At 46.4% G+C, this 288,358-nt stretch overlaps 3 protein-coding genes across 7 annotated transcripts in view; 2 read left to right on the top strand and 1 right to left on the bottom strand.

Moving 5' to 3' along the window:
• Positions 1-54,410, top strand: part of LOC147726593 (interleukin-6 receptor subunit beta-like) — a 527,141-nt gene extending 472,731 nt beyond the window's left edge. For 4 of the 5 annotated variants that reach the window (XM_086960643.1, XM_086960648.1, XM_086960646.1 and 1 more), the window contains 3 exons: positions 7,979-8,075; positions 50,551-50,632; positions 52,359-53,760. In XM_086960643.1, the coding sequence (XP_086816769.1) occupies positions 7,979-8,075; positions 50,551-50,632; positions 52,359-53,057 (878 nt within the window). In that variant the 3' untranslated portion in view covers positions 53,058-53,760. Of the gene's footprint in view, positions 1-7,978; positions 8,076-50,550; positions 50,633-52,358 lie in introns of all 5 variants that reach the window. The other variant, XM_086960647.1, reaches the window with a different exon arrangement.
• A 6,531-nt stretch (positions 54,411-60,941) lies between these two features.
• Positions 60,942-216,448, top strand: LOC147726592 (interleukin-6 receptor subunit beta-like). The gene is made up of 7 exons (XM_086963478.1): positions 60,942-60,984; positions 88,473-88,574; positions 96,104-96,250; positions 136,154-136,294; positions 156,813-156,909; positions 213,239-213,320; positions 215,047-216,448. The coding sequence occupies exons 1-7, from the start codon at positions 60,942-60,944 to the stop codon at positions 215,743-215,745; spliced, it is 1,311 nt and encodes a 436-aa protein (XP_086819604.1). The 3' UTR covers positions 215,746-216,448.
• Positions 216,449-262,838: 46,390 nt separating this feature from the next.
• Positions 262,839-288,358, bottom strand: part of IL31RA (interleukin 31 receptor A) — an 883,863-nt gene continuing 858,343 nt past the window's right edge. Inside the window, exons 15-16 of the mRNA XM_086960638.1 lie at positions 270,667-270,745; positions 262,839-265,249 (exon numbers count right to left, since the gene is read on the bottom strand). Of these exons, the coding sequence (XP_086816764.1) occupies positions 264,710-265,249; positions 270,667-270,745 (619 nt within the window). The 3' untranslated portion in view covers positions 262,839-264,709. The remainder of the gene's footprint in view (positions 265,250-270,666; positions 270,746-288,358) is intronic.

Raw genomic sequence — 288,358 nt, 5'->3', positions numbered from 1 at the left:
CATCTTCCTCATGGCAGAGCATCTCCCGGGCAAGGACAACCAGATGGCGGACCTGCTCAGCAGGCACAGCCATCAAATGCACGAGTGGGAGATACATCCATCAGTACTCCAACCGTACTTCCAAAGGTGGGGTCATCCAGAGATAAACCTGTTCGCCACAAAGGAGAACGCAAAATGCCAAAGCTTCGCCGCCAGGTTCCCACACCCGCAATCACAGGGCAATGCGATGTGGATGAACTGGTCCGGCAGATTTGCGTACGCTTTTCCCCCAGCACCTCTGATACCGCTGGTGGCACGCAAGCTCAGGCAGCACTCGATGACTCTCATCCTGGTTGCTCCAACGTGGGCTCGCCAACCGTGGTACACCACGTTTCTGGAACTCTCCGTGGTACCGCGTCAAAGGCTTCATCTCACTCCCAGCCTTCTGACGCAGAGCCATGGCGACATTCAGCACCCAGATCCGCAACAGCTCAACCTGGCGATCTGGCTCCTGAAGTCCTAGAGTTCGGCTACCTCAATCTTCCTCCCGATTGCATGAACATCATTCGGGAGGCAAGGAAGCCCACTACTAGAGCTTGTTATGCGGCTAAATGGAAGAGGTTTGTCATCTACTGTGTTAACCACGATATTGACCCGCTAGATGCTTCCATTCAAAACATCATTTGTTACCTGTTCCACCTGTATCAATGCAATTTGGCGTACTCTTCCATCCGCATTCACCTGTCTGCTATGGCAGCATACCTCCAGAATAGGCAACACCTGTCACTTTTTAAGGTCCCTGCTATCAAGGCTTTTCTGGAAGGACTCAAGAGAGTCATTCCACCAAGGACCCCACCAGCTCCAGAATGGAACCTCAATGTGGTTCTTACAAGACTGATGGGTCCTCCCTTCGAGCCACTGCACTCTTGTGAGCTTCAGTTTCTGACTTGGAAGGTTGCTTTCTTAGTAGCAATTACATCGCTACGGAGGGTTAGCGAGTTGCAGGCGCTCACCATCCAAGAACCTTTCTTCCAAGTACATGCTAACAGGGTTGTGCTCCGCACTAACCCTAAATTCTCACCCAAGGTTGTATCTCAATTCCATATGAACCAGACAATTGAGTTGCCGGTATTTTTCCAAAACCCAGAGACGCTGGCGGAGCGGATGCTCCACACCCTTGACGTTAAAAGAGCCTTAATGTACTACGTGGACAGGACAAAAGATTTTCGCAAAACCAAGCAGCTTTTCGTTGCTTTTGCCACACACCACAAGGGAAACGCTATCTCCAAAGCTGGGATCGCTAGGTGGATCGTGAAATGCATTCAAATCTGTTACGCTAAAGCTAAACGCACTCTCACTATCCCACCAAGAGCCCACTCCACCAGGAAGTTGGGGGCCTCTATGGCTTTCCTAGGTAACATTCCCTTAGAAGATATTTGTAGAGCAGCCACATGGTCTACCACACATACTTTCACTAAACATTACTGTGTAGACGTACACTCCAAACAGCAGGCAGCTGTTGGTCAGGCTGTTCTCAAAACACTTTTTCAGACTGCTGCAGCTGGCACGGGCGGCCGCCGCTAATGGAGGGACTGCTATGTATTCTATGCACAGATATGAATTCAGCAGCCCACATGCCTCGAACTGCAAATGCTACTTACCAGTATGCATCTGTTCTTGGCATGTAGGGCTGCTGACATTCATATCGCCCACCCTCCTCCCCGGCGCCTGTAGCAGCTGCAGTATTCATATATTTATATGCTCATAGCATGGTCATCACTCACATACTTCACTCCATCTCTGCCAATGGCTAAAAACAATCTGGGGTTGGAGGCGATGCCCATGCGCACTGTAGTCCAGGGGAGGAGCCACCTATCTCGTGATACTTCGAAGACTCTTCCAGGACAACAATGTGCAATCATCCGGACCCAACACTAGGCGGCGATCTATGCACAGATATGAATGTCAGCAGCCCTACATGCCAAGAACAGATGCATACTGGTAAGTAGCATTTGCATTTCAACTTAGCACTCAGTAATTATTATCGGAGTTTGTACATTTCACAACAATTATTTTTATCTGTATTGTTAGAAAAAGGAATAATTAATAACCTAGAAAAGCCCTAAACACACTTAACAAAAGGACTTTACTGTGTTTGATGGCCTTTACTGTGAGCTCCAAGATCAAAGCTGCAATACATAGCTGTTCAACTCAGTTGGGTCTGCGCTACTCTGCCTTCTTGAGAGCTGGATGTTATGATGTCCTGTCCCTCCTATTTGAGCAGCCTGACCCTACTGCTGCACCTCCGGGCCCCGGAGGCTCAGAGGGTGCTCCATCGTGTTCCGCACTAGCAGCTTCAGCCCGGCACCAATGATTCTCCACTCACACCCCACCCACTTACCATGTATCTAGTGATGGCTCCGGACCGATGCCGGTCATGCCATTGTCACCGACCCGACACAGAGACTCCTGACGCTGTTGACCCCCAAGTGTCACCAGCCGCATTCTCATCTGCCACGACCTAGAGGCAGATCAACGCAGTTACCGGTAGAACCCTTGTGTCCTTGGTCTGTTCCTCAGCATTATCCCGAAGGGCTAGGAATGGAGGAAGATTGGGTAGGGTCGCTGGACCCTTTTCAAGACCAGCTTTACCAGGACATGGACTGGTACGAGGAATTGGGTGAGGCCAGTGTAGGAGAGTAGGGTCTGCAATCCTATGGTCACCCCAGATTTTTGCTTTTTGCTTCACTGGTTTACTACTTTCCCTGGCTGTGGGCCTGTTAATCAGACCCACAGCCTAGCTGTTCTCTCTCTCTAAATTGACATCCATGTACTTTAGGTGCATTTACCAATTGGTATTGGGTCACTCTTGTAAGTCCTTGTACAGTGTACCATAGGTACCAAGGGCATAAATGCAACCAAGGCCTACCAGGGGCTGCAACATGTATTGTGCCACCCCTGGCTGGCCATCTAAACAGACACAACTGGCTGGTAACACAACTGGGGCAAGGTGGTGTAAACACTCTTTGCTTTAGATATAGTATACCTATATCTAACCCTAAAATGGACACATATCCTCCTATAAGTCACTCCTATGGCAAGCCTTAACAATCCTGGAGGCAGAGTGCTTGGAATTATGTGAGATGGTGCTCTAGCATGAGCTGAGCCTGTCTGCAGCTTTCGGAACCAAGTCCTTTTGCTGTTTCCATGATAACGCTATACCATATACTCTTAAGTGCATTATAATCCTCGCGGTTATTGGTAACTTTGGCATAGCATTATCAAAACATGTCGAGTAAGGTGTCATACGAATTGGAATACTACCCCCTCGCCAATTCTGGCAACGGGGGTAGCATTCCACCCTTTTAGAGGGACACGGCATGTATGTAACTGTGAACCCCGGTTAAAGTTAACTCGAGCCTCAGCATCACAAAATGGATGCTGCCACCACAGACACAAATCTGACCTCCTGCTGCTGGGAGTCCTTCCAGCGAGGGAGGCCTGGACAAAGGGTTTCCTGCCTTGGGAGGTGCTAGCACCACCCCAGACAGGATTTTGTGTATTAGGTAGGACAGGCTGAAAGGAATGAGACATGCCTGGGGCACACAAGGTGTCCCTGTGCATACCCCGAGTTCAAACCAGTTGCTGGGGCACTCCAGCCCCAGCTCTGGCGCGAAACCGGACAAAGGATAGGGGGTGTAACCACCCCCTTCCTGGTCCCACCCATAGGAGGGACCTAGTCATAGTACAGCCCACTCTAGGAGAATAAACGTAGGAGCTGGTCCCATTTCCAATTAGATTAATCCTGATTTGAAACTCTTCAAGAAGAAACATTGGACTTCGACGTTCTGCTCCACAGAAGACTGAAGAAATCTCCCTTGTGGCCAAGGAGTGACCACCCTGCAGCAGCAGGCACCATCAAGCGTCCTAGCGGTTCACTTTGTCGTCCTTCTTGCCGGAACCAGACTTCAGAGCCCGACGAGATCCGGACTTCCAGACCTCTCCGACCTCTACCTACATCTGCAGCACAGCTGAGATCCGTGGGTGCGACGAGACACGTGGGACCGGCCATCTTGAAGAAACTGCACTTCGCTTCCAGCACGACTTCAGAGGCATCCTCGAGAAAGTGCTTTGGGGATTGAGAAGCCCCAGCCCCGAGCAGCTCCTGCACAGAAGATCAGCCCTCAAGCATCCACGATATCTGCGTGGGGGCCTTTTGCTTGATTGCTGCTCGACACGTTGTCTAGTCTCTTGCCGGCTGGCTAGTGGCCTCCTAGACGACGATCCACGAAATCTACACCGCTGGTCTGGTTGCTCCAGACTGGCCCTTGCTTCCCTGCAAAGGAGAAGCACCCCGGACCCTCCTGGTCTGCACCAGACGCTTTTTCCACTCACCGCGTGGGTTGCCTTTGCCAAGGCCTGTTGACGCCGAATCCGGAACCAACACCACCGACAGCGAGAGCCTGCGTGGGACAGCTTGTGCCTCCATCCTGGTCGTCGAAGACACCTCCTGGTCCACGTGGCTGCAGAGTCAAGCGTCCACTCTTCACCTGATCGCGACAACAGCATCTGGTTCCTTCCTGGTTCCACTCCAGTCACTGGCTAGTGACTGTGAACATTGTCCCCTCTGCTTTCAGGTCTCCATCTTCCTTGATCCACCCTTGGATCACTCCGGACGTCTTCCTCCTGGTCGCCTGCAGCATCTTTACTTCAAGGCTCCATTGACTTCAACGCGGAAACCCGACACACTTTCATACCTATGCGCCCGTGGGTGAGGTAACGAGAGCATTTCGGTGCTCAAGGGTAGATTGACTCTCCTAGTGTCCAGGTATCCAGTTGTTTTAGTCCTAACTAGTCTATTACTTACCTTTTCGTAATTTGTACTGTCCATTGACTTTGTTACGCATCTCGCGTGTGAGTTCACACTCTGCACACGCGTCCCGTGGGCCTCCTGCCCCTTACCTAAGGTTAGGGTAGTGTAGTCCCAGCGATCCTACAGCCTCTGGACAGCTCCATTCCTTCTATCGATTTCCTTATACCATTTACTTAGTATATGGTTTGTCGTGCCCTTAGGGCACCATTGTAATTTGTGCAACTTATCGTATTTTTCTTAAGAGTCTTGTCATGTGCTTAGCCCTCTGATCCCATAAAGAGTTCAGCGGTGTTTTGTTAGTAATACATATATTGTTTATTTTCATAACAACCTGTGTGGTGTCCTTTCATTTGGTATTCAAGGGGTTATATGTGGTAAAACAGCTGGCTTCACATGCCAAAAGAGTTTAGCATAAGACTGCTTTGTCCATGCTACCATTAGGATAGCTGGTCTATAAGGTTGACTTACAACCAATCACCATAAGGGTTGCTTGGACTGATATATGATGCTCACTAGTTCTAGTGATCAACTTGTATCAGGCCAACTTCTCACAGCTAGTGGACTAGATACCTCTCCAGATTCTCGCCTGTTTTCTCCCACTACCGTGGCTATGGAGCAGGGAGCATCATAACGTCGAGTGGTGCAAAGGGCAACTGAGGTCCTGGACTTTCAGCTCCCTTCCGTGGTAGTCAAGAGGTATATCTTGACATGGTTCAGCCAGGTGTCTCCTTCTCAGAACCCTTGCTGACCTTCAAAGAGGCCTTAACAGATGTCCTTCCGGAATCAAGCATGGGTATGCTCAGACGTGAGTCCCATGCTCTCCACACCACTGGAGTCAAGCAATCCTGGCTGAAGACGACTGATAGCCAGAAACCGGTCCTAGGATGCTTGAATCCGGTCCAAGAAAGACCTGGCTTGGCAGTTCAGGCTGGACTGTTCCCACGAGGCACAGGGTCAAGGATTATTTGCATATGGCCATGTCTGAACTGGGGTGGTGTGGAGTGCAAAAAACCGATGGATTTAGGCCCAGATCTCTGTACTGGGGTGAATGTATGACCTTGTTCTGCATTCTGTCCATCAACTGTTGTTTTTGCACCTCCAGTAAGTCCTACACAGTGGGTTTGCTGAAAGGTTTTCGGTGGCCACGCTCCCTTTCTCCACCACTCTGCAAACGCCTCCTAGCACGCTGCTTGTTGGGAAATAAAACCCATTGGGTCTTGAGGGTCCTTGGGGGTCAACTAGCCCTCCTGTTCCCGCCAGTAAGACACACACAGCCAGATTTCTGGGAGGTGGTGAGAGGCCACACCCCTTTTCTCGACCACTCTGCAAACACACCTCCTGGCACTCTGCTGCTTGGGGTAAGAAGTCCACTTTAGTCCCGAGGCCCTTGGCCCCTCAAGAGGCAAGGAGACTTCATCCCCCCACCAGGAGTGTTCTTAGAGGAGTATTTGCAGAGTGGTGGATAAAAATGGCATGCTCTCTGACCACCTCTCAGGAATCCTACTGTGTGGGGCTTACTAGAGCTAACAGGAGGTCCTGTTGACACCTATGAACTGTCAGCAACCAAGGGGACTCCACCCCTTCCCTTCTCCAACCAGCAGTTTGGCAGGAGGCACGTTTGCAAAGTGGTGGAGAAAGGGGGCAGCGCCTACCGCGAGTTGCAGGGCTTTTTTTATTTTCTAAAGGAAGGGGGCTGCATATAATCCCTTCACTGGTACTGATTTAGGCCCGGGGAACCCCAACCTCAGGGGCCAAGCATTTTAAGAAGAAGGGGGCATGTGGCCTCCCCCCCAGGTCGACTTCGGCTCATGGGACCCATCCCTCAGAAGCACAGGCTTTTTTTTTCTTTTCTAAATAATGGAAGGGAGCCAGGTGGCACCCCTTCCCTGAGCCAATTTTGGCCCCCGGGGATCCCATCCCACGTGCCTGTTCTTCATTTTTTTAATTTTGTTTTAAACATGGAAGGGGGGCTGCACGGCTCCCCTTCCCAGGCCAATTTCGGCCTGAGCGACCTCATCCCCTGCGATGTTGCTTCTCCGTTGGGGACAGCAGAGATGAGCCTGGAGGCCGGTGCATTCCCTGCTGGCTCCTCGCCTTCTGTGGGAGCCCTCATTGCTTTGAGACCCAGGGAGCTGCTAACATGCATGCGGACCCCAAGACTACTATAACCAAGTGTGCCTTTTTGGACTTAAACAGTATTTTTCCTTCTACCCAATTTTTCTTTTATATTGGCGAGGGCCTAGCAGCTCTCAAATAATACCGTTTAACAACAACCATAACAAAACGAGTATTGAGAAAGCCAAAAAAGCTGTCTGCCAACACCTGATGCATTGGATTACGGCTTTTGATTTAAATGCATGCCTCCCCTCCCAGGCTCCTTCCCTTTTCTCTCCCCATCTATGCATTTCCTGCCCCTCTCCTTCTCACCACATACCTCTGTTTTATTTGTTGGTTTTCCCCTCTTCTGCTCTCCATGCATGTGTGAAGCACCCATTTTCTATTTATTTACTGTAAATGAAAATCTATGTATAACAAAATAGTCCACAATGAGCCACTGAAGTAGCCCCCATGTGCAAACACTGTGCTCATGGAACACTTTTTGTTGTACTATGAGAAATCCATTGTCGGTGACCAGGGTCAGCATGCATGAGCAATCATCTGGAAAATAAATTCTTATACAGTAGCGCAAAAAGCATTCCATGAGAGCTGCATGCACATGCATTCTAACTCACTGCCGGCCTTCATGGAGTTATTATACTTAAATAATCTGCCGTTCCAAAATGGCCGTCAGCCATTTTCCAACATTAAATTAATTTGCTTTACCAGTGCTTGTTCACTTTGAGGGAGTAAATTAAGAGTGGGTCTTCTGTTTTTCTTCTGCCTTCATCTTCTTACTTCATAGATACCCATTCTGGGTCTTGTGCAGATGGAGCACATGGTATTGTGTAGTATGTTATAAATAACACAAATACAAAATGGGTACCTCGTGTAATATAAATTTAATTTTGGTTAAGTTGTGGATCTGCTCTGTCATGAGGTACCCTTGCTAAGCATTTATTACATGCATTAAGAAGTGCAGATGTTTATTATAATTGATGTTTAATTGCCTTCATTTCTTTTTTTTAGCTAAAGGAGAAATTGAAGCTATAGTAGTGCCTAGCTGCATAGGATTCCTGCTAATCATTCTCCTCGGAATAATATTTTGCTTTAGCAACCGAAACCTGTAAGTATTATACTGTTACATAGAAGCAACAGTATTAGAATATTTTGGCTTCTAAAGTTGACTTTTCATTTTACCTTGGTTTTTCGCATAAGCATTACCCTACTTCACAGACCCCCTTTTTTTCAATTATTGTAATATATTTTATGAAATGTAGACAAAGTTTGTAGTTCACTAAACTAGATCAACCAGCTACAGGAAATAATTTGCTAAACTGTCTATTTCAAAGTCTTTAATCAGTTTTCTTTATTAAAAATGTTGTAAGTTTGTACTAGTTGCTTTCGTTTGTCGCTCAAATGGCATTTCAATTGGTTGCTTTGAATCCTGTGCCAAGACACATCATAAATATTCTGCAGGTGGAAAATATTTGCGGCATGGTGCACAGCAAAGGCTGTGGATCCTCTCTCTGCCCCTCTCTCTGAGGTTCTTCTCTTCCTTCTTTCTCTTGCCCAGCAGGGCTCTGCTCTGGGCACTCTCAAGGGCTACCTTTCTGCCCTTTCCGCCTTCTTAAGGCTACCTTATCAGCCTTCTTTGTTCAAGTCCCCCATTGTCAACAGATTCTTAAAGGGCATCACTCATATGTTCCCTCCTGTTCTCTTCGTGATGCCCCAGTGAGACTTGAATCTTGTACTTACTCATCTAATGTGTGCTCCCTTTGAGCCGCTCCATAACTGTCCTCTCCGTCTTCTTACCTGGAAGACTACTTTCCTGGTTGCCATCACCTCAGGCAGGAGAGTGAGTGAGCTTTAGGCTCTTTCTTCTACACCCCCTTTCCTCTCTGTTCATCTGGACAAGGTTGTGTTGCGGACGAGACCTTCATTCCTACCCAAGGTTGTCACTGCCTTCCACATTGGGCAGTCCATTACCTTGCCCACCTTCTTTCCGCCTCCGCATCCCTCGAAAGAGGAAGAGAGGCTCCACCGTCTGGACCCAAAACGTGCGCTCTCTTACTATCTGGATCGCACATGCCAGTTCCGGGTGGATGACCAACTCTTTGTTGGTTACGTGGGCGCGAAGAAGGGAAAGGCGGTGCACAAGCGGACCATCTCGCGGTGGATCATCTTGTGTATCCAGGCGTGTTACTCCTTAGCGAAGAAGTAACCCCCTGTGGGTCTACGGCTCATTCTACTCGGGCCACGGCGACTACAACTGCCCTGGGCCGAGGAGTACCCTTGCAGGACATTTGCCAGGCAGCTACGTGGGCCTCGCTACACACGTTAGCGAGACATTATTGCCTGGACAGCCAAATCCGGAGGGATGGCTTCTTTGGCCGTTCTGTCCTCCAGGACTTTCTGGTGTGATTATTGGTTCGCAGACCCACCACCGGGGTTGGTATTGCTGGGGTATCTATTCTAAGGTAAGGAATCTATCACTAACGTTTTTTTTTTCAGATGCACAAGTTACTACTTGTGCAACGATATATCTGGAAGAGACATTAGTTAGTGATAGATTCCTTACCGACCCACCCATCCTCCCCGTTCTGCGAACCGATATCTAGGGTTAAGGTCATCCCCTTTCAGGGCCCTAGTTTCATGGCACCAGTGTTGGTTCTATAATGGCTCTGCGTATCTGGCGCGGAAAAGCTGTGTATCAGAACTGACGTTAGCGCGCATGGACGGCGTCTAAGTACTCCGACGTCATTCCGGCGCTAACGATGCCGACGACAGACGCGGAGCCGCTGACGACGCCTGCCGGCGCGCAGGGTTATTGCTACGCAAAATTTTCCGGATCCAGTCTGACGCCTGGTGATATTCTAAGGTAAGGAATCTATCACTAACAAATGTCTCTTACAGATATATCGTTACACAAGTAGTAACTTGTGCATTAAGGGGTGAAGAGTGGTAAAGGGATGTAAGGATAACTTTAGGGTTTAGGCGTCAGTAGAGGGTAAAGGAGGTACAAGTCGTTTTAGGGATGGCTACTAATCAAGGGAGTAAGGGTTATTTTAGAGTCTAGGTGGGTAATAGTACAGAGAGTTTAGGACTGAATAAAAAACATCAAGAGCTTGGCTGTGTTCTCTGCAAAAGACTTGCATTTTATTCGTGAGATAGTACTATGTGAAAGGTCTGAAATATACGCATTAAATATGACTGCTTAGTATGAGTAAAAAAGCTTTTCATTGTATCAAGGGATGAAATCCTGATATTTTATTATTCCTAGAAGTTTGACACATTGGGAAAATGTTTGCTGACCTTCGATCCCAAGTGAATGTGAATCAGATAGCAGAGATTCACTCAATTAATTGGAACAATCAGATTTGAAAATGTTGACTTGGAGGGGTGGATTTTCTAAGAGTTAGGGAAAAGTAAAAAAAAATGTATGGATTGTGGATCTAATTGTGTATATTTTTAAAGTTTTGAGGATTCATCGAAAGCCCTGAGTGCACGCTGGACATCTATGTAAGTTCTCAATTTCTACGCTTACTCTAGTCCCTCCTGGTCTGCTCCATCCGTTTTCCTACATAGTAGCCAATCCACCTGACTATGTATGGAGAAAAGAAACGTTGCAGCTTTTTATTTTATTTTTGCTTATTCCTTTTTATTCATAAGGAAAACATTGACCTCCTCCCCTTTCGTTGGGGAAAAAAAAATACTACGCTCCGTTGAAGTGGGAATTCGGGATGTCCGTTCCCACCCATTAAACACACTTGTCTTTGAGGTAGCTATACTTTCAATTCCAGCACAGGAAAGTCCTTACAAAATGTTTATGAATACCCATGAATGGAAGAGTTTGTTGGTGTACAGTGCATTTTGCATGGCCCGTCACCCCCTCATCCAATACCATTAATGTAGAAAAGGCCTGTGAACACGTCGTAGTAATATGCAGATCAAATTCTGCGTCTCTAAAAATATGAAATATTGGGGAAATCACAACATAGTCAGTCAAACAGATAATATATAAGAAGAACACTCCAAGTATCACATGTTCTCTGTGTTTAATGAAGATCAATTGCCGAGCCAACACGTGTTTCGTAAGGGTGGAAAACCCAGACTTCTTAAGAGCTATTAGGCAAGATAGCTGAAAGATGGTCTCTCTGCCGGTTGTACTTCCATCCCTGCTGTTTTAGGAGTGGTGTTTCCAAGAGGTGGATTAAAAGTGATGAATGGACTCGTTTACATGCAGGGCTCGAAAAATTCACTCGACCGCTCGCATTTGCGAGTGAGATTGATTAAGGACGAGCTATTTTTAGGTCCTACTCGCCCTTTCTGGCGAGTAGGAATACAAACTTGACACTTGGCCTCTGAAAGCAGAGGACATGTGACAAGATAGCAAGATTTAAAGGCATCTTTATTGCTCACAAAGTAAATGAGCAATAAAAATGCTTTTAAATCTTGTTAACTTGTCACATTTGCTCAGAGTTTGAGTCAAGTTCATTTAAGTTAGGTCGAGGAGATTTTGTAGTTTACTAGACTTGCAGGTCTAGAGCATTTTTTATGATTTGTCGAGCCCTGACATGTCCGGTGGAGTGTCACTCTAAACACGTAGCCTTGGGATAGCAGTGTACGAGTAAAAAAGAGCCGGATAGGGCTCTGTCCAGGGTGTGTGATCCTCCTGGGAGTCTGTAAGGGACAACAAGTGCGCCGTAGGTCTACAGAATCAGCAGTGCACTCACTGCCCCTTACAGACTCCCAAACGATGTTTGTGCATATGTGAGAGTGAAAGTGAGGTGGTGCCTAGTTTTATCACATATGTTATGTTATGTTATGTTATGTATTGATTTGTAACGCGCCCTGTTAGTCAAGACTGTCCTGGCACGGAAGAGAGACCTAGTGTCAGCTGAGAACAGTGAAGCTAGAATGCTTGCTGAAATAGATGAGTTTTGAGAAGTTTTTTGAAACAAGTCAGGTTTGGCGTGTGCCTCAGAGCGTCCGGTAAGTTGTTCCACAAGGAGGCAGCTCTAACCGCCAGAGATTGGCCACCTAGACGAACCCTCTTGAACGTAGGAATCCCCATATGTTTGAGGGTGGCCGATGGCAACTGACGTGTTGGCTGGTAGAACGCAAATCTGGCCCTTAAGTAGGATGGGCACGGGACATGTAAAGCTTTGTGGGCCAGTACCAGGGCTTGAAAGGCACTCTTTGGCCGACAGGAAGCCAGTGGAGCTCGCAGAGCTGCTTGCGCACGCTTAGCCTCCTGGGGATATCAAAGAGGAGCCTCACTGTCGCGTTCTGGACCACTTGCAATTTGCGAATCAGAAAGTCTGGGGCACCGATATAAAGGGCATTAGAGTAGTCCAGGCGTGAGAGTATAAGTAAAGCTATATGCATAGCTTTTAAATTCATTACTCAGTTATTCATTACAGAGCACAGTGTGAAGTACTTGGAGAATGAGTAAGACCTGTTGCAGTTGGTGTTCGATGTATCGGACTTAATTCGCTCAAGCTAAATTTGTGATTTATGAGGTGATCTATCAGTGTTTTGCCACTGATGTCGTCTTAGGGCCCCTACTACTGGAGCGGTTTGACAGAATAACCAGGTTACTCCCATTAAATGTGATAATTAAGTCGAGCAACAAAGCCTTGATCAATGTGAGGACATATAATAAGCAAATCGTATGTTTTTTTACTTCCATACAACAGCAAGAAAGATGTGGTATATGACAGACAAGACACCAGCTACTTTCATATTAGTTCAGAAACGTTCTGCCCTTTAGAGAGAAACTTGAGTATTCTTCTTGGTCTTTGCAAGAACTTCAGCAAGAACAGTATTGCTAATTAGGGACACCATGTTATTTACTTTGAAGAACAACCTGTAGTACATTGTGAGAACCTTGCATTGCAAGAATCCACTATATTGGCATAAATACACCTGAGAAAAAACTAAGTTAAGTTTTGACAGTTTGAGAAGCAGCCAGCCCCCGAATTATTTACCTTACGTACTTGCTGAAAAGAGATTGAAGAATCGAAAAACGCAGTGGTTCCTTGTTCTATTTGCATGGTAATCCGTTTTTTTGTGACACAGATGTGTGAGTAAAGTCTTCCATATACAGGCTGGACTGATAATCCTTCTCTAATGCATGTTAGTTTGTATTTGTGAATGGTAAGATGTCCCTTGTACCATGAGCTGTCCTGCTCCTGTTTTCATCCTTGCTGGCTAGAGATTTTTCTGCCCAATGATGGATGTTCAAATCCTGTGAGATGTTCTCCAAATAGCTGTAGGTTGTTTCTTACCAGGGGAGTGTGGGACTCAGTAGTATAATCAGCTTTCTTCCTAACAGGCTAGTGTAGAAACTGGTGGCAGATGATCATAGTTCAGGAGTATAGACCTAGTTCCTAATGCAGGATACTACAGACTCCCATATGTAAATCCATTAAGTTCTTGATGACTGATAACCCTTGCTCTTGTCAAGTGCATTATAAATGGAGGTTGTGCTTGAATGAGGGTGTGAAGTTCCCCTTTTCTGGTGTTCTTGTACTTTGGCTTATTGGCGACCCCCAACCTGTAGACAATGTTGTTGAGTTTGCCAGGCCCATATTCTCTCAAGCCCCTGCTGCCTTTTATGTTATATTGTGTTATGTTTGGCCAATTTGTAGAGCAAACTAATCACCCACGAGGATATCCATCCGATTGAGCAGGTGTGTAGACATGTGGGTCCCGCAGAGTTATTTGATAAGCCAGGTTTTTAGCTTCTTGCGTAGCTCAAGAAGTTAGGAGGAGACTGATGTGTTGTAGGAGGTTGTTTCATGCTTTGGATGCGATACAGGAGAACAAGCAATCTCCCATCTGCTTTTGTGGATGCGGGGGTGTGAGAGTGAGGCTGAGCATAGGTGTCTGTTAGGCAGGTGAAAGTGTATGCGGTTATTTAGGTATGCTTGTCTAGTGGGGTGCAGAGCTTGTTACAAAGGCTTCCCAATGCCCCCTTCCTTACGCAGAGCACAATATCTGACTGTTGGAAGGATCTGACGTGGATCCACAAAAGTGCAATGGAGTAGGAAGGAAGTCTTTGCATTTGAATATACTGCCATCTACAAGTGCCAGTTGGTCAGCTTGTAGCCTACCAGAAGATAGGAACTAAAGTAGACACTCATCCCCCACCTCACGCACCTTCCTAAAATAATAAAAAGGAAGCTTACAGCTGGCAATGTGGCCATTTCCCATATACTTCCTCAGGTAGAAGAGCTACAGCCATAACTAAATGTCTTAATAGCTGAGGCCTGTAGTAATCCACAACGAGGGGTTGATTGAAGAAGATAGATTTATTGCAGAAGAAACAGCTTAGACAACCACAAGCATTAAGATACAGGCTCCTACTATTCAACTCCCAGACATGGAATGTTAAACAAGAAAGAACCATAACAATTCTAATGTAACCTAGCAGGAAGGAACACTACACATCTTCCCCCTATAAAAAAAAAAAACCAAAAAAAAAAGAAATCATCAGTGCAAATAATCACGTAACTTAACAGGAGAATGTTTTATACGAGAACTTCTTCTCACAGAGTCATTCGTGCAACATTCAACCACACTTCCAGAGGGATGCTTATCAGAAACAGCAATAGGACAGTCCGCTTCTGAAAAGTTAGTAACCAAAGGGTAAGACTCCAACAATTCATTCCGGGAAACCATCTCGGAACAAGACTCAACAGAATCAGAATGAGGTTCCAGTCCAAAAGTGTCCAACATATTAGAAAAGGAAACATCATCCAACACACTAGAACCAGAATGAGAAACAGGGCAAGAAACCGGTAAGTCCAAAGCTTTACACATGGAAATCCTTCTGAAATTCCAAATTTTCCCACCTTCAACTCTCACAGCTTTGGAAAAGACTTCAGTTACCTTACATGGATCGGACCATTTCCTCCATTTGTTACCAAAATTCCTACCAAACTTTACACAAACAAAATCCCCTATATTGATCTTCCTGGTGTAGTTACCAGAAGGAGAAGAAGTGTTTCTCATTTTCTCCTGATATGACAAAACTTTACTCCTGACTTTACTAAGATCACAAGGAGATCCACAAGGAACTTTTTCCTTCAACCACCAAGGTAATAACCTTGAGCCTGGTTTCCTACCTCTCAAAATTTCAAAAGGAGACAGGCCAGTTACGGAGTTAGGGGAGACCCGATATGATAATAGGGAAGCACGTAGTGCCTCACGCCAATTTAAATTACTCTTAACTGCAAGCTGAATAGACTCTTTAATAACCCTGTTGAAGCGTTCGGTCAGACCATTGGCCTGTGCGTTATAGTTTGATACTCTTTTATGTACAATGCCACATCTTTTCATAAAAGAAGAAAACTCACCACTAACAAATTGTGGGCCATTGTCAGAGACAATCTCAGCTGGAATGCCCTCTCTGCAAAACACCTCATCAAGGAGCTCCACAACCTGGGCCGAACCAATTTTATTCACAACCTTTAACTCAGGCCATTTAGAAAAGTAATCGATCAAAACCAAAATAAAAACATCCTTATTGTTGGAAAGATCAAGTGTGCCAACAATATCCACACCTAATTTCATCCAAGGAGATGAAGCAAACTCAATAGGAGAGACACCTACTTTGAGAGTTTTAACTGACTTGTCACTTAAGGCACAAGGAGAACAAGAACTGACCCACTTCTCGACCATGCCATCAACACCAGGCCACCAATAAAACTCACGGATCCTACGTTTAGTGCTAGACATGCCCATATGGCCTTCATGAGCCATAGAAATGATACGCTTCCTTAAACCAACAGGAGGAACAATTTTGTCACCTCTGCTAATAAAACCCTGATCAAACATGATCTCATCTCTTACTTTGAAAAAAGATAAATTATCACCAGAAAGTTTACGCTCCTCTGGCCAACCATTTTTTAGACAATCAACCTACATTAGATAAATCCACATCCTTGCACATAGCTTCTCTCCAATCCGCTTCTGAAATAATGTCAACCCCAGAATCACTCCTGAGATCTTCAATAGAAAATACAACTTCTGTGTCACTCACAGAATTGAGAAGAGCATCCTGCAAAGGTAATCTGGACATGCAGTCGGCATGCACATTCAAACGACCAGGAATGTATTCCACAATGCATTGGTATTCCTGTAATTTAGCAGCTAAACGCGCTGTCAAAGTTCTACCTCCACCAGCCACCAACATATTGATTAAAGGATTATGATCAGTTCGCAAACGAAACTGTGTGCCCCAAATAAACTGCCTGAAATGCTCAACAGCCCATGTGCAGGCCAATAACTCTTTTTCGATGGTAGAATAGTTAAACTCAGGACCACGAAGAGTCCTTGATGCATAAGAAATTACAAATTCTTCACCCTTACTTTTCTGCATAAGAACAGACCCAAGTCCAACATTGCTCGCATCCACACACAAAATGCATCCTTTACCCATTTCAAACGGTCTTAAAAAAGGAGCATTTACAATTTCCTTTTTTAGTAAATCAAAAGCAGACTGTTGCTCAGCATTCCATAGAAATTTTGCATCTTTTTTAACAACAATCTTAAAGCATGCACTTTTGATAAATAATCTTGCACAAATCTGCTGTAAAATTCAGTTAATCCCAAAAATTTGACTAACTGTTCTTTAGATAAAGGAGAAGGAGCTTTAAGAATACTATGTACATGGTTAAGCTTTGGTTTGATGCCCTGAGACGATATCTCATGTCCGAGATACTCCACCTTTTCCTGTCTAAATTTGCATTTTGTAAACTTCAAAGTTAAACCTTTCTCCTGAATGCGATTAAGAACAGCATTTAAATTGTTATCATGATCCTCAAAATTTTTTCCATAAATCAAAATATCGTCTTAGAAAGCAACAGCACCTTTGCAATTTTCCAAAACCTCTATCATGAGTCTCTGGAAAACAGATGCTGCACTGGCTAAACCAAAAGGCATACGCCGATATTGAAACATGCCCTCAGGTGTTATAAAAGTAGTTAAAAACTTTGACTCATCATGTAATAGTACCTGATGGTAGGCACTCGCTAAATCTATTGTAGAAAAAACACTTGCTCCAGAAAGCATTGCAATCAATTCGTGAATATTGGGTAGGGGATGCCTATCCACCCAAATCTCTTTGTTTAGACTCCGAAGGTCGACACACAAACGGAGTTCGCCGTTGCTTTTAATCGATAAAACAATAGGCGAAACCCAAGGAGAAGATTCAACTGGTTCCACAATGTTTTTAGCAACCAAATCATTCAAAATTACTTTAAGCTTATCACGATATGCTAATGGAACATTCCTCACTCTGTGCCGAACAGGTATAGCACCCTCTTTAAGGATAATGCGATGTTTAAAATCGGCATATTTACCTAACACTTCAGAAAAAATAGCAGGAAATCTATTTTTAATTTGGGCAGTAAACTCATCATTTCCTAGTGGAATTACATACACAGGAGGTGAAGCATTCGGGTCCAATTTAATGCCCAGTTCGTGCTGGTGTGGCCAACTAAGAATTGACGCCCCTTTAGAGGAAACATAAACTTTCCCTCTTATTTTCCTATCTTTGAATCCAATGTCCGCCCACATGAAACCGACCAAATCAATGTTGTGTCCTGTATAACCTCCAGGCTGTACGTCTGTTGGGAACAACTTTATAATGTCCCAGAATTTTTCAAAAATGTTTTTACCAATAATGCTGTACCATGCACAGGAGTCAATAAGCATGGAAATCTCAACATTATTAATTAAAATGTTGTCACTAGGAAAACCCTTACATTTTGTATCACCAACACATAGTAAACTATTAACACCAGGATCAACCCCCGGGTCTAACTCCTCTTCACCAAGAAAATTCACTTTTTGAGAAGATTTGCACATTTTGTTGAAATGACCTGGCCTTTTACATTTCATGCAAATTTTATTCCAAGCTGGACAGCCTCTATAACTTCCAACATGGTCATTTCCACCACATCTATAACAGACTATCTGTTTTTTTCCTTCAAATGGTCTATAATCTTTTTTGAAACTTTCCTTCTTGTTCGGAACAAACTGAGATCTCTTAAAATTAGAGGTATCTTTTACGACTGAAACTTCAGGTATTACCACCTTATTCTTCGCTTCTTGCCCTCTAATCTCACTCACAAATAACTCGGATTGTTCAATCCCTTTTGCAATATTTAGAACAGCTTTAAGAGTAGATTCAGTTCCCATCCATAACCGTTCTTGTATTTTTTTTCTCTTTGTTCTCATCATAATTTGATCTCTGAGGACTTGATCAAAATGTATTGTTTCAAAGGCACACGAACCAGCAAGGGTTCGTAAAGCAGCTACATAGTTCTCTATTGATTCGTCCTCTTTTTGTGCACGAGAATAGAACTTAAACCTTTCCATAACGGTATTAATTCTTCTTCCAAACCTAGTACCCATTTGTTTAACCACTACATCAAAAACATTTATATCCCCCGCACCTTCAATAGGCGGTAGATTCTCTAATTCTTTGAGCCCTTGTCCACCCAAACAATTTTTTAATAAAGCCAACTTCCTTTTCGGAGAACACCCATCTTCCTCAACTACATCAACATATGCTAGGAAAGTTGGAAACCATAGATCCCATTCTACTTTAGGGTCATCTGCTAAAGGTAGAAAATGTGCAGGAGAAATGATATTGTTAGACATCTCAAAATAGCAATGTTACTGTTAAAGTTGCTTTAAATTAGTATTGTCTGTAACCACTTATAACTAAAAGGAGCAATTGTCTATTTATTTTTTTTGAAATACAAGAAAATAGAGAATAAGGTAAATAACAAACTAAAATTAAAGAGGTTGTCACCGTAGTCAGAGTATGCTTTCACGAAATTGTTATTGTCTTCTTCACATCTGAGTACAAGAAAAAAAAATCCGTTTGCAGTTATTTCCTCCCAAAACCACGTTGAATGACAGAAAATCGAGTGTTCTGTGGAAACGCTAGAAAAAAAAAACTAAACTAAAATTGTAGGTAAAAGAAATGTAGACGCTTTGGAGCTATCAGCGTTCTTGTACTCGTAAAGTTATTCCTATTCCAAGATGGCGGCACGTTGCGTGATACACATTGCGTGATGACGTACAACGTTCTGCAACTCTTTCTTTAGATCCTTGCGTTTCAGTGACGACGGCTTCCTATCAATGACGAATCTCCCATGCATAGAACACTTCGGTGACTTGAAAAATGCAGTCACTAAATAACGGTGAGTTTGAAAAAACGAACGTAGAGGCAATGATAAATGTTAAATTAAATATTTTAAACAGGATTTGGCAAAAACAAACCAAAATTTCTCGAAGCCGTCAACTGAAAGCGGACGGAAAACACTTCCACTACAATTTCGGTGGGACAATTCAAACACTCCCACGAATATGTGGACACTGCCGCTGGTGCAATCAACACACGTTTTAAGAGAAAAACAGCCGCTGGTGCAATCAATGTACACTCGCTTTTAAACAAATAAATACCTTTGTGTGAACGCTGTTTTCAGTTCTTCTCTTCTTCATTAGGGTTCAATTTTCCTCTTTTTTTTTTAAATAGTGAAATTTTTTTTTTTAAATAAATCCAATGAAGATGATGTTCTCTTCCAATCCCAAAACGTCGCCAAAATTGTGTAGTAATCCACAACGAGGGGTTGATTGAAGAAGATAGATTTATTGCAGAAGAAACAGCTTAGACAACCACAAGCATTAAGATACAGGCTCCTACTGTTCAACTCCCAGACATGGAATGTTAAACAAGAAAGAACCATAACAATTCTAATGTAACCTAGCAGGAAGGAACACTACAAGGCCCTTCCCTAAAAAATTCACAATCTGCATTGGATATTATGGGATACCTTCCATCATGATGTATTAAGAGTTACTGTCAATATTATGGTGTGCTTGATTTGGTTTGGTACCTCAAATATTTGAACATAAGTCAGCACCCAGTAGATGGCTAGTTTGCCTCCCACTGCCACAAGCTGGTGTCTTGACCCATCTCAGGAATTCACCATTCACTCTGTCTGCCTGCACTGAGGAGAAACTGAAACCTTATTGTTGTCTCCCTTTGCTTGTATGGCATTTAGGATTGTAAACAAGCTTGCTGTTTCCATGAATGAGAGGGAGTCGGAAAGAACTGTAGAGAACCAGCCTGAATGTTCCCTCAAGCTGCCAGTGGGGATTTGGAGACAAGTCCTTCAGAACCCAAAGGGGGACTTTGCTCTTAAGGGTCTCTGGGGCAAGGGGACTCCGTCGGCTTACGTGAACTCAGTCTGTGTGGCTTGAGTGCAAAGGTGTTTCTTCCAGCAAGTCACATGCGTTAGAGGCTCTTACTTTACTTGGGTCACTTGGAGACGGGAAGAAAACAAGGCAGCAGGGCCACTCTCGGTGTAGGCCTCGTTGATCTTGAAGTCCCTCGTCGGCAGGTTGGCTTTCGCGTCAGTGGTGCCCGGGCTGGACACTCCACAAGCTTTTGTTGCGGCAAATGCTCCGGTACCCCTAGTATTTGTGTTGTGCTGCACCTGGAGGACCAGATGTCTCCAAACTCGACAGGGGGGCGGAACTGACCTCCTAGAGCCAGGAAGACATCGTCCTGAAGTGCTTCTCCCTCGATGGGCCCGATGGCCAACAAAACGGTGAACCAGACGATTGCAAATGGTGCTTGCAGGGGTATGGCTCCTCCACCCCAAGCAAGATGCTGCTCAGTTGTTGAAGTGCTGGACAGTCCTCCCAGGACTTGAAAGGATGCACAGCTTTTGGATGACCTTGGTCGGCGCAATTGTCGAGGTACCAGCAACAAGGCAGGGTTTGGCACCAAGTTCAGGGTAATTCCTCAGTTCTCTCTTCTGTCCTTCTGTTCCCATGTAAATTAATCTGAGTTCCTGGTGTTAGAGGAACCCTTACATCCTGAATATGGGGAGTGTATAGTAGTAGCAAATGGGTTGCTTAACCCTCAGGTGAATACTTTCCCCTATATGACTACTTCCTGATACAGAGTTCCTAGTTTCTCTAAATTTAAAATGATAAAACCCTTTCTTGATTGTCCACTTAAGGGGGCCCACCTTAGGACTGTGCCTAGCCTGAAAGTGCAACACATCTACTTACTGACTGTCTAATTTCCTGCCTGTTCTGGTGCCAAATGGGCCACAGGGCAGTGGGTGGCGTTCCCCAAGTCACAGAGGAATCCAGGGTCGCATATCGGAGGAGACTGAGGGTTTGAAGCCTCCAGCTTTTATATGCTAAATCACTAGCCATCCTTAGGGAGGAGGTGTGTACACCTTACTCCGGAGCGGGCATAGTTTCTAGTCTCTGAGAATGTGGGCTCTCACCTGCAGGGGGATAGACACTTGTCTTTGGTGGCAGGCTGGGTGATACCAGTCAGCCAGCACACTAGAGGGCTAGCAAGTTTTCAAGGGGCACCTGTGAGATGCCATCTGGGTGCATGTCACAAGAAATCTGATACTAGCATCAGTTTAGATTTATTGAGACAAAGTGTTTGATTCCCAACCCCCATTTTTTTCAGTGTAGCCATTATTTAACTGGGTAACTTGTAATCCTTCTCCTACTTAGCGGCCAAGACCTGGAACTCTCTCCCCACCCACCTCCGCCTTAATCAGAACCACCTCTCCCTCAGAAAGCAACTAAAAACTTGGATATTCGATAAGTAAAAGCATCCCCCCCCTCTCGCCCCCCCCAAGCGCCTTGAGACCCTCTGGGTGAGTAGTGCACTATATAAATCTCTGAACTTGAACTTGTAATGGCCAGTACATACCTTTCACATGGCTGCCTGATCACTTGCAATGCCCTGGTAATATTGCGAGGCATCAAAGGCGCATACCTGCTCATGCGGATATGCCCTCACATGTATTACAATAGACCCTGCCTTAGGGCTCTAAGGCCTGCTGTAGGGATGACGTACATCTAAACCATGAAGTGTATTAGGGCATTTCACACAGGAAGTGGGCAATGTTGTGTTTTCAGAAGAGCTTGTCCCCTTTCATGCATCCTGCAATGACAGTCTGAATGTAGTTTTTGTGTGGATCCCCTTGGGTGGCATAATATATGCTGCAACTCAAAGGGAAACCTCTTTAGTAGCCATGCCTTGTATCCCATGTGTACCATTTACCAGGGACTTATAGGAGTGCTAAAGTCCTTGCCAATTGGGTTACATTTATGCATTTCATTTATGGGGGGGAAAACTGGCACTGGAACCTGGTTAGCAAGCTTCAGTGTACTTTCTGAGTCAAAAATCAGATTCTAGTAGTTGAAATGTGTGCAGATAGTGGGGGCAACATCTGTAGAGAGGAACCCAGTATTGAGTACCTACAACCCCTTGTGAATGAGAAACTAGTGGTGAGTTGTCAATGCTGCTATTGCTACCCAACCTATTCAAGATGAAGCTGCGACACTGCATAGGATGCCCTCTGCCACTTTCTGCGCCCTGTTTTTGAGTCTCCCCTGTACACGTCACACCTCTAGGGGCTGAGTACACATAAAAGAGAGTTAGAACAAAAAAGTATTTGTGCAAGTTAATACCTTTAATACAGTTTGTCTGAAGCATTCTTCATTTCTTTGTGGCCACCACACAGATTTATGTCTGTGTTCCAGTCCTGCCCTCCAATGTCCACCCAACAGAGAACACCCTATATGTCTGACCATGATGGTCATGCTGTGAATATTTATCTCAGAAGATTGTATCCCCCAATAAAGCCCAAATGATAGAGATACAATGAAACTGAAACCATAATGTTATTGTAGACTGGGATACACTGTTGTTTAAGTGGTGGGTTCCTGTGATTGAATCTAGCTGTCCTGTGTGGGCCTGAGATTATTATGAGATGTGGGGACGACTTCTTACACCTGCACCTTTCTACAACATCATTGCATAAGCCTCTGTCTAGCCTTCACCTCAAAAGTCAACCCTGGTGCGTTCTCTACCAGTCCACTGGATAGGGAATCCAAAAAGCTGGACACCGTTGGCAAGAGGATGTACTCTTCCTCCAGCCAAGCACTGTGGTCAGTATGTAAGGCTCTGTCTAGCTATAAGGACAGTTAATGCTCAATCTCACTGGCGTGACCACTTCAGAATGCATCAGTATGGATCTGATATTCTGCTTGTCACCAGCATTACCAAATAGAAAATAGAAGCTGCATTCGAAGAAGACCACTTTCCTAGGCATGCTCAGAACCTTGGACAAAAATTCCGAACTCAGGATTCTCCTATTAGGGAATTCATTCAGAACTGTCACTACTATTTTTTTTATTTTTATTGTTTCGCTCTATGATTTTATCTTTCTCTAAATAAAATACATCTTATACTGATTGGATATAAAAAAAATGCACACTCTTTATCTGGTAACTGCATTTGTGTTTCTGAACCTTCAACACTGTCCAAGAATGAAGCTTACACTACCCCCCTTGATCAAATAGAAGACCATGGCATCAGTGCCGGCTGCTGCCAATCAAACCTGGTAGTCGCTCAGGAGAAAGTGAGGGTTTGTGATATTAAAATAAAAAAATTAAATCACTTACCTGCCGCTCAGTTCCTGCTGCCGCCTTGTTGCTCCTGCTACTCTCCTCCAATGAAAGTGGATGGGCCTGAAAGCACAGGCTCCTCACCCAATCCCGATCCGACCGCGTGGCCCCAAAACCTCTGAGAAAAAACTCAGTGACCAGAGCATGGAATAAAATAGATACAAGGAAATTACACCAACTACTTACATCAACCATGCCATCGGTGCCAAGAGACATGAGGCTACAAGCTCTTACACTAATTGGCTTGCAGAGGCAGGAAAGGAACTAGCACCTATAAACTATTTCCATCATACTAGACAAAAACCCTCTGCCCCATGGTACTCTCCTGAACTCAGGGATCAGAAACTTGCTTGTAAGCATTGGAAAGAAAGTGGAGGGCGGGCTACCACGACAAGGACAGGCTGGACTATAAAACAAGTCTTGCATTATATAAACAGCTGCTCCACAAAGCAAAACAAGAATATTTCTCTGACAGAATCATTCAAGCTAAAAACTCTTCTAAAGAGATTTTCAAAATAGTAAAAACACTGGCTCTTCCATGCTCCCCGACTTTCGCAGCCAGCCAAGAGCTGTGTAACAAAATTGCTAATCAATTTTTTTGAGAAGGTGAATAACATCTTTGTCACCTTCTCTGACTCAACCCGTGAAACAACAGAGTTTTGCGTCAGTTCATGCAGAAATAAACAAAGACAGCCTGCTTCTTCTCAATTTTACCCCTTTAACAGAACTAGACACCTGCAAGTTACTGCTGAAGGTAAAGTGAGGCTCTGCAACTGATCCATGCCCTAGTTCAGTAGTTATTTCAGCTGCAGAGCCAGTCTCAAAAATACTGACTCCTATCTTCAATTCTATGTATTTAGAAGGGTATTTTCCAAAAGACTGGAAGCATGCTTCAATTCTGCCACTACTGAAAAAATCCAATCTTGATGTCAATGACCCCAATAATTTTAGACCAATTTCCAGAATTCCTCTCCCAGCGAAGGTCATTGAAAGGAATATTAATGCTCAACTCAACACATTTTTGCAAGATACACATGCCCTAGACCCAAACCAGTTTAGGATTAGAGGAGCCCACAGTACGGAAGCGGCGCTGGTAAAATCCACAGAGGAGATCAGAATGATTTTAGATCCAGGAGGGAATGCCGCACTGATCATGTTGGATCTCTCTGCAGCATTCGACACGGTCCATCATGTGGTGTTGATGGACCGTTTACAGGAGATAGGAGTGAAGGGCTCGGCCTGGAAACTTCTCAAATCATTCTTAACTGATAGAATACAAACCGTAGCCCTAGAGGAATTTGAAGCGAAATCTTTCTCTCTGCCTTGTGGGGTTCAGCACGGTTAATCTTTGAGCCCAACCCTTTTTAATATTTGTTTCCTCGCTGACACACCTTATTGAATCATTTGGGTTCACACTAACATCATATGCTGATGATACCCAAATAGAGGTGAACCTTCTTCCAGGCGGCACGCAGACTACTTCCTTGAGGCTGCAAAACTTTGAGTGCCGTGGGGGGTTGGATGGCCCAAAACTGTTTGAAACTCCACTTCAACAAAAGAGAGGTGGTTTTGTTTGGAAACAACCCAAACCTCTGGACGCCAGACTGCTGGCCAGCAGACCTGGGCCAGCTTCCTACGCCAGTTAGGGAAGTGAAAAATCTGGGTTTCTGGATTGAAGAGAAATTGAACTGCAGGGTCCAGGTTAATAAAGTGGTCTCCACCACCACCTATATTCTAAAATCTTGCAAAAAATATTGCCATTACTCCCCAAAGCAGCACAAAATTCAGTTGTCACTGCTCTGATTATGCCGAGACTGGATTATTGCAACAGTCTGTATCTGAAGATACATGAGGGATCACTAAGCAAACTGCATGTTCTTCAGAACGCAGCGGCCAGATTACTTACTCGCACACCTAGGTCTGATTCCATCTCTGCCCAAATCAAAGCCCTGCACCGGCTGCCAGTGAGGAAATGCACCCAATTTAAGGCCTTGTGCTTGGTTTTCAAGGCCCTTCATGGAATAGGGCCTGAATTCCTCAAGCGACTCACCTACTGGTACACCCCGACTAGAACATTGCGATCTTCTGACGCCATACTGGTGACAGTACCTACTGGTGGGGCAGAAGCTTCACAGTTAACGCAGCAAAGACCTGGAATGCGCTTCCTCTTTCTTTAACCCCTTCGCTGCTGATGACGAGCTCAGCTCGTCATCAGCCACGGGTGGCGTGTGCTGATGACGAGCTGAGCTCGTCATGTAACGTGGAAAACAGAAAACAGCCGCACAGCGCAAAAATCACCGCAGCAGCGATGCGGTTAAGAAGCATGACCAACTTCCTTGCTTTCAGGAAGACACTAAAAACTTGGCTTTTCACAAATTGATCTAAACCGATGCGCATGTCTCTCTGTCTGGCTTGATTCCTCTTCAGGTCTTCTCCTAGCGCCAGGACACATTTTTGGTAACAGTTGCGCTTTACAAATAGCAATAACATAACATAACATAACAGATACCTCTGTCATAGTGTGAGAGCAGCGCCAGGACTTGTCTGAGTGGCTGCGTTTACCACTCAGACAGTGCATTGGAGCTTGTGTCATCTCTACAGCCCGGCTTTGCAACACAGCTTGGTTTAAGAAACATTAATGCACATGTCTGGCCAACCTAGGACGGCCGGCCAAACAGACATGCACACTTGTAATTGCCCACCATTCCTGCCTGTCATGGTCTGGCCAGCTCCTCCCACTCCCACGTAAGCAAAGATAAATAAAAAGATAATAAACCTATTTAATCATCATTTTATTTTATCATCTGCTGGCAGTAGTGCGACGCTCCTCCGGCATTACGGAGAACCCTCCCCCCCTGCATGGCCTTCAGTGAACTGAACAATTGTATACAGCAACTCGAATCTAGAAAGTTCAGGATTTCCGAGTGTCTCAAAGGTAACCAGAATATAGAAAACTGATTTGATGGTTATGGTTTCTCCAATTTGCCAGGTTTTGTTAGGTGAGTTGATCTATGATGTGTATTAGTTTTCCAGAGTTATATGTTATGACGAGGTGCTTGAGTTGGATGCAGAATTCACCAGTCAGTGAATATTGACAGAATGTGTAAAATGTGTCAATACTTTTAGCTGCAGATTCCTTACTTTTTTTGTTTTTACCATTTTATTGGGTTTTATCAAAGCATTGAATAAACTCTGAACAAATATCCGGATCTGTAATGTATCCACATTTGATGGTCCCACTCTGGCCCCTGTACATATAGTACAATATATAGCAATTCCTACAGGAGTAATCAGTTCAATATGGAAACTGTAAAACATATTTAATTGACTCATAACAGTGCTCAGGTTCAAGTATAGTAATGGCAAGTATCTCAAGATATGTTTTGCCCATTAACATGTCTGCTCTCCATGCACCCACATCCCGGTACAAAAAACATAGCGAGCTTACAGATTTTCTTTAACGATATAATTCCACCATAACCGAACTCCATTCATCATCCACCCCTGCGGTACTTAAGCGCATTATAATGAGGACAGGTGCTAGATTAGGGCGCCACATCGACCCGGCCAGGGAGATCCGCCTGAAACTCCTGTAATAATTAATCCTAATACGCAGCTATAGGAGTTCTGCACTATCCACAGGTTTATTCACGTCAAAGTGCCTTTGATTCTGTTCTGCCCAATTTGTGTCACCACTAACCAGTGCCCCAGCCCAGGTAACGAGTTGGCTTTCAAATGCATTGCAAACCATCTGTGAGGACTGTAAACTGATTCTGATAGATACATCTGCCGTGTGGATTCCTCACCTTGTGAATATCCCCCTTGCGTCAGCAACATTCGGAAATTCTTTTTGTAGCTTCGCGCCGACGTGGACGCGGACGTCACAGAGACACGGCTCCGCTCGCGACTCCGCTGACGTCACCGACGCCTACAATAGGCCCACGCCGGCGTGATGACATCAGTTCCCTTTTTTCCGCGTCGTCGACGCTAACGGTTTTCAGGGATCGTGCTGTAGCTTTTCAGTAATTTTGTTACTATTTTCCTGTTATTCTGTATAACATCATACTCTTCGGGATGTCGTCGAAGAAGACTGGTTTCAAGGCTTGCGGCGAATGTGGCAAGACTATGTCCATCACCGATCCACATGACTGCTGTGTCTAGTGCTTAAGCTCCGACCATGATGTCGAGGACTGTGCTTGCTGCAAGAAGATGACTTTGAAGGCGCTGAGAGAGAGAGAGGCGAAACTCCTTGTGGCTAAGCTTAAGAGTAAGAAGGAAAAGAAATCTTCGAAGTCTCGAGCTCGTCGTTCGAGGTCGAGGTCTCGATCGAGATCACGCTCGGAGTCGTCTTCAGCTCACGCGTCGAAGTCTTCGAGGAAGAAGCACAAGAAGAGGAGCACGAGTCACGTCATCGCTCCGGAAAAGACTCTGGTTCGAGACCGAAGTCCCAGGTTAAGCTCCTGAGTAAGGAGTTGGTGGTTTCGGAGTCGGAGCATGTCTCTGTGGGTGAGGCTTCACAACCAGGTTCGCCCGAATCACAGGAGCAGGTCCATTCTCCAGTTCAATCCAATCCTTCTGGTCAGGAGGATGAAGGTGAGGAGCAGGGGGCTGGTGAAGTCGAAGATCCGGTGCCTGCGGGTTCGTCGACCCCGGTTCCAGGACTCTTGGAAGAGGTCGACGTCGTCTCGACTCCGCCTCCTCAGGAACGTCCCAGAGATTCCTATCCTGAGTTTCCAGCTCCAGGTCAGGATCCATCTCAGTTCCTGAACGCCATGTTTGGTGTCTATTCTAGGGCAATGTTCCCGTCTGGTGCACCTGTTGGTCCCACGGGTCCTATGGCTTTCAACTTGGGTGTTCCCCAAGCTTATGCCCCTGCGCCCTTCATGCCTTTTATGCCGGCTATACCACCGCATTGGCATTTACCGGCACCTCTGGTGTCGTCGATGCCGAAGCGCTCGACGCCGACTCCGTCGACGCCGGTCACGTCGACGCCGATGCCCACGAATCCGAGGCAAGATTCTGTCCGACCTCGAGCTGAGAAGCCTCGTCCGACGTCGGGTTCGACGCCGGCTTCGGCGCCGTCGGAGTCGATTCCGAACCCGTTGGCTTCGATTGTGAAGGAAAGGTCTCGGAGAAGGGCTCAGACTCCTGGAAGAAGATAGGTATCAGTATTCGGATACTGAAGAAGGAGAGTTACAGGATTCTGAGGATCCTTTTGAGGATTTGTGTGAGGCCAGTGGGCTTGAGCTGTCACCTGAATGGGAGTTGGCTTCAGTTTCTAATGTGCCATCAAAGGATGTGGTGCCTTATCACACTGTTATTAAAAAAGCAGCGAGCCTTTTGAACATTACTCTTCCTACTGCTGACTATAAGCCTAACATCTTGACTGAGGTTCTTCATTCTCCCTCGTCAGTGGTTGAGCCTGTGTTGCCCTTCAACGAGGCCTTGACTGAGCCCATCTATGAGGTGTGGAAGAAGCCTTTGTCTGCTCCTGCAGTTTCGAGACCAGTTGCAAGGAGGTACAGAGTGGCACCTGAGGACCCGGCATTTTTATCTATTCATCCCTTGCCTGAGAGTTTGGTGCTGCAGGCTGCTTGCGCTAAGAAGTCTGCTTGAGTTTTCCCACAGGTTCCTCGGGACAAGGAATCCAGGAAGCAAGATCAGGGTGCCAGGAAGGTCTTCTCATCAGCCAGTATGGCATTAAAATCAACCAATGCAACGTGCCTGATGGGTAGATATATCCATGCCTTGATGGATTCTGTCAAGCAGCTTGTTCCGAAAATCCCTGAAGATGACCGGAAGGATTTTCAGGAGGTGATTTCAGACACTCAGGCGGCTGCGAGACAGGTGATTCAGAGTGGCCTGGACACTGCTGATTCGGTGGCAAGGGTCATGGGATCGTCTGTGGCCACCAGGAGGGCCGCCTGGCTTAAGTCATCAGAGTTCTCTGCGGATGTCCAGTCTGCATTGTTGGACTTACCTTTTGATGGCTCAGGATTGTTTGGCTGATGCTGCCTTGGAACGTTTTAAGGACAGTAGGGCCACTGCAAAGTCCTTGGGTCTTCAGTCCAGAGGAACTACTGGTAAACGCTTCAGGGGTTTCGGAAGATCCTTTCGTTCCTACAGAACTTCCCAGCAACAGCCTCAGCAGCAACAAAATACGCTGTACAAGTCGTACAGGGGCAGACAAAGAACCCGCCCTAGAGGTCGTCAATCCTCCTCCTCCTCTCCTTCCCAACCCCCAGCAATTGCAGCAAAGCAGCCCTAGATCCGCCATTCACAATCATGTGGGCCCAGTGGGGGGTCGGCTTACTCATTTCCTACAAGATTGGGAATTAATTACATCGGATCTTTGGGTTCTCAATCTTGTAGGGAATGGGTATGCACTTCCTTTCCGGGAATTCCCTCCCAATTACCCTCCTTGCCAGGGTTTTTGTTCGGAGGACCACCTGCTTCGCCTGCAGGAAGAAGTCCTGGCTCTTTTCAAAAAAGGTGCAATAGAGGTGGTTCCAGAGCAGGAGAGGGGTCAGGGGTGCTACTCCCGGTATTTCCTGATCCCCAAGAAAGATGGCAGGCTTCGACCTATCCTGGATCTCAGGATCTTGAACCTTTACCTGAAACAGGAAAAGTTCAAGATGCTCACTCTTGCGCAGGTTCTTCAGGCGCTGCTGGAAGAAGACTGGATGGTGTCAATCGACTTGCAGGATGCGTATTTTCATATTCCCATCCTGAAGTCGCACAGAAAGTATCTCCGTTTTACGGTGGGGTCACAACACTACCAGTTTGTGGTTCTTCCGTTTGGTCTTACTACTGCTCCTCGAGTCTTCACCAAGGTGATGGCGGTGGTGGCAGCTCATCTCAGAAGATCGGGGATACATGTGTTTCCGTATCTAGACGACTGGCTGATCAAAGCGGAGTCGTCGGAGAAGGTGCTCCATCATCTGCAAGTGACAACTCAGTTGTTGCACAGTTTGGGTTTTTCGATAAATGTACCCAAATCTCACCTGGTGCCCTCGCAGCGCAACCTGTTCATAGGTGCGGTACTGGACACTACTGTGTGTCGCGCATTCCCTCCCCCTCAAAGGATTCGCGACATTCAGGAGATGATTCCTTTGTTTTTCCCTGGAGCGGTTGTTCCAGTCCTGAAGGTCCTTCGTCTGCTTGGTCTGATGGCTTCATGCATCCTGTTGGTCAACCATGCATGCTGGTGGTGCCTCCGCAGGCAGTGGTATCAGCACAGCGGAGATCTCAGGGAGTCAGTGAAGATCTCCAGAGAAACTGCAGCGGATCTGTCTTGGTGGAGTGTGGAAGGCAATCTGTCACAAGGAAAGCCTTTTCAGATTCCTCCTTCGGTTGCCACAGTAGTATCGGACGCGTCCACCCTCGGGTGGGGTGCTCATCTGGGGGACCTGGAGGTCAAGGGTCTTTGGTCTCCAGAGGAAAGGTTGCTTCACATCAACCTCCTGGAATTGCGGGCAATTCGTCTGGCGCTCAAGGCCTTCCTCCCTTCCCTTCGCGGTCAGTCGGTCCAAGTCCTGACGGACAACACAACCTCGATGTGGTACATCAACAAACAGGGAGGGGTAGGGTCGCAGTGTCTCTGCAGAGAGGCTCTGCGTCTCTGGTCCTGGGTTCAGGACCATCGGATTTGTCTGATGGCAAATCATCTGGCCGGAGTTCAGAACGTTCGTGCAGACAGTCTCAGTCGGCAGTTCTCTGCCGATCACGAGTGGAGGCTCCATCCAGAGGTAGTTCACGACATCTTTCGGATGTGGGGGACTCCTCGGGTGGACCTGTTTGCCACTCACGAGAATGCTCACTGCCTGTCATTCTGCAGCCTCCAGTTTCCGATGCAGGGAGCCTTGGGGGATGCGTTTCAGTTGAGTTGGAGCTCGCAACTCCTTTACGCGTTTCCTCCCATACCCTTGATTCCTCGGGTTCTGAGGAAAGTTCGCCAAGACCGGGCCCAAGTTATATTGATCGCCCCGGATTGGCCAAGAAGGGTGTGGTACTCAGACCTTCTCCACCTCTCCTCTCACCCGCCGCTCCGTCTCCCTCACAGGGCAGATCTCCTCTCTCAGTGGGAGGGGCAGGTTCTACACCCCCACCTCCAGACCTTACACCTTCATGCCTGGAGATTGAACGGGGCAACCTGATTTCTTTTTCTCTCCCTCACGATGTGGTGGATGTCATTTTGTCAGCCAGGCGTGACTCCACTAAGTCCATCTATTCTTATAGGTGGTCTACGTTTGTTATTTGGTGCAGGGAGAAGTCCATAGACCCTTTGAGGGCCCATTTATCTGATGTTCTCCAGTTTGCCCTTTCTCTGGCACAGCAGGGGCTTGCTGTTGCCACAGTGAAGGGTTATCTGTCAGCGCTGTCGGCGTTTATTTGTTTGCCTGACCAGCCTTCTCTGTTTAAGTCTCCTATAGTTTTGAGGTTTTTGAAGGGCCTCGTTAATAAGTTCCCTCCTGTCCCTTTTATTGTGCCTCAGTGGGATTTGAATCTAGTTCTGACATTTTTGATGGGTGCCCCTTTTGAGCCTCTTCATAAATGTACCATGAGGCTCCTAACTTTCAAAACTGTTTTCCTCGTTGCGATAACTTCGGCAAGGAGGGTAAGTGAGCTTCAAGCTCTTAGTTCCAAGCCCCCATTCCTGTCTATTCATGCTGATCGAATGGTTCTAAGGACCAGGGCTGCTTTTCTGCCGAAGGTGGTGTCTTCTTTCCACCTTGGTCAATCCATTACCCTCCCTTCCTTTTATCCTCCCCCTCACCCTTCCAAGGAGGAGGAGAGGTTGCACCGTCTGGACCCCAAGAGGGCGGTGTCTTTTTATTTGGACAGAACTAGAGACTGTCGCATGGACGACCAGCTCTTAATTGGCTTTGCTGGCTGCAAGAAGGGAAGAGCGGTCCATAAGAGGACTTTGTCGAGGTGGATCGTCCTCTGCATTAAGATCTGCTACTCTTTGGCCGGTAAGGAACCTCCAGAGGGCATAAGAGCTCATTCAACTAGGGCTAAGTCTTCGACCTCTGCATTGGCTAGAGGTGTGCCTGTAGAGGATATTTGTAGGGCCGCAACTTGGTCTTCCCTCCACACTTTCGCGAAGCACTACTGCTTGGATACCGAAGTGAGGAGGGATGGTCATTTTGCGCGCTCTGTTCTTCAGGATTTCCTGGTCTAGAAGAGTGGACACCCTCCTCCGGGAGTGGGGACTGCTGTGGGACTCTATTCACAAGGTGAGGAATCCACACGGCAGATGTATCTATCAGAAGAACAAGTTACTTACCTTCGGTAACGCTTTTTCTGGTAGATACAATATCTGCCTGTGGATTCCTCACTGACCCACCCGCCTCCCCGTTGTCCGCTCTTCTTTGCCAGAGTATCTCTGATGGGTTATTTTATTGTAAAATGTTTTATTGCATTTACTTCACACTGTGTGTGTCACCTTGATTTCTATACTGTGTATATTGTGTACATTACTACTGTCATCGGTCCGTCCGTGTGCCTCGAAGGCACGGAAAAAAGGGCGGAACTGATATCATCACGCCGGCGTGGGCCTATTGTAGGCGTCGGTGACGTCAGCGGAGTCGCGAGCGGAGCCGTGTCTCTGTGACGTCCGCGTCCACGTCGGCGCGAAGCTACAAAAAGAATTTCCGAATGTTGCTGACGCAAGGGGGATATTCACAAGGTGAGGAATCCACAGGCAGATATTGTATCTACCAGAAAAAGCGTTACCGAAGGTAAGTAACTTGTTCTTCAGGGCACTCCCAGCTTTTGTTCGTGTAAACAGTCCAAAGATACTGCATGCCATGGTGAGGAGGTCTGCCCATGGCGTAATGTCAGACAGCGCGCAAACAAAAGGTAGCCACCACTGAACAGTTCCAAAACATTTGTGCCATATCGGCATCAGGCTCCTGACACGAGGGCAATTTAGTTGATGCCTAAATATTCTGTGTAGCCTCGTCAGAGTGAGATAGGCCTGATATAAAATATTATGTGGCATATACTGAAACTTAGCATTGCAGGAGAGTCTGCCCAGATATAGCAGTACCCTGTCCATTCTGCATCAGGTTTCGGCCTCGCTGATTCCTTACCTCCGAATTATCCTCAGACGTCCGACTGGATCCAGAAAGTTTTTGAGCTGTTCCTCTGCATGCCAATAGGTTGTGGTGTTCTGCTCGACGTTGTTGGCGTCGTCCAAGCAAGAAGTGATGTGCAGGCTGCGCTGCCACCTCGATGTGCTGACCTCCGTTCTTTTCTTTCTGTTCCAATCAGCGATTTGGAGCGAGCTACCTCCAGTCATTTTTTGACTATTTGACGTTTTGTCAACGTTTTTTGTTTTTTCTGATGGGTGTTTTTTTAGACCTTGCCTAGGGATGTTCCCAAAAAAACTGCTGTGGTGCCTATCCTAGACAGATCAAAGACACCTGGTTTGCCTATGGTGCTTGGAACAGTCCTGCAAAAACTGGTGCTCCATGCACCTGAAGGCGTTGAGGAGCACTCCTTGAAACTCCTCGCCGTCAGACATAAAATTACCCAGTGACGATCCAGATCCCCATCACGTGAAAGGCCCTGAGACTGCTTACTGAGCCGCTGTCAATATTCGTCATCGCAGTCTAAGTCTTCGTTTCTGCCTCCTAGCCTCGTCCCTCCCCCCTCCCTATGTAATGGCGAGTAAGTCTGCTGACCCCGGTCATAGGCGCGCTCTTCCCCCACAGCTCCGCGCTATTGTCACTGCCTCAGAGACCTTGCCTCCTTCCTTGAGGGGTTTGAGGCCACTTCTCCCGTCAAGGTATCTTTTTTCTTGCTCACTGCATGGAATGTTATTTCATTGCCCCTGCTGTGATTATTTTCCACTGTGCCCACTTGTGTTTCACTGCCTTGTTCCCCCTGTATTTTTTATTTCTGTGCCCTCTGTCTGTTTCCTCTGCCCCTGCGGCCCCTCCCCCTGCAGACTCTGGTTCCCGCCTCCCAGCCTCGTCCCTCCCCCTCCCCTATTTAATGGCAACCGCGCGCAGTAGGCATGTCTCTGGTGTGCCAAAAGCACACCAAAGGCAAACACGTCTGCGCCCGTCCGCGACCAGCGCCAGGAACCCTGGAGCACCGAGGCCCCACCGTTATGACTCCGCCGGCCTCCTCGCACTCAATCCCAGGAGACTCACCCTACTGCCAAAAATCCTCATTGACCACCACCCACGGACAGTTCACTTGCAGACTCGGCCGTAGATCCTTCATCATCCACAACGCCCCCGACTGCCGAAGGCCCGCCGGACACTCACTCTGCCGAAACCCTGACATGCATCCTTTTCAACGTTTGCTCCCCTGCACAGACATGCCGTAGAGATCTGGGACCTGATCGGCAGCCTCTCACCCAACATCGCCTTCTTCATGGAAACCTGGACCAACACCACCTTCGGCCCCAACATCGCCACAGCTATCCCCGACGGTTACAAGATCCAGAGAGGAGGACTCTCGATCGCACACAAGACCTCCCTCCAACTCACCACCTCCCAGCACGTGCTACTCCCCTCCAACTTAGAACACTTCCACTTCCAGATATAAGCAAGCCCCAGGACTACGCGGCACCCTCGCCTACAGACCCCCGGGACCCAGCACCCAGTCTGCAACTAACATCGCCAAGCTCATCGCACCCCACGCCATCACCTCCATGGACTATATCCTACTCGGGGACCTGAACTTCCACCTCGACAACCACAGCAACCCCGACTCTACCACCCTTCTTGACAATCTCGGACTGAAGCAGCACGCTAACACTCCCACTCACAGAGCTGGACACTCCCTCGACCCCATCTTCACAGGAGGGACTAACATCTGTTTCAGCCACATCACCCAGCCCCTCTGGACTGACCACCACTGCTTACATTTCACCTTCAACACCACCATCGCACCCATGCCCACCCTGCGCCCGCCACGAAGCAAGATCACAAAGGAAAACCTCAACACCACCCTCCTCCGAGACCCCCCCTGCACCACGACCGACACAAACTCCGCAGCCAAAGAATTTCACCCCTGGGTCACCTGCTGCGCCGACAAGCTCGCGCCACCCCGCCAAGCAACGCCCCCTGAAGGCCGTCTGGTTCACCACTGAACTACAAGAAGCCAGGCGCACCTGCAGATGTCTCGAGAAAACCTGGCGAAACCAGAAAACCGCGGAAGACCTGAACACCCACAGGAGTGCCCTGAAGTGATACCACCAGCAAATCAGACACACCAAACGGACCTTCATCAGGAACAAAATCCTCACAAATGCAACCAATGCCAAAGAACTGTTCAGCGTAATATAGCACTTCGCTAAACCCCCCAGCGAAGTCGCAGACGTCACTCCCTCCCAGGAACTCTGCAACAAGCTCAGCTCCTACTTCCATTTGAAGATCAAGGCCCTCTACGACAACTTCAGCGAACAGACCACGGACACCACCCCCCTCCCCACCGCCGTCGACAAGCCCACCATCACGACCTGGACGCCCGCTACCACCGAACACATTACCTCGACAATGAAGAAGACCCACTCAGGAGCCCCCACGGACACCTGCCCACAGCACATCTTCCACACGGCCGCCATCGCACCCGAATTAGGCCAAGCCATCAACTCCTCCTTAAGATCAGGCACCTTCCCAGCCAACTAGAAGTGGGCAGAGGTTAAACCCCTCCCTAAGAAACCCACGGCCGATCTGACAGACCTTAAAAACTACCGGCCCATCTCTCTCCTCCCCTTCGCTGCCAAAGTCACCGAGAGACTCATAAACGCCCCGCTGACCGCCTTCATCGAGGACAACTCCATCCTCTACGCCTCCCAGTCTGGATTCTACAGCAACCACAGCATCGAGGCCGCCCTCCTCGCCGCCACTGACGACATCTGCATGATACTCGACCAGGGACACACCGCAGCCCTCATCCTGCTGGACCTCTCCGCAGCTTTGACACTGTCTCACATCGCGCTCTAGCAGCCAGACTCCATGACGCAGGGATACAAGGTTACGCCCTCAACTGGATCCAATCCTTCCTCTTTGGCAGAACTCAGATCAGACTCCCTCCAGCCACCCCTACAGACCACGCACGGAACGTCGGAATAATCCTCGACTCCTCCCTCACCATAACCCGCCAGATCAACTCCGTCGCCTCCAACGATTTCAACTGCCTACGCATCCTACGCAAGACCTTCAAATGGACCCCCCTGAATGCAGAAGGACTGTCACCCACGCATTCATAACCAGTAGACTGGACTACGGCAACGCCCTCTACGCCGGAATCAACAGAACTCTTCTACACACACTCCAAACCATCGAGAACACCGTCGCCAGACTCGTCCTAGGAAGACCACGACACGAGCACATGACACAACCCCTAAGAGACCTCCACGGGCTCCCCATCAAGAAGAGTTACCTTCAAGCTACTCACCCGCGTCTACAAATCCCTCCACAAGAGAGTCTCCTTCCATGTACCCAAGAAAAACCTCCGCTCCGCTGACCTCGCCCTGGAAGAGACCCCCCGCATCCGAAGAAGCAGAGCTGGTGGAAGAGCCTTCTCCTACTTCGCAGCAAAGACCTGGATCAAGCTCCCGGTAAACATCAGGTGTTCCTCGACCCTGCACATCTTCAGGAAGGACTTCAAGACCTGGCTCTTCAACTGAGCTGGAGCTGCACCCCGCCCCCCTCCTAGTGCCTTGAGACCCTCACTTGTGAATAGTGCGCTTTATAAACCCCTGATTGATTGATTGATTGATTGTTGTGTAAGTGCCACAGAAAGAAAAGTCTAAGTTCTCTTCAGCTACAGCATGCTAGTCAACGTTTTGAGATAAGCACGAGAACAACACAAATTGAGGCCCCATTTTCACGCTTCCACCACAGACTCCATATCTGAATCTGCTCAGCACCTACCAGAGCTTCAGTGTGACCCCCGCCCAACTCAAGGAGTTTTATGAGGCCATGTACTTTATATTTTGGCAAACCAACACCTCTGGAGAGCTTTTGAGCCCCATGGTTTTCCCCCACTTGATTCACTCTCTGCACTGGTCAGGTCTCTTGGGGCGGGTGTTGGACATGGAGTGGCTTCACCTGCTAGACAACAACCTTCCTTGGAGCCTGCTCCAGTGCCCCCATTCCTGGTGCCAACTATGCCAACCCCATAACCATACCCGACTCCGATACGGCGCAAGAAAGGCTTGTGTCTTTTTTTCCATGGACAGTCCTGGGGAGGGAGATGATTTGAAGGGTCATTGAAAATATAACTTGCTTCAAGATATCACCTGTGAATTAACATAATTGTGTTGAATTACTGTGTGAGGGGTGTCAATTAAGCCCTCAAGGGGAGGGGCACAGAATCTTATTAAAATATAGAATACATCATTAGCCAAGATTTTTGGGTTCTGAAGTTGTCCTTTCTTGCACGCAAGACAGTATTCGCCTGCCGTTACGGACAAATGTGTGTCATGGTGTGTCTTCAAGAATGTTAATTTAATTTCAAAAAGTTTTATTGATTGTTTCCAATAGAATCATACTTACAATACATCAAATGAGGGACATAAGGGATAGAAATACAGAAATAAACATTGGATACAAAGCAATAATTACATGGTCAGAAGAAGTTACTAGTAAACAGAATGGTATGGCAGAAACTCTCAGAATAACACAAGTAGTATCAGTGTATCGCACCACAGGCGACTATATTTTTTAACATGAGTGTATCTTTGAGCATCAGGGAGAACTTTAGCACTAAGTAGAGACCTTATGAGTATGTCACTGCCCGTGACATAGGAGCACATGCATAGGAAAGATGAACATTAGCATAAGTAGATCGTGTAGAAGACAGTTGCTACAGATGATGTGCTTCATGGCGGTTTGTGTGAGCAAAAGTAGAGGTCAAGAGTGTCCCACATATGACTGGTGGAAGATTTCCATGGTGAGTTCTGGAGGGTTATATTATCAGCTCCCCTTAGATTGGTGACCCAGTTCAGCCAGCATTTAAAGGAAGCTTTGCGTGTGTCTTTCCAGTTGTTGAGAATAATCTTGACCGCTGATATTAGGAGTAGGTCTAGGAGCGCCCTATCATTTTCCTTGAGTGACCCAGCTTTGAGGAAATCGAATAGTAGTGTTGGGAGGTGCCTACTAGGGGAGTATGAGAAGTTTAGATATGAAGTCAAATACCTTATCCCAGAAGGGTATAACGCATTCGCATTGAATTAATAAGTGTTCTAGGTCTCCTGTTTTGTCATTGCAATTCCAGCAGAAGGGATCATCCCTAATATTGTGGGAGTAGAGTTTGGCTAGTGTCCAAAAGGCCCTGTGCAGCAACCAGAACTTCGTCTGGGAGAGTGTTGGGCTGATCTTATATCTCATGGTAGATTTCCAGGTTTCGGACCAATCTCTCTCCAAGATCGTAAAAGAGGCATGTGATTCCCAAAAGGATGTGAGTTTCTTATTGAGGGTAGAATGTTGTGGTCGTATTAGTTGGTAGATCCAGGATACATGGTGACCTCGTTTATGTTTTTAAAGGTAGCTCGGGAGGGAGGTAATGCTGAAAGTTTTGCTTTGTTTACCGCTGATTTTATTTTGAGGAAGTCATAGAATTCTAGTGAGTGTAGGTTGTATTTGGATTGTACTTCTTTGAAGGAAAGAGGGTAAGCTCCGTTAGAGAGTTGATGGGGCTAGTAGATACATTTAATAATCCATGATTCGTTGTGTAAGGTTTTTCCCTTATAGAATATTTTGTGGTTGTTCCAGAGGGATTCAAAATTAGATTAACGCTAATGTCCAACTTTCTGTCAATCTTTAATAGGATGGACTTTGTGTTCTTTGTGTTCATCACTCGAGTGAAAATAGCTGCATACACAGATGATATTCTTGTGGTTACAGAGAATCCAGGTGAATCCATCAAAGCACTCATGTCCACCATAGAAAGATATTCGTTCCACTCCGGATATAAACTAAACCGGAATAAATCTGAAGTCACCCCGCTGAATATCCTCATCTCTTGTGAAATTCTAAGTGACTCGGGCCTCACATGGCAACCAGGATACATGAAGTACCTGGGGATTGGATTTGGCAGTACTATACTAGAAGCGCTCCAGCGCAACGAGGACATCACATTAGAGAAAATTAAAACCCTTCTAGATTCATGGCCACCTAGATTTATAACATGGTGGGGAAGGATCGAGGCCATCAAGATGTTGATCTCCCCACTAGTGAACTATCTAATCACTATGCTATCCCTCATATTGTCCGAGGAATTCCACAATAAACTAGACTTCTTACTCTCGAAATTTTTGTGGAAAGGGAAGAAGGCAAGAATTAGTATAAAAAAACTCAAATTAGATAAATCATTAGGTGGGGTCATTCTAGCTGACTTTAAACTATACCAGACAGCATTTCTGGCAAAACAAGGCTCTTACTGGCTAGTGCCACCAGCCGAATACACCCCTGTTTGGCTATACATCGAGAAATCCATCTTTATGAATCTTACACCAGCGGCCCTATTAACCACAAAGATAAACTTGGTGTCTTCAAGAATTTTGAACCCCATTCACACCCTTATCCCCTTCCACAGCCTTATCCCAAGTTTTGTTGTTAATTCTTTTCCTGACCCAGCAAGCCTTTGCTTTTGACAATTTCAAAGGTTAATTTACAGCCATTTCGGCATTCTTGTGGTTTCTGGACTCATTTTTTTGTTCAAAGTCACCCATTGTTACTCATTTTCTAAAGGGACTCCAACATTTGTTCCCTCCACTACAGTTCATCATGCCGCAATGGGCCCTCAATCTGGCCTTGACATTTCTAATGTGTGCTCATTTCAAATCTCTTCACAACTGTCCACTCCATGTACTCCTTTAAGACAAAAACGGGTAACCGCTGCACCCCAAGGATAATCCGGTGTATACTGGTCTTCATGTTGTCACTGGAATTTTGGCATACTTGTGCGAGTCGGTTTTACCTCGTTGAGATATTTCCCCCTGAAGAAGAGCTACGGCTCGAAATGCATCGGGGACTTATTTCCAACGTGCTAGCAATATGCTAATGGATCATCAAATACCTCTTTGATGCTCTTCATTTGAATGAATTTCCAGATGAAATAATGATCATATGACATAATATGATTTAAACTTATGATTGAATAAATTTGGGACCACCTCAGTCAAGTAAATTATTTTTTTCTTTCAATTTTGAACTCAGCGATTTGGATTGCCAAAGAAGTGCTCTAGATTTTAATCTTTCACGGTAAAAGGCTTTTCTGTTGAATCACTCCATGCACTCGCCATCAAAATGTTTTTTCTGGCGGCCTAACATCAGCCAGGAGGGTCAGTGAAATCCAAACACTTTCCATGCACCCTTCCTATACAACTTTCTACCCGAACAAACTGGTTCCAAGAACCCATGCCTACTTTCTCCTGAAAGTGGTGACAACCTTTTTATGTGAACCAACATATCACGTTGCCTAACTTCTTTGCCCCGCCTCACCCTTCCAAAGAAGAGGGGAGAGTCCACTGAACCGAAAAGAACATTGTTCTTCTACAGTGCTCATATTGGAGAGTTCCGGGTGGACGAAAAACTTTTTGTTGGGTACGTCGGGGGCAGCAAGGAAAACCATGCGCAAATGGACCATCTCACTTCATCTAGTTCTCTGGACTAAAATTTGCTACACGCTGGTCAAGAAGCCACCCCCTGAGGGCTTACACGCTGATTCCACCACCGCCAAAGGCTGCGGCCAGTGCTTTAGCTGGGCGAGGTCCGGTCCTGAGTATCTGCTAGGCAGCAACTTTGATTCCTCTGCACACATTCACTAAACACTCCTGCCTGGAAAGTCCGGTCCATTGTTACGGGCACTTTACCGTTCAGCCCCCCAGGACCTCCTGGTCTAAATCTGTTTGCAGACCTTCCTCCAGAGAGGAATTGCGTGGGTATCTAATCTAAGGTAAGGAATCTGCGGCAATATGTCTCTATCAGATGATCAATCCACTTAACTTCGTAATGCTTTTTCTGGTGGAGACTCTGCCTAACCGCAGATTTCTTACTGATCCTTCCCACTGTTAAACCGGTTTCTTCACAAAGGCTACCCTTATGAGGTCCTTAGTGCTGCACACCAGTAACTTTCATGGCTCTGCGCCTCCGGTGTGTAAAGGTCGCTAAAAGTAGCTGATGTCAGCATGCTGGGGTGGTGCTTATCCCTGCATATCACATCCGGCACGGATGACGTAGAGCTGAACGACGACGCCGACGACTGATGCACAAAGGTACTGCCCGAAAAGTTTCTGGATTGAGTCTGATGTCTCGGGATAATTCTAAGGTAAGGAATCTGCGACTAGAGGTCTCTTATCAAGTGCTTCTTCTCTGACATATTTAGCCCATTCTGAAAATAACTACTTACTGGTAAATCCTGCATCCAACGGAAGCACCTTCACATTACATATGCACAACTCTATACTTTCTCAAACTAATACACGTGTACAGAAATGCTATCTGGCGTGCACTTTGAATAAAACAATCTAGAGTTAAGATCACATTTATCTATCTCAAAGTAAGACTTATACAAGGGTGTAAGGTTGTTCCATTTAAAATAAAGGCACTGCCCTTCATACATAAGGTCAGAAACAAGGGGTTGAGATAGGTTTTTGAGTGCACATTATGGCAGGGGAGATCTTTGCTTGCTGGCTCTTTTCACTTAACCATGTTTGGGCTTCTTGCGGTGCTTAATTCTTTACATATATGTCAAGTCAAGTCATAACATTTATATAGCGCACTACATACCCAGAGGGTTTCAAGGCGCTTGGGAAGGGGAGGAGGATTATTTGTCAAATATCCATGTTTTAAGCTGCTTTCTGAACGCTAGGTGATTCTGGGTGAGGCGAAGGTAAGCGGGGAGTGAGTTCCATGTTTTGGCAGCTAGGTATGAGAAGGATCTGCCTCCCATGGTGGTCTTGTTGATGCGAGGTACAGTGGCGAAGGCTTGGCTGGAAGAGCGAAGTTGGCGGGAGGGGGTGTAGAAGGATAGTCGAGAGTTGAGGCAGTCTGGTCCGATGTCGTAGAGTGATTTGTGTGCGTGGGTAAGCAGTCGGAAAGTAATCCTCTTATTGACGGGTAGCCAGTGGAGGTCTTTAAGGTGACCAGAGATGTGTTCGTTGCGTGGGATGTCTAATATGAGCCTGGCTGAGGCGTTTTGGATTCGTTGTAGTTTCTTCTGGAGTTTAGCGGTGGTACCTGCGTAGAGGGTGTTTCCGTAGTCCAGTCGGCTCGTGACTAGAGCGTGGGTGACTGTTTTCCTTGTTTCGGAGGGGATCCAGCGAAATGTTTTTCTGAGCATGCGAAGGATGTTAAAGCAGGAAGAGGATACGGCGCTGACTTGTCTGTTCATTGAGAGTGAGGAATCCAGGATGACGCCAAGGTTCCGTGCGTGGTCTGTCGGGATGGGTGCATTTCCGAGGGCTTCCGGCCACCAGGAGTCGTCCCATGCAGAGGGGGATTTACCTAAGATGAGGACTTCTGTTTTGTCTGAGTTCAGTTTCAGACGGCTTTGTTTCATCCATTCGGCGACTTCTTTCATTCCTTTGTGTAGGTTAGTTTTGGCGGTGCTGGGGTCCTTGGTGAGAGATAGGATCAGTTGAGTGTCATCCGCGTAAGATGATGTTGAGGTTGTGTTGGCGGGCGATGGCCGCGAGGGGGCTCATGTATACGTTGAAGAGGGTGGGACTGAGTGAGGATCCTTGCGGTACGCCGCAGATGATTTCAGAGGCCTCGGACTTGAATGGTGGGAGGCGGACTCTCTGAGTTCTTCCGGTGAGGAACGAGGTAATCCATTCGAGTGCTTTTCCTTGTATTCCGATGTTGCTGAGGCGTTGTAAAAGGGTGCTGTGGCAGACTGTGTCGAAGGCTGCAGAGAGGTCGAGGAGGATGAGGGCGACTGTGTCTCCATTGTCCAGTAGAGTTCGAATGTCGTCTGTTGCTGCGATGAGGGCGGTCTCAGTGCTGTGTTTGGCTCGGAAGCCAGATTGTGAGGGGTCGAGTGATTTGTTGGCTTCGAGGAAGGCGGCGGGCTAGTTGTTGACAGCTTTCTCGATGACTTTGGCCGGGAATGGAAGAAGCGAGATGGGGCGGTAGTTTTTGAGTTCGGTGGGGTCTGCTGTTGGTTTTTTCAGAAGGGCGGTGAGTTCAGCGTGTTTCCAGTCTTCTGGGAAGGTAGCGGAGTTGAAGGAGCAGTTGATGACGTCTCGGAGGTGCGGAGCTATGACGGAGTCTGCTTTGTTGAAGATGTGGTGAGGGCATGGGTCTGTGGGGGATCCAGAGTGGATGGAATTCATCAGGCGGATGGTGTCCTCAGTGGAGATTGGGTTCCAGGCGTTAAGGGTGTTAACGGGGGGAAGATGGTCAGCTGATGGTAGGGTGGGTTGGCTTCCGGGTTGGTTGTCAAAGCTGTTGTGGATGTCAGCAATCTTGTTGTGGAAAAAAGAGGCTAGGGAATTGCAGAGGGTTTGAGAGGGGGTGATGTCGTTGGAATTGGCCGAGGGGTTGGAAAATTCCTTGACGATGTTGAAAAGTTCCTTGCTGTTGTGGGCGTTGTTGTCAAGTCGATCCTTGAATGCTGTTTTCTTGGCTTTTCGGATCAGTTGGTGGTGAGTACGGATGGCGCTTTTGAAGGCGTCCTTGTTGCTGGTGGATGGGTCTTTTTTCCAGGCCTTTTCAAGGGAGCGGCACAGTTTCTTGGACTTCTTGAGGTCATCGTTGAACCATGAGGCCTTCTTGATGCCAAGTTTGTGTTGACGTTTTTTCAGTGGTGCTAAGGTGTCGGCGGTGTTGGATAACCAAAAGGTGAGGTTGGAGGCGGCTTCGTTGGCGTTAGAAGAGAGGGCTGGGGAGGTTTGAAGGAGCGATGTGGAGATCTGCTCCGTGGTGATTTTGTTCCAGTTTCTTTGTAGAGTATATACAACCTGGAAATCTCCGAGATGTGTACCCTGCTAGACTTTGTAAAACATTTGTCTTGTCAGTTGGTTGTAATGCAGTCTGCTACATACGCTCGTTAGCTCTTTCATGGTGTTCCATGGGCTGGCATATCTGGCCTTTTTTAATTTATTCTCCGATGCATAATCTTGAATCTACTTGGAAAGAGGAAGATGGGAAAAAGGTTACGTAGATCCCCCAATCTTAGACCCAAGATAGCAGAGCTTTCCCTCTGGTTAGACAGGCCTTACAGTCTCTGACACTATCAATCAATCAATCATTTGTAAAGCGCACTACATACCGGCGAGGGTCTCAAGGCGCTTTCTAATCAAAACAGTTAGGTATCCAGCTTTACTAAATATTCTCAACTATTTTACGGATCATTGTTTGAAAGTTGCTGAGTACATGTTTTACGCCTTAGGAGATGAAGGTATAGTTATGAACTTAAAGCTCTGTTATACCCTGGGAAAGCATGGGACATCTACAAACTGAAGCTCTGGAAGAGTTGGAGCACAGAGGCCTGTCATCCTCTAGAATAGCGAGGCTGCCAGACCTGCAAGTTCCACATCCACAGTTCAAAGATATATCAATAATACAGAACTTGTGATGACATAATAGCATTGGAAATGTTGTTAAAATGTGAAACTATGATGGGTTAAAATTTCCAATGGTTCAGTGATTATTGAAAAATCAACATGTATGACTGAATTTAATTAAAGTTTACTTTGAATGATAGATATGTATGATGTTCCTAAATACAGATGGATATTGTTGAACTAGATCCTTCCTTTTGTTCACAGAGAGAAAGTAATGCATTTGATTTAGTGAAAAATAGAAATAATATAAAATGATTAAAATAGTCGTTATTTCATACAGACCCATATCGCTTCTAAATGTTGAGGCGCGGATATTGGCCAAGGCCCTCGCCAATCGCCTCCTTCCATATATCACTAACTTGGTCCATCCGGACCAAGCAGGATTTATGCCGCATAGAGCAACAAGACACAACATTAGGCGTGCTCAGATGCCAATGGAGATGATGCGGGCCACAGGAACCCAGGCAGCGCTTCTACTGGCTGACATTGATAGAGCTTTTGACTCATTGAGTTGGGTTTACTTGCATGCACTCCGGCCTCTCCTGAATCTGGGACCCAGGTTTTGTCGTACAGACTTCTTCAGCCTCCAGCTCGCCCAAGCAAAAAACCGCCCAATCAGAACACAATCCAAAAAACAACCCCAGACAATCAGCACCATGGGCATTACACCTTCCTGTGAAGAATTCTCTGCTTTCTTTAACCAAAAAAGCGACAACATAAGAAGCGATCTCCTCAATGACGCAATCCTTTACTCCAACCCCCAACTCACAGCAGCGCCTGAACCAAAGAACAACGCTACATGGTCATCCTTTAGCACCTACTCCGAAGAAGAAATTGGCAGATTGCTCAGCACCCTGAAACCATCCAATCACCTAACTGACCCCCTTCCTGCAAGCGCTGTAAAAGACTTTACCCCTTTGCTCCTCCCACTCTGGACTAAAATCATCAATAGCTCTCTTCAACAAGGATCCATCCCTGATGCCCTCAAAGTCGGACAAGTCACACCTCTACTAAAAAAAACAACAGCAGGCCCCACTGATCTAAACAACTACCGCCCTAATACAAATATTCCCACCCTCGCCAAACTGTTGGAAAAATGCGTACAGCTACAACTGACTAAACACATAGACAAGTTTGATCTCCTCAACGCTCATCAATCAGGCTTCCGTGCAGGGCACAGTACCGAAACAGCCATGACGCACATAGTGGACGACGCCCTCCAAATCCTAGACCAAAACGAAACCTGCCTCCTCATCCTTCTGGATCTCTCCTCAGCATTCGACACAGTTAAACATGAGAACTTACTCGAACTGCTAAACACAAGAATGGGCATCTCAGGGACTGTTCTCAAGTGGTTCACCTCCTTTCTACACAACCGCTCACAAAGATTCAAAAGCAACAACCTGATGTCCTCTCCGGTACCTGTATCACTAGGCGTCCCACAAGGATCCTCCCTCTCCCCTACACTGTTCAACCTAGTTATGGAACCTCTCACTACTTTGCTACAGACATCCAATGTTCACTTCCACATGTATGCCGACGACACCCAACTCTATCTCAAAATACAATCCCCCAAGGACATCATGCTTCTGAACACCACGATCAGAAACACCCAGTCCTGGCTTGCAGAGAATCACTTCAAACTCAATGCCCTGAAGACTGAGTTCCTCCTGATCTCTCCTCCCGCAAAAATCTCCACGGCTCAAACATGGCTTAAGCAGTTAACAGCTTTAAATGTACAACCTACCGTCGTAGACTCAGCAAAATCCTTAGGCATAACACTTGATGCCAATCTCAACATGCAGCAGCACATCAGCAAGGCAACCAAAGGAGCGAACTTCCAAATCAATACCTTGAGGAAACTTAAAGCCTTCCTTCCAGCCAAAGACTTCCAAACTGCAGTACAATCTATAGTCATCCCGCACATAGAATACGGAAGCACCGCCCTCTGCGGGCTCCCACTAACAACTACGGCACCCCTTAGAGCGTCCCTTAACGCTGCAGCGAGACTCATCACTGGCTCAAAAAAACACTCGCATATCTCCCCTGACTTTAAATCCCTGAACTGGCTGCCTTTTGAAGCCAGAATACATCTGAAAATCGCCTGCATGACTCACAAGGCTGTACACCACAACTCGCCCAGCTACCTCACTCAAAAGCTGACAATCTCGGGTGGCTCTAGAACTACTAGAAGCACAAACAATCTTCTGCTGAAACCTCGAAGATTCAGAAAGGAAAAAACCTATAAACGCTCCTTTTCAGGAATGGCGCCCAGGATCTGGAACTCACTGCCTCCTGAAACCAGGCTCATCTCCTCCAACAAACTGTTTAAGAAAGAAGTAAAAGCGATCCTCATGGCTAAATACACATGATCTATTAACCTGTATCTCTCATGAATCCGCTCCGTAATACCGGCCTGACCCCTTGGTCTACTAGTACTATTTGTATTATGACTTATTTGATTGTATATGTTCCCTCTTTGTACTACTTGTACCACTGGTATTCTGACTTATTTGATTGTATATGTTCCCTCTTTGTATTTTGATGTACTACTGACGCACCTGTCTGACTTGCACACTGTACCTACACCACCTCAACCATCCCTACTTTTGTACTACTGATGCACCTGTGTGACTTTACATCCTGCACGCACCTACCTCAACTATGCCCACCTTTATGTTATCTCCAAAAACACTTGCAGCACGTTTAAATAAGTATATGCATACTTTTGTACTTTTATATTATTGGCGCAACGGTTTGACTATGTACCTTGTACTGACACTACCTCACCTATGATCTACCTCCGGTTTTTCTTTGACCTACCTATGTAACTATGCATATTGTACCTAACTACCTCAACTGCTACATGCTATTACTTCATCTCCCCCTGTAAAGCGCTCTGATATCTGCAAAGATCTTGTTCGCGCTATATAAAACTTTCAAAATAAATAAAATAAATACGACTGCTGTATACCGACTTGACGGCTTCAATAAGAGTGGCTGGGGCAGTATCCAGCGCCTTTCCTATCATAAGGGGCACCCGACAGGGGTGTCCCCTCTCGCCGTACCTGTTCGCCCTTGCCATGGATTCCTTGGCGGCGTGGGTGCGCATAGACGCGCAGATGAGGGCTTTGAATGGGAGGCCGGGCCATCGGACAGGATCGCGCTCTACGCGGATGACGTGCTTTTCTACCTCACGGACCTCAACAGGTCAGGACCGAGGGTCCTGGAAATTATGCGGGTGTTTGGGGAGGTATCGGGGCTCAATCTAAATGTGCGGAAGTCCACACTGTGGACACTTGAGGACAGTACGAAGCTGGGTGCCTGGGCATTGGGTTTGCACGGGGCGACTGGGGGCCTTAGGAATCTTGGGGTGTTTCTGACTGACATACCTGGAGTCTCGTGGGAGCGCAATGTCATTCCTGTCTGGGACCGGGTCCGGACGGAAATGAAAACATGGTCCCGTATGCCCCTGAATCTCTATGACCGCTCGGCCATTTTCAAGATGGTGGCCCTCCCACGCTTACTCTATCAACTACAGAACCACCACTACCCCATATCACCGCAGTGGTTTCGCCAGGTCAATTCGGCGCTGGGCCAGTTCCTCTGGGCTGGGGGTGCGGTGAGAGTGGCACTCCGTACCTGCTTCCTCTCCACATATTGCGGCGGCTTGGGGTCTTCGGATGTCCTGTCCTATTATCAGGCGTCCCACCTGTTGGTATTGAATGAGTGATGGTACGGGGATCGGGGTGATCCAGCTTATGCCCTGGAGAGGTACCTGATGGAACCGGACACCCTACGTACAGTATTGTACTCGGCTGGTAAGAGGAAGAGGCTCCCGGTGGTCTTCCAGATCTGGAGGCAGGCGCTTCACCGCATGGGATGGTGTAACAGACTGACCGCGGAGACTCCATTGTGGCGAAACGGTTGCCTACCGGCTCTGGCATCTTTACAGGGGTTCTGCGGCTGGGACGCAATAGGGATTTCGGCGTTGAGCCACGTAATGAAAGGCACAACCTTAAAATCATTCCAGGAGCTGAGGGACGAGTATAGTATGCCCCAGACCCAGTTCTTTAAATACTTGCAGTTCCGACATGCCATCTCTCCTTACCTGGAGAGACTAGACTCCTTACCCGAATTCAGCCCTCTGGAAGTTAAGGTATTTATGGGTGAATTAGAGGATAAGAAAATATCCCGCATCTACCAATCCTTGGTTACACACTGCTCCTCCTCTCTTGATAAGCTGCGGGCCACATGAAAGGGAGATGTGGGTGTGCTAGAAGAAAAGGGTTTGGAGGGAGGCCCTTGCTGCTCCTAGAGGTGCGGCCGTTGCCGTAGGATTACGATTCATCCAATTTAAATATCTACATAGAGCATACTATACTAGAGAGAGGCTGTGGCAAGCGGGCTTGATTGTGTCCCCTGAATGTCTGAGATGTGGTCGGGAGGTGGGCACTTTCCTACATACAGTATGGTCCTGTGGAGCACTGGAGAGATTCTTGACAGGTGTTTGGGACTGTTTGGCAGAAGTATTGGGCTGGGAGCTCCCCCGTACACCACAGCTGGGCCTTCTCCATGTAATGGAACAAGTGGGTGGCAACATTTATAAACAACATTTACTGCTCCTTGGCCTTACCATGGCCAAGAGGGATGTGGCCCGCGCCTGGAAAGACCCCAGGGCCCCCCCCTGTGGTAGTGTGGAAAAAAGGATTAGATTACTGTATGGGGCTGGAACGTCCAGTGTTTGAGGCCCGAGGTTGCCCCAGAAAGCACTACAAAATATGGAAGAGATGGGCGGAGTACAGGGGATTGTGGCTGGAACTGCCAGCACAGCGTGATGTGGATACAGAACAGATGCTTTAAGAACCTGGGTGGAGGAGAGTATGCATTGCCTGTTTCATAGTTATTTTATTGCTTGGACCTGTGAGGACATCGTGCAAAGGGTGCAAAGGGTTAGGGTGGGATCCGGGAGGGCGTAGTTAATACGGGATAGGGGGATAGTAGAGATGTCGTAAATATCCTTCATTGAACGATTGTATTGATTGCTATTCTGTGCATTTTGTTTTTATGCTCACAGCCCCTCCGGTGTTCGGAGTACTGTGGTTTATTTGCAATCTCTCTCAAGAAAACAATAAAAAATTTGTTCTGAAAAAAATAGTTGTTATTTAGGTTCTCCGATCTGAAGGTGGTTTAAGGAAATAATTCAATCTATGGTCAGAAATAGGGTTTTCTGTCCGAGGTGAGATTTCAATTTGACCGTATGTTAATTTATAGTTTGTTTTCTTATATTGTTTGTGTTAGGGAACTATTTGAAATATATAGAATGTGTTTAATTTGTATGGCCTGCATAAATCACCCTCTTAAGCTGTCTTACTTCGAAAGAAAATTGAAAACAGATTTTGCATTATTAAATGAAATCAATTATATTTCTAATTTTGGTTAAATAGTTTTACTATTATAAAATCATGGTCAATTAGTCATTTCTATGCTTTTTTGTCATTGATATTTTTTTTTCTTACAGGATAAAAAAGTATATTTGGCCAAATATACCTGATCCTTCAAAAAGCACAATAGTAAAGTTGTCGCCTCATACTCCCACTCGGGTATGTCATTTTTCAGTTTCTTTTAATAAGTTGTTTGCATACAGTCTTTAGTCCAAATAACAAAAATTCTAATGTGCATCCTTCACTCACATTCTTTCTTCCTTTTGACATTCTCCCTAAGTAAGTCATTCTGTTCTCTTAAACTAAGCCTCTTTCTGATCTTAAACATATATCCAGGATTAATAATTAACAGTTTAGCCCCTAGCTAAGAGATAGTCATTCTGCACCCTCTGTACACTATGGAGAACACCATACAAAAGGTAAACCTCATTGCTTCGAGTTATACAGAGCAGATGTTCTACTTTTCTTGGTACAGCAGTTGCTCAAATCGCAATCCCACCAAGTTCCTCTGCGCCATTAGGGTCTCTAAATAAAACCAATTAATTCCTATATTGTTGATAGAAAGCCCTCTTAAATGACACTGTAGAGTAGCCTTCAATGTCATCCATGAAACAATCTTTTAGTTTAAGTAAAGAATCACCCTTTTGGAAATGTGATTCCATGCACCTAAAGAATGATTTCTCTATAAAATGATCGCCTCTCTACTCCCAAACTTAAATTCAGTTCAAGCTGGATTTCCCTCTGACATTCTTTTGCCCACTGGATTCAAGTTTCCATAAGTGGGATCTTATGCACATGTTGTCTTACCAGACTGCCACCCATATTGACTGTTTAATCCCATAATCTGATTCTGCCTTGGTCAGTGACTCTGAGACTCATAGAGATAAGGCCGTAAGAGTTAATGTTGTATACTTGTAAAGCGCACAGCTGCCCCAGCAAAGGGGCGTCCCGGCGCTGTATACCCATGGTTGGAGTAGGCACCAACGCGAGAATTATCGAGTCCGCTGACCATGGCTCAAGACCCTGCCGCGTCGGGAATCGAACCCTGGTCCCGGGCCGACCTCTGCTTTCGGGTCTGCCGCCTCTAACCAGTGAGCCACACCACTCCAAGAGTAGCACCATTTTGGCTTTTTTCAGTTATATCAGTGGTAGTTTTTTGTTGTATTTGGAGCTTCTATTTCTATTGCTAAATACATTCAGTAAGTACAAAAAGTTGCTTCTCATATTGTGACTTTTAAGTTTGTAACAGCCATCTTTCATGAGCTTCACCATTTGCCTTCACGATCCCTACGTGTGCTCAAGATAGCTGTAATGGTTTAATGCGCCTATGCGAAATGGGCTGTAAATACTTCAGAATTAAGTTGTTCCCTAATGGCTGAAACTCATACTCCATGATCCTCTAATTCAGCATAATTTTTGTACTGGAGACATCAGCTTTTATTATACTTTTTTTAATTCTCATTTCTTTGATGAATTTCCTCTTGTTTTTCATTTTGTATATTTTGTAAATGTATTCTTATAAAGTTAAGAATATGCAACGTGTTATACCAGAAAGTCTCAACATTTTCTCTCAACTAAATGCTGATTGTTTTTACAGAAATCTTATCAAATATATTGTGTTGAATATTGTTTTGATTTATTTTTTTGTTAATTATAGCAGGCTTTTTTGGATGGAAAATTAAATGTTTTTGTATTCAGGATTCAACTCCTGTCATTTTGTATCCTTTAATCTGATTTTCTAATATATATTACAGTAATGTAATGCACAGCATCCCGATGCCATTCTCTGCTTGTTTCTTGTTCGTTAAAGTCTCCATACGAATTTACATAACAAATATCAGTGTACCATTGCTTGAAATACTAATTTGTGTTGTTTTGTATGCAGCACAACTTCAGCTCAAAGAATCCGGCCTACCCAGAAGAAAGCTTTACAGATGTCAGTGTGGTTGAAATTACAGCAGATGACAAAAAATCATTTTCAGAGCAGGACATGAAGCCATTGGACCTTCTGAAAAAGGAAATGAGTACCTCTGAAGGGCACAGCAGTGGCATAGGAGGGTCGTCGGGTATGTCATCTCCTCGACAGAGTGTCTCCGACAGCGAGGATAGTGAATCTGCACAGACCACCTCCAGCACTGTACAATATTCAACCGTCGTTCTCACTGGTTACAGAGACCAGAAGCCTGGCCTTCCTGCACATTCATTCTCAAGGTCAGAATCAACACAGCCACTGCTTGAATCAGAAGAAAAGCCAGATGACCAGCAAGTTCCAGAAGGGAGTGCATATAAGCTTCAGAGTAGCCCGTATTTTAAACAAAACTGTGGCCAAGATGAAAGGAGCCTAGAAGGGCCACAAAGGGAACTGTCTCAAGGACAGATGTCGCTAAACAAGGATGCTCTTGCTGGACATCATAGTGTTTTGCCAGTGGAGGAGTTGCTTGAAGGCCCCACAGGAAATGATTCACTTGCTGGAGGGGAAGTGGCGGTGGATTGTGAAACAATGGACTCAAATTCAGCTGCATGCGAGGAGACAAAAAGTTACCTACCACAGATTGTAAGGAAGGGTGGATACATGCCGCAGTGAAGAAATGTGACAGACACACCAACTACTTTGACTGTTGGTTGGCCTTTTATTTCAACACTTAATGTTTTATTGTTCTTCCCTTTAACTGGACAAGTGTTACCTCCAAGTATTTCAAGAACATGGGAAAAGATTGCCAGTCCCGAACCACAAAGTATTTCACTGGAAGCACTACACAGACTGCCTTGCTTTACTTTGTAATATTTGATTTGTGCTTTTATTGCATTTATAACAAAACTGACTTTTATTGAACCAAAGATTTACTTACCCACGTTTTTAAAATGGTAAGAAACCTGGTTCGGACAGTGGAGAAACTTTCTAATCTAAACTACCGTTGGCACACAGTTAAATTTCAGTAGCATAAAAATGACATTAAATGTTATTAATGGTGTGTGGAAACTTAGTTATACGGTTATCGTGTGGCTAAGAAACTGCTAAGCATCAACAAAGGAGTTTTATGGGTGCTTGATGTTGTGCCACAGTTTTGGAAGCCTAACATTTCAGGTGTTCAAGAATATTTCTAATTTTAATAACAAAAAGTTTTTTCTTTATACAATGCTCGTCACATCTTAAATATTTTCCAGTGTAGGTGGAGTGAATTTTGCTGTAATTCCTTAGCTGAAGGTATACAACCTCAAGACATGTAACACTCTTCTAGAATGAAGCCTTCTGTATTGTCTACTATTGCTTAAATTACATTCTTATTAGTTCCAAACCGATCACATATGGTCATATAATTAGAATTTAGGAACAAATAGTCGTTTAATTGCCCTTTGTATTCAGTTTCACTAGATGTGCCTTCCTAAGTGGTCAGCCAAAGAAATATATATATATATATATATATATATGTATATATATATATATATATATATATATATATATATATATATATATATATATATACACACACATTGAGAGAGAGATAGATATGTGTTTTTTTTCAGGTTGTGTGTATATACGTTGATGTAATGGAAACAAAAACATGTGGATACATTACTTTTTTCTAATAGATACTTCTAACTGCAGATTCCTCACCTTTTGAATGTTCCCCTGGCGTCAGACTAGACCCGGAAACCTTTGAGCATATCTCAGCCTGTTGGCATGTGGTGACGTTTTGCTCCAGAAGTTACGTGTGGGACCTATGTAAATGCCTCCCCAGTGCACTGACATCAGTCTGTTGCTTTCTGCACCATTGGACCTGGATTAATAGCTACCTATCTTTAATCAGAGACCAGTTTACCTCATAAAATCTTTTTGTAAATCTAGTGTGTAAGGGAATTGTCCTCTCCTCGTAATAACCTCTAAGGACTGCTGCAAACAAGTGTTTGTGACAGATCCTCATTGGGTTTGCCTGGGGTTCAGCTATAATTTTAAAGGCCTGCAGTGACTGCTCATTGGTAAACCCGAAGGCCATATTAGACCGCGAGGTGAAATTATGTCACCATGCGTTGGAAAACTTAGCAACGAGGTCAGTCCAAGTCGAAGGTTCTGCCGTGGACTTTTTCCAGTTATGAAGTCCAAGAGTAATTCTCGAAGTCGGCCATCATAGCTCTCCAGTTCTTCAGGTATGTAGGGAAAAGAATGTCATAAAAAGTCCAACCGGGACTCTGGCCCTTCCCACTACTCTCACAGTCCTGAGAAGCTGTGGGGGGTTGTTACCATGCCTCTCGATCTTGCTCCCGAAGTCCATGCCACATATAACCAAAGTTTCCAGAGCTGTCCCAGACACCAAGGTAGATCAAATAGTGATGCAAGGCTATGCTTATACCCTCTGGCCCATTTTCGGGTTGCAATTAGCAGAGACGCCTTCCTTCTGGGGTACCGCCGGCAGGGTTGCCCTCGGCGCCAGTTGGCCCCTTCCAATCCATCACTGTCTCCTTTTTCTCCCATTCCAACGCTACCTCTGGTGCCACTCTCTTGCCTGGTCCTGGAGCATCAACGCAAATGCCTACTCCATCGGCACTGGGGGACGAGGTGCCCATTGTGCTATCCGACTCAGAGGCTGCGCCATTACAACCTTGACCTAGGCTGCGTTCTGCTTCTTTTGAGGCGCCGCCTCCTCTGCTTGACTTGCCACCACCAAAAGTAAGGTGATATACATTGAAGTCCTTATTTGCCACCGATCTAGATAATAATTATGACGGGGGTGATAAAATAGTTCTGTTATTGTTATATTCAGATAAACAGTGACAAAGAGGTGGCTATATTTATATGCAGTAAAATACCTTGGGTTAAGAACGTTGTAGATAAGGTATAAGATCTAAAAGCCTCTGAAATTGTGCAGTTTTGATCACCATTTCGTCTATATGAAATTTTATAGGGATGTAGTTTAGTAAGTGTGAATGCTACTCTTAACGTTTGCCTAGTGCTTCTTGAACTGGTCAAGCAAGATTTTATTAGAATAAAGGCATTTACCACTCTTATTGTATTTACCAATTGCCAAGCTTTGTTTTAAACTCATCAGTTCAAACAATTTTCTTAAAGAGGTTCCAGAACCTGCAACACTTGTTTCCCTGAGTAGGCAAAAATAATCTGTTGGTCAGCCTATTAAATCGAGAAGTTCTCAAGCGGAGTCCTATTTCTCGAATTGTGGGTATCCCCCTGTTATTGGCTGTGCTGTTTTTTGTTTTTTTGCTAAATATTTATTTTTTCAGAAAGGGCAGCAGTTATCAGCCTTCAAATTAACACTTTTCTTATCTGGGCTCAGTTTAATCGTAAAGTAACTTTATACAATTGATGAAATCTATTATTATAGTCTTTGCATGTGCTTCATGAAAATTTTAAATGGTGACTAATTTCTTATTTTCCTCCGGACCTACTTTTTAACGATATTTAGTTTTGTCAAGTATTTACTTTAGGTTTGCTGGTTATTGGTTTACATATGTGACTTTTAGATATGTTAACTGCTGCTTTTCTACCTCATACTCCATGTTGAAGCACTATCTTAATGCCACTTTCTGTTTTAAGTGTGGTTATATCCAGTTGAAAACTGGAACATCAGTTTGATGCAATCAGCCTGATGTAGAAACGTGGAATGTGACAGCAGTGTTACCAAGGAGATCTGGAGGCTCCTGTAGTTATGCATGCAGTGTCTTATTGGATGCTGGGTCGGTTGAAAGTTTATCGCTTCACAATGCGGAATTTATTTGGAAATTTTAGCATAAAATGCAGTACCCTGGTTATACACGGAAGGAAAATCTTACAGTGCTTTACACAAGTACAGAAATCCTTCCCTTTCATTTTTGTTAATCTTCTACCATATATCGTAACAGAAAGACTTTACACATGATTTGGTTAAAAGCAGCGATGAATTGTAAGAATATTTTTTTTAAAAAAGAATTTCGAGCAGAATAATTTTTCCTCTTAGATCACATTTTGAACCTGAAGGTACATGTTTCAGATGGAATGTTCAAATACAGCACTAAACGCCACTTTCGAAAGTAATCGTTCATCATAGTTAACCTTTCTAGTGTAGCATCATGTTATTTCACTGTTGAGGAAGGAATGTGGCATGTGTGCATTGTTATAGTGCTCTCAAGCACAGGCTCACCTTTTATTTTACAATTGTTTTTTTTCTGATAGCAGAGAAACATGAATCATAGCTCACAAGAATGTATATTCTTAAGAATATATGATGTGTTCAGTTCCTGAGGGTTAGTTGTGCCATTATTTAAATGCTCATGGATACACAGCAGAATATTGTTTGCTCTACCTTAGCCTTGAATTTGTAATTCATGTTCTACACAGTAAGGAAACATTCATGTTGTTTTGTTTAATTTTTTACTGTTTCGTTATTTATAATTTTCATATAGTATTACAGAGTGCTCACTTTAGAATAACATTAGAAACTTGAGTGTGAAAGAAATAACATAAGATTGTTTTGTTAAACATTTCTTATGCCAGCATTAGCAATGCTGAATATCTTTTGTGGTGTCAAAGAACCAGGAGATAGTGGCAGTAGTGGGTTGGAGCTCACCTAAGACAGACAGACATATGCTATATTGTCCCCTGCTTCTCTGTAAACCACCTGGCTGTCGTCCCTTCTACCCACACGGTTTCATGTTACTTCCTTTAGATGAGGTATTTTCCTGTGGTGCACACTTCCCTGTTCATGTTTAGCTAGCTAATGAGAGTTCTCCCTTTTATACCTCCCACCCAGGTCTACAATTTCATTCACAGTCCTAAGAACATAAATTGGATCTAAAATCACAGTAGTACTGCATTTAATTCAGAACACTGTGGTCCTTCTAGTCTTTGACCTCAAACAAAGACACTCGGGGTCAATATGTGAAAATTCTCTCCATGGTTTTCTTCAGAGGCCAGTGTTCCCTTCATTCTTCTGTGCTTAACATTTAAATAGCCTCATGTCTAGCCTCTTTCTTACCGGGAGAAAAGTGTCTGTCTGGTATGAGCAGATTTGCTTCCTAGGGTCAGCTGATCAGCTGCAGTTGGTCTCCCCAGCAGTAGATGCCAATCTTGGGACTATAAATTTGCAGTCTTTTTCCCTACATCTCTCTAACACCCTGCCAGTGAATGTTAATCTTGTTACATAGTTACTTGCATTGACAAAGGTGGTTACAATCTCCTTTTTTATAGTAAAATCCTTACCCTCTCCAACTGTTCATTCCCGAGCTGCAAGAGAGTTTCGCCATGGTGTTGACCAATATAAATAAATACAATAAAAATCAACTCTGTCATCTACAACTTTAGGGACATTTCATTGTGCCTGTTAGTACTTAATATTAATTGCTGATACATGGGTACTATTTTGGAGCTGTGTCGATGTTTTGAGTGATTCTTCTGGGCTCATTCAAGTGGCACATGGTGTCAGAAAATGTATCCTAGCAACTCTGCTTCTGGCGGTAAAAAGGAGATGAAAAAGTGGTTTGGGTGCCTATTAGGACGGAAATGTTTTACATTCAGGAAAAGGAAGAAGAGGCTATTTTAACCTAAATATACAACATATTTGCGCTTTCAAGGTTGTGCAGGAGAACAATTGCCCATATAATTTAAAAAAGAATAATTTCTCCCTGCATTACTGACTTCATTAAAGTATTTAAAAATAGCCTACTTATTTAATGCGGTTTCCTCTATGGCTTGGTGAGGCGACTTGTACCTCCGAATTACCTCTCGGCACTTCTGAGCGGAGTGGCTGCACAAGGGTGTTGCAGTAATGCCTCTTTAATGAACTCTCTGTTTGTGGTCCATGTCAAGTGAATGATTTATGCATAAATGATCCGCCTGAAAAGGCAAAAAGAAAAGTATTATGCATCCATGCTCATTCTTGTTACATTTCAACATTTATGCATTTCAAATGTATTTCAAGAAAATACAAATTGCATTTCAACATTAATGCATTTCAAATGTATTTCAAGAAAATATAAATTGCATTTCAACGTTAATGCATTTTCAAATGTATTTCATGGAGAGAAAAAATTGCATTTCAACATTAATGCATTTCAAATGTATTTCAGGAAAATAAAAAGTAAAATGTCATCCATATTTTCCCTACAATAAGTATATTTGAGATTTTTTTGTTATGCCGCTATCATGGGGAGAGAATTTTTTCAAATGTGCCAATATATCTGATTGTAAAACGGATCCATACGTTTTCAGCGGTAGGGCATCTAGTAATAGTAGCTAAGGCATGCAATCCAAATATTATAATCCTTAAATTGTATACCTTAGTTATGCTCTACAATGTTCGTCACTTATTCACATTTCATAATACTGCACGTCACCTTGAAGTAAAGGAATAAACAGCCATTGTATATCATTAAATGCTATTATGTTAAGCATTTAGACGACTATCATCTATATTCTGTCTGTCTTTTTTTATTTCTTATAACATATTGCAGATGAAATAATTTGCTAGCCTAATGGCCAAAAGGGTCAAAGATTAGTCCGTGTTATTTAGGGTGGTGTGACCATCACTAGATTGCATGTGATTTGTATTTGAGGTACACCCTCACCCTCATTTCAAATTGCAGTGCCAGGACCTCCAACTTAAGGATGTGCCATGTAAATGTGGAATTTCACGACACATCTTTCTTGTAGGATATATTTTGCAATATTTTGCTTAGATGTTTTTATGTCTAGTTTCCGATGGGACTATGATTTCCTGCAAAGATATGTCTTGCTATGTTATTAGATCTGGCTTTCCATGACAATGTGGGTGTTTGCAATGTCATTATGTCCTTTTTGCATAAGCAATGAGGGCAGTTGACTTGTCGTTGTGCAGAGCCATTTTCCTCTGTGCCCTCGTCAACTTCACAGTGCAAAACATAGTTTGTACCTGAAAGTTGTTCGATGCTGACATTTGCATTGCTTTATGTCTAAGCCTGGGCAGAGTTCTGCAACGTGGAACTCTACGAAGTGCAAAAAAACTCCGCCGCACTACGCGGAGCTCCGCAAGTGGCTGAGTGTGTTGAATAAATGCTGCTCAGTGATTTTCAGTACCAGGTGCGTGGCTGTGTTGTCCTATCATAGTGAACAGCACAATGCACAGCGCAATTGGGCGCTGCTTCCTTTCTGCCGCTCGAGTAGATTTATACTCGAGCGGCAGCTTTCTATACATGCACGGACAGTTTCTCAACGCGAGCGGTCGCAAGCATATGCGATCACTCGCAATGAGAAATCAGACCGCCTGCGTTGAGAAATCGCAATGGGAGGTTGATTTTCCACGCTTTCACTCGCCAACTTGATATTGACAATTGCGAACAAGGAAAAATCTCGCCGGGAGGTGGATTTTGCTCGCTCAGGCTCTCCAACTTGACGTTGATGAACGCGAGCGAGGGGAATAAACTCTGCAAGCTCGCGTAACGCGGAGTGCGGAAATCTCCGCAAAATCCACGAGCGGAGTCGAGTTCACCGCCCAGACTTACTTATGTCATGAAGTGCTGCTTAGCTTTGCACCTACCCTAATAATTAATAAATGTGGAACTGGTTTTCCTTGCACTGTGTTCAAGTCATGACATTTAGATAAGAATGGCAAGCGTCGCTCATTAGTCTAGTCCCCAGTTGTTACTGCTTTTCGACGTCAATTGCGAGAGCTATTGTCCTCTTAAGACACACACTACACACCTACATCTACAGAAAGGATCTTTTGGACAGCTCCTTTCAGCCATTGGCCACTTTAGTTCTGCTGACTTTAGGCTCTGGATCTTAAGGATGTCAGTCAATGGCATTTGGTAACAGCAAGTTGATATCAGCCATGGGCATTTTGTGGATGTAAACACTCTAAAAGTAGTGCCTCCTCATCATTGTGCCATCAGCTTCTGCGCACCAGGTCTTGAATGCTGCATGGCTGCTTGCCGTCACTCTTGTGTTGCTCCACACGGCCTGTCGTTTAATGCATTCCCGGTGGGTTCTATCCTACCGCTTTCACTGCACTGTGGGGTAAACCTTTTCAATTAAGCAGGTTCTATCATGCTGCTCTTCATGCTCCCTCCTGAGTGGTCCTTTTCATGAATTCCAGTCGTTCTGAACCTTGCAGCTGCACTCATTCTTCCCGCCAGGCCGCTTCTTTTCCTGTATGCCCTGCAGGTTCCACAGTGCAGCTTTCGCTGCTAGCCATGCTCCTTTTGGGCATAGTGCACTTCCCACTCCTCTCATGATTGTGAGCCCTTTGCATGCCTTGAAATCAGAAGAACATTGACATTTTCATTGAACATTGCCGTTACCACATGCAAGGGCCCACACACCTCATGCCTCATTTGGACCGATTTCTGATAACTACCTCCATGATCCTGGGGACAAAGTTGCCCAAACCTATACCGACGATAAATGGTCTGAGTACCTCCAAGTTGCCAGTTGCCTGGACTCCTTACTAAACAAGAGAATAGTTCCTCCTCCATACCCGCTACAGAAGATAGTGCCTCCTTCGCAATGGCCATGCCGAGGCCGTTTACGTACAGTGCCCGCAATGGAGGTAAAGACCAGTGTCTCACTGAGGTGCTTCAGCCTGGGCAAACCAATATGGAGCCTTTACTTCTACTATTCAAACAGACCTTTTTAGGTGTGAACAGTTAAATTGCATTATAACATTGCCCTGCCATGGGGGATCCTGACTTTTTAACTTTATCATTTCGGAAAGCCTCGAAGTGCAGGCCTCAATGAGTAAGGTCACTTAAAATACATTCAATATCACACCACAAAACTGGTAACTAAAGCTCCTAGAAACATTTGGGAAGCACGTGTTTTACTTGGCCCTACGTTTGATACTCGAAAATACAGAGAGGGTGAACGCCACAACAGGACCTTAGTGTGGCTTCTAAGAGGGATTGTAAACCTTCTCTAGCACACGCCTTGACAACTGACCCTGAGAACAATATAACCGGTAGCACTAAAGTACTCCAAGCCTTCCAACCATGCTGTACAGATGTATACACCTCTACAGCCCCCATAAGCCAGGTGCCAGAACTAGCTCTGTGGACGGAATAGTGTTAGTCTGGTTAGATGGTGGAATGGGCGCATTTTTGCAAGAACCCATCAGTGTACAGGAGTCATGACGCAATTGAAGGCATGTAGGGGGAACCCTCACTTCTCAATTCTGTAAGGAGTGCAAGGCGATTTTGACACAAAGACTGAGGGGCTTGAATGAAGAAGTGCTCAGTCTTGGAAGCCGACCCCCGAGCATATGAGAGACAGTGATGACTAAAAACCTGGGATGTGCACCCAGGACTACCTTATGAACCTGGACAAGATGATCCTGGCCGTGTGCCTGGTAATAGACTGAACCCCTTAATGAGTAACCTGGTGCTAGCGGAACAGTCTGGGTTGATACCAGGCAGGGCAACATCTAACTTAGGAATGTGTTTTTGCGCTGCTTTACGAGATGCATCCAAAATAAATGCCATATCGGTGTTACTCGTTGCGACGCTCGCTTTTCACTCTCTGGAATGGTGATCTTTGCCCGCAGTATTGTGCAGGACGGTAATAAGTCATAATATCGTGAACTATGTTATATTACTATACACAAACCCCCCCTAGGGCGGGGCGCATACCTGCCAATGGATGTACCACAAAACCCTCTTGATTCAAAGGGGAACCCATCATGGCTGCCTTCTCTTGCCCCTCACCTCTGCCTCAGTGATGGAGCCACTGGCAGCCTGGTTAGGAAGGCATCATTCTCACTGAGGTAGAGCGTTCCCTCGTAGACGTGCCCCGCTGTCCATGTACTCAGATGATGTGATGCTCTTTCTAAAAGAACCTGGGGCACACCTTAAAGAAGTTCTCCGCAAGTAACTCAATATGGTGGAATGTCTGGAGTACGCATAAACTGGGGGTAAACGGAAATTATACCACTTCCAGCTGCTGCTAAACAACCAGTAACACAATATCCACTCAGATGATTTGATGATTTGAGGGACTGGTCATCTATCTGGTGTACTTGTCTCAAGACACAGATATGCGCTAATACAGGCTAACTACCTGCTCGCCAAGGCGAATCTCCGAGCACCTGCATAGATTCAACGTCCCTAGCGGGAAAAGTAGCACTAAAAAATGATCGTATGACCCAAAATGTTTTATTTAACATCTCGCTGTGCCTCAGTAAAAATACGCTCGCATCTGAATGGACTGCTATTTTGCGGCACACATCTGAGGCTGAGATGGACAGAACTCTTCATGCCTTACAATAGAGAGAGCCTTGCTGTGCCTGATCTAGAACGCTGCTATCATGTGGCACAACCCCAATGTGCAGCCGATTATATTCAAATCTATCGAATTGCATAGTTAATTAAAACCAGTCCATACAGCTTTAAATAAAAATAAAAAATTCATACCGTGGCTAATGATAACAAGAGCATAAAACATGTAGCCTATTAGTTCACACGTGCACATTAAAAAAAGATCAAGTCGCTATAGAATCACTAATCATCATACTTGCATTATATAAGCCACTAGCCCTGCCAGCTGATCCACCGCTTGCGATGCAGCGGCTGGTGTCAGATGACAATCGCTGGTGAGGCTGAATGACACGGTCTCTACTCGCTGTCCCTCAACACCACCAGGAACCCGATCCTACACTCACTCTTTTCAAAAAGAGGCACGGGAGCAGTGGTAATAACACAAAATGGGCACCTTTCAAGTGATGGTAAATTCCTATCTTTAGAACAGTTTACGATAATGGACACTGTTAGAACTGGGATTTCTGGTTGGCTGAGGCTTACGCCAAAGCCAGGCAGAAACCACCATTCTAGTCCAGGGCAAGGGAGTCACACGCCAAGATAACTCCTGCTCACCCCCTTGGTAGCTTGGCAAAAGCAGACAGGCTTATCCCGGAGGAAATGTATAAAGCATTTGCGCACGCACACAACAGCAACAACATCCTAGGCACACCACAAAAGGAACTCCACACAGGGTTATATAAAAATAACTTTTGTATTGTCAAAACACATCAGATAGTAATCACACAATATACATTGTGCCAACTGGCACGGGCAATATTCACACGGGATTATTTACACCAGGACAGGGCCACGTGGGCTACTGTCAGAATCAGGACTTAGTAGAACTAGTACTTAGAATAACTGTCACACCAAATAACAATTATAGATCACAACCAGCAACCACTGGTAACAGGTAGGTACACACTACGCAATACTAATAACCATAGGCATAGATCACGCATGGACACATAACCTCTCTAGTATAAACTATACTAGGTAAATCAACCTCCCAAACATGAGAACACAGTTAGAGGTATCACAGGCATAATGGCATTGCACATTACCCATAAATCACATTCAGGCCTAACAAGTAAAAATACAGTAGGCAATTTCCTCAGTAGTCTAAACACATTAGACTCTTCCCCTAAGAAAAACTCACATTTAGGGGCGTAACTCATAGTGAAGTAAACTCTCACTAACACCAACCTCCATAGGTAAAACCATCTTATCAACACAGGGTGCGTAAAACATACTAGATGCATTACATTTCCTAGCACCACATTTAAAGCACATATCACCTTTAGCACATAAAACACATTAGGCAATTATCATCACAAGCATAGTAAGTAATCACATTGTGCGAAAATCACATTAGGGCCTTGCGCCCTATCCACCTGCCAGCCCCCCTGGCCAACTGGCAATCCAATAAGGGGACTCAAAAGCTGTGTCCAGAATGGCAGGGCACGCTGCCAAAGCAGCGCCAGTCAGGGGTGCGCCACCTGCGCAAACCTAAACGTTGCAGCTGCCCACTAATTGCTGGGCAGCTGAGAACAATCACAAGGGCCTAAACGCTGCAGCTGGCAGTAAGTGCTGCGCAGCTGTAAAAGGCCTGGCACCTCTGTGCCACTTCTGTCCCTCTCTGGGACTTTCTTACCAAGATTGCGCCTAAACGGTGCAGCTGCCCACTTCTTGCTGGGCAGCTGTGACTTCAAACTGCGGCCAGGGCTCTCACTAGCCCCTAGGAACAAAACTGCGCCCAAACGTTGGAGCCACATAGGCTCTGACACAAAACATGCACCCAACGTTGGAGCCTTCAGGCTCTGATCATCATCAGCGAAGCGGTGGAGCCCTCTAGGCTCTGAACAGCTGTGCCCCTTGGAGCACTCTGGCTCCTAACATAACCATGCCGCCAAACACTGGTGCTTTAGCAGAACTGGGCCCCCAAAACTGGAGCTCTCTGGCTCTGAAAACAATAACGGGCCAGCGTTGGAGCCACCAAGGCTCGGGAGACAGTGAGGCCAATACAATTAAAAAGGAACCCTGTCCCCTCTTGTTAGAGCGTGCTGGCTCTTAAATCACTAATAAAATGTTGGGGCGGCCCACTACCATCCGGGGCCACCCTAAATGTACCAACTATGCCCCCTAAACGGGGGACAGGACACGGGCCATACGGCCGAACAAGGACGGCAGCCCCCAAAGAATTGCGCCCAACTAGGGCGGCAGGGCCGCCCTCACGGGAGCAGTGGTAATAACACAAAATGGTCCCCTTTCAAGTGATGGTAAATTCCTATCTTTAGAACAGTTTACGGTAATGAACACTGTTAGAACTGGGATTTCTGGTTGGCTGAGGCTTACGCCAAAGCCAGGCAGAAACCACCATTCTACTCCAGGGCAAGCGAGTCACACGCCAAGATAACTCCTGCTCACCCCCTTGGTAGCTTGGCATAAGCAGACAGGCTTATCCCGGAGGAAATGTATAAAGCATTTGTGCACGCACACAACAGCAACAACATCCTAGGCACACCACAAAAGGAACTCCACACAGGGTTATATAAAAATAACTTTTGTATTGTCAAAACACATCAGATAGTAATCACACAATATACATTGTGCCAACTGGCAAGGGCAATATTCACACCGGATTATTTACACCAGGACAGGGCCACGTGGACCACTGTCAGAATCAGCACTTAGAATAACTGTCACACCAAATAACAATTATAGATCACAACCAGTAACCACTGGTAACAGGTTGGTACACACTACACAATACTAATAACCATAGGCATAGATCATGCATGGACACGTAACCTCTCTAGTATAAACTATACTAGGCAAAACAACCTCCTAAACATGAAAACACAGTTAGAGGTATCACAGGCATAATGGCATTGCACATTACCCATAAATCACATTTAGGCCTAACCAGTAAAAATACAGTAGGCAATTTCCTCAGTAGTCTAAACACATTAGACCCTTCCCCTAAGAATAACTCACATTTAGGGGCGTAACTCATAGTGAAGTAAACTCTCACTAACACCAACCTCCATAGGTAAAACTTTCTTATCAACACAGGGTGCGTAAAACATACTAGATGCATTACATTTCCTAGCACCACATTTAAAGCACATATCACCTTTAGCACATAAAACACATTAGGCAATTATCATCACAAGCATAGTAAGTAATCACATTGTGCAGAAATCACATTAGGGCCTTGTGCCCTATCCACCTACCAGCCCCCCTGGCCAACTGGCAATCCAATAAGGGGACTCAAAAGCACTGTGTCCAGAATGTCAGGGCACGCTGCCAACGCAGCGCCAGTCAGGGATGCGCCACCTGCGCAAACCTAAACGTTGCAGCGGCCCACTAATTGCTGGGCAGCTGAGAACATTCACAAGGGCCTAAACGCGGCAGCGGGCACTAAGTGCTGCGCAGCTGTAAAAGGCCTGGCACCTCTGTGCCACTTCTGTCCCTCTCAGGGACTTTCTTACCAAGATTGCGCCTAAACGGTGCAGCTGCCCACTACTTGCTGGGCAGCTGTGACTTCAAACTGCGGCCAGGGCTCTCACTAACCCCTAGGAACAAAACTGCACCCAAACGTTGGAGCCACACAGGCTCTGACACAAAACATGCACCCAACGTTGGAGCCTTCAGGCTCTGATCATCATCAGCGAAGAGGTGGAGCCCTCTAGGCTCTGAACAGCTGTGCCCCTTGGAGCACTCTGGCTCCTAACATAACCATGCCGCCAAACACTGGTGCTTTAGCAGAACTGGGCCCCCAAAACTGGAGCTCTCTGGCTCTGAAAACAATAACGGGCCAGCGTTGGAGCCACCAAGGCTCGGGAGACAGTGAGGCCAATACAATTAAAAAGGAACCCTGTCCACTCTTGTTAGAGTGTGCTGGCTCTTAAATCACTAATAAACCGTTGGGGCGGCTCACTACCACCCGGGGCGGCCCTAAATGCACCAACTATGCCCCCTAAACGGGGGACAGGACACGGGCCATACGGCCGAACAAGGACGGCAGCCCCCAAAGCACTCAGTGCTTACAGCGCGGTTGCGGCCAACTAGGGTGGCAGGGCTGCCCTCAATACTCAATCCCCCCAGGCAAGGACACACCACGGCTCGGGACTTCTTTTCCAAGCGTTTACCTGGGGCTTGGCTTTTCTGTGAGGGCTGACAGTCACGCGGCACCTCCCTAACTCCGTACGTCGCTTCCTTGATGGCGGCTCCTTCACGGATAGGGCACAAGCGCTGGGCCAATCTGTGCGCGGCTCACGAGACGAGCCCCCTATGACGCCGCACTTCTTCTCTGTGCTGGGCCAATCCGTGCGCGGCTCCTCCGTGCAGTCTACAGCGATGCACCAATCACAGCGCGGCCTCTCCAGTCGAGCACCCCAGAGCAAGCCAATCACAGTGCTGCCGCTCCGATGATGCTCGCGGGCCCGGGTCGAGCTCGGTGATTCTATACGGTGGGCGCAATGAGGGGTAGGCTCCCTCGTCCTCAGAAATACACAGCGGGGTGGCACCAGCTCAATTAAGGCACCAAAAAATACGGGCAAAATGCAGGGTAGGCTGCTGCTCATCCATAAAAGCAGATTGCCATAGAAAGAAAATCGCCATAAATCCTGGGCTCAGCTTCGTGCTGTCGAGTAGCCACGCTCCTCTCTTGGCCACACGGAATAGCGCCACCTGCAGTGCTAGAGGAAAGAGCAATGCCTAAAGTCCCCACAAGGTCCTTTAAATCAGGGCAGAGTCACGAGCCTTCTTCCTAAAAAGCGCTCCCAGGGCGCTTAGGTTTCAACAAGCCTGGGCAAAGGCAAGAAAAAGGTCCCCGAAGTCTGCAAGCAGGGGAACAAAGGCTCCCAGGGAGAGTCCATCAGTCATCCAGGGGCTGGGTGGGGCCCAGGGAGGCAAGCCTTCCCCTGGGCCCCAGCAGCAGCACGCCCCTGGCAGATTCAAGTTAGGAAAAACAAGAACAACTTCATGGGGTCACAGCCCTCTTTTTATACAGCAAAATCCTTTGTTGTAAAAGGTGCAGGCAATGTGAGAACCAGCTACAACTGGTATGGGGAACTCCCTTTCACTGGGAAGGCTAGGGACATCAGACGCACCACAAGGGGTGGAGCCATCATTGTGGAGGGAAGGACCAGCCCTATTCAGGTCGCAGGTGTACCCCTCCCTCACATCAGCATGCTAATCTCTCCATTCACCACCGGGGCAGACCCATCCTGACTCCTGGAGCCAGGCTCACCAGCCAGCTCCAGCCAATCACACGCCAGACACAAATTACACTAACATGCCAACTTCTAGAAGTGGCACTTCCACACTAGACACTATCATACCGCATACCTCATTGCGCAGCATTCAATCTCACGAGTTTGCACATACCAAACTCGACCCTGCACTCCCCACACATCAGGAACTACCATGGTCACACATATTCCCCATGCATTCCTATGGGAGGGCAGGTCACTCTCACCACACACACAGAGAGCGCACACACTTTACACTGGACCACAGTGAAAAAGTGCGCAGCGACCTAAAATAACCAACACCAGGTTACAGAAACAGGCTAGGCAAAAGCAAAAAGTTTCGAGTGAACCTGGCTAAAAGGGCCGGGTCCAAAAGACACATTTCAGCTCTTGACACGCTTGCATTTTAGAGTCAGACTGCAGCTTCAGATCTGTAGCCCACTTTGCTCAAGAAGCCACTGGTGCACCCTCCCTAGCACAGCTTATCCCTGTGCCAGCCACTCGAGGGCGGATATCTGACCCCTACAAGATGTACGCTGGTGGCATTATTCTCCAAAAAGCCACTGGAGTACCTCACTAGCACAGCTTATCCCTGTGCCAGCCACTCGAGGGCTGATATCTGACCCCTATAAGATATACACTGGTGGCATTCTTCCCCAAGAAGCCACTGGAGTACCCTCCCTAGCACAGCTTATACCTGTGCCAGCCACTCGAGGGCTGACATCTGACCCTATAAGATGTATGCTTGTGGCCTTCTTCCCCAAGAAGCCACTAGAGTACCCTACCTAGCGCATTTATCCGTGTGCCAGCCACTCGATGGTTTATATCTGACCCCTATAAGATGTACACTGGTGGCATTCTTCCCCAAGAAGCCACCGGCGTACCTTCCCTAGCACATATAACCCTGTGCCAGCCAAATAAGGGCTGATAACTGACCCTACAAGATGTACACTGGTGGCATTCTTCCCAAAGAAGCCACTGGAATACCCTCCCTAGTGCATCTTATCTCTGTGACAGCCACTCGAGGGCTCATATTTCACCCATATAAGATGTACGCTGGTGGCATTCTTCCACAAGAAGCCACTGGCGTACCCTTCCTAGCGCATCTTATCCCTATGCCAGCCACTCGAGGGCTGATGTCTCACCTCTATAAGATGTACACTGGTGGCATTCCTCCCCAAGAATCCACTGAAGTACCCTCCCTAGCAAAGCTTATCCCTGTGCCAGCCACTCAAGGGCTGATATCTGACCCTAAAAGATGTACGCTTGTGGCTTTTTTCCCCAAGAAGCCACTGGTGTAACCCTCCCTAGTGCATCTTATCGGTGTGCTAACCACTCGAGGGTTGATATCTGACCCCTATAAGATATATACTCGTGGCATTCTTCCCCAAGAAGCCACTGGCGTACCCTCCCTGCACATCGTATCCCTGTGAGAGCCAATGGAGGGCTGATATCTGACCCTACAAGATGTACGCTGGTGGCATTCTTCCCAAAGGAGCCACTGGAGAACCCTCCCTAGTGCATCTTATCCCTGTGACAGCCACTCAAGGGCTGACATCTGACCCCTATAAGATGTACACTGGTGGCATTTTTCGCACACCTAGTTTGACCGACATTAAGTGGGAACAAGACCTTTGGAAGGGCCTGGGAAACGGAGCATGGACCTTCTGTTGAACACAAGCCAAACTGATTTTTATAAACTATATGCTGAAGGTTTTCCATTTTAGGTTCATAAATAGAATATATTGGACTCCAAAGCTCCTCCACTCCATGGACCCTAACAAAACAGTCTAATGCGCTCAATGCCTACCTGGCATGGCTGTGTTTTTTACATCTAGAGTTGGATGCCAGACAATACTGTCCTTTTGGAAGGAGGTAGCATGGGGCATTGGCCAAATACCCTGCATACACACTGACTCCTCCCTACGACTAATGCTCCTGAGATGTTTTAAACCTGTCCCCATACGCACAACAAGGTTAACAGAGGTACTGTTACTGCTGGCTCAAGGAAGAAGGGTCCAACCGCTTCTACGGAAGACTGGCTGAGGGATGCTTCCTACTGGGGCAACAATGGCTGAAACATTCAGAGCTGCAATCTGCTCAGGCCATTTAGGGACCTCTCAGACAATATTTAGACACTCTGGTTTAATTAGACTTTCCACAGCAGATTGATTGTTTGCGTGGTACCAACAGACTATACTTACGTCTGCGCCCAGCGCCAGACCCCCTGGTTCCCGCAATTCCCAGCCCACTCGCATCACTTACGATGCCACCACCCTCCTAGCCCTTAACCCCGGCCGTTCCCCCAACTGCGTCCAAGCCGCTCCTGGACACACCCATGGACCCTTCTCTTGCAACTCCTGCAAGTTCGACGGCACCAAAACCAACTCCTCATCCACCAACACCAAACAGAGACCTGACACCAACCACCTAAAATCCGCCTGTCACACAACATGCAGTTGGCCCCTCACTTAGACAAAATGTTGTTAGCCCACAAGAGGGTAACTGGGGCCCTTCTGAAGGAACAACGCTCTTGTGCCATAAGACCCATAGCTCCTGTCATTGACATATACGTAGCAAAGGGAGCTAGCTCTGCTCTGTATGGGGCAGAATTATGGGGTTCATGCAAAATCAACGAACTGGCAAGCTCTGAAAGGAAGTTCTGCAGGGCAATCATGTCACTCCCACAAGCCACTCCCACAACTCCACTAATGCTTGACCTAGGTTGTCGACCTATTGAAGACCTAGCAAGGTTCAGACCTCTACTTCTATGGGCCCGGTTGTGGCGAGTCCCGGAGCTCGCGAGCTATGCGAAAGGACTTTCTGAAATAATGTCTTTGCCAGGATGGCATAAAATTAAATGGCTAAAAGACATGAAATCCCTTTTGTGCGACCTGGGCATAAGCGAAGCCTGGACTAACAAATCATCTCCGCCGAAGGCAGTACTTAAGAACTTGTATTGGAGTTGGATTCTGAATAAAAGGAGCAATGATCACACATTGGGCAGATTGGCAGAGGACTTTTTGAGTTTTAAGGACTTACCAATTCGGGAACTCTATTTAGACATTATTGAGAAACCATTTGATAGGTCCTTATACTTTAAATTTAGAACTGGAACATTACCTCTGCATTCTTTTACATGTCGGTGGAATCAGCCAACTCTGACCACAGATCTCTGCCCTGCGTGCCCACACAAACAGGAGTCAGTGGCACACTTTATGTTTGAGTGTCAAGAGTATACCAAACCAAGAAGAAAATGGCTTAAGAATTTGTGTCGTATGTTGGGGACTAGGTACCATGTTGAGGCACTCCGTATTTTAATGTCAGACTCACGTTCACTCTATGTTTGTACTCTTTCAAAATTCCTATCGTGGGCCTGGCGCATTAGGAGCAAAAGGCTAAAAGAAAAAGTTTAATCTTCTTTTTAACCTAAACTTTTATGAAATGCTTCTTTTAATGGAAAAGCAAGGTTTTTAAATCCTAATGTAATTAACTTGTACTTTTTTTCCAATGAACTTGTGTATTTTTTATTATAAAGCTTTTATGATAATTTTTATCGAAATAAAGCCTTTTTGACTTGACTTGACTTGTATACAATGCAGTGTAGTGTCTTGGCGCTAGAGTCCATTGGCGCCTCTCCCTTCTCTGGCCCTCCCTGGCTCAGTATATTCTCTCTCCTTTGGGCACAATGTAGTAAGAATTGGTTCAGGTACAATTTCATCTCCAGCACATCTAAGATAGCACATAGTTTGTTAATCTGTTGGTCACACATTCCATTTACGAGTCTGTAGATCAGGCCGATTCTCAGTGGTCACCCTGCTTCCTGTTGGCTTGGCTGCTCCCCTGCTGCGTCTGGGCTGAGTGCAAACCGGTCTTCCTTTTTGGGGATTCTCCACAGTCGCGTATGTGGCTACTCTGCTTATCAAAGGTGTCTCAGGGGGGTGCTGGGTCCCAGCAGGTGTGGGTGGTGCAACCCCATCTGGGCTTTGTATGTCCACATAGTTATGGCCACTTGTAGGCGAGGTTCTTCGCAGCAGGTGAGATGCCAGGTGGACCTTACTGACCGGGTGGTTGGGACGTCAGAGCTCAGTCTGGCCACAGCCGATTACTCGTTGTGCAGTGCCTCGGGAAATTATTTAGTTTGCAGTGGCTCAGGTCATTCTACAGACAATTCTTGAACTGTGGCTCAGATCACCCCTCAGTCGATAACTTCAGGCCCTGCAGTTCAGGTTAAGCATTGTCTTCACAGTTCCTGCCAGGAATTGCAGGAGAGTCTTGAGCCTGCCGATTACAGGGCGCACAGATCAATCTCCATAATCCTCTGCTGCTGCTGTAGAACTAGCATGCCAAGCTCACGCTTCAGCCGGCTGACTGGATTGCTTTAGGATAGGTGATTAGCTATTGTAGCAAGGGATAGACACAAGTGATGTTCCCTCATCTTTGGAAAGCTGGCTGTCAGGCAGATACCAACTCTGGTTGCTTGCGCAGTAGTCCCCTAAGTACCCTGTGGAGCACTCCCTTCCATGGTTAAAGAGAATTTAGAAATGGGACAGCGAGTGAGTCCTAGGTCTAGTGCGTCCTACTTTTATACAGTCAAAACATTTGAGAGATGTGGATCCACTGTCTGAACGTTTGGACTGGTGTAGGGTGTTTCGCCTTTCAAGTGCCCCTCACAGGTTACTCTCCTGACACAGCATTTGTGTTTTTGCACCTGCCTCTCATCGTCCACACTGGAAAGTGAGCCGTCGAAAGATAAAAGGCTGGCCTCTCCTAACGAACCTTTCTCCCTACAAAATGCAGTGACTGCAATCCTGCTCAAGCCCCACCCCACCATCTATCAAAAGGTAGCACTCAGCAGCTTCTCTTAGCCAAAGGCCTACTCTGATTTCTACGGGAGCATTGTCTCCTCTCTCCCCACTTCACTGTCTCGGTCTCCTTCCTCCAACATGTGTAATGTCAGCAATACCTGTCTGGGAAAACAACCTCACCTCGATCTTCTGCAAAATGTCAATCCAGGGACAGCGATAATGCATCCCACATTCTCATTCAAGTATTAATGTACCACACACTCGCCCACCATACATTGGAACACATTTGTACACCATGCCTGGGGCATTCATGTCTCAACACCAAGTATCTTATTTACTACTTGACTTTCAGAGCAGTAAAGGGATGTTCTGTAAGCTAGAAACTCATAACACGGTAACACTTAACATAACGCTCAGTAACTCATTATCCAATCAGTGTTTTGGCTTTAAATATGAAAAGTGTAACATATGCACAACTAGTTATTGCTCACAAGACTCCTAAATATGTACAAGATAGCAGATGGAAATATTGTTCTGTTGCCGCTCTGAAAGGGATTTGCAGAAATATTTGCATCATGTACCATAATGAAATCTCCCACGTGAGCTACCTGTTTCAATTTCTATGCCAGCAGGCCCGCCCCTAAAAACAGTAACACTCCTAAATACGCCCATTACAAACACATAAAAGGCTCTTCACTTGTAAAAAGGTATGTCTGCTAGTTTTGTGAGATGGTCTCATAATAAAAATATCAAGCCTAAACAGCCTTTGTCAGTAAATGTTCCATTTCAAACCATTAGCCAACTTTATTAAAAGAAACTAAACCTTTCTTTTTCACTATACTTAAGCCTAGCCAAATGACTTTCCCTTTGACACTTTTATTAAGATATAAAAAAGAAAGATGTAGCTTTTTGGTTTTACCTGGTTGGGTAGCAACGCCGGTTGCCTCTTCAACACTTAGAGATGCACACTCCCATGGTTTTCACACAAGGTAAGCATCAGTGAGTAGTGGGAAACTGCTGACTTCTGCCCGAGCACTTGCTGTAAGGAAAATGGGTTATTAGTTGTGTGGCCTGCACAAGTAATGGGTCTGCACTTGTCCACCACTGGAAACCAAACACCCTCTTGCATTGCTTGACTCTCATAGGGTAGCATTGCAGAGCAGTCCAAGGCCTACTCAAGGGAGGCAGTGTGACTAGTAATCTCCATTCACAGATGCACAATAATAACACTCAATAAATGATTGTGCAGTCTGTGCTTTTTCTTTTGAAAAAGGAAAAAAGTACATTTATTACACACACACACAACTCAATAATATGCAGCTATTTACAGATATACATAAGCTGATGGGCAGGTATAATCATTCTTACCCCTCCCAAAGGGAGGTCTAGATCAACACATCACATATCAGAAGATTCACTTGTATTAGAAATGCAAAAATGTAATATCACTTTGAATGAGGGCACACCTAGTATTGGCAATAAAACATGTTTACTTGGCATGTGAGTGCTTGTCATCATCATTACTTCATTCAAGCATTCACAAGAGAATATGCATATGCACGTGTAAGTCATTTGTGCAATCAACGTTTCTTTTAGCATGAAATACACACTTTTAAAATAGCCCCTGAAGGCAAAAGAATTATTATTACAACATTTATGCAATTCTAGTTTTCACCCCAGGGTGTTTGCAGCCAACAGAATACTGAACTTTACACACAGTCCCCAAAGGGCATTACTTTGGTAAATGCGCATGTGTAATTACCGTGTTTCCCCCCTCAAGGGTGTATCATGACATGAAAAGCTCACATTAACGATTTTCAGACGACATCTGGTTGCAGCCATAATCCATCATTCCGAGCTGTTGAACAAACGTTCCAGCAGTGGAAAACTTCAAAACAAGGTAAAACCCCTGAAGGGTTATCTTTTTCCTGTACCATAAACTTAAGGTGGGGTATGGGTGAATTTCTTTTGGTTGGAGCATGTGTTGCTCCTGCATCTCCCCCTACACATGAGCACTATTCTGGTGGTGACCCACTCTCCTGGGGTCACCACAAGCCGCAAACGAGGGGTTTCTTTGTGAAGTTGCGGCAAAATTGAGAAGCTCCTCAGGTCATCATGGGGCGCTCATCGCGAGCAGGGTGAATTTTGTAACCATGGCTGTGACGCTGGTTTCTTTGCAGTCTTCTTTTTTTCCAATTCACGCCGCTTCGCACCGAAGCTTCTCTTTCTTTGGTGTACCAGGTCCCACCCAGGCACCCCGCAGCCTTTCGCCATGTTGGAGAGCAGCTCGGGGAGCCCATTCCCAGCTGCTCTCGCCGGCTTCCCACATGGCCAGCACACTTGTGTGCTGCTGCAGGAGCCGGTATATCTCTTGAGGTCTGCCAGCTCCTGTGAGCAAACGCGCGTGTTGCAGCAGACTTCCAGGACGCCAGGGGCGTGAGGGCTCTCTCCACAACTCTATCTTCTTCGTCGGACCCTTGAACGGTGTCCTGAGCCCACTAGCATATTTGTGTGAAGTGCGACGGTGCTCCCCGGCTTTACTTATTTTGCTGGGGATGGGGTCCAGGGCCTGCTAGCACCTTCACCTTCCCAGCTTCACTTCATTCGCCAGGCATGGGGTCCTGGGCCCACTAGCATCTTCGCTGGTAGCGCAAAAGTGTACTCCAGCTTTACTTATTTCAATGGGGATAGGGTCCTGGGGGCCTGCCTGACATCGCCATGGGGTGCGACAGGTCTCCCCCTCCACTTTTCTTCTCAGGGCCCAGGGAGTTGTCTCTCATTTGCAATGTTTTGATTGTTTATGTCCTGTAGGCTTCCCTTCTTTTCTCGTGCTAGCTCCTCCCTGTGGCATGGGCCGTGTACATGTGTTCCTTCTTGTCTTTGTTCTTCCTCATCATTTTGCAATGCGCTATTATTATTTTTTTTAAGCATTTTGGTATTATTCATGGACATGCAGTGTTCTTTCCTACTTTTAACACAGGAATACAGTCACTTAAAACTGTCTCTATTGACTATAGTTCTTTATACACACAACTTTTTGTCTACGCTACTCCATGTCACTCTATACCATGCCACTCCATACCACACCACTCAACGCCACTCCACCCCACTTCACCCCACTTCACTCTATGCTGCTCCAAGCCACTTCACTCGGCATCCCTCTACTTCACACTACGCCACTCCACTCTACGCCTCTCCAAGCCTCTCCACTCAATGCCTCTCCCCTACGCCTCTCCACTCTTCTCCACGTCCCTCCACTCTACGTCCCTCCCCTATACGCCACTCCATGCCCCTCTACTGTACGCCACTCCACAGTATACCTTTCTACACTATGCCACTCTACTCCTCTCCATTCAATTGCACTCCACTTTAGGTCAGTACACTCCACTCTCCTCTACACCACACAGCTAACATTTAGCCATGCTAAGCAGCAGCCACGCTGCTGTACCACATGCCTAAAAGGCAGTTGTAACCCCAAGAGCTCTCACATAGGTGAGACCTATTGGCTTTGTCAATGATTGTTTCATTTTATTCTTTTAATGGGCCACACAACTTTCCGATGTTGGTGCCCCTGAAATCTTTTGCCAACATGAACTACGCTTTCTCCAACATATGGTGTTTTCCACTCTTGTTTTGGGCTCTCTTGTGCCTCAGTTCTCCTGAAAAACAGGATGGTGGTCAACACTTCCTGGTTTGGACAGTTTGGGATGTTGACAGTCAACTGCCAGCCAATCAGAAACTCGCTCGCGCACGTAAGGGTACGGGCACATACGCGTACAGTGAGCGCATATAGATATATAATTTGCTCAAATTCAATTTTCTCAACAACTACTGGAGGGATTTTCACCAAATATAGAAAAGGCACTACTGCATACCTGTCCCTAGCATTTTGCCTAGTTTGGTGTAATTCCGTTCAGACATTCGGGCTGTAGCCGTGTCTAAAGGTCCCATAGAAAATGCCATTTGAAAAATGGAAATTAACATGGGGAAAACATGTTTTGGGACCCCCCTTTTGTCTCGGCCCCCGCTTGACGAATTCCCCCGAAACTTTCAGGGAAGGAGCGGAGCGTAGATGAGCAAATTTAAGGAAAATTACACGCAGATTCCTCAATCGGCGCCAAAGGTATTCCCAATAGAATGTAGGGGATTTCCTATGGTAACTAGGTCCTAACTATATATACCTACTGGCGACCGCCAGTAGGTAATTTTATTTATATCTATATCTATATCTATATATATATATATATATATATATATATATATATATATATATCTCGCGCACCATGTTACTCCGTGAAGGGAACCCCAGTCCCTAGCAGGACTGCTTCAGTGGGTTTGAATCAGCACTTCATATTATCCGGCAGCGTTTGAAATCCTTCATACAAACATTGCATTATTGTAATGTTTAAAGCCAGTTCATTGAGCAAATTAAAAAACACTTCCACAGATTGCAAGCATACCGTGGCTGAAAGTTGAACATTGCATGGCTGAAAGTTGAACATTGCGTCTTTCTTTACAAGGAATCTGTGAGCCTTATATTCTGTCTAATGAAACGTGTTGGGACAGATATTTTTGCCGGCTACCAAATGATCATATTGTGTTTAATAACGCGCTTGGACTCCTCGGAATTTGGCTTCAAAGCTTTTCTTTGCCAGAGAAGTTTTGTGTAACTTTTGGATATAAAGGCAAGTAGTTCCATGCCTGCCTCAATGAAACCGCCCTGCTAGGGCTTGGGGCCCCCTTCACAGAGCAACCTGGTGCGTGATTTATTGGCACAGTGGGCTTGACTCGCTCACCTCTTCTCTGGGAAAGACTAGATGTTCCCACTAAGTAATACCAGGACAAGCATTTACAAAGCAACGGTCTTGCCTTTGCAAAAGTTTGAGCTATTGGCATTGTAAATGACAATCATTTTATTTATGTGTTGGTTTGAAAACAAATAAATAAATGGCATTGTCATTTACAATACCAATAGCTTAATCCCTCACAAATGCAAGACCTATTGCATTTGCAATGCAATAGGTCGCATATTTACGCGAGTTTGAGCTATTGGCATTGCAAATAACAAAGCGTTTTTTTTATGTTTAAAAAACCAAAACATAAATAAAATGTCTCTGACGCTGCTGTCTCACTCACACTGCTGTCCCTATTGTGTTTTCATGGCATAGTCCTAAATTACAACACATGCATGTAAAGGAATACTGTGTTTTCAAGTGCAAAACCTATTGTCTTTTAATTTGCAAATGACCTTGATGTTTTAAGTGTAGTAAATGAAAGGAAATGCAAGTAAAAGGAGTGCTGCGGCAAACAGGGGTGTGTATTTTAATGTGAATGTGGTGACACCCGGCTGCGGGTCACTGCCACTTAAGCTCTTCTGTACCCGAGGGCTTTTGACATGCTGCCATCTCCTTAACCAAGAGCCAATCTAGTGTATACAAAACATACCAAAGTGGGTTCATTCTTTACTCAGACACCGAAGTACCTCCAGACTGCTGAGTGTCTGCAGGCAAACAAATTAATTCTGACCAGCTACCGGTAACGCCCGGTTAGGGCTTGGACTGCAATGCTATTCTTTCTTTTCAGAGGTGTGAGGGCTGAAGAGGGGGATTCTATTGGCCATTCCACAAAGTTCCCTTTCGTGTGTCAAGCAAGACACACGTTGGAAGTGCAACACGTGTGCGTCATTGGGCGCGAGTTACATGACGTCAGTCGAGCCGGACGCCAGCATTGCCTAGTACCAGCATTGCCCAGCATCAGTCCGCACAAAAAGAAATTGAGGAGACTTGGAAATCCATCACTGTTATAAAAGTTATGTAATTTACTGGGAACCCGGGTTACGTCAATGCGCTGCGACTGAAGATTAAAGGTTATTCAATAGCACCTTCCACCGTTCATAATACACTGAACACATATGGACGACACCCAAATATAGAGCACGCACCCAGGGGCTATAAATGAGAAAAGGCAAACACAGGGGGAATAAGATACTTTTAATCAGCGCAACATGGTCGCTAGTGGCAGGCATTAGTAGCATTGATAAATTACTGCAGTACCACAGACTGCTACTAGAGGTCCCGATTTCTAAATTAATCTTTAGAAACTCACTTCAAAAGTTGCCGCTCCACGTACGATATTATCTGATGTACTAAATTGAGACGCCCCCTGGCCTCTTAGACCACGTTTACAGGAATTCTGTTGCATGATTTAAATGCAAAACATGTTCATGGCTCATCTCGTGTACCGGCTCTTAAATCCAACACTCCCCCACTGGCTCCGCTCTAGCTATTAATTTGGCGGCTCGCCCACCTCTATCTAGTTCCTGGAGCCAGACTCCAGCACTGACTACACTAAGTTGCAGTTTCTCACGCCATCGCTAGAGGTCCACAGCAGCGTACACTATCTGACTGCAGTCCAGCAGATCGTCGCTAGAGGTCCCTGTAGCCGAACGCTATGACTGACTGACTGCACAGCAGCAGGTCGTCGCTAGACGTCCCTGTAGCCGAACGGCTACACAGCTGTAATAGCTTTTGTTGTATTCACTCATTTCCTCCTTCCATAGTAAAGAGCATTCAAAACAACTGTTGAACATAGCATCTTTGCATTCAAGGAGATGAAGTTTTGCTTGAAACAAATCGCAAACCACTCAAAGAATGAGTGCACACAAACTCCGAGAAAACCACCAGGTACAGAAGCAGAACCTTCCCAAAAAACAGAAAAAACACAAAATGCATTTTACCCCACATAACATTTACATGTGCCTCTATGAACATGCACGTGACAAAGAATAACACAATATGCTATTTTTAAAACCGACTATGCACTGTAATATAAGTACACAGAAGTAGAAAAATATTGAATGAAAAAAAAATAGCATCCTGCAATGTTTTGCCACCTTCGGAGGGGCACGCAGCATCAGCATTTAATAGAACTTTGGAATCTTAAAAGCAGACGTACACGTATTGTTCTTCCCTGATTAGGTGCACAGCTGCAACTTCCAAATCAACCCCAGAACTGCGGGAAAGGCTTCGCCAGCATGCATCTGGAACAGTTGGGTGCTACAGCAAAGTGCAAAAAAAACAACTGCAAGGGAGGAGGCACAGACCTTGTTTTCTTGGTCCTTTGGGCTCTGGGGTCACAGGTAGCCCCACGTTGTCCGGGACATTTTCGTCCGCTCTCGGGAGGCAGTCCTGCCAAGCGTCACGCAACAGGTGTGACACTCTCGCATTTCAGTGCAGTGATCCGCATCACCGCACTGAAATGCATTGTCACGCATTTTGCCACCAGTGCCAGGCGTGTCACCAGCGGGCTCGGACTTCTGCTCGAGACGAGCTGTGCTGCCTGAGCCCAAGTTCCTAAATAGTTAACTGCTCTCAGCCTCTGTGGAGTGGCTGAGAGCGCTACAATGTATCAGCACTCTGCCCGGCAGCTCGGGCTTATTCATCACACACTGCAGGGGGAGGGAGGGGCTGCCCTCTCTCAGCAGACGAGATACTGCGGTCAATCACCGGCCGTGGCACCATGGGGGCCAAGATAATATCCGGATGTGCTGGTGGTAGAGTGTGCCGGCGTCATGTCCGGACTCGGAGGAAGTAGGCAGAAGCGCGGAGGAATCTTAAGTGCAGTCAAGAGCAGGAGACTCGGACTCTCTCTGTCAAATACTTGCCAGCCCAAGTTTAAGTTAATTCTGGCTATAGCAGCCTGTCAAAAGAGTGGTAAAAATAAAAAACAATTCCTGCAATCAGCCCGAGCCGAGCCCCACTATTGGGATGTATGCTGCCAAGTACCACACTCGCATAAAGGTGAGGCTCAGAAAACAACTTACGGGACACTGATAGGCGATTACGAGCTTCAAATCATGGCGCGCAGCTTGCAGTGCGCCCTCCGCCTGCTGCGAACCGACCTGGGACGACCCGTGCAGTCAAGTATGCTATGTGACCCGTGCCGAGTTCAAATATTATAATAGCTGAGACTCACGTCACTGAGGCAGTTACCGGAGATTGCAGTGGCTGCTGAAGAACAGAACAAAACAAAGAGGTGGGGTTGTTTTATAGTCTGTCACCTATGAATTTCTTATGATCTGTTCCCCTAACTTTAACGTTGTTGCTTCTGAAAGGCCTAACTGCTGCCTTGGTTTGTGCTGCTCTATTATGGGGCTCATCGGGCAGATTCTTCGGAATTTCTGGGGGTGTCAGTTTCGGATGCCACAATGACGGCTCAGCACATCAAATACATCCTGTGGAGTGAGGATATGAGGCGACAGCCAGAGTGACGGTTTTGGGGTTGCACAAAATATGCAGAGGATTATGGCCGTCAAATGACCGTGTCTTATTTGGAGAGTTGTTTGTGGTGTCCTGCATGAGGGTGAGTCAGGCAGAACACTCAGCAGCAGCAAACTCACCGATGACAGCCCTGGACTAAGGAGGCAGGTGCTGCAGTGGCACCCGCCCTAAATTTACCATACAGAGTCCACTGCACGCTCATGGTTCCCATGCATCCTAAACCTCCGCACCTCACTGTGTCTCTAGATCCTTGCCATGGTAAAACAGCTGTAGATCCCAAGCTGGTCCTGCCGTGATTCTCGCCTCTCTGCATTTGAGTTAGTTGAGGCACCTCTGCAGGCGCAGTGTTTTGGGCCACATGGTGATTTTATAAGGCTTCCGGCAGACCTACCAGAAGCAGATGTAGGAGAGCTCAGCACAGAGGTATGTTTGTATGGCCCAAACCAAAGTGGCATCCATTTCATTTGACACACAAAAGGCTTGGTAGTCCTGAACAGCTGAAGTGCCTGCTCCTGTTACCAAGGACTGCAGCTTTGTAGCAGTTTTAATATATTAATCAGACTTTCTTGTTGCTCAAATGGGTGTAGCGTCTTATATTTATGTTTCCCTTCCCTTCATTGCTTGATTTTGCTTGTGTGAAAGTGTCACTCATAATGATTGAAATGTCACTCATAATTACATTGAAAATATGAAAATGTCACACATAGCATTCTGAAACCTTGGCAGCTATGGGGAGCTGCCAGAGGAAAGTTCACCGGCAAACTCCGGCCGCCTCCTACCCCATTCAGCAGTTTCCCATTCTCTGGCCGCCTCCTCCCCTTTCACTCAGGGCAAGAGGAGAGTTGGCTCAGGTGTCAGTCTGCCCCTGGAAGCGCGGAGGAAATGACGTAACGCCCCTCACTCTTTCTTATGGTTCAGGATGTTACTGCAGAGGAGGGGGAAGAGGAGACCACCCTTGTGGGCTAAGTTGGAAAACAAAGCACCCCAGCCCTTTAGTGTTGTGCTAAATTGCGTACCCCTAGCAAGTTCCCCAGCTCATATAGTTCGGAACTTTTCAGACTGAACCTGAATATTGCCGAAATGGAGGTGCTGCAGAATTGTTGAGGGTTGTATGACTCACGCTGCTGTGTTAAATCACTCATTAAAATCCATAACTCAGATTGGGACTTCACACCCCTGCGTGCAAAAAGTATACACAGAACCGCTCAGAAATCTCTCCAGAATGTTAAGGGAGGTGGATGGTACCTCGCTGAACTAAAGACTTTAAAAAAAGCCTTTAAAAAGTCCTTCTGAAAGTAAGAGCTGGAAATGTGGAAAATGAAGAGCGAGTTCCTGTTATCACATATTTATTGATTTATGCATTTTTAGGTCGAGACTATTATATCGCTCAAGGGATAAATAGACGAGAGTATAGTGGGCAAACCAAGGTCTTAAACCATTACGGATTTCGGACAGTTCCTGTGGTGCACTCGTGCGGAAAGCGCGTCCACATCAAAGCCATCAGCCTCCCTCCCACAGGCATCTGTTGCTTCCCCAGCGTGCGCAGTGCTCGCTCGGCCTCACTTCTCCTCCCCCCTAATTACATCCCGCTTTCACTTTCATGGCCGTGAGCTTCACTTCAAAGAGGCCGCCAATTCTTTCAGCACTCCGCTTCCCCGCAACCAGCATTCAACCCCCACCTTTTAGTAAAAAAAAAACAATTGCAGCTTTGCCCAGCTCTCTACTATTTCCAATGTTCCAGGTTTTACAAGTTTTGCCTCTTTTCACTTGCCGCTTCTCTCTGGATCACACATTGGTTTACTGGTTTCCCTGGCCTCCTTAGTGACGGTCCGCCAGCTCCCACGTCTGCCTCTACCTCATCCTGCGCCGCCCCGGAAGATTCTGCTTCACCTTTCACGTCCCGAGCCTGCTCCGCCACTGTGTTCCGCTCCAACTCTCTGCTCTGCCGTTTCACCATACTGCACTGCCGTGTCACCGCTTCACCATCCCCCGGTAGGTTCGCTTCACTATACTTCGGTTTTATTCTTCTACTGCTTTTTGCAGCTTTTAGGGAAAAAAAACCTCTCTTTTGCTTTTGGAACTTCCTGCTGTCTGCGACTTAAATGTGCACCGTGCTCATTTTTCGACCGTGTGTGATGCTTTGCACAATAGTGTTTCATTTTATTTAGAGGCTATTTGCAGCGCAGGGCGGTACAAGTTTTGAAAAAGAGGAAGAAAAGGATTTACTATTTAAACATTTACGCTAAAATCTGTGCTTAGTATAGTGTGCTGCAGACTGGTATTTTCGCGGCTTATGTCTTTGCATCCAGATATACAATACAACAACTAACATTACACCTATTTATTTTATTTTATTTAATGCGATTTTATATAGCGCAAACATTACCCGAGAATGAACAAGGACTATTGGCTTTGTCAATGGTTGTTAGTTGCGCTGTGCACCACTCTCGGTCTCACCTCCTGCTCCCCCTTTCACAATGCGCGTGCACCCCACCCCTCCCATTTGTTCTCTATTTGCCTCCCGCACCCATGCGGTCTCTTGGGCTCTGTGGGCACAGCCATGTTTTTTTTCAGTAATTGAAAGGAACACTTTTCGTAGCCACAGTAGGGATAGCCGTGGCACAGAGCAGCATACCGGGTCCCGGGATGAAGACATTGCAGGCATGATAGCCACTGTTTTATGTTTTTTAAAAACATCACACATCTCCAATAGAAGTGCTTAAACAGCTGTGCACTTACCGCACCATCCAATGCTCATGACACCAATGGAGCATCTGCTAAACCCTGCAAGGTGAAAAACCAATGCCCAGAAGTTAGATCGTTGTTTTAAACATTTACGCTAAAATCTGTGCTTACCATAGTATGCTGTGGACTGGTATTTTGCTGCTTATGTCTTTACATCCATATATACAATACAACAACTAACATTACACCTACAACTAACAAGGACTATTGGCTTTGTCAATGGTTGCTAGTTGCGCCGCGCACCACTCTCGGGCTCACCTCCTGTTCCCCCTTTCACAATGTGCTGCGTGCACTCCCCCCACCCCTCCCTTTTGTTCTCTATTCGCCTCCCGCACCCATGCGGTCTCTTGGGCTCTGCGGGCACAGCCATGTTTTTCAGTAATTTAAAAGAACACTTTTTGTAGCCACAGTATGTATAGCCGTGGCACAGTGCAGCATACTGTGTCCCGGGATTAAGACATTGCAAGCATAACTTAACGTTTGCTTTTGTAATTTCTTCACTTGTAATTTTCTCCTCATGTATCAATTATGTTTCCTATTGTGAAGCGCTCCGACACCTTCAGGTAAAGTCCGCGCTATATAAAACGCATACAATAAATAAATAAATAAGTAAAGAGCCACTGTTTTATGTTTCTTTTAAAAACATCACACATCTCCACTAGAAATGCTTCACCAGTCGGGCACTTACTGCACCATCACTCAGCAGCACCACAGCATCACTCAGCAGCACCACAGCATCACTCAGCAGCACCACAGCATCACTCAGCACCACCACAGCACCGCTCAGCACCACTCAGCACCACCACAGCACCACTCAGCACCACCACAGCACCACTCAGCACCACCACAGCACCACTCAGCACCACCACAGCATCACTCAGCACCACCACAGCATCACTCAACACCACCACAGCATCACTCAGCACCACCACAGCATCACTCAGCACCACCACAGCATCACTCTGCACCACTCTGCACCACCACAACATTACTCGGCACCACCACAGCATCACTCGGCACCACCACAGCATCACTCCGCACCACCACAGCATCACTCCGCACCACCACAGCATCACTCAGCACCACCACAGCACCACTCAGCACCACCACAGCATCACTCAGCACCACCACAGCATCACTCGGCACCACTCAGCACCACCACAGCATCACTCAGCACCACTCTCCGCACCACCACAGCATCACTCCGCACCACCACAGCATCACTCCGCACCACCACAGCATCACTCAGCACCACCACAGCATCACTCAGCACCACCACAGCATCACTCAGCACCACCACAGCATCACTCAGCACCACCACAGCACCACTCAGCACCACCACAGCACCACTCAGCACACCACAGCACCACTCGGCACCACCACAGCACCAATCGGCACTACCACAGCACCAATCGGCACCACCACAGCACCAATCGGCACCACCACAGCACCAATCGGCACCACCACAGCACCAATCGGCACCACCACAGCACCAATCGGCACCACCACAGCACCACTCAGCACCACCACAGCATCACCACAGCATCACCACAGCATCACCACAGCATCACTCAGCACCACCACAGCATCATTCAGCACTACCACAGCATCACTCAGCACCACCACAGCATCACTCAGCACCACCACATCACTCAGCACCACCACAGCATCACTCAGCGCAACCCCAGCATCACTCAGCACCACCACAGCATCAATCTGTGCAACCATTCAACAACAACTGGTTCAAATATGTTCTCTCAATGTTTCAAGCTTTATTACAAATGTCACTAAAAGATGTTAATATTTCACTTCTGTTATTGGGTTTTCATCACAATAAAATACACTGAACATAATCTTCACAAAAGGTATTTACAAAAGTATAAGCTATTGCCATTATAAATTACAATCACTTTTATTTAAGTATTAATTATTTAAAAACATTTAAAGCCAATGTTATTTGTAATATCAATACATCTAAGTGGCGTAAATACAAAACATGTTGCATTACAAATGCTATAGGTGTCACATTTGTGGAAGTTATAATTATTGGCATTGTAAATGTCAAAGCTATTAATTTAGCTATTTTCAAAACCAACACATACATTAAAAAAATGGTCATTTACAAGACCAATAGCTCAAACTTTCATAATGCGAGACCTATTGCATTGCAAATGCTTGTTATATAGCGTGGGCATTACCCAAAGATGCCAGAGTGCTCTATAATAATGATAGATAGTTACAAAAAGGTCAGAAATGACAAAATAGCGCATAAGTTGCAGTGAGTTGCAGTGAATTTGATCATTCACCCATCTGCCTGTTGTTGGGGGAGGAGAGGTCTGCCCTATCCAATTCCTACTTCTCTTTTTACTGGCAACAACATTAACGCTGTAAATTAGCGAATGCTGGAAGGATTTTTTTTTAACATATCCCAACAAATGTTTTCAGAGGGTTGTCTACCATTTTAGATAGCTCCTGGAACACTTCTGACCAACATATTCGAATTGTTGCTCACAACATTGCTGCGTGTAAGAAATTTGTATTTGTTTTGCACCTGCCACATTCAGAATTATCCATGAGGTCCATACGATGTAGGCTTTGTGCTGTATAACATATTCTGCAAAGGAATTTAAAATGTGTTAGGTAGTGTCTGCTGTTGAGTGAAACCTCTCCCATGTGGGAGCAACTGAACTTTGTTGGTCATAGATCTGCCCAAGTCTCTCATTTTGTGTAGCTTTAATACAGGCAGTTGTGTTATAGCTTTGGGCTCGAAGGATAATGGGGAATAATGGAATCTCGTGAAAAAGCGATCTACCAGTGAATTAAACAGGAAGTTTCCAATGCTTGCCTAGTTTGTGCACGCCCATTTGGTGCATTGTATTGCATTTGGACCTTATAAGTATTAAGTTATGCAGCACAATATTCTTGGTGCAACAACTGTTACATGGCTAAACACTTATAAGGTCCCAAAAGCAAGACATATTGGCTATGCCAATGCTTGTTTAATTTGCGCATTGAACTGGCTTTAAAAATTACAATAATGCAATGTTTGTATGAAGGATTTCAAATGCTTCAGGATGATACTATGTGCTGATTCAAACTCACCCCGCATGCTGATGTAAATGACATTCAGTGTCTGTGAATCACTCAATTAAGGAGTCCTTTAAGTACATGGTCATTTCAGAAAGCAAGTTTCATTTTTCCGTTGGCAGGGCTCGAAAACAGAGGGACAGATATTTTTGCCAGCTACCAAACGATTATATTGTGTTTAATAAAGCGCCTGGATTCCTCGGAATTTGGCTTCAAAGTTTTTCTCTGCCAGAAAAGTGTTGTGTTATATATATTATCATTTCGCCATCCCAGTTCAGACCAAACCATATGCAAATCAGCCACGCTAGCTTGAATCCAGTGGCAAAGTGAGCGAGGGACCAACGTCTGGGCATATACTCTGCCAACTTAGGGCAAACAGAAGGAGATGATGGACGGAGCGCTGAAACTTTTCAGATACTCCCCTCCAGTCACAGATCTGGGTTTAATCCATCCTCATTCTTTAGCTCTTTTCCAGTTCAGACCAAGCCATATCCATATCAGTCTTGGCCCTGTTCCTCATGGGAACAGTCGAACCCAAACTGCCAAGCCAGGTTTTCCTATGACTGGAAACAAGCATCCTAGGACAGGTTTTTGGGTTTTACCCCTCATCAGCCAGGCTAGCTTGAATCCAGTGGCAAAGTAAGCAAGGTACCCACGTCTGGGCATACCCTGCCAACTTAGTGTAAACAAAGCAAACACAAGGAGAAGCATATGGGCATTGCCTAACTTAAACTTATTTGCTACAGCTGTAAATGTTCAGCTGGATGGACCTGTAACTGAATCCATAGGTAAGTCGGTACCGTCGGCTCTCGCCTGGCGACACATGCCCATTCATCGTCTCATGAGAGGTATATGTGAAAAATATATTTCTACGGAACACGCCATGTTTCGACCTTTTAAAAAGTGGCCTCTTTATGAGTTATAAAATGTTGTCACTTAACTATAACAAGTTGCCTCTCTTTCTGGACTTTGCACTTTATCTTATTTGATATTCAGAAGCAAAGTTTCTTACCCCTCCCACGTTAGTCATTCTGAATTTGGCTTTCTATTTGGGATACTTAATTTGGCTTTACCATAGCTTTCTAAAATAAAGGGTTTAGGTTGTAATCTTAAATTTGGAAATATTGTTTTGGCACGATTATCATGCTTGCAAAAAGTGAGTACTGATATTTTTTAAGTACAGTTATGTTAAAATTAATGTTGTTTTAATAAAGCATTCATGTTAAATAATAAAACGATAATGTCAGGTCAGAAGACCTTGATAGAATGATCAGGTTTGTGCACTACGGACTTTGGCACTTGGAAGCAAGCATTTATTGGCTCAGGCCACAATCTGAGGATGGAGAGGCTCAGCCAAATATGGTAAATGATCCGAAACAAGATGGAGGGCATGCTTTTATGCACAAATGGATTCTTTATTCTTTAGTTATTACCACGGATCGCTTTCCCTAGAAAAGTTGTAATTTACTGGTTCTCTGCATTGGTGTACTATATCACGACTAATTAAAATTAAATTCAAACTAGCCACAATGGTTCTTTATTAATAAAAATATTTATTATTTTGCACCAGGATATTTTGAAGAAATGAAGCGCTATACAATCAGCGTTTATCCATTGTATAATGATGGACATGGAGTAGTACAATCAACAGAAGCTTATCTTCAGCAGGGACGTAAGTACAAATCTTTTGACTGTTATATCCAGTTATGGTTCATCAACCCTGTTTTGCCGATGTATGGTATTTACTGCATGTTGTCCTCTGTTTACTGTATCTTTAAATGTACTGATATGTTTGCTGCTTGTACTTCGAAAAGAGTACCCACTGCCATCCAAACATGTACAGCCAAGATAAAGTGGTATCACTAGTCTAAAGTTTCCAAAGAGAATGCACAGTAACGCCTGGCTTGTGGGAAAGCATTGTGCTATTTTCTGTTCTTCTACTAATAGACTTTTTTAAATATAAATTAGGCATTCAAGCTGTGAATGTAAAGGTATTACTGTAGAATACGCTTGTGCTTTTTTAATGTCAAATGCTTTGTTTGCAGTGTAGTCACACACAAAGGCAAGTATATTTTAGGATCCGACATTAGATCTATTGAGTTCAGTATATTTGATAGCTTGTAGAAGATTTGTAACCGCACGTATAAAAGAGAAAGTTCTCAATCTCTTGAAGAAAGCACAGTCATCCAACCCACCCAGCATGTCTGAAAAATCGTGTAATAAGCATTAACTCTATAGGAATTCAAAGAAGTCGGTGCCAAACCAAGGGCCCTATTGGATATCATTCAGTAGGGTAATAACAACTGTACCTTAATGTAGAGTCAAAACACCCTGGTGTAGTTGTTATGTCCTGACTATCTCCTTATTGCATTATTCTGACAAACCTGGTAAATTGTCAAGCACAGATAACCAATATTAAGATATGTTTGGCAGGTGCAGTACATGTTTTCTACCTGTTAGAAATGGGGTCTCTAGGTGGCAAAGGTATGCACCCTGTCCAAGTAGGGACTCTCACTCTAGTCAGGGTAAGTGTAGTGCACAATAAATGTTTACCTGTGCTCACCCTCTGGTAGCTTGGTACAGAGCAGCCTGGCTAAACTAAAGAGGCAACGCGTAAAGTATTTGTGCACATACACAGTAACACAGTGAAAACACCACAGAACTACTCCACACCAGTTTAAAACAATAGCCACTTGTGGGACACCCCCGCGCCGCACGGCCACCAGCTGCTGCGTGTGCCCCCTGCCTGCCTTCTGCCTCGCTGCTGACTCGTTTGCCGGTTGCCGGCTGCCTCCGCTGCGGTTGTTTTTTCCCTTTGTTTTGTCGTGAATTTGTGCCTGTATTGTTTCAATCTCGTTTTGCCCTGGTTTTGCCGAAAATTAGTGCCTGTTTGTATTTTTTTTCACTTTCCCCGTGTTTAGCTTTTCCTTCCTTGTTGTCCGCCTACCGCGCCGCCCCCCGCCCTCCCTTCCCGCCACCGCCGCTTTTCCCCGCCCCTTTTTCTTTTTTGTACCCTCCCCGCTCCCGCCTCCCAGCTGCTCCGCCCACCCGCGCACTTCGCCTTAAATGGCGACCGTGCGAACGCGCAGCGGTCACGCGCAGCGGGCGCGCCGATTGTGCGCCGAAGGCGCGCCAAAGGTAAGCCCGTCTGCTCCCGTCCGCGCCTGGACCGCGCCCAGTGCCAGGACCCCTGGCCCACGAGGACCCCGACCGACCCGCCTGACTTACTCCGCCGCCACCCTCACCGCTCTCAACACCGGCCGACTCCCACATTGCCATCAAGCCACTCCAAGACGTACCCACGGACCTTTCAGCTGCCAAGCCTGCAAGTTCACCTGCATCCGGTCCAGCCCCGCACCAGCACCCGCAAAGTCGAACTCCAGCAGCACCCACCTCAAGTGCATCCTGCTCAACACCCGCTCCGTCCACAGACACGCCATCGAACTCTGGAACCTCCTAGACGCCACAGCCCCTGATGTTGCCTTCCTCACAGAGACCTGGATGAACGCCTCTTCAGCTCCCGACATCGCCATCGCTATCCCAGAGGGCTACAAGATCGTCCGGAGGGACCGAAACGCCAACCAGATGGGAGGAGGCATCGCCATCATCCACAGGAGCACCATCCGTCTCACGACCAGCGTCGACAACACCCTGACCAGCGCCGAACACCTGCATTTCCAGATCCACACCAACCCGAAGACCACCCTCAGAGGCACCCTGATCTACCGACCCCCTGGACCACGCACGCAATTCAGCGAGGACATCGCCGACTTCGTCAGCCCGCATGCCCTCCCCTCCGCTGACTACATCCTCCTGGGGGACCTCAACTTCCACCTGGAGAACAACAACGACCGCAACACCAGCACCCTGCTCGACAACCTCGCCAACCTGGGACTCAAGCAACTGGTGTCTACCCCCACCCACCTCGCCGGACACACACTCAACGCAGTCTTCTCTTCCAGCACAGACATCGACTTCAGCCACGCCACAGAGCTTCAATGGACGGACCACAGCTGCGTCCACTTCACCTTCAAGAGAACGACGACCCACCAACACCAGCAACAGGCCGCCCGCAGAAGCTGGAACAAGATCACAACAGACCAGCTCGCCACCTCCCTGAGCCAGCACCCTCCTGCCAGCTCAGCGAACCCCAGCCAGGCCGCCGACAACTTCACAAAGTGGATCAGCAACTGCGCGGACGAACTCGCCCCACTGAGGACCCCGCCTAGCAGACCCGGCAGCAAGAAGGCCCCATGGTTCACCGACGAACTCAAGAGCTCCAAGAAGAACTGCCGAGCCCTCGAGAAAGTCTGGAGAAGGGAACCAACACCGGACAACAGGACCACCTTCAAACTTGCCACCCGGAAACACCACCAGCTGATCCGCGCCGCCAAGAAAACAGCATTCAAGGACCGGTTGGACAACAACGCACACAACTGCAAGGAACTCTTCAACATCGTGAAAGAGCTCTCCAACCCCAGCGCAGGAAACAACGACATCACCCCATCGCAAGACCTCTGCAACTCCCTCGCTTCATACTTCCACAACAAGATCACGGACATACACAGCAGCTTCGACAACCAACCAACGCACACCATGACCGAACAACCACCCCCCACCACCACCCTCCACACCTGGACCCCGATCAGCACCGAAGACACCATCCGCACGATGAACTCCATCCACTCCGGATCACCGACCGACCCCTGCCCTCACCACGTCTTCAACAAGGCCGACGCTGTCATCGCACCCCACCTGCGAGACATCATCAACACATCCTTCGACACCACCATCTTCCCTGAGAGCTGGAAACACGCCGAACTCAGCGCTCTACTCAAGAAACCAACAGCGGACCCCACCGACCTCAAGAATTACCGCCCCATCTCGCTTCTCCCGTTTCCAGCCAAAGTCATCGAGAAGACCGTCAACAAGCAGATGGCCGCCTTCCTCGAGACGAACGGATCCCTCGACCCCTCACAGTCCGGATTCCGAGCCAACCACAGCACCGAGACCGCCCTCATCGCCGCCACCGATGACATCCGAGCCCTGATGGACAAGGGAGAAACAGCGGCCCTCATCCTCCTAGACCTCTCCGCGGCATTCGACACGGTCTGCCACCGCACCCTAGTATGGCGCCTCAGCAACATCGGAATCCAGGACAAGGCGCTGGAATGGATCATCTCCTTCCTCGACGGAAGAACACAGAGAGTCCGCCTACCACCGTACAAGTCAGAGGCCTCCGAAGTCATCTGCGGCGTCCCCCAAGGATCATCTCTGAGCCCCACCCTCTTCAACGTCTACATGAGCCCCCTCGCGGCCATCGTACGCAAACACAACCTCAGCATAATCTCCTATGCCGACGACACCCAGCTGATCCTCTCCCTGACCAACGACACCGCCGCCGCCAGAGCCAACCTGCACGAAGGGATGAAAGAGGTAGCCGAGTGGATGACGACCAGCCGCCTGAAACTGAACTCGGACAAGACGGAGGTCCTCATCCTGGGCTCCTCACCCTCCGCCTGGGACGACTCCTGGTGGCCTCCCGCCCTGGGCACCGCACCCAAACCGACAGACCATGCACGCAACCTGGGCTTCATCCTGGACTCCTCCCTCTCCATGACCAGGCAAGTCAACAACGTGTCCTCGGCGTGCTTCAACATCCTACGCATGCTACGGAAGATCTTCTGGTGGATCCCCACCGAGACCAGGAAGACCGTCACCCAGGCCCTCGTCACCAGCCGACTGGACTACGGCAACGCCCTCTACGCCGGTACCACCGCCAAGCTCCAGAAGAGACTCCAGTGGATCCAGAACGCCTCAGCCAGACTCATCCTCGACATTCCACGAACCAGCCACATCTCCGGACATCTGAGAGACCTTCACTGGCTCCCCGTCAACAAAAGAATCACCTTCCGCCTCCTCAACCACACACACAAAGCCCTACACGACCAAGGCCCGAGCTACCTCAACAGCCGAGTCAACTTCTACGCTCCCAAACGCCACCTCCGATCAGCCAACCACGCCCTCGCCGCCGTCCCCCGCATCCGAAGAGCGACTACAGGAGGAAGGTCCTTCTCCTACTTGGCCGCCAAGACCTGGAACTCCCTCCCAACCGACCTGCGCCTGACCCAAGACCAGAAGCTGAAGCCCTGGCTGTTCGAGCAGTAGCGGCACCCCCCCCCCCCCCCCAGCGCCTTGAGACCCTACGGGTATGTAGCGCGCTTTATAAGTGTCACTGATTGATTGATTGATTGATTGATAGCCCGTATGCATCTGAGTAAAGCAAGACCAACATGACAAACGGTTAACAAACATTTAACACCCAAACATCAAGATATGAACTTTCAAAGATTAAATCAAAATTCAGAGCTTAGAAGTCAGTAGCTCCAACTGGGGCTATCTTGTCACGCATGAGCGGGACAAATACAAAAGTTGTCTGACCCCGATTGAGTGCAGGCCGGATACAGGAACCACGCAGACCTCCTTACAGTACATGAAATGTGTTGGAAACCAAAGATGACGTGTCGTGCAGAGAAGGTGAGGCTATACGGATGCAGGCGAGGTGTCGGTTCTTTAAGGTGAAGCAAGGTCATTGAAGCTTTTCTGCTCCAGGATGATGCGTTAAGCAGAGGAGGTGTTGCGTCAGTTGCGTGTGCGAGGCCTCTTTTCCTGAAGGTGACGCGGTTTCGACGATGCACCGATGTCGAGAGCAAGGTGCATCGATTCTTCGGCGTGAGAAGTCCAACCGCTGAGCTTAAGGTGATCCGTCAGTCGAAAGCCATGCAGGGCCGTGAATACATCAAGTCAATGCACCACAGGCGTCAGTGGCGCGTTGTACGAGACTCATGCAGCAGTGGTTCTTCAGAGGCGCTGTGTCAAAGTCAGGGCTGCATTATAAGTTATGGTCGGTTGCTCGCACACTCGGTGAGCTTTGTTGCAGGCATAGGTGATCTAGCAGGGGTGCGCAGGTTCTGAACCGATGCTTGGAGTCAATGCATCGATTGTTTTGGTTGCAGCAACAGGCTCGCCTCCAAGGGCCCAAGACGGAATTTGGCACCACTTGGCAGGTCTGGACTCAAAGCAGAGGAACCTAGGTGCTGGCAGCTAGATGGAGGTGAAGTCTTTGATGTTCCTGAGATGTCAGCAACAGGAGGCAAGCTCAGTCAAGAACTTGGAGAACCTTAGAAAGCGGTATACAGAGAGTAAAGTCCAGTCTTCTCACTCCCAGACAAGAAGAAGCCCTTGCTAGCTCTAGACACACTACAAGGGGCATGCAACTCTGTGTGGGGACAGACACAGCCCTTTCAGGTGCACGTGTCAACTCCTCCCACCATTCTAGGTCAGGAAGACCCATCCGCCTGGTGATGGGCTATCAGGGTATGCATAGCACACCTCTGCTCCCTTTTTGTGTGACTGTCTAGAATAAATTCACAAAAATCAGCTGTCACTCTGACTCAGGCCTGTATTCTAGGGACAAGCAGAGGCACAGAATGGTTAAAGTAAGAAAATGACAGCTTTCTAAAAGTGGCATTTTAAGTCATGCAATTTATAAATCAACTTCACTAAAATATGTATTTTTAAATGAAGATTCTAGAGACACAAAACTTTAACTTTCAATCCGCTCCCAATTGGAAGTTGCACTTGTAAAGTGTAACAAGTCAACTCCATTGGTGGTGTATAATGAGCGGACATCCGCTGTACATAGTATAAGCTGTTCTTGCGGTTCAAAGGTTACCTCCTGTAATTTAAGAAGGAATTGTGTGGTATCCTTAATGTATGTTCTCATGGCTTGCACTGTCGGTTGGAGATACTTGTCCAAAAGTTGTCCAATCGGCTCGTGGAGGCTATCACAGACAGAACAAAGAATTTTCTAATCAAGTCCAACCCGAGGAGCCCGACTTTACGAATGGTACCAAAAATACACAAAAACATTGTGGACCCCCCGATGAGACCAATTGTCTCGACTTGTGGTAGCCTCCACGAAAACTATGATGAATGAACATATGAATAAATAATATGTGAAGGAACTAATTTACAAAATTAGTGTGGAACTCTCTTTCTGGTAAGGAGATACGAGTGTGTGCCTAAAGGGATGGAGCTAATGATCCACTAGCCTCACGTTAAGCTACTGAATATTTGACGTCGTGGGACTCTCAACGCCACCTTTGGAGCATCTACAAAATAAATTAAAATTCTGAACTACAACTTCAAAAAAAGCAGTGCATTTGCCCTAAAAACATTTTTAAGTTGGTGAACTTGCCAGGTTGACATGGCAGTTTAAAATTGCGCACACAGGCTCTGCAGTAGCAGGCTTGAGACATGTTTGAAGGGCTACTCATGTGGGTGGCACAGTTAGTGCTGCAGGCCCACTAGTAGCATTTGATATACAGACACTGTGCACATGTAGTGCACTGTACCAGGGAGTTACCAGTAAATAAAATATGCCACTCATCGAGAAAACAAACGCCATAACATTTTAGACACAGAGCACATACAATTTAGTAGTGTTTAGCAGTGGTAAAGTGTCCAGAGTCCTAAAACCAGCAATTACGAAGTTCAGCACATTGTCGAAAATAGGAGGTCAAAAGCAAAAAGACAGGGAAACCATCCAGATGACAGGTCTAACAATACCCCTGCAGAGTACTAGACTCTACGTGACTGTTGAGGAGTAGCCGAGTGAAACTTTGTTTAAAATGAGTGACTTCTGTCTCCAATACCAACCAATAACACAAATAATGGTCCATGGCAATTGATCGGTAGTTGAGGTACACAGACCTTTCATACTATCACACAGAATTGCGGAGGAAAGTCTACTCTGTCTCCATGATAAGGATTTATATAGTATATTGTAACTGAGCTTCTTACTACGTTTGAGTGTGCGAGAGAGAGGTGTGCCTGTGCCATCTCTGTATCTGCATAGTGCATGGGTAAAGGTGAGATGGAGTAGTCCAGTATGAGAGCTCCCATGGATCTGTCTAGTGCCAGGATTGTAGTGGGCTTTATAGAGAGTGTTGAAGTGGCAGCCAGAAAGTGTGCTTTCCCCATGTCCTTCTGCATTGCTCTCGCTCTCACTCCACATCAGCTACTGTGAGCCAGGTGGTGTATTTCTGGTCATAATTTCAAATCTGTCTCGATGGAGCAGGAAGATGTGCTCCTTAAACTTGTATTTCTGTTTGAATGTTTTATTTTTTCATATTTTAGGCCCTGCAAAAGCACCGGACATTCGCACAAAGAAAGTTGAAAAATATGAAGTGGCTTTGGTATGGGGTCCAGTTCCATTAGATGACCAACGTGGATTTATAACAAACTACACAATCATTTACAGGTCAATCAACGGGAATGAGTCTTGTAAGTAAACATGATCAACAACACATAAATGCATGTTTTTTTCTGCACTTGCGTTAATATTTCAGAGACGTTCAAGAATGAGAACTTTAATCCGAACTGCAGAACTTATGTCTTAAAAATAATTGTTGTTATAATCAACCAGGATGCATATCTTCTATACTTACTTTATTTCAGACTACAATTGACCAATTTTGTTTATTTGATTTTGATATCTACTTGCTGCATAGTTTGTGTAGTTTCCTCAAACACAGTGAAGTACCAGACAATCTCTTCTTACTTAATTTATCTTCTATAGATCTACATATGTGAATCTACAATCCTCTAGAAATAAGTCTAGGCGATAGAGAACATATTAAAATATCAAGAACAATACACTGCACACCTGCCTCCATCTTCGTCTTCTCTTCATATGTTGCACATCTATCATATTTCAGTTTATGTAAGGAAGCGAGGGAAACTGCTGCCTGTTCCTCAGTGTGCTCTTTTTTCCTGTGGTTTTTTTGTTTTTTTTAGTCTTGGAACATTGTCAATAGTTTCTTGCAACACTGGGTTTGTGGTGAAGTATTGGTAATCAGCAGGAATATATAGTTCAGTAGTCTTATTAAATTTACACTCTAGCTTTAATGTATGTCCTGCTGTAAAAATATCTTGCCTATATCTCTGCCACGCAATGTATCCTCTTCATTTATTAATCATTTTCAGCAGAAACATGAGTAAAGTTATGGAATTGGCCGATCCTGTTTTGCATCCAAATACCAGCAGTTTCTGTCTTGTGATTTTGCCCTGAGAGCCTATCCAGCATCTCAGTCCATGATTTGTCTAGTTTTGGCCAATTGACTGAAGCATAAGAAGTTATTTTATCTGTGTTGCCTTCACTCTACAGTAACCCTATTACAACTCTGGAGGCAAGATGGAAATCCTAGTCAATCCAAACACTAGTAGATCCCAGAAATTCACTTTGACTTGGTGAGGTAAGACTGATCAATACTGAATACAGGACTTTGTCCAGCACTTATCTGTGTTAGAATTAAGGTTCTGCAAATGCCTTGTGGCGCATTTTAAGTTGGAGAATTAATTCCTCCTCAATCCTGAGGGTCCCTGGGGACCAACTAGCCCACAGGTACCTCCAGGATGCGCCAGAGAGCTGCGTTACAGAGAGATGTTCAGAGGCCACGCCCATTTTTACAACACTGCAACGCAGCTCCGTGGCGCTTACTGGAGGTACCTGGTGGGCTAGTTGGCCCCCAGGGACCCTCAGGATTGAAGAGAAATGTATTCCTCAACTTAATACACGTCACAGGGCGTGTTTGCACACGTCACCTCAGGCCCGCCCCCTCCCTTCACCACTGTGCAAACACACCCGTGGCATGTTTTAAGTTGGGGGATTAACTCCCCTTGAATCCTGAGGGTCCCTGGGGTGCAACTAGCCCACCAGCTACCTCCATTAAGCGCCACAGAGCTGCGTTGCAGAGAGGTGTGAAAAGGGGCGTGGCCTCAGAACACCTCTCTGCAAAACAGCCCCCTGGCGCATACTGGAGCTTCCTGGTGGGCTAGTTGGTCCCAGGGACCCCCAGTATTCAAGGGGAATTCGTTCCCCATCTGCAAACACCCCAGGGGGCGCATTTGCAGAGTGCTGCAGGTAGGGGCGTGGCCTCTAGCGCGATGCCGGTCTTTTTTTTTTAAGAAGGGGGGCTATGTGGCTTTTTCTAATTTATTGGCCCTGGGGACCCTATCCCCCAGGGCCTGCCCCTAATTTATTATTTTTTAAAAATAATTTAGAAGGGGGCCACGTGGCCCCTCTTCCCCGGGGACCGCATCTCCCGGGGCATGGCCTTTAAAAAAAAAAAAATAATAATGTTGGAGTGGGGGTGGGTTGCCTCCCTCCTCCGGTCACGTAAGGCCCCAGGACCCCATCCCCCGCGGCCGGCCTTTGTTTTAAAACATTTTTTTTATTTAAATTTTGGGGAGGGGGGCCACATGGCCCCCCTCATGTGGAAAAGCAATTAGGTTTGCATTTTGAAAGAGATAGCAGGTTGTGTGTGTGTGTGTGTGTGTGTGTGTGTGTGTGTATATATATATATATATATATAACGCTCCAAATCCCTTCAAACTTCCCAGAAAGGACAAAACAGCACTCGAGGATGAAGGTTTCAACGCGCTAGATTTTATTCAGCGGAGGGGTGCACACAGACGCGTTTCGGCGTTCTGCCTTCGTCAGTGTGTGATGCACTGTGTTTACTCCCAACATTGTTTTAAACATTCTGTGTTCACTCCCACATTCGATAAGGCATGGACATAAACAAGGGGACTCACACCGTGCATGGAATGGGGGCAGCCATCTTGTAGTGTGTGTTTGTGTATAACACTGATTAACATTATACAAAGATCAGTTTTATGTAACGCTAATTAACATCAAGCTAGAAATAGCGAGAGTGATCAAGCCCTCAGATGGGCAGGCGCCTTATTCCATGCATGGTGTATCATTTATAATAGTCATAAGTTAGACAAAAACATATATATATATCCAAAACACATACGGTCCTCACTCCCATGTCCGTTCCGCAATTAAGGGTACTCACAGCACTTTCACGTAGTTTCTCATTGCCATAGTTTATTTTTGGGCGCTGCACAATCGTATCAACAAACGCGTTTCGGCGTTGCCGCCTTCGTCAGTGTCGATAGATACAGGCTTTCAAACTGTTTAAATCAAGTTACAACGTAACATTTTCACGTGATTAAAATCAAAATAAGAATGAAAATAAAAGAAGGCACAGTGAATTTTCTGCATTACTGTGGCGGCCATCTTGAAATGTCAGAGGAACGCTTAATACAGTGATAACACCTGTTTCCACATAATGTGCAAACGATTAAAGACATTGTATTATTTGAATTCCAGCAATATGTTACAATGTACATCCTCCACGGAGATTGTAGACGCCCATCTGTGGATCCGGTAGCCCTGGGAGAGGACCGTGCACCCCTGCACTTTGAGACTGCTGTAGCGCCTCGCCGGACCCGCTCCGCGAGTCCCGCAGCGCTTGCCTTACTGGCTCTGGGAGCTGTCTGAGGGAGACCAGAGGAACGCGGGGCAGGTGAGCGAGCTAGCGGGGCTGCGAGCTTTGAGGCAGGGACTCCAGCGTCCAGGAGTCCCTGCGCGCCCAAACAGTCACACCTGGGCTGCTCTCCCCGCTGGCCACGCCCCCCGCCAACGGAGCCAAAAGAGGATCACTCACTCGCCTTCCTGGGACCCTCCACGGAGTTGTAGACGCCCATCTGTGGATCCGGTAGCCCTGGGAGAGGACCGTGCACCCCTGCACTTTGAGACTGCTGTAGCGCCTCGCCGGACCCGCTCCGCGGGTCCCGCAGCGCTTGCCTTACTGACTCTGGGAGCTGTCTGAGGGAGACCAGAGGAACGCGGGGCAGGTGAGCGAGCTAGCGGGGCTGCGAGCTTTGAGGCAGGGACTCCAGCGTCCAGGAGTCCCTGCGCGCCTAAACAGTCACACCTGGGCTGCTCTCCCCGCTGGCCACGCCCCCCGCCAACGGAGCCAAAAGAGGATCACTCACTCGCCTTCCTGGGACCCTCCACGGAGTTGTAGACGCCCATCTGTGGATCCGGTAGCCCTGGGAGAGGACCGTGCACCCCTGCACTTTGAGACTGCTGTAGCGCCTCGCCGGACCCGCTCCGCGGGTCCCGCAGCGCTTGCCTTACTGACTCTGGGAGCTGTCTGAGGGAGACCAGAGGAACGCGGGGCAGGTGAGCGAGCTAGCGGGGCTGCGAGCTTTGAGGCAGGGACTCCAGCGTCCAGGAGTCCCTGCGCGCCCAAACAGTCACACCTGGGCTGCTCTCCCCGCTGGCCACACCCCCCTGTCCTCCAGCCAATCTCTAGTAGTATCGGGGTATAAGGCAGTTTACTGGTACCGCTCAGCGGGAGCGCGCCGGGAGAAGCCCGGGACAAGGGCGGGACCGTCTGTGGCCGTCAGGGGCCGGAAGAGGCCGGGCTGGGCCTATTCTCTTGGCCCCACCGCCCACCCCCAGGTATTGAAGCCGATCAACAACCTCCTAGCTTGTATTACATCCCAAGAAACTATGCCGTCCCCGGCAAAGCAATGCACCCCCTTAAGACAGGCAGGAACAAGAAACATGACCTTAGAAAACTATTTCCCACGGGCGGGGGTAGAAGGGGACAAGGAAAACATGCTAAGTCGTCTTAGGGCTGAGCGGAGACGCTCTATTGACAATTTGAAAGGCCGACCCATAGGAGACCATCCCCCTACACCCACTACAGATCTAACACTATTGGAAGACGTCCCTTTCCTGCTCAGGGATGTCACAAAAACGCCCCCAGAAATACCAAGGTCCTCAACTCCAGTGAGGAGCGAAAGCCCAACCAGGGAGACGATAGATCTAATCTCCCAACCCCCCCCACAAACAAAGCCCAGAAAAGCTAAATCCAAACAAATTGCTGCGCAGGGTGTATTTGGACCCCCTCCAAATAAACGTAGGAGGAAGTCGAAGGGGGCCCAGGCTAAAAATAAACCCAAGATCTCCCACTCTGACTTTGGGAAGCCACCTAAACATACCACACCAACTGTGACTGTGGCGGGTGATTCACACCCTGTACCCACGGCGCAGGAGGGTGGGGCCCCCATTGTGCCTAACGAGATGGCTAGTAACACCACCAATGCCCCTCTCTCTGTTGCCCCGCTGGGCAATCTGGAATTCCTGCTTAGGTCACTTTTGCTACCTATTAGCGAAAGCATTAAAAAAGTGGAAATAAGATTAACAATCCTTGAGGCCACACTAAGTAGCATTAAAAACCCGCCCAAATCCCATGAAAAGGCCCTTAAATCTACTGTCAGTCCAAAAGCCCCGAACAGCGCACTACAACTGGCTCCCCCACAGGCGCCCATTACGACCATCCCACCACAAATTCAGAGGAACATTCCCGCCTTAAATAAACCATCCAATAGTACAGGATCTAGCACCCCTGCAAAGGTAAACAGTGTTCCCATAGTGCAGCGGAAAGAAAGTGTTGCGCCCAACCCATTAATGAAGCCCCCCCCTAGGCCACGCAGACCCAACTTACCACCAGAGGCGAATGACTTCACAGTAGTTATGGCGGGCGTCCCACCATTAAAGGAGGGTGAAGCTGAGGATTTCTGCACTTTAAAAACTAGGGTGATTAAGTGGCTAAATCAGAATAGACCCTTACCTGTACACCTAAATAACGAGATAATAATGGTCAGAAGGGTACCCTGGATAGGGAGAACTCGTAAATCCATCCTAGGGGACTGCATATTGGTGAGCTTCAGGGATACTGGAACAGTTGCTCACATATGCCAGGGAAGGACTAGATCACTAGTGACAACAATCCAAACACTTCAGGTGTCCTTTTTAGGTCGAGCGACCTATCTCAATGCACATGTGCATTGAGAGCGGGAGCTCGATATAAAGGGGCTTAAACAGAGCTTACCGAGATCGGGCGATTCCATGAAGTGCCCGTGAAAGCTCGCTCAATGCGCATGTGCATTGCCATTAAAAGCGCGTGCACAGACACCAGCCTCCCTCCCACAGTCATCCCCCAGCGTGCGCTGTGCCAACAAGCCTTTGAAGTGACTTCAAAGGTATCCGCTACCCCCGCCCCCTGCTTCACACGTTTCTCGCATTTCTCCTCCCTCCCTCGCCTTCCTCGCCCTTCAGCGTGCCTTCAGCCTCCATCCTTTCTTTCTCTCTTCCTTGGTTTTTTTTCGATCACCTCCATTCTCTCTCTACCCCGCTGTATTGCCCCTCTTTTCCCCCTCCCCCTCTCACACTCTGTCTCCTCATTACAACCCACCACCCCACATGGGAGTTTCTCCCCCTTTGCTTTTATTCATCCACATTTTCGTCCGAGCATGTTTCTATCCCCCTTTTCAGTTATTGTCTCTTTCCTTCTCGGTCTGTGTCTCTCTCGGCCTCTCTCCTCCTCTCCATCTGTTCAGCTGCCTGGCCGTGTACTCATTCTTGCCATCTCTCTCCTGCATGCTTCTGTATGTGCACTGCTGTCCCACCCCTCGCTCCTCCTGTGTGTCTGTCTCTCACTATCTCTGCACCTCCTCTCTCTGCTCTTCTTCTCCCCTGTGTCTTTGCGTCACTTCAGCACATCTCTCTGCCTGTTTACTGCTTCATCTCTTCATCGCTCTTTCTCTGTCTTTACATGTCTCTGTTTCATGTGCGTGTGTGTGTTTTGTCTCTGTCCTTTTCTTCTCCCTCTGTGTTTGTTGGTCCATTCCCGATTTCCAGTCTGGCTGTTGCTGTCTCTCTTCAGTTACTGTGCCTTCCTTCACCTCATCCATTGGTCTCTCTGTCCCACATATGTCTGTGTTTTCTTGTATGCATTTATGTACCTCGTTCGACTTCCTCTGAGTGTCTCTGTCCTACTTCTGATAGACCAGCCATCCTTCTCATATATTTCTGTCTTTGTAAATTAATTCCTCTCTAACCCTCTCGCAAACATAACTATGTGTGTCCATCTCTCTCACAAATATGTGTGTGAAATGCTGCCTGCATTCTTCTCATTTATTTGTGTGTGTGTGTGCATATCTCTTATGTTGTGGGTATACGCAAAGAAGGGAAGTTCAACCCCCGCCCAGACATGGTTCCAACTAAAGTCTTCGTTATTGTTTTAATATCTGCATATTCATTAATGATTTTCTAAAATCTGCATTTGGCTTCCTGAAGAACAGGTGGGACACAAAGGCATTCTTCTCCATCCTCTCCTGAAAGTTAAACACCCAAAACTAACTAGCTAGGTTTTATGCAGGCCTACGGCAGACAGCTCACTGGGTTGATGTGCTGGCTGTAGAGATCTGTATATCGGTGTAGATCACGTATAGGACAACTCGGCAAATGTGTGCACTTGCAACAGGTGTGTGCGCTTGTGTGTAATCCACAGGTTACATGGTACAAAACCAATAATAGCTCAGTGAGTTTGCGCACGTGCTGCACTTTGTGTGTTTGTGATAGTAATTATAGCTCATTTAGTTTGGCGCACCTTCTAAAAACATAACATTTGTTTCTTTCTGTACATGTGCTATTGGCGCTTTTTCACTTTTATATTATCGGATGTAATAATGCTTATTAATAGCTCCTTCAACAAATGCTAAATTGACTGCCTTATCAGAATTCGAACATGTAGGCAAAAGGTCATCCACTGATCCCTTCAAGTCATGGAATTCATTCAGAAGTGAGCGAACCGTTAATGTTAATCTTATAGCGCCTGATGTGGTGCACCAACACTAAGGCGTTTATATCACTTTTTTGGTAGGTCTCCCTAACTACTACCACCCTCACCACTGCCATCCTTTCATTCAAAAGGGCTCTCTATTGCCCTAAAAGATCCGCATTTTAAACAACTATTTTCAAATCATTACTCTTTTGTTTTCATTGAAGTTTGTTTATTCTTGAGTAGCTTCCCCTTACATGAAACAATGCATCTATGTATCCAATATACTTGTCTATAGCTATGTATTGACCTGTCGGCCTATTTCATGGAAATCAATATGTGAATGTTGAGAAGGATGCAGCTGTGAGAGCTCACTGGGAAGATTCATATTAGCATAACATTCATTTGTCTACAGATTGATTGCTGTGCAGTGGGAATATGAAAACGTAGTGTTCATTGCAGTACATGGTATGCTTTTAATGGAGCGACTGATGAACAGAGTCAACCCTGCTTCGAAGACTGGTTGTGTGTCGTTTACTTCCTCTTCTTGTGTATCTCCCTCCACTGAAGGCTGGCTTCTTTACGTGCGTCTTTCCAATGCTTACTTTTCAGGCAGTCTTTTTTTTTTTTGGGTTAAGTACTCCATGAGTGCATATACCTTCCTCGCCTCTCCTTCATATACTTCTCTTCGCCTCTCCACTGTGATCCAAGTTGCTCTTATGTGTGTGCTTCTCTCTTAACCAGGGCCGTCTTAACAGCATTATAGGCCCACAGGCAAAGTAGGGCACTGGGCCCTGCCTAAACAACCACACACACAGGAATGAAAATGTTTAATGCAAAATGAGTGCATGGTGCCCTTATGCTCACCAGCTGCCCGGCCAACTGCCCACGGTGCCCATGCGTTAAGATGGCACTGTCTCCACCCCTTCGGTGTTGTGCTTGTCCTTGTGTGTCTTTTCTATCCCCTACATTGCTTTCTTGCTGGTTTGCTTCTCCCCATTCCACGTTGTGCTCTCTCTTTTGTCCATGTACGTGTTCACCCACAATCAATGTTGCTCCCTCACTCTATCTATCTATCGCCCGCCCTCCCTCTATCTATCTATCGCCCTCCCTCTATCTATCGCCGTCCCTCTATCTATCTATCGCCCTCCCTCTATCTATCTATCGCCCTCACTCTACCGCCCTCACCCTACCACTCTACCGCCCTCACTCACTCTAACGCCCTCACTCACTCTACCGCCCTCACTCACTCTACCGCCCTCAATCACTCTACCGCCCTCAATCACTCTACCGCCCTGACTCGCTCTACCGCCCTGACTCGCTCTACCGCCCTGACTCGCTCTACCGCCCTGACTCGCTCTACTGCCCTGACTCGCTCTACCGCCCTGACTCGCTCTACCGCCCTCACTCACTCTACCGCCCTACCACCCTCACTCACTACCACTCTACCACCCTCACTCACTCTATCGCCCTCACTCCCTCCCTCTATCTATCTATCGCCCTCACTCCCTCCCTCCCTCCCTCTATCTATCTATCGCCCTCCCTCCCTCCCTCTATCTATCGCCCTCCCTCCCTCCCTCTATCTACCTATCGCCCTCCCTCCCTCCCTCTATCTACCTATCGCCCTCCCTCTATCTATGTATCGCCCTCCCTCCCTCCCTCCCTCTATCTATCGCCCTCCCTCCCTCCCTCTATCTATCTATCGCCCTCCCTCCCTCCCTCTATCTACCTATCGCCCTCCCTCTATATATCTATCGCCCTCCCTCCCTCCCTCTATCTATCTATCGCCCTCCCTCCCTCCCTCTATCTATCTATCGCCCTCCCTCCCTCTATCTATCGCCCTCCCTCTATCTATCTATCCCTCTCCCTCCCTCTATCTATCTATCGCCCTCCCTCCCTTTATCTATCGCCCTCCCTCCGTCTATCTATCGCCCTCCCTCTATCGCCCTCCCTCCCTCTATCTATCGCCCTCCCTCTATCGCCCTCCTTCCCTCTATCTATTGGCCTCCCTCTATCGCCCTCCCTCCCTCTATCTATTGGCCTCCTTCTCTTCCACCCACCTCCTTCTCAAACTCCCTGTTCTCTTTTCTTCTCCTGTGCGGATCTGCTGTTCTCTTCCACCGCCTCCTTCTTTAACTCCCTGTTCTCTTAGCCTCTGCTAATCTGCTGCTCTCTTCCATCTCACCTCCTTCTTTCACTCCCTGTTCTCTTCTGCTGTGCTGATCTGTTCCTCTCTTCCACCCACCTCCTTCTCTAACTCCATGTTCTCTTCTCTTCTCCCGTGCTGATCTGCTGCTCTCTTCCACCCTGCTTCCTTTCTAACTCCCTGTTCTCTTCTCTTCTCCTGTGCTGATCTGCTGCTCTCTTCCAACCCGCCTCCTTCTTTCACTCCCTGTTTTCTTCTCCTGCGCTAATCTGCTGTTCTCTTCCTCTCACCTCTTTCTCTAACTCCCTGTTCTCTTCTCCTGTGCTGGTCTGCTGCTCTCTTCCACCCGCCTCCTTCTTTAACTCCATGTTCTCTTCTGCTGTGCTGTTATGCTGCTCTCTTCCACCCACCTTCTTCTCTAACTCCCTGTTCACTTCTCTTCTCCCGAGCTGATCTGCTGCTCTCTTCCACCCGCCTTCTTCTCTAGCTCCCTGTTCTCTTCTCTTCTCCTGTGCTGATCTGCTGCTCTCTTCCACCCGCCTCCTTCTTTAACTCCCTGTTCTCTTTTGCTGTGCTGCTCTGCTGCTCTCTTCCACCCGCCTCCTTCTTTAACTCCCTGTTCTCTTTTGCTGTGCTGATCTGCTGCTCTCATCCACCTCACCTCCTTCTTTAACTCCCTGGTCTCTTCTCTTGTGCTGAACTGCTGTTCTCTTCCACCGCCTCCTTCTTTAACTCCCTGTTCTCTTAGCCTCTGCTAATCTTCTGCTCTCTTCCATCTCACCTCCTTCTTTAACTCCCTGTTCTCTTCTGCTGTGCTGATCTGTTCCTCTCTTCCACCCACCTCCTTCTCTAACTCCATGTTCTCTTCTCTTCTCCTGTGCTAATCTGCTGCTCTCTTCCACCCGCCTCCTTCTTTAACTCCATGTTCTCTTTTGCTGTGCTGATCTGCTGCTCTCATCCACCTCACCTCCTTCTTTAACTCCCTGGTCTCTTCTCTTGTGCTGAACTGCTGTTCTCTTCCAACCGCCTCCTTCTTTAACTCCCTGTTATCTTCTCCTGTGCTGATCTGCTGCTCTCGTCCACCCCAACTCCTTCTTTAACTCCCTGTTCGCTTCTCTTCTCCTGTGCTGATCTGCTGTTCTCTTCTACCCGCCTACTTCTTTAACTCCATGCTCTCTTCTGCTGTGCTGTTATGCTGCTCTCTTCCACCCGCTTCCTTCCTTAACTCCCTGTTCTCTTCACCTGTGCTGATCTGCAGTTGTCTTCCACACGCCTCATTCTCAAACTCCCTGTTCTCTTCTCCTGTGATGATCTTTTTTGCTAATCTGCTGTTCTCTTCCATTCGCCCCTTTCTCTAACTCCCTGTTCTCGTCTCCTGCGCCGATCTGCTACTCTCTTCCACCCCGCCTCCTTCTTTAACTCCATGTTCTTTTCTCGTGTGCTGATCTGCTGCTCTCTTCCACCGCCTTCTTCTTTAACTCCCTTGTCTCTTCTCCTGTGCTGATCTGCTGTTCCCTTCCACCGCCTCCTTCTCTAACTCCCTGTTCTCTTCTCCTGTGCTGATGTGCTGCTCTCTTCCACATACATCCTTCTGTAACCGCACACACAAACACACACACAAACACACACACAAACACACACACAACCACACACACACACAACCACACACACACAACCACACACACACACAACCACACACACACACAACCACACACACACACAACCACACACACACAACCACACACACACAACCACACGCATACAACCACACGCATACAACCACACACATACAACCACACGCATACAAACACACAAACACACACAACCACAGACACACAACCACAGACACACAACCACAGACACACAACCACAGACACACAACCACAGACACACACACCCAGACACACACAACCACACACACACAACCACACACACACAACCACACACACACACACAACCACACACACAACCACACACACAACCACACACACAACCACACACACAACCACACACACACAACTACACACACAACTACACACACACACAACTACACACACACACCCACACACACCCACGCACACCCACACACGCACAACCACACACACACAACCACACACACACAACCACACAAGAGCCGCTAAGAGTGGGTACTGCTATACAATCTATGCACAATGTGCAATCTGCAGCTCATATGCCTCGAACGGAAAATGCTACTTACCAGTATGCATCTGTTCTTGGCATGTAGAGCTCCAGAGTTGCACATGCCCACCCGGCTATCTGTTCCAGTATTATCTTAATTAGATACAAATGACATGGGCATCCTTCCTTTTCCTGCAAAGCTCCATAATTTCCCTAATGGCGAAAAAAAACTGGGGATGGAGCCGATGCCCATGCGCAATGTGGTCCTAAGGACGATTCACCTATCTTGTGACTTCCAAAGAACTTTTCAGGACAACAACAAACTGCAAACATCCCGGCCCAACACTAGGTGGCGATCTATGCACAGTGTGTAACTCTGCAGCTCTACATGCCAAGAACAGATGCATACTGGTAAGTAGCATTTTCCTTCTTCTTAGCTTGATTGTAATAATAATACAATGAAGGACAACCATGCTAATTTCACCAGAAGGTAAATTCTGCAAATAAATTAGCCCCTCCCTGTAAGATAAAAAATGTGGTTTTTTTTTTTTAAAGAATTTTGCACAAAAAAGCCTTCTGAGAGACTGATACAAAGTGCAAAAAAGCATAAGTGCTCAGTGAATTGGGCACTGGTGGTGTCACATGAGCCAAAAGTCCACATGAGAAACTATTTTCAGCAACCTGAAGTTTCCCTGGGGCAACATAACCCTAAACACCAGCCCCATAAATGCCCTCTGGCAAACATTTACTTTTATGTAGCTGAAGCATCTCCGGAATCGGCTTTTGACCCAGTCTTTTGGCAAATCTAAATATTGCATCTCCAGCCGCCCTCATTTTCTGCACTGTTTGTATAATTAACATGCTCCAGCTCCCCTTCGTATTCAATAGTATACCTAAATAATTAAAAATAAGCGTTTTCTCAATGGGTCTCCCTGCCATAAAAAATGTTTTAGACTTAATATTTTAGGGCCATATGACAGTATAAATGACTTTTGCTCGTCCACCTAAGTCTTAAACGATGCATAAAATTACTAAACCCATTTAAAAGTTTCTGGAGGCCATTTGCTGTCTAATCTAGCAGAACCGCTTAGTCTGCATACAGCAATCGGGGGCAACCTGGGAGCCAATTCTGGTGCCATCTTTAGTACATAAATTCAATCCGTAATCCAAAGAGTTTATATAACAAAGAGAAAGGAAGGGGGCTAAAATGCAGCAGTGTCTGACCCTTCCTACGACCTTTATCGAGGCTGTGCAAGCTTCAATTTGTGTATATTGCAGTTTAGTTTGAGTGTCCCAATGTAAACGTTTGATACGGTCAAGTACGAGGGGATCAATTCTTGCCTGCTCCATCAAGTCCCACAGTAGAGCCCTAACTACATGGTCAAAGGTTCATGAAAGCCATATGCATGGTTCTCCTCCTGGCCTTGACCTATTTATTCACAATCAATGTTAGGTTTGTTCTATAGACACCAGTCCTGGTCGAAAGCCGTATTGAACTCAGGAAAAAAAGGAATTGTTCTCTACCCATATTAACAGTTTTGTCAAAATGACCTGGCCAAACATTTTTGCAGTTGAATCGATCAACGAGATTGTCTGATAACAGGAAGATAAATACTATTGCCTTTTTCGGGAACTAATATCGACCCTGTCCAAGAGGTAATTAAGCTGTCCTCAAAAGTAACAAATAGGGCTAAAAAATCAATGTTAGATTTAAACAAATCAGTTGGCACCCTGTTGGGGTCTGGGGCCTTCCTGTTTTCCGCAGTCATGATAGCTTCTGTTATTTATTTATTTATAAAGTTTTATATAGCGCAAACTTGACCCAAGAGGGTATCAGAGCGCTTTACATTTAGGATCATAGCGTTACAAGTTACATCGGATACAAGAGCATAGTAAGGTACAGAACACATAAATAATGTTTCAATAATTCGTAGGAGGGAGGGTAGGAAGGAAGAAGTAATACCGGGGAGACGAGGAGGAAGAATGCCCAATGTCCAATATCCGGCTGGGCAATGCCTAATGTCCGGCTGGGTAGGTGACGGTCAAGGGGGAAAACCAGGGCCAATCTCATTAGCTGTTAAGCAGCTCCACCGGTCATCAGCCATGTTGCTTAGGTCTCAGCGTTCAGGAAAAAATAGTTTTTAGTTTATTTGATTTGCAAAGGTTATATAGCGCTATCTAGACCCGGAGGTATCAGAGCGCATAACCAGGGGAACCTTGCATTAGAAGGTACATCAAAAGGATTATAAAGCGCTGGCTAGACCCTTAGGTATCAGAGCGCTATAATAGAGGAAAGTTGCATTACAAATTACATCAGTTATAATAGCGTAGTAAGGTACAGTAAACAAACAATGAGGTTGAGGGAATTTATAGGAAAGGAGGGGAGGAAAGAGCCATGGCAGAAAGACGAGGAAGAACTGTGTCCAATGTCCGGAGAGACAAATAGAGAGGGAAAGGGGAGATGTGGAGTGAGAATGGAGAGGACGAGGGGGAAAACGGAAAAGAGATAAAGGGAAAGTCAGCCCAATGACCGAGTGGGTAGGTGACGGCCAGGGAGATAATTCAAAGCCAGTCTCCTCTATAGCTCTCTAGGAAGCTCCAACGGTCATTGGTCCAAAACCTGGAAAGAAAGGCGATGAGGAGAAAGCAGAGCTCCAGAAATACGATGAGGGGGGGGTGGGCGAGACAAGGAGAAGGAGAGAAACTGTGCCCAAGGTCCGGCTAGGCAGGTGACGGTCAGGGGATGAACCAAGGCCGATCTCCTCATTAGCTGAACAGAGCAACTTCACCGGGCATCGGACAAAATGCTCAGACTCCGCTGTCAGGGTAGAGATCATGTGTACTCAAGGCGAGACAAGTAGAGAGGGAAGGAAGGAAAGGGGGAGTGAGAAGGGAGTGAACGAGGGGGAAGATGGAATAAGAGATAAAGGTAAAAGTTGACCCAAAGACCGGAAGGGTAGGTGATGGTCAGGGATGAAATCCAAAGCCAGTCTCCCCTATAGCTATCTAGGAAGCTCCCAAGGACATCGGTCAGAAAGATGGAAAGAAAGGAGACAAGGAAAAGGCAGAACAGGGCGGGGGGGAGGATGAGACAGGGAGAAGGGGAGAAACTGTGTCCAGTGTCCGGCTGAGCAGGTGACGGTCAGGGGATGAACCAAGGCCGATCTCCTCAATTAGCTGAACAGAGCAGCTCCACCGGGCGTCGGACAAAATGCTCCAAGTAGGGGTCAAGTGTACTCGGAGGAATGTCAAAATAGTGCGGGGGAGCCATGGTCCGAGAAATTTCCAGACCTCCTCTTGAGGTCAGGCACAGTCCTGGCAGGGTTTTGTACGTAAAAGTAAAAGATCAGCAAGGGGGGGAAAGTCACCACTGTCTGCCAAGTTGTGGTCGGGCATCCTGAGACCCCTTTCCACACCGTGAGTGTGCCGAGAATGACAGAGGTTAAAAGGGAAGGAAGGGTCATACTCCCAATAGTTCTTAAAAAGGACAAAAGATCTCACCTTTGCTCTCCACGGGGGTTTGAAGGGGGTCTGATGAGGTATCTCTGCACCCATTTGAGTTGTGGCCTGATTTTGAAAGCAACAGGCAGTTGTCAGGAAAATTAGTGGCATCTCGCTGTTGAATTTGCAGTAATATGTCACGAGGAGCTGCCATTTTAGGGTCAGGCATTCATGGTTACATGACCGTGACTCGGTAGTAAGTACAGTTTTCCACTCCGATGTAATATGCGTTCTACTCAATGTGTCACTAGGTCTTAATAATGGGGGCCTCGTTATCTTCTTGCCTCCGTCTCCAGTAACAGCTGCCCAGTCCATCAAAGGTAACTTCTGTACCGCCAATACACCCCATAGACCACTGATTCTGTGGGCACTTGTTATGCTGGACTGTCAGAGCAGTCAATTTACGGCCCTTTCAGAGGCGGGTCCATCTCACGGTCCTTCTGATGTTTCGGGGGAACCCAGAATCAGCCCTCGGGGATCCTAGCAGCCAGGAACGCCTTCCATTGCAGTGTGGCTCTTTAAAAAACTGACTTATTAAGTGACACAGCACAGAGCGCAGAGCGGGTCCATCTCACGGTCCTTCTGATGTTTCGGGGGGACCCAGATTCAGCCCTCGGGGATCCTAGCGGCCAGGCACGCCTTCCATTGCAGTGTGGGTCTTTAAAAAACGGACTTATTAAGTGACACTGCACAGAGTGCAAACTTAAGTTATAGGAAAACCGCTCCATTGTCAGGGCCTCGATTACGGGCCAACTAAACCCCGCCCACACCTCATCTCAGAGCGGCAGGGGCATGCAGAGGCTCATCCTGGAATCGGCGGGCACCCCAGTTAGTTCTTCTTCGCGCTGCCGACGGACTTCGCCACCATTTTAGAGGGTCTGAGCTCCGGCGGGCTCCTGCTCCTGCGGACTTTCCTAAACAAAGCTCCGCAATGCTATCCTACGGTGTTTGTGCAGACTGTATGTATAGGGCTTGCCTCGTTTTAAAACTTCAACTTGGGCAGTGGCTATGTCCATTCACTCATTAGCAAGAATATACCCATTATAGAAGTGATCATGTAAAAGTCACAGGAAGTAGTACTTTCAGCTGCGTTCGATCGCGTGTTGTATAGTCTTGTAGCTAGCGTGTCGGAGGGTGTTAGTGCATTTACGAGTCTAGTCAGAAGAAAGTGGTGAAGCTGTGGTGCAGCGCATGAGCTGGTCCAAGCTTCTTATGGAGCCACCGGCAGAATTGTATTCCACAAAGTTTTAGCAGGCCAGTTAGTGCCTTGTATACAGCCTGCGGACCTCAGCATGGGTTCTGATTTCTGATTTAACATTTTCACAGCATTTCCACTAAAACTACAAGTTTATAGAGGATATATCAATGAGGTCCTCTATTAAGGCATCATTTACGGTATAGAGGGCCAAACTCTTAGCCTTAGTATCTTGTCTATCCAATTTGTCTGGGTTTAAAACTAGGGAATTACCCAGTCCCGCTCAAAGATGTAACAGTCTATATCCCTGAGGATGGATAATCTTGAAAAAAGGGCTGATTGACCACATCCTGAAAGAGTCTGTAGACTTTCAGCTGTATAGCTAGTGCCTTAATGCATGTTTTACTTTGCTGTTACGCCTGCTCATACTTAAACCTGGCTTCTCTAATTTCCCCGGTCGTTTAGAAGGATGGCATTTGTGGCCACCTTCAACACCTTGAGTACAACAGTACCCTCATGTCTAAACCAGGAATGGCTGCTGCGCTCTTTAGTAAGCCCACAAGAGACTACTAGGCTAATCCCCTGAAAACTGACCAGGATTCTCCCTGGGTAATTCTCTGCAGAAAGGCAGCCCAAGATAGCATCTGAATTTGTGATGATTAAATCCACAAGGAAGTAGTTTGGATCAAGAAAACCCTACCTTATGCGGCCCCTCCAGTTTGCCAAAAAATTCACTTGGGGTACAGTCTTGTCAGGTGAGGAGGATGAGATTATGATCACTTTAAGGTATTGATCACACCTCATAACCATCGAGATACAACTCTACATCCCCGGATAACAGGACAAAATCAATAACACTGCCCTCCCCCCTCCCTGTGATTGTGGGTGGGCTTCTGTTTGAAATGGTCCTTTTTTCAGGGTTATCCCCAAATGTTTTGCTTCTTCCTCCCTTATTTTTTAGGTCTCGCTGGTGTTAGCAGCGGATAGCACTGCTCCAGCGAAAGACCTAATGATGTGGGTTTGCCGGGAATGGAGGACAGGCGGTGGTTACGCGCTTTACCTATGCGATTTCACCTCGAGGACGCACTTCTGCTGGCGGACTTACATCACGTGTGCAGACTCTCCTGGGCGCTGCAGATCTGGTGTTGTGAACGCACCTAATGACTTCCGTGTATCGTTTTTTGTTTTTTTTTGCGGCAAGCGGCACGCGCCTTTGCTGGCGGGTTTGCATGACGTGTGCAGACTAGCTAAAAATTAAATTGTTAAAGCTTTTTGTGCATTATAACTTCCGTAGCAAGACAGCCTCTCTCAATCGCCCGCAGCCACACTCATGCATGCGCACACACACATACACTGGCACATCAGGACGCACTTACCCACACACACAGCCCCACATATACACACGCACAGCTAACAGACACACAGTCATACATATACATACACACGCCCAACTACACGCGCGCACACACACACACACACAGCTACACACGTGCACAGACACGCGCGCACACATTCTCCCCCCCACCCTTACCCCCCCCACTCACCCCCACTCACCGGGCTCTTTCCGCGTGTCCCTCGCGTGTTTCGCTGTCTTCCGTGTTCGCTGAGGTGGCTGCCCAGCTTAAACTTTGAATACAATGATCGGAGGGTTTGTCTAAAAGCAATTCGTGACTGAAGTGCCTAGATATCTTTTAAACATCCTTTCCTTTTTAGTTCACTGCGTTACTCCTAAACTGTGCTTGCCTGCTCTCTGGAAGATGTTTATGAGCCGATGCCTGGTGCCTGCCGGGAGTTGAGGGGTTAACACACAGCTCCTTTAAGGGGAAGCATGGTGGGCGGGATTCCCTCCACGCAGGGGGCTGGCCCTGGTGCTCAGTCTATTCCATTCCTTCCTCTCACAGCCTAGAGATCAGCCGGCGTCCAGCAAAGAGCAGCCATGCAGGTGAGGAGAGAGTGCGAGACGGTCGTCAAGGGACAGATAAGGGACTGCGTGACAGGACAGGTGTGGCGGGTGGGCACGCCTGGCGAGTCCAGCGTTGACTGCCTCTCGCTGTATTATGGGTGCGCGGGTGGGGTGGTGGGCTCTAGGGGGTAGGCACACACATGCGCGGAAATTGGTGTGCGCCCCAGGAAAGAAAAGAGAAGGAGTGTGCACCAGATAGCGGCACACAAAAGGATGGCGGGGTTTACGCACCTGGCGATAGTGAGGCGTACGTATCGCCGGTTCCAGGGGGAAGGAAGCCTGGGCATTTAAAGGGATAACCTCCTGGGGCAACGGGGCACTCCTCCTTCTTAGGGGTTGGTGCACAGAAACCCCATGGAACAAAAGAGGATGTGCCCTGTGAGTGTCGAGGAGCACACATCTGAGAATAGCCAGGCGTATGTACCCTTGGCGTGGAATATGACATACATAGGGACCGGAGAGGGGTGCGCACCTAGGGAAAGAAAGGACCCTCCCATGGGTGATGGAGCTAAATCACCCCAGCATGAAGGAGGCTAGTGAAGCTGATATGCGCATGTGGGGGTGGAGCAGGGGGTGTGTACGCCTGGTGGTGGAGTGCGCACCTGTGGCTGGAGAAGGGGTGCACATAAGAGCTGAGTTGGGGTGCACACCTAAAGTAGGCGCCCCTGCGGTTTGGAGGTACTAGGGAGTGTGCACATCTGGAGAATGAAAAGGGAGCCCCCTGATGGAGTGCGGTGCACACTTTAGGGTAGCGGCGGATGAATGGATGCACCAATAACGAGAGGGAGGTGCACTTCTGTGCCTCACGGGGGGTAGCACCTTAAAGATAGTTGGATGAACGCCTGCCATGGTTGGGTTAGGGCCACTACTGCGTTTAGAGAGAGCTCACATTTGAGGGATAGGAATGAACCCTGCGGGAGATGCCTTTTTGTGTGGTTGGAGGGGTGTATGTGAGTCCACAGTCATGTCTGTCTTTTGATGTCTGCCCCTCATCCTCAAACACCCTCACACCCTCTCACCAACACTCTCACCTTCACCCCCTCACTCACCCTCACACCCCCTCACTAACCCTCACACCCCCACACCACCTCACCCCCTCTCACCCTCACACCCTCACACCCCCTCACCCTCACACCCCCTCACCCTCATACTCCCTCTCACCCTCACACCCCTCACCCTCCCTCATTTTCCCTCACACCCTCACACATCCCCTCACCCACCCTCTCACCCTCACACACCCACCCTCACACCCTCACCCACCCTCACCCACCCCTCACACTCCCTCAACCCCTCACCCCCTCACGCACCCCTTCACACACCCTCACAACCCTCACCCCACTATGCGCTACCACAGCATCACTGAACGCCACAGCATCACTAGTTCGCCATCGCTCAGCGCCACCACAGCATCAATCTGTGCAACCATTCAACAACACCTGGTTCAAATATGTTCTCTCAATGTTTCAAGCTTTATTACAAATGTAACAAAAATATGTTAATATTTCATTTCTGTTCTTGGATTTTCGTCACAATAAAATACTGAACATAATCTTCACAAAAGTTGTTTACAAAACTTTAAGCTATTACCATTATAAATTACAATAACTTTTATTTAAATATTAATTATTGGGAAAGAATTTAAAGCCATTGTTATTTGTAATATCAATACATGTAAGTCACATAAATACAACGCATATTGCATTACAAATGCTATAGCTGTCACATTTGCGAAATTTAGAACTATTGGCATTGTAAATGACAAAGCTATTAATTTTTCTATTTTCAAAAACAAAACAGAAATAAAAAATGTGTCATTTACAATACCAATAGCTCAAACTTTCCTAATGCGAGACCTATTGCATTACAAATGCTTGTTCTGACCAGTGGTTGTTGGCAATAGGACTCTGGGCACTTTACCACTGCTGATCAGTGCTAAAGTGCGTATGCTCTCTGTGTAAATTGTTATTGTAATTGGTTATCCATGATTGGCATATTTGTATTACCAAGAAGTCCCTAGTAAAGTGCACTGAGTGTGCCAGGGCTGATGATTCAAATGCTACTAGTGAGCCTGCAGCACTGATTGTGCCACCCACGCGAGTAGCCCTAAAATGGTGTCTCAGGCCTGCCACCGCAGTGCCTGTGTGCAGTCTGTGAACTGCCATGACCACCTGGTCAGTGTCCCCACTGACCAGGCCTAGCCCTTCTCTTTCTGTACACATTGGTCATCCCTATGGAAGGCCCAAGGTACCCCCTTGGGCAGGGTGCCGTGTATGTGAAAGGTAGAGCATGTACAAGTGCAGGTGACATGCTCTGATAGTGAATTACAGCCATTTTCGTTTTTATCTATTGTAAGGCTATCTTGCCCGCAGACTATCATGGAGAATGCTGGCTACAGTGGCTACCAGCATATCTTACCATAGGAGCAAGATAGGACATAAAAGTCTGGTATCGCTGAACTCAGAATGTAATAACATATCTTCTAGGAAAGGTTGTTTTTCAATCCTCTGTTTAAGAACAGCACTTTTAGAAAGTCGCTGTTCTCTTGTCTGACCTTTCGGTGTGCCTTGGCCTGTTTGTGAATTGACTGTCTGGTTTGAGAGTGACAGGAGCTGGGGAGCCCCCAGGAGGCTGGCTGAATGACTGCATCTGCATCTTGAGTGGTGGGAGGGAATAGCACCTGGGCCTGAATAGGGCTGTGCCTGCCTTCCACAATGCTGGCTTCACCTCCTGCTGGGTGGCGGACGACCTTGCTGGAAACCAAGATATTAAAGACTTTCTGCAAGTTTTAATGCATCTCTCGTTTGCGGACTGCATCCCTGTCAGTTCAAGGAAATTCCCTCCGCCGCGAAGGCTGAGATCGTCGCAGCGCTTGTTGCCTCTGCCAGATTCGTCGCATCCTTCACATGCGGGACGCACCAGACCAGTGCGGGAAGATTACCATTGCTGCGAGTATCATCGCAGAGCCTGTCATCACTGGGTGACATTGTCGCACATCTTGCTTGCGGACCGCATCACGTCGCTGCGAGAGTCGTTGCAGAGCTATTGCATCGAGGAGCCGCGAGAGGAGAAGATCGCGCTGAGCCACGCATCGTCGCTGCACCGGGGATCGTCGCCGCCCCGAAGATCATCGCATCGTACCCTTTGCGAGCCGCTTCCACCGAAACCTGTGCACGATATCCACGCAAGGTATCGCATCCCTCCCCATACAGACCGGTGTCACCGAAACACGCCCGCTGCGTCCAGCGGGGTTGTCACATCGCCTCCCCAGGGTCTCAAGAGTGACGCATCATTTGCTTTTCAATGCTACAGCTTTCACTTGGAACTTTTGTCGCATCTAAAGGTACTGTTGGCTAAAACGTGACGCGACTGTGGATTATTTTAACGCAACCTTAAGAACTCTTTTGAAACCATATTCTTGAACTGTGTATGTTGGATTTTTGTCATTTTGTTCTTGTGTAGTTTAGATTAAAATACCTTTATTTTTCTAAACTGTTGTGGATACTTTACACATTGCCTTTGATAAGCCTGATTGCTTGTGCCAAGCTGCCATGGGGGTGAGCAAAGGTTATCTAAAGGGTGTTTCCTGCTTACCCTGACTAGAAGCAAGGGTCCCTATTTGGACAGTGGTACCTACCTCTCCAACTAGAGACCCCCAGTTCTAACATTGTTGGTCAGCGGTGGGATTTTGAACTTGTATTTGTTCTAATCCCACAGTGTCTGTTGTACATCACTAGTGAGTGCAGAACACTACGCCACTGCATGCTACGGTTGAGTTTTTTGTTTGGTTCTATTTTTGATCGTAACCCTGAAAGAATCCAAGCATCGTGTCTCAGAATGGGAAATCAGCAAGTGAGGTTGCATGCAGAACTGGAGTTTGATATTGAAATGTTAAGTAATTACAAAGTAGGTCAACTCAAGCAGTTCTGCAGGAGCTTTGGATGCCCCATGAAGCGCCGTTCCAGGAAGGAGGAGCTACAGAAGGCCTTAAGGGCCTGGTGGGAGACAATAGTGGCTGGGGAGACAGATGGTGCAGAAGGGGAGGAGGATACAAAAATGTATATGTTTTCAGGTCACAGGATCTGCCTGTGTCCAGAGCAGCCTCCAGGGCTGGCAGCAACCATTCAGCTGAAAGTTTTTCTCCCAGAGGAGTTGGAGGAAAACCAAAGGGCTATAGATCATAAGTTAGAAATGTTGAGGCTTGAACTGAAGATGAAGCAAATGGAGAAAGAGAGAGACAGGGCGGCGGAGGAGAGCAAAAATGCCCGTGCCCTGGAGGAATTTAAATTGACCTTGGCCCATGAACTGAGAATGTGGGAGCTTGATTTGAAGCTCGAGAGGTTTGAGGCCATGAGTGTCTCAGCTGAGGAAGAAACATGGGTAGCTCAAGAGTTGAGCTTTGCTGAGTTGGAGGTGAAGTCCAGCTTAGATGGTGGCAGCAAGATTATAGTTTCCAGTGCTGAGAGAAAGGTACAAACACCCAGAGATGGGGCGCCTGACTTGAGGGAGGGAGTTGACATACACCAGGGGGTTCAGGTTTATGAGGTAGCTCCAGCGGTGTCCCTGAAGTAGATTGGGGGACTGACACAGGGGATCATATTCCTAGTAATGGGAGGGACACTCTACTGACTTTAGATGAGAGGTGCAGGGAGAGGGGTTCCCCATGGTAGAAACCTTGGTGTGTGAGTTTGGAGACCGCCTAGAAGAGTGTGGGTTGTGTGACAGAGACAGTAGGACACTGTGTTGCCAATCTCAGGAGAGTGGTGTGGGGTACTTGTGTGAGGCACTGGAAGGTGAGGCAAAGGGTAGCTTGGTTAACAACTGGGGGGTGCTGTGTGATTCTTTTGTCGGAAAGCATATTTTAAGTCCCTGTTTTCCAGGGCTATGCCAACACCCGGTGGAGTGTGAGTTCTCTGATTCCAGGGAACTTGCGCAGGAGGCCGATCTCTTGGTGGAGTCCAGAGAGTCTGAAGAGTGATCCCAAAAGGAGTGGCGCAGATATCTTCCAGACCTGTGTGGTGGAAGAGGTTCAGTGTAGCCGGATAGGTCCCAGTGGAATGGGAGGGGTGTAGGGGCTCAAGTCCGGTCTCAGTGGAGAAGAAGTGAGTGTGGGACGGTGTGTCTCACGGTGCCCGAAACCCAGTCTCGGGGCCTGGAGGGTTCCCTAAGGGAACACCAGGTTGGGGGTCTAGGCTGTACTAGTAGGCCGTTTGAGGGGGATCTCTTAGTGTCAGGAGAACCTGGAGCGTCTGTAAACAGAGCTCCAGTGGTTCTGGTGCCTAGTGGTGCCGCTCCATTTGGGAGGGTGCAGAAGTCCAGACTGAGGGGTGAGAGGGGGATGTGTTCCCCAGAGGGAGAACCAGTGGGTCAGGGACCAGCCAGAAGGGCTGAATCTCCCAGGAGTGACCACGGTGACACCACTTCTGTCCTGGGGAATCTTCGCACTCTGTCAGGTGGGCAGGGGTCAGGAGATCTACAGTGTGAAACCGCAGGTATTGGTTCCTGGGTTGGGAGACCAGGTTCAGGATCTGCCTGACCTGGAAGGAAGTAACCAGTGTCCTGACCAGTTTGGCTTCCATGGGTACCCCTCCAGTAGGGAGGGTGCAGCGCTCTGGAAGGGGGTACATAGGGAGGGAGTCCTCGCCTCTGACCCCCATGCAAACTGAGGGTTTAAACCCAAGGTTGGGAGACCAGATGCCTGAGAGAGGTCCTGAACTGGTAGGAGAGTTGTGTTCTCAGCGTGCCTCTGCTGGTAGGAGAGTGCGGGAACCCAGAAGGAGAGGTAGGGAGAGGGAATCCTCACCCGTGACCTCTGGTCAGCCTGAGGGTACAGACCCTGGGCTGGCGGGCCAGTGTCAGGATGCCCTACCTGACTTGGCTAGAGGGAGAGTGGAGGAAAGGTGCCAGGCACCTGGGGCTACTGCCCCCCACTCTGACGCCACAGAGGTTAGAGAGGCCTGACAGGCATGCGGCCTGGCTCTCATCACTGACAGCTGTCAGTGGCCCCTGTGGCTGGTTGTCCTGGTGGACAGGGTTGCCCCTGGAAGGGGGGCAGGAGTCACACCCTGGGGGTGGACTGGGCCAGGTGGGTACTGTGTGAGTCCCCAGAAGTCCTGGTGTGCCAGGCAAGTGTTCAACCGCAGGGGTTGGTCCCTGGGAGGGGAAGCCAGGTTCAGGTGTTGATCGAAATGGATGATGTAGACCGTAGGTTGGGGGGCCAGGTCCGGGTTGTCCCCCCTGACCTGGAATCCCAGTTGCAGGATGGAACCCCTGAACTGGTGGGTGAATGGTGCGGGACACCTGCCACAGGTGCCCTGACTATTCTAGAAGGAGGTACCACTCCAGGTGGGAGGATACAGAGCCCCAAGGAAGAGGAGGACCGGGTGTAGAGAAACCCACCTCAGCCTCCTGTCCAGCCGCCTGATACAGGTCTGGGACTGGTGGGTCAGTGCCAGGATGTCAGACCTGACCTGAAAGGAGGGAAAGTGGATAAAGGGTGCCAAGCACCTGGGGCTACTGCCCCCACCCTCTGACGCCACAGGGGTTTGAGAACCCTGAGAGGCATAAGGCCTGGTTCTCATCCTTGAACACTGTTAGTGGCAACTGTGGCTTGCTGTCTGTATGTTGGGACACACCTGTGAGTAAGTTAAAGTTAGGTACTGCACAGGTGGTTCCCACAGGTGAGAAGAAGGGTTCCACATGGATTGGCGTAGTGGACCCTGAGAGTATGGATAGAGTGATCCAACTGGGTTCAGGAAGGCGTAGAACGGGAGTAGTGCCCTGCTGTTTGGGCCAGTTTCCGTGTCCTATCGCCTTAAGCAGGGAATCCCATTGAGGTATCATTTGGTCTACCTTGGCTTTAGGCTGGAAGGGGGGTTGTGTTGGAAATGGCCCTTTTTGCAGGGTTATCCCCAAACCTTTTGCTTCTTTCTCCCTTATTTTTTCTGACCCGTGGTTGTTGGCAATAGGACTCTGGGCACTTTACCACTGCTGATCAGTGCTAAAGTGCATATGCTATCTGTGTAAATTGTTATTGTAATGGGTTATCCATGATTGGCATATTTGTGTTACCAAGAAGTCCCTAGTAAAGTGCACTGAGTGTGCCTGGGCTGGTGATTCAAATGCTACTAGTGGGCCTGCTGCACTGTTTGTGCCACCCACATGAGTAGCCCTAAAATGGTGTCTCAGGCCTGCCACCGCAGTGCCTGTGTGCAGTCTGTGAACTACCATGTCCACCTGGTCAGTGTCCCCACTGACCAGGCCTAACCCTTGCCTTTCTGTACACATTGGCCATCCCTATGGAAGGCCCAAGGTACCCCCTTGGGCAGGGTGCAGTGTATGTGAAAGGTAGAGCATGTACCAGTGCAGGTGACATGCTCTGGTAGTGAATTACAGCCATTTTCGTTTTTCACTATTGTAAGGCTATCTTGCCCATAGGCTATAATGGGTAATGCTGGCTACAGTGGCTACCAGCATATCTTCCCATAGGAGCAAGTTAGGACATAAAAGTCTGGTATCCCTGAACTCAGAATTTATTAACGCATCTTTTAGGAAAGGTTATTTTTAAATCCTGTGTTTAAGAACAGCACTTTTAGAAAGTGGCTGATCTCTTGTCTGACCTCTCTGCGTGCCTTGGCCTGTTTGTGAATTGACTGTCTGGTTTGAGAGTGACAGGGGCTGGGGAGCCCCCAGGAGGCTGGCTGAATCAGCCCTAGGCTGAATGACTGCATCTGCATCTTGAGTGGTGGGAGGGGATAGCACCTGGGCCTGAATAGGGCTGTGCCTGCCTTCCACAATGCTGGCTCCACCTCCTGCTGGGTGGCTGATGACCCTGCCCCTCTCTCTGAAAGGAAAGGAGAAGCCAGGAAAACAAAGTGCTCAAGGAACACCCAGGACTGGTTCAGACCGGGCTCCGAGCCTCCTGCATAAAGGGAACAAAGACTTTTAGGGGTATAAGTATAGGACCCCAGACTACAGAAAATTAGATCATATTGTAATCAAGAAGGAACCTCTGCCAAGGAGAAAGCTGGAAGTCTGAAAAAGGAAGACTGTCCTGCTGTTGCTTTGCTGGACTTTGCTGCCAAGGAGAGGGGAAGGACTTTCCTTCAAGCAAGGGGACACAGCACAAAGCAATCTCCAAGGGCCTGAAAAAGAGCTGGATCCCTGTTAAGAAGCCCCAGGAACAAAAGTGCTTCACCCCCAGTTTCCCCGAACTCTACTGAGAGAGTTCTGTCCTTCCTAGATTGCTTGGGCCAGTTGTGGTGCCTCTGGAAGTTGTACCTGTGTTGGGAAGCTGTAAACCAAGATATTAAAGACTTTGTGCAAGTTTCAACGCATCGCTTGCTTGCATAGCGCATCTCCGTCCGAGATCGTCCAGAGTCGTTGCATCCTTTGCTTGCGGGACGCACCAGACCAGTGCAGGAAGATTACCATCGCTGCGAGTATCGTCGCAGAGCCTGTCGTCACTGGGTGAGATAGTTGCACCGCTTGCTTGCGGACCGCATCACGTCGCTGCGAGAGTCGTCTCGGAGCCATCGCATCGAGGGGCCGCGAGAGGAGAAGATCGACGCGGAGCCCTGCATCGTCGCTGCACCAGAGATCGACGCCGCCCCGAAGATCATCACATTGTACCTTTTGCGAGCCGAATCCACGCAAGGTATCGCATCCATCCCCATACCGACCGTAGTCACCGCAACACGCCCGCTGCATCCAACGGTGTTGTCGCATCGCCTCCCCAGGGTCTCAGGAGTGACGCATCATTTGCTTTTCAACACTACAGCTTTCACTTGGAACTTTTGTCGCATCTAGAGGTACTGTTGGCTAAAACGTGACGCAACTGTGGATTATTTTTACGCAACCTTAAGAACTCTTTTGAAACCATATTCTTGAACTGTGTGTGTTGGATTGTTGTCGTTTTGGTCTTGTGTAGTTTAGATTAAAATACCTTTATTTTTCTAAACTGTTGTGGAATCAGTTTGTGGTGTTTTCACTGTGTTACTGTGAGTTTAGGTACAAATACTTTACACATTGCCTTTGATAAGCCTGATTGATTGTGCCAAGCTGACAAGGGGGTGATCAGAGGTTATCTAAAGGGTGTTTCCTCCTTACCCTGACTAGAAGCAAGGGTCCCTATTTGGACAGTGGTACCTACCTCTGACAACTAGAGACCCCCAGTTCTAACAGCTTCCTTTCACACTAGCCTGAAAATCAGATGAGAAAGTTGTATTGCAGGATAGAATTAACTCATTTAGGGAATCCCAATAGAGTGAATGAACAAAATAACGTGTGTCTTCGCCTTGAGCATGAACAAATCCACATATACGTTCCCCATTGAACTGAAATTTAGAGATATTGAAATCCCCTTCCCATATAATTAAGATATGGGCTGTCCTTTATTTTTTTAATTCTGTGATTAATTTCCCCAATTCAACAATAATGCCTATTGAGTGGGCTGGAAAAAAAACATAAAAATAATAATTGACTAAAATAATATTTTACTGCTTTGGCGAATGAAGATGTAAAACTTGGAAACATGGTCTTGAGACTAAAACGTCCACTTCTAAGTTTCTAATGGCACATGCCACAATGGGAACCTGGCCCTCTTTCCCTCTTCTGGTGACAGATGAAGATGCAGCTGTGCAATAAGATTTATACCCATTCAAGGCCCATGTCTCCTGGCAACAGATTAGGTCAAATTTGCCAACAAAGGACAACCAGTCCTCATTTTGTAGTTTTGAACTTATCCCTGCAACATTCCATGATAACAGTAATGTGCCTTTGACACCCTCACTGTCAATTGGCAAACTGGCCGATGTTCCATGCCTGTGTGATACATGTATTTTCAGCTCAAAGTTACTTGACCCGAAGGTGATACATCCCTGTGTCCAGGAGTTTTCCCCCATGTGAATGTGTAATTTTGGCTCGGTATTGCTGGTCTTAGAAGGTAATACAGATGTGTCGAGGATTTTTTCCCCAGTGAAGTCATTTCCATCCATGCCAGACAGGGGCATCAATCTATTACTAAGTGGTAAGTATATTTAGGCCTGGGTGTGTAACAAAGGTAGCGATTGCCCATAGACTTATAATTCTTTAGAGCAGCTGGTTGCAAGTGCCTGTAAAAATAGCCTAGCATTCGTAACTCCATAACACTAGGCTTCATCCTACCCTCTCTCACTTGGGCCAAGATGTCTCCAGCAAACCTTGGATTAAGCACATTTCTAATAACAGTATCTCCCAAGTTGTTTCTTGGTAATGGTTCAATACCTCAAACACTCCGTATCAGTATGATTTCTTTACTTAGATCCCACAGAGTTAACAGAACTTTTTAACCAAAACAGAACCTTTTTAAAAAAAAAATATTTTGGAAGTTCAAAATGCTTTATTAAGGTTTTCAAATTGCGACAGAACACAGCTTTTGCCTACAACCCTGTGGCCGGCAGCAATAGACATATCAATAGTACATGGACTTATACAGGAGTAATGGTCGTCCTCTTCGGCTGCCTGATGGCCAAACCGCGGTGTGCCACTCTCCAGTGGTACCCTCTTTACTCATGTCGCTATTGACGCAGTGGTATAGAACTTCATTTTCAGTATAAGGAAATTAACATGTACAGGTTGATCAAACCTCAAAGTACAGTGCAATACTACATCCTTCATCCACTTTTGTTCGAAATATGAATTACAGAGTCATACACATCGCCTAGACCGACAGTCTATTAGTATCAGGAGTGCAGTAACTCGTGAGAAGGCATCACTTATTAAACAGTTGGTAAACAGTGCCTATTGCAACTCATCAGTTTCCACAGTTTGCAAAAAGTCTGTCAAATAACACCAGTAGTCTTTAGGGCGTGATTTCACTGGTAGTTCCTCTTCATACGTGAGCAGCCTGTCCCTGCAGTATGTCATATCGTGCAACCAGGCCTTTGTTTTCGGACACAGTTTCCCCCCCCAGCATTTCGACACTTGCCTTTTGGCTAACAGTAAGGCTATCGCGCAGAATTTACGTTTCCCCGCCTTGACATTTGGTAGCAGCCCCAATAAGCACACCTTCATAGAGCATTCAATCTCTGTATTCACCATATTACTCAACATGCTTGTAACGTTTTCCCAATAGGCATGTATTTTGGTGCAATACCAAGCTAGATGGGCAAAGTCGGCCTCCCGATCCCCACATCTCTTACACGTGGCCTCTGCACACATCCCACATTTACGCAGTCCCTGAGGGGTGTAGTATGTTTGGTGTAGGTATTTCAGATGTGTTATGCATAAGTTACCATTGGGCGATAGCAGTTTTATGATCGTGCACGTAGCCGACCATTCTTTCTCCGTTAGAGGTGCTGGCAGTATCTCAATCCAGCTTAGCATTGACTTCTCCGTGTCATAGGTGATTTCACTCTGTGCCACGGTGTACAGCCTTGACACCAGGTGAGATGTGTTTGTTGTAGTGAGAATCAGTTGCAAGGAGTTTAGACCGGGGGGTTCTGACGGGTGCCTGGGTATAGGTCACGAATCGCTCTCTGCAGCCTGTAATACGTGAAACGAAATAGAAGTGTCGGGTTGCTAATGTAGGCCAAGTCATCAACTTGGCGAAAGGTTCCTTCGTTATATAAATCCCCAAATCTATCTATTCCAATCTGCTTCAAAATGTCCATCCCAACTTTTCCAGTAGTGACCGAAATCTCAGGGATGGTGCAGCGGGAGCGCTGGGGCATACAGCGGTAATTTATGTGCGAGTTTGCCTAGCATTCGCCATGCACGTGTGGTAGTGTCTATGCCATTGATATCCGCGGAATGCCGTGGTGGCCTTTTGTGTGTGATAATCGCTGTCAGAGGCACTGGGGCAGCATCGCCTTCCTCAACCGCCGTGTGTGTCAGATAGGGCGTTGGGTGATACCAATGCGCTGCGTATTGCGCCTGGGCACATAGATAATATAGATAAAAGTCTGGGACACAGAAGCCGCCCTTTTCGTATGGTAATGTAAGTGTGCGAAGTTCAATGCGTGCCTGTTTTCCTGCCCAGATTAGTTTCAACACTAGAGATGTGATGCGTTTGAATACTTCCTTCGGTGGTGTTATGGGAATGTTAATGAACAGACATAAAAATTTAGGGAGGATGTTCATTTTTACTATGGCAATACGGTCAGCCAGGGATAATGGGAGGTGGATCCATCTATCAACTTTTTCCTCCAATTGTGAGATCACTCTGCCATAGTTGGTACGTATGACTTCTTCTGGGTTCCTACTGTACCATATGCCCAGATACCTGGTTGGATCCGTTTGCCAGTCTAACGGGAAGTCGGGTGCATGCGGTGTTGTGGAATCTGTAAGAGGAATGATTATCGACTTGTCCCAATTTATTTGTAGACCCGAGTGTCTGCCAAATTTCACGTATTCTCTCAATAATCGGCTACGGTTTTGTTCCGGGTCGCAGACGTATAGGAGCATATCATCCGCATATAATGATATGTGCAGCGGCCCCCCCGGGAAGTGTAGGGCAGAGTGATTATGTGTCTGTCTTATAATGCAAGCTAGCGGTTCCAGCGCTAGCGCAAATATTAATGGTGACAGTGGGCATCCTTGTCTGGTGCCTCGGTTTATACTGAAGGGCTCAGAGATATATCCATTAACCCGGACTCTGGCCATTGGTTTCGTGTAGAGCAGTGTGATCCAGGAGATGAACCTCATAGTGAAGCCCATCCTGTGTAAAATCGTTAGCAAATAAGACCATTCAATAGAATCGAAGGCCTTGGCGGCATCCAACATCACAGCCGCTGCTTTGGTTTGCGGATTTAGATAATGAGATAACGCAAATAGCGTTCTGGTGTTGTGGGATGTGGCTCTGGATGGAATGAACCCAGCCTGATCGGGTAAGATCAGGTTAGTCATTAGGGGCTGTAGGCGCTCTGCCAAAAGTTTGGCCAGTATTTTGGAGTCTACGTTTAGTAAGGACAACGGCCTGTATGAGTCACAAAGATCCGGGTTTTTGCCCGGTTTCAGTAATGTAATTATTACGGCTTCCCGCAGTGTTGGTGGGAGAGCTGCTTGCTCAAAAGCTGCCCCGTACATTTCCACCAGATGCGGGGCTAGCGTGTCGACATATTTTTTGTAAAATTCTCCCGTGAAGCCATCAGGCCCGGGCGCTTTACCGTTGGGAAGGGTTTGTATAATTGCTGTCACCTACTGTGATAGGTTGTGCAAGATATTCCCTTTGGTGATCAGATAACCATGGGATAGCTATGTCATGTAAATATTCTAGAGTTTCAGGTTGGGGTGAAGTCTGTTGAGCCGTGTATAATGATGCATAATTGTGAACAAAACTACTCAGTATGCCCTCTGGTTGCGTGTGGATCTTGCCTGACAAATCCTTTATCTGTGTAATGGTCTGGGGTCTCCTACCTTCACAGATTTTCCTGGCTAAGACTCGCCCTGGTCTTCCTCCTTCACCAAATTGTCTCGCTAGTGGTCGTTTGGTGACATATTTTAGTTCATCTGCGGCGAATGTCTGATGATCAGTGTAGAGTTTTCTAATCTCCCCCAGCAGTTCGACCTTATTGGTCCGTTTGTATTCCATTTCAAGGTTTTTCATACTTTTCTCCAAACTAGTGATCTGCGTTCTAATGTCTCTTAGGATACCAGTAGCAGTGCTCATGCACACTCCCCTAATTGTTACTTTAAATGCTTCCCATAGCGTCCCTGGGTCCTCGACTGTATCTACATTTAAGTGAAAGAATTCCTTGATGGCCTTATCTATGGTTTCTGCAAACAGGGGGTTTAACAGCGCCTTAGCATTGAATCTCCAGCTAAATGGTGGAGGAGTGTAATGTGGGATGTCCAATGCCAAGAGTACCGGGCTGTGATCGGATATAGTCCTAGGCAGTGTCTGGATGGATTTAGTCCAGAGGGCCGTGTTATCTGATCCCAGCCAAAAATCTATCCTTGACCAGCTGTGGTGTGCCATGTTCACATGTGTTGCACCTGGGGTAGTCGGGTGTTGCACTCTCCAGATGTCTCTAAGGGAGAGGTCCTCCATGATGTCTTTTACCTTGCCCCTGGCTTGTCTATGTGGTTCGATGGATGCGGGAGAGCGGTCAAGGTTAATGTCAAGTGCCAAATTGAAATCACCTCCCCAGACAATATTCGTATCACTAAATTCCACCAGATGTGTCCAAACCTCCTGAAAGAATTCCGGGGAGTCTTTATTAGGCCCATAGATGTTTACAAGGGTTAGACATCGACCTCTGATCCTACCCCATATAATCACGTAACTGCCATTAGTGTCGTTGATCGATCGATTTTGTAGTTGCTACCCTTCTTGATTAATGTCATATCTCCCTGTGAATATGTGGAATAATGTGCAGCATAACTGGCCTCTGCCCAACGAGCCCCAATATTTCTGTGGGAGTTTGGCCCGATGTGAGTTTCTTGCAACATAGCTGTCTACCTGACTCCTGTCTAGACATGCGTAAATTTGCCTGATTTTTTTGGGGTTGTGCGAAGCCCCTCACATTCCAAGTTAGTACATTCAAGTTGTCTCTACCTGATGTACCTGTTGGTGGTCATGGAATATACTTTGTGTCGTTCAATCATGTACATTTGAAATATCGTATATCGTGACTCTGCTTTGTATGACCTTGTCCCTTTGACTTCTAGTTCTATGTGGAGGTCAGCGATGCATCTTAACTGCACTGATCCCTTGATGAGCATAACTTCCCAACAGCCCCCCCCCCCCAACAGTCCCCTAACCCTCCCACTTCAGCAGCCCAATTTTGCCGAAGCCATGATCCCCAGTTAACTTCGTCAGACAACATAACTTTGTGGGGATCTCCCAAGTAGAGGTCCGCCGGGGGTGCATTGCGACACCCAATTTAGAGGGTGTGGGCGGATCACACCATTATTAAACAGAACATGTGTAGCTTCAGAAAGGGGGCACAGGCCCCGCATACAACATCAGTGACTGCCATTCCCAATCACCCCGCGGTCTTGTATACTGTTATGGCCCGTTCCATCCTATGATAAGGTGAGCACCTGTCATGTATATAGGTAACAACCATAGTGTCTATGCATCCTCTTATGTGTATCATAGTTCAGTGCGAATCCCGTACCATTTCTCACTATATAGAGATAACAGTGTACTTAAGTCTTGCCACAGAAAGTGTCACCCCCTGGAGTCTCCTAGGGCAATAGGGTGAGCATAAAAGGTTGTGTCTAACCACAGTTCAGTATCACTGTGCGCCACATCTTGAATTCGAGCGTGTTCGCGTGGTGTAACACACATTAGTAGAGCCCAATCTGTCCAGGCTAGGTGGGGTGCTGTCACACTCTAAGCCCATAGGCAAGGGGCGTTGTTAAGTTCCACAGTCTGCACTCTTCGTGCCCCCAAGGGCATTCTCAGGGTGTGTGAGTCTACAACCAGCACCATCCCCGGCCCTCCAGACAATCCGCACTCCAGGCGGAATGGTGGCTGCACGTGCAGTATACTGTACGAGATGTGGGCTTACCTTTTAGTCGGAGTCTGTTTGCTGGTCCTTGCGGTTCGGCCGTTTACCTTTGTTCACTGCCTTCTTCAAGAAGTCCATAGCTGCCTTGGGTGTAGCGAGAAACACTGGCTTGTCATCCCAGGTGATTTTCAACCGTGCCGGGTACAGCATGGCGTATGGGACCTTTAACTCACGCAGCTTTGCTTTGAATTCATTGAATTCCCTACGATCCTGCTGCACCGCAACCGTGTAGTCCGGGTAGAACTCTAGTTTGTTCCCCTGGTGCTGTATCTCGCCCTTTTCACGGGCCAACCGTAGGAGAGTGTCTCTGTCCCTGTAGTTTAGAATTTTGGCCTCTATGGGTCTAGGTGGAGTACCTGGTGCAGGCCGTGGGGCCAGGGATCTGTGCGCACGTTCAACTATGAAGATTGGCGACAGTTCCTCAGTGCCAAAGATGTCCCTACATAACTGCTCGACATACAGCTCCATACGGCCGGTGTTGGTGGATTCCGGCAGGCCCGCTATCCTTATGTTGTAACGCCGTGAACGAGCTTCCAACTCCTCCGACCTGGCCTTGATGACTTCCAGTACTTTCCCCATGCCGGTACATTTTGCCGTGGTGGTGCGTGATTCGTCCTCCACATTAGAGATTCTAGTTTCTGCCGTGTCTAATCTTTCCCCCTGCTTGTCCAGTTTGGCGGCCATACTATCCACCCGTCCCGTTAGGTGATCCAGCTTGCCATTAATGTCTTGCAGGTTGACTTGTATGGCCTTCAGGATACTTTCCATGGCGCTGCCCTCCAATGGTTCCGACTCCGAGTTGTCCTCCGTCGGCCGCCTTGTCCTCTCGGTGTCTTCCGAGCTTCGAAAGTCAGTTTAGGCTGTTGTCTATCCGGTTTTCCCATTGTGTTTGGTATTTTCACGAATGCGCTCTCGGGGGAATGCTTGTCAAGTGATCTCAGAGCGGCGTTCAGATATATCAGATGAGCGTGACGTGGGGTCCAGTGATCTTGAAATATGTCAACTGTTTAAGAGGAGATGCTTAGTAAGTTCCAGGTGTGGTGGTACGTCGGTGGTAGCACACTCATGTGTCGTTAACACAATGTCGCTCGTGTGACCCCAATCCACGATAGTTGTGGTTAGGTCAGTTCGTGCTGCACTCCCTAACGTACTTTCCTGAGTGGCCTCTGCAGCCGTCCCCCTGGTGTGCAGTCTTTGTGGGTATCCGGAGGACTTTTCCCCCAACCCTATTCAGGCACCGCCGTAGTATCCGCTTCCTTGGACGAAGCAGCCCAGCTCCGTGGGGATATCCTTCAGCGCCAAAGCACAAGTGCCAGTGCAGAGGCGGCGGGGATGTACAGTTCCGTAGGGTACCTTAAACGCAGACTCGGGGCTATAGTGTTATTGGCATTCCTCTATAACTTCCCATACGCATCCGTGTGGAGACACATGGGCAGAGCTGAGGGCTCACGCTGAATAGGGCCGTATGCAACCAGCACTGTGCATTAGAGTCTCTGTCGCCTGGGTGCCTCCATTTTGTGTTTCGTGGCTACGCGCGCTAGTTGTCTTCCTCCCCAAGCATTTCAGCGCCTCTCTCCTGCCCAGTACCAGAACCACACACAGGTCGCCGACAACATTGCTGCGCTCGGATGTTGCACACGGTGTATTGATTTCCGATATTTCTCACCCACCGATTTTGGACATTGTTTTTTTAGGGCGCCAACTGCTGCATGCGTATGTAGTGTCACCTTCGCGTGCAGTGCCTCCCGGAGCGCCCGTGTCTACACCCGTGTAGGGGTTGTCCCTGAGGCTTCAGCCGGCTTGAGGCGTCTGCTCTCTGCGTGTTCTTTCGTGATTTCAGGCAATAGATACCCGGTGCGCCGATCTGGTGCATGGGCGCCGCCATTTTGACCATCTTGCAGATCGGCCCGTAACGGTCGTAGTTGTGCCCAAACCTCGCATCTCCCTTCGCTTCAACCCGCCGCTACCATCCAGCCCAGTGTATTGAAGTCACAAGTTAGTTTGGGTGCTGACCGCAGGGCCTTGAGTGCAGATGGGGGACTTGTTCGTTAGTCGCCCGGGGCTGGTGCCGCCATCTTGTTCATTCTGTGTCCCGTACCCCGGCCCTCAGATCAGCGCCCCCGCTAAGCACGTTGTAACGTCCAACGGGGGAGCAGGCGCTCATACCTTCTGCGTAGTAGTGGCGCGGGGCAACAGCCAGGCAGGGCCGCGAAGAACACCTCCAGCAGCCTCAGGCGTAGACATCGAAGCCGGCCGAGATGGCAGCCGCCATGATGGCTCCTCCCGATCGTCCGTCTCCCGCAGTCGTGTCGGGGTCCAGTTCGCTCGTAACAAATCCGTTCACCGTTCGTTACATGCAGTACACCTTTCGATCGTCGGGGATATGGTCATATCACATATTCGACCTGTTTTCACGCTGTTTTGTGTCGTTATTGGCATCCGCCCGGCGGAGCTGCTCTCTCTAGCATCCATTCCGCTGTGCGCCCCCTAGCGCCTCCCAACAGAACCTTTTTTCTGAGAGAACCTTGTGATTCTACCGTGTCTGCAGATAACTGGGGTACATTATTCAGAAACATAACAAATGGACAGGAAGCTGGAGTAAGATTTATCACAGGTGATGTATTTGGTATAGGGTACGATTCCCACACCGTCCCTCTGAATGTTGTTCGAGGGTTGGAGAACTAGCATTTCGCAGTGATTTATGTGGGAGCGACCGTAGTGTTCAGCATTATACAGTTATCTACCATAGTGTGACTAGTAATACCATCAATATTACGCTTTCCCCCTGTAACAGCAGATGGGCAGATAGCGGATTCAGATGACTGAGAAGATAAATTTGCAGGAGTCTGTTGAAAAGATACGTCGCAAAAAAGGCTGCGTTTTCACCATGTCAGAATTGTTAAAAACCCATTCTACGAACATATATATATATATATATATTGATATATATATATATATATATATATATATATATATATTGATATAGATAGATAGATATATAGATAGATAGATATCCTAAATTAGCCTCAGTAGAGGTAAGGCGATCATAGATAGGTGACAATTTAGCTTCCAGGAGATCTCTAATATGCTTCTTTAATTTGTCCCAAAAATCTGAAGTCACACGTGGAACAAAACCGGGTTCAAGCTCCCATTTACTTCCAAAGCCTGCTTGGTTTTTTTCACCTTTAGTTTGCCTGTTTTTTGTTCCTGCGTTTTGTTATATTTTGAAAGCAAAGAATAATCAATATTGCCTTTAGTCTTTTGTGAATATTTACATCTTATAACAGAGCATTCTGGGAACATTATAGATAGCATCAAATCGTTAAATTTTGCTAACGTGTGTGCGTTTTTATTCTGGAACCACAGTCAGTAGTGAAAGCTGAGCTCACAACATTTCTGTAGGGCGATCACCATATTAATAAAGACTTCACCTTAATGAACCATAAACAGCAGTTTGAGCAGTGTGAACATATAGATAGAAATCTTACCTTAACTGCAGACAATGTTCTTTCACAGATGCATGTTGTGGTATTGTGAACTGACAACCAAAGTGTTGTAAGGGTTGGGCCTATTAGCCTAAAGGACAAAATAAACATGTAAACTTGATGTCCCTGACCCCAAACATTATGTCCTGGTTGTTGGGCAGTAGGAATTCCACACCCCTCTAATTTATATAGGTTGTAGCAGGAAGGGGTTTTGAGAGGAGTGTGTATGTACGGCACCAGTAGCGCACAAGCCAAGGTCGAGATCATCAAAGTGCTGAATAGGCGCATGGATAGAGTTATTTGGAAGAAGTTTAAGGGAAGAGTCTCAGATCAGTGGTAGTGCTCCCTTGCAGAGATGTGTCCATATCGGTTTTCTTAGTTATAGGATAGTTGGTGCTGACCTCATGTCAATAGGGGTGCTTGTCCTGATCCTTGTAGCTGAAGCAGAGAAGGCGTGCTTTCTGGTTTTCTTTCCCTCCTTGCAGTATTTCATCTGCAGGCTGGTGATATCCAGACTCCTGGTCTGGCCTTGTACCCCTGACAAAGCTAGTTTTTTTTCCCCCAGGTAAGCCTGGGGTCTTGTTGAGGGTTTTATAAGTGATACTGCTTGTGTGGAAGATGATCCGGATTAGTAGAGGGAAGTAGTGTAGATCTGTCATTTGATGTGAAGGTGATGTGTTGAATTTCTTCAAATCTTTTACGATACGTGCCACTATGTGTAAGATCACGTTAATGAGTGCTGCGGTGGTATCGGGGAGACCACTGAGCAGGCCGTTGTCCCTCTCCAGATGGGAGATTACTATGCCTTTTACAGTTACTCTGAAGGGATCTTCTGGGAGAAATAGCTTCACTTCCTTCAAGAGGGCCATTTTGGAACCAAGCTGTCGTGGTCTTCCTTGCAGTGTATTGCTTCAATTCAATATCTGTTTTGAGGGTGAATATCAGACATTTTGTTTGGTCCCTTTTTTGTGTATGAACCTGGGTAGGTTTAAGTTGGAAAGCTAGGCTTAAACCCGTTTGCTGCTGTTGGAAAGTAGGAGGAATTAAAGATTTTGAGCTTTCAGAAGCCAGTTGGCATCCACGATTCGGTAAGCTTGAGGCGGGAACTTGGTGTCTGTTTGTCAAATGAGGATATTTTTTTTTTTAGTAAGACAATTGGATATTATCTGCATACGATAGATCTTGATGCCCATGTTTTCAGGAATGGATCGGACAGGTCTCATGTCGAGGTTAAAGATGACTGGCAAAGTGAGTGTCTGTGATCTTATGGAACTTGTTCACCCAAGCTAGCACCAGTTTGTGAATTTGGATTTGAAACTTTACAAGATAGTGCCTGAAAATTCCCTGGTGTTTTCAGGTTGTTGATCAGAGCTGCATGGTCGACTGTGTTGAAGGCTGTAGAGAGTTCAAGAAGGACGAGGAGGCAAGGGTTGTTCCTGTTAAGGAGAAGAGTTTTGTCTGCTACTTGAATTGTGGCTGTCTCAGTGCTGCAGCCTGGTCTGAAGGCTGATGGATATTCTTGTAGAAGATTATTCTTGCAGATTTGCTCCTAAAGCTGGAAGTCATCTACTTTCTTAGTGATATTTATCTCTGAATGTATAATATGTAATACGATGGAAGGTGGTGAGGTTAGTAACCTATCTTTAGGACATGTGGGAATAATTTTTTTGTATGTGCAAAAAGAACAAGAAATGTGTTTTATATTCTGTCATTACCAGACACCAAGAACATATGGTGGAGAGGTCCATCAGACCTCTCATTTTCTATTGTACCTGGAGAAATAATGTACAATGAATGCTAGGTGAATTTGCATTTATTTTAAGTATCCTTTTGCATCTAATAATTTTACTTCTATTAATTGTGGTGGGTATGCCAACTTTAAAATGTAATTAAAGCCCCTCTTTTTTTTAAATTACCCACCACATTTAATAAACAGTACTTTATTGGCCTACTGATTTATTTTACTACTTTCTGCTACTTAGCAAACAGAAATTGCTGAATTACAGTTTTTGGTTTAGTTAATCTTGGAAATATACAGAAAGCTCTTAACACCTATCAGTGTTCTATAAACCATAAATCTGTAGCTGCATACATTTGAATGCCACCTTTCTGTTGTACCTCTTCTTGGCATTTTGTAAAACATATGTTGTCTTCTCTACCTAGCTCTATTTAGTTGTATTGTTATTGCTTCTATCAACACTGATTTGGTACCCCAAATAAACATAATGTGAGGTACCTAAATGGAAACGCTAATGAATATCTCACCTGGTAGGGCTAGTTAAGTATTCCATTCATAGCTATAGGACCTTAGCTCTATTTATTATCTGAACTCTTGAAGGCAGACAGAAAAATAGGAATTTTTACATTGCTACCCAGTATGGAAAAGAAGGTGCATGTAGTCAATGTGGCAGGTTGTTACGACCTCAAGTGCTTGTTCTTCAGAATCCTCTGCAGACTATCACATAAATTCCACATCCTCCCTCCTCCAAATGTGGTTATTTGTTTTAATTCTCTACCTAGAAGGACCAACGGGACACAATCGTGCAGGCAACTGTTTGACAATATGCTGTATGATCTTAGTGTTTGAGTATCATGTTTTACATTTATTACATAACAGTTAATTGTCAGAATCCAACCACACACACACCACTGTTTTATTCACCTGCCTTAATGTTAAAAAATATAGTAAAAGATTCTGAACGATTTGCTTTCACAGTGCAACAACAAGCATCATCATCTCTCTTTTTTAATGCTTTTGTACTTAACTTCTTTTAGCTGATGTTGTGGATCCTAACGTGACAGAATATTCTCTCTCCTCATTGACTGGTGATACCTTGTACATGGTTCGTATGAGGGCGTCCACGGCGAAAGGAGATACGGATGGTCCTGAGCTCACCTTTACTACGCTAAAGTTTGGTGAGTTAAACATGGATATTATGAATGTACAATATTTTAGATTTTAATTTCATCAATTTAGATTGCAATTTGAGTATGTTTTTATTCTTTGTTGTTTTGTTTTCTTCTGTGGCTGAACTATGCGAAGAGTTGGTCACATTACAAAAAAAATTAGAGTGAAAGGGTCTTTGTCTCCAGCTCTTGTCCCCAATCCCAGTGAACTAAGTGCTCAGATCCAGGTACAGGTCTACTCCCCAAAATATACCTATGTCTGTGAAGATGGGTAAGGTTGTATACAAAGACCAATCGTTGCATTTAAAATGAAGAATTTAAGCATTGAGCATATGCTTTTACATTTCTTTAGAGACCGTCATACTTATCAATATTTGACAATATTGCAATGTTCTTTGAGGGAATATATCTTTAGTGTTCGAGGCGTGTGTGTTGTAGATACACATGCTTTGCATACTCCTGCCATCTTGTGTTGGGTCCTGATGTTTGCAAGTTGTTTTTCTTCAAAAAAGTCTTTCCTAGTCACGAGGTAAGGTGACTCCTCCTTTCAGTGATAGTGCGCATGAGCATCTACTCCATTGTTAGAATGTTTTTTCCCGCCATCTGGTTCGGACTTATATTGCTGAGCTCCGATTCAAAACTATCCTTCGGGTTCCCCTCGGTGCGCAATCCACTGTACCCTAGTCAGTATTGTTATCATACAGGTTTCCCTCTGTCTCCGCGTAGCCATTTGATCGGGAAAGTCTCATTTTCGATCGAAAAATTGTGGACGGCCTTCAAGCCTAGCCGCATCAGTCTATTCTTCTGCTGATGGAACGACCCCATTTTAATTCTGTCCTCGGTGCCGCTCCAGATACCCTAAATAGATAGATCTACACCAAGTATGCAACTTGTGCCTCTCACCGGAGCACAAGGGAGAAAATTGTGAGGCCTGTCTGTCGTTCCGATCGAAAAAGACTTTTTGAGATTGTTTGGCTCGTCAACGAGAAATGCAGCGCCAAAGCACTCAACATACTCCAGATATCTTCAGAGAAGACACCGAACATGAAACCACAGCTGAGGAATAAGAGGCCTTCTTGGTCGCAGAATCCGATTCCGACTTAGAGATCGAATTGGTGTCCGAAAACATTCTAGCGGAACAGGTGGTTGTGAGTACTAAAACCCCTGCACCCCATAAGCTATTTTCGACTAAACATAAGGCTTCACCTCCATCTCTGCCTTCGGTCCTTGGTTGACACCCAGACGAGGTTTCTGACGCCCCACCCTCGGGCCCAGGACAGAAACAAGTAGTCAAGCCTTCCTGCTCGGGATCGAGCTGAGACAGATTGTCTTTGGGCCCCAAATAGTCCCCTCCGAAGCCAAATCTAGTTCGGAGCCGAAATCCTCCATTTTGAAACAGAAGTCCACTATAGAGCCGAAGCTTTTGCTTAAAAAAAGTCTGCTTCAAAGCCGAAACCTTCCACTTCCAAGAACAAGTCTGGTTCGGTACAGAAACTTTCGGCCCCTACATCCAAAGAAGATATTTCAGATCCCCCGTAACCAATTTTAGACATTATGAAAGACAAATTGGATCAAATGCAGAAAAAAACAGACACTGGACATATATTAGCCAAAACGCCTTTCAACAAGGAAGGTCAGTTCAGAGGACGCTGGATACACGATCCCCCTTAAGAAGACATTGCTACAAGTCCTATCTATCCTACTTTCCCATCCCCTCCACCACTTCCACCATCTTGACCTTTACCAATACTGCCAGGCTCAGATCCACTACACATAACACCATAGGGATCTCCTCACACCCAGCTTGATTAAGGAGATGGGGATGATAACGATGATGACAATATTCCTTTACCTGCCGATCCGTGGGATGATTATATTATTGATCCACCTATGAATAATGATCCAGACCTATATCCTGCAAAACCTTCACTTCCAGATCATAATGTTTCCTATCTAGAGCTAATTTCTAGCACAGAAGCATATCATGGTTTTATACTGCATAAAGAAACCTTAAATGAAGTTTTTTTTATTTGGGACACTAGGTTCTTCACACAGAGTTAGCTAGAGTCTCCCTATGTTAAAAGGCATGATGAGACATGCAGATGACATTTTTAAGGACCCTGTTCGTGCACAAATTTTAACCCCTAGTGTTGATAAAAAAAAATATAAACAATCAACCTCTGCTCCGGTTTTCAATAAAGGACAGCTCCTTCTAGATTCACTGGTAGTTTCTAACACTCGTAAAAGAGCAAACTCACAGATATCTGGAGATGCTCCTCCCCCAGATAAAGAATCAAAGCTTATCAACGCATCTGGTAAAAGGGTTGCTGCTCAAGCTGCTAATTACTGGCAAATTTCCAACACGCATGGCCTACTAGTGAGATATGACAGGTCACACTGGGAGGAGATGGAAAACCTACTTCAATACCTCTCAGAAGAGCACAAGAGAAAGGCACAAGAGCTAGTCCAAGAAGGAAAACTTATATCTAATATTTCTGTTAGATGTGCGCTAGATGCTGCTTAACATCAGTATTCTCTTACGTCTGTATGTCTGGCTTAGAATTTCAGGTTTCAAACCAGAAACAAACATCATCTTTTCAGACCTCAGGTTGAGGAAACTTTAGAAAAAATGGAAAAAGACAATGATGTGATTAAATCAGTGGAAGCACTGCAATCTCCTTCAAGCAGAGGCTCCTTTTATCGCTCATTCTATAGAGCAGGGTCTAAAACGACATCCTCAGACCCCAACAATTTGTCATACAAGTCCAACACGCAACCCTCTTCCTGTAGAAGTTTCCTTAGAGTAGGGTACAATGGAAACAATTTTAAGGGTAGAGGTAAGGACATGTCAACACATAGCTTCCCTTCTCCCAATAAGCAGTGATTTGCCTACGCTTCCCCCGATCATCTAACACCAGTCGTGGGGCTCCTATAAAAGTTCCTACATGTCTGGAATTCCATTACAACAGACCAGTGGGTAAGATAAATCATCTAGTGTGGTTATTGCCTGGAACTCACTGGTACTCCACCGAACATTCCTCCCAGAGAACGCACAATGTCCTCAGAACATCTCACTCTTCTCGAACAAGAAATTCTCTCCCTGTTACAAAAGCATGCGATAGAACCAGGCCCTTTGCGGCATCAAGGCACAGGAGTGTATTCTCTATACTTTCTAATACCCAAAAAGGACGGCTCTCACAGACCAATACTGGACCTCAGGCCATTAAATCTATACAATCAGTCAGACCATTTTCATATGGTCACTCTCCAACAGGTACTCTCACTACTCCAACAAGGCGACTTTCTATCCACTCTAGATTAAAAGAACTTCCCATTCACTCTGCTCACAGGAAATATCTCAGGTTTGTGATTAACGGATAACACTTCCAATTCAAAGTCCTCCCATTCGTAGTAACCACAGCACCCAGAATCTTCACCAAGTGCCTCGCAGTAGTGGCGGCTCACTTAAGACTGGCTCATTCTAGCAAAGTCACACAGCAGCTGTGTGCAGCACACACGCAAAACGATACACTTGCTGCACGATTTGGGATTCAGAGTCAGCCTCTCTAAATCCCATCTCCAACCGTCCACAACACAAAAATATCTAGGAGCTACAATAAACACTTCAAAAGCTCTAGCATATCCCACCCCAGTCAGACTAAGCGCCATACTAGCCCTCATATCAAAATGTACGCCTCATCACTCAATATCAGCACGAGTGTTCATGCAGTTAATAGGAATGATGGCTTCTTGCATATTTTTAGTCCCTTACGCAAGACTCCAGATTACGTCCCTTCCATGAGCGTTTGGCATGTCAGTGGAACCAGGCAAAAGGTCAAATAACAGATCTGGTGTTGGTGGACAGCCGCACACATCGCTCTCTGCAGTGGTGGAACACTCAAAATCTTGCCAAAGGGCGGCCGTTCCTAGGCCTGGTTCCACAGATAGTGCTCACAACAGACGCATCGCTCACCGGCTGAGGAGCTTATCTTTAAAATCATACTATTCAGGGCATATGGACCCCTCAACAAAACAATTCCACATAATTTATCTGGGATTGCTAGTGATCTTCCTGGCACTAAAATCATTTTAACTCCACCTAGTAGGAAAACTGTCCTGATCCGTACAGACAACAGGACAGCAATGTGTTATATACAAAAACAGGGGGGGCTCACACTCTGCAGCTTTCACACCTACCTCAAAGCATATGGAGATTGGCCATTCCGTAAAATATATACCCCCTTGCAGAACACCTTCCAGGAGTAGACAATCCGATTGCAGACCTGCTCAGTCGTCATAAACAGCAGATCCGTGAATGGGAACTTCATCCTCAAGTTCTGCTTCTATTTTTTCAAATGTGGGGCTACCCAGAAATAGACCTGTTTGCCATACACCAAAATGCAAAATGCCCAAGATTCACATCCAGGTATCCACACCCATTGTCCAAAGGCAATGCGTTATGGACTAACTGGTCAGACAAATTTGCTTACGCTTTTCCGCCTCTCCCACTTATTTGCTTAGTGGTTCGGAAGCTCAAACAGCATTCCCTCAGGTGGCATCAACATGGGCCCGACAAACATGGTTCACAACCCTCTTGGAACTATCAGTAGTTCCTCATCAAAAGCTACGCCTCTCACCCAAGCTTCTCACTCAGAACCATGGAGCGATAAGGCATCCAGATCCCAGTCAACTCAACTTTGAGGTAACCAAACTTCAGGAGCCAGATCGCAATCTCCCGCCAGACTGCATGAACATCATTAAACAGGCTAGATGTCTTACCACTAGATCTTGCTATGCCGCTAAATGGAAAAGATTTGTGATTTACTGTACCAATAAAAAAAGCAATGCACTAGATGCTTCTATTCAAAACAGCATCTTTTACCTCTTGCATCTACAACGTAACCTAGCCTATACATCCATTAGACTACATCTCGCTGCAAAAGCAGCCTATCTCCAAAACAGACAACATTTGTCTTTATTTAGAGTACTAGCTATCAAAGCATTTATGGAAAGACTCAAGAGTAATCCCACCTAGAATTTAACCTTCACCAATATGGAACTTAAATGTGGTCCTTACCAGGCTCATGGGTCCCCCATTTGAACCTCTACATAAATGCAAATTACAATTTCGCACCTGGAAAGTAGCTTTCCTGGTTGCAATCACCTCTCTCAGAAGAGTCAGTGAACTCCAGGCATTAACCATACAAGAACCATTTCTGAAAATTCATCATAGCAAAGTGGTTCTTAGGACTAAACCAAAATTTCAACCTAAAGTAGTGTCTCCTTTCCACTTTAACCAGTCTGTAGAACTCCCAGTGTTTTTCGCTCTACCAAGCTCTTGTAAATGTAAATTGATACTTGTATAGCGCACTACTCACCCGCAAGGATCTCAAGGCGCTTGTACAAATACCGCTGTGGAACCCATCCTGGCTTTCCCTGTGAGGCATCCACTCCTGGGCACCCCCAAGGTGGAGGCCAGGCATCCTTAGCGTTGTGGGGGCCGTTGTGGAGATTAAGCAAGCTATTGCCCAGAGATGCAGAGTGGGACTCCATGATTGGAATAGGCACCGAGGCGAGAATTATCAGGTCCGTGGAATTTTGAGCCCAAGACCCGCCGAGGCGGGGAATTGAACCCTGGTCCCGGGCCAGACCTCTGCATCAGGGTCTACCGCTCTAACCATTGAGCCACACTTCTCCACTTCACACGCTAGACGTATAGACGTAAAAAGAGCAATACTTTATTACATTGAAAGAACAAAATCCTTTAGAATGACTAAACTTTTGTAGCTTTCTCCCCACCTCATAAAGGCAATCCAATCTCAAAAACAGGGATTGCGAGGTGGATTGTTAAATGTATTCAAACATGCTATGCTAAAGCTAAACTCTCATTAACCATTCCCCCTATAGCTCACTCCACACGTAAACTAGGGGCATCTATGGCATTCCTAGGGAATATTCCCCTAGATGACATCTGCAAAGCAGCAACTTGGTCTACACCACACACGTTCAGAAAGCTAACGTGGGCCAGACTGTATTGAGAACACTTTTACAAACCATTGCAACAGATACAGGTAGCCACCGCTAAGGAGATAACTGCTATATAGTCTACGCACAAGTATACAATCCACAACTCACATGGCTCAAACTGAAAATGCTACTTACCAGTATGCATCTGTTCTTGGCATGTAGAGCTGTAGATTTGTATACGCCCTCCTTCCTTCCCAGTAACCTCTATCTGTTCCAGTACTATCTTACTTAGATACATTGCACATGAATATCATTTGCTATTTCTTACTAACTCCATCACAACCCTCCATGGCTAAAAAATCTGAAGATGGAGTCGATGCCCATATGCACTATCACCCTAAGCAGGAGTCACCTACCTAATGACTACAAAGACTTCTTCCAGAACAAAAACAAACTGCAAACATCCGAGCTCAACACCAGATGGCGTTCTATGCACAGGTATACACATCTACAGCTCTACATGCCAAGAACAGATGCATACTGGTAAGTAGCATTTTCCTTATCTATACCTCCTAGAGCACATTCCACTCGTAAAATATGGCCATTTTAGGTAACATCCCTATCTATGTATGTCATTTGTAAAGCAGCAACATGGTCCACACCACGCACGTTTACCAAACATAACTGGGTGGATGCGTTAGCACGTCAACAAACCAATATAGGCCAAGCGGTGCTGAAAACACTTTTTCAAACAGCTGCATTATATCTACTGTTTATCCACCGCAGTGGGAGAATACTGCTGTATAGTCTATGCAATGCATGTGTATCTACAGCACACATGCCTTGAACGTTAGTGCTGCTTACCCAGTAAGCATCTGTTTTGGCATGTGGAGCTGTAGATTCACATGTGCCCTCCCGCCACCCCGGGCACCTGTAACTGTTGCAGTTTTACTTTATATATATATATATTACATATGCATGGACATCTCTGTACTACACCTCCATTCTCATCCTCTTGCGGGAAACCAATCTAACAATGGAGTTGATGCCCATGCGCACTGTCACCGAAAGGAAGAGTCACCTTACCTTGTGACCAAGAAAGACTTCTTCGAAGAAAAATAACTTGCGAACATCCGTACCAAACACTAGATGGCAGGGTTATGCATAGCATGTGCATATATATAGCTCTACATGCCAAGAACAGATGCTTACTGGGTAAGTAGCATAATCCTTTTTTCTTCTGTTTTTCCACATTACTTTTGTTCATATTGTAGACACAATTGTGTCAGTAAGCAGGAAAGCCACATATTTCAGCGTTCTAACATGACCATACTTTTTCTTTCCCCTTAAGATTTTTACACAGTTCAGTATTCCCATTTTCCATCGAGCATGTCTCCATATTTAATCCCTACTAATCAACTCTCTTGGTACGGTGGAGCAGTAGTACATGCTCTACCTGCCATAGATCGCTACCTGATGTACGCCTGCCCAGATCTTCTTAGATCGCGACTGCACAGATAATTGCGCTCCTCGAGCAAGGCTTCTTGCTACACTCGAATTTGAAATTCTTAGAAATTGGGTCCCTAGTTGGCAGAGAATTGCACCCTGTCCAAGACAAACCTAGTCAGGGTAAGTAAGAAAGACAACATAAATTAACCTGCACTCACCCTCTAGTACCTTGGCTCAGAGCATTCAGGCTTACCTTGAGGTAAAGTATTTGTGCAACACATAAATTACAGTAACACAGTGAAAACACCACAAAAAGAATGCACATCAGTTTAGAAAATTACAAAATATTAAGCTAAGTAAATAAAGACAAAAACATTTAGAAATGTGTATAATTGTCTGTTTCCAAGGGTGCCTGCATTGGCGCTATGAGGCAGATTGTGCACTAGCACAGAGAGAAAGCAGAAATGCATCATATATTGGTAAATATGGCAGATTACTGCCCTCTCCCTTAACCACAGCACAGTGCAGCAAATTGTCTTGCTGCATTGTGTGAAAGAATGATAAATCTGGCCCCTGGGTTTCATGAGGAGGGCAAACTCCACATCTTGGTGGATTGTAAAGTTGCATGAAACACTACAAATGTATTGGAATTGTTCATTCAAATCCTCAGGATCTTTAGCCAATGTGTTTGAAGGCTGTGCTGTGAAATTTACCATCTTGCTGCAAGTTTATGCTCAATCATCTTTAGAAGTATCCTGGCATACTCGCTAGCTTTGCGCCCTCATACAAGATCTGTATTCCACCAGCTGCCACTGCAACACGCATGTGATAACAATTGCACTGTGTTTTATAAGGGTTCGAGGCATGTGGGCTGCTGAATTCATATCTGTGCATAGATCGCCGCCTAGTGTTGCGTCCGGATGATTGCACATTGTTGTCCTGGAAGAGTCTTCGAAGTATCACGAGATAGGTGGCTCCTCCCCTGGACTACAGTGCGCATGGGCATCGCCTCCATCCCCAGATTGTTTTTTTCCGCCATTGGGTTCGGATGTGTTTCGGTTCCCTCTGTCGGAATCGATAGTTGTAAAACTTTTCTAACTCTAGACCAAAAGGTCTTTAGGCTGTGCGTCGGTATCGTTTTGTTCGGGTTTTTGTCTGTTCTCAGCTCCGAACTCTTGCTACCCATCCGCGTGCTCTCGGCGCGGACGGGCCTACTCGACGCTCCAGACATGGAACGGACTCCGTTCAAAAGGTGCCAGGTGTGCACCTCCAAGTATTCACACCTCGATGTGCACCCTGTGTGCAACAAATGTTTGTCACCGGACCATGATGAGGCCAGGTGCATGGCCTGCTTGAAGTTCCGGTGCAAGAAGACTCTCAAGATTCGTCGGGCCGCTAGACTCCAGGCCCAGTTATCGGCAACATCGGCGCCCCCGCCGGACGACATCTTCGAAGAATCTGTTGAAGACGACGATGTCATGCGGGTTTCGGACTCTAGCCCCGCGTCTGAGGGGGATGCCTATGACGCGGGAGACGAGGACTTTGACGAAGCCGGCGACGAGGTAGGGGACGACGATGGGGCAATTGCCACCGTGCGGGACAGCTCGGAGGAAGAGCGTCCCCAGACTGACTCAGGGGTCAATCCCCTTCATGCGGCCCAGGTCGAGGGATCGCCTTCGGGCCTTACCCAAGACCTCGTTACTAGTCCAGCAGCCCCGCCTCCGGGCCCGGTCACGGACATTTCTAAGGCGCCACTCCCGTTAACAAAAACGAAAGTGAAGCCATTGGTATCCACTCCTCCGGTTTCGAAACCGAAAGTGAAAGCTGCACTGGTGCAAAAGGCTCTGGAGGCGTCGACTTCCAAAAAATTCAACATGGCCGACCTGAAGAGCCGTGCCAAGATGGCCGACCCAAGGGCCTCGGGGTCGACGCCGAAGACGAAGTCGACCGACGCGGCCGCGTCGGCGCCGAAGATGGTCGAGGTCGATGACCCGAAGAAGGCTTCGAAGAAGCGTCAAGGCGATTCCACGGCTCCGCCCGTCGGGGACAAGGACCGTGAAGTGTCGGCTCCGAAGACGTTGCCTCTCGCCGACCCGACTCCCGACTCGGGGAGATCGCTCGAGCCGGTCAAGTCCTCCAAGTCCTTGACGAAGAAGGTCGCTGAGTCCCTGCAACGGATTCGGAAGGACGCTGTGGTTCCCGAACCAGGGGATGTGGTGCCGAAGCACACAACAAAGCCCACAAAGGCGCAAACGCCTATCCGCTTCACCCTGCCGCCGAAGTCGACGCCGAAGGCTTTCGCTCCGAAGCATGGGGCAGGTGTGCCCTCGAAGCAGGTGTCGACGCCCGAAGCGGCACTGGTGGTGGCGAAGCCTCGGCTCCAGCCTCTTGCAGAGGAAGAGCGTCGAGAGGTCATCATCGACGCCAATACCGGAAAACTGTCTCTCCTCAAGAGGAAAATCACCACGGAGCCGGTGTTGGAACATTTTCGCATTCCTCTCAAAAATAAGAAGGGTTCTGCGGGTACTTCGGCCCCGATCGAGCCTGCCTCTCCACAAGCTTTAGAACATTCGCCAACGCGTTCCAACGCAGGGGATGGTGACGATGAGGAGGTCGAGTACAACTATCCGGCGTACTCGGATCCGGAGGAGGAACATGAGCCTTGGTCTGCCGGAGGCGACCCGGACGACCCGCAATCGGGTCAGGAACCGCAGCTCTTTGCTGCAAAGACCTCACCGACGGAGTACTCGGCAGCCTTCAACGCTTTGATTGAGCGAGCTGCAGCTAACCATGAGGTCGAGCTGCACTCAGATCCTGTGGATGTGGACTTTTTGTTTGACACTTTCTCAGTGGCTGAAAAGTCGGTCAAGACATTGCCAATGTTCAAGGGAGTGCTAAAGCACGCGACTGAGGTCTTCAAAGAGCCCACCCGGGCGCGTGTCATCAATCCTCGCATTGACAAAAAATATAAGGCAGCGCCCTCGGATCCAACATACATCAAGGGACACTTGCCACTGGACTCGTTGGTGGTATCCAACGCACGCAAGAGGGCGAACTCGCAGACCACTGGTGACGCTCCTCCCCCAGACAAAGAGTCTAAAATATTTGAGGCCTCAGGGAAACGGATTGCTGCACAGGCAGCTAACATTTGGCGAATCTCAAACACGCAGGCCCTACTTGCACGCTACGATAGGGCTCATTATGACACCCTAGAAACACTGCTGCAACACTTGCCTGACCAGTACAAGGAGGCAGGGGAAATGTTAATTCAGAAAGGAAAGCTCATCACAAACGCTTCCATCAAATGTGCGCTGGACGTGGCTGACACAGCCTCCAGGGCAATCAACACTAGTGTGTTGCTGAGAAGACATGCATGGCTTAGGATATCAGGTTTCAAACCGGATATACAAACAACCATCCTGAACCAAACAGTTAATCCTGACCACCTGTTCGGCCCTGAGGTGGATGCGACACTGGAAAAAATGAAGAAAGACACAGACACTGCTAAGTCTATGGGGGCCCTCCAGTCTCAGCAGTTTCGGGGTGGTTCCTTTCGCCGCTCCAATACCAGAGGCACCTCAAGGGGTCGGGCATCGCAATCCACACAGTATTATAAAAGTAATACCCAAACCTCATACACCAACAAGGGTAGAGGTGGCTACAGAGGCAACAACATCAAAGGCAGGGGACGTGGAAACAACAGCTCCAGGTCCACCACCGCCAACAAGCAGTGACGCCTTGTCACTGCCCCCCGACCACACAACACCGGTCGGGGGGAGACTCCAGCAGTTCCTGCCCGCATGGAATTCCATCACCACGGACAGGTGGGTCAAGTCTCTTATCCAGTACGGTTACTGTCTAGAACTTACTTCCACTCCACCAAACATACCTCCAAGAAGCCGTCCTATGTCCGGAGAGCACTTGCACTTGTTGCAGCAGGAAGTTCAAGTCATGCTGCAAAAAGGGGCAATAAAGCTCGTCCCACTGCCAGAAAGGGGTACAGGAGTTTACTCTCTGTACTTTCTAATCCCCAAGAAGGACGGATCCCTACGGCCCATCCTGGACCTCAGGCCCCTCAACTGGTACATTCTCTCGGAGCATTTCCATATGCTCACGTTGCAGCAGGTGCTCCCTCTGCTTCAACAGGGGGACTTCCTGGCTACGTTGGATCTAAAAGATGCATACTTTCATATCCCCTTGCAGCCTTCCCACAGGAAGTATCTCAGATTCACGATTCAAGACCAGCACTACCAGTTCAGGGTTCTGCCGTTCGGGGTCACCACAGCGCCAAGGGTCTTTACGAAGTGCCTGGCGACTGTGGCGGCGCATCTACGACGCCAGAACGTCCACGTCTACCCTTACCTAGACGACTGGCTCATTCAGGCAAAAACAGAGCAGCAGTGCGCCGACCACGTGTCACGCACTATTCATCTCCTGCACGATCTGGGATTCTCTCTGAACTACCCGAAATCCCATCTCCAGCCCGCCCATGTACGACAGTATCTGGGCGCGACAATAAACACTCTGGCAGCCACTGCGCAGCCAAATTCAGTGAGAATCGCCAGTATCCAAACGCTGATCCAACGATTCAGACCCCAACACTCGCTTCCAGCGAAAGTGTTCATGCAGTTGATAGGCATGATGGCCTCCTGCATCTCCATTGTCCCGCACGCGAGACTACATATGCGTCCGCTTCAGGAGTGCCTAGCACGTCAGTGGACTCAGGCTCATGGGCAACTGACAGACCTAGTGTTGGTGAGCGGTCGGGCATACAACTCTCTGCATTGGTGGAATCCACAAAACCTTTGCAAGGGCCGACCATTCCAAGAGCCTGTGCCACAGATTATCCTGACGACGGACGCTTCTCTCCAGGGATGGGGAGCGCATGTACTCCACTACACGGTACAGGGACTATGGACACTACAGCAAAGGAAGATGCACATCAATGTGTTGGAACTGATGGCAATCTTCATGGCCTTGAAGGCGTTCAAAGTACATCTGTGCAACAAAGTCGTGTTGATCCGGACGGACAACATGACAGCCATGTACTACATTCAGAAGCAGGGAGGCACACACTCTCCGCAGCTGTCTCATCTGGCTCAGAGCATGTGGAAGTAGGCCATTCAGAGGAACATCTTCCTCATGGCAGAGCATCTCCCGGGCAAGGACAACCAGATGGCGGACCTGCTCAGCAGGCACAGCCATCAAATGCACGAGTGGGAGATACATCCATCAGTACTCCAACCGTACTTCCAAAGGTGGGGTCATCCAGAGATAGACCTGTTCGCCACAAAGGAGAACGCAAAATGCCAAAGCTTCGCCGCCAGGTTCCCACACCCGCAATCACAGGGCAATGCGATGTGGATGAACTGGTCCGGCAGATTTGCGTACGCTTTTCCCCCAGCACCTCTGATACCGCTGGTGGCACGCAAGCTCAGGCAGCACTCGATGACTCTCATCCTGGTTGCTCCAACGTGGGCTCGCCAACCGTGGTACACCACGTTTCTGGAACTCTCCGTGGTACCGCATCAAAGGCTTCATCTCACTCCCAGCCTTCTGACGCAGAGCCATGGCGACATTCAGCACCCAGATCCGCAACAGCTCAACCTGGCGATCTGGCTCCTGAAGTCCTAGAGTTCGGCTACCTCAATCTTCCTCCCGATTGCATGAACATCATTCGGGAGGCAAGGAAGCCCACTACTAGAGCTTGTTATGCGGCTAAATGGAAGAGGTTTGTCATCTACTGTGTTAACCACGATATTGACCCGCTAGATGCTTCCATTCAAAACATCATTTGTTACCTGTTCCACCTGTATCAATGCAATTTGGCGTACTCTTCCATCCGCATTCACCTGTCTGCTATGGCAGCATACCTCCAGAATAGGCAACACCTGTCACTTTTTAAGGTCCCTGCTATCAAGGCTTTTCTGGAAGGACTCAAGAGAGTCATTCCACCAAGGACCCCACCAGCTCCAGAATGGAACCTCAATGTGGTTCTTACAAGACTGATGGGTCCTCCCTTCGAGCCACTGCACTCTTGTGAGCTTCAGTTTCTGACTTGGAAGGTTGCTTTCTTAGTAGCAATTACATCGCTACGGAGGGTTAGCGAGTTGCAGGCGCTCACCATCCAAGAACCTTTCTTCCAAGTACATGCTAACAGGGTTGTGCTCCGCACTAACCCTAAATTCTCACCCAAGGTTGTATCTCAATTCCATATGAACCAGACAATTGAGTTGCCGGTATTTTTCCAAAACCCAGAGACGCTGGCGGAGCGGATGCTCCACACCCTTGACGTTAAAAGAGCCTTAATGTACTACGTGGACAGGACAAAAGATTTTCGCAAAACCAAGCAGCTTTTCGTTGCTTTTGCCACACACCACAAGGGAAACGCTATCTCCAAAGCTGGGATCGCTAGGTGGATCGTGAAATGCATTCAAATCTGTTACGCTAAAGCTAAACGCACTCTCACTATCCCACCAAGAGCCCACTCCACCAGGAAGTTGGGGGCCTCTATGGCTTTCCTAGGTAACATTCCCTTAGAAGATATTTGTAGAGCAGCCACATGGTCTACCACACATACTTTCACTAAACATTACTGTGTAGACGTACACTCCAAACAGCAGGCAGCTGTTGGTCAGGCTGTTCTCAAAACACTTTTTCAGACTGCTGCAGCTGGCACGGGCGGCCGCCGCTAATGGAGGGACTGCTATGTATTCTATGCACAGATATGAATTCAGCAGCCCACATGCCTCGAACTGCAAATGCTACTTACCAGTATGCATCTGTTCTTGGCATGTAGGGCTGCTGACATTCATATCGCCCACCCTCCTCCCCGGCGCCTGTAGCAGCTGCAGTATTCATATATTTATATGCTCATAGCATGGTCATCACTCACATACTTCACTCCATCTCTGCCAATGGCTAAAAACAATCTGGGGTTGGAGGCGATGCCCATGCGCACTGTAGTCCAGGGGAGGAGCCACCTATCTCGTGATACTTCGAAGACTCTTCCAGGACAACAATGTGCAATCATCCGGACCCAACACTAGGCGGCGATCTATGCACAGATATGAATGTCAGCAGCCCTACATGCCAAGAACAGATGCATACTGGTAAGTAGCATTTGCATTTCAACTTAGCACTCAGTAATTATTATCGGAGTTTGTACATTTCACAACAATTATTTTTATCTGTATTGTTAGAAAAAGGAATAATTAATAACCTAGAAAAGCCCTAAACACACTTAACAAAAGGACTTTACTGTGTTTGATGGCCTTTACTGTGAGCTCCAAGATCAAAGCTGCAATACATAGCTGTTCAACTCAGTTGGGTCTGCGCTACTCTGCCTTCTTGAGAGCTGGATGTTATGATGTCATGTCCCTCCTATTTGAGCAGCCTGACCCTACTGCTGCACCTCCGGGCCCCGGAGGCTCAGAGGGTGCTCCATCGTGTTCCGCACTAGCAGCTTCAGCCCGGCACCAATGATTCTCCACTCACACCCCACCCACTTACCATGTATCTAGTGATGGCTCCGGACCGATGCCGGTCATGCCATTGTCACCGACCCGACACAGAGACTCCTGACGCTGTTGACCCCCCAAGTGTCACCAGCCGCATTCTCATCTGCCACGACCTAGAGGCAGATCAACGCCGTTACCGGTAGAACCCTTGTGTCCTAGGTCTGTTCCTCAGCATTATCCCGAAGGGCTAGGAATGGAGGAAGATTGGGTAGGGTCGCTGGACCCTTTTCAAGACCAGCTTTACCAGGACATGGACTGGTACGAGGAATTGGGTGAGGCCAGTGTAGGAGAGTAGGGTCTGCAATCCTATGGTCACCCCAGATTTTTGCTTTTTGCTTCACTGGTTTACTACTTTCCATGGCTGTGGGCCTGTTAATCAGACCCACAGCCTAGCTGTTCTCTCTCTCTAAATTGACATCCATGTACTTTAGGTGCATTTACCAATTGGTATTGGGTCACTCTTGTAAGTCCTTGTACAGTGTACCATAGGTACCAAGGGCATAAATGCAACCAAGGCCTACCAGGGGCTGCAACATGTATTGTGCCACCCCTGGCTGGCCATCTAAACAGACACAACTGGCTGGTAACACAGCTGGGGCAAGGTGGTGTAAACACTCTTTGCTTTAGATATAGTATACCTATATCTAACCCTAAAATGGACACATATCCTCCTATAAGTCACTCCTATGGCAAGCCTTAACAATCCTGGAGGCAGAGTGCTTGGAATTATGTGAGATGGTGCTCTAGCATGAGCTGAGCCTGTCTGCAGCTTTCGGAACCAAGTCCTTTAGCTGTTTCCATGATAACGCTATACCATATACTCTTAAGTGCATTATAATCCTCGCGGTTATTGGTAACTTTGGCATAGCATTATCAAAACATGTCGAGTAAGGTGTCATACGAATTGGAATACTACCCCCTCGCCAATTCTGGCAACGGGGGTAGCATTCCACCCTTTTAGAGGGACACGGCATGTATGTAACTGTGAACCCCGGTTAAAGTTAACTCGAGCCTCAGCATCACAAAATGGATGCTGCCACCACAGACACAAATCTGACCTCCTGCTGCTGGGAGTCCTTCCAGCGAGGGAGGCCTGGACAAAGGGTTTCCTGCCTTGGGAGGTGCTAGCACCACCCCAGACAGGATTTTGTGTATTAGGTAGGACAGGCTGAAAGGAATGAGACATGCCTGGGGCACACAAGGTGTCCCTGTGCATACCCCGAGTTCAAACCAGTTGCTGGGGCACTCCAGCCCCAGCTCTGGCGCGAAACCGGACAAAGGATAGGGGGTGTAACCACCCCCTTCCTGGTCCCACCCATAGGAGGGACCTAGTCATAGTACAGCCCACTATAGGAGAATAAACGTAGGAGCTGGTCCCATTTCCAATTAGATTAATCCTGATTTGAAACTCTACAAGAAGAAACATTGGACTTCGACGTTCTGCTCCACAGAAGACTGAAGAAATCTCCCTTGTGGCCAAGGAGTGACCACCCTGCAGCAGCAGGCACCATCAAGCGTCCTAGCGGTTCACTTTGTCGTCCTTCTTGCCGGAACCAGACTTCAGAGCCCGACGAGATCCGGACTTCCAGACCTCTCCGACCTCTACCTACATCTGCAGCACAGCTGAGATCCGTGGGTGCGACGAGACACGTGGGACCGGCCATCTTGAAGAAACTGCACTTCGCTTCCAGCACGACTTCAGAGGCATCCTCGAGAAAGTGCTTTGGGGATTGAGAAGCCCCAGCCCCGAGCAGCTCCTGCACAGAAGATCAGCCCTCAAGCATCCACGATATCTGCGTGGGGGCCTTTTGCTTGATTGCTGCTCGACACGTTGTCTAGTCTCTTGCCGGCTGGCTAGTGGCCTCCTAGACGACGATCCACGAAATCTACACCGCTGGTCTGGTTGCTCCAGACTGGCCCTTGCTTCCCTGCAAAGGAGAAGCACCCCGGACCCTCCTGGTCTGCACCAGACGCTTTTTCCACTCACCGCGTGGGTTGCCTTTGCCAAGGCCTGTTGACGCCGAATCCGGAACCAACACCACCGACAGCGAGAGCCTGCGTGGGACAGCTTGTGCCTCCATCCTGGTCGTCGAAGACACCTCCTGGTCCACGTGGCTGCAGAGTCAAGCGTCCACTCTTCACCTGATCGCGACAACAGCATCTGGTTCCTTCCTGGTTCCACTCCAGTCACTGGCTAGTGACTGTGAACATTGTCCCCTCTGCTTTCAGGTCTCCATCTTCCTTGATCCACCCTTGGATCACTCCGGACGTCTTCCTCCTGGTCGCCTGCAGCATCTTTACTTCAAGGCTCCATTGACTTCAACGCGGAAACCCGACACACTTTCATACCTATGCGCCCGTGGGTGAGGTAACGAGAGCATTTCGGTGCTCAAGGGTAGATTGACTCTCCTAGTGTCCAGGTATCCAGTTGTTTTAGTCCTAACTAGTCTATTACTTACCTTTTCGTAATTTGTACTGTCCATTGACTTTGTTACGCATCTCGCGTGTGAGTTCACACTCTGCACACGCGTCCCGTGGGCCTCCTGCCCCTTACCTAAGGTTAGGGTAGTGTAGTCCCAGCGATCCTACAGCCTCTGGACAGCTCCATTCCTTCTATCGATTTCCTTATACCATTTACTTAGTATATGGTTTGTCGTGCCCTTAGGGCACCATTGTAATTTGTGCAACTTATCGTATTTTTCTTAAGAGTCTTGTCATGTGCTTAGCCCTCTGATCCCATAAAGAGTTCAGCGGTGTTTTGTTAGTAATACATATATTGTTTATTTTCATAACAACCTGTGTGGTGTCCTTTCATTTGGTATTCAAGGGGTTATATGTGGTAAAACAGCTGGCTTCACATGCCAAAAGAGTTTAGCATAAGACTGCTTTGTCCATGCTACCATTAGGATAGCTGGTCTATAAGGTTGACTTACAACCAATCACCATAAGGGTTGCTTGGACTGATATATGATGCTCACTAGTTCTAGTGATCAACTTGTATCAGGCCAACTTCTCACAGCTAGTGGACTAGATACCTCTCCAGATTCTCGCCTGTTTTCTCCCACTACCGTGGCTATGGAGCAGGGAGCATCATAACGTCGAGTGGTGCAAAGGGCAACTGAGGTCCTGGACTTTCAGCTCCCTTCCGTGGTAGTCAAGAGGTATATCTTGACATGGTTCAGCCAGGTGTCTCCTTCTCAGAACCCTTGCTGACCTTCAAAGAGGCCTTAACAGATGTCCTTCCGGAATCAAGCATGGGTATGCTCAGACGTGAGTCCCATGCTCTCCACACCACTGGAGTCAAGCAATCCTGGCTGAAGACGACTGATAGCCAGAAACCGGTCCTAGGATGCTTGAATCCGGTCCAAGAAAGACCTGGCTTGGCAGTTCAGGCTGGACTGTTCCCACGAGGCACAGGGTCAAGGATTATTTGCATATGGCCATGTCTGAACTGGGGTGGTGTGGAGTGCAAAAAACCGATGGATTTAGGCCCAGATCTCTGTACTGGGGTGAATGTATGACCTTGTTCTGCATTCTGTCCATCAACTGTTGTTTTTGCACCTCCAGTAAGTCCTACACAGTGGGTTTGCTGAAAGGTTTTCGGTGGCCACGCTCCCTTTCTCCACCACTCTGCAAACGCCTCCTAGCACGCTGCTTGTTGGGAAATAAAACCCATTGGGTCTTGAGGGTCCTTGGGGGTCAACTAGCCCTCCTGTTCCCGCCAGTAAGACACACACAGCCAGATTTCTGGGAGGTGGTGAGAGGCCACACCCCTTTTCTCGACCACTCTGCAAACACACCTCCTGGCACTCTGCTGCTTGGGGTAAGAAGTCCACTTTAGTCCCGAGGCCCTTGGCCCCTCAAGAGGCAAGGAGACTTCATCCCCCCACCAGGAGTGTTCTTAGAGGAGTATTTGCAGAGTGGTGGATAAAAATGGCATGCTCTCTGACCACCTCTCAGGAATCCTACTGTGTGGGGCTTACTGGAGCTAACAGGAGGTCCTGTTGACACCTATGAACTGTCAGCAACCAAGGGGACTCCACCCCTTCCCTTCTCCAACCAGCAGTTTGGCAGGAGGCACGTTTGCAAAGTGGTGGAGAAAGGGGGCAGCGCCTACCGCGAGTTGCAGGGCTTTTTTTATTTTCTAAAGGAAGGGGGCTGCATATAATCCCTTCACTGGTACTGATTTAGGCCCGGGGAACCCCAACCTCAGGGGCCAAGCATTTTAAGAAGAAGGGGGCATGTGGCCTCCCCCCCAGGTCGACTTCGGCTCATGGGACCCATCCCTCAGAAGCACAGGCTTTTTTTTTCTTTTCTAAATAATGGAAGGGAGCCAGGTGGCACCCCTTCCCTGAGCCAATTTTGGCCCCCGGGGATCCCATCCCACGTGCCTGTTCTTCATTTTTTTAATTTTGTTTTAAACATGGAAGGGGGGCTGCACGGCTCCCCTTCCCAGGCCAATTTCGGCCTGAGCGACCTCATCCCCTGCGATGTTGCTTCTCCGTTGGGGACAGCAGAGATGAGCCTGGAGGCCGGTGCATTCCCTGCTGGCTCCTCGCCTTCTGTGGGAGCCCTCATTGCTTTGAGACCCAGGGAGCTGCTAACATGCATGCGGACCCCAAGACTACTATAACCAAGTGTGCCTTTTTGGACTTAAACAGTATTTTTCCTTCTACCCAATTTTTCTTTTATATTGGCGAGGGCCTAGCAGCTCTCAAATAATACCGTTTTACAACAACCATAACAAAACGAGTATTGAGAAAGCCAAAAAAGCTGTCTGCCAACACCTGATGCATTGGATTACGGCTTTTGATTTAAATGCATGCCTCCCCTCCCAGGCTCCTTCCCTTTTCTCTCCCCATCTGTGCATTTCCTGCCCCTCTCCTTCCCACCACATACCTCTGTTTTATTTGTTGGTTTTCCCCTCTTCTGCTCTCCATGCATGTGTGAAGCACCCATTTTCTATTTATTTACTGTAAATGAAAATCTATGTATAACAAAATAGTCCACAATGAGCCACTGTAGTAGCCCCCATGTGCAAATACTGTGCTCATGGAACACTTTTTGTTGTACTATGAGAAATCCATTGTCGGTGACCAGGGTCAGCATGCATGAGCAATCATCTGGAAAATAAATTCTTATACAGTAGCGCAAAAAGCATTCCATGAGAGCTGCATGCACATGCATTCTAACTCACTGCCGGCCTTCATGGAGTTATTATACTTAAATAATCTGCCGTTCCAAAATGGCCGTCAGCCATTTTCCAACATTAAATTAATTTGCTTTACCAGTGCTTGTTCACTTTGAGGGAGTAAATTAAGAGTGGGTCTTCTGTTTTTCTTCTGCCTTCATCTTCTTACTTCATAGATACCCATTCTGGGTCTTGTGCAGATGGAGCACATGGTATTGTGTAGTATGTTATAAATAACACAAATACAAAATGGGTACCTCGTGTAATATAAATTTAATTTTGGTTAAGTTGTGGATCTGCTCTGTCATGAGGTACCCTTGCTAAGCATTTATTACATGCATTAAGAAGTGCAGATGTTTATTATAATTGATGTTTAATTGCCTTCATTTCTTTTTTTTAGCTAAAGGAGAAATTGAAGCTATAGTAGTGCCTAGCTGCATAGGATTCCTGCTAATCATTCTCCTCGGAATAATATTTTGCTTTAGCAACCGAAACCTGTAAGTATTATACTGTTACATAGAAGCAACAGTATTAGAATATTTTGGCTTCTAAAGTTGACTTTTCATTTTACCTTGGTTTTTCGCATAAGCATTACCCTACTTCACAGACCCCCTTTTTTTCAATTATTGTAATATATTTTATGAAATGTAGACAAAGTTTGTAGTTCACTAAACTAGATCAACCAGCTACAGGAAATAATTTGCTAAACTGTCTATTTCAAAGTCTTTAATCAGTTTTCTTTATTAAAAATGTTGTAAGTTTGTACTAGTTGCTTTCGTTTGTCGCTCAAATGGCATTTCAATTGGTTGCTTTGAATCCTGTGCCAAGACACATCATAAATATTCTGCAGGTGGAAAATATTTGTGGCATGGTGCACAGCAAAGGCTGTGGATCCTCTCCCTGCCCCTCTCTCTGAGGTTCTTCTCTTCCTTCTTTCTCTTGCCCAGCAGGGCTCTGCTCTGGGCACTCTCAAGGGCTACCTTTCTGCCCTTTCCGCCTTCTTAAGGCTACCTTATCAGCCTTCTTTGTTCAAGTCCCCCATTGTCAACAGATTCTTAAAGGGCATCACTCATATGTTCCCTCCTGTTCTCTTCGTGATGCCCCAGTGAGACTTGAATCTTGTACTTACTCATCTAATGTGTGCTCCCTTTGAGCCGCTCCATAACTGTCCTCTCCGTCTTCTTACCTGGAAGACTACTTTCCTGGTTGCCATCACCTCAGGCAGGAGAGTGAGTGAGCTTTAGGCTCTTTCTTCTACACCCCCTTTCCTCTCTGTTCATCTGGACAAGGTTGTGTTGCGGACGAGACCTTCATTCCTACCCAAGGTTGTCACTGCCTTCCACATTGGGCAGTCCATTACCTTGCCCACCTTCTTTCCGCCTCCGCATCCCTCGAAAGAGGAAGAGAGGCTCCACCGTCTGGACCCAAAACGTGCGCTCTCTTACTATCTGGATCGCACATGCCAGTTCCGGGTGGATGACCAACTCTTTGTTGGTTACGTGGGCGCGAAGAAGGGAAAGGCGGTGCACAAGCGGACCATCTCGCGGTGGATCATCTTGTGTATCCAGGCGTGTTACTCCTTAGCGAAGAAGTAACCCCCTGTGGGTCTACGGCTCATTCTACTCGGGCCACGGCGACTACAACTGCCCTGGGCCGAGGAGTACCCTTGCAGGACATTTGCCAGGCAGCTACGTGGGCCTCGCTACACACGTTAGCGAGACATTATTGCCTGGACAGCCAAATCCGGAGGGATGGCTTCTTTGGCCGTTCTGTCCTCCAGGACTTTCTGGTGTGATTATTGGTTCGCAGACCCACCACCGGGGTTGGTATTGCTGGGGTATCTATTCTAAGGTAAGGAATCTATCACTAACGTTTTTTTTTTCAGATGCACAAGTTACTACTTGTGCAACGATATATCTGGAAGAGACATTAGTTAGTGATAGATTCCTTACCGACCCACCCATCCTCCCCGTTCTGCGAACCGATATCTAGGGTTAAGGTCATCCCCTTTCAGGGCCCTAGTTTCATGGCACCAGTGTTGGTTCTATAATGGCTCTGCGTATCTGGCGCGGAAAAGCTGTGTATCAGAACTGACGTTAGCGCGCATGGACGGCGTCTAAGTACTCCGACGTCATTCCGGCGCTAACGATGCCGACGACAGACGCGGAGCCGCTGACGACGCCTGCCGGCGCGCAGGGGTATTGCTACGCAAAATTTTCCGGATCCAGTCTGACGCCTGGTGATATTCTAAGGTAAGGAATCTATCACTAACAAATGTCTCTTACAGATATATCGTTACACAAGTAGTAACTTGTGCATTAAGGGGTGAAGAGTGGTAAAGGGATGTAAGGATAACTTTAGGGTTTAGGCGTCAGTAGAGGGTAAAGGAGGTACAAGTCGTTTTAGGGATGGCTACTAATCAAGGGAGTAAGGGTTATTTTAGAGTCTAGGTGGGTAATAGTACAGAGAGGTTAGGACTGAATAAAAAACATCAAGAGCTTGGCTGTGTTCTCTGCAAAAGACTTGCATTTTATTCGTGAGATAGTACTATGTGAAAGGTCTGAAATATACGCATTAAATATGACTGCTTAGTATGAGTAGAAAAGCTTTTCATTGTATCAAGGGATGAAATCCTGATATTTTATTATTCCTAGAAGTTTGACACATTGGGAAAATGTTTGCTGACCTTCGATCCCAAGTGAATGTGAATCAGATAGCAGAGATTCACTCAATTAATTGGAACAATCAGATTTGAAAATGTTGACTTGGAGGGGTGGATTTTCTAAGAGTTAGGGAAAAGTAAAAAAAAATGTATGGATTGTGGATCTAATTGTGTATATTTTTAAAGTTTTGAGGATTCATCGAAAGCCCTGAGTGCACGCTGGACATCTATGTAAGTTCTCAATTTCTACGCTTACTCTAGTCCCTCCTGGTCTGCTCCATCCGTTTTCCTACATAGTAGCCAATCCACCTGACTATGTATGGAGAAAAGAAACGTTGCAGCTTTTTATTTTATTTTTGCTTATTCCTTTTTATTCATAAGGAAAACATTGACCTCCTCCCCTTTCGTTGGGGAAAAAAAAATACTACGCTCCGTTGAAGTGGGAATTCGGGATGTCCGTTCCCACCCATTAAACACACTTGTCTTTGAGGTAGCTATACTTTCAATTCCAGCACAGGAAAGTCCTTACAAAATGTTTATGAATACCCATGAATGGAAGAGTTTGTTGGTGTACAGTGCATTTTGCATGGCCCGTCACCCCCTCATCCAATACCATTAATGTAGAAAAGGCCTGTGAACACGTCGTAGTAATATGCAGATCAAATTCTGCGTCTCTAAAAATATGAAATATTGGGGAAATCACAACATAGTCAGTCAAACAGATAATATATAAGAAGAACACTCCAAGTATCACATGTTCTCTGTGTTTAATGAAGATCAATTGCCGAGCCAACACGTGTTTCGTAAGGGTGGAAAACCCAGACTTCTTAAGAGCTATTAGGCAAGATAGCTGAAAGATGGTCTCTCTGCCGGTTGTACTTCCATCCCTGCTGTTTTAGGAGTGGTGTTTCCAAGAGGTGGATTAAAAGTGATGAATGGACTCGTTTACATGCAGGGCTCGAAAAATTCACTCGACCGCTCGCATTTGCGAGTGAGATTGATTAAGGACGAGCTATTTTTAGGTCCTACTCGCCCTTTCTGGCGAGTAGGAATACAAACTTGACACTTGGCCTCTGAAAGCAGAGGACATGTGACAAGATAGCAAGATTTAAAGGCATCTTTATTGCTCACAAAGTAAATGAGCAATAAAAATGCTTTTAAATCTTGTTAACTTGTCACATTTGCTCAGAGTTTGAGTCAAGTTCATTTAAGTTAGGTCGAGGAGATTTTGTAGTTTACTAGACTTGCAGGTCTAGAGCATTTTTTATGATTTGTCGAGCCCTGACATGTCCGGTGGAGTGTCACTCTAAACACGTAGCCTTGGGATAGCAGTGTACGAGTAAAAAAGAGCCGGATAGGGCTCTGTCCAGGGTGTGTGATCCTCCTGGGAGTCTGTAAGGGACAACAAGTGCGCCGTAGGTCTACAGAATCAGCAGTGCACTCACTGCCCCTTACAGACTCCCAAACGATGTTTGTGCATATGTGAGAGTGAAAGTGAGGTGGTGCCTAGTTTTATCACATATGTTATGTTATGTTATGTTATGTATTGATTTGTAACGCGCCCTGTTAGTCAAGACTGTCCTGGCACGGAAGAGAGACCTAGTGTCAGCTGAGAACAGTGAAGCTAGAATGCTTGCTGAAATAGATGAGTTTTGAGAAGTTTTTTGAAACAAGTCAGGTTTGGCGTGTGCCTCAGAGCGTCCGGTAAGTTGTTCCACAAGGAGGCAGCTCTAACCGCCAGAGATTGGCCACCTAGACGAACCCTCTTGAAAGTAGGAATCACCATATGTTTGAGGGTGGCCGATGGCAACTGACGTGTTGGCTGGTAGAACGCAAATCTGGCCCTTAAGTAGGATGGGCACGGGACATGTAAAGCTTTGTGGGCCAGTACCAGGGCTTGAAAGGCACTCTTTGGCCGACAGGAAGCCAGTGGAGCTCGCAGAGCTGCTTGCGCACGCTTAGCCTCCTGGGGATATCAAAGAGGAGCCTCACTGTCGCGTTCTGGACCACTTGCAATTTGCGAATCAGAAAGTCTGGGGCACCGATATAAAGGGCATTAGAGTAGTCCAGGCGTGAGAGTATAAGTAAAGCTATATGCATAGCTTTTAAATTCATTACTCAGTTATTCATTACAGAGCACAGTGTGAAGTACTTGGAGAATGAGTAAGACCTGTTGCAGTTGGTGTTCGATGTATCGGACTTAATTCGCTCAAGCTAAATTTGTGATTTATGAGGTGATCTATCGGTGTTTTGCCACTGATGTCGTCTTAGGGCCCCTACTACTGGAGCGGTTTGACAGAATAACCAGGTTACTCCCATTAAATGTGATAATTAAGTCGAGCAACAAAGCCTTGATCAATGTGAGGACATATAATAAGCAAATCGTATGTTTTTTTACTTCCATACAACAGCAAGAAAGATGTGGTATATGACAGACAAGACACCAGCTACTTTCATATTAGTTCAGAAACGTTCTGCCCTTTAGAGAGAAACTTGAGTATTCTTCTTGGTCTTTGCAAGAACTTCAGCAAGAACAGTATTGCTAATTAGGGACACCATGTGATTTACTTTGAAGAACAACCTGTAGTACATTGTGAGAACCTTGCATTGCAAGAATCCACTATATTGGCATAAATACACCTGAGAAAAAACTAAGTTAAGTTTTGACAGTTTGAGAAGCAGCCAGCCCCCGAATTATTTACCTTACGTACTTGCTGAAAAGAGATTGAAGAATCGAAAAACGCAGTGGTTCCTTGTTCTATTTGCAAGGTAATCCGTTTTTTTGTGACACAGATGTGTGAGTAAAGTCTTCCATATACAGGCTGGACTGATAATCCTTCTCTAATGCATGTTAGTTTGTATTTGTGAATGGTAAGATGTCCCTTGTACCATGAGCTGTCCTGCTCCTGTTTTCATCCTTGCTGGCTAGAGATTTTTCTGCCCAATGATGGATGTTCAAATCCTGTGAGATGTTCTCCAAATAGCTGTAGGTTGTTTCTTACCAGGGGAGTGTGGGACTCAGTAGTATAATCAGCTTTCTTCCTAACAGGCTAGTGTAGAAACTGGTGGCAGATGATCATAGTTCAGGAGTATAGACCTAGTTCCTAATGCAGGATACTACAGACTCCCATATGTAAATCCATTAAGTTCTTGATGACTGATAACCCTTGCTCTTGTCAAGTGCATTATAAATGGAGGTTGTGCTTGAATGAGGGTGTGAAGTTCCCCTTTTCTGGTGTTCTTGTACTTTGGCTTATTGGCGACCCCCAACCTGTAGACAATGTTGTTGAGTTTGCCAGGCCCATATTCTCTCAAGCCCCTGCTGCCTTTTATGTTATATTGTGTTATGTTTGGCCAATTTGTAGAGCAAACTAATCACCCACGAGGATATCCATCCGATTGAGCAGGTGTGTAGACATGTGGGTCCCGCAGAGTTATTTGATAAGCCAGGTTTTTAGCTTCTTGCGTAGCTCAAGAAGTTAGGAGGAGACTGATGTGTTGTAGGAGGTTGTTTCATGCTTTGGATGCGATACAGGAGAACAAGCAATCTCCCATCTGCTTTTGTGGATGCGGGGGTGTGAGAGTGAGGCTGAGCATAGGTGTCTGTTAGGCAGGTGAAAGTGTATGCGGTTATTTAGGTATGCTTGTCTAGTGGGGTGCAGAGCTTGTTACAAAGGCTTCCCAATGCCCCCTTCCTTACGCAGAGCACAATATCTGACTGTTGGAAGGATCTGACGTGGATCCACAAAAGTGCAATGGAGTAGGAAGGAAGTCTTTGCATTTGAATATACTGCCATCTACAAGTGCCAGTTGGTCAGCTTGTAGCCTACCAGAAGATAGGAACTAAAGTAGACACTCATCCCCCACCTCACGCACCTTCCTAAAATAATAAAAAGGAAGCTTACAGCTGGCAATGTGGCCATTTCCCATATACTTCCTCAGGTAGAAGAGCTACAGCCATAACTAAATGTCTTAATAGCTGAGGCCTGTAGTAATCCACAACGAGGGGTTGATTGAAGAAGATAGATTTATTGCAGAAGAAACAGCTTAGACAACCACAAGCATTAAGATACAGGCTCCTACTATTCAACTCCCAGACATGGAATGTTAAACAAGAAAGAACCATAACAATTCTAATGTAACCTAGCAGGAAGGAACACTACACATCTTCCCCCTATAAAAAAAAAAAAAAAAAAAAAAAGAAATAATCAGTGCAAATAATCACGTAACTTAACAGGAGAATGTTTTATACGAGAACTTCTTCTCACAGAGTCATTCGTGCAACATTCAACCACACTTCCAGAGGGATGCTTATCAGAAACAGCAATAGGACAGTCCGCTTCTGAAAAGTTAGTAACCAAAGGGCAAGACTCCAACAATTCATTCCGGGAAACCATCTCGGAACAAGACTCAACAGAATCAGAATGAGGTTCCAGTCCAAAAGTGTCCAACATATTAGAAAAGGAAACATCATCCAACACACTAGAACCAGAATGAGAAACAGGGCAAGAAACCGGTAAGTCCAAAGCTTTACACATGGAAATCCTTCTGAAATTCCAAATTTTCCCACCTTCAACTCTCACAGCTTTGGAAAAGACTTCAGTTACCTTACATGGATCGGACCATTTCCTCCATTTGTTACCAAAATTCCTACCAAACTTTACACAAACAAAATCCCCTATATTGATCTTCCTGGTGTAGTTACCAGAAGGAGAAGAAGTGTTTCTCATTTTCTCCTGATATGACAAAACTTTACTCCTGACTTTACTAAGATCACAAGGAGATCCACAAGGAACTTTTTCCTTCAACCACCAAGGTAATAACCTTGAGCCTGGTTTCCTACCTCTCAAAATTTCAAAAGGAGACAGGCCAGTTACGGAGTTAGGGGAGACCCGATATGATAATAGGGAAGCACGTAGTGCCTCACGCCAATTTAAATTACTCTTAACTGCAAGCTGAATAGACTCTTTAATAACCCTGTTGAAGCGTTCGGTCAGACCATTGGCCTGTGCGTTATAGTTTGATACTCTTTTATGTACAATGCCACATCTTTTCATAAAAGAAGAAAACTCACCACTAACAAATTGTGGGCCATTGTCAGAGACAATCTCAGCTGGAATGCCCTCTCTGCAAAACACCTCATCAAGGAGCACCACAACCTGGGCCGAACCAATTTTATTCACAACCTTTAACTCAGGCCATTTAGAAAAGTAATCGATCAAAACCAAAATAAAAACATCCTTATTGTTGGAAAGATCAAGTGTGCCAACAATATCCACACCTAATTTCATCCAAGGAGATGAAGCAAACTCAATAGGAGAGACACCTACTTTGAGAGGTTTAACTGACTTGTCACTTAAGGCACAAGGAGAACAAGAACTGACCCACTTCTCGACCATGCCATCAACACCAGGCCACCAATAAAACTCACGGATCCTACGTTTAGTGCTAGACATGCCCATATGGCCTTCATGAGCCATAGAAATGATACGCTTCCTTAAACCAACAGGAGGAACAATTTTGTCACCTCTGCTAATAAAACCCTGATCAAACATGATCTCATCTCTTACTTTGAAAAAAGATAAATTATCACCAGAAAGTTTACGCTCCTCTGGCCAACCATTTTTTAGACAATCAACCTACATTAGATAAATCCACATCCTTGCACATAGCTTCTCTCCAATCCGCTTCTGAAATAATGTCAACCCCAGAATCACTCCTGAGATCTTCAATAGAAAATACAACTTCTGTGTCACTCACAGAATTGAGAAGAGCATCCTGCAAAGGTAATCTGGACATGCAGTCGGCATGCACATTCAAACGACCAGGAATGTATTCCACAATGCATTGGTATTCCTGTAATTTAGCAGCTAAACGCGCTGTCAAAGTTCTACCTCCACCAGCCACCAACATATTGATTAAAGGATTATGATCAGTTCGCAAACGAAACTGTGTGCCCCAAATAAACTGCCTGAAATGCTCAACAGCCCATGTGCAGGCCAATAACTCTTTTTCGATGGTAGAATAGTTAAACTCAGGACCACGAAGAGTCCTTGATGCATAAGAAATTACAAATTCTTCACCCTTACTTTTCTGCATAAGAACAGACCCAAGTCCAACATTGCTCGCATCCACACACAAAATGCATCCTTTACCCATTTCAAACGGTCTTAAAAAAGGAGCATTTACAATTTCCTTTTTTAGTAAATCAAAAGCAGACTGTTGCTCAGCATTCCATAGAAATTTTGCATCTTTTTTTAACAACAATCTTAAAGCATGCACTTTTGATAAATAATCTTGCACAAATCTGCTGTAAAATTCAGTTAATCCCAAAAATTAGACTAACTGTTCTTTAGATAAAGGAGAAGGAGCTTTAAGAATACTATGTACATGGTTAAGCTTTGGTTTGATGCCCTGAGACGATATCTCATGTCCGAGATACTCCACCTTTTCCTGTCTAAATTTGCATTTTGTAAACTTCAAAGTTAAACCTTTCTCCTGAATGCGATTAAGAACAGCATTTAAATTGTTATCATGATCCTCAAAATTTTTTCCATAAATCAAAATATCGTCTTAGAAAGCAACAGCACCTTTGCAATTTTCCAAAACCTCTATCATGAGTCTCTGGAAAACAGATGCTGCACTGGCTAAACCAAAAGGCATACGCCGATATTGAAACATGCCCTCAGGTGTTATAAAAGTAGTTAAAAACTTTGACTCATCATGTAATAGTACCTGATGGTAGGCACTCGCTAAATCTATTGTAGAAAAAACACTTGCTCCAGAAAGCATTGCAATCAATTCGTGAATATTGGGTAGGGGATGCCTATCCAGCCAAATCTCTTTGTTTAGACTCCGAAGGTCGACACACAAACGGAGTTCGCCGTTGCTTTTAATCGATAAAACAATAGGCGAAACCCAAGGAGAAGATTCAACTGGTTCCACAATGTTTTTAGCAACCAAATCATTAAAAATTACTTTAAGCTTATCACGATATGCTAATGGAACATTCCTCACTCTGTGCCGAACAGGTATAGCACCCTCTTTAAGGATAATGCGATGTTTAAAATCGGCATATTTACCTAACACTTCAGAAAAAATAGCAGGAAATCTATTTTTAATTTGGGCAGTAAACTCATCATTTCCTAGTGGAATTACATACACAGGAGGTGAAGCATTCGGGTCCAATTTAATGCCCAGTTCGTGCTGGTGTGGCCAACTAAGAATTGACGCCCCTTTAGAGGAAACATAAACTTTCCCTCTTATTTTCCTATCTTTGAATCCAATGTCCGCCCACATGAAACCGACCAAATCAATTTTGTGTCCTGTATAACCTCCAGGCTGTACGTCTGTTGGGAACAACTTTATAATGTCCCAGAATTTTTCAAAAATGTTTTTACCAATAATGCTGTACCATGCACAGGAGTCAATAAGCATGGAAATCTCAACATTATTAATTAAAATGTTGTCACTAGGAAAACCCTTACATTTTGTATCACCAACACATAGTAAACTATTAACACCAGGATCAACCCCCGGGTCTAACTCCTCTTCACCAAGAAAATTCACTTTTTGAGAAGATTTGCACATTTTGTTGAAATGACCTGGCCTTTTACATTTCATGCAAATTTTATTCCAAGCTGGACAGCCTCTATAACTTCCAACATGGTCATTTCCACCACATCTATAACAGACTATCTGTTTTTTTCCTTCAAATGGTCTATAATCTTTTTTGAAACTTTCCTTCTTGTTCGGAACAAACTGAGATCTCTTAAAATTAGAGGTATCTTTTACGACTGAAACTTCAGGTATTACCACCTTATTCTTCGCTTCTTGCCCTCTAATCTCACTCACAAATAACTCGGATTGTTCAATCCCTTTTGCAATATTTAGAACAGCTTTAAGAGTAGATTCAGTTCCCATCCATAACCGTTCTTGTATTTTTTTTCTCTTTGTTCTCATCATAATTTGATCTCTGAGGACTTGATCAAAATGTATTGTTTCAAAGGCACACGAACCAGCAAGGGTTCGTAAAGCAGCTACATAGTTCTCTATTGATTCGTCCTCTTTTTGTGCACGAGAATAGAACTTAAACCTTTCCATAACGGTATTAATTCTTCTTCCAAACCTAGTACCCATTTGTTTAACCACTACATCAAAAACATTTATATCCCCCGCACCTTCAATAGGCGGTAGATTCTCTAATTCTTTGAGCCCTTGTCCACCCAAACAATTTTTTAATAAAGCCAACTTCCTTTTCGGAGAACACCCATCTTCCTCAACTACATCAACATATGCTAGGAAAGTTGGAAACCATAGATCCCATTCTACTTTAGGGTCATCTGCTAAAGGTAGAAAATGTGCAGGAGAAATGATATTGTTAGACATCTCAAAATAGCAATGTTACTGTTAAAGTTGCTTTAAATTAGTATTGTCTGTAACCACTTATAACTAAAAGGAGCAATTGTCTATTTTTTTTTTTTGAAATACAAGAAAATAGAGAATAAGGTAAATAACAAACTAAAATTAAAGAGGTTGTCACCGTAGTCAGAGTATGCTTTCACGAAATTGTTATTGTCTTCTTCACATCTGAGTACAAGAAAAAAAAAATCCGTTTGCAGTTATTTCCTCCCAAAACCACGTTGAATGACAGAAAATCGAGTGTTCTGTGGAAACGCTAGAAAAAAAAAACTAAACTAAAATTGTAGGTAAAAGAAATGTAGACGCTTTGGAGCTATCAGCGTTCTTGTACTCGTAAAGTTATTCCTATTCCAAGATGGCGGCACGTTGCGTGATACACATTGCGTGATGACGTACAACGTTCTGCAACTCTTTCTTTAGATCCTTGCGTTTCAGTGACGACGGCTTCCTATCAATGACGGATCTCCCATGCATAGAACACTTCGGTGACTTGAAAAATGCAGTCACTAAATAACGGTGAGTTTGAAAAAACGAACGTAGAGGCAATGATAAATGTTAAATTAAATATTTTAAACAGGATTTGGCAAAAACAAACCAAAATTTATCGAAGCCGTCAACTGAAAGCGGACGGAAAACACTTCCACTACAATTTCGGTGGGACAATTCAAACACTCCCACGAATATCTGGACACTGCCGCTGGTGCAATCAACACACGTTTTAAGAGAAAAACAGCCGCTGGTGCAATCAATGTACACTCGCTTTTAAACAAATAAATACCTTTGTGTGAACGCTGTTTTCAGTTCTTCTCTTCTTCATTAGGGTTCAATTTTCCTCTTTTTTTTTTAAATAGTGAATTTTTTTTTTTTAAATAAATCCAATGAAGATGATGTTCTCTTCCAATCCCAAAACGTCGCCAAAATTGTGTAGTAATCCACAACGAGGGGTTGATTGAAGAAGATAGATTTATTGCAGAAGAAACAGCTTAGACAACCACAAGCATTAAGATACAGGCTCCTACTGTTCAACTCCCAGACATGGAATGTTAAACAAGAAAGAACCATAACAATTCTAATGTAACCTAGCAGGAAGGAACACTACAAGGCCCTTCCCTAAAAAATTCACAATCTGCATTGGATATTATGGGATACCTTCCATCATGATGTATTAAGAGTTACTGTCAATATTATGGTGTGCTTGATTTGGTTTGGTACCTCAAATATTTGAACATAAGTCAGCACCCAGTAGATGGCTAGTTTGCCTCCCACTGCCACAAGCTGGTGTCTTGACCCATCTCAGGAATTCACCATTCACTCTGTCTGCCTGCACTGAGGAGAAACTGAAACCTTATTGTTGTCTCCCTTTGCTTGTATGGCATTTAGGATTGTAAACAAGCTTGCTGTTTCCATGAATGAGAGGGAGTCGGAAAGAACTGTAGAGAACCAGCCTGAATGTTCCCTCAAGCTGCCAGTGGGGATTTGGAGACAAGTCCTTCAGAACCCAAAGGGGGACTTTGCTCTTAAGGGTCTCTGGGGCAAGGGGACTCCGTCGGCTTACGTGAACTCAGTCTGTGTGGCTTGAGTGCAAAGGTGTTTCTTCCAGCAAGTCACATGCGTTAGAGGCTCTTACTTTACTTGGGTCACTTGGAGACGGGAAGAAAACAAGGCAGCAGGGCCACTCTCGGTGTAGGCCTCGTTGATCTTGAAGTCCCTCGTCGGCAGGTTGGCTTTCGCGTCAGTGGTGCCCGGGCTGGACACTCCACAAGCTTTTGTTGCGGCAAATGCTCCGGTACCCCTAGTATTTGTGTTGTGCTGCACCTGGAGGACCAGATGTCTCCAAACTCGACAGGGGGGCGGAACTGACCTCCTAGAGCCAGGAAGACATCGTCCTGAAGTGCTTCTCCCTCGATGGGCCCGATGGCCAACAAAACGGTGAACCAGACGATTGCAAATGGTGCTTGCAGGGGTATGGCTCCTCCACCCCAAGCAAGATGCTGCTCAGTTGTTGAAGTGCTGGACAGTCCTCCCAGGACTTGAAAGGATGCACAGCTTTTGGATGACCTTGGTCGGCGCAATTGTCGAGGTACCAGCAACAAGGCAGGGTTTGGCACCAAGTTCAGGGTAATTCCTCAGTTCTCTCTTCTGTCCTTCTGTTCCCATGTAAATTAATCTGAGTTCCTGGTGTTAGAGGAACCCTTACATCCTGAATATGGGGAGTGTATAGTAGTAGCAAATGGGTTGCTTAACCCTCAGGTGAATACTTTCCCCTATATGACTACTTCCTGATACAGAGTTCCTAGTTTCTCTAAATTTAAAATGATAAAACCCTTTCTTGATTGTCCACTTAAGGGGGCCCACCTTAGGACTGTGCCTAGCCTGAAAGTGCAACACATCTACTTACTGACTGTCTAATTTCCTGCCTGTTCTGGTGCCAAATGGGCCACAGGGCAGTGGGTGGCGTTCCCCAAGTCACAGAGGAATCCAGGGTCGCATATCGGAGGAGACTGAGGGTTTGAAGCCTCCAGCTTTTATATGCTAAATCACTAGCCATCCTTAGGGAGGAGGTGTGTACACCTTACTCCGGAGCGGGCATAGTTTCTAGTCTCTGAGAATGTGGGCTCTCACCTGCAGGGGGATAGACACTTGTCTTTGGTGGCAGGCTGGGTGATACCAGTCAGCCAGCACACTAGAGGGCTAGCAAGTTTTCAAGGGGCACCTGTGAGATGCCATCTGGGTGCATGTCACAAGAAATCTGATACTAGCATCAGTTTAGATTTATTGAGACAAAGTGTTTGATTCCCAACCCCCATTTTTTTCAGTGTAGCCATTATTTAACTGGGTAACTTGTAATCCTTCTCCTACTTAGCGGCCAAGACCTGGAACTCTCTCCCCACCCACCTCCGCCTTAATCAGAACCACCTCTCCCTCAGAAAGCAACTAAAAACTTGGATATTCGATAAGTAAAAGCACCCCCCCCCCTCTCGCCCCCCCCAAGCGCCTTGAGACCCTCTGGGTGAGTAGTGCACTATATAAATCTCTGAACTTGAACTTGTAATGGCCAGTACATACCTTTCACATGGCTGCCTGATCACTTGCAATGCCCTGGTAATGTTGCGAGGCATCAAAGGCGCATACCTGCTCATGCGGATATGCCCTCACATGTATTACAATAGACCCTGCCTTAGGGCTCTAAGGCCTGCTGTAGGGATGACGTACATCTAAACCATGAAGTGTATTAGGGCATTTCACACAGGAAGTGGGCAATGTTGTGTTTTCAGAAGAGCTTGTCCCCTTTCATGCATCCTGCAATGACAGTCTGAATGTAGTTTTTGTGTGGATCCCCTTGGGTGGCATAATATATGCTGCAACTCAAAGGGAAACCTCTTTAGTAGCCATGCCTTGTATCCCATGTGTACCATTTACCAGGGACTTATAGGAGTGCTAAAGTCCTTGCCAATTGGGTTACATTTATGCATTTCATTTATGGGGGGGAAAACTGGCACTGGAACCTGGTTAGCAAGCTTCAGTGTACTTTCTGAGTCAAAAATCAGATTCTAGTAGTTGAAATGTGTGCAGATAGTGGGGGCAACATCTGTAGAGAGGAACCCAGTATTGAGTACCTACAACCCCTTGTGAATGAGAAACTAGTGGTGAGTTGTCAATGCTGCTATTGCTACCCAACCTATTCAAGATGAAGCTGCGACACTGCATAGAATGCCCTCTGCCACTTTCTGCGCCCTGTTTTTGAGTCTCCCCTGTACACGTCACACCTCTAGGGGCTGAGTACACATAAAAGAGAGTTAGAACAAAAAAGTATTTGTGCAAGTTAATACCTTTAATACAGTTTGTCTGAAGCATTCTTCATTTCTTTGTGGCCACCACACAGATTTATGTCTGTGTTCCAGTCCTGCCCTCCAATGTCCACCCAACAGAGAACACCCTATATGTCTGACCATGATGGTCATGCTGTGAATATTTATCTCAGAAGATTGTATCCCCCAATAAAGCCCAAATGATAGAGATACAATGAAACTGAAACCATAATGTTATTGTAGACTGGGATACACTGTTGTTTAAGTGGTGGGTTCCTGTGATTGAATCTAGCTGTCCTGTGTGGGCCTGAGATTATTATGAGATGTGGGGACGACTTCTTACACCTGCACCTTTCTACAACATCATTGCATAAGCCTCTGTCTAGCCTTCACCTCAAAAGTCAACCCTGGTGCGTTCTCTACCAGTCCACTGGATAGGGAATCCAAAAAGCTGGACACCGTTGGCAAGAGGATGTACTCTTCCTCCAGCCAAGCACTGTGGTCAGTATGTAAGGCTCTGTCTAGCTATAAGGACAGTTAATGCTCAATCTCACCGGCGTGACCACTTCAGAATGCATCAGTATGGATCTGATATTCTGCTTGTCACCAGCATTACCAAATAGAAAATAGAAGCTGCATTCGAAGAAGACCACTTTCCTAGGCATGCTCAGAACCTTGGACAAAAATTCCGAACTCAGGATTCTCCTATTAGGGAATTCATTCAGAACTGTCACTACTATTTTTTTATTTTTATTGTTTCGCTCTATGATTTTATCTTTCTCTAAATAAAATACATCTTATACTGATTGGATATAAAAAAAAATGCACACTCTTTATCTGGTAACTGCATTTGTGTTTCTGAACCTTCAACACTGTCCAAGAATGAAGCTTACACTACCCCCCTTGATCAAATAGAAGACCATGGCATCAGTGCCGGCTGCTGCCAATCAAACCTGGTAGTCGCTCAGGAGAAAGTGAGGGTTTGTGATATTAAAATAAAAAAATTAAATCACTTACCTGCCGCTCAGTTCCTGCTGCCGCCTTGTTGCTCCTGCTACTCTCCTCCAATGAAAGTGGATGGGCCTGAAAGCACAGGCTCCTCACCCAATCCCGATCCGACCGCGTGGCCCCAAAACCTCTGAGAAAAAACTCAGTGACCAGAGCATGGAATAAAATAGATACAAGGAAATTACACCAACTACTTACATCAACCATGCCATCGGTGCCAAGAGACATGAGGCTACAAGCTCTTACACTAATTGGCTTGCAGAGGCAGGAAAGGAACTAGCACCTATAAACTATTTCCATCATACTAGACAAAAACCCTCTGCCCCATGGTACTCTCCTGAACTCAGGGATCAGAAACTTGCTTGTAAGCATTGGAAAGAAAGTGGAGGGCGGGCTACCACGACAAGGACAGGCTGGACTATAAAACAAGTCTTGCATTATATAAACAGCTGCTCCACAAAGCAAAACAAGAATATTTCTCTGACAGAATCATTCAAGCTAAAAACTCTTCTAAAGAGATTTTCAAAATAGTAAAAACACTGGCTCTTCCATGCTCCCCGACTTTCGCAGCCAGCCAAGAGCTGTGTAACAAAATTGCTAATCAATTTTTTTGAGAAGGTGAATAACATCTTTGTCACCTTCTCTGACTCAACCCGTGAAACAACAGAGTTTTGCGTCAGTTCATGCAGAAATAAACAAAGACAGCCTGCTTCTTCTCAATTTTACCCCTTTAACAGAACTAGACACCTGCAAGTTACTGCTGAAGGTAAAGTGAGGCTCTGCAACTGATCCATGCCCTAGTTCAGTAGTTATTTCAGCTGCAGAGCCAGTCTCAAAAATACTGACTCCTATCTTCAATTCTATGTATTTAGAAGGGTATTTTCCAAAAGACTGGAAGCATGCTTCAATTCTGCCACTACTGAAAAAATCCAATCTTGATGTCAATGACCCCAATAATTTTAGACCAATTTCCAGAATTCCTCTCCCAGCGAAGGTCATTGAAAGGAATATTAATGCTCAACTCAACACATTTTTGCAAGATACACATGCCCTAGACCCAAACCAGTTTAGGATTAGAGGAGCCCACAGTACGGAAGCGGCGCTGGTAAAATCCACAGAGGAGATCAGAATGATTTTAGATCCAGGAGGGAATGCCGCACTGATCATGTTGGATCTCTCTGCAGCATTCGACACGGTCCATCATGTGGTGTTGATGGACCGTTTACAGGAGATAGGAGTGAAGGGCTCGGCCTGGAAACTTCTCAAATCATTCTTAACTGATAGAATACAAACCGTAGCCCTAGAGGAATTTGAAGCGAAATCTTTCTCTCTGCCTTGTGGGGTTCAGCACGGTTAATCTTTGAGCCCAACCCTTTTTAATATTTGTTTCCTCGCTGACACACCTTATTGAATCATTTGGGTTCACACTAACATCATATGCTGATGATACCCAAATAGAGGTGAACCTTCTTCCAGGCGGCACGCAGACTACTTCCTTGAGGCTGCAAAACTTTGAGTGCCGTGGGGGGTTGGATGGCCCAAAACTGTTTGAAACTCCACTTCAACAAAAGAGAGGTGGTTTTGTTTGGAAACAACCCAAACCTCTGGACGCCAGACTGCTGGCCAGCAGACCTGGGCCAGCTTCCTACGCCAGTTAGGGAAGTGAAAAATCTGGGTTTCTGGATTGAAGAGAAATTGAACTGCAGGGTCCAGGTTAATAAAGTGGTCTCCACCACCACCTATATTCTAAAATCTTGCAAAAAATATTGCCATTACTCCCCAAAGCAGCACAAAATTCAGTTGTCACTGCTCTGATTATGCCGAGACTGGATTATTGCAACAGTCTGTATCTGAAGATACATGAGGGATCACTAAGCAAACTGCATGTTCTTCAGAACGCAGCGGCCAGATTACTTACTCGCACACCTAGGTCTGATTCCATCTCTGCCCAAATCAAAGCCCTGCACCGGCTGCCAGTGAGGAAATGCACCCAATTTAAGGCCTTGTGCTTGGTTTTCAAGGCCCTTCATGGAATAGGGCCTGAATTCCTCAAGCGACTCACCTACTGGTACACCCCGACTAGAACATTGCGATCTTCTGACGCCATACTGGTGACAGTACCTACTGGTGGGGCAGAAGCTTCACAGTTAACGCAGCAAAGACCTGGAATGCGCTTCCTCTTTCTTTAACCCCTTCGCTGCTGATGACGAGCTCAGCTCGTCATCAGCCACGGGTGGCGTGTGCTGATGACGAGCTGAGCTCGTCATGTAACGTGGAAAACAGAAAACAGCCGCACAGCGCAAAAATCACCGCAGCAGCGATGCGGTTAAGAAGCATGACCAACTTCCTTGCTTTCAGGAAGACACTAAAAACTTGGCTTTTCACAAATTGATCTAAACCGATGCGCATGTCTCTCTGTCTGGCTTGATTCCTCTTCAGGTCTTCTCCTAGCGCCAGGACACATTTTTGGTAACAGTTGCGCTTTACAAATAGCAATAACATAACATAACATAACAGATACCTCTGTCATAGTGTGAGAGCAGCGCCAGGACTTGTCTGAGTGGCTGCGTTTACCACTCAGACAGTGCATTGGAGCTTGTGTCATCTCTACAGCCCGGCTTTGCAACACAGCTTGGTTTAAGAAACATTAATGCACATGTCTGGCCAACCTAGGACGGCCGGCCAAACAGACATGCACACTTGTAATTGCCCACCATTCCTGTCTGTCATGGTCTGGCCAGCTCCTCCCACTCCCACGTAAGCAAAGATAAATAAAAAGATAATAAACCTATTTAATCATCATTTTATTTTATCATCTGCTGGCAGTAGTGCGACGCTCCTCCGGCATTACGGAGAACCCTCCCCCCCTGCATGGCATTCAGTGAACTGAACAATTGTATACAGCAACTCGAATCTAGAAAGTTCAGGATTTCCGAGTGTCTCAAAGGTAACCAGAATATAGAAAACTGATTTGATGGTTATGGTTTCTCCAATTTGCCAGGTTTTGTTAGGTGAGTTGATCTATGATGTGTATTAGTTTTCCAGAGTTATATGTTATGACGAGGTGCTTGAGTTGGATGCAGAATTCACCAGTCAGTGAATATTGACAGAATGTGTAAAATGTGTCAATACTTTTAGCTGCAGATTCCTTACTTTTTTTGTTTTTACCATTTTATTGGGTTTTATCAAAGCATTGAATAAACTCTGAACAAATATCCGGATCTGTAATGTATCCACATTTGATGGTCCCACTCTGGCCCCTGTACATATAGTACAATATATAGCAATTCCTACAGGAGTAATCAGTTCAATATGGAAACTGTAAAACATATTTAATTGACTCATAACAGTGCTCAGGTTCAAGTATAGTAATGGCAAGTATCTCAAGATATGTTTTGCCCATTAACATGTCTGCTCTCCATGCACCCACATCCCGGTACAAAAAACATAGCGAGCTTACAGATTTTCTTTAACGATATAATTCCACCATAACCGAACTCCATTCATCATCCACCCCTGCGGTACTTAAGCGCATTATAATGAGGACAGGTGCTAGATTAGGGCGCCACATCGACCCGGCCAGGGAGATCCGCCTGAAACTCCTGTAATAATTAATCCTAATACGCAGCTATAGGAGTTCTGCACTATCCACGGGTTTATTCACGTCAAAGTGCCTTTGATTCTGTTCTGCCCAATTTGTGTCACCACTAACCAGTGCCCCAGCCCAGGTAACGAGTTGGCTTTCAAATGCATTGCAAACCATCTGTGAGGACTGTAAACTGATTCTGATAGATACATCTGCCGTGTGGATTCCTCACCTTGTGAATATCCCCCTTGCGTCAGCAACATTCGGAAATTCTTTTTGTAGCTTCGCGCCGACGTGGACGCGGACGTCACAGAGACACGGCTCCGCTCGCGACTCCGCTGACGTCACCGACGCCTACAATAGGCCCACGCCGGCATGATGACATCAGTTCCCTTTTTTCCGCGTCGTCGACGCTAACGGTTTTCAGGGATCGTGCTGTAGCTTTTCAGTAATTTTGTTACTATTTTCCTGTTATTCTGTATAACATCATACTCTTCGGGATGTCGTCGAAGAAGACTGGTTTCAAGGCTTGCGGCGAATGTGGCAAGACTATGTCCATCACCGATCCACATGACTGCTGTGTCTAGTGCTTAAGCTCCGACCATGATGTCGAGGACTGTGCTTGCTGCAAGAAGATGACTTCGAAGGCGCTGAGAGAGAGAGAGGCGAAACTCCTTGTGGCTAAGCTTAAGAGTAAGAAGGAAAAGAAATCTTCGAAGTCTCGAGCTCGTCGTTCGAGGTCGAGGTCTCGGTCTCGATCGAGATCACGCTCGGAGTCGTCTTCAGCTCACGCGTCGAAGTCTTCGAGGAAGAAGCACAAGAAGAGGAGCCACGAGTCACGTCATCGCTCCGGAAAAGACTCTGGTTCGAGACCAAAGTCCCAGGTTAAGCTCCTGAGTAAGGAGTTGGTGGTTTCGGAGTCGGAGCATGTCTCTGTGGGTGAGGCTTCACAACCAGGTTCGCCCGAATCACAGGAGCAGGTCCATTCTCCAGTTCAATCCAATCCTTCTGGTCAGGAGGATGAAGGTGAGGAGCAGGGGGCTGGTGAAGTCGAAGATCCGGTGCCTGCGGGTTCGTCGACCCCGGTTCCAGGACTCTTGGAAGAGGTCGACGTCGTCTCGACTCCGCCTCCTCAGGAACGTCCCAGAGATTCCTATCCTGAGTTTCCAGCTCCAGGTCAGGATCCATCTCAGTTCCTGAACGCCATGTTTGGTGTCTATTCTAGGGCAATGTTCCCGTCTGGTGCACCTGTTGGTCCCACGGGTCCTATGGCTTTCAACTTGGGTGTTCCCCAAGCTTATGCCCCTGCGCCCTTCATGCCTTTTATGCCGGCTATACCACCGCATTGGCATTTACCGGCACCTCTGGTGTCGTCGATGCCGAAGCGCTCGACGCCGACTCCGTCGACGCCGGTCACGTCGACGCCGATGCCCACGAATCCGAGGCAAGATTCTGTCCGACCTCGAGCTGAGAAGCCTCGTCCGACGTCGGGTTCGACGCCGGCTCCGGCGCCGTCGGAGTCGATTCCGAACCCGTTGGCTTCGATTGTGAAGGAAAGGTCTCGGAGAAGGGCTCAGACTCCTGGAAGAAGATAGGTATCAGTATTCGGATACTGAAGAAGGAGAGTTACAGGATTCTGAGGATCCTTTTGAGGATTTGTGTGAGGCCAGTGGGCTTGAGCTGTCACCTGAATGGGAGTTGGCTTCAGTTTCTAATGTGCCATCAAAGGATGTGGTGCCTTATCACACTGTTATTAAAAAAGCAGCGAGCCTTTTGAACATTACTCTTCCTACTGCTGACTATAAGCCTAACATCTTGACTGAGGTTCTTCATTCTCCCTCGTCAGTGGTTGAGCCTGTGTTGCCCTTCAACGAGGCCTTGACTGAGCCCATCTATGAGGTGTGGAAGAAGCCTTTGTCTGCTCCTGCAGTTTCGAGACCAGTTGCAAGGAGGTACAGAGTGGCACCTGAGGACCCGGCATTTTTATCTATTCATCCCTTGCCTGAGAGTTTGGTGCTGCAGGCTGCTTGCGCTAAGAAGTCTGCTGGAGCTTTCCCACAGGTTCCTCGGGACAAGGAATCCAGGAAGCAAGATCAGGGTGCCAGGAAGGTCTTCTCATCAGCCAGTATGGCATTAAAATCAACCAATGCAACGTGCCTGATGGGTAGATATATCCATGCCTTGATGGATTCTGTCAAGCAGCTTGTTCCGAAAATCCCTGAAGATGACCGGAAGGATTTTCAGGAGGTGATTTCAGACACTCAGGCGGCTGCGAGACAGGTGATTCAGAGTGGCCTGGACACTGCTGATTCGGTGGCAAGGGTCATGGGATCGTCTGTGGCCACCAGGAGGGCCGCCTGGCTTAAGTCATCAGAGTTCTCTGCGGATGTCCAGTCTGCATTGTTGGACTTACCTTTTGATGGCTCAGGATTGTTTGGCTGATGCTGCCTTGGAACGTTTTAAGGACAGTAGGGCCACTGCAAAGTCCTTGGGTCTTCAGTCCAGAGGAACTACTGGTAAACGCTTCAGGGGTTTCGGAAGATCCTTTCGTTCCTACAGAACTTCCCAGCAACAGCCTCAGCAGCAACAAAATACGCTGTACAAGTCGTACAGGGGCAGACAAAGAACCCGCCCTAGAGGTCGTCAATCCTCCTCCTCCTCCTCCTCTCCTTCCCAACCCCCAGCAATTGCAGCAAAGCAGCCCTAGATCCGCCATTCACAATCATGTGGGCCCAGTGGGGGGTCGGCTTACTCATTTCCTACAAGATTGGGAATTAATTACATCGGATCTTTGGGTTCTCAATCTTGTAGGGAATGGGTATGCACTTCCTTTCCGGGAATTCCCTCCCAATTACCCTCCTTGCCAGGGTTTTTGTTCGGAGGACCACCTGCTTCGCCTGCAGGAAGAAGTCCTGGCTCTTTTCAAAAAAGGTGCAATAGAGGTGGTTCCAGAGCAGGAGAGGGGTCAGGGGTGCTACTCCCGGTATTTCCTGATCCCCAAGAAAGATGGCAGGCTTCGACCTATCCTGGATCTCAGGATCTTGAACCTTTACCTGAAACAGGAAAAGTTCAAGATGCTCACTCTTGCGCAGGTTCTTCAGGCGCTGCTGGAAGAAGACTGGATGGTGTCAATCGACTTGCAGGATGCGTATTTTCATATTCCCATCCTGAAGTCGCACAGAAAGTATCTCCGTTTTACGGTGGGGTCACAACACTACCAGTTTGTGGTTCTTCCGTTTGGTCTTACTACTGCTCCTCGAGTCTTCACCAAGGTGATGGCGGTGGTGGCAGCTCATCTCAGAAGATCGGGGATACATGTGTTTCCGTATCTAGACGACTGGCTGATCAAAGCGGAGTCGTCGGAGAAGGTGCTCCATCATCTGCAAGTGACAACTCAGTTGTTGCACAGTTTGGGTTTTTCGATAAATGTACCCAAATCTCACCTGGTGCCCTCGCAGCGCAACCTGTTCATAGGTGCGGTACTGGACACTACTGTGTGTCGCGCATTCCCTCCCCCTCAAAGGATTCGCGACATTCAGGAGATGATTCCTTTGTTTTTCCCTGGAGCGGTTGTTCCAGTCCTGAAGGTCCTTCGTCTGCTTGGTCTGATGGCTTCATGCATCCTGTTGGTCAACCATGCATGCTGGCACATGAGGGCACTCCAGTGGTGCCTCCGCAGGCAGTGGTATCAGCACAGCGGAGATCTCAGGGAGTCAGTGAAGATCTCCAGAGAAACTGCAGCGGATCTGTCTTGGTGGAGTGTGGAAGGCAATCTGTCACAAGGAAAGCCTTTTCAGATTCCTCCTTCGGTTGCCACAGTAGTATCGGACGCGTCCACCCTCGGGTGGGGTGCTCATCTGGGGGACCTGGAGGTCAAGGGTCTTTGGTCTCCAGAGGAAAGGTTGCTTCACATCAACCTCCTGGAATTGCGGGCAATTCGTCTGGCGCTCAAGGCCTTCCTCCCTTCCCTTCGCGGTCAGTCGGTCCAAGTCCTGACGGACAACACGACCTCAATGTGGTACATCAACAAACAGGGAGGGGTAGGGTCGCAGTGTCTCTGCAGAGAGGCTCTGCGTCTCTGGTCCTGGGTTCAGGACCATCGGATTTGTCTGATGGCAAATCATCTGGCCGGAGTTCAGAACGTTCGTGCAGACAGTCTCAGTCGGCAGTTCTCTGCCGATCACGAGTGGAGGCTCCATCCAGAGGTAGTTCACGACATCTTTCGGATGTGGGGGACTCCTCGGGTGGACCTGTTTGCCACTCACGAGAATGCTCACTGCCTGTCATTCTGCAGCCTCCAGTTTCCGATGCAGGGAGCCTTGGGGGATGCGTTTCAGTTGAGTTGGAGCTCGCAACTCCTTTACGCGTTTCCTCCCATACCCTTGATTCCTCGGTGTAGGAAGGTACATCCTGACTATGGTTGCCCCCAACTTTTTGCCCTGTGTTTTAGCTGGTTTTGGACATAGTCGACCTGGGACCCTGCCAATCAGGACCCCAGGCCTACTGCTCTCTCTTTAAAATGGATTCCATGTACCCTAGGTACATTTCCAATTGGTACTGGGCCACCTTATCAGACCCTGTAACTCAGGGCATAGGTGTACCCAGGGCTGCCAGGGGCTGCAGCATGTATTATGCCACCCCTGGCTGGCCTCCTAAATTTGACACAACTGGCTGCATGACAGCTGGGGCAAAGTCGTGTAATCACCCTTTGCTGTAGGTGTAGTATACCTATACCTAACCCTAAAATGGACACACAGATTCCTATCAGTCACTCCTATGGCAGGCCTTGACAATCCTGAAGGCAGAGTGCTTGGAATCGTGTGAGATGGTGCTCTGGCATGAGCTGAGCCTGTCTGCAGCTTGCGGAATCAAGTCCTAATAGCTGTTCCATGATATCGCATACCATATACTCTTAAGTGCATTATAATCCTCGCGGTTAAATGCTATCTTTGGTATTGCTTTATCAAAACATGTCGAGTAAGGTGTCATACGAATTGGAATACTAACCCCTCGCCAATTCTGGCGACGGGGTTAGCATTCCACCCTTCTAGAGGGACACGACATGTATGTAACTGTGAACCCCGGTTAAAGTTAACTGAAGCCTCAGCTCCACAAAATGGATGCTGCCACCACAGACACGAGTCTGACCCCCTACAGCTGGGAGTCCTTCCAGCGAGGGGAGCCTGGACAAAGGGTTTCCTGTCAGGGGCGGTGCTAGCACCGTCCCAGACATGGTTTTGTGTATCCTGGGTAGGCAGGGCTTTACAGGAAGGTGACTGCTGAGTGGCACCCCGGTGCTCACTAAGCATAGGCCGGTCTGAACCAGTTCCAGGGGCACACCAGCCCCTGGCCTGGGGAAGTCCGGCATGATGGCTGAGGGGTGTAACCACCCCCCACCTAGTCCCACCCATAGGCAGGACCTAGTCACCGGGTCAGCCCCCTTTTTTAGTATAAAGATGGGAGCGGGCCCCCTGTTAAAATTAGATCATCTTTGGAATCAAGATACCACTTTCTTCGAAAGGACTTCCCGATTTCTTCTTCAAGATTCTCCCTTGTGGCTAAGGAGTAGTCACCCTGCATCCGCAGGCACCATCCTAAAGAACACTGCGGTCTGCTGCAAGTCCTTCATCACGAATCCGACGACCCAGCTCGACGAGACCCGGCTTCCCTGGCACCTCTGACCTCTACTCACCTCTACAGCCCAGCTGAGAACCGTGAGTGCGACGAGACCTCAAGGGACCGACGATCGCCAAGACTGCACGACATCTTTACTGCAAGCCCACCGTGTCCTCCACTGGTGAGTGCTTTGGGGTCCGAGAAGCCCCGACCCTGCGCAGCTCCAGCACCCAAGATCAGCCCCCCTGCATCTCCACGATCTGCGTGGGGCCCTTCTGCTGTTTGCTGTGCACCGCGTTGTTTGGCTACTAGCCGGCTGGCTTGTGGCCTTCTGAACGACGCCCAACGACTTCACGACTGCTGGTCTGGTTGCTCCAGGCTGGCCCTTGCTTCCTCCTTCAAGAGAGGCACCCCGGACCCTCCTGGTCCACTCCAGACGCCATTTTAGGTCCACCGCGTGGGCTTGAATTTGCCAAGGCTTTGTTGCCCAATCCTGGGTCCAGCGACGCCGACAGCTTCTATCTTCGTGGGACAGCTCGATCCTCCATCCTGGTCGCCGACAAACGCCTCCTGGTCCGTGAGATCTTCGAGTCAAGCGTCACCCACTCACCTTGTCGAGGTGGCTACCATCCGGTGCCCTCCTGGTGCCCACTGACTACTGGCTAGTAGTCTCGAACTTGGTCCCCTCTGCTTTCAGGTGTCATCTATCTTCGAGATCCAGGCTTGGATCCAACTGAACTTTCTTCACTGGTCACCGGCCAGCATCTTTTCTTCCGGCTCCTGGTCCGTCTACGAGGATTCCCGACGTCTTTTCAGACCTATGCAGCTGCAGCCCCTGGGCTAGGTAACTTCGGCATTTCGGTGCCCCAGCATAGCCTCACTATCCAAGGGTCAGAATCTACTTTCGTTTTCTCCCTACCAGGTCGGGTTCGCCCGAGAACACTAACTTTCTATTTCCTAGCTACCATAGACTTTTGTCCCGCATCTCGCGTGAGAGTGCACACACTGCACCCGAGTCCCCTAGGCCTCCTAGAAGTAATCTAACGATTCCCTAGTCAAGTCCTAGCGATTCCAAAAGCTATTAGTACTGTACTTACCTGCTAGGAATTTCGCATTCCACTTTCAGAGTATATGGTTTTCCGTGCCCCTCGGGCATTTGTATATACTGTGCTAACTTAAGTATTTTTGTAAGAGTTTTGGTTTGTGCTTAGTACCCTGTCCTCATAAAGAGTACAGGGCTGTTGTGATCTTTAAATAAATAACTGTTTATTTTCATAACACTTGTGTGGTGTCCTTTCACTTGGTATTCAAGGGGTATATGTGTGGTAAACAGCTGGCTTAACGCGCCCTCTCGAGTCTTTAGCCTTAGACTGCTCGTATCCACGCTACTAGGATAGCTGGTCTATAAGGTTGACTTACAACCAATCATCAATAAGGGTTGCTGGACTGATACATAGTGTTCACTAGAATAGTGAGCACTGCATATCAGGCCACCTTCTCACATTGGTGGCAGCGGTGGGATTTGAGCTTGCTGTTGTTTTACCACACGTATCCTAAGAATATCTTGTTGAAAGATCACATAAGTACTGTTAGGTACATATAACTAAAGCTTAGAATACTCTGAGTTCTACTGAACCAGCTGTTGTAGCTCCTCAAGGCTTAGCACACCTTGGCTGCAACTCTTAGCAAGGGATCAGTAGGTAAACACATAGTGTAGGTAGGTGCATCACTTACACCACACTAGAAACAGTATGTCGGACAAAGGAGGAAACACTGAGGTTCCCCTTGTGTCAGTTGACCCCCCACAGGTCATCCCTTCAAAATATACTGCTCTTAGCTTCCATGAGATGAGACAAGTGTGTACTCTCAGGAAACTAAAACAGGGGTCTAACCCCACCACTTCCTTTCTGATTGGTCTCTTAGAGGCTTATGATGCCAGTAGGGCTGGTAACCCAGACCCTTCTAATCCAGATGGAAGTTTGCCCTCCTTACAGGGTCCCTTTGATATCCATCCCCTCCTTGAGGCAGATGTTGCTGAGGATGAGGATGAGTTATCAGGGGATGAGGCAGATAAGGGACAGGTAGAAGTCAGCAGACTAAGCAGGTCCAACTTAAGCAGACATGAGCTTGGTACTGGGGAACTCCTGGGCCCACTCTCAGGTCAGCTTAACATTGGGAATGGACGAGTTAGGTCTCTATCAAGAGGCTCTAGCAGATCCTTTCGAACCAATGGCTCTCTCAACTCTTCTCACAGAGGAATGTCTTCCCCTAAGAGGAGAGTGTATGAAGCTGAAGAAAGGGCAGTCAAACTGAGGATTGAAAGGGAAGAACTTGCCCTGGCCAAAGAGAGACTTGCCCTTGCTAGAGAGCAAGAATTATGTGGGCTAGTTCCCACTGGTGGCAGCAATAAACCTAGCAATAGGGAAAGGAGTTTTGATAAAAAGCACCTGAATAAGATAGTGCCCCCCTTTAGGGAAGGGGATGACATCCACAAATGGATTACTGCTTTGGAGAGAGCCTGCACTGTGCAGGGTGTTCCCCAAAGTCAGTGGGCAGCTATCTTGTGGCTCTCCTTTGATGGTAAAGGTAGAGATAAGCTCCTCACCACAAGGGTGGAGGATGCTAACAATTACCAAGTCTTGAAGAATGTACTGGTTGATGGGTTTGGTTTAACCACTGAACAATACAGGATGCTGTTCAGAGACACCCAGAAAACTCAGTCTCAAGATTGGACTGACTTTGTTGATTGTGCCACTAAGGCTTTTGAAGGCTGGCTACTGGGTAGTAAGGTTACTGATTTTAAAGGATTGTATAATCTAATTATGAGGGAGCAAATCTTAAGTAATTGTCAGAACCAGCTATTACATCAGCACCTGGTAGACTCTGAGTTGACCTCTCCACAGGAATTGGGTAAGAGGGCAGACAAATGGGTCAGAACCAGGGTTAGGCCTAAAAACCAGGGTGGTGACCAGAAAAAGGAATCAACCAAGCCTCAAGAGAAGGGTGGGGATAAATCCACAGAGAAGACTTCCCAAGGGCCCCAAAACTCCAACAAGGGTGGTGGGTCCCAGAACACTCCTTCAGAGCAAAAGAAACCTTATTGTCATACCTGTAAACAGGTGGGCCATTACAAAAGTGATGCCAGTTGCCCTAAAAATGGCAATAAGGGAAATGTACCCCCAGGTAATACTCCTAAACCTCCTGTTACCACTAGTGGTAATCCCCCAGGTGGTGGGAGTGCCCCCAAGAATGTGGTGGGCATTACTTTGGGCAATCAGGAGGACTATGGCTTAGCCAGGTTCCCTGACCACACTCTTGTCTGTGAGACTGGCATGGGGTTTGCCAACTTCACTACTGGACCCCACATTTTGGGCAAGTATAGACAAGAAGTTTTAGTGAATGGTCAGAAAGTTGAGGCATTCAGAGACACAGGGGCCAGCCTCACCATGGTGAGTGACCATCTGGTCCCCTCTGCTCAACTGACCCCTGGTTTTACTTATCAGGTGACAGACATTCATGGAATGAAGAGAAGGCATCCCATGGCAGTAGTCAAGCTCAGCTGGGGTAATGTCACAGGGCCCATGAGAGTGGCAGTGACAGATAACCTACCTGTAGATTGCTTACTGGGGAATGACCTGGAACTCTCAGCATGGGCTGAGGTGGAACAAGAAACTCATTCCAGAATGATAGGCCTATCCAGACAGGTTAGTGGGGCAGTAATAGCTACAGCCCCAGTCCAAGCACCATTCCTCCCTGAAAAGGTTGGAAGGGCAGTGGTAGCCACTGCCCAGGCTCAGACAGACTTTTCAGAACAGGATAGGAGGGCTGTGACAGTCACAGCCCAAACACAGACAGAGTGCCCTCCTGAAAAGGTTGGCAAGGTTGAAATGGTCTCAGCCTCTACTCAGACAGATAGTGAGGTTGTGAAGCCTGAAACAATGGATCACTCCACTCAAACAGAGAGCATTGAGGAGGAAGAAGAGTCTTCCCCCTCCCAGACACTAGGTGAGAGCCAGCCTCCTCAGGGAACTGACTCTACCCCTGTTGAAGGAACTGCCCCAGAGGTAGTCAGGCCTAGCCTGGCAGAGCCCCTGATGGCAGTGGACCCTTCCCAGGTGGGACCCAGTCTGGAGCAGGTAACCTGCACCTCTCTACCCTGCCTCAGTCAGCCCAGGGCTGAAGAGACCAGGGAGGCCAGTGGTGGACCCCAAAGGGCCCCCTGTCCAAAAGAACCCCCTAATCAGCAGATTAGGATCACTGAAGCTGGCAAACCTAGCCAAGTGAAAATAGAACAGACTCCTGAGGGATCCCCCTTAAAAGTAGTTAGGGAACTCCCACAGCTGGACACTGTTGGGCACAGCCAAACATGGGGCCTAAAAACCCCAGACCTGACCTGTCCCTCCAGTAAGCCAAACAGAGGGACTCAGCCTCCAGCTTTAGGTAGCCAGAGGCTGACCCTGAGAGCTCAGTGCATCTCAGCTAAAGAAAGAAAGGCACACATGATGAATGGTGATTGGAGGAAGTTGAGCCCAAAGGTAGAGGAGCCTCACTTCAGCACTCCATCCCAGCATCAGCCTTCTTCTTTCCCAAGACACACCAGAGACAGAGATTCCCTATGGTGGAGACCCTCAGATACCCTTAGGGTGAGGGGTTGCCTAGTGGACCATGACACAGGGGGAAACCAAGCCAGAGCTGGTACTTCCTTATATGGCCACTTAGGTAATAGAGGCTTACCTGGACAAGGATAGCCTTATCTCCTTTCGTTTGGGGGGGGGTTGTGTAGGAAGGTACATCCTGACTATGGTTGCCCCCAACTTTTTGCCCTGTGTTTTAGCTGGTTTTGGACATAGTCGACCTGGGACCCTGCCAATCAGGACCCCAGGCCTACTGCTCTCTCTTTAAAATGGATTCCATGTACCCTAGGTACATTTCCAATTGGTACTGGGCCACCTTATCAGACCCTGTAACTCAGGGCATAGGTGTACCCAGGGCTGCCAGGGGCTGCAGCATGTATTATGCCACCCCTGGCTGGCCTCCTAAATTTGACACAACTGGCTGCATGACAGCTGGGGCAAAGTCGTGTAATCACCCTTTGCTGTAGGTGTAGTATACCTATACCTAACCCTAAAATGGACACACAGATTCCTATCAGTCACTCCTATGGCAGGCCTTGACAATCCTGAAGGCAGAGTGCTTGGAATCGTGTGAGATGGTGCTCTGGCATGAGCTGAGCCTGTCTGCAGCTTGCGGAATCAAGTCCTAATAGCTGTTCCATGATATCGCATACCATATACTCTTAAGTGCATTATAATCCTCGCGGTTAAATGCTATCTTTGGTATTGCTTTATCAAAACATGTCGAGTAAGGTGTCATACGAATTGGAATACTAACCCCTCGCCAATTCTGGCGACGGGGTTAGCATTCCACCCTTCTAGAGGGACACGACATGTATGTAACTGTGAACCCCGGTTAAAGTTAACTGAAGCCTCAGCTCCACAAAATGGATGCTGCCACCACAGACACGAGTCTGACCCCCTACAGCTGGGAGTCCTTCCAGCGAGGGGAGCCTGGACAAAGGGTTTCCTGTCAGGGGCGGTGCTAGCACCGTCCCAGACATGGTTTTGTGTATCCTGGGTAGGCAGGGCTTTACAGGAAGGTGACTGCTGAGTGGCACCCCGGTGCTCACTACGCATAGGCCGGTCTGAACCAGTTCCAGGGGCACACCAGCCCCTGGCCTGGGGAAGTCCGGCATGATGGCTGAGGGGTGTAACCACCCCCCACCTAGTCCCACCCATAGGCAGGACCTAGTCACCGGGTCAGCCCCCTTTTTTAGTATAAAGATGGGAGCGGGCCCCCTGTTAAAATTAGATCATCTTTGGAATCAAGATACCACTTTCTTCGAAAGGACTTCCCGATTTCTTCTTCAAGATTCTCCCTTGTGGCTAAGGAGTAGTCACCCTGCATCCGCAGGCACCATCCTAAAGAACACTGCGGTCTGCTGCAAGTCCTTCATCACGAATCCGACGACCCAGCTCGACGAGACCCGGCTTCCCTGGCACCTCTGACCTCTACTCACCTCTACAGCCCAGCTGAGAACCGTGAGTGCGACGAGACCTCAAGGGACCGACGATCGCCAAGACTGCACGACATCTTTACTGCAAGCCCACCGTGTCCTCCACTGGTGAGTGCTTTGGGGTCCGAGAAGCCCCGACCCTGCGCAGCTCCAGCACCCAAGATCAGCCCCCCTGCATCTCCACGATCTGCGTGGGGCCCTTCTGCTGTTTGCTGTGCACCGCGTTGTTTGGCTACTAGCCGGCTGGCTTGTGGCCTTCTGAACGACGCCCAACGACTTCACGACTGCTGGTCTGGTTGCTCCAGGCTGGCCCTTGCTTCCTCCTTCAAGAGAGGCACCCCGGACCCTCCTGGTCCACTCCAGACGCCATTTTAGGTCCACCGCGTGGGCTTGAATTTGCCAAGGCTTTGTTGCCCAATCCTGGGTCCAGCGACGCCGACAGCTTCTATCTTCGTGGGACAGCTCGATCCTCCATCCTGGTCGCCGACAAACGCCTCCTGGTCCGTGAGATCTTCGAGTCAAGCGTCACCCACTCACCTTGTCGAGGTGGCTACCATCCGGTGCCCTCCTGGTGCCCACTGACTACTGGCTAGTAGTCTCGAACTTGGTCCCCTCTGTTTTCAGGTGTCATCTATCTTCGAGATCCAGGCTTGGATCCAACTGAACTTTCTTCACTGGTCACCGGCCAGCATCTTTTCTTCCGGCTCCTGGTCCGTCTACGAGGATTCCCGACGTCTTTTCAGACCTATGCAGCTGCAGCCCCTGGGCTAGGTAACTTCGGCATTTCGGTGCCCCAGCATAGCCTCACTATCCAAGGGTCAGAATCTACTTTCCTTTTCTCCCTACCAGGTCGGGTTCGCCCGAGAACACTAACTTTCTATTTCCTAGCTACCATAGACTTTTGTCCCGCATCTCGCGTGAGAGTGCACACACTGCACCCGAGTCCCCTAGGCCTCCTAGAAGTAATCTAACGATTCCCTAGTCAAGTCCTAGCGATTCCAAAAGCTATTAGTACTGTACTTACCTGCTAGGAATTTCGCATTCCACTTTCAGAGTATATGGTTTTCCGTGCCCCTCGGGCATTTGTATATACTGTGCTAACTTAAGTATTTTTGTAAGAGTTTTGGTTTGTGCTTAGTACCCTGTCCTCATAAAGAGTACAGGGCTGTTGTGATCTTTAAATAAATAACTGTTTATTTTCATAACACTTGTGTGGTGTCCTTTCACTTGGTATTCAAGGGGTATATGTGTGGTAAACAGCTGGCTTAACGCGCCCTCTCGAGTCTTTAGCCTTAGACTGCTCGTATCCACGCTACTAGGATAGCTGGTCTATAAGGTTGACTTACAACCAATCATCAATAAGGGTTGCTGGACTGATACATAGTGTTCACTAGAATAGTGAGCACTGCATATCAGGCCACCTTCTCACACTCGGGTTCTGAGGAAAGTTCGCCAAGACCGGGCCCAAGTTATATTGATCGCCCCGGATTGGCCAAGAAGGGTGTGGTACTCAGACCTTCTCCACCTCTCCTCTCACCCGCCGCTCCGTCTCCCTCACAGGGCAGATCTCCTCTCTCAGTGGGAGGGGCAGGTTCTACACCCCCACCTCCAGACCTTACACCTTCATGCCTGGAGATTGAACGGGGCAACCTGATTTCTTTTTCTCTCCCTCACGATGTGGTGGATGTCATTTTGTCAGCCAGGCGTGACTCCACTAAGTCCATCTATTCTTATAGGTGGTCTACGTTTGTTATTTGGTGCAGGGAGAAGTCCATAGACCCTTTGAGGGCCCATTTATCTGATGTTCTCCAGTTTGCCCTTTCTCTGGCACAGCAGGGGCTTGCTGTTGCCACAGTGAAGGGTTATCTGTCAGCGCTGTCGGCGTTTATTTGTTTGCCTGACCAGCCTTCTCTGTTTAAGTCTCCTATAGTTTTGAGGTTTTTGAAGGGCCTCGTTAATAAGTTCCCTCCTGTCCCTTTTATTGTGCCTCAGTGGGATTTGAATCTAGTTCTGACATTTTTGATGGGTGCCCCTTTTGAGCCTCTTCATAAATGTACCATGAGGCTCCTAACTTTCAAAACTGTTTTCCTCGTTGCGATAACTTCGGCAAGGAGGGTAAGTGAGCTTCAAGCTCTTAGTTCCAAGCCCCCATTCCTGTCTATTCATGCTGATCGAATGGTTCTAAGGACCAGGGCTGCTTTTCTGCCGAAGGTGGTGTCTTCTTTCCACCTTGGTCAATCCATTACCCTCCCTTCCTTTTATCCTCCCCCTCACCCTTCCAAGGAGGAGGAGAGGTTGCACCGTCTGGACCCCAAGAGGGCGGTGTCTTTTTATTTGGACAGAACTAGAGACTGTCGCATGGACGACCAGCTCTTAATTGGCTTTGCTGGCTGCAAGAAGGGAAGAGCGGTCCATAAGAGGACTTTGTCGAGGTGGATCGTCCTCTGCATTAAGATCTGCTACTCTTTGGCCGGTAAGGAACCTCCAGAGGGCATAAGAGCTCATTCAACTAGGGCTAAGTCTTCGACCTCTGCATTGGCTAGAGGTGTGCCTGTAGAGGATATTTGTAGGGCCGCAACTTGGTCTTCCCTCCACACTTTCGCGAAGCACTACTGCTTGGATACCGAAGTGAGGAGGGATGGTCATTTTGCGCGCTCTGTTCTTCAGGATTTCCTGGTCTAGAAGAGTGGACACCCTCCTCTGGGAGTGGGGACTGCTGTGGGACTCTATTCACAAGGTGAGGAATCCACACGGCAGATGTATCTATCAGAAGAACAAGTTACTTACCTTCGGTAACGCTTTTTCTGGTAGATACAATATCTGCCTGTGGATTCCTCACTGACCCACCCGCCTCCCCGTTGTCCGCTCTTCTTTGCCAGAGTATCTCTGATGGGTTATTTTATTGTAAAATGTTTTATTGCATTTACTTCACACTGTGTGTGTCACCTTGATTTCTATACTGTGTATATTGTGTACATTACTACTGTCATCGGTCCGTCCGTGTGCCTCGAAGGCACGGAAAAAAGGGCGGAACTGATATCATCACGCCGGCGTGGGCCTATTGTAGGCGTCGGTGACGTCAGCGGAGTCGCGAGCGGAGCCGTGTCTCTGTGACGTCCGCGTCGGCGCGAAGCTACAAAAAGAATTTCCGAATGTTGCTGACGCAAGGGGGATATTCACAAGGTGAGGAATCCACAGGCAGATATTGTATCTACCAGAAAAAGCGTTACCGAAGGTAAGTAACTTGTTCTTCAGGGCACTCCCAGCTTTTGTTCGTGTAAACAGTCCACCGAGGCCAATACAGGGGGAGGAATGTTCGCTGGCAAGATCAAGCGACCCATGCACAAATGGACCCTCCACCTCCTCAGCAATACGTGAGGACTCGCAACCAGCAGTACTGGTGGTAGAGACAAGTCATGAATCTATAGCTACCAATGATTTACCTATATATAATTTGTCCTCAGCCAATCTTCAATCTGATGACATAAAAGTTCTCAGTAGGGGTTTATCATTTGTCCCTAGCAGCTATGTAAATAAATTCAAATTACATGAAGACCTTTTCGCGTTCTTCCGTAAAATCAGATTGAACAAATTCTTCCAAGATCGCCCACCCTGTGAGGAAGTAAACAACCTCTCCGGCTGCAAACCAGCATCTACTTTCACACCTACCCTTGATATGGTGGGTGCTGAAGTACGCATTTTTGAACAGAGCGTTCTCCAAGATGTTGCAAAAGTCATCAAACATACGTATTCTCCTCCTTCAAACCTTTCTCACTCGGAAATAAATTCTTTGAATGAGCTCAAAACTAATTCAGCCATAGTCATCAAGCCTTGTGATAAAGGCGGGGGCATCGCAGTATTTGACAGAACTAAATATGATGAAAAGATGTTGGAAATGCTAGCGGAGGCGGAACATTATAGACCTGCCCAACGCAAAGAAATAGATCGCTTGAATAAACACATTCAAGAAATAACGCAGTTGGCCTTCATAGATGGGTTCATCTGTGAAGAGGAGCTCATCTTTCTCAACAAAACTTCCCCCACCACCTCTGTCCTTTATGGTCTTCCTAAGACACACAAATCAGAGAATAATCCACCCATGCGGCCTATCATTTCGACTATTGGCTCATGTACTGAACCACTATCGAAATATGTGGACCAATTTCTGTGTCCATTAACTCAGAAATATACCTCATACATCCGTGACACCGGGGATATCATTAACAAAATAGAAGGTTTACCCTTCAACCCCGATTCAGACATCCTGGTGACGCTCGACATTGAGGCACTTTACACCAACATCCCTCAATGTCGAGCGTTACAGGCAGCCTCCACCCTCCTTATGAGATACCCCTCTGACCGTCCTGATGCTTTCATTATCCAGTGCTTGGAGATTGTCCTTATGAACAACTTCTTTGAGTACAACGGTAAAATTTATAAGCAGATCAAAGGGACATCCATGGGGGCTTCTTGTGCCCCCAGTGTAGCTAATACCTTCATGGGGGAGTGGGAACTGAAAAACATTTTTAATGAACTTGCACCTTTTTTTGAGAATATTTCTGTTTGGAAGCGCTTCATTGATGATATTTTTTTTATTTGGAAAGGGTCGGAAGAGGAACTACAGACCTTCTACCTTTGGCTTAATGCCAGTGATTCGAATCTGAGGTTCACAATGAATCTAAGCACCAGGCAGGTAGACTTTTTGGACATCAGCATCACAGGTACTAACGGACAGCTCTCGGTTAGCCTTTTCAGAAAAAGCACTGCGAAAAACACCATTCTGGAATTTACAAGCTTCCACCCTAATTGCCAAAGGGAATCCATACCGTTCGGCGAATTCCTCCGGATTCGCCGTAACTGTACGGATATGAATTCATTCCATCGACATGGAGATGCCCTGAAAGAGAGATTGCTCAAAAGAGGATATCCACATCGCCTAGTGCGACAAGCCTACAAACGGGCTAAATACTTCAATAGATCCGCACTCCTACAGGGCAAACCTCAAAAGAAACATGAACGGATCACTTGTGTGATCAATCACTCAACACTGAATCACAAGTTGAGAAATATCATCTACAAAAACTGGAAAATTCTTAACGTGGATGAGAGTTCTACTGCTCTTCCCCTCCCTATGCTAGCCTACAGAAGAAACAGAAACTTAAGGGACATGCTAGTGCATGCTAGACCCGTGACCAAAACTACCCACTCCAATAACCAACTGTCACTTACTGGTCTCCCTGCTATAGTGGGGAATCATAGGTGTGGCGGCTGCCATGCCTGTAAGTCTGCACTTACCTCTGACGTGGTAACTTACAATGAAAAAAAGATTACACTACGTCACCTCACTAACTGTCGGAGTAGTAATATAATCTACATCTTGTTCTGTGACTGTGGCCTAGCTTATGTTGGCGAAACGGGACGCGAGTTCCGCGTACGTTTCAGCGAACATAAGTCCGCCATTAGGACTAAAAAACTTTCAGCTCCATTGGTAGCACATTGTATTGAGAGGCAACACAAAGAGGATGAGATAAAATGGTCCATCCTGGAAAAAGTAGCTTCGAAAATGGGTGAGCCCATTGAAGTTACACGCAAAAAACGTGAAACATTCTGGATTTTCTTACTGGACAGTGTCAAGCGAGGCCTTAATGAAGAGATATCTTGGTTCGTCACCAAGTAAAGAACTCTGATCTCCTGATCGTGCTTATCTGTCGCGATTTCGGCACTGTTTAGGATTCATTCTGGATAGAGTTGTGTTTTTTTTTTTTTTTTTTTTTTATTTTATTTTTAGTAGTCCTTTTTCACTCTTGATAAGTATCCTGAATATCATTGACAAGTTGGTACGTTTCAACCTACATCATCTGAACAATGGTCTGCTTTTTTTTTTTAGACATTCTCAATTCAGGGCTTGTTTTGATTCATTACACAATCTTTCTTTTGCATTAGAATTAAGGAGAGCAGATCCTCCAAGAAAGAGTCGCCTTTCTTTATTAAATCGTATACTTGGCAATCTGACTGACTGTGTACACACACTATGGCCGCCTGGTTGCAGTCGCCTGGTTGTAGTCCCTTGCCCATTTCCACACTACGACACTCTCGCGGCTTTTTATCATGTCCGCGATATTTCAGCCAACATCATCTGATTAATTGTCTGCCTTTTTTTAGACATTCTTAACTCAGGGCTTGTCTTGATCCATTATACAATCTCTCTTTTGCTTTAATATCAAGGAGAGTAGATCCTCCGAGAAAGAGTCGCCTTTCTCTATTAGATTGTATACTCGGCAATCTGACTGACTTTGTACACACAATATGGCCGCCTGGTTGTAGTCGCCTGGTTGTAGTCCCTTGCCTATTTTCACACTACGACATTCTCGCGGCGTTTCATCATGACTGCGATACTTCATACTGCACACCAATGTATAAATCGGGGCACATAGTAGCAATGTCCTACGGAGGGTCCCGGGGACGCATAGATGCCTGGATGTTATTCGCCGAAGTAAAAGGTAAGCGCAATACGTACGTAGGGCACCCTTTTGGCCATACTCAGAGACGCTGTTCTTTGTGACAGCGCCGTGGACTCACACATAGAGTGTAGAACTTTTGAACCTTAGTCTCGGTATTTCTATGCAATTGCCCACATATTTGGAGGGCTCGTCTCCAAATATCACCCGCATTTGATCCTTCGAGCATACTAGCCCCCCGCTTAAACCTCCAGCCACAGGACTGAGTTTGTGCATGTTACCTTACGCGTTTATATGATCTGGATATTGGCTCTGAATAGTTTATCTTTACCTTACAGGGTCGCGGTGACAGCACGGAATTTAATCAACTCGGAGAATGCCTTACTTTTATGAAATCCGGCCATAATTAAACATTGTAAGTTCCCAACATAACCTTTCCAACCTTGCAGGTGTAGAACAACTTAACAACATGTATGTTGTGCCTTACACATATGTGTTGGTATCTTTTTATACCCTATTAGAGACTCTATTAACATAAGAGTGAACGCCCTTCGCGGACTACAGTATCCTTGGGACCCTCTAAATATTAGGAGTATCTCTTCAGAACCCAAATATCAAGAAAACTACTGGCGCCATTTTGGTATGACTTCTCTATAGAGTGTTATTATAAAGCAGTTCAGTTAACTCAGAGGATTAGTGTCCTCTAGTAATAATTTTTGACTAGTGGTTTCATTATTTCCTTTTTCTAGCTTACCACACTGAATTTGATTTCGCTTACATTATTATGAAAATTTGAGGACCACTAGATACATCCGACTTGTTATTTCGGGTAAGCATCATTAATGGGGACCTTACACTTAGATCGTGGAATTCCTTTTCCCCTTCTTAGAAACCGACTGTAACAGTTTCCCTTGACCACCTTATAGATGCAGCGACTTTCCTGTGACCCGTCCCATGTACTCCCGTAGAGACTAACTTGGAGTGATAGCTTTCCTATCATCTTGTAAGTACAACTTACTGCCTACATCTCTCTGTACCCCCGGTCCTTTGTTCTGGTATGTGCAGAATAAATCAACTCTACTGCACATGCATTAAATGATAGTGGGACTCCTCACTTTGTACCCACTATATTATTCTTACACGATTAGATTTCTGTATTCTCACAACTAAGGAATAATATCTCTCTCTTATGTAGAGTAATGAGCCATGGGGTTGACTCAACAGTGGATGTACTAACGCTGACTTGTTCACAAGTGTTTTGTGTATGTGATAGTGACAGATTTGTCTTCTTTTTTCAGGCCAATTTCTCTCTTGCCTGATCCCCTGTTACCTGCACTATCTGATGTTCAAGGTCCTGATGAAGGTGGCTTGCCCACCGAAACGCGCGTAGACCCGCCATAAGAGCCAACAACTACATCTTGTTGACCTTTTACCACATTAGCGTAACCATCTCGCTAATAGGGATCCAGTTCCTTTTTCATCTCTGTATGTAGTATGAATGTGGAATGTCTGTTAGCACGTGAGTGAGTTGTTGTATATGATTGTTGCTCAGGGGTAACTTCTGGTTATTTGTTATGGATTTTAGATTTGTCCTTGTGTCTTTTTTGAATCTTTTGAATTTTTTCTTACATTTCATGTATTGTCTATGAATTTGATAAAAGACGATTCGCTGATTAAGAATTTAACTTATATGTATTTATATTCATACCTAAACAAAATATAAGAAACAAATAAAAATATATATATTTTTTTGAATGAACTTCATTTGTACTTTCTCTGTCACTTGTTGTGTTGACTAAATTTGAGATGTACACACAATATTGAATGATCGGCCACTGCAGGAACATCTCTCTAGTCTTATGTTTTCTCCTCCCCTCGGTTCCTGGGCCATAAATTACTTGTTTGAGGGGGTCCCATTGTTCATGTTTTACATGGCGTAATGTCAGACAGCGCGCAAACAAAAGGTAGCCACCACTGAACAGTTCCAAAACATTTGTGCCATATCGGCATCAGGCTCCTGACACGAGGGCAATTTAGTTGATGCCTAAATATTCTGTGTAGCCTCGTCAGAGTGAGATAGGCCTGATATAAAATATTATGTGGCATATACTGAAACTTAGCATTGCAGGAGAGTCTGCCCAGATATAGCAGTACCCTGTCCATTCTGCATCAGGTTTCGGCCTCGCTGATTCCTTACCTCCGAATTATCCTCAGACGTCCGACTGGATCCAGAAAGTTTTTGAGCTGTTCCTCTGCATGCCAATAGGTTGTGGTGTTCTGCTCGACGTTGTTGGCGTCGTCCAAGCAAGAAGTGATGTGCAGGCTGCGCTGCCACCTCGATGTGCTGACCTCCGTTCTTTTCTTTCTGTTCCAATCAGCGATTTGGAGCGAGCTACCTCCAGTCATTTTTTGACTATTTGACGTTTTGTCAACGTTTTTTGTTTTTTCTGATGGGTGTTTTTTTAGACCTTGCCTAGGGATGTTCCCAAAAAAACTGCTGTGGTGCCTATCCTAGACAGATCAAAGACACCTGGTTTGCCTATGGTGCTTGGAACAGTCCTGCAAAAACTGGTGCTCCATGCACCTGAAGGCGTTGAGGAGCACTCCTTGAAACTCCTCGCCGTCAGACATAAAATTACCCAGTGACGATCCAGATCCCCATCACGTGAAAGGCCCTGAGACTGCTTACTGAGCCGCTGTCAATATTCGTCATCGCAGTCTAAGTCTTCGTTTCTGCCTCCTAGCCTCGTCCCTCCCCCCTCCCTATGTAATGGCGAGTAAGTCTGCTGACCCCGGTCATAGGCGCGCTCTTCCCCCACAGCTCCGCGCTATTGTCACTGCCTCAGAGACCTTGCCTCCTTCCTTGAGGGGTTTGAGGCCACTGCTCCCGTCAAGGTATCTTTTTTCTTGCTCACTGCATGGAATGTTATTTCATTGCCCCTGCTGTGATTATTTTCCACTGTGCCCACTTGTGTTTCACTGCCTTGTTCCCCCTGTATTTTTTATTTCTGTGCCCTCTGTCTGTTTCCTCTGCCCCTGCGGCCCCTCCCCCTGCAGACTCTGGTTCCCGCCTCCCAGCCTCGTCCCTCCCCCTCCCCTATTTAATGGCAACCGCGCGCAGTAGGCATGTCTCTGGTGTGCCAAAAGCACACCAAAGGCAAACACGTCTGCGCCCGTCCGCGACCAGCGCCAGGAACCCTGGAGCACCGAGGCCCCACCGTTATGACTCCGCCGGCCTCCTCGCACTCAATCCCAGGAGACTCACCCTACTGCCAAAAATCCTCATTGACCACCACCCACGGACAGTTCACTTGCAGACTCGGCCGTAGATCCTTCATCATCCACAACGCCCCCGACTGCCGAAGGCCCGCCGGACACTCACTCTGCCGAAACCCTGACATGCATCCTTTTCAACGTTTGCTCCCCTGCACAGACATGCCGTAGAGATCTGGGACCTGATCGGCAGCCTCTCACCCAACATCGCCTTCTTCATGGAAACCTGGACCAACACCACCTTCGGCCCCAACATCGCCACAGCTATCCCCGACGGTTACAAGATCCAGAGAGGAGGACTCTCGATCGCACACAAGACCTCCCTCCAACTCACCACCTCCCAGCACGTGCTACTCCCCTCCAACTTAGAACACTTCCACTTCCAGATATAAGCAAGCCCCAGGACTACGCGGCACCCTCGCCTACAGACCCCCGGGACCCAGCACCCAGTCTGCAACTAACATCGCCAAGCTCATCGCACCCCACGCCATCACCTCCATGGACTATATCCTACTCGGGGACCTGAACTTCCACCTCGACAACCACAGCAACCCCGACTCTACCACCCTTCTTGACAATCTCGGACTGAAGCAGCACGCTAACACTCCCACTCACAGAGCTGGACACTCCCTCGACCCCATCTTCACAGGAGGGACTAACATCTGTTTCAGCCACATCACCCAGCCCCTCTGGACTGACCACCACTGCTTACATTTCACCTTCAACACCACCATCGCACCCATGCCCACCCTGCGCCCGCCACGAAGCAAGATCACAAAGGAAAACCTCAACACCACCCTCCTCCGAGACCCCCCCTGCACCACGACCGACACAAACTCCGCAGCCAAAGAATTTCACCCCTGGGTCACCTGCTGCGCCGACAAGCTCGCGCCACCCCGCCAAGCAACGCCCCCTGAAGGCCGTCTGGTTCACCACTGAACTACAAGAAGCCAGGCGCACCTGCAGATGTCTCGAGAAAACCTGGCGAAACCAGAAAACCGCGGAAGACCTGAACACCCACAGGAGTGCCCTGAAGTGATACCACCAGCAAATCAGACACACCAAACGGACCTTCATCAGGAACAAAATCCTCACAAATGCAACCAATGCCAAAGAACTGTTCAGCGTAATATAGCACTTCGCTAAACCCCCCAGCGAAGTCGCAGACGTCACTCCCTCCCAGGAACTCTGCAACAAGCTCAGCTCCTACTTCCATTTGAAGATCAAGGCCCTCTACGACAACTTCAGCGAACAGACCACGGACACCACCCCCCTCCCCACCGCCGTCGACAAGCCCACCATCACGACCTGGACGCCCGCTACCACCGAACACATTACCTCGACAATGAAGAAGACCCACTCAGGAGCCCCCACGGACACCTGCCCACAGCACATCTTCCACACGGCCGCCATCGCACCCGAATTAGGCCAAGCCATCAACTCCTCCTTAAGATCAGGCACCTTCCCAGCCAACTAGAAGTGGGCAGAGGTTAAACCCCTCCCTAAGAAACCCACGGCCGATCTGACAGACCTTAAAAACTACCGGCCCATCTCTCTCCTCCCCTTCGCTGCCAAAGTCACCGAGAGACTCATAAACGCCCCGCTGACCGCCTTCATCGAGGACAACTCCATCCTCTACGCCTCCCAGTCTGGATTCTACAGCAACCACAGCATCGAGGCCGCCCTCCTCGCCGCCACTGACGACATCTGCATGATACTCGACCAGGGACACACCGCAGCCCTCATCCTGCTGGACCTCTCCGCAGCTTTGACACTGTCTCACATCGCGCTCTAGCAGCCAGACTCCATGACGCAGGGATACAAGGTTACGCCCTCAACTGGATCCAATCCTTCCTCTTTGGCAGAACTCAGATCAGACTCCCTCCAGCCACCCCTACAGACCACGCACGGAACGTCGGAATAATCCTCGACTCCTCCCTCACCATAACCCGCCAGATCAACTCCGTCGCCTCCAACGATTTCAACTGCCTACGCATCCTACGCAAGACCTTCAAATGGACCCCCCTGAATGCAGAAGGACTGTCACCCACGCATTCATAACCAGTAGACTGGACTACGGCAACGCCCTCTACGCCGGAATCAACAGAACTCTTCTACACACACTCCAAACCATCGAGAACACCGTCGCCAGACTCGTCCTAGGAAGACCACGACACGAGCACATGACACAACCCCTAAGAGACCTCCATGGGCTCCCCATCAAGAAGAGTTACCTTCAAGCTACTCACCCGCGTCTACAAATCCCTCCACAAGAGAGTCTCCTTCCATGTACCCAAGAAAAACCTCCGCTCCGCTGACCTCGCCCTGGAAGAGACCCCCCGCATCCGAAGAAGCAGAGCTGGTGGAAGAGCCTTCTCCTACTTCGCAGCAAAGACCTGGATCAAGCTCCCGGTAAACATCAGGTGTTCCTCGACCCTGCACATCTTCAGGAAGGACTTCAAGACCTGGCTCTTCAACTGAGCTGGAGCTGCACCCCGCCCCCCTCCTAGTGCCTTGAGACCCTCACTTGTGAATAGTGCGCTTTATAAACCCCTGATTGATTGATTGATTGATTGTTGTGTAAGTGCCACAGAAAGAAAAGTCTAAGTTCTCTTCAGCTACAGCATGCTAGTCAACGTTTTGAGATAAGCACGAGAACAACACAAATTGAGGCCCCATTTTCACGCTTCCACCACAGACTCCATATCTGAATCTGCTCAGCACCTACCAGAGCTTCAGTGTGACCCCCGCCCAACTCAAGGAGTTTTATGAGGCCATGTACTTTATATTTTGGCAAACCAACACCTCTGGAGAGCTTTTGAGCCCCATGGTTTTCCCCCACTTGATTCACTCTCTGCACTGGTCAGGTCTCTTGGGGCGGGTGTTGGACATGGAGTGGCTTCACCTGCTAGACAACAACCTTCCTTGGAGCCTGCTCCAGTGCCCCCATTCCTGGTGCCAACTATGCCAACCCCATAACCATACCCGACTCCGATACGGCGCAAGAAAGGCTTGTGTCTTTTTTTCCATGGACAGTCCTGGGGAGGGAGATGATTTGAAGGGTCATTGAAAATATAACTTGCTTCAAGATATCACCTGTGAATTAACATAATTGTGTTGAATTACTGTGTGAGGGGTGTCAATTAAGCCCTCAAGGGGAGGGGCACAGAATCTTATTAAAATATAGAATACATCATTAGCCAAGATTTTTGGGTTCTGAAGTTGTCCTTTCTTGCACGCAAGACAGTATTCGCCTGCCGTTACGGACAAATGTGTGTCATGGTGTGTCTTCAAGAATGTTAATTTAATTTCAAAAAGTTTTATTGATTGTTTCCAATAGAATCATACTTACAATACATCAAATGAGGGACATAAGGGATAGAAATACAGAAATAAACATTGGATACAAAGCAATAATTACATGGTCAGAAGAAGTTACTAGTAAACAGAATGGTATGGCAGAAACTCTCAGAATAACACAAGTAGTATCAGTGTATCGCACCACAGGCGACTATATTTTTTAACATGAGTGTATCTTTGAGCATCAGGGAGAACTTTAGCACTAAGTAGAGACCTTATGAGTATGTCACTGCCCGTGACATAGGAGCACATGCATAGGAAAGATGAACATTAGCATAAGTAGATCGTGTAGAAGACAGTTGCTACAGATGATGTGCTTCATGGCGGTTTGTGTGAGCAAAAGTAGAGGTCAAGAGTGTCCCACATATGACTGGTGGAAGATTTCCATGGTGAGTTCTGGAGGGTTATATTATCAGCTCCCCTTAGATTGGTGACCCAGTTCAGCCAGCATTTAAAGGAAGCTTTGCGTGTGTCTTTCCAGTTGTTGAGAATAATCTTGACCGCTGATATTAGGAGTAGGTCTAGGAGCGCCCTATCATTTTCCTTGAGTGACCCAGCTTTGAGGAAATCGAATAGTAGTGTTGGGAGGTGCCTACTAGGGGAGTATGAGAAGTTTAGATATGAAGTCAAATACCTTATCCCAGAAGGGTATAACGCATTCGCATTGAATTAATAAGTGTTCTAGGTCTCCTGTTTTGTCATTGCAATTCCAGCAGAAGGGATCATCCCTAATATTGTGGGAGTAGAGTTTGGCTAGTGTCCAAAAGGCCCTGTGCAGCAACCAGAACTTCGTCTGGGAGAGTGTTGGGCTGATCTTATATCTCATGGTAGATTTCCAGGTTTCGGACCAATCTCTCTCCAAGATCGTAAAAGAGGCATGTGATTCCCAAAAGGATGTGAGTTTCTTATTGAGGGTAGAATGTTGTGGTCGTATTAGTTGGTAGATCCAGGATACATGGTGACCTCGTTTATGTTTTTAAAGGTAGCTCGGGAGGGAGGTAATGCTGAAAGTTTTGCTTTGTTTACCGCTGATTTTATTTTGAGGAAGTCATAGAATTCTAGTGAGTGTAGGTTGTATTTGGATTGTACTTCTTTGAAGGAAAGAGGGTAAGCTCTGTTAGAGAGTTGATGGGGCTAGTAGATACATTTAATAATCCATGATTCGTTGTGTAAGGTTTTTCCCTTATAGAATATTTTGTGGTTGTTCCAGAGGGATTCAAAATTAGATTAACGCTAATGTCCAACTTCTGTCAATCTTTAATAGGATGGACTTTGTGTTCTTTGTGTTCATCACTCGAGTGAAAATAGCTGCATACACAGATGATATTCTTGTGGTTACAGAGAATCCAGGTGAATCCATCAAAGCACTCATGTCCACCATAGAAAGATATTCGTTCCACTCCGGATATAAACTAAACCGGAATAAATCTGAAGTCACCCCGCTGAATATCCTCATCTCTTGTGAAATTCTAAGTGACTCGGGCCTCACATGGCAACCAGGATACATGAAGTACCTGGGGATTGGATTTGGCAGTACTATACTAGAAGCGCTCCAGCGCAACGAGGACATCACATTAGAGAAAATTAAAACCCTTCTAGATTCATGGCCACCTAGATTTATAACATGGTGGGGAAGGATCGAGGCCATCAAGATGTTGATCTCCCCACTAGTGAACTATCTAATCACTATGCTATCCCTCATATTGTCCGAGGAATTCCACAATAAACTAGACATCTTACTCTCGAAATTTTTGTGGAAAGGGAAGAAGGCAAGAATTAGTATAAAAAAACTCAAATTAGATAAATCATTAGGTGGGGTCATTCTAGCTGACTTTAAACTATACCAGACAGCATTTCTGGCAAAACAAGGCTCTTACTGGCTAGTGCCACCAGCCGAATACACCCCTGTTTGGCTATACATCGAGAAATCCATCTTTATGAATCTTACACCAGCGGCCCTATTAACCACAAAGATAAACTTGGTGTCTTCAAGAATTTTGAACCCCATTCACACCCTTATCCCCTTCCACAGCCTTATCCCAAGTTTTGTTGTTAATTCTTTTCCTGACCCAGCAAGCCTTTGCTTTTGACAATTTCAAAGGTTAATTTACAGCCATTTCGGCATTCTTGTGGTTTCTGGACTCATTTTTTTGTTCAAAGTCACCCATTGTTACTCATTTTCTAAAGGGACTCCAACATTTGTTCCCTCCACTACAGTTCATCATGCCGCAATGGGCCCTCAATCTGGCCTTGACATTTCTAATGTGTGCTCATTTCAAATCTCTTCACAACTGTCCACTCCATGTACTCCTTTAAGACAAAAACGGGTAACCGCTGCACCCCAAGGATAATCCGGTGTATACTGGTCTTCATGTTGTCACTGGAATTTTGGCATACTTGTGCGAGTCGGTTTTACCTCGTTGAGATATTTCCCCCTGAAGAAGAGCTACGGCTCGAAATGCATCGGGGACTTATTTCCAACGTGCTAGCAATATGCTAATGGATCATCAAATACCTCTTTGATGCTCTTCATTTGAATGAATTTCCAGATGAAATAATGATCATATGACATAATATGATTTAAACTTATGATTGAATAAATTTGGGACCACCTCAGTCAAGTAAATTATTTTTTTCTTTCAATTTTGAACTCAGCGATTTGGATTGCCAAAGAAGTGCTCTAGATTTTAATCTTTCACGGTAAAAGGCTTTTCTGTTGAATCACTCCATGCACTCGCCATCAAAATGTTTTTTCTGGCGGCCTAACATCAGCCAGGAGGGTCAGTGAAATCCAAACACTTTCCATGCACCCTTCCTATACAACTTTCTACCCGAACAAACTGGTTCCAAGAACCCATGCCTACTTTCTCCTGAAAGTGGTGACAACCTTTTTATGTGAACCAACATATCACGTTGCCTAACTTCTTTGCCCCGCCTCACCCTTCCAAAGAAGAGGGGAGAGTCCACTGAACCGAAAAGAACATTGTTCTTCTACAGTGCTCATATTGGAGAGTTCCGGGTGGACGAAAAACTTTTTGTTGGGTACGTCGGGGGCAGCAAGGAAAACCATGCGCAAATGGACCATCTCACTTCATCTAGTTCTCTGGACTAAAATTTGCTACACGCTGGTCAAGAAGCCACCCCCTGAGGGCTTACACGCTGATTCCACCACCGCCAAAGGCTGCGGCCAGTGCTTTAGCTGGGCGAGGTCCGGTCCTGAGTATCTGCTAGGCAGCAACTTTGATTCCTCTGCACACATTCACTAAACACTCCTGCCTGGAAAGTCCGGTCCATTGTTACGGGCACTTTACCGTTCAGCCCCCCAGGACCTCCTGGTCTAAATCTGTTTGCAGACCTTCCTCCAGAGAGGAATTGCGTGGGTATCTAATCTAAGGTAAGGAATCTGCGGCAATATGTCTCTATCAGATGATCAATCCACTTAACTTCGTAATGCTTTTTCTGGTGGAGACTCTGCCTAACCGCAGATTTCTTACTGATCCTTCCCACTGTTAAACCGGTTTCTTCACAAAGGCTACCCTTATGAGGTCCTTAGTGCTGCACACCAGTAACTTTCATGGCTCTGCGCCTCCGGTGTGTAAAGGTCGCTAAAAGTAGCTGATGTCAGCATGCTGGGGTGGTGCTTATCCCTGCATATCACATCCGGCACGGATGACGTAGAGCTGAACGACGCCGCCGACGACTGATGCACAAAGGTACTGCCCGAAAAGTTTCTGGATTGAGTCTGATGTCTCGGGATAATTCTAAGGTAAGGAATCTGCGACTAGAGGTCTCTTATCAAGTGCTTCTTCTCTGACATATTTAGCCCATTCTGAAAATAACTACTTACTGGTAAATCCTGCATCCAACGGAAGCACCTTCACATTACATATGCACAACTCTATACTTTCTCAAACTAATACACGTGTACAGAAATGCTATCTGGCGTGCACTTTGAATAAAACAATCTAGAGTTAAGATCACATTTATCTATCTCAAAGTAAGACTTATACAAGGGTGTAAGGTTGTTCCATTTAAAATAAAGGCACTGCCCTTCATACATAAGGTCAGAAACAAGGGGTTGAGATAGGTTTTTGAGTGCACATTATGGCAGGGGAGATCTTTGCTTGCTGGCTCTTTTCACTTAACCATGTTTGGGCTTCTTGCGGTGCTTAATTCTTTACATATATGTCAAGTCAAGTCAAGTCATAACATTTATATAGCGCACTACATACCCAGAGGGTTTCAAGGCGCTTGGGAAGGGGAGGAGGATTATTTGTCAAATATCCATGTTTTAAGCTGCTTTCTGAACGCTAGGTGATTCTGGGTGAGGCGAAGGTAAGCGGGGAGTGAGTTCCATGTTTTGGCAGCTAGGTATGAGAAGGATCTGCCTCCCATGGTGGTCTTGTTGATGCGAGGTACAGTGGCGAAGGCTTGGCTGGAAGAGCGAAGTTGGCGGGAGGGGGTGTAGAAGGATAGTCGAGAGTTGAGGCAGTCTGGTCCGATGTCGTAGAGTGATTTGTGTGCGTGGGTAAGCAGTCGGAAAGTAATCCTCTTATTGACGGGTAGCCAGTGGAGGTCTTTAAGGTGACCAGAGATGTGTTCGTTGCGTGGGATGTCTAATATGAGCCTGGCTGAGGCGTTTTGGATTCGTTGTAGTTTCTTCTGGAGTTTAGCGGTGGTACCTGCGTAGAGGGTGTTTCCGTAGTCCAGTCGGCTCGTGACTAGAGCGTGGGTGACTGTTTTCCTTGTTTCGGAGGGGATCCAGCGAAATGTTTTTCTGAGCATGCGAAGGATGTTAAAGCAGGAAGAGGATACGGCGCTGACTTGTCTGTTCATTGAGAGTGAGGAATCCAGGATGACGCCAAGGTTCCGTGCGTGGTCTGTCGGGATGGGTGCATTTCCGAGGGCTTCCGGCCACCAGGAGTCGTCCCATGCAGAGGGGGATTTACCTAAGATGAGGACTTCTGTTTTGTCTGAGTTCAGTTTCAGACGGCTTTGTTTCATCCATTCGGCGACTTCTTTCATTCCTTCGTGTAGGTTAGTTTTGGCGGTGCTGGGGTCCTTGGTGAGAGATAGGATCAGTTGAGTGTCATCCGCGTAAGAGATGATGTTGAGGTTGTGTTGGCGGGCGATGGCCGCGAGGGGGCTCATGTATACGTTGAAGAGGGTGGGACTGAGTGAGGATCCTTGCGGTACGCCGCAGATGATTTCAGAGGCCTCGGACTTGAATGGTGGGAGGCGGACTCTCTGAGTTCTTCCGGTGAGGAACGAGGTAATCCATTCGAGTGCTTTTCCTTGTATTCCGATGTTGCTGAGGCGTTGTAAAAGGGTGCTGTGGCAGACTGTGTCGAAGGCTGCAGAGAGGTCGAGGAGGATGAGGGCGACTGTGTCTCCATTGTCCAGTAGAGTTCGAATGTCGTCTGTTGCTGCGATGAGGGCGGTCTCAGTGCTGTGTTTGGCTCGGAAGCCAGATTGTGAGGGGTCGAGTGATTTGTTGGCTTCGAGGAAGGCGGCGAGCTGGTTGTTGACAGCTTTCTCGATGACTTTGGCCGGGAATGGAAGAAGCGAGATGGGGCGGTAGTTTTTGAGTTCGGTGGGGTCTGCTGTTGGTTTTTTCAGAAGGGCGGTGAGTTCAGCGTGTTTCCAGTCTTCTGGGAAGGTAGCGGAGTTGAAGGAGCAGTTGATGACGTCTCGGAGGTGCGGAGCTATGACGGAGTCTGCTTTGTTGAAGATGTGGTGAGGGCATGGGTCTGTGGGGGATCCAGAGTGGATGGAATTCATCAGGCGGATGGTGTCCTCAGTGGAGATTGGGTTCCAGGCGTTAAGGGTGTTAACGGGGGGAAGATGGTCAGCTGATGGTAGGGTGGGTTGGCTTCCGGGTTGGTTGTCAAAGCTGTTGTGGATGTCAGCAATCTTGTTGTGGAAAAAAGAGGCTAGGGAATTGCAGAGGGTTTGAGAGGGGGTGATGTCGTTGGAATTGGCCGAGGGGTTGGAAAATTCCTTGACGATGTTGAAAAGTTCCTTGCTGTTGTGGGCGTTGTTGTCAAGTCGATCCTTGAATGCTGTTTTCTTGGCTTTTCGGATCAGTTGGTGGTGAGTACGGATGGCGCTTTTGAAGGCGTCCTTGTTGCTGGTGGATGGGTCTTTTTTCCAGGCCTTTTCAAGGGAGCGGCACAGTTTCTTGGACTTCTTGAGGTCATCGTTGAACCATGAGGCCTTCTTGATGCCAAGTTTGTGTTGACGTTTTTTCAGTGGTGCTAAGGTGTCGGCGGTGTTGGATAACCAAAAGGTGAGGTTGGAGGCGGCTTCGTTGGCGTTAGAAGAGAGGGCTGGGGAGGTTTGAAGGAGCGATGTGGAGATCTGCTCCGTGGTGATTTTGTTCCAGTTTCTTTGTAGAGTATATACAACCTGGAAATCTCCGAGATGTGTACCCTGCTAGACTTTGTAAAACATTTGTCTTGTCAGTTGGTTGTAATGCAGTCTGCTACATACGCTCGTTAGCTCTTTCATGGTGTTCCATGGGCTGGCATATCTGGCCTTTTTTCATTTATTCTCCGATGCATAATCTTGAATCTACTTGGAAAGAGGAAGATGGGAAAAAGGTTACGTAGATCCCCCAATCTTAGACCCAAGATAGCAGAGCTTTCCCTCTGGTTAGACAGGCCTTACAGTCTCTGACACTATCAATCAATCAATCATTTGTAAAGCGCACTACATACCGGCGAGGGTCTCAAGGCGCTTTCTAATCAAAACAGTTAGGTATCCAGCTTTACTAAATATTCTCAACTATTTTACGGATTTAAAATCATTGTTTGAAAGTTGCTGAGTACATGTTTTACGCCTTAGGAGATGAAGGTATAGTTATGAACTTAAAGCTCTGTTATACCCTGGGAAAGCATGGGACATCTACAAACTGAAGCTCTGGAAGAGTTGGAGCACAGAGGCCTGTCATCCTCTAGAATAGCGAGGCTGCCAGACCTGCAAGTTCCACATCCACAGTTCAAAGATATATCAATAATACAGAACTTGTGATGACATAATAGCATTGGAAATGTTGTTAAAATGTGAAACTATGATGGGTTAAAATTTCCAATGGTTCAGTGATTATTGAAAAATCAACATGTATGACTGAATTTAATTAAAGTTTACTTTGAATGATAGATATGTATGATGTTCCTAAATACAGATGGATATTGTTGAACTAGATCCTTCCTTTTGTTCACAGAGAGAAAGTAATGCATTTGATTTAGTGAAAAATAGAAATAATATAAAATGATTAAAATAGTCGTTATTTCATACAGACCCATATCGCTTCTAAATGTTGAGGCGCGGATATTGGCCAAGGCCCTCGCCAATCGCCTCCTTCCATATATCACTAACTTGGTCCATCCGGACCAAGCAGGATTTATGCCGCATAGAGCAACAAGACACAACATTAGGCGTGCTCAGATGCCAATGGAGATGATGCGGGCCACAGGAACCCAGGCAGCGCTTCTACTGGCTGACATTGATAGAGCTTTTGACTCGTTGAGTTGGGTTTACTTGCATGCACTCCGGCCTCTCCTGAATCTGGGACCCAGGTTTTGTCGTACAGACTTCTTCAGCCTCCAGCTCGCCCAAGCAAAAAACCGCCCAAGGAAATTGTTTGAGTTAATCAGAACACAATCCAAAGAACAACCCCAGACAATCAGCACCATGGGCATTACACCTTCCTGTGAAGAATTCTCTGCTTTCTTTAACCAAAAAAGCGACAACATAAGAAGCGATCTCCTCAATGACGCAATCCTTTACTCCAACCCCCAACTCACAGCAGCGCCTGAACCAAAGAACAACGCTACATGGTCATCCTTTAGCACCTACTCCGAAGAAGAAATTGGCAGATTGCTCAGCACCCTGAAACCATCCAATCACCTAACTGACCCCCTTCCTGCAAGCGCTGTAAAAGACTTTACCCCTTTGCTCCTCCCACTCTGGACTAAAATCATCAATAGCTCTCTTCAACAAGGATCCATCCCTGATGCCCTCAAAGTCGGACAAGTCACACCTCTACTAAAAAAAACAACAGCAGGCCCCACTGATCTAAACAACTACCGCCCTAATACAAATATTCCCACCCTCGCCAAACTGTTGGAAAAATGCGTACAGCTACAACTGACTAAACACATAGACAAGTTTGATCTCCTCAACGCTCATCAATCAGGCTTCCGTGCAGGGCACAGTACCGAAACAGCCATGACGCACATAGTGGACGACGCCCTCCAAATCCTAGACCAAAACGAAACCTGCCTCCTCATCCTTCTGGATCTCTCCTCAGCATTCGACACAGTTAAACATGAGAACTTACTCGAACTGCTAAACACAAGAATGGGCATCTCAGGGACTGTTCTCAAGTGGTTCACCTCCTTTCTACACAACCGCTCACAAAGATTCAAAAGCAACAACCTGATGTCCTCTCCGGTACCTGTATCACTAGGCGTCCCACAAGGATCCTCCCTCTCCCCTACACTGTTCAACCTAGTTATGGAACCTCTCACTACTTTGCTACAGACATCCAATGTTCACTTCCACATGTATGCCGACGACACCCAACTCTATCTCAAAATACAATCCCCCAAGGACATCATGCTTCTGAACACCACGATCAGAAACACCCAGTCCTGGCTTGCAGAGAATCACCTCAAACTCAATGCCCTGAAGACTGAGTTCCTCCTGATCTCTCCTCCCGCAAAAATCTCCACGGCTCAAACATGGCTTAAGCAGTTAACAGCTTTAAATGTACAACCTACCGTCGTAGACTCAGCAAAATCCTTAGGCATAACACTTGATGCCAATCTCAACATGCAGCAGCACATCAGCAAGGCAACCAAAGGAGCGAACTTCCAAATCAATACCTTGAGGAAACTTAAAGCCTTCCTTCCAGCCAAAGACTTCCAAACTGCAGTACAATCTATAGTCATCCCGCACATAGAATACGGAAGCACCGCCCTCTGCGGGCTCCCACTAACAACTACGGCACCCCTTAGAGCGTCCCTTAACGCTGCAGCGAGACTCATCACTGGCTCAAAAAAACACTCGCATATCTCCCCTGACTTTAAATCCCTGAACTGGCTGCCTTTTGAAGCCAGAATACATCTGAAAATCGCCTGCATGACTCACAAGGCTGTACACCACAACTCGCCCAGCTACCTCACTCAAAAGCTGACAATCTCGGGTGGCTCTAGAACTACTAGAAGCACAAACAATCTTCTGCTGAAACCTCGAAGATTCAGAAAGGAAAAAACCTATAAACGCTCCTTTTCAGGAATGGCGCCCAGGATCTGGAACTCACTGCCTCCTGAAACCAGGCTCATCTCCTCCAACAAACTGTTTAAGAAAGAAGTAAAAGCGATCCTCATGGCTAAATACACATGATCTATTAACCTGTATCTCTCATGAATCCGCTCCGTAATACCGGCCTGACCCCTTGGTCTACTAGTACTATTTGTATTATGACTTATTTGATTGTATATGTTCCCTCTTTGTACTACTTGTACCACTGGTATTCTGACTTATTTGATTGTATATGTTCCCTCTTTGTATTTTGATGTACTACTGACGCACCTGTCTGACTTGCACACTGTACCTACACCACCTCAACCATCCCTACTTTTGTACTACTGATGCACCTGTGTGACTTTACATCCTGCACGCACCTACCTCAACTATGCCCACCTTTATGTTATCTCCAAAAACACTTGCAGCACGTTTAAATAAGTATATGCATACTTTTGTACTTTTATATTATTGGCGCAACGGTTTGACTATGTACCTTGTACTGACACTACCTCACCTATGATCTACCTCCGGTTTTTCTTTGACCTACCTATGTAACTATGCATATTGTACCTAACTACCTCAACTGCTACATGCTATTACTTCATCTCCCCCTGTAAAGCGCTCTGATATCTGCAAAGATCTTGTTCGCGCTATATAAAACTTTCAAAATAAATAAAATAAATACGACTGCTGTATACCGACTTGACGGCTTCAATAAGAGTGGCTGGGGCAGTATCCAGCGCCTTTCCTATCATAAGGGGCACCCGACAGGGGTGTCCCCTCTCGCCGTACCTGTTCGCCCTTGCCATGGATTCCTTGGCGGCGTGGGTGCGCATAGACGCGCAGATGAGGGCTTTGAATGGGAGGCCGGGCCATCGGACAGGATCGCGCTCTACGCGGATGACGTGCTTTTCTACCTCACGGACCTCAACAGGTCAGGACCGAGGGTCCTGGAAATTATGCGGGTGTTTGGGGAGGTATCGGGGCTCAATCTAAATGTGCGGAAGTCCACACTGTGGACACTTGAGGACAGTACGAAGCTGGGTGCCTGGGCATTGGGTTTGCACGGGGCGACTGGGGGCCTTAGGAATCTTGGGGTGTTTCTGACTGACATACCTGGAGTCTCGTGGGAGCGCAATGTCATTCCTGTCTGGGACCGGGTCCGGACGGAAATGAAAACATGGTCCCGTATGCCCCTGAATCTCTATGACCGCTCGGCCATTTTCAAGATGGTGGCCCTCCCACGCTTACTCTATCAACTACAGAACCACCACTACCCCATATCACCGCAGTGGTTTCGCCAGGTCAATTCGGCGCTGGGCCAGTTCCTCTGGGCTGGGGGTGCGGTGAGAGTGGCACTCCGTACCTGCTTCCTCTCCACATATTGCGGCGGCTTGGGGTCTTCGGATGTCCTGTCCTATTATCAGGCGTCCCACCTGTTGGTATTGAATGAGTGATGGTACGGGGATCGGGGTGATCCAGCTTATGCCCTGGAGAGGTACCTGATGGAACCGGACACCCTACGTACAGTATTGTACTCGGCTGGTAAGAGGAAGAGGCTCCCGGTGGTCTTCCAGATCTGGAGGCAGGCGCTTCACCGCATGGGATGGTGTAACAGACTGACCGCGGAGACTCCATTGTGGCGAAACGGTTGCCTACCGGCTCTGGCATCTTTACAGGGGTTCTGCGGCTGGGACGCAATAGGGATTTCGGCGTTGGGCCACGTAATGAAAGGCACAACCTTAAAATCATTCCAGGAGCTGAGGGACGAGTATAGTATGCCCCAGACCCAGTTCTTTAAATACTTGCAGTTCCGACATGCCATCTCTCCTTACCTGGAGAGACTAGACTCCTTACCCGAATTCAGCCCTCTGGAAGCTAAGGTATTTATGGGTGAATTAGAGGATAAGAAAATATCCCGCATCTACCAATCCTTGGTTACACACTGCTCCTCCTCTCTTGATAAGCTGCGGGCCACATGAAAGGGAGATGTGGGTGTGCTAGAAGAAAAGGGTTTGGAGGGAGGCCCTTGCTGCTCCTAGAGGTGCGGCCGTTGCCGTAGGATTACGATTCATCCAATTTAAATATCTACATAGAGCATACTATACTAGAGAGAGGCTGTGGCAAGCGGGCTTGATTGTGTCCCCTGAATGTCTGAGATGTGGTCGGGAGGTGGGCACTTTCCTACATACAGTATGGTCCTGTGGAGCACTGGAGAGATTCTTGACAGGTGTTTGGGACTGTTTGGCAGAAGTATTGGGCTGGGAGCTCCCCCGTACACCACAGCTGGGCCTTCTCCATGTAATGGAACAAGTGGGTGGCAACATTTATAAACAACATTTACTGCTCCTTGGCCTTACCATGGCCAAGAGGGATGTGGCCCGCGCCTGGAAAGACCCCAGGGCCCCCCCCTGTGGTAGTGTGGAAAAAAGGATTAGATTACTGTATGGGGCTGGAACGTCCAGTGTTTGAGGCCCGAGGTTGCCCCAGAAAGCACTACAAAATATGGAAGAGATGGGCGGAGTACAGGGGATTGTGGCTGGAACTGCCAGCACAGCGTGATGTGGATACAGAACAGATGCTTTAAGAACCTGGGTGGAGGAGAGTATGCATTGCCTGTTTCATAGTTATTTTATTGCTTGGACCTGTGAGGACATCGTGCAAAGGGTGCAAAGGGTTAGGGTGGGATCCGGGAGGGCGTAGTTAATACGGGATAGGGGGATAGTAGAGATGTCGTAAATATCCTTCATTGAACGATTGTATTGATTGCTATTCTGTGCATTTTGTTTTTATGCTCACAGCCCCTCCGGTGTTCGGAGTACTGTGGTTTATTTGCAATCTCTCTCAAGAAAACAATAAAAAATTTGTTCTGAAAAAAATAGTTGTTATTTAGGTTCTCCGATCTGAAGGTGGTTTAAGGAAATAATTCAATCTATGGTCAGAAATAGGGTTTTCTGTCCGAGGTGAGATTTCAATTTGACCGTATGTTAATTTATAGTTTGTTTTCTTATATTGTTTGTGTTAGGGAACTATTTGAAATATATAGAATGTGTTTAATTTGTATGGCCTGCATAAATCACCCTCTTAAGCTGTCTTACTTCGAAAGAAAATTGAAAACAGATTTTGCATTATTAAATGAAATCAATTATATTTCTAATTTTGGTTAAATAGTTTTACTATTATAAAATCATGGTCAATTAGTCATTTCTATGCTTTTTTGTCATTGATATTTTTTTTTCTTACAGGATAAAAAAGTATATTTGGCCAAATATACCTGATCCTTCAAAAAGCACAATAGTAAAGTTGTCGCCTCATACTCCCACTCGGGTATGTCATTTTTCAGTTTCTTTTAATAAGTTGTTTGCATACAGTCTTTAGTCCAAATAACAAAAATTCTAATGTGCATCCTTCACTCACATTCTTTCTTCCTTTTGACATTCTCCATAAGTAAGTCATTCTGTTCTCTTAAACTAAGCCTCTTTCTGATCTTAAACATATATCCAGGATTAATAATTAACAGTTTAGCCCCTAGCTAAGAGATAGTCATTCTGCACCCTCTGTACACTATGGAGAACACCATACAAAAGGTAAACCTCATTGCTTCGAGTTATACAGAGCAGATGTTCTACTTTTCTTGGTACAGCAGTTGCTCAAATCGCAATCCCACCAAGTTCCTCTGCGCCATTAGGGTCTCTAAATAAAACCAATTAATTCCTATATTGTTGATAGAAAGCCCTCTTAAATGACACTGTAGAGTAGCCTTCAATGTCATCCATGAAACAATCTTTTAGTTTAAGTAAAGAATCACCCTTTTGGAAATGTGATTCCATGCACCTAAAGAATGATTTCTCTATAAAATGATCGCCTCTCTACTCCCAAACTTAAATTCAGTTCAAGCTGGATTTCCCTCTGACATTCTTTTGCCCACTGGATTCAAGTTTCCATAAGTGGGATCTTATGCACATGTTGTCTTACCAGACTGCCACCCATATTGACTGTTTAATCCCATAATCTGATTCTGCCTTGGTCAGTGACTCTGAGACTCATAGAGATAAGGCCGTAAGAGTTAATGTTGTATACTTGTAAAGCGCACAGCTGCCCCAGCAAAGGGGCGTCCCGGCGCTGTATACCCATGGTTGGAGTAGGCACCAACGCGAGAATTATCGAGTCCGCTGACCATGGCTCAAGACCCTGCCGCGTCGGGAATCGAACCCTGGTCCCGGGCCGACCTCTGCTTTCGGGTCTGCCGCCTCTAACCAGTGAGCCACACCACTCCAAGAGTAGCACCATTTTGGCTTTTTTCAGTTATATCAGTGGTAGTTTTTTGTTGTATTTGGAGCTTCTATTTCTATTGCTAAATACATTCAGTAAGTACAAAAAGTTGCTTCTCATATTGTGACTTTTAAGTTTGTAACAGCCATCTTTCATGAGCTTCACCTTTTGCCTTCACGATCCCTACGTGTGCTCAAGATAGCTGTAATGGTTTAATGCGCCTATGCGAAATGGGCTGTAAATACTTCAGAATTAAGTTGTTCCCTAATGGCTGAAACTCATACTCCATGATCCTCTAATTCAGCATAATTTTTGTACTGGAGACATCAGCTTTTATTATACTTTTTTTAATTCTCATTTCTTTGATGAATTTCCTCTTGTTTTTCATTTTGTATATTTTGTAAATGTATTCTTATAAAGTTAAGAATATGCAACGTGTTATACCAGAAAGTCTCAACATTTTCTCTCAACTAAATGCTGATTGTTTTTACAGAAATCTTATCAAATATATTGTGTTGAATATTGTTTTGATTTATTTTTTTGTTAATTATAGCAGGCTTTTTTGGATGGAAAATTAAATGTTTTTGTATTCAGGATTCAACTCCTGTCATTTTGTATCCTTTAATCTGATTTTCTAATATATATTACAGTAATGTAATGCACAGCATCCCGATGCCATTCTCTGCTTGTTTCTTGTTCGTTAAAGTCTCCATACGAATTTACATAACAAATATCAGTGTACCATTGCTTGAAATACTAATTTGTGTTGTTTTGTATGCAGCACAACTTCAGCTCAAAGAATCCGGCCTACCCAGAAGAAAGCTTTACAGATGTCAGTGTGGTTGAAATTACAGCAGATGACAAAAAATCATTTTCAGAGCAGGACATGAAGCCATTGGACCTTCTGAAAAAGGAAATGAGTACCTCTGAAGGGCACAGCAGTGGCATAGGAGGGTCGTCGGGTATGTCATCTCCTCGACAGAGTGTCTCCGACAGCGAGGATAGTGAATCTGCACAGACCACCTCCAGCACTGTACAATATTCAACCGTCGTTCTCACTGGTTACAGAGACCAGAAGCCTGGCCTTCCTGCACATTCATTCTCAAGGTCAGAATCATCACAGCCACTGCTTGAATCAGAAGAAAAGCCAGATGACCAGCAAGTTCCAGAAGGGAGTGCATATAAGCTTCAGAGTAGCCCGTATTTTAAACAAAACTGTGGCCAAGATGAAAGGAGCCTAGAAGGGCCACAAAGGGAACTGTCTCAAGGACAGATGTCGCTAAACAAGGATGCTCTTGCTGGACATCATAGTGTTTTGCCAGTGGAGGAGTTGCTTGAAGGCCCCACAGGAAATGATTCACTTGCTGGAGGGGAAGTGGCGGTGGATTGTGAAACAATGGACTCAAATTCAGCTGCATGCGAGGAGACAAAAAGTTACCTACCACAGATTGTAAGGAAGGGTGGATACATGCCGCAGTGAAGAAATGTGACAGACACACCAACTACTTTGACTGTTGGTTGGCCTTTTATTTCAACACTTAATGTTTTATTGTTCTTCCCTTTAACTGGACAAGTGTTACCTCCAAGTATTTCAAGAACATGGGAAAAGATTGCCAGTCCCGAACCACAAAGTATTTCACTGGAAGCACTACACAGACTGCCTTGCTTTACTTTGTAATATTTGATTTGTGCTTTTATTGCATTTATAACAAAACTGACTTTTATTGAACCAAAGATTTACTTACCCACGTTTTTAAAATGGTAAGAAACCTGGTTCGGACAGTGGAGAAACTTTCTAATCTAAACTACCGTTGGCACACAGTTAAATTTCAGTAGCATAAAAATGACATTAAATGTTATTAATGGTGTGTGGAAACTTAGTTATACGGTTATCGTGTGGCTAAGAAACTGCTAAGCATCAACAAAGGAGTTTTATGGGTGCTTGATGTTGTGCCACAGTTTTGGAAGCCTAACATTTCAGGTGTTCAAGAATATTTCTAATTTTAATAACAAAAAGTTTTTTCTTTATACAATGCTCGTCACATCTTAAATATTTTCCAGTGTAGGTGGAGTGAATTTTGCTGTAATTCCTTAGCTGAAGGTATACAACCTCAAGACATGTAACACTCTTCTAGAATGAAGCCTTCTGTATTGTCTACTATTGCTTAAATTACATTCTTATTAGTTCCAAACCGATCACATATGGTCATATAATTAGAATTTAGGAACAAATAGTCGTTTAATTGCCCTTTGTATTCAGTTTCACTAGATGTGCCTTCCTAAGTGGTCAGCCAAAGAAATATATATATATATATATTCACTGAAAAAACCATAGGTTTCACACCAGTTATAGTTAGCTGGAAATTTTACTGATATAAAACCATTGAAATTCCCACGTTATAGTTAGTCGGACTCACTATAACTTGCGCGTGCAATGCACTGCTGATGACATCACATATTACATCACTCATGACATGGTCAGTGACATCACTTATGACACCATCCAGTGAATGTGTGTCTTTCTGAAAAATAAATATTAGTGAGTTATGTTTAAATATTTAAATTCATTTATTAGTGTTTCACTTTGTGTATAAGTGGCTACATGTGTTGGTAAGTAGCTACATGCGTATGTATATGGGTTATTAGATGTTTCTCTTAGTATCAGTATGAGTGTCTATATGGTTTGGTGGGGGTATTACTTAGCACATAGATGCATGAGTGACTGACTCGCTGTTTGTATGTGTTTTGAAGACAGCATATGTGCAGGACTGTATGGATGGATGAGTGTGTATATGTGTTTGTTAGTGAGTGAATGACTGTCTCACTAGTGTCTTTATCAGTAACTACATATGTTTTAATCTAGTATATGTGAATATTGATGTATATAAGTGAGTATATGTGAGAGTAAGAGATTGTAAGAGTTCCTGTTTAAATAAGTATGTGTTTCTATAAGTGATTGTTTAAGAGAATAAATATGTGTAATTTTCAATACAAGTAAGGTGGAAGTGTGTGTATAACTCTATATTCAAATAAATGGATGTTCAATAGTTTATTTGCACGTGTGAGTATGTGTGTGAGTAACTTTTGGATGACTGTCGGTGTGTAACAGGATGTATAGGTGTATCACTTCATATGATAAGTGAGTATATGTATGAGTGACTATATAGAACTGTTGGTGAATGACTGGATGTGCATATAGATGGTGGAATTACTGAATTGCTTGTTGTAACTGGTATGGGTATATCCACTTTTTGGAAAATATTAGTTTCTATTTTTGAATATGTGTTTCAAGGGTTACATTATAGCGAAAGGAGGTCTGTCACTGTGTCACAAGGATGGTGTCATCAGTGATGTCATGACTGATGTCACTGACCATGTCATGAGTGATGTAATATGTGATGTCATCAGCAGTGCATTGCACGCGCAAGTTATAGTGAGTCCGACTAACTATAACGTGGGAATTTCAATGGTTTTATATCAGTAAAATTTCCAGCTAACTATAACTGGTGTGAAACCTATGGTTTTTTCAGTGAATTTAATAGGTTTTTTAAAAGCTAATTCCTAACTATAACTGGTGTGAAACCTATGGTTTTTTCAGTGAATTTCATAGGTTTTTTAAATGCTAATTCCTAACTTTTTATTCATACTCATACCTATGTGTTTTTTAGTGAATTGCTAAAGTATGTTTTTGTAAAAATGAACACTATAATGTATATTGAGAAGGTATGCAGCTAGCAGAAATTTTCATAACCTTGATTTATCAAATGTGGAAATCAAGTGGATTGGCCACAGAGGATTAAAATGTCACCAATTGATACCATTGGTGAAAACCTTTTTGCATCTGCCAGAACCTGACCTTATAATTGTGCACTGTGGTGGAAACGATCTAGGCACATTAACTGGGGTAGGTCTGGAAATGCTATTAAAGGACACCTTTCATCAATTGATGATACTTTTTCCCCACACTGCCTTGGTATATTCCAATATATGCCAAAGACAGAAATGGAACTGGTCCAACCAATTTGGTCCACAATTTGAGAAAGCACGAAAACATGTAAATAAATCTGTTTCTGCTTACATGAGAGACTATGGAATGGGTTCATTATACAATAATAACTTGCGTTACAACATGCAAGACATCTACAGAGGAGATGGAGTGCACTTCTCAGATGAGGGGAATAGAATATTCCTCCTGAATTTAAGAATGTGTATTGGAACCTACTTGTAGGTACCTAAATCAACCACAGAACCCAAAAGCTCTTTTCAGAGCTACCCTAACTCTGATCATTCAAAGCGTTTATTTTTTTCTAACTTTTTTCACTATTTTTCACTAAAGTACGCTTTCGGGTACGCTTAAAGGTGCGCGCACCAGGCGCTACCCCCGCGAAAAATTAAAGAATTTTTTTTTTTTTTTTTTACGTTTATGAGCCTCCTAAGCCCCCCTCAGAAAACCTAGAGGGTCAAGAAGTCTCTACAGTTCCCCCTTCTATCCATTCCGAACATTGTTTACCCTCCATCTTGTGTCTCGATTGTTCCGAAACACAAAATGGAGGACTCCCGTAACGCTGCCAGTGCGCGTAAAGGAGCGCGCACCGCTAAGCGCTCGTTAAAAAAAGGTGGGAAAGCAATTTACAAAAAAACCACTGGAGACACTTTCATCAAATATAGAATAGGCCCTACTACATAGCAGTCCCTACCATTTGCCCAAATTTGGTGAAATTCCATTGAGACATTTAGGCTACAGGCCTGTCTAAATATCCTGAGGTAAATTACATGACAAAAACACACTTGTAATGTTAGAATTTACAACCAATTAAAAAGTATCTCTCATTTTCTACGATTTTTTCCTGTCGTTTGATTGGTTAAGTACAACAATATATATAAAAGAAGAGAGGGAAACACAGCCATTTTGACTACTGCTTCCTGAAGTACACTTGAAAACAAATTTCACTGTCAACTTCAACTAATTTCTCTAAGGTAACTTCTAATTATGGAAGTATATTGTACACGTTAAGTTTATTTCTTAAAAAATATTCTGTTAGTGATATGCTATCCCTCTTTAATAGTTAGAGATAGACATAGACTTCTCTGTAATAGTTATGGATTGAGTTAGGCTTCTCTGGTATACTAGCTCTACTAATATAGTTAATTTATATGCAATTTTCAGAAAGAAAATGGAAGGAGAAAATAAGGCAAATGATACTTCTATCAAAGTAAAGGTGGAAAAACCAGAAGATGAAAAAAAAGAAGTTGATTTCATGGATGACTCTTTGGATGAACAGTTTATAGAATGTTTGGAAGAAATTGAATCATGTACATATAATTATGAGGAAATTCCGGACAATATTATGTTAGAAATTTTATTAAATTATGAAAAAGAATCAGAGGAATAAATTTATCTTTAATAATTTCAATTGTTTCAGACAATATTCTTTTTTATATGTAATTCATGAAGTATTACCAAAAATGTTTAAAATATAAAGTGAGACTTATAGTATACTGTTCAACTATTTTTCTGTTACATAGTAAGTTTACTCATACTTACTACCTTTCTCCCACTATATTATCTCATATGAATATTTTACACCTCATTTTCATAAGTGAACAGGACAGACTACTCATGATCCCCTAGAAATTCTCAGGGAGTGCTTAAAAGATCTTTTTCACCAAAGTACGCGTACGAGTACGCTTAAAAGTGCGCGCACCAGGCGCTCCCCCCGCGAAAATCGAAAAAAAAAAAAAATTTTTTGAGGCCCCGCGGTGCCCTTTAATGGCCCCCATATCAAACCTAGGGGGTCAGGGGGGGTCTACCCTGCCCCCTTATGGTCAATTCCACCCTTTGTTTTTGCCACCTCTTATGACTAGATTTTACCGATAGACAAGATGGCGGCCGCTCCGGACTGTTTAGAATGTTTACAGACAACTGAGAGCCAATCAGCTTTCTGCGCGCAAGTCGCGTGTCGCGCCGGGAGCGCTCACGGGTGCGCGCACGGGAGAGCGCCTATAGATATATATATTTTTTTGAACCTAAATTACTCAAAATCCACTGGAGCACATATCTTGAGACATAGCAAAGGCACATCGGGCTACCAGTCCCTACAATTTTGCCAAGTTTGGTGGAAATCCATTCAGCCGTTCGGGCTAAAAGTGAAATCAACCGCCCTATGGAAATTAACATGGGGAAAACGCGTTTTGGGACCCCCCTTTTATCTCGGCCCCCGCTTGACGAATCCCCCCCAAACTTTCTGGGAACGACCGGACCGCCATGAGACCATTTTCCTGAAAATTTCAGGCAGATTCGACAACCGGCGCCAAAGTTATTCAAAATAGAATGTTGAGATTTAACATTGAAAATTATCCTAACTATAACTACCTACTGGCGACCGCCAGTAGGTAATATATATATATATATATATATATATATATATATATATATATATATATACACACACATTGAGAGAGAGATAGATATGTGTTTTTTTTCAGGTTGTGTGTATATACGTTGATGTAATGGAAACAAAAACATGTGGATACATTACTTTTTTCTAATAGATACTTCTAACTGCAGATTCCTCACCTTTTGAATGTTCTCCTTCCGTCAGACTAGACCCGGAAACCTTTGAGCATATCTCAGCCTGTTGGCATGTGGTGACGTTTTGCTCCAGAAGTTACGTGTGGGACCTATGTATATGCCTCCCCAGTGCACTGACATCAGTCTGTTGCTTTCTGCACCATTGGACCTGGATTAATAGCTACCTATCTTTAATCAGAGACCAGTTTACCTCATAAAATCTTTTTGTAAATCTAGTGTGCAAGGGAATTGTCCTCTCCTCGTAATAACCTCTAAGGACTGCTGCAAACAAGTGTTTGTGACAGATCCTCATTGGGTTTGCCTGGGGTTCAGCTATAATTTTAAAGGCCTGCAGTGACTGCTCATTGGTAAACCCGAAGGCCATATTAGACCGCGAGGTGAAATTATGTCACCATGCGTTGGAAAACTTAGCAACGAGGTCAGTCCAAGTCGAAGGTTCTGCCGTGGACTTTTTCCAGTTATGAAGTCCAAGAGTAATTCTCGAAGTCGGCCATCATAGCTCTCCAGTTCTTCAGGTATGTAGGGAAAAGAATGTCATAAAAAGTCCAACCGGGACTCTGGCCCTTCCCACTACTCTCACAGTCCTGAGAAGCTGTGGGGGGTTGTTACCATGCCTCTCGATCTTGCTCCCGAAGTCCATGCCACATATAACCAAAGTTTCCAGAGCTGTCCCAGACACCAAGGTAGATCAAATAGTGATGCAAGGCTATGCTTATACCCTCTGGCCCATTTTCGGGTTGCAATTAGCAGAGACGCCTTCCTTCTGGGGTACCGCCGGCAGGGTTGCCCTCGGCGCCAGTTGGCCCCTTCCAATCCATCACTGTCTCCTTTTTCTCCCATTCCAACGCTACCTCTGGTGCCACTCTCTTGCCTGGTCCTGGAGCATCAACGCAAATGCCTACTCCATCGGCACTGGGGGACGAGGTGCCCATTGTGCTATCCGACTCAGAGGCTGCGCCATTACAACCTTGACCTAGGCTGCGTTCTGCTTCTTTTGAGGCGCCGCCTCCTCTGCTTGACTTGCCACCACCAAAAGTAAGGTGATATACATTGAAGTCCTTATTTGCCACCGATCGAGATAATAATTATGACGGGGGTGATAAATTAGTTCTGTTAGTGTTATATTCAGATAAACAGTGACAAAGAGGTGGCTATATTTATATGCAGTAAAATACCTTGGGTTAAGAACGTTGTAGATAAGGTATAAGATCTAAAAGCCTCTGAAATTGTGCAGTTTTGATCACCATTTCGTCTATATGAAATTTTATAGGGATGTAGTTTAGTAAGTGTGAATGCTACTCTTAACGTTTGCCTAGTGCTTCTTGAACTGGTCAAGCAAGATTTTATTAGAATAAAGGCATTTACCACTCTTATTGTATTTACCCATTGCCAAGCTTTGTTTTAAACTCATCAGTTCAAACAATTTTCTTAAAGAGGTTCCAGAACCTGCAACACTTGTTTCCCTGAGTAGGCAAAAATAATCTGTTGGTCAGCCTATTAAATCGAGAAGTTCTCAAGCGGAGTCCTATTTCTCGAATTGTGGGTATCCCCCTGTTATTGGCTGTGCTGTTTTTTGTTTTTTTGCTAAATATTTATTTTTTCAGAAAGGGCAGCAGTTATCAGCCTTCAAATTAACACTTTTCTTATCTGGGCTCAGTTTAATCGTAAAGTAACTTTATACGTTTGATGAAATCTATTATTATAGTCTTTGCATGTGCTTCATGAAAATTTTAAATGGTGACTAATTTCTTATTTTCCTCCGGACCTACTTTTTAACGATATTTAGTTTTGTCAAGTATTTACTTTAGGTTTGCTGGTTATTGGTTTACATATGTGACTTTTAGATATGTTAACTGCTGCTTTTCTACCTCATACTCCATGTTGAAGCACTATCTTAATGCCACTTTCTGTTTTAAGTGTGGTTATATCCAGTTGAAAACTGGAACATCAGTTTGATGCAATCAGCCTGATGTAGAAACGTGGAATGTGACAGCAGTGTTACCAAGGAGATCTGGAGGCTCCTGTAGTTATGCATGCAGTGTCTTATTGGATGCTGGGTCGGTTGAAAGTTTATCGCTTCACAATGCGGAATTTATTTGGAAATTTTAGCATAAAATGCAGTACCCTGGTTATACACGGAAGGAAAATCTTACAGTGCTTTACACAAGTACAGAAATCCTTCCCTTTCATTTTTGTTAATCTTCTACCATATATCGTGACAGAAAGACTTTACACATGATTTGGTTAAAAGCAGCGATGAATTGTAAGAATATTTTTTAAAAAAAAGAATTTCGAGCAGAATAATTTTTCCTCTTAGATCACATTTTGAACCTGAAGGTACATGTTTCAGATGGAATGTTCAAATACAGCACTAAACGCCACTTTCGAAAGTAATCGTTCATCATAGTTAACCTTTCTAGTGTAGCATCATGTTATTTCACTGTTGAGGAAGGAATGTGGCATGTGTGCATTGTTATAGTGCTCTCAAGCACAGGCTCACCTTTTATTTTACAATTGTTTTTTTTCTGATAGCAGAGAAACATGAATCATAGCTCACAAGAATGTATATTCTTAAGAATATATGATGTGTTCAGTTCCTGAGGGTTAGTTGTGCCATTATTTAAATGCTCATGGATACACAGCAGAATATTGTTTGCTCTACCTTAGCCTTGAATTTGTAATTCATGTTCTACACAGTAAGGAAACATTCATGTTGTTTTGTTTAATTTTTTACTGTTTCGTTATTTATAATTTTCATATAGTATTACAGAGTGCTCACTTTAGAATAACATTAGAAACTTGGGTGTGAAAGAAATAACATAAGATTGTTTTGTTGAACATTTCTTATGCCAGCATTAGCAATGCTGAATATCTTTTGTGGTGTCAAAGAACCAGGAGATAGTGGCAGTAGTGGGTTGGAGCTCACCTAAGACAGACAGACATATGCTATATTGTCCCCTGCTTCTCTGTAAACCACCTGGCTGTCGTCCCTTCTACCCACACGGTTTCATGTTACTTCCTTTAGATGAGGTATTTTCCTGTGGTGCACACTTCCCTGTTCATGTTTAGCTAGCTAATGAGAGTTCTCCCTTTTATACCTCCCACCCAGGTCTACAATTTCATTCAGACAGTCCTAAGAACATAAATTGGATCTAAAATCACAGTAGTACTGCATTTAATTCAGAACACTGTGGTCCTTCTAGTCTTTGACCTCAAACAAAGACACTCGGGGTCAATATGTGAAAATTCTCTCCATGGTTTTCTTCAGAGGCCAGTGTTCCCTTCATTCTTCTGTGCTTAACATTTAAATAGCCTCATGTCTAGCCTCTTTCTTACCGGGAGAAAAGTGTCTGTCTGGTATGAGCAGATTTGCTTCCTAGGGTCAGCTGATCAGCTGCAGTTGGTCTCCCCAGCAGTAGATGCCAATCTTGGGACTATAAATTTGCAGTCTTTTTCCCTACATCTCTCTAACACCCTGCCAGTGAATGTTAATCTTGTTACATAGTTACTTGCATTGACAAAGGTGGTTACAATCTCCTTTTTTATAGTAAAATCCTTACCCTCTCCAACTGTTCATTCCCGAGCTGCAAGAGAGTTTCGCCATGGTGTTGACCAATATAAATAAATACAATAAAAATCAACTCTGTCATCTACGACTTTAGGGACATTTCATTGTGCCTGTTAGTACTTAATATTAATTGCTGATACATGGGTACTATTTTGGAGCTGTGTCGATGTTTTGAGTGATTCTTCTGGGCTCATTCAAGTGGCACATGGTGTCAGAAAATGTATCCTAGCAACTCTGCTTCTGGCGGTAAAAAGGAGATGAAAAAGTGGTTTGGGTGCCTATTAGGACGGAAATGTTTTACATTCAGGAAAAGGAAGAAGAGGCTATTTTAACCTAAATATACAACATATTTGCGCTTTCAAGGTTGTGCAGGAGAACAATTGCCCATATAATTTAAAAAAGAATAATTTCTCCCTGCATTACTGACTTCATTAAAGTATTTAAAAATAGCCTACTTATTTAATGCGTTTTCCTCTATGGCTTGGTGAGGCGACTTGTACCTCCGAATTACCTCTCGGCACTTCTGAGCGGAGTGGCTGCACAAGGGTGTTGCAGTAATGCCTCTTTAATGAACTCTCTGTTTGTGGTCCATGTCAAGTGAATGATTTATGCATAAATGATCCGCCTGAAAAGGCAAAAAGAAAAGTATTATGCATCCATGCTCATTCTTGTTACATTTCAACATTTATGCATTTCAAATGTATTTCAAGAAAATACAAATTGCATTTCAACATTAATGCATTTCAAATGTATTTCAAGAAAATATAAATTGCATTTCAACGTTAATGCATTTTCAAATGTATTTCATGGAGAGAAAAAATTGCATTTCAACATTAATGCATTTCAAATGTATTTCAGGAAAATAAAAAGTAAAATGTCATCCATATTTTCCCTACAATAAGTATATTTGAGATTTTTTTGTTATGCCGCTATTATGGGGAGAGAATTTTTTCAAATGTGCCAATATATCTGATTGTAAAACGGATCCATACGTTTTCAGCGGTAGGGCATCTAGTAATAGTAGCTAAGGCATGCAATCCAAATATTATAATCCTTAAATTGTATACCTTAGTTATGCTCTACAATGTTCGTCACTTATTCACATTTCATAATACTGCACGTCACCTTGAAGTAAAGGAATAAACAGCCATTGTATATCATTAAATGCTATTATGTTAAGCATTTAGACGACTATCGTCTATATTCTGTCTGTCTTTTTTTATTTCTTATAACATATTGCAGATGAAATAATTTGCTAGCCTAATGGCCAAAAGGGTCAAAGATTAGTCCGTGTTATTTAGGGTGGTGTGACCATCACTAGATTGCATGTGATTTGTATTTGAGGTACACCCTCATTTCAAATTGCAGTGCCAGGACCTCCAACTTAAGGATGTGCCATGTAAATGTGGAATTTCACGACACATCTTTCTTGTAGGATATATTTTGCAATATTTTGCTTAGATGTTTTTATGTCTAGTTTCCGATGGGACTATGATTTCCTGCAAAGATATGTCTTGCTATGTTATTAGATCTGGCTTTCCATGACAATGTGGGTGTTTGCAATGTCATTATGCCCTTTTTGCATAAGCAATGAGGGCAGTTGACTTGTCGTTGTGCAGAGCCATTTTCCTCTGTGCCCTCGTCAACTTTACAGTGCAAAACATAGTTTGTACCTGAAAGTTGTTCGATGCTGACACTTGCATTGCTTTATGTCTAAGCCTGGGCAGAGTTCTGCTACGTGGAACTCTACGAAGTGCAAAAAAACTCCGCCGCACTACGCGGAGCTCCGCAAGTGGCTGAGTGTGTTGAATAAATGCTGCTCAGTGATTTTCAGTACCAGGTGCGTGGCTGTGTTGTCCTATCATAGTGAACAGCACAATGCACAGAGCAATTGGGCGCTGCTTCCTTTCTGCCGCTCGAGTAGATTTATACTCGAGCGGCAGCTTTCTATACATGCACGGACAGTTTCTCAACGCGAGCGGTCGCAAGCATATGCGATCACTCGCAATGAGAAATCAGACCGCCTGCGTTGAGAAATCGCAATGGGAGGTTGATTTTCCACGCTTTCACTCGCCAACTTGATATTGACAATTGCGAACAAGGAAAAATCTCGCCGGGAGGTGGATTTTGCTCGCTCAGGCTCTCCAACTTGACGTTGATGAACGCGAGCGAGGGGAATAAACTCTGCAAGCTCGCGTAACGGGGAGTGCGGAAATCTCCGCAAAATCCACGAGCGGAGTCGAGTTCACCGCCCAGACTTACTTATGTCATGAAGTGCTGCTTAGCTTTGCACCTACCCTAATAATTAATAAATGTGGAACTGGTTTTCCTTGCACTGTGTTCAAGTCATGACATTTAGATAAGAATGGCAAGCGTCGCTCATTAGTCTAGTCCCCAGTTGTTACTGCCTTTCGTTCCCTGTCAAGCCACACAATTCTTTTTAGATCTTGTCGACGTCAATTGCGAGAGCTATTGTCCTCTTAAGACACACACTACACACCTACATCTACAGAAAGGATCTTTTGGACAGCTCCTTTCAGCCATTGGCCACTTTAGTTCTGCTGACTTTAGGCTCTGGATCTTAAGGATGTCAGTCAATGGCATTTGGTAACAGCAAGTTGATATCAGCCATGGGCATTTTGTGGATGTAAACACTCTAAAAGTAGTGCCTCCTCATCATTGTGCCATCAGCTTCTGCGCACCAGGTCTTGAATGCTGCATGGCTGCTTGCCGTCACTCTTGTGTTGCTCCACACGGCCTGTCGTTTAATGCATTCCCGGTGGGTTCTATCCTACCGCTTTCACTGCACTGTGGGGTAAACCTTTCCAATTAAGCAGGTTCTATCATGCTGCTCTTCATGCTCCCTCCTGAGTGGTCCTTTTCATGAATTCCAGTCGTTCTGAACCTTGCAGCTGCACTCATTCTTCCCGCCAGGCCGCTTCTTTTCCTGTATGCCCTGCAGGTTCCACAGTGCAGCTTTCGCTGCTAGCCATGCTCCTTTTGGGCATAGTGCACTTCCCACTCCTCTCATGATTGTGAGCCCTTTGCATGCCTTGAAATCAGAAGAACATTGACATTTTCATTGAACATTGCCGTTACCACATGCAAGGGCCCACACACCTCATGCCTCATTTGGACCGATTTCTGATAACTACCTCCATGATCCTGGGGACAAAGTTGCCCAAACCTATACCGACGATAAATGGTCTGAGTACCTCCAAGTTGCCAGTTGCCTGGACTCCTTACTAAACAAGAGAATAGTTCCTCCTCCATACCCGCTACAGAAGATAGTGCCTCCTTCGCAATGGCCATGCCGAGGCCGTTTACGTACAGTGCCCGCAATGGAGGTAAAGACCAGTGTCTCACTGAGGTGCTTCAGCCTGGGCAAACCAATATGGAGCCTTTACTTCTACTATTCAAACAGACCTTTTTAGGTGTGAACAGTTAAATTGCATTATAACATTGCCCTGCCATGGGGGATCCTGACTTTTTAACTTTATCATTTCGGAAAGCCTCGAAGTGCAGGCCTCAATGAGTAAGGTCACTTAAAATACATTCAATATCACACCACAAAACTGGTAACTAAAGCTCCTAGAAACATTTGGGAAGCACGTGTTTTACTTGGCCCTACGTTTGATACTCGAAAATACAGAGAGGGTGAACGCCACAACAGGACCTTAGTGTGGCTTCTAAGAGGGATTGTAAACCTACTCTAGCACACGCCTTGACAACTGACCCTGAGAACAATATAACCGGTAGCACTAAAGTACTCCAAGCCTTCCAACCATGCTGTACAGATGTATACACCTCTACAGCCCCCATAAGCCAGGTGCCAGAACTAGCTCTGTGGACGGAATAGTGTTAGTCTGGTTAGATGGTGGAATGGGCGCATTTTTGCAAGAACCCATCAGTGTACAGGAGTCATGACGCAATTGAAGGCATGTAGGGGGAACCCTCACTTCTCAATTCTGTAAGGAGTGCAAGGCGATTTTGACACAAAGACTGAGGGGCTTGAATGAAGAAGTGCTCAGTCTTGGAAGCCGACCCCCGAGCATATGAGAGACAGTGATGACTAAAAACCTGGGATGTGCACCCAGGACTACCTTATGAACCTGGACAAGATGATCCTGGCCGTGTGCCTGGTAATAGACTGAACCCCTTAATGAGTAACCTGGTGCTAGCGGAACAGTCTGGGTTGATACCAGGCAGGGCAACATCTAACTTAGGAATGTGTTTTTGCGCTGCTTTACGAGATGCATCCAAAATAAATGCCATATCGGTGTTACTCGTTGCGACGCTCGCTTTTCACTCTCTGGAATGGTGATCTTTGCCCGCAGTATTGTGCAGGACGGTAATAAGTCATAATATCGTGAACTATGTTATATTACTATACACAAACCCCCCCTAGGGCGGGGCGCATACCTGCCAATGGATGTACCACAAAACCCTCTTGATTCAAAGGGGAACCCATCATGGCTGCCTTCTCTTGCCCCTCACCTCTGCCTCAGTGATGGAGCCACTGGCAGCCTGGTTAGGAAGGCATCATTCTCACTGAGGTAGAGCGTTCCCTCGTAGACGTGCCCCGCTGTCCATGTACTCAGATGATGTGATGCTCTTTCTAAAAGAACCTGGGGCACACCTTAAAGAAGTTCTCCGCAAGTAACTCAATATGGTGGAATGTCTGGAGTACGCATAAACTGGGGGTAAACGGAAATTATACCACTTCCAGCTGCTGCTAAACAACCAGTAACACAATATCCACTCAGATGATTTGATGATTTGAGGGACTGGTCATCTATCTGGTGTACTTGTCTCAAGACACAGATATGCGCTAATACAGGCTAACTACCTGCTCGCCAAGGCGAATCTCCGAGCACCTGCATAGATTCAACGTCCCTAGCGGGAAAAGTAGCACTAAAAAATGATCGTATGACCCAAAATGTTTTATTTAACATCTCGCTGTGCCTCAGTAAAAATACGCTCGCATCTGAATGGACTGCTATTTTGCGGCACACATCTGAGGCTGAGATGGACAGAACTCTTCATGCCTTACAATAGAGAGAGCCTTGCTGTGCCTGATCTAGAACGCTGCTATCATGTGGCACAACCCCAATGTGCAGCCGATTATATTCAAATCTATCGAATTGCATAGTTAATTAAAACCAGTCCATACAGCTTTAAATAAAAATAAAAAATTCATACCGTGGCTAATGATAACAAGAGCATAAAACATGTAGCCTATTAGTTCACACGTGCACATTAAAAAAAGATCAAGTCGCTATAGAATCACTAATCATCATACTTGCATTATATAAGCCACTAGCCCTGCCAGCTGATCCACCGCTTGCGATGCAGCGGCTGGTGTCAGATGACAATCGCTGGTGAGGCTGAATGACACGGTCTCTACTCGCTGTCCCTCAACACCACCAGGAACCCGATCCTACACTCACTCTTTTCAAAAAGAGGCACGGGAGCAGTGGTAATAACACAAAATGGGCACCTTTCAAGTGATGGTAAATTCCTATCTTTAGAACAGTTTACGATAATGGACACTGTTAGAACTGGGATTTCTGGTTGGCTGAGGCTTACGCCAAAGCCAGGCAGAAACCACCATTCTAGTCCAGGGCAAGGGAGTCACACGCCAAGATAACTCCTGCTCACCCCCTTGGTAGCTTGGCAAAAGCAGACAGGCTTATCCCGGAGGAAATGTATAAAGCATTTGCGCACGCACACAACAGCAACAACATCCTAGGCACACCACAAAAGGAACTCCACACAGGGTTATATAAAAATAACTTTTGTATTGTCAAAACACATCAGATAGTAATCACACAATATACATTGTGCCAACTGGCACGGGCAATATTCACACGGGATTATTTACACCAGGACAGGGCCACGTGGGCTACTGTCAGAATCAGGACTTAGTAGAACTAGTACTTAGAATAACTGTCACACCAAATAACAATTATAGATCACAACCAGCAACCACTGGTAACAGGTAGGTACACACTACGCAATACTAATAACCATAGGCATAGATCACGCATGGACACATAACCTCTCTAGTATAAACTATACTAGGTAAATCAACCTCCCAAACATGAAAACACAGTTAGAGGTATCACAGGCATAATGGCATTGCACATTACCCATAAATCACATTCAGGCCTAACAAGTAAAAATACAGTAGGCAATTTCCTCAGTATTCTAAACACATTAGACTCTTCCCCTAAGAAAAACTCACATTTAGGGGCGTAACTCATAGTGAAGTAAACTCTCACTAACACCAACCTCCATAGGTAAAACCATCTTATCAACACAGGGTGCGTAAAACATACTAGATGCATTACATTTCCAAGCACCACATTTAAAGCACATATCACCTTTAGCACATAAAACACATTAGGCAATTATCATCACAAGCATAGTAAGTAATCACATTGTGCGAAAATCACGTTAGGGCCTTGCGCCCTATCCACCTGCCAGCCCCCCTGGCCAACTGGCAATCCAATAAGGGGACTCAAAAGCTGTGTCCAGAATGGCAGGGCACGCTGCCAAAGCAGCGCCAGTCAGGGGTGCGCCACCTGCGCAAACCTAAACGTTGCAGCTGCCCACTAATTGCTGGGCAGCTGAGAACAATCACAAGGGCCTAAACGCTGCAGCTGGCAGTAAGTGCTGCGCAGCTGTAAAAGGCCTGGCACCTCTGTGCCACTTCTGTCCCTCTCTGGGACTTTCTTACCAAGATTGCGCCTAAACGGTGCAGCTGCCCACTTCTTGCTGGGCAGCTGTGACTTCAAACTGCGGCCAGGGCTCTCACTAGCCCCTAGGAACAAAACTGCGCCCAAACGTTGGAGCCACATAGGCTCTGACACAAAACATGCACCCAACGTTGGAGCCTTCAGGCTCTGATCAACATCAGCGAAGCGGTGGAGCCCTCTAGGCTCTGAACAGCTGTGCCCCTTGGAGCACTCTGGCTCCTAACATAACCATGCCGCCAAACACTGGTGCTTTAGCAGAACTGGGCCCCCAAAACTGGAGCTCTCTGGCTCTGAAAACAATAACGGGCCAGCGTTGGAGCCACCAAGGCTCGGGAGACAGTGAGGCCAATACAATTAAAAAGGAACCCTGTCCCCTCTTGTTAGAGCGTGCTGGCTCTTAAATCACTAATAAAATGTTGGGGCGGCCCACTACCATCCGGGGCCACCCTAAATGTACCAACTATGCCCCCTAAACGGGGGACAGGACACGGGCCATACGGCCGAACAAGGACGGCAGCCCCCAAAGAATTGCGCCCAACTAGGGCGGCAGGGCCGCCCTCACGGGAGCAGTGGTAATAACACAAAATGGTCCCCTTTCAAGTGATGGTAAATTCCTATCTTTAGAACAGTTTACGGTAATGAACACTGTTAGAACTGGGATTTCTGGTTGGCTGAGGCTTACGCCAAAGCCAGGCAGAAACCACCATTCTACTCCAGGGCAAGCGAGTCACACGCCAAGATAACTCCTGCTCACCCCCTTGGTAGCTTGGCATAAGCAGACAGGCTTATCCCAGAAGAAATGTATAAAGCATTTGTGCACGCACACAACAGCAACAACATCCTAGGCACACCACAAAAGGAACTCCACACAGGGTTATATAAAAATAACTTTTGTATTGTCAAAACACATCAGATAGTAATCACACAATATACATTGTGCCAACTGGCAAGGGCAATATTCACACCGGATTATTTACACCAGGACAGGGCCACGTGGACCACTGTCAGAATCAGCACTTAGAATAACTGTCACACCAAATAACAATTATAGATCACAACCAGTAACCACTGGTAACAGGTTGGTACACACTACACAATACTAATAACCATAGGCATAGATCATGCATGGACACGTAACCTCTCTAGTATAAACTATACTAGGCAAAACAACCTCCTAAACATGAAAACACAGTTAGAGGTATCACAGGCATAATGGCATTGCACATTACCCATAAATCACATTTAGGCCTAACCAGTAAAAATACAGTAGGCAATTTCCTCAGTAGTCTAAACACATCAGACCCTTCCCCTAAGAATAACTCACATTTAGGGGCGTAACTCATAGTGAAGTAAACTCTCACTAACACCAACCTCCATAGGTAAAACCTTCTTATCAACACAGGGTGCGTAAAACATACTAGATGCATTACATTTCCTAGCACCACATTTAAAGCACATATCACCTTTAGCACATAAAACACATTAGGCAATTATCATCACAAGCATAGTAAGTAATCACATTGTGCAGAAATCACATTAGGGCCTTGTGCCCTATCCACCTACCAGCCCCCCTGGCCAACTGGCAATCCCATAAGGGGACTCAAAAGCACTGTGTCCAGAATGTCAGGGCACGCTGCCAACGCAGCGCCAGTCAGGGATGCGCCACCTGCGCAAACCTAAACGTTGCAGCTGCCCACTAATTGCTGGGCAGCTGAGAACATTCACAAGGGCCTAAACGCGGCAGCGGGCACTAAGTGCTGCGCAGCTGTAAAAGGCCTGGCACCTCTGTGCCACTTCTGTCCCTCTCAGGGACTTTCTTACCAAGATTGCGCCTAAACGGTGCAGCTGCCCACTACTTGCTGGGCAGCTGTGACTTCAAACTGCGGCCAGGGCTCTCACTAACCCCTAGGAACAAAACTGCACCCAAACGTTGGAGCCACACAGGCTCTGACACAAAACATGCACCCAACGTTGGAGCCTTCAGGCTCTGATCATCATCAGCGAAGAGGTGGAGCCCTCTAGGCTCTGAACAGCTGTGCCCCTTGGAGCACTCTGGCTCCTAACATAACCATGCCGCCAAACACTGGTGCTTTAGCAGAACTGGGCCCCCAAAACTGGAGCTCTCTGGCTCTGAAAACAATAACGGGCCAGCGTTGGAGCCACCAAGGCTCGGGAGACAGTGAGGCCAATACAATTAAAAAGGAACCCTGTCCACTCTTGTTAGAGTGTGCTGGCTCTTAAATCACTAATAAACCGTTGGGGCGGCTCACTACCACCCGGGGCGGCCCTAAATGCACCAACTATGCCCCCTAAACGGGGGACAGGACACGGGCCATACGGCCGAACAAGGACGGCAGCCCCCAAAGCACTCAGTGCTTACAGCGCGGTTGCGGCCAACTAGGGTGGCAGGGCTGCCCTCAATACTCAATCCCCCCAGGCAAGGACACACCACGGCTCGGGACTTCTTTTCCAAGCGTTTACCTGGGGCTTGGCTTTTCTGTGAGGGCTGACAGTCACGCGGCACCTCCCTAACTCCGTACGTCGCTTCCTTGATGGCGGCTCCTTCACGGATAGGGCACAAGCGCTGGGCCAATCTGTGCGCGGCTCACGAGACGAGCCCCCTATGACGCCGCACTTCTTCTCTGTGCTGGGCCAATCCGTGCGCGGCTCCTCCGTGCAGTCTACAGCGATGCACCAATCACAGCGCGGCCTCTCCAGTCGAGCACCCCAGAGCAAGCCAATCACAGTGCTGCCGCTCCGATGATGCTCGCGGGCCCGGGTCGAGCTCGGTGATTCTATACGGTGGGCACAATGAGGGTTAGGCTCCCTCGTCCTCAGAAATACACAGCGGGGTGGCACCAGCTCAATTAAGGCACCAAAAAATACGGGCAAAATGCAGGGTAGGCTGCTGCTCATCCATAAAAGCAGATTGCCATAAAAAGAAAATCGCCATAAATCCTGGGCTCAGCTTCGTGCTGTCGAGTAGCCACGCTCCTCTCTTGGCCACAAGGAATAGCGCCACCTGCAGTGCTAGAGGAAAGAGCAATGCCTAAAGTCCCCACAAGGTCCTTTAAATCAGGGCAGAGTCACGAGCCTTCTTCCTAAAAAGCGCTCCCAGGGCGCTTAGGTTTCAACAAGCCTGGGCAAAGGCAAGAAAAAGGTCCCCGAAGTCTGCAAGCAGGGGAACAAAGGCTCCCAGGGAGAGTCCATCAGTCATCCAGGGGCTGGGTGGGGCCCAGGGAGGCAAGCCTTCCCCTGGGCCCCAGCAGCAGCACGCCCCTGGCAGATTCAAGTTAGGAAAAACAAGAACAACTTCATGGGGTCACAGCCCTCTTTTTATACAGCAAAATCCTTTGTTGTAAAAGGTGCAGGCAATGTGAGAACCAGCTACAACTGGTATGGGGAACTCCCTTTCACTGGGCAGGCTAGGGACATCAGACGCACCACAAGGGGTGGAGCCATCATTGTGGAGGGAAGGACCAGCCCTATTCAGGTCGCAGGTGTACCCCTCCCTCACATCAGCATGCTAATCTCTCCATTCACCACCGGGGCAGACCCATCCTGACTCCTGGAGCCAGGCTCACCAGCCAGCTCCAGCCAATCACACGCCAGACACAAATTACACTAACATGCCAACTTCTAGAAGTGGCACTTCCACACTAGACACTATCATACCGCATACCTCATTGCGCAGCATTCAATCTCACGAGTTTGCACATACCAAACTCGACCCTGCACTCCCCACACATCAGGAACTACCATGGTCACACATATTCCCCATGCATTCCTATGGGAGGGCAGGTCACTCTCACCACACACACAGAGAGCGCACACACTTTACACTGGACCACAGTGAAAAAGTGCGCAGCGACCTAAAATAACCAACACCAGGTTACAGAAACAGGCTAGGCAAAAGCAAAAAGTTTCGAGTGAACCTGGCTAAAAGGGCCGGGTCCAAAAGACACATTTCAGCTCTTGACCCGCTTGCATTTTAGAGTCAGACTGCAGCTTCAGATCTGTAGCCCACTTTGCTCAAGAAGCCACTGGTGCACCCTCCCTAGCACAGCTTATCCCTGTGCCAGCCACTCGAGGGCGGATATCTGACCCCTACAAGATGTACGCTGGTGGCATTATTCTCCAAAAAGCCACTGGAGTACCTCACTAGCACAGCTTATCCCTGTGCCAGCCACTCGAGGGCTGATATCTGACCCCTATAAGATATACACTGGTGGCATTCTTCCCCAAGAAGCCACTGGAGTACCCTCCCTAGCACAGCTTATACCTGTGCCAGCCACTCGAAGGCTGATATCTGACCCTATAAGATGTATGCTTGTGGCCTTCTTCCCCAAGAAGCCACTAGAGTACCCTACCTAGCGCATTTATCCGTGTGGCAGCCACTCGATGGTTTATATCTGACCCCTATAAGATGTACACTGGTGGCATTCTTCCCCAAGAAGCCACCGGCGTACCTTCCCTAGCACATATAACCCTGTGCCAGCCAAATAAGGGCTGATAACTGACCCTACAAGATGTACACTGGTGGCATTCTTCCCAAAGAAGCCACTGGAATACCCTCCCTAGTGCATCTTATCTCTGTGACAGCCACTCGAGGGCTCATATTTCACCCATATAAGATGTACGCTGGTGGCATTCTTCCACAAGAAGCCACTGGCGTACCCTTCCTAGCGCATCTTATCCCTATGCCAGCCACTCGAGGGCTGATGTCTCACCTCTATAAGATGTACACTGGTGGCATTCCTCCCCAAGAATCCACTGAAGTACCCTCCCTAGCAAAGCTTATCCCTGTGCCAGCCACTCAAGGGCTGATATCTGACCCTAAAAGATGTACGCTTGTGGCTTTTTTCCCCAAGAAGCCACTGGTGTAACCCTCCCTAGTGCATCTTATCGGTGTGCTAACCACTCGAGGGTTGATATCTGACCCCTATAAGATATATACTCGTGGCATTCTTCCCCAAGAAGCCACTGGCGTACCCTCCCTGCACATCGTATCCCTGTGAGAGCCAATGGAGGGCTGATATCTGACCCTACAAGATGTACGCTGGTGGCATTCTTCCCAAAGGAGCCACTGGAGAACCCTCCCTAGTGCATCTTATCCCTGTGACAGCCACTCAAGGGCTGACATCTGACCCCTATAAGATGTACACTGGTGGCATTTTTCGCACACCTAGTTTGACCGACATTAAGTGGGAACAAGACCTTTGGAAGGGCCTGGGAAACGGAGCATGGACCTTCTGTTGAACACAAGCCAAACTGATTTTTATAAACTATATGCTGAAGGTTTTCCATTTTAGGTTCATAAATAGAATATATTGGACTCCAAAGCTCCTCCACTCCATGGACCCTAACAAAACAGTCTAATGCGCTCAATGCCTACCTGGCATGGCTGTGTTTTTTACATCTAGAGTTGGATGCCAGACAATACTGTCCTTTTGGAAGGAGGTAGCATGGGGCATTGGCCAAATACCCTGCATACACACTGACTCCTCCCTACGACTAATGCTCCTGAGATGTTTTAAACCTGTCCCCATACGCACAACAAGGTTAACAGAGGTACTGTTACTGCTGGCTCAAGGAAGAAGGGTCCAACCGCTTCTACGGAAGACTGGCTGAGGGATGCTTCCTACTGGGGCAACAATGGCTGAAACATTCAGAGCTGCAATCTGCTCAGGCCAGATAAGAGACATTTAGGGACCTCTCAGACAATATTTAGACACTCTGGTTTAATTAGACTTTCCACAGCAGATTGATTGTTTGCGTGGTACCAACAGACTATACTTACGTCTGCGCCCAGCGCCAGACCCCCTGGTTCCCGCAATTCCCAGCCCACTCGCATCACTTACGATGCCACCACCCTCCTAGCCCTTAACCCCGGCCGTTCCCCCAACTGCGTCCAAGCCGCTCCTGGACACACCCATGGACCCTTCTCTTGCAACTCCTGCAAGTTCGACGGCACCAAAACCAACTCCTCATCCACCAACACCAAACAGAGACCTGACACCAACCACCTAAAATGCATCCTGCTCAACACCCGCTCGGTCCACAGACACGCCATCGACCTCTGGAATCTACTAGACACCATCTCACCGGACGTCGCCTTCCTAACAGAAACATGGATGAATGCCTCTTCAGCCCCAGACATCACCATTGCCATCCCGGAAGGATACAAGATCATCCGTAAGGAGCGCATCAAGCAAACAGGAGGAGGCATCGCTATCGTCCATAAGAACTCCATCCGCATCTCAACCAGCTCAGACGTCAACCTTGCCAGCGCCGAACACCTCCACTTCCAGATCCACACCGACCCCAAGACCACACTCAGAGGCACCCTCCTCTTACGGCCTCCAGGACCCCGTGCACAATTCAGTGACGACTTCACTGACTTTATCACCCCACACGCCCTCCCCTCCGAGGACTACATTCTATTGGGAGACCTCAATTTTCACCTGGAAAAGAGCAATGACAGCAGCTCCACCACCCTTCTGGACAATCTCGCCAACCTCGGACTCAAACAACTTGTCACTACCCCCACCCACATTGCAGGTCACACACTCGACCCTATCTTCACCTCCAGCAAACATGTCTCATTCAGTCACACCACAGCTCTTCATTGGACAGACCACAGCTGCGTTCACTTTATCTACAATAAGACCACAATCCACAACCATCCTCAACCCACCCTGCGAAGAAACTGGAACAAAATCACCATCGACCAGATCTCCTCATCGCTTCTTCTAAACCCCCCCGCCCACTCCTCTAACCCCGACCAAGCAGCCATTAACCTCACCCAATGGCTATCCAACAGCGCCGACATCCTAGCACCATTGAAAAAACGTCAAATCAAACTAGTCAGCAAAAACGCCTCCTGGTTCAACGATGATCTTAAGAAATCGAAGAAACTCTGTCGCTCCCTCAAGAAGGCCTGGGAAAAAGACCCAAACACCAGCACCAGGGACGCCTTCAAAAACGCCACCCGCATACACCACCAACTAATCCGGTCTACCAAGAAAGCCGCATTCAAAGACCGACTAGATAACAACGCCCACAACAGCAAGGAATTATTCAACATCGTCAAAGAATTTACCAACCCATCAGCCAACTCCAACGACATCACCCCCCCCCCCCCCCCAAGCCCTCTGCGACTCCCTAGCTTCCTTCTTCCACAACAAAATCGCAGACATCCACAACAGCTTCGACAACCGACCCGGAGACCAACCCACCCAACCTTCTGCAGGACCTTCACCCCCCTTGAACATCCTTAACGACTGGAACCCAATTTCCACTGAGGACACCATCCGCCTGATGAACTCCATCCACTCAGGATCCCCAACTGACCCATGCCCTCACCACATCTTCAACAAAGCAGACTCCATCATAGCACCACACCTCCGAGATGTCATCAACTGCTCCCTCAACTCCGCCACCTTCCCGGAAAGCTGGAAACACGCAGAACTCAGCGCCCTTCTGAAAAAACCCACAGCTGACCCCACCGAACTCAAAAACTACCGCCCCCATCTCGCTTCTTCCACTCCCGGCCAAAGTCATCGAGAAAGCTGTCAACAACCAGCTCGCCACCTTCCTCGAAACCAACAAATCCCTTGACTCCTCACAGTCCGGCCAAACACTGCACTGAGACCGCACTTATCGCAGCAACAGACGACATTCGAACTCTACTGGACAATGGAGACACAGTCGCCCTCATCCTCCTCGACCTCTCCGCTGCCTTCGACACAGTCTGTCATAGCACCCTTCTACAGCGCCTCAGAAACGTCTGAATCCAAGGAAAAGCACTGGAATGGATCACCTCGTTCCTCACCGGAAGAACCCAGAGAGTCCGCCTCCCACCATTCAAGTCAGAGGCTACCGAAGTCATCTGCGGCGTGCCACAAGGATCGTCACTCAGCCCCACCCTCTTCAACGTATACATGAGCCCCCTTGCGGCCATCGCTCGCCAACACAATCTCAACATCATCTCCTACGCTGACGACACTCAACTGATCCTCTCACTCACCAAAGACCCTAACACCGCCAAAACCAACTTACACAAAGGAATGAAAGAAGTAGCCGAGTGGATGAAGCACAGCCGTCTGAAACTGAACTGGGACAAAACAGAAGTCCTCATCTTAGACACCTCCCCCTCCGCCTGGGATGACTCTTGGTGGCCAGAGGCCCTTGGAAAAGCACCCATCCGGACGGACCACGCACGGAACCTGGGCGTCATCCTGGACTCCTCACTCCCGATGACCAGACAAGTCAACGCCGTTTCATCATCTTGCTTCAACATTCTTCGCATGTTCAAAAAAACATTTCGCTGGATCCCCACCGAAACTAGAAAAACGGTCACCCACGCACTGGTCACGAGCCGCCTGGACTACGGAAACTTCAGTTAAACATGCTTATATATATATATATTAGCTGAACGATTTGCGAAAATTACACATGAAATGGCTCTTAATACAGAAAAGAAGGTCGAGACCATTCCATCACATATGAATACAGTTGCTGTAAATGTGCTAGATATGTATTACAAAGAAAAATGCCAATGCTGCCAATGTTACTCCCTAAATTATTTGTCTTGCTCACACATGAAAAAAGCGCTATGTGAGAATTGTCTGCTTTTTGAATCAATCTGTCAGTTTTTTATTTTATTTTAGATATTTGTTTTTGTATTTGATTTTTTCACATTTTAAATATTTCAACGAGACATATCAAAAAAACACATCACATAAACAAACATTTAATCACTTGTTATTGAACTTCCCCTTTTGTTTCAATCATACACATTCACATCAAAGATCTTTTTACTAGCATACTTCTCACACATTCGTACTTCTAACATACCAAAAAATGTATATAGAATTGCACAAAGTACATCTTTTTCTGATATTGGTATTCACATAGTGCTTTTTTCATGTGTGAGCAAGACAAATAATTTAGGGAGTAACATTGGCAGCATTGGCATTTTTCTTTGTGATACATAATTGGCAGGACTTGGCCTTGCTGCTTGGGAGTCCATACCCAGTGGTGTTTAGCTATTGTAAATGTGCTAGAGGCTGAGGTAATATATTATCTCTAGAGTTCCTAAAAATAGAAGCTCTGTTCTTTAAGAATAGTTCTACTTTAAGCAGAGTACATGTGCCAGAAAAAGGTAAATATTTTGGAAGTTGAAAAAAAATAATTTCGCTTTCAGGGGAGAAAATAGTTCCAAATGTTTTCAGTAGCTTTTGTTTATCAAAGCCGAAGGCCGAATTCAGAGTTAAGGGGAACGCTGTGTGCTCGTTGCTTAAAAAGTTATTCTTTCTGTTCAGGGGAGAACATCGGGGCATATTATCAAGGGGGTTTATCTCCGCTTTTTTGGCTTTAATAGCCAAGAAAGCGGAGATAAAATTATCTCCCTATTACCAAGCTGTCGCTAACACCAGTTAGTGACAGCTAATAGGAGATAGCGACCATCTTGGGCCCCGCTTTGCATGTCAGTGATATTTATCACTAATGACATGCAAAGTGGGCGTGCCAAGATGTTAGCGACTGGAAACAGTCCCTAACATCGCTATCTCCTATTACCAACTTTTGGAGATATTCGCGCTAAGCGAGAATATCTCCAAAAGCTAACACCTGCCCTGAGCAGTTCTTAGCCATGTTATCCAATGGGAGGTGGATAACATGGCTAAGAGCATTTGCTCGATAATGCATGAATATCGCTGACTTTTCAGCGATATTCATGCATTGCGGCCGTTTTTTATCGCATTTGCGATAAACCTTGCTAATAGCAAAGTTTATCTGCGATAAAAATCGCCGATGTGCGGCGATAATTTTTGTCTCTAAACACGTTAGAGACAAAATTTATCGCTAGTTGTTGGTAATATGCCCCATCATTCCAGACAGACTCGCAAAAAATTGGTCTGCGACATCAGGTGAAAGTTCGACCAAGTTTGAAAATGCCGCAACAGTGCAGTCGTGAGAGAGATTGCTATCATCGATGTCAGGATCAGCAATGCTCACAGAAGGTCGTACCTGGGTGATGCTGCTCTCATCTCGTACTTCACTGCCACCTAATCGTAGTGGTGAAGTCTCAACGAATGCCGTCATCAGAATGGGTAGCCGCTGGGGACAACACGATGCATGAGCCTTTACAGGACTTTGCAAAGTATCTGTATCCAATGGTACTGCTGATGGTAGTGTAAGACAGACGTCCAACACGCATTCTTCTCCGCATAGCATACATCGAAGCACAGGTAGGATGCAATTTTGCCAGATTGGTCTGAATGAAAGAAACCAGGTCATATTCAGATCTCTTAGCGTATAGCTAGGATCGTTTCTTCCATTGTTGCTGGAGTCTTGTCTGCGACTTGGCTATCGGAGCAGAAGGATCAAAAATAAAATTCCTGCTACGAGTCCCAAAAGTAGTAGTAGGCCGCCAAAGACGGAGTGGACAAAATTGGGAAAAATGCCCAGAACTGTTTTGAAGGGTGTTAACAGTCCCGAAAAAATTGTCTTAAATATATGTGGGATACCACTGGTATCAGACATATTTAGGATTTGGCTTAGCATTTCTACGAAATGCACGGGGCAATTTGTTGATAAAAGGGTATGTATCTCTGCTGTTGTCCTTGCAACCAGAACATCATACGTTTCTTTTGATGACGTTAAAGGCACGGTTGTCTGTAAAAGAACAGACTTCATTCTGCTTAAAGTATCAATTGGAATAGAAGAGATATTCAAAGAAGGCCAAATCGTCGCCTCCGTATCTGGAGTGCTGTTTGGATACAATACTTGCATACAGCAAGTGACCATGGAACTAACGCTTACGAGATAGGCTTTCCCTGGCACCATGCCACAACAGCTGTGGTCCACTATTAGGATATAGCTCACGTTAGAAAGCCGTCTAAAGAATGGCTGTATTTGTGTTGCAGGTGTGCCGTGCTGGTGACATGAAAGGTTATTTGAAGTCCCCTCACAGGCCCCATGTAAATTAATACCTTGGCACAGAAGGATACCGCTTAGTGATTGTTTACAATTGATACCACTGAGAAATGCATTCTGTTTCTTTTCTCTATAACATGTGTGTGTAAGGCAATTTCCATGATGACTTAATGTACCCTTTACCCAACCTTTCATACTGGCCCGCTGGTATATACTCTTGGCAGTATTTAAATTAGAAAGTTGTTATCGGAATTGTAAAAATTCTGTGTATTATCCATTCAATGACAGGTCTTTCTGACATTCTCAATGGTAATCTCTCAAGTTTTTCAATGCTCAGAATCGTATAGTCTGCTTCTTTTTGTGCCAAACTGATTTGTTTATCAGTAAGGTTAAAGATAGAGAATAATGACGTTGTGTTTATCAAACGCCATGGCACGTAACCTGAACGCAGATTTTGCAACGTCCAGCCGAGCTGTACAATAGAACGTAATTGGGACTGACCGTGTTGTACCATTAGTAAGTCCTGATCTATTATATCGATAGCAGATGATACAATACTGTCCAGTGAATATATTCTTGAGGACAGAGTCATTAACCCATTGTCCACAACAGAAAGTGATTTTTCCAATTTAATACGATCAATTTCTCGTATTTTTTCTGCTGTCTCAATTTGAGTTACTTTCCAAGCTTCGTTGTATGCAGCGTATATACCGGCCGCTATGAAACGTTTTTGACCATGTTTGCGTGGTCCCATTATGAAATCACGCAAGTCAGCACCGTCTTTAAGTAAAGTCAAGTGTTGCTTAATTTCAGCCAGTGTGGATGTCTGTAGCCACTCAAGGCATAGTTTCCCTACACTGTATGTTGTTACTATCCCTGGATGTTGTCTCTGGGAGTATCTAGGGTCTGGTCTGGTCATTTTAAACCCCTGTATTTTGTTCAAGAATCTATCTAGACAGTTATTTGTGTCTGTTGGCCAGATCAACCACTTTTTCCAATCAGGATGTGTTCTGTTTTTGTGTAAAATATGGGATACGTTTATCTCAACATCTGTAGTGGTATTACTATCAGGTATTGGATTTGGAATAGACAGTTTGTTTAAGTCTTTAATCTTAGCTAAGCCAAGACAAGTAGTCTGGTGAATGGTGTCATTCAAGAATATTATTTGTTCTGGGATCATGCAGGCTCTAAATAATGCTTCTAAACCGTGGACCTGCCAATTTTCTGTACCCCAGATGGTTTACGTTTCAATGTTGTGTTTCCAGAAATCAAAACCAAATGTAATCATTTTTTCATAAAATGTTTCAGAATAAATCAATTTAGTATTTGTCAACATTGTTTTTATCCATGTCTTATTTAACAGTTTAAAATAAAACGTTTCTGCGTCACTTGTGTTAAACCCTGAGAAGTATGGGAATTTCTCATAAAATGTTTTCGAACTGCTTTTAGGTGGAGTTGCACAATGTTCGCATTGATTATACTTAAAAACATTTCTAGGTTGAGCAGATTTATGTAAATAGTGATGTGCAAAGTGATTGTAGCAGTACATTTGATCATAATTTGACGAACCCTGTAAATAATCATGTTCTGTAAATTTTGCTGACATTACTAAATCTGACATCATATTATTTATGCTTTCAAAGTCCCAATCATCAGAGAATGTACTTGGTTTTACAAAGTCACTTAATGAAACCTTGAACTGGTGAGGATATTTCAAGAGTTCAACCGGGCCATAGATTTCGTAATCTGTTCTGTCCCGAGCTACCCCACCGGGTATTGGAATGGCTGTGACATTCACTGATGACAGTTCTCTTTTCTTGATGTGAGATGACTTGTGTGGCTTTAGCACCAAGTTGATGTTTTGACTTGCTGTGTCCATTGTACTGTATTTTCCCTCAATGAATTTTCCCAAACAAAGTACCATGATGAGCCAAAGCAGGAGGAAAAGTACACCTAATACAATCCAAAATTCAATCCATGGAGAAATCAGATAGGTTTCTTTGAGTTGATGAAAGAGTTTAGTTACTTTGTCTTTGAAAGTTTTTGTTGTTGGCGTTTCTTCAGGTTCGCTTGGATCTTCAGAAAAGTTATCGAAATTGATGAAGTAGCCAAATGCAGTTCTGTCAATTGTTGGAATTGCTTCCGAATTTTCCTTAGCTTTTTCATTTTTTCTTTCTTTAGCATAGTCTGAGGCTACATCGTTGTATACAGGTGTTTCTTGACGAACTGTTGCAATTTGGGTTTCAAGAGGCACAAGTTCCATGGCATTGTTGCATAGTCCTTTTTTGTTCACTGCAGGTTTATCAAATGTGATTAGTCTCTCAGTTTGAACCTCTTGGATTGTAGCAAATTTTGGTATTCTGCTATTCCTTGGGAGTCCACTGGGCCTACTACTTATTATTGGTCACATGATTGTGGTTTTAACAGGTCGATGGATACAACCCGGTTCTCCTTTTTACCAGCAAGGGGCGGTAGTACTACTGATCTTGTTCCGCTGACAGCTAAGACAGGTACTGCTTTTCTGTAAGAAGGCCCAAATTTCTTCTTCACCGCGATCTTCTCTCTGACCAGATCCCCAATCTTTGGAATCCAGACAGGCCTTGCTGGGACAGGTGGTTTATCTTCAGTGGCTGTTGGCTGCTGTTTTAACTTTATGTTGCTCGGGGCTTTTCTAGTTTCATTTAAGTCCTGTAAAACAGGCAAACGATCTTTGATATCAAAGCATTTTTTTTCTTTTACCACTGAAGTCTGACTATCTAAGTCCCGAATATGCATTCTAGTACCGAACAATAGTTTGTACGAACTGAAACCTTTTAGAGAATTTATTGGCAGATTATTAGGACTACGTTGGACACTTGTTAAATGTTGGAACCACCCATCACCTGAACCTAATACTCTCGCCGTTATAGATTGCTTTATATCCCGGTTTTTTCTTTCCACAATCCCATTTCCCTCAGGATGGAAGGGACAAGAGTACCGCAATGCAATGCCCATGCTGGTCATGGCCTCCTTATAAGCTTGAGAGCTAAAAGCAGGATCCTGGCAGGATGTAGCATGCCAATTGCGTGTGTGCCGATAAAGACTCGCAAATTTTTTATAACAGTTCTGGCGTCAGCCGAGCGCTGGTGTCTGTATTTTTAAGTGAATCTAGTCTTAAAAAGAACTTAATGGGACGCTGGATTTTGCGTATAGATAGCCTTATGCTAACTACAAGAAGGGCCATGGCAATACTCCGGTCGGTTCGCTACTGCGATCTCTGTTGCAGTTTGGACAGCTCTTTGCACATTTGTAATGTTGCAGGCTCATCCCCGGCCACCAGTATTCTGATTGTAATTCTTTCAGAGATTCCTTGATCTCTTGGTGCCTTAGACCCAATCCCATGTGTGCGTCCACCATTAAGAAGATTCTCCTGTTCGTGTTTGGAATTACTCTATCCCCACTCCAGGGATTCGAGCAAAAGGAACGGAGTTTGCATCAATTATGTATGTATAATTGAGTGGATAGTTCACAGGTAGTGCCGCACAGTTGCCTTTTGAAGATGTTTTTACCGCCAGCATGGTTTCCCCGTCTATGTATTTTTCTGAACGCTTTTTTGTGGCTACGGAAGCCGGTTGAGCTGCTTCCGCTGTGGCTGTATTAGCCAATGAATTCCCTGCAACGTGAACGCCATCACGTTGATGACTCAGTATATGTATCACGTGAGTCTTTCGTAGTTCTTTCTACAAAAGAACTACCTGTTCCCAAAGCTTCTTATGCTTTATTGTGGCACCTGTGTCATCTTTGTAATCATTTTGAACCCAGTTCTACAAGTCATTATTGTAAGATTTGACGCAGAAATGTGAATCGCACACTATTAGTGTCGGGAATTCACGATCGGCATTTTCAAGCGCCATCTTTAAAGATCTGATTTCAGCTCGCTGAGCCGAACAGTTTCTCAGTGATTCAGTTTTTGTTATTTTTGGTCTGAATTTACCACAGCGCCAACGATCTTTAACAATCGCGCACGCTGCATTGTAGGATGTATTATCCACATCATAATGTTGTGCAAATCTGTCCATATAGATTACACAAGAGTACTGTTGGAGAGGCAGAATTTCGATTGGCGGGGATATTCTTCATATTTTAGATCTTTCATTTTTTTCATGTTCGGGTCAAAATAGTATTTCACGTCTTCTGTAGCAAGAGCATTTTCCCACTGTATCCATTTTGGATCTAATGCCACCGTTTTTAGATTAACTGGGCTTAATAATGCCTCAAGGGCTGATTCTGCTGTATAAACAGTTATTCTTTTGCCTTGGGCTCTTTATTTTGCTACAGCAGTTTGAACCGCATTTACAATATTTTCTGTAAGACTGAATGTTTTTTCAGCTTGTGTGTACAAATGTGATTTGTAAGCTATTGATACCGTTTCTCCCTCATTAGAGGTCAGGTATGTGAATCCGCATCTTCCTGGGATGACTCGGATTACAAGGTTGCGTGTGTTGTCGCGAGTTTGTAATTTTGTTTTAGCTAACATATCTGTTTGCAATGATCTCAACATTTCTGTGTGTTTCTGAGTCCAATTGATTGGTTTAAAATCAGGTTTTATTAATTCATAGAGAGGTTTAACCCTCTCGGCATAATTTAGAATGTAAGTTCTTCCGAAATTCAGTAAACCTAGTATTGATTGTAAGTTCTTCAGCGTTTTTGGTGCTTGGAGTACAGCGCACTTCTCTAAGAAGTTGTCTGCTAGGCTTTTGCCTTCACTTGATAATTCATATCCTGAAAACAGGACAGTTAGGTGGGCAATTCGTGACTTTTTAAAGTTGAATTTGTAACCCTCTGCTGCGAACCCAAGTATTATGGTGTTCACTCTTTTCAAGTGAGTATCCAGGTCATCATCTGTGAGATAGATGTCATCGACATAAGATAATGCCTCATCATCATATATTTGTAGTAACTCTGTTACCCTTGCTGAGAATAATCCTGGGCTATTTTTGAATCCCTGTGGGAGTCGACAGAAATTCCTGTGACCCCACTATTGAGAAAGCGGTTAAATACCTGATTTCAGGTGCAAGGTTTTGACAAAAGAATCCATTAGAGATGTCTAATGTTGTTTTGTGAACAATGTTATTCATTAGTGCTGCACTGTGTGACTTTTGTACTGCAAATGTCTTGCAACCTGAGTTAAGGTGTCTGTAGTCCAAGACTAGACGATATGAATCGTCTGGCTTGGAGACAGGAAACAAAGATTGTTCATTTGAGAGGTGCATGTTTCAATCACCCCTTGGTATTCAAGTTGATCTAAGATCTCCCTGACTTGTTTTTTATATTCTTGCTTAATTGGGTACTGCCTTTGTGCAGTGGGTTGACATTTTAACTGGAATTTGTGAGGAGGGGAGTCCTCATCCCATCCTACATCCTACATGATTTTTATATAATGCAGGAGCTTGGGCTACTGCCCATTTTCTTGCATTTGTGTATTTTCTATGAATTGGAATATGATTTGAGAAGGTAGGCATAATCATTTCTTCGCCATGAGGGCACTCCCTGACAAACTCTGGTGGCCAATCTTTCTCAGCTAATAGGATGTCATAGCCTTTTGAAAGGTTATCCCAAAACAGACTCCTTACTTTCCTAGTCTTATCTCCCTCTATACGCAATGTTATTTCATATATTTTATGAGGTTTGCTAACTTTGGTATCTGCAGTTTCCACCTGAATGTATTCATTCGTGTCCACTGTCTCCAGATGATTCATCAGGATCTTGCGAGCTATTGTCACTTCTGCTGCGCTGTCTAGCATTGTCTGTGCCCACTCTCCGTTTTTCAGCTGTGTCCTCAGTATCCTCGGCATGTTTGATTATTTTAATACTGGCTACCTTCTTTCTTGGAAATTGTAATTTTTTACTTTGAGCAGGTTCCTTGTCTTTGGACTTGACGTGCTCTTCCCTGTGTTTATTTATTTATCTATTCATGTATTTATTTATTTATTTAACTTGTAACGCGCAACAGCTACCCGCAGTGGGTTTCCCGGCGCGTGTTCTGACCGTCCTCTTCTTTCTGCTTTCTGTGAGGAAGATCGAGAAAGATTGAGTGACAAGGATCGAGAGGGACGTGTATCAACATGTTGATATCTGTCAGCTTTTCTTATTTTATCCCTATCTCTAAGGTTGTATCTTTTTTCAGAGGGCTCCCTTTGGGGAGACTTGTCTTCTCGGCCTGGAGATCTCTCTCTACGCTGAGGAGACCTTCCTCTGGACTGGAATCTTTTTTCTTTGGGAGTGGATTGTTTATTTCCATCCCAGCTCTTTTTTGGAGTGTTTAGATTATTTTTAATAAATATCTTTTCAGGATTTTCAGTTAGTTGGGGTTTTACCGGTTTCCCACCCAAACTATCTCTACCTAGTTCTTCATAGGATTTTTCTATGATTCCGGCAAGTTCAATTGGTTGGTCTGCTATATCTGTTTCTTTCAATTTCTGGCGGATCACCACTGATGCTGCTTCTCCTTTTATGTTGGCTAATAATATAGCCGAGACCTGCTTGAAGTCTTTCAGTAATTTCATACCCAGAGTTAAAGCAGGTTCTGGACCGTATTCATTTTGCATCTGTCTTAGTACATCTGGTATTACCGCCATGGACGGAGCACCATGTGTTTTTGTGTAAATGGAAGCAAAGACTGTGCCTCAAGTGTCACAATCCTCCACATGTGGTGCGATCCCCATTGGAAGGCAGATAGTCAGAATACTGTGTCTCTCACTAGGGGTAGTATCCGGAAATACTGCCTCTATTTGAGTTATCTTTTGTGCTAGCCAGAAAGGAATTTGTTCCCGTTTTGCGGGTGTTTTACCAAAACATGATTGTATGTTCTGTGGTGTAATTTTGTTTGTGTTTCCCTGATGAGGGGTCAGCTGTGGAATGTTAATAGCTGGTTGGACTGTTGAAGTCCGCATTACATATTGGACTAATTGTCTATGTGTTTTAATTAGTACTTTTAGCTGGGCTAAAAGTTCCCGGTCTGACATTTTTTCGATATCTGGATGTGGTGTGTAGCTGGATAGAACCGGCCACGTTGCTCCTGGTCTACCTAGTGGACCGAGCCTGGTGATGTGATTATTATGTTTTAGGGCGCCTTTAAACCAGAGCAGGTGCTCTTGGTATTTTAATGGGATTTCAACCTCCGCGAAAGGAGTGTATTCATCCGGAGGTTCCTCTATTTTGTAATAGTGGAATTCGTGTGTTACAGCGTTTTCTGCTGGAAAGTTTATCCATGAATAGAATACCTCTGTCTGCCGATATTCATGGGCCTCTACCACGAATATGACTGTACCACCTCGTGATGTCAGTCCGTTTTCTATAAGTTTAAGAGTTATAGTTTTTCTTATGTTGACCGGAATGAGTATAGCATTCGGGTCGTTCTGTAGGAGACTCGTGTCATCCTCTAGGAGTCGAGCTGCTATTCTAGCTGCCTCCCTTTCGTCTTCACTTTCCCCCATTATACTGGCAGAAAGTTTTTGTTGCAGATCAAGTTTCAAGGAAACCAAGATTAAGTGCACAATTTTTTGGAACACTGTATCCTTCAACGTTGACTAAACCAAAAACTATACATAGGAATCTCTTACTACTAAGTTCCGGTGGATTTTAACCTCTTACCCACTCCAGACGTCTTTTGGAGTATTTACGGGAAAAAGGGTCTGTGTGAAAAAGCACGACTGAGTTACTCTAACGTCTTGCGTTAGATTTATCGCCTTACCAAACGTTGGGCGCCATGTAGTGTAGTTCCTATATTCCCAATAGGCTCTGCACATTGGAATAATATATTCAGCAGTGTAGACGTAGGACTGAGGTCGACAAGGTCTCTACTAACTATATTAGACTTGAAGTTTGCCAGCTAGCTCAGAGGTCACTAGAAACTTTCTCGAATAAACGAGGAGGAGTTTAACCTCCCTGGATAGACAAGTAGGGATTAGCTTCTGACAACCATATAACATGACAACTTTGCTCCCTCAGAATAAGAGTGTATCTCTAGAGTCGTGTGAAAACAATAGACAGCTATTTCACTCAGTCAATCGTGCATACTTAGTCCCACCAGAGTGCAGAGAAAAGAGAGACGGGCGTTTTCAATAAAAAAGTGTAATTTATTGAGCAGTCTTCTTTCTCATGCAAGAGAAATGAATTGCCATAATTGCAATACTTAATGTAAAGTAAAGTGTGTACAGTAAAAGGAGTATTATGAAATAATACTGTAAAAGCATTGATATGGTTTCTTAGCCATAAGATACTTTAAAATGGATAAAATATATACATACATATATACATTGACTAATGTACTCAACTGGTGCTTCTAAATACGCCTACCCCGGTGTACCTGACCTAAGCCTAATACGTGGGAAGGAATAAGTAAGGAGCAGTTTAAGTTAAGTTGGTTTTGCCAAGAATCTGACTCAAGAATTCTCTTTAAGGGGTTAGTCAGCGCCGTACCTGGGTAATAGAATGCAGGAGGTCTGGTATCTCTCTTTCAGGACTCGATATCCCAGCAGCCCGGTGAGGCGGCTGAGAACACCGGAGCTGGATTTCTCAGCAGGAGAAAAGACAGCGTCTCTCTCAGTGCGTTAAAAGGGAGGGGCAGCGTCCGTGGGCTCTCGCATCAGCTGGGCTCTCGGGCAAGTAGATAGCTGCTCGGCTCCAAAACCACCACCGGGTGTTTGCTTAAGGCAACGTTGGTATATTTATACCTGAAAAGTGCCGGTTTGACGGAAAGTTGGACATAAGACGTCAATAAAGATGTCACTAAGAACTGGCCATTCTTACAGTGCTTCACAGGAGTTCTAGGACGAAATCAAAACAAAAGCAAATGGGGATTTCCCAGGTTGCTGGAGGTTTGGTTTGTTTAGAGAACTCGTTGTGCTTTCTAGGAGTCCGGGGAAGTAGCCTTGCTTAATGTGACTGCATGGGCTACAACTAGATATGGATATGATTCCTATGCCATTATAGGGATATTATTGATTATAACCGTACACGGGCATAAACATAGAAATATCGATTTAGGTTCCCAGATAAAAACACAATACCATGAGGCAGACAGAAGGTTTTGAGTTGGCGCAAATGATGCACCCACCACGTTCAACTGCTGCAAGGGGATTATGAATAAGCCCCCTGTCTTTTACCCCAACGTTGTTGCACAATGGCTTCCGTTCACCAAAGCAGTCACCCTTACACCATGGTGCAAGGGTGACATGTTGGAGAGCTGCTTGTTGTTGTGCAGGAAGGGACACCTACCTGCACAAAAACCTATCAATCCAGGGTATTTCCTCTCTCTGTGTGCTGCAGAAAATTACTGTGGCGTTATCCACTTTCACCTCTCCCAGCTTAAATACCTCCCTCAAGACAGCGTCACGATCTCTAAAGGAGGCGGAAGAGAACGGGTCTATGACCTTTCCCCGGCACTGGATGGGCCTGCTCCACAACGAAACATGGGAAGAGTGCACCTGCTGGCAGTAGGTCTTGCAACCATGTCTCAGTATATGCCACTGCATCAGTCCCTTCTGCTCCCTCGGGCGACCAAACACCCTCACGTTACGCCGGGAGAGTTCCTCTGCAAACTCTGCTGTTCTTTCTAGAAACATTACACATGCCATTAGCTGCTGCACCTCAAACACCGGGCTCAATTCTTGCTCAATGTAGTGTACCTTGTAAGTCAGCTTGTGATCATCTGCACGCTCCAGGGTGAAGTGAACTGTGAATTTTTCTATGTGGCCCACAAAGGAAATGCACGTTTGTTCAAGGGAGGTATCCGCTGCGACAAAAGAGTCTAGTTTGGAGTCCAGGGTGTCACCTGCCCCACCAGACGGCAACCCCACCTGCTTAGTTCACCGACAGGGAGGAGCAGCCAAATGTCAATGCCACCCCCATCTGCAGGTGGGGCATTGTTGCCTCAGGCGCCCAGGCACAATGTATGACATGCAGTGCATTGCAGTGTGGCCCGTCCGCCCCTCTCCTCAAGTCAGGTGTATGCTAGCCACAAATCTTTGTTTGGGCAGCACCGTTGGAAATCCCCCTAACACCCAAGATCTCACTACTAGAGGGTGAGTAAAGGCAGAACCATCTGGTCGCCTCCTCCGTGCTAACAGTGGCAACCAGATTCTGTGTCCCCCAGTGCCCCAGTGATTGAGGGAAGATCATGCAGCGTGCTCAAGGGCCGGTGTCTGAACGACCCCTGTGCCCCTGGCACCTGCCACCACCAATGGCCAATATCAGCGACTACAACCAGTTAGTGGAGTCCCTCACCAGTCTTGTGCGGTGCCTTGGCGATGTAGGTCTGCCGCAGCGCAGGGATTGCTCAGGGAATGTGTGCATCACCCACAGGCTCTAGGCCTTTGCCCGAGTCGACTTCTAGTCCTCCTCCACTCACCATTCCACTTTATCCTCACCTGGACATGGACACCGGGGATCAATCTGCCATGCTCTCTCAAAATCTGTGACTCAGCCAGTGGGAGCCTCAGCCAGGCCGGATTTCACAATCCTGTGTACAGTCCTCACCACCAAGTCCACTGGGGAACCTCATGATGCATGTGATGCAACAGGGCCTTCTTAGGCGTGAAGTTGCGGCGCTCCCACCACACAAGTTCAGCACAGCTCAGGGGTCTCACCCTCCACAGCGTCCGGCCAGCGCAACATCATCCAGCCTGTGATGAAGAGAGGTGCAGGCCTCTATTGGCATGCTCCTCTGTGCACCCCTGTGTAGTGGTGGTGCGTGTTATGCAATGCAGACCTACCCACATCAGTGCAAAGGGCGCTCTACCAATCACAGCTCCAAAGGGTGCAAGTCGGTCTTCTCACACAGGTCAGCAAAGTGTCTCCATGCTACCTATCAGACTATGCCACCAGGAAAGGGCCATCGCTGACGGCTCAATGTCTACTGCACAGCCCACAGTCTTGCGTCCAACGTGGACCACCTCCACCGTCCACATCATCGGCCGCGCCCACTCCGGGTCTCAGACGCAGGCACAGTGGGCCTCGGGGCTGAACGCACTCACAGGTATCGACCACCATGGTGTCGCAGGGATGGGGCTATGAAAAGTGCTGCATCACTGGTTTTCCCCAGCGATGTGCCAAATTTCAGATATGAGGTCCTGTTTCTACATTTCCTATTTTCTTGGACATTGGCTGGGCATCCTGCCGGTTGGGGGGAGTGGTTGTTGATCTGTGCTGTAGTTGGCCCTGGTTGCTCCATTCTGCATTTCATTGTTTTAAAAAAAATGTTCATTAGAGGTGGATTTAAAGGCTATTTTGGCCTCTAGAGGCTCAAAAGGGACGTTGGGCTAACTAACGTGAATTTTTTTGCCACTAATTGTCCTTTCGTCACTTTTTTAACATCAAATTTTTTATCGCCTTGAAGCTAGTGTTAGCAGCAGTTTTCATCACGGCTAGCTGTTACTATCGCCATGTATCTACGTGTTGTAAATACGTTGCTTACATGCTGATGAATTTTGGTGATAGTCGTGGTTAAAAAAATTGCTGCTAAGCAACGTCAAATTTACTCAGGGGCCAATTCTTGTAAATATACCCCTTGGAGGTCTTCCCACTCCAGTATGTGAAGCTAGAAATCTTGGTGTTATCATGGATAACAGACTCACTTATAGACCTCAGGTCAATGCCATCACATTCTCCACTTTCTATGTTCTAAGGAAGATAAAAAAGATCCTCTCCTACATTCCAGTCCTGGCTCAAAATTTTTTTACCACTGCACTGATTCTTTCTAAGATCGATTCTTGCAATGCCTTATATCTCAACAAGCAATAACAACACCTAAACTAGCTGCAGGTTTTGCAAAATGTGGCTGCCTGAATGATAACAGGGACTCCTAAATTTCAATCAGTGGCCACGCCATCAAACATCTGCATTGGATGCAGGTTATTTATTTTCATTTTTATTTTTAGGGATTTATAGCGTGCACGGCTACTCAATAGAGTGTCCCGGCGCGCGCCAAAGCATCAGAGGGAACCAAAGCAGAGTTTTTAGCTTTTTCCTGAACTGAGAAGGATTCTTCAGATTGCGTAGATCCAGGGGAAGGGAATTCCAGTAAGTTGCTGCAGGATAGGACAGAGAACTGCCACCCTTACGCTTCAGGCGAAACCTGGGGACAGATGCTAGGAGCATATTCGAGGAGCGCAGGCACCTGCCAGGGGTGAAAACGTTTTCCTAAAATGGGCAGGGCCATACTCGTAGAGTGCAGCGTGAGCAATGGTAATAGCCTTAAACTTTATCCTAGCTTTAACTGGCAGCCAGTGTAAATTTTTTTTTTTTATGCCAAAGATGATGGGAGCCATCATAATCAATTGGAAGACCAATAAGACAAATGTCTAAACACTCTAGTTATGACTATGACTATAACTCAAGCTTCGGCTGTACACCCTATCGCTACCTCATATTTAGGTGTTATCTGCACTATGTATCACACCAAAGTTACTACCCCTACCTTGTCATGTGAATATTTATGATCGTTACAACTAGCTATACCCATTTTACCCTTTGGTAATTACTCTGACACTGCTCTGATAATAATTTACAATCCTACCTCATCGAACTTGACTGTACGATTATGGCACAACCTAAACCATATGCACCACTTATCGCTAAGTGATCAGGCGTTAAGAATATATTTACTCAATCACCCTAGATAGCATATTGCCTCCTACATTCCATATTTGTTTTTGTTGTTTTAATTGCTACTATAATGTCAAGTTATTAACTTCATATGTCAGTTTGTAACCATCCTAGATAGTATATCGCCTTCTACCTCCATATATGTTTGCTGTTATAATTGCTTATATAATGTCAATCTGTAATCTCATATGTAAAGCGCTCTGATACCCACGGGTCTTGTCCGCGCTATATAAAACACTATAAATAAATAAATAAAAAATAAATAAACCTAACACTGGAGTGCTTAGGATGATCCAGTAGGAGATGAGCAGCGGCATTCTGAACCACCTGAAGTTTGTCCAGAAGGTAAAATGGCAAACCAGCATAAAGTGCATTCGCATAATCTATGCGAGAGGTGACCAAGGCACGGATAGGCGTTTCTTTAGCAGAGAGAGGCAGTAGTGGCAGAAATCTACGAAGAAGTTTTAAGATACCAAAGCAAATGCCAGTAAGTTTGCCAAGCTGGTTACCAAAACTGAGTATCATTAAACCAGATGCCAAGATTTTTCACAGGATGGCCAGATGGAGAAGGACAAGGGGACTCAGTCGGCCAGAAGTGATGCCAAATCAGAGGGGGAACTCCCCAAAGAAGAGAATCTCAGTTTTGTCTGTGTTACATTTTAACTGAGCCGACTCAAGCCAGCTGAATACCGCAGACAGGCAGGCCTTGACATGAGATGTGTCAACCTCGTGTTTTTTCCAGGTAAACAGGAGTTGCGTATCATCTGCATAGGCAACTACTTTGGCTCCCAGATCCTCAGCCAGCTGAATAAGAGGTGTCATTTAAAGATGAAATACCAAGGGACTAAGAATAGACCCTTGAGGCACTCCTGTCAGCAAATCTTGTGATGATGACACAAAATTGGGAATCCAGACTTGTTGAGTTCTCTTTTCCAGGAAGGTTATGGTAACGTATTACATTTAAGGCTCTTTGCCTTGCCCATATTGCCTTGCATGGGCCTGGCCTGGAATATCTTAGGCATGTTTTCCAATGGTATGTTCCGGGTGGATGCATAGGATGCTCCAGGTCTCAAAAACATGTGATAAATAAATTCAGGAAAACCAACTGGGGAGGCCGGCGTTTTGTCATCTTAAAGGCCAAGGAATGGAATGAACTTCCTCTCTCCATTTGAACAATATCAAAACATGGCTGTTCCTTTAACTTCTCAGTTCTCGATCTCTCCCCTGGACTTTAGTGCCTTGACACCTCCTGGTAATTGTTTGTGCTGAATAAATACTTTCAACATAACATCCAAACCTGCAAGCCAATGAGTTGATCGATAGGTTGGGCATGGCCCAGTATTTAAGTAACTCCGACCACACTTCTGGGTAATGGCAGATTACCCTCACTGAGGGGGCATGGAGAAATCTGCCTTCTTCACTCGGGAAGGGCATTACCACTTCCAGGTCATGCGCTTCAGGCTCAATAATTCCCCACCACATTCTTGAGGCTGGTGAACCAACTCCTTGCTGGAATGGAGGCCTTCCCAGCTGCAAATCTAGATGACTTTGCTGTCTTCAGTAACAGTTGGGAGTATGACCTCTTTCACCTCCAGGAAGTACTTCAGGCCCTGCAACAAGCAAGCCTGACTATCAAGCCAGTGAGTGCCAGATAGGGCAAGGATCAGTGGTGGATTTGAGACACTGGGTGGGCTGAGGAATGGTGCAACCCTTCCAGGTCAAGGTGGAAGCCATCCTGGCCTGAAAGTCCCCCAAAACCCAAACAGGTGTCCAAGCCTTCTTGGGCCCTGCTGGCCACTACTGGAGACTCATCATCAAGGGATATGGCTCTCTTGACAGAACTGACTTCAAATAAGCAGCCCAGAAATGTAATCTGGACCGAGGTATGCAAACGGCATTTGTGTCCCTCAAATAGACCATGTGCACAGCTCCTGTGGTCGAGGCTCCTGACCTCTCTTTGGATTTTATCGTTCAGACAGATGCCTCAAAACATGGTATTGGTGGGGTACTGTCTTAAGTGAACAAGGGGGGCCTAGTCTAGCCAGTAGCCTAATTTCCCAGAGGTTACTTCCCAGGGAGCAAAGGTGGAGCACGATAGAGAGGGAAGCTTTCGTGTTGGTCTGGACCCTGAAAAAGTTGTGTCCGCATTTATATGACATGCACTTCTTGGGGCAAACAGACCACTGACCCCTCAGATGGCTAATGCAGAGGATGGGCCAGAATCCAGGCCTGCTAAGGTGCTTCATTTCCTTACAGGGGATGGACTGTAGAGTGGAACACCGACCAGTGGTCGACCACTCGAATGCGGATGGCCTATCAAGGTTTTCTCTGTATTAGTGAGGAGGACCACCTGGATGCTGGGTAGAACCTCCCCACTTTTGACTGGGGAGGGACGCATGTTGAACCTGATACTCATCAGGTAGTGTGTCTGTAAACTTTTAGCTTTTTCTGCCTGGGTTTTGCTTATTCTCTTGTGTGACCACCTGGTAATTCCACACTGTAAGTACAGTGTGAAAGTCTGCACGTCCTTCCTACCCATGTTGAGAAGTGGCACTGACTTGATGTTCTGAAACATGCAAAGATGTAGAGGCAGCACCATGTGTCCAGTAATTCGCAGAAGCAAAGTTTTCTGAAAATATATTCTTCTTTTTATTGATCTTTTTTTAGGGGTGCACAAGACAGCCAACGCGTTTCGCTCCCCACCTTGGGAGCTTCGTCAGGGCAAGGTCAAAAGAAAATGCACAGACAGTAATATAGCACTTGAAATGTGTTGAGGCAATATAAGTGTACGAATCTCTGGAAATTTCTGCCGTTCTGCACGGGGGACTCTGTGTGTACGATATACTTCCTTGAGAACGAGCCGGTTCGGCAGCTTATTAAGGCCTGCCAACCTCCTAAGAAAGACCTCTTCTCTACAAATTTCGAGAGATTCGTACACTTATATTGCCTCAACACATTTCAAGTGCCTTGGAATTTTACCCTACACCCATTTGGTCCCCACGGAGCTCAGTTGAGCACAAATTACTGAGTAGTTTTCAAGAACATTGCTGGAAGCTTTTCTTCTGTTTACCTGGACTCTGACTGAGCTTCATATTGCCTGCCTGACCTGGACCAGTATATTACTGTCTGTGCATTTTCTTTTGACCTTGCCCTGACGAAGCTCCCAAGGTGGGGAGCGAAACGCGTTGGCTGTCTTGTGCACCCCTAAAAAAAGATCAATAAAAAGAAGAATATATTTTCAGAAAACTTTGCCTCTGCGAATTACTTGACACATGGTGCTGCCTCTACATATTTGCAAGCTTTTATCTGGGAACCTAATGAGACCGAACCACAGCAGGTCTTGGAGGTTATCAGCACATGACATTGAACATTTTCTGGGACTGTTGAAGTTGAGGTGCTAATTGCTTGGTCCGCTGTGGAGATCCTCTTTTGTATGTTCTGAAACATGGGCTGGTCTGCCATCGGAGACCAGTGAATGGGCACTGGCATCTATTATGATTAAACTCATGAGCAGCCTACCATTGCAGGCCACTGTATGTATGCACCCGCATCTATGGTGCCTGTGACTACATTTGTAGCCTGCCATTGCAGGCGTGTGCATGCGCACTAACACATTTATTTGTTAAACCCGTGTCCAGTCTGCTTTTGCAGACTTGGGCTGGTACACTAGCAACCCTGGACCATGGGCCTCATTTACAAAAAAATACGCGAATATATGAGGACACCACGCATACCATCACAACACTGTATTTTACATTGTGAGTTTGACAACGCAAGTCGCTACATCGACTTGCGTTGGAGGGCGCTGGATTTAGGAATAGTGTGAATTACTATTCCAACTCCAGTCTACGTACAGTAGGGAAGGTGTTGGAATAGTAATTCACACTATTCCTTTATCTAGAGTGACCTCCAGTGCAAGTCAATGTAACTACTTGAGATGTTAAAACCACAATGTAACCATTACGCGCTGTAATGGTTGCGTGGTAAAGGATGTTTCCCGCCGCAAGCCATTTTGCTGTGCCGAGCTGCATCATTTTAAAAGCACCGGGATGCATACTATTAACAACAGTAAGGGACTATCCGTGTGCTTTGCCTTGCTACGGCGCACAATGGGCTGCAATTCCCCAGTGCAGGCTCCCTTGCGTCATGTTGCAAGAGTGCCTGCGTTGCACGGATGATTGGTTTTGTGCTGGAAGGCATCGCTTTCTGCATAAAAACAATCATTGATGGGATTTTTCTCTTTATATGCATGCTGTAGAATGCAGCACACATAGAAAGAGGAAAAACAAGGAGAAAAGAGGAAAAAAACGAGGAGAAATAAAGGTACACTTGAGGAGACATAGGATTCTGACGCATTCCCAGGTTTCTGAGACTTTGTAAATCTGGGAATATGTTAGGTTCCATGGATGTTGCAAGGGAACACCCACAGCAACACCCATGGAATGCCCCTTTCACTCAGAGTAATATGTAAGGGGCCCATATTTGCTATCCCATGAAAAGTCACACAGGGTGACTTTACGTGGCCTTGTAAATATGGGCAGGCACACTGCTCAGCCGGTGCGTCAAAAAGGTGATGCACCAGTGGTGCAATGACTTTGTAAATGAGGTCCTATATGTCCAATCTGACATTGCAGGTCTTTATGCACGCTAGCGTACTTTCGCCCAGGTAGTGAGGAACACCAGTATGTATTTTCTGTACTCATGAGGCTTGCGCTAACCATTGGTTAGCATGGGGAAGTTGTTGACATTACTTTGGGCTGCAATAGTAGATTACAGAGGAGCAGCCTCATGATGTTTCCTATCAATGGATTCGTAATGCCAAAGTCACTTCCAGTGATAAAGGGGTTTTCGCACAACTCGCTTAGAAATGCCTCTTATAGAATATGGACATTTCTATGCTCCAAGAGCCTCATTATGAAAAGTGTTGCACCTCTGGCTAAAAACAGCGATGCAACACTTTTCAATGCACCCTCCTTGCGACACCAAGGATGCACCGTATTTACAGTACAGCGCTCCTTGTCACAAGGGTTGACCAGATATGTCAGGAATCCTGATGTACCGGGTGGCGCAGTAATGGCACATTGCCGGAGTGCATCGCAAAACAGACGCAACTCCAGCAATGTGTTATTACACATGGCTGAGTCCCATGTAAAAGGGCCTTTGTCAGCCCATATGCCTGCTGTGAAGTAGGCATAAGGATTTGACGCAGTGAACTTGTAGAAGTGGCGCAATAAAATCTCAGACTTCACTGCGCCACTTCTTTTTTACAGGGGAACGCCCACCCTGCAAACATTATACCTGAGGCAGGTATAATGTAGTGCAGGGGATTACAACGTGACGCATCTGCTTAGATGAGTCACTTTGTAAATGTGGTGCAGTGTGGCACATCGTTTACGCCGCTGGAGCGTTGCAAAAAAGTCATGCAACAGTGGCATAAGACCTCATAAATAAGGTCCCAAGAGTCTTATGTGCCATGGTGCCCGGCTACGGTGGACACCAGGTGTCAGGGGAGCACATCTGTGCATTCCCCAAGTGACAGCCACAAACCATCGGCATTCAACGAGAACGGCAGACCTCTGCCAATTGAGGGTCGAATTAGATACATTGGAGAGAGATGTTTTCACACTTAGCCTCTAGGGGCTGGACCATGGCACCACTAAAGATTAAGACATGCGTTCCACAGCCCATTTCTGACAGGCCTATAATTTAGTGGAGACATCTGTGGTTCAAAAAGAAACCACTTAAATCACCCATAACTTCAAAGACATATGACAGTATAACTACTGGTCCAATCCTTCAGCAAGAGGTAAGATACGCTTGTGGGGATGCGGGACTGGAGAACCCGGACTGCGTAGTGCACATTGAGGATGACTGCCAGTGAAGGGGACTGCGTGCCCTTTGGTATAGTGGCTGGCCTGAGCTGATGACCTCCTTAAGTGTGCTGTCCAAGGGACCGACCACGGGCCTCCTGTTCTCCTGAAGATTTCAGGGGCATCAAAGGTTTTCCCACGAGGGACCCACACCATCTACCTCTAATAACTGGAAAATGGTGCCCTCTCAAGTGCCCACATTGGCTACTGAATCCCAACTGGTAGTGTGGTCTGAGTGTAGAACTAAAACTTGTACCTGGAGACTGGATTGTCAGTTGCAGTACCCCAGAAATGTTATCTGCATCTAAGGCGTGTGGTTCCTGTACTGCAGGGACCCTGACAAGCATAAGCGTCTAATTGGGGAAGAGCGTATTCATTGGTTACAGGACGCTGCGTGGCCCATTTCATTGATCGTGGCACATCTCTCTCGTGTGATATGCCAATTGCTTGCTCATTGCATGTGGTGTCTGACTCGCAGGATGCGGCCCTCAGAGTTGGGGATGTACCCGTAGTAGTGCCACATTCTACCTCATGTGGCTCTGCTGAGCTTGAGTCTGTGTATGTATGAACAGACTGGTGTGGTGCTACCTGTATCATTGGGCACCAGATGTTGTGACTCATTTCCAGGAAGGTATAAAATTGCAACTCTTCGTGTGTGTGACCGGAATTGCTTGGTGAAGCCCATCTCAATTTGCACTGGTCACTGTGCCTCATTTCCAGGGAAGTACAGAATTTGCAACTCTTTGTGTTTGAAATCCCCCACCCATACCCCTAGAGACGCCACCCAACAGACCCTACATACCTGGACCCCCCCTCACAACAGAAGACACCCTAAAGACCATGAAGAGCATATACTCTGGAGCACCTTCAGACCCCTGCCCGCCACACATCTTCCACAGGGCTGCCACAGCCGACGCACCCGAGCTGCGTCAAACCATCAACTGCTCCTTTAAAACCACCACATTCCCCAACAACTGTAAGGATGCCGAAGTCAACCCCCTTCTAAAGAAATCCTCTGCAGATCTGACGGGCCTCAAGAATTTCAGGCCCATTTCACTGCTTCCTTTCGCAGCCAAGGTCATCGAAAAAGGCTATCAACACCCAGCTAGCACACTTCCTCGAAGCCAACATGATCCTAGACACCTCTCAATCCAGATTTGGCAGCAACCACAGCACCAAGGCTGCCTTCCTCGCTGCCACAGACGACATACACGCCCTCCTCGACCAAGGCCAAACTGCAACCCTCATCCTCCTGGACCTATCAGCAGCCTTCGACATTGTCTCCCACTGTACACTAGCCACTAGACTCTAGGCCCTAGACAAGTTATGCTCATTTCTCACGAGCAGAACACAGTTCCCGCCCTTCCTCTCAGAACCAACAGAGATCAGATGCGGAGTACCCCAAGGATCTGTCCTCAGTCCCACCCTCTTCAACATCTACATGGCCCCCCTCGCAACCTTCATCAGAAACTGCGGGCTCAACATCATCTCCTATGCTCATTCTCTCCCTCAGCAAGGAACCCAACATCACCAGGCACAACTCCCAAGAAGGGATGAAAGCCGTGCCACCTGGATGTAGAACAGATGCCTGAAACTTAACTCAGAAAACAGAAGTCCTCATCCTCGGCCCCATCCCTCCACATGGAACAACGCCTGGTGGCCCCGGGCCCTCGGAAACCCAACTACTCCAATAGACCATGCACGTAACCTCTGCATCATACTGGGATCATCGCTTACTATGAATTGCCAGATCAACTCCATCTCTTCTGCATGCTTTATCACCCTCCACATCCTACATAAAACATTCAATTGGATCCCCTCCGAAGCCAGGAAAATGGCCCCTAACTCCCTCATCATCAGCAGACTGGACTACGGCAATGCTCTCTATGCCAGAATCAACAAAAACTCCTCAGCAAACTCCAGACCATCCAGAACGCCACAGCCAGACTAATTCTCGATATCCCACAGAGCAACCACATCACCCAACACCTCCGTGACCTCCACTGGCTCCTCGTAGAAAGAATAACTTTCAAGCTGCTCACACATGCCTAAAAGGCCCTCCACAACATTGTACTTCTATATCTCAACTACCGCATCTCCTTCTATGCCCCCAAGAGAAACCTCCACTCTGCCGACCTCTCCCTTATCACCGTCTCATACTTCTACAGGACAAGATAGGGTGAAAGGTCCTTCTCTTACCCCGCAGCCAAGACCCTCTCTACTTCCGGCGAAACCAGACACTGCACCAATTGATGAAAGGCCTCAAGACCTGGCTCTTCGCATGACCCAAACGGAACTGCTCTCACCCTCCCCTCAGCACCTTGAGACCCTAATGGGTGAGTAGTGCCCTCTACAAAACCCTGATTGATTGATTGAAATCTGATTGTCTGGGCATGATCCTTATCAATTTGCACCAGTCAGGGCACCTCCTCCTATTGAGAGGGTCCCTTGTGTTACTCCTCATTCATCGGTTGTTCCCTTTTGACCCTCATCACAGCGGACCAACTGCCCTCTCCACATCTGGCCCCTCCTGAAGACATCCTGGTGCCATGTAGTAGTGAGTGAGATTGACTGGGTTGAAAGTACGCTTTCAAGACAGTTCAGAATTGGATTATGAGGCTATGCGACTCCATTGTGTTTTGAGAACTGTGGATAACATTCCCAAGTGGCTGCTAAACTCCCCTTGTTTATGTCAACTTTCTAATTAAAACTTGTTACGTATTCCCAACAGCTTTCTGAGGACCTAGACTAAGCGTGACTTTGCTGCATGCTGCCTATTGTCTGGGAGGAGGGGCTGGTTATCTTCCATCTGGGCATATAGGACCATCAGGATGAACTAGAGTGTGGAGGGAGGCTGGGGCCACTGAGTCTGTAGGGTGTTATCCATTGACATGCTGGGTACCAGTAGCACTGCGTTAGTGTGTTCAGTGCGTATGTGTGCAAAAGCGTTCCATAGGGACTGGTCTGATACCTGTTGCACTTGGGGAGAAGTGCAGAGTGACTATGTGTGAGTGAGAGAAATAGTCTGCACACCGTCTGTGATTCACGACAATAGCTGGCGTGCCGTATTACATGTTGATTTCATGCCATAAGGACAATATATTTGACATTGGGTTTACCCGTGTGGATCTGGCCCACGGTGCTGCTAAAAAGTGATCTAATATTGCTTATGTATATATTTTTTATTTTGTTGTGAAATGGGGTGTAACCTATAACTTTGTGGGATTGTATTATCAGGAATCCTAGGATGGGCCTGGGGTGGACAGCATGTCTCACCGCATAAGGGTGCTCTCTCATTTGGGGGGTTAGATTAGGAATTGTCCAAAGTGTGCATACTATTGATATCATACCCATACAAGTGGGCCTAGTACTGCTTCTAATATTTTCAAATATGTTTTATACCCAAAAGAATATGATGTTCATGTTATAATGATTGAATATGTGTGTTGAATACAAACGTTATTTACATACATCCTGTGATAAAGTCTCTTTTGTGATAATCAGTGTATTTATCGCAATTAACTGCTGTTCCCTTTCTTTACATATTGCCTCTGAAAATCAGCCTGACTGCTCAGTGCCAAGCTACCCAAGAGTGAGCACAGGTTATACAGTGAGTGTAATAATCCGTCCATGACAGGAGCAGTAGGTTCTGCCTGGCTGGGGTCATCCATGCAGCCAACCAGAAAGTGGAGGTTCCAACAAAGGTCAATAAAACTGATATCATTCCGCCATCAGTTAAGCATTGCTTCATTCCATGGCACAACAATAAACATTTTGACTAAATCATAAACAAGAGAGACCTTCTATGAAATAAAATAGATGTATATTTTGAACGGGATTGTTCTTATTTGGTATCAAACGCGAAAACAATCTGTTTGTCGATCACCTATTGCAAAAACAATACAGTTTGTCTTTTTTTCCATTGCTTTCATTTCTAGCCTATTATAAAAATGTAGGACAGTGATAGTGTGCACGAGGACCACCTGCTCATTTTCACTTTTCGGAAGGCTCTCCAATGAGAATTTCTCTGATTCTAATTTATCTGTATCCATTCTCTTACTCACAGCTTAATACACCACTCTAAGGCCCACCATATCTGTGGTTACATAGTTTTCTCCTATACCCTTCTGTGGGCAAGGAGCTATTATCATTAACTGATGGTTGTTTCCTGTTCCAATTTGGTTGGAGCTATTCCCAGGAAATATGAATTCTCGTGTAATGACTGAATTCTTCAAATAGGGGTTGAAAGCAGCTTTTTCCATAAATATCTCCTCTTCAGCTGTGTACTGAATACTGTCCTCTTCATAAGGTAAACCTTGAATCAAACAGCTCCCGGACACATTTATTTGTTCCCCTGGTGTGTCAGATGATAATTGACTCTTGTAAATTTTCTCTGCAGATATGTAGGACAGGGGAGATGGAGGTTTTGCAAAATCAATCTCTTTCCAGTAATGAGAATTATGTTGTCTGCTTGTTGATTCCAAGAAGTTCCTAGGATATTCTTCAATGACTTTAGTATTATTTCCATCAGTGCAAAGGGAATCCAAAACATTGATATTTTCATCATTTACAATCCCATCAGGCTGAATGTACAGCAGAGGAGTAACCTGTCAATAGGAAAAAAATCATTTAATTATTTGTCAGCATTTTATTTAAATATATACATCTTCTGCAATTAATTAAACAAGAGTGTCCCCGTGCACACCTACTATTGGATTTTTTCATTTCTGATCTACTCAAATAACTAACAGCCTGATTCATGTACGGGCCGTTTTGCGTGTCCCTAATAGCGAATCATAGCGATTCGCTATTGAGGACACGCAAAACGGCATTCATGTAGGAATTGCTACTTAAATAGCGATTCCTACATGTTCTTTATTTGCGAGTAGCAATTTGCTACTCGCAAATACTCCCCATTCATTCCTATGGGCCAAGAGGCCCATTGGAATGAATAGGGATTTGCGAGTAGCAATTTGCTACTCGCAACTGAGATAGCGATTTTAAGGGTGACAGGGGTGTCCAAAGGACGCCCTGTAGCACCCCTAAAATGCACTTTTGGACAGGTGTTGCGCACACACATGTCCAAAGGACATGTGTGTGTGCTACATGCAACTTTGAAAAATGCTTTTAAAAGCATTTTTCTGAGTTTCTGCTATTTACCGACAGGTCTGACCTGTCGGTAAATAGCGGCCCCAAATGTCCAATATCGCTATTTTGTTGTTATGTTATGTTATGTTAAATTGGGACTTGTATAGCGCAACGGCTACTCCAAAGGAGTGTCCCGGCGCTTTGAGCTCCAAACCAAAAGTGGGACAGGAAACATAACAATAACAGAGAAAAGGGCCACAGAGGGGAGAGTTATCCGGCAAACAGCCAAGTTTTCAAGTTTTTCCTGAAGACAAGCAGATTAGAAGTGCTCCGCAGGGACAACGGCAACGAGTTCCAAAGCTTAGGAGCAAGAAAGCTAAAGGACCGGCCGCCTAGCCGAGCCTTTTTGATACATGGGACCCGAGCCAAGGCCAAGGTTTCTGACCTAAGGGAGCGTGCCGGTCGATAAAAATCAAGCCTCCTCTGAAGATACTTGGCCCCAGTGCCATATAAGGCCTTGTGGGCGAGAGTCATGGTCTTAAACAGTATCCTCTTCCGCACCGGGAGCCAGTGGAGGGATGCAAGAAGATTAGAGGCACTAGTCCGACGATGAAGGCCAAAGATGGCACGCGCAGCAGCGTTCTGAGTGATCTGCAGGCGTTGGAGGAGGTATTCAGGCAGGCCCAGATATAGAGCATTGGCATAGTCCAATCTGGACCCTATGAGGGCCTGAACAGTGATCCTCCGATGTTGCTCCGAAAGTAAGGGGAAAAACTTGCGCAACATTCTGAGGATGCCAAAACAGGTTCCCGTAAGGGTAGAAACCTGGGATTTGAGCGACAGCTCATTATCGATTTTGACTCCCAGGTTCTTGGCCCACTTAGATGACTGTGTGGGAGGGAACTTGTCATCAGGCCACCAGCCTCGCCAGTCTGGTTCAGAGGGGCATCCGAAGAATAGTATTTCGGACTTATCCGAGTTGCACTTGAGGCTGTTTTGTGAAAACCAGCTAAAAACAGCCCCAAGGCACTCGCGGATCCCTTCACCATCAAACTCTTCACCCTTACGACAGGTGAAGAGGAGCTGAGTGTCGTCAGCATAAGAGACGATCCGGGCCCCATGGGACTCCGCCAATGTCGCCAGAGGGGTCATCAAGATGTTGAAAAGAGTGGGGCTCAGGATAGAGCCCTGAGGCACTCCGACTCCCAATGGCGGCATCTCGGCGGATCCGGGTGGAACCCAGACCGTCTGGCGGCGGCTGGCCAAAAAGGAAGAAAACCAATTGAGCACCGTCCCCCCTAGCCCGATGTCATGGAGCCTAGTGAGGAGATCCTCATGGGGGACGGTGTCAAACGCCGCCGACAGGTCTAGCATGACTAACAACACCCTGCCTCCCATATCCAGCACCTCTCTGATGATCTCCGAGACTTCCAAGAGCGCCGTCTCGGTGCTTAAGTTGGAGCGGAATCCCGATTGGGATTCATGGAGCAGATCATTAGACTCCAAGAAATTGGAGAGCACGCCATGTACGTGCTTTTCCAAGATCTTGGTCAGTGCTGGGAGGAGCGAGATTGGTCTATAGTTGGAAGGTGCCTCCGGGTCAAGATTGGGTTTCTTGATCAGAGGAATGACCATGGCTTGCTTCCATGTCGGAGGCAGAGAGCCCTCGCTCAGAGATAGATTAAGGATGGGATTGGCTATAGGATTTATAGCATCAGCCACTCTCGCCAGAAATTTTGCCGGGCAAGGATCTAATGGTGAGCCCGACTTAAGGTTCCTCATCAAGGTTAAAGATGTGTCAACCGAGAGAGGAGGAAAATCGAGCAGAACTGGGCCCGGTGGAGACAGAGGCGCTGCCTCAATCGGCCTCACAGACACATTATCCGGATCTCTCTGCGGAAAGGAGGCCTGGATTTGCCTGATTTTGGTGGTAAAAAAGTTGGCAATAGTGTTAGTCCAGGTCTCTGTCGGGGCACTCTGAGTGGAGATAGACCGGGGGCCAGTGAATTCACGCACGATTGAGAAAATCTCCTTACAGGAGTTGGCAGCGTCATCAATCCTTTTGGCGAGATATCGTTTCTTGCTCTGAAGAACAAGATCATGGTATGCCTTCATCGTTGTTTTATAACGTTGTTTAGCCTCAAGCTCATACTGGGCTCTCCATGCACGCTCTACCACTTTACAATGCCTGCGGGCAATGGCTAAGTCCTCCGTGAACCAGGGATCAGAAACCCGTCGAGCAACGGACCTGGGTGGCTGGAGGGGAGCGAACTCATCGAGTCTGGCAAGGAGCCATGATTGTAAGCTCTCCAGATCTTCCTCCAGATCCCCAGTGCAGACCACAGGGTGATCAATTAAGGCATGTGTGAGCATGTCCGAGGTCACCCTGTGCAGTGTCCTGTAGTTGCTGCCCTGCTGTCTCGTGGTTCTAGCAGGGGGGGCCGGGATAGAATGTATTTCAAAGTGGGCCAGGAAATGGTCGGACCAAACGATTGGCAAGAGTGTGACATTCATGATAGGTATGGTGGAAAAAACCTGATCAAGTGTGTGGCCTTTATCGTGGGTGGGACCAAAAAGATAAGAGGAAAGACCCAGGGTAGATGTAATATCCAGCAATTTGATATTGGATGTAATATCCAGCAAGTTGTGTGTCATGAATAGCATTTAAGGAATCTCTATTAGAGATTCCTTAAATGCCATTCCACGCAAATATGCGAATTCTTAAATAGCGATTTTTGCATTTGGTTTCATGAATACCAAATGCAAAAATTGCGCTCGCAAAGGGCCAGATTCTGAGAATCTGGCCCTTTGCGAGTGCAATTTAGCTACATGAATCAGGCTGTAAATGAAAGGAGGGTTCAGGCTCCACCCAAGTTAATAGATGTTATCACCTTGGCTGGCCCCTATGGAGGCTATTACGCAGAATACAATAAACATGATCCTGGGTGAGTTTGACAGAGAGGAGTATTAGACATCTGCAATACACACTCAGTCAATAAATGATGCTCACGACTCAATAAGGAGATCCAGGCAAATTTATAAAAAGAACTCTTACTTTTAAACACCTTTTGGCACCAAGATCATCAAAATTCGATAAGTACGTTTCATGTTATGAGTTTTTACAGGTTTGAGAAATCAACTTTGGTGATGCTAATACAGTGCAAACAGTTTGTAAATATACCTCTTGGATTTTGTTTCAGATCTGTGTTAAAAAAAATTAAAACAACTCTGGCACAAAATCTTTGTAAATCTAAGACTGTGTTTCTCCTAATCAGAGCAGGGCAAATGGAACTTTAAAAATCCCCTGAGAAAACCTTTTCTTTGAAACAAGAAATGCGAGAAAAAAACGATGATTTTGCCCCTCCTCCCCCAATCTGGCTGTAAGGAACTGTCAGAAGTTACCAGTTGTCCTACAAAACTGTTTTGAAGTTTCTTTTCCTCAACAACAAGAGCATAACACTAAAGTAGAAATGTTAAGATGTATGTGACAAACATTGTGGCCAAGATTTATCAGGCCTTTGCTTTGTGTTGCATTTAAAGCTGGGAAGAGTTCCATGGGTGGAGCATGGCATTCCCATGCATCCACCCATAGATTTTGGCATATTCCTGGATTTAGTAAAGCTAGTAAACCGGGGAATGTGTCAAAATGCAAAGCTTTCCCTAAAGAGGCGTAACGAGGAGAAATGTATTTTTTTCCATTTGTTAGTTCATCTTTCCACATGTGCTGCATTCTGCAGCACATACAGAAACAGGAACATGCCTCAAAGAATTGTTTTTGTGCAGGAAGGTATCCCTTCCTGCACGAAAACAATCCTGCCCATAACACAAGGACCCCTTGCGCATGCACTATCGTGCAAGGGTTCCTGAGTTGGCACTAGGCAGCACACAGGACATCAGCAGAAATGCTCCTTGTCTTGATAAATATAGAGCATTTCTGCTCTCTCCCTTCCACACTGTAATGGCCCTACACTGCCAGTCCTGTAATGCCACATTCTAGAGTTACCGTTCCCCGTACAACTGGTAATTCTGGGTGTAGTATTACAGAAAGGGTGTCCCTGCACACATCATGATGGATGTAACTGTGAAGAGCTTAATATCTAAGAGTTTAAGTCCATCTCTGAGTAATACCCTTTCTCTAGCTGTGTTTAATTGATAGTGAACAACAAGGCATGAGCTTATTATAATGACTTTCAAAAACAAAGGGGCTTACTTTTGAGAGGCTTGCTCTGCCAGAGCATCACTTTATGTTTACACTTTACAATTTAGTGGTGTAAGTCTATAAATCATAACTACGAGGCAATGCAAAGCCACTCTGAATGGCTTTGCATGGCCTCATAAATAAGGAGTAAGCCGAAGCAGCGCAAGTCGCTACCTTGCCTTACTCTGTGCCAAGGAGGCATTCCATGGGCATTGCTATGGGTTTTACGACACAACATTCATGGGTTTTGACAATGTCTCACATTTACTTAATCAGGTAAAGCTGGGGAAGCGCCACAACCTTATGCCTCTCCAGAGCAGGTGTAGCAAGGAGAAATATTTTTCTTTCTCCTCACATTTTGGAGCACACATAGAAAGAGAAAAACGCCTCTCTGGATTTTTTCGGGCAGGAAGGTGCCCCTTCCTAAACAAAAACAATCCTGCCTGCAATGGAGGCACCCTTGCACCATGGTGTAAGGATGCCTGCATTGGCCTTAGCCAGCAAATGTTGCGCCAGCAGAGGGAAAAAGGACAGGAATGCACCTCAATTCATAAATCCGTGCATTCCTGCCCTTTCACATTGGCGTAAGCTTAGGGCAGCACAGCAAGAAGACTTGCAGCTCTGCCCTACGCAAATTCCTCATAAATGAGGCCTTGATTTTGGGCTGAGGCATAACTGTTTCTGGTTTAGGTTTTCAAGGAACAGCACATAAGCACAAAAGAATGAATACAGTGTTACCTTGGACATATCATCAGACCATTCTGCCATGCTGCTTCCTGCGGGATTTGGCACATCAGGCCAGCAGACTTGTTTCAACCTATGAATCAAGAAAGAGTATTTACAAGAACTGTGACAAAAGGGGTTAAAGCCTTATCTATCTGTAAATGATTAAGTCAGCAATGATGAAACGGCCCATGACCATTCCATGGCATATTTACTTTTGCAGAACTGATATACTGATGAAAATTGCCCTTTTTATTGTAAAGTTACTTACGAGAAAAGACCCATGTACTCCCTTTGCTACCTAACCCATTCTCCTTCTTTGTGGCCCTGTTCACACTTCATCATCTCTTCTTTTATTGCTTCTGTAGGATTGGGAATACGATTAGGAGACACCTACAATCAGATTAACTAAGGTTTTGCGTCAGGGTTGCGTCACTTTTATGAGAAAGCCCTTATGCAAAATCCTTTTGGCATTTTCTAAGCCACACAAAGCAGCTTTGCATGGTTTAGTAAATAAAAAATAGAGCTATGCGCTGTATTGCGTTATTTTGAATCGGGGAGGCATTCCATGGGTACAGTTCGGCAATCCTCATGGATTTTGGCATAATCCTAGATTTACTAAGGTGAGTAAACTTGGCATTGCACCAAAATGTTATGCCTTGCTGTAGCTGGTATAATGAAGAGAAATATCTTTATTTCATCTTCTTACCTACTCATTCTATGCATTCTACAGCACAAATAAAAAGATGAAATTGCTAGTAAGGATTGTTTGTGTGCTTGAAAGTATCCCTTTCTGCACAAAATAATACTGCCTGTAACGCTGACACCCTTGCATGGTGCTGGGGTGCCTGTTTTGGCGCTAGGCAGAAATCAGCGGTAGGAGGCAGCAGAATTGCACCATATCTTAGTAGATATTGCACATTTCTACTGCCTCCCTTTCACACAGGGCAGCAACTGTGCTTGCTGCCCTGCATTGCATGAAATGATAGTAAATATTTCCTTGAACGTCTGGTGTTAAACACCAGGAACTGAATTATCCACTTTGGCCTGGGGACACAAAGTGACATTTTCACCCACTTTGGCCAGACCTGGACCACAATTGTATTGTAGAAGGGTGGGCAAACGCTTGTACGTCCTCTTCTGTAATACTGATAGCACTGGTGTTTAATGTGTGCCAGTGCTATCATGAAAGGGCATCGTCCCATGTAAATGAGAGACTCTCTTTGCCTGGAAACTAGATCTTCTGGTGAATCCTATTCCCTAACAGTTTGAAATGGTCAAAAGTTTTTTTGTATGCTTTTTATTCTGTATTTCTTTGATAGTCCAGTGCAGTAGAACTAACAAAAATGCAGCCAACATGTGTTTCGCCCCTTCTTGGCGCACAGGCCTGGGGCTTTTTCAAGGCTGACAATAGAAAGTATGAACATTAAGGAATCAATTGTAAAAGGGTAAAGAAAAATGGTTGGAAAAGTTATTTGGAAGAAAGGAAAGTGTGAAAAACACCAAAGATAGTCCAGTTGGAAGATGCCATAGGCACCTGACTAAGAATAGTACAACTCCAAACTGGAACAGGCTTCCTTTGGAAATTAAATCAGCCCCCTCTTTTTGGAGTTTCCACAAGCTTTTAAAAACTTGGCTTTTCACTAAATCCTAACTTTGTTCTCTGTTTCTTTGGGGATATTCTTAAGAACGTGTGATAATTACAGCAAAATTAGCTTAATGCAACTCTCCAGATCGCAGTCTATCGTGGGAAAATAACGCTGTTTTAACGTAGCATTCACAACATGGCAGTACCATGCGATAGACCAACGACAACGTGTCAAATGTCCACGATAAAATCAACGATACGCCGCAAAAATGCGAAACATGAACGCAAAAAAAATTGCTATGAGGCCAATCGGGATACAAAGTTCTGCCCAAACCAGAGACAGGCCTGCAATACACACACGTCAGGCGGGAAAATCACCATAAACGAAGAAAAAAAACAGACAAACAAATGCCAAACAGCAAAGCACAAAAGATGTTGCCAGCGCAAGTGCAGAGGACAACCAGAACCACACAAGGCCCCCGGAAGTCCAGCCTGTGACCTCTGGGTCAGGGAAGGCCAAGGAGAAGAAGAGTAGGAAGAAGCGATTCAGTCCGCAGGAAAACAGGGTCCTGATAACAGAGGTGGTAGAACACCATCAACTACTGTTCGTCAACTCCACTGTGTCATTGGCAACAAAAAATTGAATATGGCAGTCCATCGTGGACAAGATGAATGCAGTTGGAATGCTGAAGAGGACAATGGAAAAGGTCCAGATGCACTGGAATTATGTGAAGCGCAAAACCAAGCAGAAACTTGCCAACAACCAGAAGGTAGCAATGCAAACTGGAGGGGGGAGTCCTGTGCCACATGAGAAGCTGGACGAGATGGAGGAAATGTTGTCCACAGTCATCAGGGGGAGACGGTGGCAGGAGTTGGGGGACTGGACACTGCTCAACATGACCAGACACAACAGCACCAGGGTGAGTAACGACCAGGGACTGGGGGGGACGGGGGGAGATGGGCAAAATGGCGCACATGCACAATTAAGTAGAGCACATCTGGGGACAAACCATGCCCCAGACTCCAACTCCCACCAAGAGACCAATGTACCCAGGTCTTCAGCATCTCAGCACTGTATAAGCACAGTAGTCAAAGGCACACCACATGAAAGGGATAAGGGGCATCAAAATCAGAGCTGCAAGGGGGACTCCCCTGAAATGCAGCACACACACATAACATGCAGTGCACATCAACATTGATAACAATGTGGTACAAACCGCAACACGGCCACAACAGAACACAGATCACAACTGGTGCCGCATGTGTGTAGAAACTGGCCAACCACATTTGGCATAGCAGGTAAATGTGAGTTGATAATGTATAAGTACAACCACACTTCCGTTATGTTGTGGGTTTTCGAAATGTCCACTGTCCCCCATCAAATAGGCAGCTCCTCCCAAACAGCCCCAATGTACAGTCATGCAGTCTGTATGAAAACATGTACAATGCAACAACATACATGTGAACACATTGAAAAACTGCATCACCCCTTCACATTGCAGAGGGAGAATCAACACCTCCTGCAGAGCAGCCCGAACCTCTCTTCTCTGATGACGAAGAGGACCACCACACCTTTGATTCCGACGCCCTCCAAAAGCTCATGGAGAGCCTCTGCAGCCCACCTCCAGGACCAGAGCAGGCCGTCTGCTATGAGGAGACCCCAACCGCTGCACAGACCACACAGCATGCAGCACCCACCACCACTGCTGCCTCCCAGGACCCCCACGAAGAACTCATGGCCTTCCAACTCTGTGTGTTGGGGTGCCAGGAGAATCTGGCTGAACATGTGCGGGTGGCGTTCGACCGCATGGCAGCCAAACTAGATGCCATACGTGAGTGTCTAAGTCCCATCAGGGACTACTCACGGTCCCTAACGGACAGCCACAATCACTCCATGATGTCCAACTGATTTGTCAAACTGATTTGCATATGGCTGGGTCCAAACTGGAATGGCATGGTGAGCAAAAAAACGATGGATTTAGGTCCAGATCTCTGTACTGGGGTAAATGTATGACATTATTGTTCTGCATTCTGTCCATCAATAGTTCTTTTTGCATTTGTCACCTCGAGTGGGACGGGTATGCTCAGACGTGAGTACAGTGCTCTCCATACCACTGGAATCCAGCTATCCTGGCTGAAGAGGGGTGAAACCCCGAAACCGGTCCTAGATGCTTGTTTCCAGTCCAGTAAGGACCTGGCCTGGCAGTTCGGGCTGGACTGTTCCCATTGGGCGCAGGGTCAAGACTGATTTGCATATGGCTGGGTCCAAACTGGAATGGCATGGTGAGCAAAGAAACGATGGATTTAGGCCAAGATCTCTGTACTGGGGTGAATGTATGACATTGTTCTGCATTCCGCCCATCAATAGTTCTTTTTGCATTTGTTACCCCGAGTGGGACGGGTTGCTCAAACGTGAGTCCCGTGCTCTCCATGCCACTGTAATCAAGCTACACTGGCGGAAGAGGGGTGAAACCCCAAAACCGGTCCTAGATGCTTGTTTCCAGTACAGGGAGGAACTGGCCTGGCAGATCCGGCTGGACTGTTCCCATTGGGCACAGTGTCAAGACTGAATTTGCATATTGCTGGATCCAAACTGAAATGGCAGCGAGAGGTAGCTGGGTTTCTCAATGACCTCAGGACCACCCTCAGCGCATTGCTGCCACAAGGCCTTGGGCTGATGCATGCTGCTGCTACCACTCCATCCACATCTCCGCCCCCTGAAGTGTCGGTGCCACACAGTGCGGCAAACATTCCACCTCCTGCCCCTGAGGTATCACTGCCACACAGTGCTGGAGACAGAACACCACCGCCCACACGTGAGGTACATGAAACAGCAGAGGACGAAGATGCGGATGAAACTGCCTTACTGGTAAGAAGAAAACTGTAGCATTCATCTCCACCATATGGCTTGTTTCTGCTTGGTTCTGAACATATACACATGGGGCACCCCTGTAGGATGTACTGGGTAACCCATAGGCAGGGTGCAGTGTAGGTAAAAGGCAGAACTGGTGCCAGTGTGGGTGCTAGGCCTTGACAGTGGAAAATACTCCATTTCATTTTCCCTGGTGAAAGACCATCCTGCCCATAGGACAGAATGGGGGAGGCTGGGTAAAGTATTGTTAGCCTAGTTTCCCAAGAATTGGAAATGGAACAGGGAAGTTTGGTATGTCTGAACTCACAGCGTCATAACGCAACTTTTTGGGTAGATGGTTTTGTCGCTGTGTGTCCAGAAACCGCTGTTTGGGAAAATGGCTGGGTTTGTGCTTTAGACCTTTTTGTGTGTCTCAGCATAATGTGAATTGCTTGCCTGTATCTGGCAGAGGTGAGAGACTAAGGGAGGTTGTGCCCCCGGGGAGGGGTGGGGGCGGCGCCAGGCTGCACTGCACCTGGAGCGGGAATCAGGAGAGGCTTTGCGAGGGGAAGAGGCCCGGGTCAGAGCCATAACACAATATACCCATCTCCCTCTGAGTGACTAAAGATCCAGGCCCACAGAATCAAATGGTGACACTGGGGGGGGGGGGAGATACGCAAGACTGATTTAGGGACGGTTCGGGGACCCATGAGCACAAGGAAACTTCAAAGACAATGAGGGGTATAACTGAAAGAACTGTAACTCCAAGACTTTGGTTATGTTGATGCTGTCGTCGAGAACGGACTCTGTATCATTCACAGAAGTGCTGGGAGTGCTCTGAAGATGCCGTGGACTAGCCGAGTCTCTGGCGGTTTTGACCAGTCCGCAATCGGGAAGAAAACCTCTGCCTCAGGAAGAGTTGCTGAATAGGCTGCGGGAGACAGTTGACCCTTGCTTCGTGATCTGAGGCTTGTGGGCAGTTTGTAGCTCTTGACCGAGGAGAGACTGAAGGGGCGCTGCAGTGGGTTGTACCCCCCTTCTTCCTGAGCAGGACTTTGCTGTGTGCTGCGTCCTGTACCCCAAGGGCCCGAGGTGAGCTGGCTCCCTGTTCATAACACAGAAACATAAAAGTTTCCAGGAAGTGTCAAGTGGCGTGGTGGTGGAACGTTTCGTGGCAGCCTGAGACATCCAAAGGGGTGCCTAAGGTGATCGTGGGCACCCAGAGCGAATCAAGACTAAGATGCGCAGGGGTGCATGTCTTGGTGTGGCTACAGGTGTTGGAGCGCCTGTGAATTGTGGGCATTTTGGAAGAGAGCCAAATTTGGGTTGAGCTGGGGGTGCCTGTTGCAGTGCAGTCCAGGCACTACTGAAGAGTGCCGGGACATCGTGGGCACTAACAAGGAGTGAGTCTCCAACACGCAGGTTGGCTTGTGGTGGTGCAGCCAGGACATTAGTGGAGAGTGCCTGGTACCTCGTGTGCACCAGAAAGACAGGTGAGACTCAGATGTGCAGTGTGCGTGTCGTGGTGCGACCAGGGCGTTATTGGAGAACACCTGACTCATTGCGTGCACCATGAAACAAAGTGGGTCTCCAACATGCAGGGTGCGTGTGGGGGTGCAGTTGCGGCACTAGAGGAGAGTGCCTAAAGATCGTGTGCACCTAGAGACGGAGCGAGACTTGGACGAGCAGGGTGCGTGTCAAGCTGCTAGCCGAGGCGTAGTGAGGTGCACCTGGATATCAGAGGCCGGAGGAGGAGTGAGTCTAGGACGGACCGGGGATGTGTGTCGAAAGGTGCCACCAGAGGTGCTGGTGAGGAGTACCGGGGAGCAGAGAGCACCGGGGAGCGAAGAAGTTTTAACAGCGCTGGAGAGGAGGGCCAAGTGATCTTGATCTCAAAGGCAATGTGGGGTGGCACCAGCGTTGTGTGGAAGGCTTTGTGGAAGGAGTTTGTGCTGAACGTTGGCAGCCCGGACCGGCAGCCCCGCAGGAGCTGAACTACCAGCTTGAGCGCGACTTGCCCGGAGTGACAAGGTTCTGGAGTGAGGCCAATCCGCTGCTGCAGGAGAGGAGAGTCGGGTCGCGCCACCGCAGTTAAAGTGGATCATCGCCTGGGGCAAGGTGCGGGCATGGAGGGACACTCTCTCGGCCCCTCGGTGCTGGTTGCCTGTGTGCGCCGGTTGCTTCGGCCCAGATCTCGGTCAGTGCTATTCCCGGACGGGTCAGTACAGGGGCCAGGGCCCGGAGTGGAACTTGGGTGTCATTGTTGATCCATGTTGGGGGCAACCGGTCACATAACTTCTAAAAACAGTCATATAGCACTTTGCATATTTTCTGCTAACAAACTATCGAACTATTGCACAACGTATGACAATAGTGGTGCTTAACAAACTCAGGGGTTAGTGCGCTATGCATTAAGTTATGCTTCTCTTGCAAGATACAGGATCCTTGCTTAGAGCACTGCATTGGTTGTTTACTGCACTGTACTGTATTGCACTGTGACGCATTACCTTATTCCTTCCTTGCCCAGGGCATGCTGGTGGCGATATGCATTGCATTTTTTTCTTATCACATGGTACGTAATTGCAGCGTGACGCATTGCTGTATTTCTTCCTTGAACAGGGCATGCTGGTAGCGAACCGAATTGTATTATCTTGTGTTGACTCAGTAGATGATCGTGATGCTATGCATTGATTGCTTCACTGAGGCACTGTAAAGGAACCCTTCGTTAAGTAGTGCGGTATTTCTTATATTTTGCAACGTGTGTGATTCTAGGGATATGACGTACCTAACCTGTTGAGAACGGTTAAAAGTCAGCATAACTGTTGGTTAGAAGCGGTGGTTGGGGGTTAGAACCACCCAAACCACCGGAAACAATATTACCCATTGTATATGTGTGAAAGTTGTATTGTGTGGTCATTTCGTATAATTTTCTATATAAGGTATACTCGTTTTATACAAACTCGTGTGGAGTCCATTTGTGGTGAAATCTTTGGGATTGGTGTGGGCGTGGTTGCACATATTGAACACTTGTGTCTTGGAGATAAGCCTGGCTGCTCATGTCTAGCTACTAAGGGGGTGAGCAGGCCGGTCTCGGACAGTGTCTTTTCTTGGCCTAACTTGGGAGCAGGGGGGTCTGGGTCGCGCACTGGATGACAACGGTGCATGCGGGAATGCCAGCTTCTACCACACTCTCTCTGTCCTTTGATGGGCGCAAGACACACCTTCTTATCTGGATTTTTGTCTTGCAATCTGTGACCTACAGTTTGTCCCGAGGAGACCTGCCATGAGTTTTCATTAATGTTCTTTTGAATACATTTCCATTTGCTAATTAAAAGGTGAATGTGTGATGCCCATTTTTGTGACGACTGATGCATGTTACCTGTTGTGATTGTGCGACATCAGGCGAATTGTTTTGTACATAATGTCGTGAAGCTGATGTGACATGTCTTTGCCCGGGGGAGGGTTGCCCGGGGGGTCCTGGCGGTGGTTGTTTTGGCCCTGTTGGTGCTCCGAGCTGTAAGATCAGTAGCTCCATGGCATCTTTTGTTCTTCAGGTGTCTCTCTTGGCTTGGCTCCCTTTTCTGGTGCAGGTTGTAGTACAACTTTACACCAGGTCAGAGTAGGTGTTAATTTTCTGCTGCTAGCGTGCCTTATCGCCTGTTTTATGATCTTATCGCTGAACTGGCTGGTCGTTGAGAATGTTATGGAGTGGTGTTGTTGCAGCTTTTTGCACGGGTACACCTCCTCTTCATCTCATTAGCGATAGTTGCTGGGGTCATCTGTGGCGATGTTTTTTGCGGCTGCTATCGCAGGTAAACTGGTGTTATGGGCTGTTTGCATCATCTTGTGAATGGGGCAATGAATTTATCGCCACTGCGATAAAGTGTTGATAACTCGGGGATGAATTCTTGAGACTATGCCCCTTTATCTCTTAGCACAAAGACGCCTCCAAGTATTTGTCCGAGCTTTACAAAACTTCAAATCAAATCATAGTGATAGGGGAACAAAGGGAACAAAAGGAACTGAAAAAGCAAAAGGCCCAACCCGGAGGAAACTGAATTCCAATAGTTCAAATTAGCATCTTGATACATAATCCAATAGAAAGTCAAAACCAATTCAAATGCAGGTTTGAAAACTAATGGCATATAGAGATACATCATTGAGAGAAACCAAATACCAGCAGTCCCTACGGGAGATGCAGGTAAGTCAATCAACAGTTTTAATCAGCATGACCAGGAACAATTAGCATGTGTCATGCCCCAAGTAAAATGATATAAAATAAAGAATTCATACATGTGCCATAGGTAAGGATAATGCATACTAATTCCAAAAGACATACACATCTTGTACATACAGATCCCAATGCATGTAAAAGGTCCAACATAAAATCCAAGGAGGCATCAAGTCATTCATACATAATATAGGCAACAAAATTAAGGTGGAGGAGATAAAATGAATTAGTAGCAAAAGAGAAGAAAAACAGGCGCAGTTTTTTGCATTTCAAGGTCCATATGTTGTAATATTTATTTAGCAATTCCAAGGGGCAGGGTCTTGGCCTCACTTAAGATATTGATCAAGCCTCTCAGAATAGAATGTCAGACGGGACAAAATCTAGAGTGGGGCCTGTGCATTTCAAAGGTGGCCTTTTGAACTGATCTCATCTTCAAAGGCCATTGTGGTTGTAAGTACTGGGGATCTGCCTTAAGTAGTTAGATACGCTTTGGGGATTAAAATTGTACTATGGTGGTTTGATGCTGGGACATCGACAAGAGGAATTATTGGGGCAGGAGGAACTGCAACGGGATTATCCTCAGACTTGTGGTGGCCTGAGGCTTGTTGTGCTCTAGGAAGTGGACTATCACTTGGTGGATTTTGCCTGGATGTTTCTGGCCTGCAGCTAATTGCCAACTCTCATGGCCTGGGTCCCTAAGGGCTCTCCTAGAGCCGATCGGCTGGCCTCCTGTCCATGAGATCCCAGGGACAGAAAGCATCTCCTTGTTTCCACGAGATCACCGTGGGACACAAGCTGGCAGCCTAGACTGTCTACGACCTCCATATCGGGAGGAAGGCGATTCCTGACTTTGCGGCCTCAGTCCAAGGTCATCGGCTTCCTCTCCCTAGACCCACGCCACAAGGTACTCTGTTGTTGAGAATACTGTGACTGCACCCGAGGGGTCTTGTGCCTTGTGTGCACCCACAGCTCACAACCTGCAGCAACTATAGCTCGCACCTCTGCGGGAGGGAAAACTGTTCTCTAAATTGTAAGCACCCAAGCTTCCAGTGTCACTGTCTTTTGCCTACCAGGTGGGGATAGTGCTCAGAAAATGAAATAATATCAACTTTGAAGAATTTGAAGTGTGTATGAATTAAGACGTAAAATTGGAAATTTTAAGACGTGCTGTAAAAAGGAAAGAATCTGTAATCTGTTATTGCCTTCAAACGCTTATCAGGTCTCAGTATAAACTGGTATAAATCATCTATCTTCCCGTTGATGGCAGGGATGGTGCCATATGAGCTGGACTTCCCACTTGAGTGGTGTATTGAGCCAGTCAAATATCTGGGGGTATGGATTCATAGGAATTCTAAAATTGTCCTGTGAGAAAATGATGGTCATGCGCTGGTGACGGTCGAGGAACAAGTGGAGCGCTGAATCAAACTACCTTTGTCAATCTCAGACAGGATTGCGGTTCTCAAAAGGGTGGTTCTCCCTAGGTTTATTTGTCTATTAACTAACGTTCCCCTCCCTGTCTTAAGCTTTCTTTGCCTCTTTGCATTCTACTCTAGGTAGAATGGTGTCGGCCGGGAAACAACTGTGGTGCCGTTGGAGTATCCTTACCAGGCCATATACGCAGGGAGGTTTTGGGGCCCCTGACCTATATGTTTACTACCTATGTGCACAAGTGCACCTCACGCGTTTTTGGTACTTTCCCTCACCTTTCCTACCCTGTGTGGTGATGGAGGCGGATGGCCCGCATCCGCTGCCACTAACCGCTATGCTACAACGTCCGCTCTCAGTAGTAGGTCACCGGCAGGCAACAAGCACGATAGATTGCACAGTTCAGGCTTAGCAATCGCTGGTGTCACAAGCTGGGAAACTGCCACTATATGCCCCTGCACTGCCTCTGGCACACCACCATGCCCTTTATGTGACACAGGAAGCCCTTTCTGTTTTGGCTGCTTCGCAGATCATCAGTATGAGAGTTGCCTATCCAGACAGCTCATTCGTTACTTTGGAAGCCATATTAAAGACTGAAAGAGGCCCTCAAAACCATAAACATATTGCACCCAGCAGCATCGCTGACTTTGACACCGCTACAGGTTATGCTCGCCAGCTCCTCCCGTACTAAACTGATCACAAGTCTGTATAACGCAATGCAGGCAGACACTGGCCTGGAACACAGTAGAGGGATGAAGCAGTGGAATGCTGCACTTGACACCCCAATAACAGTGAAATATTGAAATATTGCTGCACTTTAACTAGATATTTAATGGCTAACTGGAATTTGCGGATTATTCATTTTAAATATATACAACAACTGTACTATTCCCCCAAGCAATTGCAGAAATTTGGTTTAAGAGAGGCCGCCAACTGCAAACGTTGTAAAAGTTCAGACGCTGATTTTCTTTATCTGGAATGGTATTGTGAGGGTGTACATGATTTTTGGGTACAGGTTACTAAGGCATTGCTGGACATGGATCTGGATCTGGTGGACTGTACTCTGCAATTGTTTGCTGGGTCTTATCGGACACTTTAAAAAAAAAAAAGTTTATTGGCATTTATCACGGTACAAAAACCTTATAACAACATAACAAGCCTGTACATTTGTGCATCAAGGTGGAATATGACACGGTTAGATTTTATTAAACGAAAATGCAAAGCAGTAATTGATCTCGTCGTGCATGTCTCCCTAATTCTAATTGCAGATGGTAAGACATTCTTTGACGGTAGTCTGTGGATATACAGAAGCAGTCTACACAGAAAAATATATGGCCGCACTGGTACTATACATGTCAGCTCAGCTCATAAGCAGTTTACAGTTCGTTCACAGGGATGGCACAATACAGGGTCGCACCCAAAATTCAGTGATCTTCAGTCTGTTCCGAATCCATTGCGCAGCCTGGGCACCCTCATCATGTTCAACCTCGGCCACTGCCCTCTGTCCCCGTAGCCACGTCAAAAATGGTCCCCAAATGTCCCGAGGACATGAAGTGGGGAGTAATAGTTCCCAAAATGTACTCAGCTGTTCATTGCCAGCATTGGTGATGTCGGCAATTCACCTCTTGATCAAGGGCGCCTTCCCCAATTCACTGCAACCTGACGCTTCGCATGTAAAAGAAGCAGGGCGTGTAATTTGCGCAGTTTGGGCGGGGTATGTTTGACATAGCCTAAGAGGCCAAGAATGGGCGTCGGAGTATCCGGTACTCCAACAATCTGACTGACCGAAGCAAAAACCTTAGACCAATACTCAGCGATCACTGGGCAGTCCCAAGCCACATGCAAAAATGTTGCAGGGGAGTACTTGCATAGCCAGCAGCTATCATCCTCTCTTAGCCCCATGCAATGCAAACTGATAGGTGTTCTGTAAAATCTGTTTAAATATTTAAAATGGATCAGACGGAGCCTGTAATTAGGAGATAACTCTTTCAGTTGTCTACAGCAAAAATACCACTGTTCTTCAGTAAATGGAATGAGAAGGTCTTCGTTCCAGTACTGGAAGGATTTGGGTTTCACCACCAGGGCTGTGTTTTGCATTTGTGTATACAAGCATGTGACTAACTTGCGGGGAGAGGGAGATTTCAGAGGGTTCTCTAATGCATGAAGTGTTGGAGGAGCTGCCGGGAAGTCCTTGGACAGGACACAACATGTGGCGCGCATCCTATTATATAGGAATAGTTCAGAAAAAGGTACCTCATTTCCTTCCCCTGCTGATGGAGGTGGCCTAAATTCATTACCGGGAATAAGTCTTTGAAGGTGCGTAGTTGTAATTTCTGCGCTAGTGGTTTACTAATCCCGTCTTCGAGGCAGGGCATCATCGAGCTTTTGTGCTAGCAGGATCGAGGGATCGAGGGGGCATACAGTAATGGGATACCCGCACATTTTCACAACTCATCCCAAGCCCACTGCAGTGTGCCAGCAGTGTCAATGTCCTCATGCGGGCGCCGCGTCGACTTATAGATCGCAACTTGTAGCGGAACAGGCACAACAGCGTCAATTTCAACTGCAACATGAGGTTGGAAGGGCGTGTGGTGTACCCAAAAATTTAAAACCTGGGCTTGGGCGCGTAGCGAATATAACTGCATGTCCGGAGCACCGTGGCCGCCCTGGCATAGCGGGGGTGTTTGCATGTCCCAAGATGTCCTCGCCTGCCCGCCCACCCACGCCAAGGAGATTAAGTGTGATTTTAGAGTGCTGAAGAAATGCTTTGTGAGTGGGAGCGGAACATTCACGAATAGATATAAGAATTTGGGCAGGATGACCATTTTGGCCAGGGCTATAGTCCCAGCTAAAGATAGTGGTAGTTTAGAACAAATCTTGACCTTTTTTTTCTAACCATTCAACAGCCCGCCCATAATTTAGGTTCCAGATTGCCTGCGTGTCGCGGCTGATACATATGCCCAAGTACTTGACCTCTTCCGCTTACCATTTCATGGCATATTCAGAATTTACCTGCGGCGTGCCCTCCGGTAAGGGAAACACCACTGACTTTGCCCAATTTATGGATACCCCAGAGAGTCCGCCGAAGCGGATAAAGTCCCTCAGAACTGGATCTAGGTTTACCTCCGGATTAAGTAGATATAGAGTGACGTCATCCGCATACAAAGAAATCAGTAGGTTCCTGGAACTGAGCCCAATGCCTCGCGAGGTGTGGTGTTGTCGGATGCGGGTGGCCCGGGGCTTCATCGCCATTGCGAACAGCAGCGGGGAGAGAGGACATCCCTGCCTCGTACCGCGTGATATAGGGAAGGGCTCGGACAGTAGCCCATTCACCCTAATCCGGGCTTTGGGCAAGGTATATAGGAGCCGGATAAAATTGATTAGGAGCGGGCTAAAACCCATAGGGCCCAATATGGCAGAAAAGTATGGCCATTGGAGTGTATCAAAGGCCTTGGTGGCATCTAAAAATACCACTGCAGCGTGCACATCAGGGTGTAAGTAGTGCAGGATCGAAAAAATAGTTTGTAGATTATGAGATGTAGACCTCCCAGAAATAAACCCTGATTGATCCGGAAGGGCTACCATGGGGAGCAGAGGTTAAAGGCGGTTGGCAATCAGTTTGGCTAAAATTTTGACATCAACGTTAATCAAGATAAAGACCGATATGAATGTACGTCCGTATCTGATTTCCCCAGCTTAAATAAGGTAATATTTATGGCTTCCCTCATGGCCTCTGGCCGAACCCCGTCTTCCAGGGCCTCCACTTAAACCGCCAATAGCTTAGGCGTTATTTCTTCCACATAAGTCTTATAAAAGGATGTAGTCAAGCCATCGAGGCCGGGGGCCTTATCAAGCGGCAGGCTCTTTATCACCTGGGCAACATCGTCCGCGGTGAAAGGGAGGTCCATATATTGTCTGTGGGCAATCGAGTCCAGATATGACTGCATCCCCTCAAGACAAGCTACTTGGGTAGCAGTGTATAGCCCGGAATATAAATCAAAGAAGACATTTAAAATGTCAGCTTGACCTCTAACCGCTGTGTCTGGTGCAGTGCGTATTTTGTGGATAAAGGTAGTGGAATGTGGCGGTCTAATCATACCATCTAGCGTGCGTCCCGGCCTATCAGCCTCCCCATATCTTCCCGTCTCCGCGTATTTCCCGAGAAAATTAACCTTCCGTTGCGCTTCATCAGAGTCGTCAAGTAATTTGGCCTTCAACAGACCAGCAGTGCACGGGTCCTCAGAGGAAAAGAAGCTCTCCTCAAGGTCCCTAATTTGGTCCTCTAAGGAGGTGAGCGTGCCCCTAATAGCCATTAATGATCCCACTTGTCTGGCAATGCATTTGCCTCTGATAACTTTAAACGCCTCCCAGAGTGAGGCCATAGTGTCTACAGACCCTGTGTTCAGATCAAAGTATTAATTGATATCCAATCTTATTTCTTCTTTAAATGCTTCATCAAGCAGAGTGTGTGGGGCGAGTCGCCAGGTGAAAGCACGGGGGCGAGCCAGGAAGGGATAGTTTCAACATGCATGGGGTGTGATCGGACAAGGTACACGGCATATGCAACACCTCCGAAGTCCAAGAGGCAACATCACGAGACACCAGCTAGAAGTCCAAGCAGGACCATGCGCGGTGGTGATCTGAAATGCATGTTCCCTCCCTGAGTAGTGGATGTCCACCTCGTCATATATCTACCAGATCTCCGTTCGAAATTATAGTTTTCAGGGCAGCACTAGCCGCGGGATGCAGAGAGTGGGAAGCCCCTCGCCTATCCAGATCATCATTCAGAATAGCGTTGAAATCTCCACCCCACACTATTGTGCTGCATTCCGTAGCTCTCACCCTCATCCAAACATCATTAAAAAAAATCAGGGGAATCCACATTGGGACCGTATACTGCCATAATAGCCACGGAGATCCCACATAACATTCCATACAAAAGGATAAATCGTCCCCTTGGATCAATTTGCACCTTTCCCTCCCTCCAATCCAGCCCTCGTTTGATCAGCACAGCCACACCACATGCATAATTGGAGAGTACAGCGGGGTAAACACTACCCCAGCGCCCATAGCGAAGCCTATTGGAAGGTGTAACATTTAGGTGCGTCTCTTGCAACAAACAGATGTCTATATTGTGTCTAGACAGATAGGCATGAACCAGTCTTGATTTCCTACCATCATTTAAGCCACGAATGTTCCAAGTAATGCAATTTAATACGTCAGGAAGGTCACAAGGAAGATACATCCATAGGCATTAGTTGAGCAGCACTGACGATTATGCAACCAGCTATTAATTCCTAGGGTCATCCATAGAGCACCATTCAGACTGGCAAACAAAAACAAAAACAAAATAACCCCCACCCTCCCACCCCCACCCACTCCAACCCCCCAATCAGGTTGCAGAATACCCACCCTAGATAAGCAAAACCACAAACGTATGTATAAAAAACAGTGAAATCTCCCATGGGGGCGCGGTGACACCGGCAAACTACCCCGTTCACACAAGGTGGCCTGTGGAAGAAGCTACAGGCACTGAAAGAAAAAAATAATCAAACCATAACTGGGAACACCAAATCGCATAGGAACCTCACAAACATCATGTCATGTCACAAAGTCTATATCACCTTTCTCCAGTGTAAAAGTGCAGCCAGGCATACAATACCCATATCAGTCATTGTCACTTAGGTGGTCTCCTGAAGATTTAGCGGCTTCTCGGACTCCCTTGTTCTTCTTACTCCCTACATGTTTGGCAACTTTTAAAGCAGATTTCGAGTCTGTAAAAAAGTGGTCAGTTCCATCCAGAGACACTTTCAATTTGGCTGGATACAACAGGGAATACGGAATTTGCGCCTGTAAAAAAATACATTTGGCAGGTAGAAATTTGCGTCGTGCAGCCTGCACCACCGGGGTGAAGACAGGATAGAACAAGATGTCATTACCTTTGTGCTGTATCTTCCCCTTTTTCCAGCCTTAGGTTAAGATTTTTTTCTTGGTAATTTAAGAGTTTTGCAATTATGGGTCTCGTGCACTGATACTCTGGATTTGACGGAGTCTAGCTGCGTCGTAAGCGTGTCTAGTTTCGTGTCAATGTTGCGAAGGCTGGACCTCATCTCCAGCATGAGAGTCCGCAGATCCTCCCCTTGATCCTCCACCTGCGTGTCATGCTGGTCATCAGCCTGCGCATCTTGTTCAGGCTCTATATGTCTTGTGGTGCGCTTATTTTCAAAGGTTATCTCCGGCTGCTTAGCGTCTGGCTTACCCATGATCAGGGAGGCGCAGAGTGTACAGGACACGAGCCGCAATCAAGGAATCCCAGGTCAAGAACGATGAGCAACAGCCTCCACTTCTACTTATGACCCTGTGGCAGATGCGTGCCACAGTTTACCACCTCGCGGTCAGCAAAGCTCAAATATCTAGTGCAGCTTGTGCAAGGCCCAGTCAAACTCGATCAGGGTCCCGCTGCCGATGTGTTACACTTCAGGCACTGCGCAGCACCGAGGGGTTCACAGCAGCTCTCAGCACGCAGCCGGCAGTGGTGCATACAGCTAGACAGCAGCAATGAGCATGACGGTTAACGAAAAATGGATCCAGACAAGGCGCGCTCTCCCATCTGAGTCAGAAATGTGACCATGGGGCACACCAACCCAGCAGGTGGCTCAGCACAGATCGGCAATGGCCCAGCACACACGCAGCCACACAGATGGGCTACAGCAATGTTCATTTGATGACACATCCCAGAGATACATGCAGGGCCTTATTCTGGTCCCACAGGGCGGCGCCTCCTGGTATGCACAGGGTGGCAGCATGGCATTGAGGTATCATCAAACATCAGCTCTCTCAGGTCAGCTCCCAATCGCACCCGCAATATGGGCTTCAGAGCTCAGCAGGGGCAAAAATGTGCCACAATCAACCAGCCAGCACGCAACAGGGCCCCAGGGTGTTAGCCAGCATCAGCCGTGTGGAGAGATTAGTGGCGGCCCGCAGTTCCCCTCATGGCACTACCAATTGCCTCAAAGTGGCGGATCTGGAGCGGCGCTCCGAGCTCTGTGTCTCAACTCACCCCCTCACTGTATGGACAGAGCCGTTGGGTGCAGGAGGCCACCAGCAGGAAACCGCAGTCCACCGCCAACCCGATGCGCACAGTACCTTGTCTCTGCAGACGGAGGGTGCAAAGGCAGCCGCTCGCATCAGCGGCACGGCCCCACTCACAGCCCGGAGCAGCGGGCTAAAGTTTTGCGGTGTCCTGGAGGCTCCGCAGTTGCAGCATCAGCGGGCCCAGACTCTCCACCTCCACTTAGATACCGCAGCCCTGGGGAGACATGTCGAGCTCCGAAGCACTTCCTTAGGATCAGCAGGTGTTCCGCAATCCACTACCACCCGCAGGGCCGCTCAGCATTCCACCGTTGGGCAGGATCTTTAAAGGATTTTATCCCGGCCGCTGAACCCTAACAACTACAGACCCATTACAAATGGACCTTTCCTGGGCAAACTGATAGAAAGAGCAGCGTTCGCCCAGATGTCACAATTCATTGAAGAGAATGACATACTTTCAGATTTCCAAACAGGATTCCGTCCGGGAAGAGGCACTGAATCTGTTCTCCTTGCCATCTGG

This window comes from Lissotriton vulgaris, chromosome 3_1, assembly GCF_964263255.1.
Source record: "Lissotriton vulgaris chromosome 3_1, aLisVul1.2, whole genome shotgun sequence".
NCBI classification, from domain to species: Eukaryota; Metazoa; Chordata; class Amphibia; order Caudata; family Salamandridae; genus Lissotriton; species Lissotriton vulgaris.
This window is presented reverse-complemented; position numbering and strand designations above follow the sequence as displayed.

Coding starts and splice junctions, on each gene's coding strand:
- LOC147726592 (XM_086963478.1), top strand. CDS start 60,942: ATGGCCATGCCGAGGCCGTTTACGTACAGTGCCCGCAATGGAG. Junction 88,575..96,103: donor AGCTTATCTTCAGCAGGGAC/GTAAGTACAAAT, acceptor TTCATATTTTAG/GCCCTGCAAAAGCACCGGAC. Junction 96,251..136,153: donor AATCAACGGGAATGAGTCTT/GTAAGTAAACAT, acceptor AACTTCTTTTAG/CTGATGTTGTGGATCCTAAC.